This window comes from Camelus ferus, chromosome 24, assembly GCF_009834535.1.
Source record: "Camelus ferus isolate YT-003-E chromosome 24, BCGSAC_Cfer_1.0, whole genome shotgun sequence".
Classification (NCBI taxonomy): Eukaryota; Metazoa; Chordata; class Mammalia; order Artiodactyla; family Camelidae; genus Camelus; species Camelus ferus.
The window spans coordinates 11,857,390-12,145,747 of record NC_045719.1 but is presented as its reverse complement, the minus strand read 5'-3'; the positions used below and the strand labels follow the sequence as shown (position 1 = coordinate 12,145,747).

Sequence of the window (288,358 nt, the reverse complement as noted above, 5' to 3'; positions counted from 1 at the left end):
GAAAGCCTTTTCCGGAAGGACCCCTTCTGGTTTTTTAAGCCTGGCTCCTCTGTACTCTAGATGGAGCACTTAACCTTCCACTTTCACTTTTTGTTTCATCAGAACTGAATTACAGTCGTGGAGGATTCGGGAAAGACTTTCTCAAGAAAGCTTTATTGTTGGCCTTCAGAAATAATGAAGGGATTTCTACTCTTCTCCATACAAAATGGCTCCTTCTATCCAAAGAGCGATGTTTGTGTGTTTGAGTGATTACATTTCCGAAGCAAATTGGTCTCCTGGTTTCTGGTTCATAAATAAGGAATGAGTCTGTTGTTTAGTTCCTCATTATTTGAAGTGGTTCAAGGATATTTCTTAAAAAGGGTTAAAAAAATAAAGAAGCAATCAAGAGTGCAGTTGGCAAACTTTATCATCATTAACCTATGCAGTTGGCTGGTGCTCGTGCCTGTGGCAATGTCCCTGACAGTCCTAAATTCAGTGCCATGGCTGAATGTTCCAGGAGCAATGATTTTCAGGGATTTTGAAATGTTTTCATTCTTTCTTTCATTAACATTGGGTCTGTTACTGACTCATTGATACAAGAAATACCCTGTAAATTCCCAGTGATAAGATAATATGATTTCTTGTGTCCAGGGACATTGAATAAAAGAAAAATCAAGAGCACAGGTATCTTAACATTTTGCATTAGCAAGCAAACTAACATTATAAAAATGCACAGCTTTCTAAATTCAAATCTATAAAGACTCTGTATAACCAATGACCCATTTGACTAGATAAAAATAAAAGATCTGGATAAAAAAAAAGATTCCTTTGGCCACACTATAAAGTAATCTAGGATTTATAAGACTTAAAATAATTACTAACGCGTAGTCTAAGTTTTACAGCTTTGTACGTGTTTTGTGCAGAAAGAATGATTTATTTCTGAAATATAAAAGTGGGATGAAAACTTTCCCTAGTGAATTTACTTTGTGATCGAGGGGACAAGTCAGTTTCACATACAGTAAATTACAGCGGTAAGTACTGGGGTTTATTCAACTCGGCTGTATAAAATACACCAATACCCTTTTGGAAAACAGGACTGAGAGCCAGCCAAATAGCCATAATCAGCGCGTTCTGCTCCCTAAAGTAAAATAGCCATGAGATTAAAAAAGAAGTTTCTCTCTTCCAGCTTTGGATGAAGCCGGGTTTGCCCTAAGTGTTTTCTATAAGGCTCTGAATTCATTTATCTAAGGTAATTTGGAGCTAAGGTCAACTAAAAAACAATTCCTGTTGAATAAACTGAGCATTACTAGAAAAACTGAAAGTCTTCCCTGACCTTCAAGACATTGAAATTCATCCTCTGTGCCCTTTTATATCACCCCAAGCACGGTCATCTCCTGGTACATAACACTCAGGATTGTAATTGTCTGTCTGTCTCTCCCATCAGAAGATGGGAGATCATTAAAGGCAGATAATGCACCTTGTTTATCTTTATTTCACCAGCGCAGGCACTTGTCGAATATTTATTGGGTGGGTGGATGGATGGATGGATGAATAGATAAAAGACAGATGGTGAATGAAAGTAAAATCATCTACAGGTATTCTAGCTTTTGAAACCAAGTAATATATTCATCTTCATATAGGCATAGCTTGCACATATATTTAAACAGTGCTAAAGAACTCCCAAAGTGCTTACAAGAATACTAAACAAATAAGAAATTTCTGAAATTTCTATTGTCAAAAAAGATCACTTTTAGGAAAGGTGATATAAAATAATGCTTCTAAATTGTACGACTAATAACAAAAAAAATCCATAACTGTGGATGGTCTCCCCTCCACTAGTCGGGTATTAATTGCTTCTCATGCATTTATTTCTGACAACTCTTATGTACCTATTTGCTAATGGGTAAATCAAGGCAATAAAGAGGTTCTGTTATCTTCCTAAGATCACAGAATAAGTGAAGAGCTACAGCTTGGATTCAAACACTCTGAATACAGACTTTGTATGATTAGTCACTAGGCTACATCCTTCTCTTCAGGTAGTGAGACTAACAGGGAAATACTACCAAACGTTACCAGATTTGACCCATAACATATTTTCTAGGTGGGAGCCTAAATGGCTGGCAATGAGAAGAGAATTATTTCTGGAAAATAGAAAAGCACCAAGTTCAATTATTTCCATTAATTGAAAAATGACCGTGTTGAATTACCATGCTGTCACTTGATACTACTTTGTAGCAACACAGAAAATAGATTTGTCCAAGAGTCTTTATAGAATCTAATCACTGTGCAAAGGTAGAGAATGTTTTAGACCAGGGATGGCAAACAGGCTCCAACTGCTGTGCTGAAGTGCTGACTTCCTGGGCACGAACGCTGAGGCTAACCTGGAGAGCCCCACGGTCAGTCAGTACTGCCTGCCACGCGTGCACAGAAGCCCTGCCACGAGACACGTGCCGCCCACGTCCTGTCCTTTCCGTAGGAACACTGTTGGGGTACATTTCCAGCACAGGGGTTCTTCTGTCAGGCTGGACATGTGGAGCTTTTCCAAGATCCACTTCCCAGGGAAAGACAGTCCTTGACTTCCACAAACTTACAGTTCAGGGAGGAAAAGTCATACAAGTAGGTTGCAATGCACAACTGAAAACACAAACTATCTTCCCATGTCTTCCTGAATTAGATGACCACCCCCAAAATAAAGACTAGAAACCACCTCTAGTTGAGTTCATACATGCCAGTGCAGTTACTTTCCCTGTTTCAGGCAGCAATGCAACATGTAATTTGACAGAAATATTGGCAGCACAAATACATATATTCTACATAATAATTTAATTTTTAGAGGGTATTATTTTAAATATATAAATTATTAGCAAATGAAAAAATAAAAGCAAGAAAGGAAAAAAGCAAAAATGTGGTCCTCTATGGTACCTGTGACTAACCAATGATGTCCTCAAAATCTTTCTGGAATCTCATTTGTTAGCTGCAGTTAAAGAGACACAAACAATGCAGTTGAAGGAGTAAACTTTATTTTGTGTTTCCGTTTCAAATGGCAAATACTCAGTATTTTCCTAGTGAAACATCACAAATGAAAGTTCTCGCAATGACTGCAGAGACGTTAAAAGAATTTTAGTTACATGAAAGATACTTTGGAGAGTAAGGAAAGGGAAGAATACTGAAGAATCTGGAAAGTTCCTTTCCTTTTTTTTTTTACCCCCATGCCAGAATAATAGAGTTCTGAAATATTAACATGTGAAAGGTAAGCTCTGAGACCTTTTGCCACCTCCTAAAGGGAAGAAAGGTTGCATACATTTTTGTCTCGCTGCTCTGAATAATAAGAAGTCATGGGATTCCTTGTAGCAGTCCTGGAACAATTATGAAATAGCTGATTAAGTTCAAAGTTAGTATGGAAATCTGTTCTTTTAAGAGACTTTCATAATCTATCTCTGGAGAGAGATAATTCTATCAAATTTGAATTAATCCATGCATAATGGTAAGACTATTGCCCACTATTATGTGTCTATATATGAGATATGAATATTGCATGGATTCTGAGATTTCACATAAAAATAACTCAGGGCCAGATTCCAGAAGGGATTAATTGTAAACAGTACAAGTTACAGCAATCACCCCCGGAAAGGGATTAATCAGCTTCAAACACATAACTTGACCTAACAGTAACAGCCTCACCACAGATAATTCTTTGGAGAGTGGATTCTTTTTAAATGCAGGTCACACAATGATCCCTTCATGGATCCAATAAAACATTTTTTTAAATTACCCTATCCGCTATCATTATAAAGTATAATCAGGTTCCAGTATTATCGTCACGACAGAAGCCTATAGTAGAATTAATTGTTCTTCATTTCAAGTCAAAAATAGGCTTTTTATCGGGAAACCTAAATTAAAGCATTCAAAAAGTTCCCATTTTGAATAGTTAAGCACATTATTAGTAATTGGGATTTAAGCCCTCATTCTTTTTATCTTTTGTTCATTGCCTGGTTTCTTTTCTTCCAGTTTTGAATTCATACCTGCACACTCACATATATAAAAAAAAATACATTTATATATATAGCCAAACCCCATTATACACAACATAATGGGGTTTTCTGCATATTGGGATATGCTGTCCATAAGGTATATGGAAAAACGATAAGAAAATAAATTTGTACTTTACAGAAGAATAACTGAATTAGGGTTTTTAATTTTTTTTTAATTGTAGTAAATATGTGTATATATAAGAAACCTTACCAACTTAATTTTTAAGTGTTCGGTTCAACAGTGTTAAGTATATTCACATGGTTGTGCAGCCAACAGCCAGAACTCTTTTCATCTTGCAAAACTAAAACTACATCCATTAAAGAGCAACTCCCCATTTTCCCCTCACCCTAGCCCCGGGCAACAACAACAGTCCTGTTTTCTGTGTATGGATTTGACTTCTCTAGCTACCTCTTGTAAATGGGATATTACAATATTTGGTTTTTGTGACTGGCTTCTTTCACTTAGTATAACACCCTCAAGTTTCACCCATGCTGTAGCGTGTGTCAGAATTTCCTTCCAGTTTAAGGCCGAATAATAGTCCATCGCATGTGTATATTACATTTCGTTTATCGATTCAATCACTGACGGGCACTTGAGCTGCTTCCTCCTTTTGGTTATCGTGAATAATGCTGTTATGAACACGGATGTACAAATACTTCTCTGAGAACCTGCTTTCAGTTATTTTGGGTAGACACTCAGTAGTGGGATTGCTGGATCACATAGTAATTCTACTTTAAATTTTCTAGGGAATGGCCACACTGTTTTGCAGGACAGCTACACCGTTTTGCATTCCTACCAATATTGCACAAGGTTCCAATTTCTCTACCTCCTCACCAACACTTGTTAGTTTTAAAATATGAATTTAGGCTTTAAGTAGCAACCTCAAATCTAGTGTTTTAAATTAGGAAATGCCCAGTTAACAATTTTTTTTTCAAATAATCTATCTATTATACCTGCTGGGGATGAAATTGGAGCTTTTACTTTTCATAGGAAATATTGATTATTTAATAAACATTAACAGAATACCGAGAAAATCACTGAACAACTAAAGAGTCACTCAAGAATATGTTGAATATAAAAACAAAACAAAATATATAGAAATAATAAAGGAAACAGCAAGATATCAAAGAGAAGGAAATAGATAAATCCCAGGGGAATTTATAGAAGCAGAAAGAGGAACGATGGCTAAGAGCATGGACTATGGCACAGAGAGGTGTCAGCCCGCAGCTTGGCTGCACGACCTTGAACTGAGGCTTAACCTCAACCGGAGACCGCCCGGGCTCAGCACGTTCCCGCCAACACAGCAAATGCACTTCAGTGGTTTCAACCTGTCCTCTGTCTGAGAACATTTGGGTTGTTTATGATGTTTTTGACAAATAAAGCTTTTAAATTTTTAATTAGCCAGATCTCTAAATCTTTTTTATGTGTTTGCCTCTTGGCATCACCTTCCATCTCTCTCCTCGGAATCTTCTTTCTTTGGCTCCCTTCCTGGGTTATTTTCTTTCGTCTGGGATGAGAAGTCTTTATTTGTCCATTCACTTTTCTCAAGAGAGGCTTTTCATCACCTCCTCCTCTAGTAGAGATACAAGTTTGCATTTTGTCAAATTAAAAGACATACTTTTTTTGTGATAACCTATAAAGGGAGGGTTTAGGCAGAATCAGAAACTAGAAGACAAATAAGTCCTATTTTAAAAAAAAGATAGTCATCACATTCAAATTCTCTTATTCTCTCTCTCTCTCTCACACACACACGCACACACGCATATTTACCCATAGGTTTATTTTCCTGGGGTTTGTTTTTTTTTTTTCTCATCTATTTATGTTACATAGTATAGATTTAACTTTGTAAGACAGCTCAAACTGTTTTCAGAACAAGACAAAATGAAAATAAATAATAATATCAGAATATTCTGCCTGGAGACAAGTCAGAAGCAGCTCTAGCTGTTATTTGCAAGGGAATAACCTTGAGAAGATTCCTTCCCATGTAACTGTTCATCAAGAGATACAGAAGAGCTGACCGGAAAGGTACTTCACCCAAATCACGATGAGGACGGCAGTGGTGATGCTGCCTACACTGGTCCTTTCCGCGACCTTGTCCCACCTCACCCCCACCCTGCTATTATCTTTCAGTCTTCAGAAGATTGAGACAGCTCTGCATCAAGTCACTTGGGCTGAAGTCCTTCTTGAGGCGGACTTGTATTGTCTTTTTAACAGCCATCTGCTGTCCTTGTCTTATGCAAAGCTATCATTTACTCACAGTTACCTAATTCTGCATCTTAATGGTTGAGTTTTTGGTGGAAGAGTATTAATTCCTTGATCTGTTGCTATGATCCCTGGTACCATCCTTAGCTCCTCTTTCTGTGGTCCTTGTCATCATAGGAGATCACGTGGGGGAAAAGGGGACCACAGCCAGTGCGGACCCCTTTAGGACAGTCACACAAACGCATAAGCAAATTGGAAATACACGATGGAAGTGCAGATTGTTAGTTTCAGTTGTTGGAAGGGTCTTGTTATTATAGCCCCTGAGCTGGCGTACCAGGAAGGCATATGTGACAGCATTTGGCAGGAGGAAATATTCAGAGCTTTTGGCCTGCTCAGACCTGCTCCGGCTCCTCAGACCAGCCGTGACAACCAGTGTGTCTCCACGGAGCGGAGGGAGGAAGGAGAGCTTTGCCAAGAACACCCGTCTGTTCTGGCCAAATGCAACACCCCTGAGCTAAGCAAACTCTTCAGCTAAGCTGAATGTGACTCTGAGATCTAAGTAAACTGCACATGCCTGGTGCTTGGACAATTGCACGTGGTCCCATGAACCAGAGGACAGTCTGTGACGCTGGCCGGCTCCCATTTCTGTCCCCACAGCACAGGATTCTCTCAACGTCCCCCTCCTCGGGGTGGGAAGCAGACAGCTCTGGTTTCAAGTTCTAGCTCTGGCACTTATTGGCGGTGTGCCCTTAAGCAAGTCACTTAGCCTCTCTGAGCTGGTTTCCTCCCTCAGAGGCACCGATAGACTTGGAGCTGACAGCATGCGTGCAGAGCTTAGTAAAGGGTCTAGCACGTGAGCACTTAAAACCTGCAGGCTAATATATTCGTCACTAGCAACAGCATCTGTCCTAACAATCCACCCCTGCTGACTCAGGTAAGGAGATGCCTCTGGTGAAAGTTCTTCCCTCACTGTGCCCGGGACCCGGTCCTCACCCGTCTCCCCTGAGACCCTCCGTCATCAGCGAGCCCTAAGGAGCCCCATGTTCCTTTCACATCCCTCCCTTCATGACCCTCCCCTTCAGGCTTACAAACTTGTGCTAGACTTTTCATCACAAAACTAATATACAAACAAAGAAACAAAGAATGTCCTTGGCTCTTTTTCTGGTCGCTCTCACCTTTCTCCTTCCCTTCACAGCAAATAGGCTTCCCAGCCTCCATTCTCCTAACTTTTACTTCCCTCGAACAGAGTCCAGCTTCTACTGCCCCCGCGCCACCCCCACTGTCTTTTCCGTCTGGTTTTCCTCCTCTCGCTCAGATCCCTTTGTTTTCACAGTTCTTAGGGAACCCCTTTTCTACGCAGCCCTTAAATGTTGTGCTGCTGGCTTCTCCCACCCTCCCCGGGCAATCTCACCTACGCACATCATCCAGCCATACCCCTCCCCTGCCCTCTGGGACCTGGAAATGACCTCAGGTTTCGTCCAGATGGCTTTTCCCAACAGCAAAGCAGTGTTTCCCACTGTCCAACAAACACTCGCCTGAGGACACCTCTGGTACCTCCGTATCCGCTTGTCATCCCTCCCGCACGTGTCTCTCTTTAAGTCTCTTATGCTGCACGGTACACTGTCACTCACCACCAGCCCTGCTCTAATTGAAACTTCTACCCGTCCAGCCCTCAGGTCTCAGCTCCAGCATTATTTCCTCAGTGACATCTTCTCTGAACTCTAGCTTAGCTCAAAATCCTTACAGTCTCATTTATTTAAAAAAAAAAAAAGGAAAAAAAAAGTTTTTCTTCTTTTCAATAGCAGTTTACATTGACTAGGATGATGATTCAATTAATTAAAAACTTTTCCAAGCAAAATTATAAAATTGGGGGCAAAAATCATATCTTTTTTCATTAAATACTATAGTCCAACCCCTTAACATGGTATCTGGATTAAAGTCTCTGCTCACATATATAAAGGAGAAATGATTCAACCTAAAGTCAAAGAATCGTCCCAGATTCAGTATCATACTCAACTCCCAATGTCCTATTAGCAAGTCCTACTGATTTTATTCCCTAAATATTATTTAAACTCTGCCTTACCTTTCCTAGTTTTTTCTCAAATGCTTTTACTTAGCGTTCAAGTACTTTTCATCAGTGTGGCAACAGCCTCTTTCTAAGTGTTGTATTTAATCACACAGATTCTGCACCCAGACTGCCTGGGTTTATATCCTGTTTCTGCTGTTTTCAAGCTGCACCACCTACCAGTTACTTCCCTTCTCAGTGCCCTCATGTCCTCCTCTAAGAAACAGAGTCAGTAATAAGATCACCTCACATGGCTGCTGTGGAGATTAAATATTACATGTTAAGTGCTTCAAAGAGTGTCTTACTGACGGTAAACAACAAACTCCAGCTTTTATTTTTATTACCATTTCTTCTCTCGGTGTTGTCATGTCCAGAATAACCTCAACAAGCTACTAAAACTCTAATACGCAAATGTCAGAATATGCCAATACCAACATCCTTTAAAGGCTCCTCGCTGCCTAAGGATGGGTTCATGTGTAGAAAGCTACACAGAATCTAATATTTAGCTGCTTTGCTCAAAATGTTACTTCTGTCTCAAATTATTCTTTCATTTTGGTCCATCTGGTAAAATCCTACTATTTGAGTTTTAAAATTAGTTCAGGCATCTCCTCTTCCAAGAAGCCTGCCCCTATCCTAATAGAAAAATGTGGTATCTTTCCTCCCCACTCAAATAGCATCATGGTCCTTATTCCACAGATGCAATTGAACTGCAGTGATCTGCCCACTTGGACACGCCTTTTCCTAGCTGTGAGGTCCTTGAAGTCAGGAATTGTGTATCTTCAGAGATGTGTGTCCAGATTTTGAATACGCCTGTCACATAAACAGCACTCAGTAAACATTTGCTAATTGAATGAATAACAATTCACTGTCATCATCAAGCATGTTGTTTTGTTAGGGGAATTATCCATATTCTATACATGCCATCTCCTGCTTGTAATCAAAATAGTAGATGGCCACTTCAGGACAGTGACCAGAGTCCCCAGGCTTTCCCAGGTGACTGGAGACGTCCAGGCTGCAGGAGCTTGCTAAAGGTTAGATCATTTTCCCCTGTGTTGTGATTTTTTTATTATTATTTAAAAAAAAACAAGCAAACACACACACACACAAAATCAAGCACCATCTCTCTCCCTCTCACCCTGTACCTCTATTTTGAATTTTCATGTGCCCCATAACTCCTGCCTGGTTTCTTAGTAAGCTCTCCCTGCCCACCTGTCCATCTCTGAGAAACACTGCAGCCTTTCCGTTCTCCCACGGGGACCTGTCCACCTCCTTGATCGAGGAACCAGTTGTGGGGAACAAAGAATGTCACTTTAGATTATCTCCAGGTGAGCGCTCAGTGTTAGAGGCTGAGAAGAGAAGCAGCAACTTGAAAACGCTGGTCCCTCAGATCAAATATCTTCCTACGACCCGATCCCACTGCACCAGCACACGTGACCCTCACACGGCGTATTCAGTTCTCATAGAATTTCCTTCAAAGAAAATCATGGAGCGAGGTGTGATATTGTTTAAGTCTTCTGAGCAGTTGTGACCTTTTTACATTTGTAATAAATTTATAACAGTTTATTCCAAATTTAGAACACTTTTAAGTGTCTTAACTATGCCAGCATCCTCTGTAGGACCCTTGTCATCAAATCAGATAAATAGCACGAAAGCTGAGGTGAAAAAACTTTAATTCTCTGCCTTACAACTTCAGTCAGTTCTTTACAAGCATCGTTTTAAAGATTAGTCTGTACCAGGGAGTGTTGTCTCCAACTTTGACAGTTTTGTACATTGCGGTGGTGCTAAAAAACGTTTAATGAAAAATGCTATTCTTGCAGCAATAACAACATAAAGATACCCAGGGCCGAGGGGTCTGATAAGAGGAAAATAAATGAGTGGGAGGACAGGTAGCTGGTCACATGGGATACTTGTTCTGATTCAGAAAGATCATCACACGTTACTCCTTGGCCACTCGAAGGCGAGTAATCTTCATGCCTAGTAAGAGATATTAGGGAAAATGCGTAAGGAGATACTAAATTATACTATATTTATATTTTTATTTCTTTTATGGGGAGCTACTTCTTTCACTGATGTTTACCATTTAAATAGAGGCCTGCTTTAAAAAATAATAAAAAGCGATATTCTGATTTAACCAGTGGGGTAACACACAAGCTTTCCGTCTTACCAAGTTGACAATAGCCAATGTAACAAAAACGCCATCTTCCCTATCTGGATGAGAGCTTACCTGAGTGAAAACAAAATAGTAACAAGGAAACAAGAAGCCCCTTGAATGGGAACTTAGAACCCAAACCTATAAGGTGATAGCACTCAGCGCTATTTAGTCCTTGACTCTCTTCAGTTTTCCCTGCCCTTTCCCTTTTTTGCCTGCTTCTCAACAATGCTTTGCAGATTGAAGCCGTACATTAATGATTTCATTTGTCAGCCTCTATTGTGGCCAATCCTTTTGATCCAGGGATCTTCTCTTCTGACTTCTCAGTGCGTTATTTTCATCTTTTTATACTTTTATACTTTATTGATGCTGCTTTTAGACTTTCCATTAAGTGTTGCTTTTTAGCTTTATTTTAGTCACTTGATTTCTTTCTCCAGGAATTACTCTTTACATTGAGGATATTTATATAGTTTCCAAGGCTGTCACTTGCACGAAATCCACAGATAGGAACCCCTTTAAAGAGACCTGTTGAAATAATAAATATGTGGTCTGTGGAATGAGACTGACACGGATTTGAATTTTCTCTCCATCTTTTATTATCAGGAGGACAACAGACACTTAATCACCCTGAGTTTCAGTTTCCTTATCTTTAAAATATAAATAATACCTACTTTGTTGTGTAACTTTGAGGATTAAAATTCCAGACTGCCTCCTACCCAGCACACAAGTGGACGCTGCTATTAATCTTATCATTATGTTTACTATTTCATTACAGTTGTGATGACAAGATTCTGTGTGGATTCAAACGTGAGAGGTAAAACTTTAAGGCTTCTAGAGAAAAACAGGGAAGAGTATTTTTAGGTCTTGGAGGAGGAAAAGACTCAGAAGCACTAACTTAAAGGCAGAGACTGATCGTACGAGGCTTTATGAAGTTAAAAACTTCCATTCATAAAGAAAATTGAGAGACAGAAAAAGTAGGACTCACATCCAGAACATATTAGAAAATTTTAACGCCATTTCGGAAAAAGACCTATACAAGCTAATTGAAAAACTGGCAAAAGACTTCACAAAAGAGAATATCCAGATGGTCAGTAAGCATATGACTGGGGTCATGCTCATTAGTCACTAGAGAAATGCAAATTAAAGACACAGTCAGATGCCGCTACACAACGAGCAGAATGACTCAAGTTGAAAGACTGACCCCACTGGTAAGGATCAGGATAATGCAGTGCAAATGACTCCAATCATTTTGGGAAGCTGGCAGTGTCTGTCAAAACTGAACACATGTCTCCGATGACCCAGCCAGCAATCTCTCTCCTACGTGGGCCTTAAAAGACTTGCACAAGTATGTTAAAGGTTGTGTTATTTACGATAGCCCCAGCTAGAAAACCCCACGTGTTCATTGGTACTTCAGTTGGGTAAAATAAAGTGTGATGTATTTATACAATGGAATACTGTTCAGAAATCAAATTAATACATCACTGCGACACACCACAACACCAGCTTGGATATGGGGATCATGAATACAATAGTGAGCAAAAGAAGCCAGATGCAGAAGTGTGCAAGCCGTACAGGCAAAACCGAGCTGCAGTGTTGAAAGTCAAGATGGTGGTTGTCTCTGGGTAGAGAGGGACTGGTGACTTGAAAGGGCAGTGAAGGGGGCTTTGGGGAGACCGAGAATATTCTGTTGCTTGATTGGATTGTGGTTACACAGTTACGTTCACTTTGTGACAGTTCTAATGAGCACGCAGAAGGTGTGCACTTTTCTGTTTCAATAACTTGAAACTTGTGTGTGGTAAACTTGCTCTATTTCAAAAAACAAGTTTATCACACACACACACACACACACAAAGGTTCATTGCTTTATTTAAGAAAAACTGTGTTTCTTCAGGGGTTTTTTGTTTGTTTGTTTGTTTTTCAGTCAAGTGAGTTGATTCTTCAAGATTTCTTCCCAAAGATAAGCTGTGTTTTGAAAGGAATAAGAGCCCATGCGGTTTTGGAACTGAAAATGCAAATAATTTCAATCACTTCATTTAAAAAACAAACACTTCATTTGTTGGTTTTACCAAATCCCTCAGGTCTCTGATGAAAGGAATAGACATCTAGATGGCAAAGCCAGGGCCACAGGCAAGACATGAATTTTTCTCAGCTAACCGCCTTTATCAGCAGCGTCTCATTGCTTTAAAAACATCAGCAAAGACTCTCATACATTTTGTGGACATTGAACCAGCAGGATTGAGTCTTTTAATGATGTGTTTAACTGACTAGTATTTTAGTGTTATGAAGTCTGGTTAATTAAGGGATGTATAAGGAACCTTTAAGAGAAAAACATTTTAAAATCTCTACTGGGTGTACTGAGGTCTGTTGTTGAAAATCCTGCTCATTACTTTGTCCAGGGTCCTCATAAGACACTTCTGTGACAGCAATGTAAAGTTTAGTGCCAGGAAGTAATTTGTGATTTGCTCCCCCTAAAAAGCTACTGTGCTTTTTTCAGTGAAAATCAGGTGAATGGGTGAATCCCCATTCCTTTGATCTTCAGGATAATTAGAGCCACCGGGACTTGTTTCCTTTGCAGTTTAGTTTCTCTGCACTATTTCCTGCTTTCTGTCGTGATTTGTATTTGTCTGTTGTTGATTTTATTTTTATTTTATTGTTTATATTTTGTGTAAGATGCCTCGTAGATGGAAACAAGAGAACAAAGAACATTATTTTCAGACAAATAAATATAAAAACCATCTTGTTATTCACATTAGGTGAAAAAGAGGCAAAAAAAATGTTGTTTTTAATAGAAAATTCTCTGTAACGAATACCCATATACAAGACAATAATACAGTAAATATCAAATAAATGAGACAGACTGTAAAAGCTATCTGTTCAGAAAAAGGAAGTCCTCACAAGCACTCTGAATTTGGTGAAGAAGAGGAAAAATTTGACCTGGGATCTCAAGGATTTTTATAGAACAGATTAACAAGAAATATTTAACATGACACTGAATTTGTTGCTTTCTTTTGCAAGAGATACTTGCACTTTGAACTTTGTCACTAATTATTGGATGAAAGATACGACATTTTTCCATGTTAGCAAAAGGTATGTTAAAAAAATAAACATTTAGGAAACAGCTTAGCATACAGCTTAGTAAAATTCAAATAAATGTTAGCTACTACTAAAATTAAACTTATAACTGTTATTATTATCAGCAGTCCAGTGGGAGAAATACCCTTCATTAGGATAACCATCCGAATGCAACTAAGATCACTCTGCGTGGACAGGTGCCTGTTTCACCAACGGGTAAACACCTTCACCACCGGGTAAACACAGGCTGAAAATGCGTTTTGTCTCTGTCCTTCAAAACTGCTGTGTCTGATAGGTAGTTGGAATATCGGTCAAGGCAATGGAGCTAAAGGAGAAACAAACAAAAAAAAAAACCAATAAAACTGACTTGAATCAAATCTCTGCTACTTACAACCTGGTGATCTGGAGTAAGGAAATCATCTAAAATGAAACCATCGATTTCCCTCTATAGGATTTGTAGGATAATTACATACGATCATATGGATGACAGCCCTTTTGCATGTACTTAAGGTGCCAGTGAGAGGATGGGAATGGATCATAGTTAGGTGCCAAGCAGCATTTCACAAATGCCAAGACCAGAGAAATAAAACCACTGCACATGTGGGGAGGCTAATAAAACAGTCCCAGGTGAGGCCGAACCTTTTCTGCAGAGTTTAATGTTCTCAAACTTGAGAGCAATGCTCATTCTGCTTGAACTTTGATAATTTCTTACTTGACTCTCAGTCTTTTTTTTTGGACCCATTAAAGGCGTTTGTCAGCCACCCTCAGTTTTGCCTCTCAGATTATGGATTTTATGTGCTGACTGCTTAGGGAAAGCTAACCTGAGCCCTTTTTATTCATTCAACAAATATTTACTGAGTTCTTAGTGTACAACCTGCAGTGTTCTAAATTCTGGGTATTTAGCCAAGAACAAAACAAAACTCTTTTCATATATACACACCAAGGGGTGGAATTTAATAGTGAAAATATTTCACTCACACAACACCAAGGCTGATTGCAGTCATGAAGCAATTTAAGAGATGTGAATAAATAGCACAACAATATCTAAACAGTTAGATTTGAAACAGGTGGATTCCTTGTAGCTGGATGTGGAGGAATTATTAAAGCCTATTTCAGTAGATGTGATAATAAAATACCATCGTAATAAACCAGCAGATCGTGTATTCCAAAGGCGACGGCATCACTTCGGATTTCATCCCTCATGTGCTTCTTATGGTGATGCCGACTGTAGTGACACTGCCCCAACTGCAGCGCTCTGATCTGGAGGACAAAGGATTTATCGCCCCCTGCCCTCCATACCTCCTGGGGGCTAAGGTGGTCTCTCCCTGGATGCCAGGGGGGTTCGCGCTTCCTTTACCATCACAAAATGAGAGCATCCAACCCCAACACCGATAACATTACCTCTTCTCTAATTGCCCCCTTTTCATACCTAGAATTCTTTTCCTGATCGTTGCCCAGGAAGCAGCCAAGATGAGATGGGCTTTTTCTGGGAACAGACTCCTCCGCTCAGGTTCTTACCGAGTTTGGGGTCCAGAAGGTGGTGAGGGTGACAGAGTAAGAAGTCCTTCCAACAGCCAACAATACCCCAAGTCCACAGGTAGGAGGGGGCACGGAATGTCCATAGGATACCTCCACAATGGCTCGTTGCTTGGTGGTATTTGTGAAGAAACAAACATCATTGTCATATTGCGAAAGTCTAGAAAGCAAAAAGCATGACTCAGATTAGTTCCAGGGGCCCAAAGCATGATGGACCACAACTCCATAACCTAAAAAACCATTGGAACCGTTGTGGCATCACTGGGAGCCCCAAGGGGGTGAGGGAAATCACAAAACCAATGCATGCGATCTGCCAGGAGCAAGAAGGGGTCACAACTTCTGCAATGCATCCTCCATCATGAGTCAAACCAAATGTTTCCCGGCAGGAGCACAAACTCAGCATGCAGTGGTAGCTTCTGGGTCAGAGAACCACAGTGCCCGACAGTGATGTGGGGCCACATCCAGTGTGATGACAGATGATGCACTGTCCTGATTTTCTCACTCTCCTACTGAGAGCGCTCGGCCAACAAACCTCTTGACAAGAACTTCCAACTTAGGCTCTGCCTCCTAGGACAGAAACAATCATTTATTTAATGTCTGTTATCTGCAAGTATTTAACTTAGTTTTTTTCATTCTTAGCATCAGTTAATCCTCAGGGTAAAAACTAAAATATCATTAATCCCATTTTACAGATGAGGAAAGAGCTCCTAGAAGTGTGAGTTGTTCAAAGTTACACCCTAAAAGTGGCAGGGCCACCATTTGAATTCAGGTTTTCGACTTTTTTTTTTTTTGTCTGTTTCTTTTTGGGGGGAAGGGAGGGTAATTAGGTTTATTTATTTATTGTTTAATGGAGGTACTGGGGAGTGAACCCAAGACTTCATGCATGCAAAGCATGCACCCTACCACTGAGCTGTACCCTCCCCACCCCAGGTTCATGACTTTTAAGAGCACGTTCTTAACCAGTACACCTGTCTATCTTTGAGGTTAAAAGGCACTGAAGATATTTATAGTCTTCCTCTTAGACGGACGGCTCCTTTTCCTGCTGGAGGGGTTCCAAGGTGTGTCAAAGACCTTGGGCTAGCATCATATGTCAGTTCACACAAGGTTAGTGTTGGAGATACTCATTAAATGTTGCAAGCCCCATTCCTCAGTATTGGATGATCTGTCTTTAGGCAAGAGGGCGTTTCTGAATTCCTATAAGAGGATTCATATACTCTCTGCTTCTCTAGGGAGGAAAGGGAGCTTGACATTCAGCATGAGCTTCCATTTTGACGAGTAGGGGGAGGATAATATGGGAAATGGCTTTCAAAGGCCACTTGCCATGGAAAATAAAAGTAAACGAGCAGCAGTAAATTGTGTCAACATCTGACTCTATAATCTATTTTCCTTAATTATTTTAATAAGAACTTGAAAGCAAGATACATTGTACGTAAGTCCCCTACATTGTACATAAATCCCCTGGCAGTTGAGTGAAAGTCAAAGGAATTATAAGCTTTAAAAAATAAGTTCTATGTAAATTAGCTCTAGGCTACACAGGTATTTTGGTGTTGGTGAATGTATTCATTCCATCGAAAGAGAATTCTAATACACTTTTGCTCTAGTGGAATTTTGTGTTTTATCTGTGCATTTAAAACAAAGACCACTAAGCATTATCACTGTGCCCTGGGTGCCTTTTGTTTTAATTGAAATGCCACCAAGAGATACAACTTCTTTAGCGAGAAGGGTATTTTGCTCTTCTGTTGGTGGTGGTGTTCTGCCTTGTTTTGTTTACCATGTATTATTTGGTGAATATTTTTAGCATTATATGTAATAAGATTGGTGAGGTATTGCACAATGGAAGATAACAGTCAAGGTCAACACAGAGATTCCCCATTTCTAAGGCCAATTTATTCTGAGGAAGGTATTTTTCAGCAGTGGTGATTTTACAGATTTTTTCTAGATTGTCCAGATTCTCCTGCCAGATGACAGATACTTTTTCTGTGGACCCCCTCATGGACCTGTGAAACCAAACATGGGTGTAGCACATATAATCACAGTGGTAGAGAGAACTCCAATTTTTAAAAAGCCAGTCTGTACAAGGCCACAGGTTTCCCAGCTTTCTTCCTCTTCCTCCCTCCCCGCACCTTCCAGTCCCACCACGTGCACCTCAGAGTCACCCTACAGGATGCCACAGCTCCTGCTCTTAATGTCTGCCCTTCTCCACTGGCTACAAGACTTTCCAAACTCCCATCAATGAAAAGTTTTTTTTAAAAAAACCCATCAGCAGATAAGGAGACATGAAAATACCAAAGTGTGACCTCGTTGCTACTCAGAAATCCCAATAAATTTGAAAAGAAAGGTGAAGAATCAAGTCCGAGCTATAAACAATCCGGAACTTTCAGATTAATGCATTGTAAAGTATCGTTGTGTGCGGAAGGTGGAGGAAAATAAAACAGGAAACAAAATGTACAAAACGAATTTAACTTGGGGAAGGTGGTCCAGTCCATCTGCTCCACTTTATTTCTCCTTGTAATTTTTGACTTTTATTCGTTTACCAGCATCTCCTTTCTCCCAGTGCCTGGGCCGGAAACAACATTAATTAATTGGCCCCAGTAAGTATCTCCAGAAACAAAAAATTAACATTCTTGGTGTCTTGAGTCATGGCTCTATAGTTACCTGCTATGCTCCATGAACAAGTTGTTTAAGTAATCTGAACTCCAGGGTACTCTGTAATAAATTTTTGTAAAGACATAAATAAAATAATAGAGCTAATAAACCTAACACAGTTCCAGACCAACTATGGAGTTTCAGTAAGTTTTCTTTGTCTACACGAAGTGTATATTGGCTTTCAGTCGTTCACATTTCATTGTGAATTTGTTTAAACAGAGTGCTTTCTTCTCTAATGTCTTTTCTTATTGAAGAAATATGAGTTTTGGTAGAAGCACTTGAGGGAAAGCTTAATGTGGCTCAGAACAGCTGGAAGTTACTGGATCCCTTGAGGAGAGAGGAGAAGGACCCTCGGAGGTGGGCAGAACAGAGTTACAGGATATCAAAGGGAAATTTTATTTTTTTATGACTTTGTTTGAGGCTAGAAGTGAAGAGGAAATACAACCGTTCCAAGCCTTCCCAGCTAAAAGCCCTCCTGCATGAAGAATCTAATATTTGGGCAACTTACTAATATCATTCCTTAGTTATACTTAGATTTTACAGGTTTTTCTGAGCAATCTGATAAGAAGTCATCCTTTTGGTGGAAAGAAACATTCTTGTTTTACAAATACCTGTTTTCCTAATGAAGTTTAGATGCATAACCTGTTCACAGTTGGAAACTGACTGTAATTAAGACAGCACATGATCAAAATGCTAACTCCAGTGCTGACACCATTAAATGACGGCTTCTGCATTTCACATGTTTTTTTAAATTAATTGTATTGAGGTTAGTTTTGGTTTGGATTCTGTATGGCTCGTTTGTAAACCCTGGATACATTTGGTTACACCGAACAGCTTCTGTCCTGTTTTTGAAATGATTAACTCTACCTTCAGAATCTGAGTGAAAGAGTATCTCACTGTTGTGTCTCAAATGTGACCACCGAATATTATAGAAAATTGAAATAAATAATTCTACCACCTCCATCATTCTAAGGCCAAAACAATAAAAAAAAAAAAAAGTAAGAAGGCCCCATGTTCTCATAACTACTCTAATTCCGAGGATAACATTTACTCCTTACATCGCCCCCCAGGATGCTGACAGAGTTCAAGGTTTCTGCCCCAATGGCCATCTTCTCCATCACCGCCTCATGGGAGGCAGGCAGATCCTCATACAATAGGATATTATATAACATAATTAGTATTTGACAATTCCTTTTCAATTTATAAATGTCTTCTTCGGAATCCCTTCTCTTTATAAGGTTTTCCGCTTTCCTCCTGTGTTGCTGTCAAGAATCCAATTTTATGAAGAATCTTTGACAGCATTCATGAAACATTGCAAATTCACTCAGTAACAGTACTGACTTCACAGAGGAAGTGCCAGCAAAACAAGCAAAATGCTGTCATTTAGTGTCATGACACTTCTAAGACCCATGGAGTGCAGGGAGGAAGAGAATCACTGCACCCAGTCCAGCGGAACACGGACTCGTTGAGATGCTGCAGAGTAACGGTGTATCATTGGGTCACAGTCATGGTCAATTGAAACATTCTCTCCCTTTGGGAACAACTTCACTGACATAAATTGAGCACTCGGTTTTTTTTCAGCTATTAAATGAACTTGAAGAAACCTGGATTATTTAATCGTTTCCTTACAGCACTAAGGACTGCGGAAGGACTATGGAAAATAAGAACATTGCAAGATAGCACTGCCATTCTGATTTTTTTAAGGTTTAAAAAAATGACTCCATGGACTATACTAAATAGAGAGTGATCTTGATGGTGTGGATTTATCTTTCTGTCAACAAGATCTTATTTTAAACAGGGTGCCTAGTGGCTTGGCACACTGCCAATATTTGACAATGTCGCAAACCAAACAGCACTGATAGGTAGAAACTTCCTTCAAACTAGGAGAAATGCTATCAAAATAATAATAATAATAAAGCCCTTAAGTACAAAAGGGGAACATGAGCAGAAAAATAAAAAGGTCTTCAGGGAGAAAAAATCGTACTGAAAAACAGAAGTATAAATCTTTCCTAAGCTCAAAGTAAACAGAATGTCCCCAAATCAGTTCAGAACTTTAAAGCAACATCAATAGGAAACAGTCTGAAGTGAAGCAGAATATTAACACCCAGAGTCTATTTTGTTACTTCTTAGTTCTACTTTGGCTACCAACAAACAGCTCTATTTATTCATTTATTCATTCCTTCATTAATTCATTCAATTAATATAGACTTATGTGTTGAGCTTTGTACTAGGCATCGAGAATGCAGTCGTTAAAAAAAAAAAAGAATGCAGTCATAAACAAGAAAACAGCAGTGGAAGAAACAGATAAAGAGACGCAAGACTGGTTGTTAATAACACGCTGGGGATACACAGAGGATGCCGCGGCAGGTGGTAGAAGAGTGCGTACAAACCCTAGGTCTGGGGTGTCTGAAAGGTTTTCTCAAAGGAAAATTAGTGAAGCGTAGTCCAAGCAGTTAGAAGCACGTGTGTAAACCTCCAAGAGACAGAGAAAAAGAAAGCTAGGTGGACAAAGTGTATTATCGTTTCATGAGACAGTAGCAGAAGAGGGAAGAGAGGCAGAGGCGAAGTTACTTAGAATTTTTAAATTGTAAGTCTCAGAAACCAAATTCAAACAAATTTAAGCAAGGAAAAAAAGATGGAGGAATTTATTGGAATTATGCAAAGATATCTCATGCATAAGTTGAACCATCATACCATGGGGAGGGAACATATCTGGGTCTCCAAAAACGAGCAGCAGAGTTGAATACCAGCAAGACTGTCTTTAGCTCTTGTCTCTGCTCTCTCTATCGGTTTCATTCTTCTCACTGCTTTGTCTGAATAGCTTTTGAGTTTTATATGAGTTTATGTCTAAGATTCAACTTTTAGGGACTAAAATTGATTCTCCGTCTTAGTTTCAACACTTGGGAGAAATCTACTGATACGTCCATTCTGTTCTCTCTTAGTTTTTGCTTCTACGTGTCTGCCATGTGCCAGGCACTTGTCAATGTGCTGGGTTCATGTGATGAGTGGTTAGATAAAAAAATCCATCCTCTCATGGAGCTCATGGTCTAGTGAGGGAAAAGAGCAAACAAACACATGAACAATGCACTTTTAGGTAGTACTGAGTGTCAGTAAAGAAATAAAACAGAAAGGTGATGAAGCGATAGTGTGAGTGAGGGAGGGGGGAAATGGTGTGTATCACCAAGGAGCTGAGGCTTGAACTGAGCTGAACAAGGCAGCTCCTGATACCATCAAGAGGCAGTTTTGCACAGAGGAAGCAGTAAGGTCCAGAAGAGGAGACGTCCGGCATGTTCAGGGAGCAAAAAGAAGGCAGCAAAACTGGAGTCGTGAATGGAGAGGGAAATGGGGGGTGTTTGGTCACAGGCAAGATCAGGAGCTGAAAGGTGTACAAGCTTATGTATGGGGCTGGGTAAAATTAATTTGATTCTGAGCAAACTAAAGAAAACTCAGGGACAGCAGGATGGGGAGAAACAGTAAAAGCAGGAATGTCAACTATAAAGCTCTTGCAGTAATTCCGGGGAAGGATGCTGGTGGTTTAGATGATGGTAACATTAGTAGAAACGGAGAGAAGTGGGTGGACTTTGAAAATATTTTGGAAACAGGGCAAAAAAAAGCTTGATGATAGATTAGATGTGAAAGGGTAAAGAGAGGGAACCCCTAGGTTTGGAGCTTAAGTGAGACAGGTGGTGATACCGTGAAACCGAGGGCGGTCATCAGTTAGATCCCTTAAACTGTAACTTGCTTAACAAACAGTATCCTGTAACCTCCCTTGACTCACCAAGTTGCTCTAATTGTTATTGCAAATTGCATACCGTCCAAGCTCCACGTAACGTACACAGCCCATCACAAGGCTCCTTTATCCCTGTAGCCTTTATCCCTATTATCTGTGTGTGGGTCACCGTAGTCACGGTTGCCTAAGTTGTTTTTAAGGGTCGTGGAGTGAGTTCTGCCCAGTTCAAACTGGTTGAGACCACTGACCATTCAACTGGACAGGTGCAATTGCCCAATGGATGACCTTTTGACTTCAGAGGACCAAAAACTCCACCCTCAGATCACGCTAACCCACCATTTTCTCAACATGCGTCCTGTGAAGACGCACGAAACTCACCATTGCCTCACCTTTTCCCTGCCTCCAGTCACCTTCCCCTGCACCTCCAACCACCCTTTACTCTTCACCCATAAACATTTCTAAGCCCCTTGCCTTCGGGAAAGTGGATCTGAGATTCAGCTGCCTTGTGAGTAAACCCTTTCTCTGCTGCAATGACAGCATTAAAAATTCAGACAGATGCACCCCTGGAACCTAACAGCTGTGAATAGAGGCTCACATTTTTCTGAGCACGCTAAGTCAAAACTGGTAACAACTATATCAGTTGAGGTAAGGAGGGGCAACAGTCTCTAAAAGAAGGACAAGGAGCTGGCCAAGACGTATGCCAAAGACCAGTGCATGCACACGTGTGCATATATGTATGCATGAATATGCACACACATACATAGCTGTGTGTCACTCAATAGATACACCCTTACATTACGGCTGTCTCCCCATCTAAGGTGCATATGCACATGAGTTCAGTTTGGACGATGACAAGAGCACAGCTCATGTTAGAAGCAAAGGGAAAGGAGGCTCGACTCACTGTCCAGGGATGGAGCAGCCTGACCTGCTCCCTCTGGCAGTCTTGACAGTCTGCGATTCCCCCTTAACTCCAAAGTTGTCCGCAGTGATGGGGGGGGGCTTAGATGAAATAAATATCTATTGAACACCTACTATGTGCTAGATTCCTACATGATTACAGGTAACTGAATTGAAAAGTTCTGTCCTTCACAGTTTTTAAAACATCTCCTGTCATCCAAAAAAAGAAAAGAAAAAAAAAAAAACACGTAGCCAAAAAGATGGTTACCATTTCAAATCCTGAGGCCTTCTCAGGAATGCCCTACACAGTCAACTCCTTCTGCCTCAGCCGCCAAGGACATTTATAATTCTGACAAGACGTCTCTGTCTTTCAGAACATCCCTGCAGGAGGTTGTCAACCTTAAAAAATGCTGCCCTAAATAAAAGGGGGGAAAGTAGTTAATGTGCTTGTAGCTGTGAACTGAAGTTCAGGGAAGAACTCCGGGCTCCTCCCCGAACACCGCTGACAGACAACTGGTGTGATGCGTACTTCACGCTGGCCCCTTTTATTTTCAAGAACATTTCTCTTCCCTAGAAATCGCTTTCACGAATGCACTCTGGATTGATTGTTCTTTCTCCTGGCAATCCCTTTTGCATTGGTGTCATTCAATTAGATGACGTCTGTTCAGTATCTTTACTCGTGCTTAATACATAATAGACGTTCCATTGATGACAGCAAATTGGTAAACTTGTGGGTGGTTTGTGTCGCTTAGATTTTAAATGTTTAGATTTTATAAAAAGCTGATTCCCCGATTACATATTTTGCACTCTATGCTATGTCATAAGCATTAGAGATTTATAATTTCTGCCTCTTTGGAATCTATAGATTCAGTCATCATTGTGCTTTCTGAACCTTTCCAAAAACAGCCAGTCATGATAGCCGAAGTACATCTATTTTGTAGGTGTTGGTCCACCGTGCTAGGTCATTGCCACACCAGAGACAGTGCTCAAGTGATCTCTTTACCTGGAAGAAGCCAGGAAAGGATTAGTTCTTTCCTTAAATAATTTTGTAAGCAGTTCTTTCTTTTTTCCTTATCATAAAAATGTCATTTTGATTATGTTTTAGAATAGAATCTTGTCATTTCCAGTGAAAGAAGCTTTTATCCATATAAAAATGATAGATTGTCACCACGTGAAACATGGAAAACATAAAATACTAAGATCTGTGGGTACAATTTGCACCTCATCTCTTCTTTCTGAGGCTTTCGCACAAACCTTCCTGCCCTGGTACTCACGAATGAACACAGTGGAGCGCCACAGGACACATCACATCCTGTCTTTTGACAAATGGATGCCTGAGTAACTTGTACCTTTAGCTGTATTTACATTACAAAGCCATAATTCCTGTTTTGGCAGCCAGGTTTTGTAGCAGTCTGCTTCAGTTGTCATCTTAAGAGTCCATTTTGGACCTGACAGTCTGCGTCAGTATCTGAATTTGTCAAGTTTGGATTGGCAAAGGGACACCATCTCAAAACTCTGTTAATGCAAGTGACAGCTTCTAAGAATGGTTCTGATTTGTGGTCAGAAATGTATCAATTAAAACATCCTTTTTAAAAACAATAAGACAACAGTAAGACTATACACTTAATAGTAAGCCTACAGTTAGTAAACACTGTATTGCATATTTGGAAGTTGGTTGCTAAGAGTAGATCTTAAAAGTTCTCATCAAAAGAGAAAAATTTTGTAACTAGGTACAGTGATGGATGTTAACTAGACTTATTGTGATGGTCATTTCACGATAGGTACAAATATCAAGTCATTATGTTATACACCTGAAACCAGTATAATGTTATATGCCAATTATATGTTGAAAAAATAGTAAGACAATAATGAATAAAAGGAGGGTTTTTTTCCAGCAAGATTCAAACATGGAAAGGATTCACAGAGTTCGTGATATCCATAGTTCCAAAATAAAAACTTTTTGCAGGTATTAAATGGCTAGATGATTTAAGCATACTTTAAAGAAATTTTCTATTTGGATTTGTGCATATTTGTGATAATAAAACATTTAATTTGTGTGAATTTCTTGCTTCTAGGCTTGTGGCAATTCTACATCAAGAGTTTTCATTCACCACTTAAAAACAAGCCACCACGGAATCTATAGCATAGTTACAGAATCATTGTATCAAGGAAGGAGTAGAAATATATTTAACGTTTTAATATACACGTTACTAATTAGTGACCCATCCGTGAATTCGCCGGCCTTCAAACTACTGGGAAAGTGTCGTTTTTGCAGCATTTGAATTAGCTGCTGGTGCTGCTGGTAATTAGCTTTTCATACAAGGAGTGAAAACGAAGGGAGCTCTGGAATGATAACCACTCTCGTGGATAACAGTGACAACAACAGAAATCCTTTCGTGATTAGGCTACTAGGTGAGACGGGGCTTGAGGATTAGGACTTGGAAGCTCATTGAAGGTGGAGGTGGGAGGCAGGGGGTCTCCTCCTCCGGCGGACTGCGTTTGAATGAATGTTTATCAGATACAACAATGCTATGGCGATACTGTTTTTCTTGCTTTTGTTTCCTCTAGGTAGTTCTTATTCTTAGGGGCAGCACAGATAACAATCATTTCTTGTTTCCTTTGCCCTATCGTTGCTGATCGTCACCAGCCACACAAAGGGGAAAAATAACTCCAAGAATATTCCTTACATTTGGTCATTCAGAATTTCTGCACTAAAAACAGACTACTAACATGCCCCAACCAGGAAGGGGATCACAAATTCTCAGAGGTGAAGCGGTGTGGAACTGACATAACTGTAAGGGAAAATCATTACCAGCAGAAGCAGCGAATAACAAAGCTGCAGAACGAAACTTCTCCTGGAGGCTGACGTGTTCATGCTACAGGCCACCAAACAGTAATGATGTATGGAAGTAAAAAGTTAGCATCTTATTACTGATTCCTTGAAACAACGGTGTTACAACTATGGCCATGTAGTTCTGTAGCTTGGATGTAAAAAAAGAAGGAGAATGTACTTTATGTATTTCAGTAGGTAAGATTGGTAAGATAATTAAAAGTAAAAGAAGATGAAGGATAGTGTGGAAGAATAATATCATTGTAGAATTCTATTCACTTATATGATTTAGAATTACATTCTACTTTATAAAATATATATGTTCTATTGTGCATATTGCATGAGGAGCCCATTTTATATAATTGGGTTTCAAAACATGTCCTAAGTTTTGCTCTTGTGTAATAGAACTAATCTATCTGCTTTGCCCCTGTCTGGGGTATAACCGCCCCAACACATAGCCTCTAGACACTGGCTGATATGGTGTTGCCACTAGAAGTGCTGGCTTTGAAATAACACAGTTTGGATCCAATCCTGACTCTGCCATTTATTATCTATGACTCTGGACAATTTTCTTAAAACCACCTACTCAGGTCTCCTCATCTGTGAAATGAGAATACGATACGTAATAACCCTCCATAGCTCACAGCGTCGTTGGTGAGATTAAATACTTAATACATCAAAGGATTTGGAGCCATTAAACGCATATTAAATGCTCAATGATTGTCCTTACCTTACAGAAATAATTGGATGTTATTTTCACAGAATAAAGGATTAAAATTTTAATTATAATTGTATAATACCTAGAAAGACAGTTTCCATTATTAATACTTTTTGGTAATATTTGGTCAAAATTTTATGATAGTTTTACACTGTAACTCTCTAATTTAACATTGTAGAACACAGTCTTTGCCTTACTACTTCCATCTATGGTTTTTAAAATTCCAAGATTAAAAGGGTCCTGTGGAAATTCATCCTTTGTTTAATAGAAGTATTAGCAGAAAGAAAAGCCCCTGTGTCAGAACACAGTTAATAATTCTTTAAGAGCTCCATGGTTTATGCTGGTCACAAAGTAATTTTAGTGTCAGATGCAGAGATCAGATCCAACCCCTTAATTTTATAAATGAGGAAAGAGGATCAGAGAGATTACATAGCTTACCCAGAGTCACTCAGCGGGTTACTGAGAGGCGGTGTGTCATAGTTTATTAGAAACATTTTATCACTCATGGGCTGACCTCCAGCAAAGTATTCGACCTCCCTGAGCCCCCTTGTCTTCATCAGCATATTGAGTAAAAACTACAGTTACGATAGCTGGAAAGATGAGAATAATATATGACGTGAATAGTGTGCAGGCAAGCTTTAATGTGGCCTCATGCCCTCCCGAGACCACGGAAGGGGGAAGGGGAGCATCTCTTGCCAAACAGAGAAACGAGTGAAGATGATCATCATCACTGCGGAAAAGCAGCGCTGCGTTGAGTCAGCGGAGGGGAGCGGGAGTGGGTGTTGGGTGGGGGCCGAGTGTGGTGTGGTTCCAGCACTTTGTATCCCCGAGAGACTAGACCCCCCTCTCGTTCTTTCAACAGACACTTAATGAACACTTAGTGGTAGGCGCTGGAAACACAGCAGTGAGCAATGCTTAATCCCTCCCCGTGGAACTTGCATTTAGTGAGGGGGCAGACAGGCCTTCAGCAGATAAATGAGACAGTTAAATAATGTGTTAAAGTACGGCAAGTGCTCTGGGGAAAACAAGGCAGAGGGAGGCAATACGGAGTCACTGTGTCTGGGGAGGAGGCTGAGATGGATTTTAAGCCAGATGGTCAAGGAACAGAAGGTTCCTTGAGAAAACCACATTAGAAGTCTTTGTTTTACAAGGGAGTGAAAATATCTCTCCGAAAGATGTGCAAATTCCTGGCTTACAATGTATTTAGAATTTTGTCTACAAAGATGTTTATCGCAACTTTATTTATAATAGCAAGAAAATAGACATTGGAGAAAATGAGTTTGTTAAATAAAATACAGATGAGGAAAAAAATGACAAAACATTTTAAAATTGTGTTAGGGAAGAAAATTCTAAGACGTGGTCATGTGCCCCATAGTTGCAAAACCATATATGCCCTATATGCTCCTTGTTTCTTCAGTATATTTTCCTCAAACTGGAAAAGAGTGCAATGGTATTCCATAAAATATTGATAATATTGCTATCATGAGGATGTGATAGAGGTCTTTAATTTTTTAAACTTTTTCTTGTCCTTTGACATTTTGTACTAGAAACAAGCCTTGCTTCTGTTAAAAAAAAATAAAATTATTATACTGAAAAGATCTACAAACTTAAACTCTTACAAATGCGTTCCTGAGACGTAGAAATAGGATGCTTAGCAGATTTGAAGATGCCAGTCTGAAGAGTTGACAGGGTTTATGAAGAATCAAAATCAGAAATTATTTTGACAGACTAGAACAAGGACCAAAGACATCAAGATGAACTTTATTAAAACTAAATTTGAAGTCTCCATTTGGGCTTTAAGAAAAAAAATCAATTAAAGATTTACAGAGCTGGGGGATCCACTGGACAGCAGCTCATGCAGAGGAAGACCTGAGGGTGTTAATGACCACAGGCTCAACAGGAGCTCATAGTGTCACACAGCTGCTTAGAAGCTGATACATTTTTCCATTAATTAACATGCTTTTGGTGTCAGCACGGGAGACATAATCGTCCCCATGCAGTCCACACCAGGCCAGATAAAATTGGGCCCCCCAGACGAGGTGGAACATTCCCACTGCATCTTGCTTTTTTTCCTTTACAGCCCTCCTCACACTTGAAACCCATTAATTTAAGCAATGCTTGGTTAACATCTGTTGTCTCTGCTGTCCTGTAAGCCCCCTGAGGGCAGGTCTTACAACTTCCTTGTTTACTGCTTTGTCTCCAATGTCTAATGTAGGCACTTAGCAAAAAAACGTAGTTTGTTGTTTTGAGTATTGTCAGTTACAGTGTTCTGTTTAACAACACTTACTATAAAAGGAAACCCAAAATCAGAACAAATTCAGGGAAGGTGGAGCAATGGTATCAGATCTGGTTAAATGGACGTTACTGCCTCTGAAGGTTCCCGAGCTGCTGCCCTCTTGGTGGAAAGGTGGCTCGGCATGTGTGAGTAGCGGTAAGAGCGTATTAGCCCTAAGGCTTTCTCCCAGGCAGTGATGGAAGCATTGACACTACAATTAAAAAAGGGAATCGCCAGGTCTCACTAGGCATGTCAGTGATTTGGAATGCTGAGTCCGTGTAGAGCCAGAATTCATTTCATGTCCCACTAATGGTTCACTTCCCATCACAAATCTATGCTTCCCATTCTGAGAAGCTCAGGGGTTCATGTCCTATTGATGCAGGGGGTCCCCCTGGTCAAAACCTTGCCCCATGCCCACGGATTCCCTTGATGTCTAGAGCCTCTCTGCTTGCCCCAGATTAGTGAGTTTTATTATCCACACATCACAATATTTTTCCTAAAAAAAATGGGATATGCTAATTTATAGAGTAATCTAAGAAATTTTCTCTTCCAGTTGATGTGAAAAGCAATCAAACAAAGTGTCCCAATAAAACAGAAGTCGAATTTGATGGCGTATGGTTAGCCCATGTTATACTGAAAGAGAAAACAGTTCGGATTCACCAGGTCTGTTTGCTCCAGGTTGTTTTGTTCTGCCATTTAAAAAATTCACAGCCTACAAACTCATGTTTGATCCCAGTAATACCTAAGACATCTGGTCTATGTAAGAATTAACCACTCCTGTTCATCATTCTCTTCTTTGACTTGATTACACGTGTTGAGATATATGAAAATGTCTTGGAGACAAACTAAGGGTTAATCAAAGACTGAGGGAAATGTGATGCCTCTGTACCACGTGACTGGGTATATGTTACACAAGTAATCCGTGGGCCAATAAAGCAGGACATGCATGTAGCCAGGGAATACATAATCAGAGTCATAAAGAGAGAGCTTGTCATCTCGTAATGTTAGTCAAATGCTATTTGACCAACTTGCTTCCAGCAATGAATGGGGCAAATTGACGTCAGCTAATCTTAAATCTAAAGAATGGCATATTCTAGAACTAGAGGGCTTAAAAAATTTTTTTTTCATCTTTCTTAGGTTGAATTCTTTTATCTAGAAGAAATGTGTTTTAATGCTAATGCCACTGGAATAATACCCAAGGGCAATGTGAAAATGGCAAGCTGTAATTTATTGTGGTGATGGAGGAATGGAATAACCACAAGATCTCCAAAAATGCCTGTTATAAATGGTCAGGGAAGTGTTGACCAGACACCGCTCTGATTCATCATCTTCAGGCCACTGAAGTACCATACTTCACTCCCATACCCAAATTCAAATAAGAATGGAAAATTGATGTTCTTCCCCTGAAAAAAAAAAAAACAAACCTTAATTTGATCGATTTCCAGCTTAGTTTTAAGAAGAAAATGTCATACTCTTTTAAGTAAGAATGATTTGACTATGTGTTACCATATTATTAGGAAATAGATTTTCGGGCTCTTTAATGACCAAACTGTTCACAGTGACACAAAGCTAATTTTGAATTATTGTGCTTTCACCACTGAGAAGAATGCAAAATATCCTTTTTCCTTTTTTTAAATTTATTTTATTCCTGACATAAGTAGGAATTCCCTTGAAGCCATTTGGTGTTTATTTTCGAGCAAAGCTAATATTACCAGAGTCCTGGGCTCTAGCAAATTATTTAATTGATAATTAATATGGATTAATTGCAGCAGTCTTACAGATTAATTACTTCTGGGCTCTTTTAATAAGTTTTAATTTAACATATGTATTTTATATCCATTGCCTCTGCCCAAAATGTCCCCCGCTTTAGATAGAACTGAAAGAAACCTGAGAAAAATCACATAACACTGGCTCATCTCCACCCAGTTTAAGTTATATTAACACTAGACTTCTTGTTCCCTGGAGCAGGAGCTTAAATGTTGAGAGTTACAAAATAGGGACCATATTTCTCTCTCTTCTGAAGTATCCTCAGTGGATATTGCACAAGAAACTACCTGCATACAGTTGCATGTACATACTTTCATGATGCCAGAGAATAGTGTTTATTTTATACTTACAGAAAAAAACTGAGTTAACTCGCAGGTGAGCATGTAAACTTCTTCTCAAGCCCCATGATAAAGTAGCTGGTTTTGGCTCAGAGACTGAACTTGGTTTCCCTAGACCACCACTTCTGTAAAACATCCTGAGTTCCGGGAACGAGGCTCTGCTGGTTAGCATGAGGAAAACCTGATCCAAGCATCTTTTTCTCTTTAAACATGAAATTGGGAAATATCTTAAATGTTGAGATACTAACTAGAGTCAAGGGACTCTTTATCTTAATTTCTAACTCTTATATCACATACCTGAATCAATCACCAAGGTTTTTGAATGGATAACACACAAATACTCAGACACACATAATCATTGGATGTTTCTGTTTACACCATTTTGAAGTTCAATACTCAAAGCCTTTTCTAGGAAAAAAAAAAACCAAACTCAAAGTTCTCAGTGATATCTTTGATATTCTCATATAACTCATACTCCTTAGAGAGACATATTTATTTTATGCTTTTTTTTTTAGTAGAAATCAATAATTCTGTTTTCAGTGAGGATAACAGATACATGGCACATTTGTAAACTATTAGCACTGTTCTAAAAAGGAAATAAATAAACTCACAGCGGTTTCCAAGACAGTATATGATTAGATCTTAATATTTAACTTAGTTTTCTCACTAAAATCGATTCGCTCTTGTCTTTGTTATGACTGCTTCCAGGTGGTTGTCTGCTTTAAAGAAAGACACAATTGAATTAGTTCAGGAATCTTCTACGCCTAAATTTTATTTGCTTCCTTCATTTTTATTTTGAAGTGCCCTGAAGTGCATCATTTCATTTGGCCTCTGAAAACAACAGTGTGCCTTCCCCTTGCCGTGTGTCTCATTTCTCACAATATCAGCCAACAGAGAAAGGAACAAGGTGACTGGACCTCCTCAGTGAAGATGTCTCCTGCGCAGATGTGCTCCCCACACAGATTCCCAAACTGAAGCCTGGCTGCTGTTTTTATTGAAAAAAATGCATTTTTTTTTTTTTTTTACCTTCTCCATGGAGTCCTTCCCAGTGTTCGTATTGAGAAGTCTTCTTTTTGCCAGAAATAGTGTCCTGTGAAGCAAAAGGGGCAGGGTTTTTTTTTATCATTGGAGTAATTTAACATTATGCTTTTTACACTGCTTTTTGACAGCTCTATATTCAGACTTAAGGCGAACGTTTCAAAACTCAGTATTTCCTCAAATAGTTCAAATTCCTAAGGCTCATTCTATAATCCTTTACACTGGGTTCTTTTGAAAGCCTGAATCTCTGAAACCAGCTCAGCTTTGAATCCTTGAATGATCCACATTTGGATCAGCTTTCTGCTCCTGTGTCTAAAGCTGGATGTTCTTTGGTAATATAGATTTCTGAGCTTCAACATGCCCTGTGGCTGTTCCTTTCTAGAAGAAAAAAAACCTTACTACAATGAGCTAACATTACGGCAGCTATGTGACTGAGGGCACTATGGCTTCTTAAATTTTTTAATTTGATTCGTTTTCCAGGTTTTGCTCAAAAACCGTATTTTGAATTTACACATACACCATCTCTACAAGGACTGGCTTGGTTTGTAGTCTGAACAGGCAATAGCCTAAAACGTGTGGCCTCAGGGACCCCAAAATGACTGCCCTCCCATCACCAAAAGATCCTCCTCTCTCGCACCTCACTGCCCAAGCTCTTCCTGACTGCCTGTACTTTTTAGCAGAGGATGAATTATTTTTCAGTGCACTGTAAAAAGTAAGTTGGACATTCAAACACTCCTACAAAGAATTGCAGATACCATAAAAGTTCGATGCCTTCTTTTTTCCCCCTTTTTTAAATTGAAGTATAGTCAGTTTACAATATTATGTCAATTTCTGGTGTACAGCATAATGTTTCAGTCATACATATACATATATATATTCCTTTTCATATTCTCTTTCATTATAGGTTCCTACAAGATACTGAATATATTTGTTTTCTATGTCTGTGAGTCTGTTTCTGTTTTATAAATAAGTTCATTTGTGTCTTCTTTTTTTAGAGCCCACATGTAAGTGATATCATATGGTATTTTTCTTTCTCTTTCTGGCTTACGTCATTTAGTATGACATTCTCCAGGTCCATCCATGTTGCTGCAAATGGCATATTTTATTCATTTTTTATGGCTGAGTAGTATTCCATTGTATATATACCACAACTTCTTTATCCAGTCATCTCTCAATGGACATTTAGGTTGTTTCCATGTCTTGGCTATTGTAAATAGTGCTGCTGTGAACCTTGGGGGTGCATGTATCTTTCCAAATTAGAGTTTGCTCCAGATACATGCCCAAGAGTGGGGTTGCTGAATCATATGGTAAGTCTATTTTTAGGTTTTTGAGGAGTCTCCATATTGTTTTCCATGAGGGCTGCACCAAATTACATTCCCAGCAGCAGCGTAAGAGGGTTCCCTTTTCTCCACAGCCTCTCCAGCATTTATTGTCTGTGAGCTTTGTAATGATGGCCATTCTAAAAGGTGTAAGGTGATACCTCATTGTAGTTTTGATTTGCATTTCTCTGATAATGAGTGATTTTGAGCATTTTTTTCATGTGTCTATTGGCCATTTCTATGCTTGTTTAGGTCTTCTGCCCATTTGTGGATTTGGGTTGTTTTTGTTGTTGTTATGAAGTTGTATGGACTGTTTATATATTCTGAAAATTAAGCATTTGTCAGTCACATCATTTGCAAATATTTTCTCCCCACTCCATAGGCTGTCTTTTTGTTTTGTTTACGGTTTCCTTTGCTGTGCAAAAATGCTTTCTTGTGCATTGCTTTTGACAGGAGACAAGATGTGAGGGCATAGAATTCACATTACTTAGCTGAGAAACTGGCATTCGTTGAATGAGAAGGGAGGCTGAGGATGAAACTCACAGCCTGCTTCCTGTCTTTGGTTCTGGTCAATTGTTGTGACTTTAATTCTCCTAAAAAGAAAAATACTTGTCATAGAGCTTTCTAAACTACTTATAGGAAAATCCTATATTCCCCTTTTTGGTAGCTAAGTTTTGAGCACATATAGAAATATTTTAACATTGGAGTTCCTGTGTTCTATTAAAATTGAGTCCTTTTTGCCTTCTGTATCATAGTCTTATTAATATCACCTCTAGTAGTGGGACATAGATCCTTAAATAATTTAGATGTCAAAGGGAAACTATTGTGTTACATTGGTTTCTAATAGAACTGTGCCTTCAAAGAAATATAATTTATAAATCTAAACATATTAATTCCTGTCACTATTGTTAATGATTTATACAGTATAGTCTAATTAATATTTATTGATCAGCAGTGTCCAAGTTAAAATAAGTGTATCCATCTTATGGTCTGAGCATATGGCTTATTCATTTCGCGTCTAAAATTCAGAAATGATATTGACACTATGTGAACCTTTTTTAAATTAACATTTCATTTTTTAATTTTACATAATTATGAAAAATTAAAGTTAAATTTTTATTCATGGATTTAGTATTTTTAAGACAGTATTTATGTGCTTAAACATCTAATGTAGAACTCACTTCTGAAGATTATCGCAGATCAGGAGGCAGCAAACTGTGGCCTGTGGGCCAAATTCAGCTGCTGCCTGTTTTTATAAGTAATGTTTTGCTGGAACATAGTCACATCCATTCATTTGTGTATTGTCTATGGTTGTGTTCCTGCAGAAGAGTTGAGTAATTGTGACAGAGACCATATGGTCCTCAAATCTGAAAATATTTACTATCCAGCCCTTTACAGAAAAAGTTTGCCAACTCCTGCCGTAGTCTATCAAAACTTCAGCAGTTTGAAAATCCTTAGCACCTCAGTAAATTATTCTCCTGTTTTCAAGGAAACAAAAAAAGTTATACTGCCAGAAAAAGATAACTCAAATTTAAATGTTTGCCTAATCTAACATGATGCTATAAAAATAAAATAGCCCAGAGTGAACATCTAGGATTTGGTACAATATCACAATTTGTTAGACTTCAGCTTTCTGAAAGCTACTTTTTAATATTTCGGGCAGATTATTTGGTGACTATAAGTTTTATCTTTTTTAAAATTTGATGGAAACTACTAGAGAAGAGTGTAGTGGTTTCACACTTAGACAATCCTGCCTGATCCAAACACACAGCAATGACATATCAGATACAAAGAGAAAGTCAAGTGTACATAATCAGGACCAAAAAGAAGATAGCATTGTTAAGGACTAGAAACAAAATAGAAGCAAAAAATAAGACAGTAATAATAAAATGATTATCAAACTAATACAAAAGTTATTTAATAAAATAATGATTGAACTTTAGAAGTATCCCAGTAAGAGTAAGAAGACAAAGATTTCCCTTACATTCATTTTTATTAAACATTGTAAAAGATTCTGAGACAATGAAATAAAGTGATGAAAAAGAAATAAATACAAATATTGGAAAGACACGCTTTGTTTTTCAAAAGATAATTGTTTACAGAGAAAATCTATAAAAATTGGAAGAAAACGCTAATAGAGCATATGAATTGATAAAAATTGTCCATTTAATTCACCAAGTTTGTTAGAATTCACCAAAATTGTTAGAAACAATATCAGCATAAAAAATTCAGTGATATTTCCTACACTCCTTTAGAATTAGACTAGGTAATCATTATAGCAAAAACCAAACCAAAACAAAAAGAACTTAGAAATACATCTAAAAGCGATGGAAGAGTTTTTTTTTTTTTAAGAAAATTACAAAATATTATCAAATGACCTAAAAGAAGATCTGGAAAAATATTGCATACTTATGGACAAGAAGATTTGAATTTTAATATGTGATTTCCACTAAATTACTATCTAAGTTTAAGGCAATATCAATCAAACATTTTACACAGTCTTTTGTAAACTAGACAAGCTATCATAAAATTAAGGGAAGAGTATAGGATCACGAACATAAATTTTAAAATTGTAAGTGTCCAAAGAAAAGGAAAGCAAAATTGTGTGGTGTGGACGGTGGGAGAGGAGTTTGCCCTTAAAGATGAGTAAGGTTATAAAGCTAGAGTAAACTGGATTGTGCAGTATTGGCAGAGGGACAGATAAATAAAACAACAGAACAGCATAGGGTCCATGTATGCAAGGAAACTTGAAATATAACACAGATGGCATAAAAATCAGTAACGGAAAGAATGAACTATTCAATAAACATTGTTAGCACGATAAAAACAATAATGAAAAATACAATTAGATTTCCACCTCATATCATATGGAAAATGTATTTTTTCAAGTTTATGGAAGCCCTAAATATGGAAAGCAAACTTTAAAACTTCTAAATTTAAAAAAGTTAATAAAGGAGAATTTTTATCACTTCAAGGTAAGAAAGACTTTCTTGAAAACTAGACAAAAAAATTACAACCATAAAGGAAGAGATTGATAAATTTGACTAAATTGGAAGAAAACAAGACTATCCAAAAAGGCACCATAAATTAAGTGCAAACAAAACAGAATGAAACAAACAACTCATAGGCTTGAAGAGGATATTTGCCAAACACTTAACTACCAAAGGATTTGTATACAAAACACATTAACCAAGCAAAACAAAACTCTTACACACTGTGGAGTCACAATCAGTATTAAGGCTGCCGAGCACGAAGAGCTTTATTTGAAGTCTTAAGAATTACAACTCAGGAGACACAGATTCGGATTAAACCGAGAGTATTCAAGGGATGAGAAAAAGGGACTTATAAAGACAAGAGCCATAGGTTGTTCAAGAACCATGACTGACCTGACACAAGAAAGGAAATTTTGGCCTCAGGGGATAGGCTGTCGTGAGTTACTTTAGGGTGAGGGTGTGATAAGTATCTTGAGTTTCTGGAACATTAGGCAGTTGCTCTGAATGGCTACGTCAAAACAAGAAGTGGTCAAAGTTCAGATTTCGTTCAGCCTGAAGCCACTTCCTCAATGGCCCCTGGCTCCATTTTGGAGAGCTCTCTTAACGACACTGACTTCATTTTGATTTTTCTTTCATAACACCAATGGAAAAAATTCCAACAACCTAGTAGACAAGTGAGCATAGAATAGGAACAGAAAATTTACACAGGAAAATCTGAGTACCTTTATGAAAAGGAAGTTAACCTAATTAGTAATTAGATGTAGGTAAATCAAAACGAGATTGTGTCATACCAATCAGACTGGGACAAATTTTAAAGTCTGAGAACATGAAATCTTGGTGAGGATTCACACCCCAGAGATTCTTACACTGCTGGTGGGCACTTCAGTTGGGACCACTGCTTTGGAGAAAGCATTTTGGTAATCTCCAAGAAAAGATTTGTTTTCTTTGATTTGGCCATTCAACTTCCAGATACACAGTCCAGAGAAACTCAGGACCTGGTATACAAGGAGATTCACACGGTAATGTTCACTGAGTCATTGTAAGAGCAAAGGAATTGCGAACTATCTAAACATCCCGTCGGCTAGAGAATAAATAGTGGTCCACTCACACAATGAAGTAGTTATTAGAGAAATTAATAAAGCAGGTCTAAATCTTAATGTTGGGTGAAAAGGTCACATAACAATATGTAAAGTATACCATTAATACAAAGTTTGGAAAGTACAAAAAAATGTAAATATCATTTATGAACACTTATTTTCACGAGGGTAGTAGTAACGACGTAAAAGCATGCCTAGAAATGAAAAACAAACTCAGTGACATGTACTGTGAGGAGATACGGAACTGGGAAGGGGTACTCAGGTGGCTTCAAATGAATCTCAAATTTTTTTTATCATTTTTAATCTTAAGAAAATTATAACAAACATATATTGAGTATTTATTGTATGCCAGGCACTTCCCTAAGCTCTTTACATGTATTAATATATTTAAAACTCATTTAAAAAATTTTATGAGATATTATTATACTAATTTTATATTTGAGGAACTGAAGCACAGAGAGGTTGAGAAACGGACCCAAACATTATACAGAAAGGAACTTATTTAGGTAATAGCACAGGGATTGCATCCAGGGGGTATCAGTTTGGTATCAGGACCCAATCATCATACTATACAGCCCTGGTGGCTTGGAAATATGGGAAAATGCTGGTATTTGATAAAGCTAGAGTAAGTGAGGTTCTTAAATATTATATTACACTGTAATAAATGTATTATTTAGTAAATATTTTAGTTTGAAAAAAAGTATATGAATACTTTAAAAGAATTATGAGAATAAGGCTTCCTGATCATTCAGTCCAATTACAACCAATTTAATCTAAAAATAATTAACAGTGATGATAAATGATTTTGAATCTTCTCTTACTTTATAAGCATTCTTTTTTGGGTCTCCAAAATATTCCTAAGCAGATTTTCTTAAAATAGGACTCAATAGTTCCATTATGTGGAAACCACATTTGGCCCTTACTGCTTCATGAAGGGAAGCCATTCTGCTACTTACGGATTTATATTCTCTTAATCACTGCCGGGGCATTCGGAATTCTCTGGAGGGACATATGAAAGCAGCTGTGAGGGGACCTCTGTGCCTAGGGAATTAGAAGCACATTCAATAGTACAGAAAGGAAAGCAAGGAAATAGCCCATACACCTTGGTTTGTAATGCGTCTGCTTTCCCTGTACCACGAGCTATTTCGCAGTATTCCTGGGCTCTTAAAAACGAACTAGGATATAAATTCTGTCCTGTTTGCATGAGAGCCTTGTGGAGATAAACAGCCCTGACCTTGCTGATGGGAGTCTGAGTCTTAAAGCGTGGAAATGAGCTGACCCAGAGAGACAAGTTCGATAACCAGCTGGCCCCTAGAGGCAAAAGGGAAGAGCCTAGGGTGAAACTCAGACAACTGCTGGAACGCCCCCAAATGGTGAGCAAACCAAGTTTGTTTCCAGGTCTGCCATGGCTCCTCTCCCTGGCAGCCAAATGAGTCTTCTGTTCTTGAAGAACCATTTTCTAGACTAGCCATTAACAGATCCGCGTCTAATGAACATGGTTTTATTGTTGATCTAAAGCGTGAAGACCATAATCCTAAATTCCAGCCTCAGAAGCCAAAGAAGAAAGCAGCAGACAGTGACAAGAGAAGTGATCGTGCCAAGGTTGGGAGGGGGGAGACCCCAGTGCAGCCGTCTATTTGTGCCCCTCTCCCTGCGATTGTTTGCACCAATGTGATTTTGACCATGAATTCTGCCCTATGTGATTGGATAAACTCTTAATGGGGGAAATGAGTAATGACAGCAAATAAAGTGATGCTGCAGCTTTATCTGCAAATTCAAAGGAGACAAGGATCTGAAGGTTAAATGGCCTGGGATGTTTTTGCTTCCTACGCAGTAGAAGAAAAGCACTTCCAAACTTCTCAGTTCCTGAGCCGTATTTGTTTGTTCTGAGAGTAGAGTAAATGCGATATGCTTTTGATTTATGTCATTGAACTCATGCCAAATTGAACATCGTTATTGTGACAACTTACACGTAGCTGCTATTCTATGCTGTCATTATTGTTTTTTGACATTAAAAAATACTTACTTCTCCTTCCTATGTGAAATGTGAGGGAAGGCAATTCTAGAATATGTTACTATTTTATTGATATGTTAAATATGACCCATATGAAAATATGGGAACTGTTAATGTATATGCTGATTAAAGGTAAAACCAGAAGCCCCTCTTCTGACTAAATTTACCCCAGTGGCCTACGGAACCTATCTGACACCCAAAGTGGGTCATATTTTAATACCCTTTCCTCTGTACAACAAAGTGATTTTCAGTAACAATCATAAAATAATTGATTTCAAATACATTTCTCATATGAACCAAAAAGTTTAATTACTTAACTAAAATAATACACTTCCCAGTTTACATTTACTCTTTCCCTATTTTAAATTTGAAACATGAATGCTGTTGGGAAGGGGAAATTTCCTCCTCTGTCCGTCTTGAGTTCTTGCGGCTGGACTAATACTAAAATTGACACAAGGCAGACGAACAAGAGAAAAAGAAGCCAATTTTAATTCATGTGCCTCAAGGTCTCATAGAAATGGGACCTAAGAAGTGGCCAAAGCAGGCAGCTTTTATACTTTTTAAACAAAGGAACAAGGCATTTGTGTGGAATTGACAAGAAAAAGAAACCTGGGTTTGGGTGCTCAGTTAGTGACGAGCCTAAAAAGAGTCTGGGCTTGGGGTAGTAAATTAAAGAAGTAACAAGGCTGCTGATAGAAGCTTCTCAATGAACTCCCCATCTCTGGTTATAAGGGTGTCCTACCTCCAAATGCAGGGAGATTTATTTCCTATTTTCAGGGAGACAGAAAGGAGGGTCAGAGTGTCCCTTGTGCACTGGCCATTTCTTCAGTAATTTTAATGCAGAATAATCACTATGCCATGGGGGCACATTTGGGGGAGCCCCAACAATGATCACATAGAATGACAGAATTAAAATAACTCTAGTTTTCTTTCTTCTATACAATCTCTGTGCTATCGTGTTCATTTAATGCAGGAATATATAAAGTACCACGAGGTTGGAGGCAGGAGGCTGAACTGAATGGACCTAGCTGAATCCCCATGCATGGCAGCTGGGAGCAGCAGTTCACCCAGTCAACCTCCACGCAGAATGCAATGTTCACTAAAAGATAACTAGTGAAAGCACAGTCATTACTGAGCGGTCCAATAAAAGGCGTTTTCAGAGAGGAGGTTTTAGCACTAACATTATTTAGAATTGCTGCCATGTGGTTTAAAAAAAAAAAGTGAGGGGGCAATTTTTGGTCAGTTTTATGATTGTTTTTTAATTTCCTACAGCCAGTTTGCCTCCTGATCCCCAGCGGGTGGGTGAGCTGCTCCCGCTGCTCTAGCTTGGTAAGCCACTGGGCCACCCTGTGTACAAATTCCGGCACCTCGGCCGCCCTCCTGAAAGCCAGCACGCCGCGCAGCATGGAAGTTGGTCAGAAGTGGCCGCGTCATCACTCTGGCTTTCACACCTCATCTCTTTTTTCACTCCCATCTTCCTAAGAGAAATGCATGGAAATGGAATTGCCTGGCTTGTGGGAAAGTAACCTCCCAAGCTGATCCTTTTGGAGTAAAAGGAGGGGAACTTACTCATGGCACCGAGCCAGGTGAGGAGGGCAATCTGGCGTGGGGGTGGAAGTGTGATGTGCAAGAATTGCTATTGTAGAAGCTAAATGCCTAGAACTGAGGTCTGATAGAGGAACGAGCTTTCCTTCTCTCCGGTAATGGCCTGATAAAGTTGTTTGAAAGCCTGACAATTTAAAACAGAAATGGCGCTGTGTGGGAAAGGGGCTAACATTTATTGAGCAGCTACTGTGTGTATCACCACTTTTCTCACTTATCTCCTGTAATCCTCCTAGAAGTGATGTCTATTCCATATGAAAAATGTTTTGAAGATTAGAAAAAGGAGTTTGCACACAGAGTTAGGGTGAAGAGTAAGGGAAATTTAACTTTAGTTAAGGATTCATTATGTGCTAGGCACTGAGCAACTTGCTTTAAATACACTTGCAAAAAGTCTTGCAAAATGCATATTGTTATTGTCAGAGGACAGAGGATGAAACCCAGCTCAGAGTTTACGATACTCAGACTGAGCTCATTCCGCATTCATATACAATAAGCTTGGAAGATTCAAACCCAGGACTATCTATATGCCCCTCATAAAACCTGCCTAATTTACTACAATATGCTTTTTCCTGTGGAAGGAAGCCCTGGCTTAAGGCACTAAGAATAAATCGGGCCAGACCTAATGAAAGTCAAGCTCAGAGTCTGAAATAAATTTAATAAATCCTGTGTCCTGATTATAACAATTGGTGTCTACGGGAAAATTTGATGTATGCTGGCTGCAGGCAAATGCTTTGGCTAAAGTCGCCCAGTAAATGGAGTGGAACAAGACAGGCGTGTTTAGAAGAGAAAGAATGATGTTGACAAAGACGACAAGAACCCAGGCCATTATTACATCTGTGCTTTAGTTTGGTGCCCCTAGAAGCAAGAACAGACGGGAGGATTCTAGTTATTTGGGAGGATTCCAGTTACTGGGTTATTTGGGAGGTGATCCAGACCATACTTGTAGGGGAGGGGTGAGCCGGGTGGGGAAGGGGAGGCCACACTTGAAGAGGCCATTCTGATTTTCTCTCTGGCTGGCAGTTTGCGGCTGGCTGATGAGGTGTATAGAAATGATGGGTGAGTCTCATGGTTGTGTGTTGTACCTCCTTCCACATAAGTGGGTCCATTCACCCAAGGCAGTATTTTGGGTGATTCCATGATAACACTCCGGTAAGCTGTGAACACGCTGTCCGAGAGCAGTGTTGGAGGAGGCATTGTGCAGAGGAGCCTCCACCCAGAATCCGTTTCAGTCCAGATAAGCATGAATTGCGACCCTCCGGGGCGTCAAGGGCCGCCAGGCGCAGTGTGTGCTCTCTGCCAGGTCTGAAGGGGCTTATCCAATACTGTGCTGCTTTCTCGGTAGTCGGGAAACCAAGTTCCCCTAAAACCAAGTTCCTCTGCCGAGTTTATGGTTGACCTATCCATCCAAAACATTATTCCCTTTCTTGTCCAACATCTGTCCTCCTCAGGACTGAGTGTCAAAGAGAACAGGGGGTTGTAGCCGAGCAGGACCCTATGGGGCCTTCCTGGAACAGACCCCTCTCCCTTATCCTCTGCAGTAGCTCTCCTTGAAGTGCCTGGATAGTAGTCTCTGATGCACATGTCCTGAGTTGTTTTACAGATGCTAAAATCCCCACCGAAAGGAAGAAATTAACTACTTGATGACGATGGGCGTGACGCCCCCAGACCTACTGGTGCCTAAGGGTTGATAATGTTAACCCCTGTGACACCACCCTGTTACCTCACCATCAGTCAATCAGAGAATTGTGCACGAGCTGATCACGTACCCTGCAATGCCCCTCCCTCACCTGGCCTTTAAAAATCCTCTCCTGAAACCTCCCAGGGAGTTCGAGCTATGGAGCACTAGCTGCCCTGGACTCCTTGCTTGGTGCCCTGCAGCAAACGCTGCTCTTTCCTTCACCGCAGCCCGGTGTCAGTAGACTGGCTTCACTGCGCAAGGGCCAGGGGACCCACGTTTGGTTCGGTACCAGTAGGAGGTGCGAGGTATAACACTTGTCTTCGGCGTCCAGACAACAGGACCTTTAAAAACTTCACTGAATCTCCTAACCTAAGGGCTTGCCTTCTAACCTCTAGTGTGAATGTTCCTTACCAGGGCACCCAGAGTGCTTACCCCTTCCCGCTCCCCAGGATGAATTAACACCACGTCATCAGTACGGTGGGCCAGTGCAGTGCTGAGGGGAGTGTCCAGATGATCAAGTTCCCTTTGGGCCACACCACGAAAGAGAACTGGAGAGCTCACCAAACCATGGGACAAGACCTTTGATGCAGTGTCAGTTCTAAGTGAATGCACACTTCTGGTTCTCCTTCCTGGTGGGGATTGAAAGGTGATTTGCTCTCCAGAGTTAGCACATCTGGCATTACAGCCGAGATCAGGGCTAATATTTGGTTGAGTTTACACTAGCCTTTGGGTGCACCTGTTTTCATCAAAAGTAAGATGCACAAATTAAATGGGGCTATGAGGAGGGTCCTTTAAGTCTCTGAGGATGGCTCTAATCTCTGCCATTTCTCCCCGTGCTTGTCATGTCCTCTTTCGGCCTGAAGGGAGGTGGAAGAAGCTTCCACTTGGCCTTTCCTATCATGATCGCTCTTCTCTCACAGATCAGGGAATTCATCTGAGGTTTCTTCCTGCTGTTAAGTATGTCAAATTCAGTTATACACTCAGGAGCTAAGGAGATGATCCGGGGGGGGGGGTGTGTGGACACATCAGACCCGCTGTGAGGCAGATGGAGCCATGAATCCATTTACCATCTGCCTTCCTCCCTCCCCACCCTGCCCTGCCCTAACCAAAGGGGCCATGAAGGTGTTTGGGATTCACTGGTATCAGTTTCATGCAAATGCTGTACCCAGGAGTCCTAAAACAATTTGAGTATTTGCTTTCACCCTGGGTTTAGATACTCCGGAAATGGTGGCAGGTCTCCTTGAGAAAGAGTTGGGAGAAATTGTTCCTGGTGCCTCCTGTGATGCTTCAGAGATTTCCCTGAAGGAAAGTGGCCTCCCATTCAATTGGCCTGAGAACTGGCTAGGTCTGGAAGCCGGGCAAAGGGTCAACATTTCAACATTTTTCATTTCTGTAACTGAAATCACTCACTTTTTTCCCATTTTTTTACTTGAAGGATAGTCAGTTTACAATGTTGTTCAAACGTACAGCATAATGTTTCAGTCACACATATATATACATATATTCCTTTTCATATTCTTTTTCATTATAGGTTCCTACAAGGTATTGAATATAATTCCCTGTGCTATACAGTAGAACCTTGTTGTTTATCTGTTTTATATACAGTAGTTTGAATCTGCAAATCTCAAACTCCCAACTTATCCCTCCCCATCCCCTTGTCCCCCTGGTAACCATAAGTTTCTTTTCTATGTCTGTGAGTCTGTTTCTGTTTTGTAAGTAAGTTCATTTGTGTCTTTTTTTTTTAAGAGTCCACATATAAGTGATATCATGTGGTACTTTTCTTTCTCTTTCTGGCTTACTTCACATAGAATGACGGCCCCCACTCCTGGGCATATATCCGGAGGGAACACTGATTTGAAAATACACTTGCACCCCAATGTTCATAGCAGCCCTATTTACAATAGCCAAGACATGGAAACAACCTAAATGTCCCTCAATAGATGGACTGTCGATGGAAGAAGTCGTGGTAATTTATACAGTGGAATAGCACTAGCCATAGAAAAGAATAAAATAATGCCATTTGAAATCACTTATTCTTAATCCTTCTTGGTTACACTGGTCAAACAGCACTCTTTTTGGCTACTATGTATTTTGCCCCTCGAATACCGTGGTCTATTAGCCATTGCTGCAGATCCCTGCTGTTCAGACGCTGGCTTTCATTCCAGCCGTGGGGCCCTTTTCAGAATTCCATTCTCCTTACCTTTGCTGATGAAGTGCAATCACGTGGCTTCTGCTATCCTGAAATCCTTCCACCTCCGGTGACATGAGGGAGCCTATTTCCATGGTTTCCCATCATCAACACTGGCTTATGGAATGAGCTGTCAGATTTAGCAAAAAACAACAACAACAACAACAAACACACACAACGGATGCCCAGTGAAATTTGAATTTCAGATAAACAGTGAATAATTTCTTGGCAAAAGTGTGTCCCAATTATTTCCTCCTGTATTTTATCTGGCAGCCCTCCTTACAGAGGACTAGTTGAAATCTTTCCTGCTTTAGAGAAAGGAGTGTCCCCTGGTTCCTCCCAACATGTATAGGCTCACTGAAGGGGTCTCTGATCTTCTGTGGTATTTGTTGCAGCATGATCAGTTCTCTGTGCGTTTTGATCCCTCCCTCAAAACTTTGCCAAGGCAGTTCTGGCATCTCCACCTTATTTATTGTTCGCCCCTGTCTTTCCCGAGCTGTATAGATATTCTCACCGGGATGCTAAATCCTCCGTCCTGGGAGAGCATCCCCATGGCAATACCCCCCCCCCCCTTGTCCTGCCTTACGTTCTACCCCTCACCACATCCAGCATCTTCAAGATCCCTTCCCGGGCATGTTCTCCTGCTTCGTCTTGGTGCATTTTAGCAGATGCTGTGGTTCTTTCAGTAGATAACCCCTTTTCTCCCAAAGGAGGCCATGCTGTGTTGTGGCCCCAGTTATTAGTCCAGAAGCAGAGAGGGGAGGTGGGAGGAGATCTTGAGGAAGATTCGTATCCTCTTGGGAGTCATCTGCCCAAGGTGGGTCTTTGCATGGTCGTCAGACAAAGGGAGGCTGCTGTTTTCCAGCATGGGGACTGTGCCACTTATCCCAGCCCAGGGAGTTCAGGGGGATCTGGAGTTCAAGGTCCTCAAGTGTATCCTCTAAATGTCTCCATGCCAGGTCTCGAGGTTTCCATCATTCCTTTCCAGAGTTCTGATATTTATGGTGGAAGGCCATGCACTGAGCCTCCTGTACTATGCTTAGCATGGCCTGATTTTTGAGCAAAGCTACCCTCCAATTAGAGGAGCTGAGGATTCCTTTGAACACTGCCATGAAGACCCTCTGGGTTTCTCCATGCCTTGGGATGATAGTTGGGTGAACCGAAAGCTTCCCTCAGTACTTCGCTTAAACTTAGCAATGATCAACTAATGCCACAGTCTGTAATGATCACTGCACCTCTGGCACTCAGAATGCCGGAGCTGTTTCATAAGCCAGTCCCTCCCTTTGAACCTGTGACTCATTCCACAGCTGAAGCCCCAGTAATGATGATGCTATGACGCATCAGAAGTTGTCCCTTGACTTTCCAGCTTCTAGTAGCCATTGTCTTAGTTTGGATTCCTCCAGACGCAAACCTGGCAATGAGGATCAGAGTGTCTTTTAGAGTTTATATTTAGGAGATGATCTCAGGAAAGTGGGAAAGGAGTGAAGAAGTGAGAGAGAAAAAGGAGGGCAGACAATACAGGATGTATTATCGAACAAGTCACCACCTGGAGCAAAAGAGCTGGATTCCAGTGTGGAATCCGTCCTCACGGTTGCTGGGATACTGATTCAGTAACCCTCTGCAGTGCGTGGTCCAGGGCCACTCCAGACACGGGGGGGGAGCATTAGTCCTCTGGCCCTTCTGGCTGCCCCGTGATGCGGCCGAGCAGTGAGGCAGGCAGATGCTGGCAGCTGGAAGTTGGTGGCTCTCAGCTAAGAGGATAGCATGTTCCACACGAGGGACCAGAATTTTCAAGGATCTAACTTATCCAACAAATCCTGGTCCCCTTGGAGGCTGATGTATGTATATTCTTTACTTTTTTTATTTCAAAAGTTATTTATTCAATACTTCAATCTATTTACATGGTTTAAATGTAAATAGAAAAAATTTAAATGGGAGCACAGAAAAATGTCTCCTCCCATTTCTGTCTTCATAGACAGAAACAAGATACCCATTTTCTACCTTGCTCTTCACAGAGGACCAGTTATTGGTCTCACAGTTTCAAAAATATTCTTTCAGAGATTATGCAAATGTAAATATATTACCTCCCTCCTGTTTGTACAAAAATGATAAAAATAAATATTTATATATTATGTATGTAGATTTATAGATACATCATTCTCTATCAAGTCTTTTCTACCTAACAGTATGCTGATTATCTTTCCATATTCCGTACATCAGCGCATCAGCTCACAGTAATCCAACAGATAGTTAGAAAATAATGCATTTAAGGAGTTTGCTAAAGATGGGTGTTTGGATGGTTTTCCATCATTTGTTATAACAAAGATTCTTCTGGAAATAACCTTAAAGACACGTCTTTTCACATGTGTGAAAGTGAACCTACGTGTATATCTGTAAAATAAATTTCTAGTTGTCATGACACATGAAAATACATGTGTCAAAGACTGTGTATTTTCCACTTTGATAGCTATTGACAAATCATGCTTCTAAGAGTTTTAGGAACTAAAGCTCTCGAAAAATTTGAATGTTATTTTATAATTGTATTATCCCTCCTCTCTGTAGGCAAATCTTAGCTTCTTTAAATTGGTGGGACAGGTGAGTTAACGCTTCTAGAAGCTATCCTTAGTCTGCAAAATACTCAATGGCATTTTGAGATTGTCCGTGGCACTTTTATACCAAAGAACCGTCCAAGGCAAAATTAAAATGGTTTAGTCGCTACTGTGCATAAATAATTGATAAGACTCTTGTGGGAAAAAAAAACAATTCCATTTTTAAAGAGTGAATACGGAAAAATTCGACAGCTTTTTCTTAAAAACAAAAGAAGCCCGTTTTGGCATGGCTGTTCTGACAGATGATGTGATAGTTTGGTGTATAAAAATCCCTGGCATAAATCCGCACACTTTGCATCACACCAGCCATAAACACTGCAACTGGTAACAATTCTAAACAGATTCATCTCTTCATCAGTATCTGAGTTTGAGTTTAACAGCAACGACCACAAATCAGTTGCTATTTTTTGTTGCCAAAGAATTATTTTCCATTAGCTTAAGCATTCCAGAAGCTTTTCTTTATGACGCTGTTGAATCATTGTCAGAATCTATCAAAAAGCAGGTGGTGAAAGGAAACTTCTAACTGCGTTTTCTTTGATTTAGACAAGTCACCCTCGCTAACCACTTTTTCTGGAAAAAAAGAAAATTAATTTTTCACACTCTCCTCGGGCTGAAAAGATAGTCTGTAGCACACACACCAAAATCCTTCCCTTTCCACCTGCAAGATTGATTAATCTATAGCATAAAAAATGTAAATCTGTGGGGATCTTGTCACTTTTATGGTCTGTAGAAGATGAATTCAAGCAGGATTTCAATATTGCTTGAGCCTCTGGCCCCAAAATAATATAGCCGTGTCACAAGGGGAAAGTCTGTGGGAAGAGGCTGTGCTGTAATAGTTTACAGATTCATAAAAAGTATTGATCAAGCTTCGTCTCCTGTAGTTCTAAATAGAGTATTAAAGGGTTTTATCTTCTAGACCAGAGCTGCCCAGTAGCGCTAAGCATGGCGGTGAACAAACGCACGGAAATCAAACACAGCCAACAGACGCAAAAGCAGCTGGCTTTGGGTTTTACTCCACTGTCATCAAGTTAATGGTGCAGTCATGTAACGCTTCTCCTCTTAATTAAATAATTAGCCCTTTCTTGATGGACAGCTTCATGCTTGGCCACACTGGCTGTTTCTAGAAGCAGAGCTGGCAGGCGTGCCAAGGCAGGATAATTTGTACAGCTTCAACAAGATTCCAAAAAGCCATCCACCCACTTCCTTTCTGGTTAGACTCACCTGTCCATTTCCCTAAGTTTTTGCTGGCCGATTGGGAATTGAAGTCCTGACAATATCAACATGGCGATGGTGCTGACATTTCAACCTGGTTCCAGTTCTTGAATTCAAAGATTAGATAATTCTAGAATCTTACTTTCTGAAACAGGATCTCAACAAAGCACAGTAACATTTAATTTTTATTTATTTTTCTGAAATTGTAACTGTGGGGTTTTTTTTCCCCACAGGTAATGCAGTGAAACTTTTGCCATTGACCCAAAAGTGCACTCACTGCATTGCCAAAATTTTATTTCTCTTTGATGGATTGTCCTTTGGGTTTTAGATGTTTTTGCAAATATGTCCTCTGGGTAGGAAGAGATCCAGATGAGAGTGCTAAACTTCTTCCACCATTCTGTGACAAGAAAACTTCAGTTATATGAAGGAGATATTTCAGAACAGGTTATATTTGTACTATTGTTAATGGGCATAAATTCTGTAAATAAATGTAGAGTGTGAATTAGTGTAAAAATCTGGAAGAATCGGATCCTGTTGGTATGGAAGAAAATATAAAGACATCAGTCTACTGTCATACATAACCCCTAACATCTATTTACAAAGATGTGTTTCCTTACATGAAGATAGTCTTGCAGAAGAGAGATGATTCTGCATTTTCTTTCTTTAGGAGGGAACTGGCTAGTAAGGGAGGTCTTAGGTACTGGGAATTCTCTAGAAAAGGCACATCTTCTTCATTGTTTGTCAGTCAAAGACCTAAAACCTAATCGCTAAAAATGTTATTCGCATTTTTGCAACACTTACTATTCGATAGTGGTTAATGGGTGTTTAAATGTTTCTCTAATTAAATTGGGAAAACAACTAATCTTCATTATAAATGAATCTCTGAAAGAGGCTTTCAACAGCGTATACGAGCCGTTAGTGACAGCTTGTTTACCCCCAGAGATGAGACCTATGTCATCTTTTTAATAGTCATTTCACGGTAGATTCAGGTTATGGGTTTAATTTTACTGTTGATAAAACCAGGTTTCATCCTGGGTTCATATGAGAGAATAATCCAACGACATCGAGCTGAGAGATTATCTTTTATACTGAAGAAATAAATTGTCCATCAGATAATGCACATATTTTAATGGAAAAATCAATATCACTTCAAGAAATAAATCCCTCCTTCTTAAAGATGTACTCTGAACTTTAGGTGAATAATGAATTAACAACATCTGCAGCTTTCCTAATGAAGAAAATCACCATCAGGATGCTTACGCAGTGCAATAATGTGGTATAGGATTCAGCAGAAAAGAAATATGGTGCTTTCAATGAAGTTTTCAATCATTTCTTTCAAAGTGGCAGCACAAACGAATATTCTTGGAAAGATAGTCATGAGTTATAGATTGTACACACACCATGTAAGAAGACATGTAACCTGGATTAAGTTTCCTTTGCTATAAAATGAGGAAGTTAAGCCAGAGGTTTTCCAAGATTCCTCTGATTTTATGTCTAGTCTCATCCCAAGAACATTCACTATTATGCTTTGTGGTCCAGAGACCTGTCACTCGGAGATCTCAGAGGAGCAGGTGCCTCTGTCTTCCTCCTCACCTTGTGGCCATCGTAGGTAAATTTAACCAGGTCTAGTTCAGTCCACTAGTTCTGTAGGGGAATCCATTGTTCTGCTAGAAATCTGCCTTTAGGAGGTTCTGGATTTCCTTGTATTTCAGGAAGACATCTGTCCACAACACAGACATGTAGAAATCCAGGGTTCCAGGCATACATTCTCAAACCAGGCCTCTGACTTTCTGTGTCTCTCCCTTGACTAGCAGTGAACATTCCTGGAGGGGAAGGTAGGAAGTTATGCCCATAGCTCCTTGGATGCCCATGGCTTCTTTTGAAAGGTAATCATCACTAGCAGTGCACAGGAAAAAATACCCATCAAAGGACAGCCTGGACTCCTAGAACATGTCCAAAACTTAAAGAAAGGCAATTGCCTATTTCCAGGAAGTGGTATGAAGTGAGGACAGAAACTATGCGGAAAAGCTAATAGTTCCAACAGTTTCTTTCAATCTGCTGATCATTTTGATATTTTGATTTTTTTCTCCCTGCTGGGTTAAAATTTCTCTGGCTTAATCACTAAGAGCAGTTTAAGTCCATGTTTAGTTTCTAATTTTATTACTCAAGTCCTTCAGCTTGGGTTAGAGGTAACATCCTTTTCAACAGGTTTGGATTTTTCTGGAACTTACCTGTGGATGAAGAGTTCCTTTCGCTTCATCCATCACATAACTTCATGACTAAGTACATGCTAAGTTGCTTATGGGAAATAGACGTCATTCTGTGTGTTTGTCCTCTCAGCAGCTAAAGTGAAGGCAAAAAGGGAAATGTTGGGATATGGTATTCATGTGTCTTTTTTGATAATTACTATGATTTCATAGTCATTTTGATGGAAAGATGAACTTACTACTTCTTTTCTGGAGTATCTTCTTCTTTATAATTGACCAAGTCGACTCTGCTACAGACAATCTATACCTGAGCTGTGGCTTCTCCTTTTTGCATATCTGAATGAATCACTCTTTTACTGTTTAGATTGGAAAATGGAGGAAACACAAAGATTTCTAATTTTAATTTGTTCCTTTTGCATCAGAAAATTACTATTTGGTAGATACAGCAGATAAATACCAAAAAACCAAAAGCAATACATACATGTATGAAAATTAAGCCTTAAATATCTAAATACAATTACAGATTAGACTATAAAACTGGAACACTAATTTTAACAGAATTTTGCAATTATTTATTCTATTTAATAATTATAAAAATATATATGATAAATAAGTTTATTTAGAATGCAAAATACATCACAGTGACAATAGGATTTTGTTTTGTTTGTTTTTTTTTAGAATATAAAATATTTTCTTCCAAAAGTAGAAAAGAACTCTAATGTAGAAGAGTTGCATAGGGTAAATTGGAAGATAAATACTTTAAAATATTTCAGCTATATAGTCGAGGGGAAAAGATCTAGGCTGAAGAATGATCAATACAATTCAATGGGTTATCAAAATCCTGAGGCATTTGCTATGACACTTTATACACATGCCTGCCTTTGTCAGTCAGCAGACTTATGTCGATAAATTGATTGCCATGAAAAACAAAAAAAAGACAGAGAGAGAGAGATATGGCAAAGCTTGGTTAATGTTATTTATTCTACTTTCTGGCTTTCCTCGAATTTCACTTTCATTATTTCATAAAGAAAAATCCTTTATCTGTCTCCCACCCTCCCCTGTTTCATCCATTCACGGTACATGGCACTCCTATGACTTGTTTTAAAATCCTGCAATCCTGCTTTGAAGTTAAAGAGAGACAGAGAAACACAGAGAGACAAGAGAGAGTGATCAATTTTCTAAGATCCTATCTGGGGACTGTATAAAGGAGTTTTAAGTATTTGACATAGAGATGTATCACTTGGGGCAATATGTAAAATATTGAAGTAGGTGTTTTGTATTTTATTTATCCTCTTACCCTTAACAACTTTTTCTTTCTCTCCCCAAAACGGAGAGCTTAATTGCACTGAGGAAGCCTATGAGAAAAATAGGAGAAATAAGTTTTTCCTTAGAATGGCCATTTAATTTAATTTCCATTTAATATTAATAGCATAAAAGAATTTAGCTTCTTAAGGGAAAAAGCCATACACGCCTATATTTTTCAGATAGGTGTGGGATTTTTTATGCACCATTCAGAGAAACATATGCCACTTCTTTTAAGATGTAAAGGTGTTTTATGGTCTATGCCTGAGTTCTAGTAATAGCCAAAGAATTCAAGACAAGTAGACTTTCAAGGCAATAGGTAACTGATTAACTCTTTCAGGTAGTTCTCAGATGCCTACTCTGTGCTGTGTTAATTTCTGTAACAGCTCTCTCTAGGATGGACAGCGAAGTTCTAATTTTAACGTGCAAAGCTGAAGGTTTATCTGATTTCACTCTTTCCATTAGACCGTGCTGCTTTCCTAAATAAGGAAAACTTTCGCATATGCAGAAAGATGGGGCAAAATATAGCATGTGCCAGACCCAAATGGGGAAAAGGCCCCCTTCAGATGCCGTTTTGCTAGGAGGGCACTTAGACATCTGTCCTTTCTGAGGTGCTGTGTCTTTAGTGTAAATGATGGTTGGGCTCCCTGAGGTCAAATAGCATTACCTTGGGAGAGACTCTTGCCAGAAATTTTTTTTAAAAGAAATCACTGTTGGAAATTCAGCTCTCACTGTGGACTGAATAATTAACTCTTCAGCTAAACTAAACATAATATCAGAGCCAGAACTCGGAAGGCAATAATAAGATGCCCCTGGACCACGGGAATAGGTTGTGAATACATAGCTGAGAAGACTCCGGAAACAACATATCCAGTATCCTTAAGTGTATCTATCACTCCTGACTAGGATTCATTGGTAAAAGAGGTTGCTGGAGCTTAATCAATGATATTAATCCATCTAGGAAAAAAAGATCAGTCAATAGAAGAAGGCCACGTGCCTAGAATTCAGGAGGAAATTATAGTGATGACAGATGAGGTGGGGGGGGAAAGAGATAATCTAAACATTTGTAACCCAGTTTTTCATAATGGCCCAGGAGAGAGGGCATAGTGATCAACACGAGCCCGTGCACGAGGGTATTGGTCAGATGGATGTCTTTCGGCTAAATCAGCTCTCCCAGCATGGTACTTGCACTAGCCATGGGGACAGCTAGCATGTAAATGAACCGCTTTGCTTCTTTCAACAGTTACTAAACAGTCTCCTGATCATAACATGAATTACCTTGTATACCTTCCTCGCTTTTGGTCTTACTCTATCTGGGCAGCAGTATTTCTTGTTGAAAATAAATACAGTTACACTTGAGTTTTTACAAGCACACTCTCTTATCAACTCTAGATGCATTAAAGAAAATCAAATTTGGGGATGCAAGCTCAGGACAAGTACAGCTATGATGGTCATTTCAAACAATGTTGTTCTGAAAGGCGCAGTCTGACTTTACATGTTCAGTATATAAAGTATGATGGATGGATATATATTTTTCAGACCAACATTGTTTTTCCTCATGTATACCCTATGTGTCTTAATCTTATATATAATTTCTCAGTGGATCATCTATTCTCTTTGGGATTTGAAGACTAGTAACTTAATAAGGTAGATTTGCTTTATCAAAATAAATTTTTGGCCCTAGTCAAATTTAAGTGGTTTTTAAAAATCTTTACTGCTGCCATACCTCAAACATCTTTAAAATTTTTATTTCTCTAAATATTCTATTAAAATATCTTTAATGATCTTTCATGTTTCTAGTAACTCCTTTTGGATATTTGTGGAACTAGGCCAACTTTTTTCAAGTCACCGAGGTGATAGTCAGTGCAAAAACTCGGAAATTCAGTAAATAATATCCTTAAGTCCTGAAAAAAAAGATAATGTATTTTTTGTAGCAAGCACTACTATGACTGACTAAAAACATAAAAAAAACGTAAAATCCTACTCATAGTTCAATGCATACTAGACTATCTAAAAATAGATAAAGGAAAACATATTTATTTGTGAAGGATTGTAAAGATAGCATTTGCAAGAATTTTTCATTTGTGTTACGCTCTGTGAAGACCTTTTAAAATCATGACTGGAATCCCAGACCAACCACAAGGGGCTGTTGTAAATTATTCATTTTTTTATATTAAGCTATGTGATTTCATTCTTGCTGAAGACCAGCATGGTAAAGTAAAACTGCAAAGCATAGCATATAATAGAAGTCTGTGATCACTCAAGGTATATTAGTTTTAAAGGGCAGATGATTAAGTCACCCAGCAAATATTTACTTGGGGCCAACTAATTGACACGCCCCATTCAAATCTCTATAAAAACTACAAGGTCCGTCTCCCATGAGCGCTCTAACCGTGGCTATTTCAGCAATAGGAACAAGCGTGACTGAAATTCTGGAAAGGTTATGACAAGTTTACAGTTCAGCTTTTTGTTGATCCGCAGAGCTATGCATGTTCTGAAGTTCAGTCTGACGTGGTACCTGGGCTGCCGCTGGCAGGTTTCCTGTAGATTACATCCCTCCATTCTCTCCGCTTCCCCACTTCCGACTGCGAAGGCATTTGTTCAGGCCACTGGCATCTCTTGTCTAGATTAATTCAACAGTCCCCTCCCTTGCTTCTCTGCCTCCAGCCTTGAGCATTTTCCACACTCTGCCAGTGTGAGCTTTCTGAGGTCTTATTCCCTTGCTTGTAATCTCATTCTCCCCATTGCTTTTGGAATAATGTTCAGATTCCTCAGAAGCACATACAAGACCCCTGCAAACATTTGCAGCCTCATACTTCTCACTCCACTGCGGCACGGGCTCTAGACACTCTGAGCTGCTTTCTACTCTGCAAACACCCCAGGCTCTCTCTCTCTCTCACCCCAGGACCTCCTCACGTATGTTTTCCTGTGACAAAAATGTCCCCCTTCCCCCATTCCTCCTTTTTGTTCCCCATCCCAGTCTTCAAAGATGAACTGACTTGCCACTTCTAGTAGAACTTTCCTTGATACTCCCTGACCACTAGCCCAAAGTTAGACAACCCTCTAGTCTTCTTCTCTGCCATTTCTTACTAACACGGCTGTCTCCGTCTGCCCTCCTCCAACAGACGTTCAACTCCTTGGGACCCCAGGTGTCATATCCCCCACACCAAACGTGGTGCCAGGAGCGTGGGAGATGCCCAACAAAGATGCTTAATGTGAGAAATCAATGACTGAACCAATTCATCTGGTGGGACTCTGCCTTCTTATCTGCTCAGTAATGCAGCTGAACTGGAGATACGTTTATTCACAGTAATTCAGGTAGGATGGCATTCTAAAGGGGTACACGGAGGAAAGTTTAATAACTGGATGATTTGCAAAGAAGTGCAAGTCTTCTAAGAAAATCACCCAGGAAGAACATAGAACCACACGGCTAGTGGAAGGGATGGAACGGGACAGGAATTAGTACCTTTAGGCTTAGAAAGGGGAAGAAAGGAAGTGGTCCTAGGGGCCAGAGGATGGAGGGTTGGGTTGTGACCTTTGGAAGAATATTTAAGCGCCCTCTAGACAACCTGGAAAGGATGAAGCCAAGGATATAAGGCTCTTCTCTCTCTCTCCTCTTATTCTCTGACCTGTGCCAGCATCCCGTGGGCAGAGCCCAGTCGGAAACCAGGAGATAAGGGGACCTGAAAATGCAGTACATACAGGTCTGCCCTCCGACACAGGGCAGGATGGGGAGGTGACTTTTGGATGTGGAGGGGCAAACAGAAAGTACCCACCATGGTGAGCTAATATTTTGAGAGTTGGCAAATAATAACAGTGATTAAATCTTGCATCAAGACAGTGAACTGTTACATGGGCAACATTCTGATTTAGTAAATGGAGAGAAACATGTCCTGAAACCAGACGGGAAAAAGCCTTGTAATCAGTAAATTTCAAATCACTGATTACATAACTAAATAATTCAAATTGTTATAATAACCTGTCCTTCTAATGAAATGGTTAGAGTTACCCTGCCTCTTCTACTCCTTTTCCACTGAGCATGTTTCTGATCTTTTCATTCCTGATCTAAACACCACATGATAATATAACTCCATCACCACTGAAGTCACCTTCCTTGAAACCACTGTTCCGTCCGGGCATGACGGAAAAAAGTAGGTCTCAACTGCAAACTGTATTTAAACTAGGACAAGAAAGCCGGGATGTTGAATAGTGTCACTCAAAGCAGGTAGACTACGGGATTCTGCAAGTCCAGATTGCATGAAAGTTGTGAAGTTCAAGGCTGAGTGGGGCTCAGTGAGGTTCAAGCTACATGAATACAGTTCTTAATATCTTTCCTTCTAATTTTCAGATTTCTTACTGACCCCTCTGTTATGGGCTGAATAGTATTACCCACCCACCCCCAAAATTCCTGTGTTGAAGTCTGATCCCCAGGATTTGTAGATAAGGTCCTTAAAGAGGCAACTAACTTAGAATGAGGTCACTAGGGTGAGCCTTAAATCCAGTATGACTGGTGGCTCTTTGAAGAGAAGACTAAGACATGACAAGGTACCGAGGGGAGACAATGTGAAGACCCAGGGAGAAGTCGGCCAAGGAGCGCAGCCTTAGAAAAAAGTGAGCCTTGCTGACACCTGGATCTTGGGCTGCTAGCCTCCAGAATTGTGAGACCACGAATATCTGCTGTTTTAGTCACCTGGCTGGCGGTGCTTAGTTAAGGCAGCTCTAACTAGGCCCCCCCCATCATATCTCTTACCATTTTAAACTGACACATTTCCTACATAACCCTAGGATGCATTTTCTCCCATGAATTATGTCACCGCTAAGGTTTTGGACAGCCCACAGTTTTATAATATGATTAAAACAACAGCAAAATAGTGAAAAAAGATCCCAAATACCAGGAACCCAGCCAACATTCTTCGGGCAGCGAGCGAGGGCCTGCTGTTTCCTGTCATCAGAGCCCGTGGGCTCCAGTTGGTGGGTGTGCAGCCCCAGCTGGGCACTTTTCTTTAACAAACGCTAAAACTAAGCAAGTCTCAGAGTCGCTGTTGTTTTTTTAAGGCGTAAAAGTCCAAAAAGGTCCACAGTTTTAGTGGGAATGCCGGTGGTAAGAGTTGAAAGAGACCTTGAGAAATCTTCTCTCTTCGGCTCACTTTAGCCAAATCGAAGGTCCATTCATAAGTGCATGCAAAACCTCACCAGAATTAATTATAGGACTGATCCTAAATTTCATCGTACAGCTATAGTGTGATTTATGACTTTCATTAAAGATGTAAGCTAGACACAAAAATAATCGGCTTGCTGTATTGTGTGTGTGTATGTGTGTCACAGACATAAGGGGGTCCTCGTGTTATGATGCATAAACTATTTCCAGACGCCTAAAGGTAGGACCACATATGGAACATTCTTCAAGGAGAAATTATTCTATTTTAAAAGGTGTTTCGATCCATGAAACAGTAATACAGCTTCTATATTAATTCTGTTATTTACATTCACTACCAAGAAATATAAATCTGGCGGGCAGAGAGTATAGCTCACTGGTAGGGTGTGTGTTTAGAATGCACAAGGCCCTGGGTTCAATCCCCAGTGTCTCCTCTGTTTAAATAAATAAACCAAATTACCTCCTCCCCTCAAACCCCCCACCCAAAAAAGAAATATAAATCTGACTCTTTGTAAAACCATCCAGCATCTTCCCAGCACACGTAAAAGAAAGTGTGAATGCCTTGTTGTGTCTACAAGCCCTCCGTGAACTGAGCCCTCTGACTTCTTAGCTTCAGCTCAGAAGGACTCATCCTCGCCACCCACAGCCTGTTTGGCTTTCTGTCTGTTCCCCAGACACACCAAACTCTTTCTCATCGCACATTCTGATTCTTCTGCCCGGAACACTGTTCCCTAGGATTTGGGTTTCGTTTACTCCTTCTCATCTATAAGGACTCAGCTCAGACATCACCCTCTTTCCTGAGCTTCCACCTCAGTACCCTCTCCCCACTATTACCTATCAAATAACCCCAGTTATTTCCTTCATTTCAGTCCTACATATCATGTTTATTTATTTTGTATAGTTGTTCTGTATCCTTTCCCCACTAGAGCATAAATAGCACAAAGGCAGAGCTCTTACTTTTCTTGTTTGCATACCAATCCCAAGAGGCAACTGTGGACATGAGAGATGCTCAGTAAAATATCTGATAAATAAATGAACACAAGATGTGGTTCCCATGTACACATGTATGTAATATTACATGACCCTTATTGCTGTCAATCTTAGCCCATTTTCTTTAAAATATTTTTCAATTTAAAACATTTTGAAGACAGCTTAAATAATGCCAGATTACTTGGTCTTTTCTATAAATCTTATTTTAAGTTTAATTTGATTCTGTCAATAAATCATGCTTGCCTATCATACGCCAGGCACTGTGCTTGGCATTTGATACGACCATGAGTTTTCCTCCCAATTCTTTCTCCATTTTTCATAGTCCTCTGAGATTGCGGAGATCAGAACTATCAGAACAATGGATAAGAAATCTGCTAGAATTTGCAGGACCGTCAACACTGTAACCTGTAAATTGGAGACAGTTCTATCAAGCCCCCACACCTCTAGATCTATTGGTGTCACAGTTCTGTTTTCATTAACTTGTGTTCCCAGTGATTCTTTATATTTACACAGTGGATGAAAGTCATAAATGATGATGCCACATCCTATTCAGTCCTCTATTTTGTTTTCCTGCAGGCAAGAATAGACATGGCAGGGAAGAGATGGTTTGAGGAAAATCATTCTTCTCATGCAGGTACCATTTACATTTTAAAACAAATGTTTAAAAGAGGTCAGTTTAATCTGCTGAAGTGACAGGCTACCTAAGGTAGGTGATGTTATCTATAAATATTTACTAGTTCTTTCCATCAACAGACATGCTTTCTAAATATTCAAGAAAAGCAGGAAAGAATAGCAAACACTAGGCTCCCCCTTCCCTCCCTAACTTGACGCTTTTTCATTGTGTGTGAGATCATGTCCTCGCTGCTCTCTGCTCAGCCTACAAGCTTTAGCTCTTCTGTTCCCCACCTATAAGTTATTCTGATTCAACATAATACCATTTTGTTGCATTTAATCCAAAGGGTGGTTTACAAGTTTATTCACAGCTAGGGACTGCCTGGTGAACATCATTTTATGCATTAATTCCTGGTATTTACATTTCCAATAAAGTTGTCGAATATTTGTTTCTATGTCTTTATGAAAGTCTTTGTTCTCCTTCCTGCTTTTTCATCAGATTGAAACATATTTCACTTTTCTCTCCCATAAAAGACTCCAGTCAGCTTGGCAAACAGATGTGGGTGAGCTCCTAGGCTGGGAAAGAAGATGTCTGTATGCCTAACCCAGAGCTACAGACAGTGTTCAAAAGAAAGCATACTGGTGTCCTACTCCTTTGCTTTTAGTGGTGATTGAAGAAACAAAACAAGACAGGTATAGATAGTTTCTGGACATGTGCATAATATGATTTAGTGCTTCCCGAAATGCAGTCAAGGAAGTCTGAAAAATGCAGATTGAACATCTTGGTGCAGATTCATTAAGCTGTCCCTCCAATCAAAATGAAAATTAAGGCTTAAAGAGGTGCCAGCTATGATGCTGTGAGCGCTTCTCAAACGTGTCACTCAACACTGAAAAATTACACTGAATCAATAACTATCCTACAGACTTACTCTCTGCTTGGAGAATTTTTCAAAATAATATTAGTGTTTTGAAATTAACAATGAAGGTGCTCAGCCCAGTGGTTAGAACACAGGATGTGAACCAAGAGGAGAGAAGGTGAGGCAGGTAACAGATGTTCAGGTAACAGTGATATCATGTCACGCAGGTGGTTTTAACATTCGGACAGTTAACTCATAAATGCTTAAATCTATCATTCCCCATGAACCTAAATTTGACAACTTTTTGAGGGAGTTGCATGAAGTCACATTCTTTCTTGGAAAATTTATCCTTGGATGCTGCCATGTGTTAAGAAATATGTTGAAAGATGGATTCAAGCAAGAGATGATATCCAGAATTGTTTACTTTTACCTCAGCACCTGAGGTTCAAGCTACTTTCAAAATTGTTACGTCAGAAATAGTGTCCATTTTTCCTCCTAGAACAAGGTGGTCCTTCAAGTTTTAAATCCTGTTGTTGTTAGCTCAAGACAAAAACAAGAAAGTCAATATCTAGTAGAAATTAACTTCTTTCTTCTCTTTTCTAAGTACAATGAGAAAATTTTTTAAGTTCCTTTTTGAATACAAGGGAAAAAGAGACTTTTAAGTAGATCAGACATCTGAATAGTGTTATAAGTAACTGTGTGTTGACATAGGGTGAGATGTAAATAATATATGAGTTTGATATTAAGCTGAGTTGGTTCTTTGTTCAGCTATTTTGAGTATCAACTTTAGGAAATAGTATTTGTAATACATTTCTGATATTATGTGCTTAATTTGATGAGGCTACCAGATATAAGATTTCTTGAATTTTGCACTAATGTTTTCATCTTATACATTGGCTTTCAAAAATCATTGTTTACCTTCATTGTTACAGAAAAAATCCTCCTGTTAACAGGATACACTTTGAATGAACGGTCGACAAGAAGTGTTTAAAAAAGCCAAGACAGTCACCATGGTCTGTGTCCCCAGGGCTGAAATGATATTAGATTTGGTGAAGTGAACCGTGTATCACAGACACTCCCAGTGCCGGACAAGGAAATATTTCATCGCGTGGGAGGGATGGATTTAGAATTACTCTCTGCCCTCAAATGCCGTATTTTACCTGAGGATACGTCATTGACATAGTCTCTTGATTTCATCAAATCTCTTAAGAGCTTGCTTGATTGCTTTCTCCCTTTCAAATATAAACACACACACACACACACGCGCACACACACACACGCACGCGCACACACACGCACGCACACACACACTTGAATAGATATCATTCAAGGCTATTTCAGTTTTTCCTTTTTCTTTTACTCCCAGCAAACCCTTCTCTTTTTTTTTCCCTATAGGCTTAGCACTTCTAAATTTAATGATATATGACTTGAATTCATTAGTTATCATCTTAATAAAAGGGACTGTATCTTTTTAGTTTTTCTATCCAAGGCACCTACCCAGAGTACCCACACTGACCAGACTAGCCATGCTTGGTGAATTAATTAGCAAAATATTTTGTCAAGGAAGGCTCCATCACTAACCCATTCCTAGACACAGTTGAAACTTACAGCCTCACATCAATTCAGGCTGCTGCAAATGATTTTTTTATTTTGACTTAGAGTCTTGAAGTCATCACTTCATATCTTAACCGGTTATATCAAAAACTGAACCCACTTCAGGAAATGAAAATGTATGTGTCCAAATATTGATTTAGAGGAAAGTATTGCATCTTCCCAGTAAACTGGTCACATAGAATTTTGCCTATTCCAATCACCTACCCCAAACCATCAAAGCTGTAAAAAATGTAATTTCTTTCTACAGAGGCACAGTTATATTTCCACATGTTACATGTTTCCAATTTAGGTTTTTCTACATGTAAACACTATCGTAGAAAATTTTTATGAAATTTCATTGCTTAGGAGTTAAAAGTGACTATTTGGAAAGGTTTTGTTTCTTATTTTTTTTTTTAAAGGAAATTCATACTTGCTTAGTTATAAAAATTACAGACATAAGTTCCCTAGTGACTTTGATTTTCCTAAAATAACTGCCAGCCGTTCTTATTCAATCACCCAATCAATATATATTTATTGACCTGTTCCATTTACCAAGACTATTAGGTGCTGACCATTCTAATTTATTTGACCTTGAATCATCGCTTTACTTGGGCAGCAGAGACATCATAATAAAGGCATCACATCTTGTTTCATTTTTATTTGTTTATAATTATCTTTTAGTTTTTCTGTCTGACCAATGTTATCCTTTTATCTATTTTAAAATTTTTAATTTTTTAGGAGTCATAGTTCTTCCTCATTTACCATTAATCCTATGCTTTGTCCGGGCATGCATTTCCCCCTTTTTTCCCCCCCAATATTCTTCTGGATACTTAATTTGTGCTTTAGCTGTATATAATCTGGTTCTTGATATTTTTCTTAATTTTTTTAAGAAAATAATTTCTTCCCTAAAAAAACAGTGTTAAAGACAGAGTTCACAAAAGCCAAGTCTTTTTTATTTCCCTATCATTCAATAATTGTGGTCAACCTCAAATTGCAAACTTTGCTATATGGTGCTGAAAGTAAATAAGTTATTGTGCTTCCAGACTCCTCCTAGTCTGTAAAGTTTTAATGCTTTGTCCTGTTTATTTCTGATATTAGAACTATACGATGTTTTCTTCTGAAATTTCAGAGAGGAAGTTCTACTTTGTGCAATGACACACCCTGCAACCTGTAGACGAACGTTGGATAATCAGTACCACACTACTCTAGTGTGCTCTCACCTTTGCTGTGGATTTCTGCTATTGAAGAAAAAGCCTACTCCAGGCTTTTATTTTCTGATTAGAATTCCCTTTGGCTGTCGTTACGCAGCTCCATCGATGGGTGAAGTTTGAATAGCTTGATCAAAGTCAGTGATCAGGATCAGACCTCAGGGAAGTTGCGAAGGTGGAGGGTCCATTAGGGCCCATCCAGTTCCATGACCTCGTGCACTCCAGGTGATAGAACTGAGCCCAGGGACAGAAAGCCTTGCCCAGCTTCCGGGAACCACATCCAGGTCTCCAAGATTCTTTCCGTCTCATCTCACTAGCTTAAGGTTTTAAACACCTTTTAGACCTCTTTTTCCTTAAGAATTGTTTATTTTTATCTTCCCCCACCCCAACCAGAAAAAGCTGGATATGGTGTCTTCTGTCATCTAAAACCGGAGTTCCGCCATTCTCCCCTCTGGTTCAGTGGGGCTGCTTGTGTTCTCTCGCTTGGGAATCAACATAAACGATGTTCTTTGATTAGTTTCTTGTTTTACTCCTGCTCTGGAGGATAAGAGCAAGAAAACTCGAAGGGAAATTACTCTAGCTACTGGCCTAACCTCCATTGGCTCATGTCAAAATATTTTTTTCCAGGTAAATCTATCTCTCCTTTCTCTCCACAAAACAGTTGAAGCCATAAATTATGATGGTTTAGAGGTATCTGCAGCCCCCATATAGCCTTGTACATTGTGCTTAATACATTTCTGTTGAATTGTTATTCTGTCTATTCATCAAGCCACATCATCATTGGAAACTGCATGGTTAATGAAAAGCACAAACTCAAAATCAGCAAGAACTATTGCATTATGGTGCTGTGCTCATACCTTAAAGCAGCTTTTTTTTCCTACATTGAGACACCAGGAAAATAGCCTTCTCTACTCCTTTCCTCTACCTCGTTCTCCTTACATACAGCTCATTCTTTATATTATTAATTACACTACTTTCAAAGTGAAGTTTGCATTTCTTGTACTTAGTCCAGTGACATCTGCCCAGAGTGTGTTTCAGCTGGAAATGATTAAGGCCTCTTTCCACCAAGGCACTCTGGCCAACAAACATACCTTGAGATCTGATGTAAAAATTTCTTTTTTTAAAGTAGATCTTTTTAAAAGTTTCACTTTTTAAAATTTATTTTTAATGATTTTTAATTTTTATTTTGGGGGGGAGGTAATTAGGTTTATATATTTTAATGGAGGTACTAGGGATTGAACCCTGAACCTCATGCATGCTAAGCACACACTCTACCACTGAGCTATCCCCTCCCCCTCAGAAATTTCTTTTATGAGTATAATTGTTACCAACCTACACATGAAAGGATCAATGATCCATAAGCTTCATACTTGCCCAGGATCGATCAATAGTTAAACATTTTAAGAAATTTGAAGAACTAAACAAAAGTAATAAACTGGAGAGTTTAGAAACATGCTGGGAGCCAATGTTTAGAAATAATGCACAATGTAAAAATTAAACTAGTTTAACTACAAAATCTAAGAAGGTGCTATTTGGGCTTAACTATAGGGCTCTCATGCCAGGCCATAACCATATAACCAAATGCCATGAGCAGATGCATCTTATACCGATGTTTGGTATGGTTTTTAGGTGATTCTTTGATCCTTTATTCATCAATGTTGGAAAGTCACAAAGTTCAATTTCCTCAGTCATTAAAATATTTTTTAATGACTTCAGGTAGAGATTTAGGAATAGAACAGTTCACAGTTTGAAGGGTTTCATTTGCTATAATAGGTGAATGAAATAGATGCGGGAAAATCCCACAATGGATGGGCAATGCCTAGCGCCGTTTCCATCAGAATTGACCTGACCATGCCCAGTTTCCCCCATGAGCTCTAAAAACTTTCAGAATTTAGAAACAAGACAGTTATAATGATATTCTTGCTTGATTCCTCTATTTTACAAATCAGAAGGCATTGGCTACAAAAGTTGCATGTCTTGAAGCAGCAATGGAGTGGAGTCCAGGTCTCCTGAGCCCGGCTGGGAGTTCTTCACTGCTCTGGTGAAACAGTCACAGCTCCAAGAGTTCCTAGAACACGGAATGACACCCATGGGACCAAACCCAAAATGACTAAGTTAAAATGGTTAATTCATTCAAGAAGCACTCATCAATTTCCAGTTAAATACAGCTCAGGGACACTCCCTTGTTTCTTTAGAAGTCCAAATGCAGAAAAAGAGTTTCATTCTCGTGGTGAATAAGGACTTCAATGCAGGGCAGACAGACAGTATCTGAGTTAAGTGTTAATTAACAAACCAGCAGACATACAAATTAAAGCTCTTTTAACAAAATAAACCAGGTTGTGTTTAAAAGAAATCAGAGTCAGGCAAGCAAGTCTTATAATAGTATTTCTTCTCTGAAGCCAAGTTCACTACCACTAGATGTATTACTTCTAACCTACTAGTAAGAATAAGACCTACTGAAAATGTAGAATGTTGATAACGTCTCCGTTGGAAAAAAAATTCTAATGTAGCACTGAGGTAGGTTTAACCACTTCCTACGTTTTTAAAAATTTAGGTTTTCTTTGTTCATTCCTACAGACTACCTGAATGCGAAGTAAGCAATCAAGGGTTATGTTAATTTTATTTGCCCTAGTTTGGTCAAATTGTTGCTAGCATAATATTTGGAACTAATTTTTAAATCTCAATAAAGTTTCCTTTAATGATAAAAAAAATCTATCGTAATCTTGGTCTGCTGAATTCGGCTTGAACGATTTTGAAATGCCTGGCCTGAGGGACCTACAGGGTCTTGGATACTGTACAGGGTCACTTTGCTCGGTCTTAGGAAGCCCCTGCCTTACATAAACCTGTTACCGAACTTGCCTATGGCAGATATATCCTTACTGAATCCTTTACTGACCTATAGATCTACCTTTATAATTATATATGTGTATAATAGATAGACTGATCAATCTGTCTGTAATGCAAAAGAAATTCTAAGACTTTGCCGTCAATGCTTGCCACAGCCTACTAACCTATAGATTTGCCCTTCAGGTGTTTCTAGAACACTTGGGAAGGAATCTGAGACAGGGCAGAGGTGAAGAACAGAAGGAGGTGACTCAGGAAACGTCGGAGATCATCACTCTCTGGACCAGGAATGGGTGGCACGAGAGCCCTAGGACTGGGAGCGAGGGCGAGCGGCCAGCAAACAGAAGGTCAGAAAGTCAGAGGCAGAGAGCGCGACGGAGGGGAGATGGGAGGGGGCGCGCAGGGGGCGGAGCGGGGGGGCGGAGCCGGGGGCGCCGGGGCGCGGGGCGGGGGCGCAGCGGCAGCGGCGGCGGCGGCGGCGGGAGCGGGAGCCTGAGCGGCCCGGAGCCCAATCGGCGCCGCAGCCCCAGCCGGGCCGACGCGCGAGGGCGAGCGTCCGGCTCCGCGCCGCCCCCGCTCCCGCGCCCGGCGCTCCTGCCCACCCCGCGGCCTGCGGCGTGGCGGAGTCCCCGAGAGTTTGCACCGCAGCTCGGGGAACTTTCCCGCCGAAGCTCCCGCGCCCGCAAAAGCGGTACCTGCCGGCGCCTGCCGCCCTCCGCTCCCCGCGCCGCTCCGCTCCGAGGTAAACGCCCTGGGTCCGTGTGTCGGAGATTGGGGGGCAGGGTGTCCGGGGTTGGAGAGGCCGAGATTTTGGGGTGCTGCTTGCACCCTGGGTAGCCGAGGGGTCTGGGTGGGCGGGGACGTGCATCCTCACCTTTCCGGGTACTTCACCCCTGGTGACTGAGGGGGACATCGTTTTCATTCCACCCCTAATCTAACCCCCACCTCCCCTCCATATTTGAACCCACTCCTGTTCACTTTATTGACTGCGCTGAAGTGGGGAGGGGAGGGGGTCCGGGAGATGGAGGGGGTACGAGGCGGGCGGGGGAGGAGGAGGAGGCCTGAACTTGTGAGCTACCTGTGCTGGACTGCTGCGCCCCCGCGGTGGACTCGGAATCCGGGACTCTGGTGCCAGCCCTGTCGACTGAAATAAAATCACACAACGTGAAAGTTGTGGGTTAAGTTTTATTTGGGGCAAAATGAGTACTATAACCCGGTAGACAGCATCCCAGAAAGCTCTGAGAAACTGTCCCAAAGAGGCAGGGGGAAACAGTATTATATATGATTTATGGGGGGGGCGGGGGGCGTGCAGTTAGGGACATGTTTGGTGGAGGCTTCCTGCTCGTCATGAAGAGCAGATTTCTCCCTTAATGATTTTAGTGCTTTTCTAGATATGAAGAGATGCAAGAATTGGGGTCTTAAAATCTTCTCCTGAAAATATCTTAACTATCTGGAGGCCTGTTTAGCCAGTCTTCTGTGAGCACAGAGCTTCTCATTCCTGGTCTTCATCCTGAGCTCCTTTCTTCAGGTCGTGTTGGAGGTCAGAGGCTGCAGCGGCTCGTGATTTAATCCAAACAGATAGATGGCAAGTGCCAGTGCGATCCAGTCCTTGTAGAGGCAGATGGCAAGTGCCAGTTTTTAGTTAGCAGCCCCTAGTCGGGGCAAGCCGAGGTTGGAAAACGGACACCAGAAGGAACAGTCTTGAGTTTCTCATGCCAGTTTATCCGGTCCTCCAGCGTGTTTGTCAGGAAGATGAGCATCTTTGCTGTGGTGCCCCTTTTTGCGTGGGTCCCAAACTCCGAGACCTTGCAAAGGCTCTTGCTAAGGCTGCGGGCAGTGTGGGAGGGGAGTGAGGAGACTGGAAGCCCGGGCTCAGTGGCAGTCCCGGCAGTGGGGTTGGGGGTGCTCTGGGCAGGTGGCTGGAGCGGGGTTGGGGCAAGCAGGCACTGCGTGGTTACTTTGTCGCCGCTGCTGCTGCTTTCACACTGTTCCCTCTCCCTCTTATGCCCTGTTTGCACATCCTGCCTCACAGCATGTTTCTGTTAGAAGGCTGAAAGGTGTATGTTTGATGGCTGTCAGGAGTTATTTCCAACTAAGTTCACAGGAGTGAAGCTAGAGCGGCCGTTGGCCCTCCCCCTCTCCCTGCAGGTCCACCCCCAGCTCCCTCCCACCAGCAAACCTGTCCTTGAATAGATCCCAGGGTTTTCAAAGAGACAGGAAGTAAATAATACAGAGTGGGTGTCTGTGTAACTTCTTCTCCATTAAGTTATCACGACCAAATCAAAACACTGTGGATGTTTAATAAGACTCTCCTTTAGCAGTTTTTGTAGTAATTAAGAGTGTTATTAACCAGTCTTTCTTTTTCTTCGATTTAAACCCAGACATTGCCTTAAACTCTCTATATACAATTTTATCTGTATTTGTCACTATTCCATTTTTAAAGGACCTGGGCTCCTTTTAGACTGACACACTACACACACACACACACACACACACACACACACACACACACCCCAAAATGCAGTGTGACAATAGTTAATATTTACCTGTCTTACTAATTCGGTGGCCTGGCACCTGCTAGTTCCAGTATGTAATCATGACACCATATGCCTGTCTACCAAATTGAGAATAAGGAGAATGTTACTGTTTTTCATAAGCAAGGTACCCTGGTCAACCAGACTTTATTATTGCTCAGAGGGTTTTTAAGGGCTTCAGTTAATGTGAATCAGATATACGGGACAAAATGACAGTTCTACCCCATGCATTCAAAAGGGATATGATAGCTGGGCACTTGTAGTTGACTCATTATTGAGGAAAAATTAAAACCCTCTCGTCACACAGAGATCATTTTGATGAAATATAGTCAGAAAGAAATAGCACGCACTGAATGCCTTGAGAAAACGGGACGACTTCTCCTCTGGCCTCATTTGTTTTTTTATCTCCTGTATTACAGTAGCATCCTCCGGAAAATGAGCCTTGCAGATAGTTGTTGGTATGTACTGACTAAGACACCATATTTTTTAATACAGAGGCTTGGTGACAGTCCAAAACATAAATGTTTTAAATCATTACCAACCATCTGTTCTCTCCCACTCACTTAAAGCGCAATGTTTTATTTTCACAGGTATCAAAACATACATCCTCGTTTTGTGCATCTCCATGAATATCCCCAAAGCGGGTAGTGGTGTCTGATCTTGACCCAAGTTCAGCAACTGTTGTGTTTGGCTTTTTACACTGTAAGCGCCTCTCCTTTCATTTCCAATGAAAAGGAGAGATCAAAAAAGTTTTCAAGCCTTTGGCCAAGGCTGGTGTATACTCTGGTGAAATCTGATTGCTTTTTTCTCCCCACCTTTTTATCACCAGAGAGAAGCTGAGAATTAGTGCAGCTGCAGGCTCCTCCTGATGGCATTCTTTCCCGTTCTTCCTGGTCGCAAGGGTAGCATTTGCTGCTCTGAAGCAGTGCATTAAACAGCCCCCAAAACGAGTGTGGTCTCCAGAAGAATGCAACATCCTCCCGGGAAGAATTTACAAATGGGAGGCCAGCTTAATATTTGACCCCCCAAATTCAGTAGACCTTAGACCTACGCATTGCGTCGCACACAAATACTGGGTGTGCTGCTGTAGGGTGTTATAGAGGATGTGAATAAAACGTCCATCTCCATAGTACTCATGATACCTGTGTTTTGGAACCTGGATGAGTTTGTGTATAATTAGGAGATAGACCCACCCTCATCATTTTGTTCATGTCATCATTAAAGCAAGATTTGAGGTTTTGAGTCCCCCCCTCCCATTCCCACCCAGAAGTGCTTTCCCTTTTAGGGACGTTTGCTAGAGCTGGAACTTCAATGTCAGGATATTTTTATCACTCAAAGTTAAGTTGCATAATAAAAACAGTGTTCGGTTAGTGTGGCCAGAACGTTAGGAAGTTCTTTTAACTCAAATCGGGGTGTAATGTCCCAAAGCATTTTCATGTATTTAAGGAAAAAGCCATCGGCCGTCTTGGTCACACTGTGCGAATAATTGATTGTACTTGAAGAATATCGAGAACCAAAGGCAGATGGGGCTTCTGCCTTCTTACCTGCTCCACCGCTCTCTTCTCTCCTTGCCCTGAACTCAGAAGTCTCCCTGCTTACTGCCAGGATAGCATTGAAAGGAAGGAACCCAAACTATAGATCACTGTGAAAGTAAAGTTGCATTTAAAAATGTCTAATTTAAACCTTTGGAAAAAACATAAGGATGCGTTAGACATCTTATTTTTCGTGTGCTAAAAATGAATTATTGAGGGGAGACCATTTCATCGCGTGGAATAAGCTCTCTGAATTATTCATGTTAATGAGAGGAAGAGAGGCAAAGATAATCCAAAATCATGGTTATTTAAAAAGTCATTTGTGTTTGTCTTGGAGTGTATTACATGTTTGAGCTGAAAAAGATTCTCGTTGTTGTTGCGGGCACGTTGCCTTTCTAATTATTTTGTTTTGTTTAGGTTAGTTTTTAAATGCGCTTACATGTCACAAACAGCAAAACCGATTTATGGGGAGATGGGGCTTGTGGGCAGCCTGCCCAGAAACGAGCTGGGTGACAGAAATGAGCAAACCTGTGTGACAACTTTGCAGTAAATTATATATTACTCACGGAGAGATGGTCGAGACTTGATTGTATGCTTCCTTAATGAATTTGTGTTAAGGATTAGCTGTGTTCTTGGGGAAAAAAAATTCTTCAATCAAAATTGGAGAAATTCAGTCCCAGTTTGTCTGTCACGGAGGTGATTAATATGTTTTTAATAAATGATAGTGGGGTGCTCCTGAAAACCAAATACGAATATACTATTATTTAAATCTTACAAAACTGATTTTTTTAAGCGTTAGGTTCTCTTAAAGCACACCCGTGTGGATGTGCTAAGGTGATGTTCCCGAGCCTTATTTACATGTGTGTGTCCCAGAAGCAGAAACAGCCAGCCTCCATCAGAATAAGGGGTTTGGTCCGTTTGATCGTTGCACCTGTTCCCCAAATCAAACTTTTATCAAAAAGAAGCTGTCAAGTATCTATCATTACTGGGGACCTGGTTAGATAAAATAGTTGAAGTTCAGCAAGGCTGCCAATTTAACAGGTTTCTGTTGTGTTCTTCAGAAGCTCCAGGGCAGAATTGGTTGTGGATGAACTAGTTACTTGGACCTGAAGTCGATTCACACCAAAGTGCTTGCTCTTAAACACCTTTTCTGTGGTCGGTGTTCAGTTGTATATAGATTTTGTTGAATTGTTATTTCTGTGGACTGTTAGAATTTAGAAAACCCCTACAAAGAAGTTTAGAGCTGCCAAAAATGTGTGATTGGAAAAGCAGATAGATAAGATCATTTTTATTTCAAGAATTCAAAGAAAACATAAAACTGTGGCTTTTACAGCAGTGAGCGGAATGGTACTAGAAAAGTCGGTGTCCCCTTCAGATTGGTGACTGTGTTCCCATAATAAATGTTCTCACTCCATAATGTGTAGAGTTACTTCTTTCTTGAGGGAACATTTTTGTTTCTTATAAGGCACGGCATTTTTTAAAGCCTTGACTAGACCAAGTACTTTAAAAATATATATATTGTGGTGGGAAATCTTTAACTGAGACCCACAGGATATATTTTATATACATTTATTAAGGGAATCAGGTTCTTCTGATCAGTGCCCTCAGTCTTAGAATCAAAATTATGCATTTTGTTATGGAGCTGGAAAGGACCTGAAAGGTACTTTATTTCAGTGCTCTTATTTTATAGTTAAGGAAATGGGGGCCCACAGTGGTCCCCCTGAGTTGCTAAAGGTGACACTGGTGGTTAGTGGCAGAGCAGAAACTAGAAACCTGATCTCTGGACTTCTCGTCCATCTCCTTTAAGTTGGGTGGCTGGATGGGGGGAGTTAACTCACTGGCCATCATGATGTCAGCCGTACAGGACAGTCATGATGTGACGTGATAGAGAGATACGTGCAGAAGGCGTGTGATTGTCCTGTCTTCGATCATTCACTGTGGACCAAACTGTCATTCTCAACCCTCTTACACTCTGTCCCCTTTTTTAAGAACAAATATTTTGTGTCACCCCCTTAGTATCTTGAAATGTGATTTATCAACAATCTAATCACTGCATATATTGGTCCTGAAAAGGGGCAATAAAATAAAAGCCATTTGTAGTAAAACAGTGCATTTCACTGTACTGATGTTTGGGGGGGGTGTGACTTCACTGGAACATGGAACAAAGGAGTCAGAAGCTTGCTTGTGTGTGTAATGAATAAATTGGGATTTAAGACAGATTAAAAACATCAGAAGATGTTCTATCCAAGAAGTTTAGGAAAATGAAAGGAGAATGGCCTAAAAGTTGTATCAGGATAATTACAAGCAGGCATTTGTATACGGTGACAGAAGGAAGGGCGTGATGGTAATCGTGGAGAAAACATGCCGAGTCGAGTTACAGACTCTCGGGGCGGAGAAAATGTGAAAGTATGATATTTTGCAAACGAGAGAGTAAATACTATTAATATATTTCCACCCAAACCCCCAAACTGCTTTATGCATCATTTTCCTGTTGTTGCTAATGTGAACCCTACTTGCAGGGCCTCTGCGAGCTACACACTGTTATCATCAGTAATAACAAATGAAGTATTTCCGCAGTGGAAATTATTGATTCAGTGCCGACGCTGCCTTTTCTTCAGCTTATTTTCTATTATCTTGTAGTCTATGAATTCCAGATTTAGGAGGAAGACTATACAAACGATTGAATCATTCACCACAGCAACCTTGTTGCAAACCACTGGGCTTTTGGTGGAAATTCTTATGAAGTGCTTCATTAGGATTCTATACCGGATTCTGCAGGTGGATGTTCATTATGGGTTTAGTTCGGAGGAACACTGCATGTTGTTTGGGATATCTGGGGAAATTCTTCATTAAAAAGCCACGAAAGGCCAACAGAATTCCCTTCCCTTAGTAATTGTGACAAATCTAAGCCTTCCCAGTCCTTCCCCAAATAGGCTCCAGGGGCAGTCTGGCCCTGATGAGAGCCCCAGGGCTGGAGAAACAGGATTTTTATGATGGCGCAGGGTGTTTTTCATGCCCCTACCCAATCCTTGCTTCTTTTAAGCAGGACATCTCACTCGTCCACGGATCTGTCATCCGTGGACCAGGATTACAAATTTCACTTCCCATCAAACTCAGGCTCACATTGTGCTCTTTCTCTCTCTCTCATCCTTATAAAAATTGACTCCTTTTGGTCCTTCTCTCAGGACTCTATCTTTTATGGGTGGCCATGAGTGTTGACAAACTAATATGCAAGCTGGTTAATATTTTACTTCTCCCAGGCCTTCAGCTTGTGTAAGTGCCTATCTCCAGAAGGCCTGGAAGGCATTCGCACCTGGAGAGAGACACTATGTACATTCACACAAATGCACGTATGTGTAAGTCTGTGCATGTATATGTAAAGATGCACATGGTATATACATACACGTACATGCCTACACACATGATTTCAGGTACTGAAAAAACAGGAAAGGAAATACTATCTGAGATTATATTTTTAATGCCCTTGAGATATTCTTATGCACACAAAGAATTGCTTGGGTCCAGTGTTGGAAGTTGCACCATAAAACATAGTGAAGTATGTTCATAGCAGAGGCCCAAATCTGTTACCAATGCAAATAAACTGTTGTATTGGAATTTTTTTGTGTTACTTGGAATAAATGTGTCCGGTGCTGGCAGATAGGAGTTGGAGGGGTAGAGTTACAAAGACTGTGTTGTCTGTCTCGATGTATTTAGTCTGTGCACTGCTGCCACACTAAAAAAAACACACCCACATCTCTTCTTTCTGCATAATATTTAGTATTTACAGAGAGATTAGGGGGATTTGAAGATTACCCATATACACAACTTACGAGAGAGTGTAGGATCCAAGAAGCAAAGGGGGAACTGAGAGTGAAACTCAAATTTTCTTCCTTCTAATGGTCTTTCTACTAGACCATAAGACCTGCTCTTGAGAATTGAGTTATTATAAAATACCATTTCAGTATGAACTATATAGCAAGCATCTTGAGTTTATCAGATTTTCAAGGAAGATTTTTTTTCTTTAGATTACTTCCCACTGTGGGTCCACCTATGATGTCTTATGTCACATTGTATTTCCTCCTTTTTTCTTATTCTCTTTAAGGAAAGAAGCTTTTTAATGTAAAGTCTTCAACAATTAAGATGGAAGTCACACTGTGTCTGTGTGTGTTTGTGTGCGTGCAAGTAACCAATGGCTTTGACACAATCACAAGATTCTCTATGCAGAAAGGCACGTTCTACGCAGTCAGGAGAGGTAGCTTTTCCTACCAAGGGGGTGCAGTGATCGTACAGAACACAGTTTGATCTGTGATTGTCTTGCCCTATATTGTTCATTCTTACTGGAAGCTTCTTGGTCAATTGAATGGCCCAACATTGAACCTCAGGCTGACCCCTAACTTGATTTTGTCTACTTTTGTTACAGTTTCTGCTACGAGTGTCGTGGTGCAGTGGGAACGGAGAGGAGGTGAAATCGTGGGGGTTGGGCTGTGGAGGTGATAAGGGAAGTAAGGAGCTTCTTTGAGCAGCACAAAGATCTACACAGGCAGTGAAATTTTATTGGAATATCTGCTTTTCTTATGATGCTTTTTTCTCTTGCACGGAACAGAGGCGAAGATTGTGAAAGGAATGCCCTCCTTCCTCTTTGTACTGTTCACAGTGCCACACAAGAGAAAACCTTCTTTGTCTGAATAAATAGATATGACACTTTCCAATCACACTGCCTCCTTTTACCATTGGACTTCATTACTCCCCTAAACTGAAATCTGAAACATGAAAGCATGTGGTTGTGAAGAGGGAAAACACACCCAGCTGACGCAGTAAAAGGCATTTCAGAAGCCTCTATTGGACGTGCGGAAGTGGGAAACCCAGTAAGACAACTTTGTCAGTTCAAATGGAGAATGTAGTACTTCTACGTCGTTAGTTTCCGAATCAAGAAGCTCAAAGCTCACTTAGCTTTGTGGTCATTTCTGTTGTCTTTTTTTGTCACCCAAGGGGAGTGGAGCTGTGGCCCAAAGTTACAGGTTACGTTAAGCAAATCAGTCTGTGAAGATTTAGATAAAATGATGACGTTTCTTGTATCCTTTGAAAAGGAATTTTGAAATTAAATTGTGGGCACAATTTTTTTGAAACATATCTCTCAGTAAATTTGGTTTTCTCACAGCACACTTGAACAGTAGATTAGAATGAGGGTAATGTATTCCCCATCCCCTGCAAAAAAAAAAAAAATCAATGTTCTCAATGTATTAAAAAAATCCCTAGGTGTTAGTAACATTATTGGTCTACAAGTAGTAACTATCAACACGCCTGCCTTCTAATATTTGCACTCTATTTTCAATTAGGAATTTTTACCATTGGAGAATGAGGTTCTGTTATTGTGACAGGGCTGGGCTTCCACTGGATACACTGGTGTAATCTTATTGGTTATTTGTGGCTGGAGCCCAAGTTGTGCAGATTGTTAAATAATTTAAATATTAATTCTGTACTTACGTGATCACTTTTGTGACTTCAATATAGATAGATAGATAGATAGATAGATAGCTCTCACCTGCTAACCATAGGTATATCTCACTTGCTACAAAGTCTAGCAATATCATATTTTCAGGTTTTTCAGATCAGGGAATTATAACAGCATTTAGAATAGAAATGAATTTGCAAATGATTCAACTCTCAAGTAGCAGAGGCTGTTCATCTAGTACCTTAGAACTTTGGTTCACCTTGAGTTTTCCCAACATACACATGCTAAGTACAGTTTAATAAGATTCCTTGAAATTATGGCACGTGTTTTATTTGGAGCATGCTATAAAACATAATTATGGCTCAGAAAGTCTCTCTAAATTCTCCACTTGTAGAGCCAGCTCTGTACTTGGTATTCCTTCTTGTCTATCTTAAATGTCAGATGGAACATGTCAAAATCAAACTTGCGATCTTTGCCCATCTCACCTCAACCTCTAGGATTCCCCAGCTCTCAATCTGGATTTTTATCCTTGATGGTCCCCCTCCATCCACTCCATCCACCCAAGATCAAAGCCTTCGCCCAGTCATCGATTGTTACCTCCAAAGGATGTTACACACCTGCCTTAGGTCTCAACTTTCAACATCCATTGTGTAGAGAACTCCAGGGCCTTCATAGCTGGTCTCCTGGCATCCGCCATTGCCCCCCACCCTGAATCCATCCTCCAATAAGGTGCCAGAGGAGCCTTTTTTAAATGCAAATATGGTAACTGTCACCCCTTCAACTATTCATACCACTTAAATGGGTTACCATTGCTTTAAGGTAAACACCCAAACTGTGCACTTGATTTTTTGAAACCCAGCAAGGTCAGGCTCCTCCAGTCTCATCTCTTTTGGTACCCACCCCGACCCTTCTGTCTGCTTCAGCTGCCTGGCTTCCTGCTGGGTGCTCTGACTCTCCATGCGCTCTCCCATCCTCACACCTGTAAACACACGCACCCAAACCTTGCCTAGTTAAGTGTCAGTTAAACCTCAAACACCAACCCAAATGTCACCTCCTCTAAAGGTCCATGTCTTCCCCCAAGACTGAGCCAATTCCTCTTGCAATATACATCTACACACATATGTATTTATATGCCTGCTTGTATCCATACTCATGTGTCCATATGCATTGAAGTGGTTGCAAATTCAAATTTATTTGTGTAAATATTTAATTAATCATTAAGGAAGAGACCTGTCTAGTTTTCTCAGTCCTTATACTCCTGGAAAAGACTGCAGTGCCCACCGAGAGTGAGAGTGTAGTAAGTATTTGTTGGGTAAATGTTGACCGGGCATCCTCTCTCTAACCCCACGTGTGCACACGCATGCACATTACTACACACGGGTTCACACTCCCGTCCACCCTCACATTCTGACATTAGCAAATAAATAACTTGCAAGCTATGAGGCCCCACTTTTTACTTTCTTTGTGATCTCTCCAACTGTCATACTCATCTTTTTCCTCCCTATCAGTTTCTCCTTATCAGTGATTCATTCAGAGATGACTTGAGTAGTGCTGTGTTTGCTTAAAAAATGAAGCTGGTCTATTGACTTTTTTACCAAAGGGGAAAAAAAAAGGCCCGGACATTTCTTTACATTATTTCCTCTGACAGGTAAAATCCCTTGATAATTTCAGGAATTCTAAAAGGCTTTACTTTATGGGGATTTATGCTGTGCTGTCTGTGTATTTTGGCGATAGTCAGTGATCTAAGATTGTGCCATGTTGGAGAAAACAAAAAACTCTTTGGAGATTCCCTCTCCATAGGATTTCCATATGGAGATAAAAGAAATGAAGGAGAGCAAAAAATAAGCATAAATAGATGAAACTGAAAAAGTGACATAAAAATCTGTGTTATAAATTAGTCTGCATTTTAAAGAATTCACTGTGGCTAATATAGTTAAGGAAGAGACCTTCCACACTGACTGGCACTGACTGTGTTCTAGGCACTGTTCTAATTATTTGTGCATGAATTCAAATTGCTGCATTAAAATTGAGTTGAGTTAACCCGTTTTATTTAAAGCCTTCTTGCTTGAACTAGTTTAGGAGAGAACCTGCTAAGCTGGGGACACTTTGTGTCAGAACTCAAGGGATTGCTCAGAAGCTGGCGGGGGCACATCAGAAGGACAGAAGAGCCAGATTTAAGGGACACTTACTGGCCCAATTTGGGATCATTTGAACATAAGAAGTACTAATGTGTGTTATGGGGTAGAGCACATTGAGTGTGGAAGGAATCCACGAGCACATAGTGTGTATGTAGTGTGCAGATGGGGCTGAGTAGAAGGAAAAGCTCTGTTTCACTGAAGAGTACAGGTCAACGATTAAAAGAAAGGCTAGAATTATAAAGTCACCTTTTTGCTATTCCTGTCATGAGAACAATCAAAGGATGACCCACCACTGGGTGAATGGTTGCTGGAGACAGGACATTCACACCAGCTCGAAATGTCAACTCACAGATGCTCATTAATTACAAAGAGAGGGGAGGACCTTTACAGGAAGATTATCTGGCAGCCACCAGCTTAACCAGACTTGTTCCTCCTGCCGTTTAAGTGTACGATGTAATATTTTGATAACATTTAGAGCTGCTTTAATATGTACCTTCCACTCAAGCCGAACGAGTGAAGTGATGTTTCTTGACATATGATTAAGAAAAGAACTTCTAGATCTTCTTGTATCTTAAGATACAATAAACCAAAGGTAAGAATGTTAGCAGAGCTCTTTCCCCTTACAGTTCATATGAGAGTTCATAACTTGTTGTAAATTATAACTAAGCAGAAGAGGTTTGAGTTTCTGAAAAATCTGAAAGAACCAGTTTCCTGGTACTGCCAGTTTATATTGTCTTGAGGCTAAATTTCTCTGTGATAGGAAATTAAACTTCATCTTCAGCTTATTAAGACAATAATCAGTTGAAACTTGGAATTGTTTTTAATAGGGAAGAAAATAGTAAACTATTAGAGGAGAGAGTTGGTTCTTAAAAAGTCTTGATTATCGTCAAATAAAGATAATAATAGCTTTAGTTCATATGTCCGTAGTCCCTCACCTCCCACCCCCACCCTCAAGCTGCTTAACGTGTCAGTCGTAAGACAGGGGATACCCATACTGCTGTGAGGGGCACAGAATTTTAAGACCCAAGAGAACTCGGTGAAATTGAATTTTGTGATCTCATTAAACTGTTTATGAATTTTTATTTCACATTTTTTAAAAAAAGTTCTAAGACCATGAACAATGTGAGTTAAAAGTTGTTTGAATTTATAGCAATAGAAACAGTGAACTTCCATATAGAATTCGGCTTTGAAAGCGAAACAGCTATGCGAACAATTTGTGTAGGTAATTATTAGCTGGAAGCTGTACTCTAAGTTTATTGAATATACACATATGATAATAAGACTTTGTACAAATAGAACCTTTTGAGAATAAATCCGTGTTGAAAGATTGTGCCTTGGGGAATGATTGTAGATATTATAAACATATTGAATTCCCTACACACAGAATGCAGAATTCTCGACCAAGGATGTGACTATTTTTCATTCATGGTGCTTAATAGGTCATTTTACCTGAAGTATCAGAAAGGAGCAGAACAACAAACGATGGAAAATGGTGTTGTTCTGTTTGTGCACATGTTCCAAACACTGCTATCGCGGAAGAAATAGCAAAGTGGAACTCTGTAACCTGTCACGAGTAGTGAGCTAAACCACGCTGAAAATCACAGTTACCAGAAATAAACACCTAATCATTACCAGGGAAGTCTTCCTGCCTCTGCATATTGGAATCCCCAATTAATTGGGTGTTTGCTTTTGTGGCATCTACTCACCTGATTAGAAAAAGCACTTTAGCTGTAAAATAAAATGTAGCAGAGCTGCCTTCTCTTTATGAACCCTGTACGTTTATAACACATCATGGAACTGTACATCCCACCCCCATCAATTTTACTGCGTGTTAGCAAATAAAAATAAAATAAAGGATGCTTCCAATTCCCTTTCCTCATGGTTTTGGTTACATTTTTATTATTACGCCATATTTCAGATTTTCATATTTGAATGAAATCAGTGCTCAGAAGCAATCCTTTCATGGCTGTTCCCTTCTCTGAGTTAATTCTAATTTATTTTGTGGCTAGCTGGATTTCATTATCAAGTTTATTCTAGGGGGAGGCTCCTGTGCACTATACTTCCTGAATTTTTGCTTGCCAGATCCTTATCCCCCCACCCCCTTCCTCCTTGCCAGGTACCTATGTCTCTAGTCCATAAGCCATTTTCTGATTTGCTTTTCATTTTTCAAGGGGGCCAGCTACGGGGATGGCAGGAGCTGGTGTGGTGGACAGCCTACAGCTCCAGTGTGGGTCTGGTCTCGAAGGTCTCGAATACCCTCTCTCACCACAGCTGGTTCCGTTTGCCCTCAAGGTGAACCAGTCAGACCCCTAAATCTGTCTTGTGAGTTAGCAGTCATGGCTTTCCTTCCATTGTCTCCCATGGTACCCTTACCTCCTTTAGGTAAATACCAAGGAGCATGATTCCTGGATCGTATGTACGGGTACATTACTTTTGTAAGACTTGCCAAGCTGCCTTCTGAAGTGATAGTACCATTTTGCGTTCCTGCCAGCAGTGAGTGAGAATACTTGTTGCCCCGTGTCCTCGTCAGCATTTGGTGTTGTCGGTGTTCTCCACTTTAGCCATTCTGATAGGTGAGTGGTGGTACCTCGTTGTTGTTTTAATCTGCATTTGCCTGATGACATATGATGTGGAGCATCTTTTATCATAAATGAGTTTTGGAGTTTGTCAGATGCTTTTTCTGCATATACTGATAAACTCTTGTGATTTTTCTTCTTTTATGTGATGGGTTACAATAATTGATTTTTTTAAATATTAAATCAACCTTGCATACATGGCTGAATCCATCTTGTTATGGAGTATAATTTTTTTGATATATTGCTTGATTGGCTAATATTTTGTTGAGTATTTTTACATCTATGTTCATGAGAGATACTGATCTGTAGGGGTTTTTTTTACCACACCCTTGATTGAGACTTCGGCAGAATTTGGTAGCACTTAATAGAACTTTAAGTGAGAATGATTTTCCTTGAGAAATGTGAAGGCATCCTTGCTCCATGGCCTTATTCTAGTTTCCACTGTTACCGTTGATAAGTCTGATGAATTCTGATTCTTGATCCTCTGAATATGACCTGTTTGTTTCTCTGTGGCAAAACACGGAATCTTTTCTTTCTTCCTAGTGTTCTGAAATGTCTATACAATATCCCTTGGTGCGTTTATTTCATACCCATTGTGCTAAATACTCAGCGATCCCTTTATATTTGGAAATTCATGTCCTTCATTTTCCTGAAATTCTCTTAAATTATATCAGTATTGAACTCCTTCCTTTTCTCAGTCCTCTCTGCCTGGACCTCCTCTGTTACTTGGATTTTGAATCTCTTAGATAAATTCTATTTCCTGGCTTTTTTATTTCTTGTCCAATTTTCTATCCCTTTGTTCTTTTGCTCTACCTTCTTAGAAGTTGCCTTAATGTGTCTTCTAACCTATATGTTGAATTTTCACTCTGGTTATGTTTTTCATTTACAAGAGCTTGTGTGTGTGTGTGTGTGTGTGTGTGTGTGTGTCCGCGTGCGCGCTCTGATTTCCTTTCTTTTTATTAAATAAAGGATCCTGTTTGTTGGAACCAATCTTTTCTCTTAACTCTCTAAGGGTATGAATTACAGACCTTTTGAATTTTTTTGTTTAGTTTAGTTTAGTTTAATAATAATAGCATTAAAAGCATCACTAGTTATTCATAATCTTGTGGTACCCTTCAGGCTCAGAACCCTTTCTTTTATATGTTTTGTTGTATTTCCTGCCTTTTTTGTGTAATGTTAATCTTCAGAGTTATATATTATTCTGTCTTTCCTTTGTTAGCATCATTTTAGCCCTCCCAATAAAAACGACACTTATTTCAACAACTACCCTATGGCAGTTACTTTGATATTTTATTATGAGCACTGTTTTTTTTTTTTTTAATTGAGGGGGAGATAATTAGGTTTATTTATTTATTTTTAATGGAGGTGCTGGGAATTGAACCCAGGACCTCCTGTATGCTAAGCACGCGCTCTGCTGCTGAGGTATGCCCTCCGCCTGAGCACTGTTTCGTGGTATATTCTTTGGAAATGCCTTAAGAGCTTACAATATGATTTTTGTCAGTAGATATTTTTGCAGGCTTAATTTATTTTTCTTTTTGAAACCAAGATTTGTAGATTAGCACCTTTGCTGTTTTATTTCGTGTTGTTTCTCTGTTAAATGGTTGCAGGCGAAGCACAGATGGGCTAGAATGTGAAACGAGCAAAGAGAGGGAGCACATAAGAGCATTTAATAAATATTTGCATGAGGTTGCTTGAAGCCAGCCTTGAAGTGCCTGGCTCACAAACTTTACTGTCTGTAAGAAACAAATCATTTTTGAATATACACATATTTCTAGTGTTTTATAGAGTTTTATGTTAGCTCTAGAATTTTACTATCTTTTGGAAAGCAGTATTATCCTTACTCTAAGAAACATTATACAGTAGCAACATATTAGATGTCTAGATAATATATAATGAAAGGGAAAAATCAATCTTCCAAATAGGTATTGACTGTCTAGCTAATCATTAATATAAATAACTGCCTAGCATATCTGGCATAAGGAAACAGGATATCCTATAAATATAATAGTTTTACAAGGGTTTCATTGTTACTGTGATGAGCAGAGAGGGAATTTAGAAATAGTGTAATACGTAGGTGACAACCTAGAATAGATATTTTATCTAGCTAACAACAAGTAACAATAGTAATAATAAAACAATCTATGTTTTATTATCTCACTGTAAGATACTAATTTGAAAATATATCAAGACAATTTGTTGAATGTAGAGCAATGCCAAACTTTTTGACTAAATTCTTTGTCCCAGGAATTTGTTGTCCTAGAAGTAGTTTTAATTATTGGATGTTAATTAAGTACAGATATTGCTGTTATATTGTAAAAAGTAACATTCCAAAACCAATTTGATCCATTCTGTTTTATATTGTAGCTCACATTCTAATTTTAACTACTGCTTACTCTTAAGAAGTGAAAAGATCAAAATGACTTCCTGACATTCTGTTGTGTGTGGCCTCTTCCTTGCTGCAGGGATGTTTTTGTTTGTTTGTTTGTTATTTTTTTTTAACTAGTCACACAGCCCCCACCAATCATAAGAGGGGCCAGAATGCAATTCTACCCTGTGACCAGGGGCTGAACTACAATATTTAGCAAACTGCGTGTTCCAGTGGTTTTATAACCTGTGCCCTTTTCACCTAAGAAGGTATCATGGATCTTTTTGTATGATTTTAATCATTCATCTATAATGTCAGTCTTATATCTGCATAATAGTTAATTGAATGCTGAGTTTTGTTTGTTTTTTGAGGTCTTTTGGAAGCAAATACATTGCTAGGAAGCTTTTAAAATTCTCTTGCTCACTGTCCCTCCCTCTCTCTCTCTCTCTCATTCACTCTCTCCTACATTATCTCATTTTTGCATTATGTCACAGTCATAATACCCCACCAAACTCACTAGACTTTATAATTCCTTTATATATTAGATTATCTCCCTGAAAAGCAACTTCCTCTTTCAGTTGCTATGAAAAACTCACGTCCGACTCTCATTGAAACAAAGAACAAAAATTTAGATTAATGTGTATTACTTGTGTACATAGTACCCAGAGTACCTCATTCTTATTTAAGGTTCAAGGGTATATGAATAATATTTTTATGTATAAAAAGTATCTTTCCCTACTGTGCACTACAGGAAATACCCCTTTTTCTCTTCTGACACTTCAGACAATGGTTGGATTAGAACATTCTTATCTTGGAATTTGTCTTTCCAAAATCCTCCAGTCTGCTTTGATCTTCTCTCGATAATTTCATGTTGACATAATCATCTCTTCTGTTCTCTTCTTTTTCCACTTTTGGGGGTGACCATGTTTCATCGTTCACCTTCATGCCTACTATTTCTTGAATCGTTGCCCTGCATTTATTTATTAAGCAAATGTTTTGTTTATTGTCTGCCATGTAATAATATCCTGTCTTAGTTTCTTAATTGCATGTTCTTTATGGCATGTTTCCCACTTCACAATCCTTCCCTTTGACTTTTTTTTAAAGAAGGTCTCTCTGTTTTCCTGCCGTTTGGACTGAAGGAAGCCCCTAAGGCTCTAACCTGTAACCTGGTTTATTCTCCCATTTTATCTGTGAAGGCACTCAAGTTTAGACATTATTTTTATGGGTGCTGATTCTCACCCATTCAATCATGCTTAGATGATTCTGTCTACTTCTGAGCCTTGCATTTAAAGAAAAGCATTAACAAACACGAACGTGTCTCGAGGAGGATGATTAAGTTGATTGAATACTCCTAAATCGTATCCCGTTAGGAATGGCTGAAGGAATTGTGTGTGTTTATTGTTTATCTTGGAGTAAAAAAGAATTAAGGGTAGACAGGATAATTGTTTTCAATAATTGAAAAGTCTGTCATGTAAAGGAGAGAACAGATCTGTTATGAGTTGTTCTAGAAGGCTCTTCTGATACCAACTTGTGCAAGTTATGAAGAGTTGGGTTCAGATGCTCGCTGAGGAAGATCAGAGATTAAACCCTACTCCTTTCCGCTTCGCCTCCAGTGTCGGGCGCCGGCCGCAGTCTTCGTCCAGCCTAATGGGTGTTTATTGATTGGGTCGAATTGGCGTGAACTGAAAGAATAAACCTTTTTCACAGTCAAAACAGACTGACTGCCTTTTGAAGTAAAAATACTCGACCTTTCAACAGATACCTATTGATTGACTGCAACGTAGCCGTCCCCTGTGCTGGACAGCTGAGACACAAAGATATTAGCATTTTAATATTGTACATAAGTTCTGTGGGCCAGGCATTCTTCCAAATATCCTGTGTGTATTGACCTGCTTCACAGCATTTAGCAAACAAGGTAAATACTTTTACTATCCTCAGTTTAGATGTAAGGAAACTGAGGCACACAGGGGTTCCAGGGGTTCCAGCTGTGTGACAAAACTCAGCAGTCAGGCGGCAGGATCGTCACACTTAATTAACCACTGTGGTAAGCCACCTCCAGTGACGAAAGACAGGAGGGTGTGCATGAGTGGAAGGACGGAAGGATTTGGGCATTGGAATAAAATCGAGCCCAACCCCTGCCCTGGGGATTCCCTGCCAGCTGCTGTCCTCTTCCTGACCTTCAGTCTCATCTCCAGCTCCTGCCAAGGGATTGTCCCACAGTGCAAACCTGATCCTTCCACACTCCCTTCAGAACTGCCCTTCGGTCCCTGGTGTCCACAGGACAAATGAAATCACCATAGTTTGACCCCAGGGTCCTCTGTGGTCTGTTCCCTCTGACACCTGTCACTTCATCTCTCAACTGAATTCTGCTTCAGACCATGTGGTTACATGAGCCAGTCCTGCAGATTTCTTGACTGGGAAGACAGTAGAGTTATTTGTGAGAATTAAATTAAATAATCAAAATAAAAAGCTCAGAATAGTGTCTGGAATATATAACTGCTCAATAAATGTTAGCACTACTGTTTTCGTTTGTTTCTGGTTATCTTGCCAAAATCGCTACACCCAAAATATAGCTAATTCCTTAGCTCTCTCACTGTACTTACAGTTGCTTTGTAGTACATTGAAAAATAAAGGAAGTTTATTGGCTCCTGTAATTTACAAATTCAGCAGCAGAGTGAGTCCTGTCAGGGTCAGTCAGAGCTTTTCCTGTTTCTCTGCAGGTTTTCAGTTTTGCCTTCCTCTGTGCTGTCTTGAGCTTTAGGCTGGCTTCCATCAGGGTCGCCAGGAGCCTTCCAGCAACAACAGGAACTGTGTGCTTCCTTATTCACGTTCACGGTGGAAGGAAATACCACATCTCCTGACCATCCAACCATAGCACTGAGCTTCATTATATTTAAGTCACTCCCAAGACAGTCACTGTGGCCAGGCGAAGCCTGTTTCGGTGGTTGAATGGTGATCTGAAAAAAGATCTATGCACACTGTATCTCCCAGAACCTGTGACCTTACCTGGAAAAAGAATTACATCTTTGCTGATGTAATTATGTCCAGGATCTTGAGGTAAGCTCATCCTGGATAATCGGGGGGTGGTGGGGTGTCCACAAATCCAGGGGCAAATATCCTTATAAAATACACAGAGGAGAAGGCTGTGTGAAGTTAGAAGCCAAGACTGGGGCCACCAGAAATCAGAAGAGGCAAGAAAGGATTCTCCCCTAGAGCCTCCAGGCAGAATGTGGCCCTGACCTCACCTTGATTTCGGACTTCTGGCCTCTGGAACTGCGAGAGAAGAAATTTTTGTTGTTTTAAGCTACCACATTTGTAGTAGCTTGTTATGGCAGCTACAGGAAAATGATACTCGGGGCCTTTCCTGAACCAACTGTTTTGACCATAGGATTAATTACCGTGTTAGAATTACACTATTGGGGGCCAATCGCTGGAGCTGGAGGTAGAGGCAGTCCGTTCTAAACTGTGTGGCTTCCACACAGAGCAGCAGGAGGGGTGTTAAGGAGGCAACACAGCACCCACTTGAAGAGCCTTTCCTTCCACTTCTTACTTGAAACCCTCCCGTTTCTATTGGTTACGCCACAGTCAGTCCCAATCGTGGACTGGAAGCCGTCTTTTCTTTAGCACTTCTTAGGTTGTGCTATTAATTACTATGGTAACTAAAACTCCATATTTCACTGGACTTGCTGACCCCCTTACCCAGTCTGCAGTCCTCACTTATCTCACCTGACATAATCCCTCACCAGTAATGCCTTCAAGTTGTCTTAGACATGACCGCTCAAATCGCCGTTTCCTTGTACCGCCGTGCCCAAATCCCAGGACTCCAAAAAACTTTTCAAGGACTCCCTCTGTCTTCATAGGACCCTTTAATGAAGTAGAATTTGATGCTGTAAGTGCCTTACGTGTTCCTTAATGTGATCCTGGTGATTCCTGACTGGCGTGTAAACACATGCTGTAGGTTCTTGCGACTGTGCTTGAGCAGATGGATGCTCCAGCGCCATTTTTGTGTCATCCATATTTAACACTTTGACATCTTTAGAATGAGGAACAAGTAAACAAGTGAAAATGAGAAATGGGATGAACAGTCTATTCAACAACAATCTGTATGGGTGTTTTTATTTTTTTCCTTCTTTAATACAGACAAATGTTTGCAAGGGCCCTTGGTTTTAGTCTTATGCAGTCTTTAAAGAAACAAAACGAGAAACTCTACACTGAACACTAAAATGTCAAATGTGAGTTTAAAACTTTTTCTTCTAAAACAAAGACTCTAAGGGCAAAGCCTTGTCTTGTTAAAAACTTTAATTATAATTAAAATTTAATTACAATAGCTAAAAGTAGAAGGTACCTGTTAAAATAAATTACACAGGAAATCAAAGCAAAAAAATACATAAGGAAGTACCTACAAATTAGTGTCTAGTAAAGGAATGTGTTTCTGTGCTCCGTATGACAAAATATGCTGAACAATGGAGCTGTTACAGGAATAGACCATGAAACACTAGACCTGAGAAACCATGTGAAAATTATTTGAAAAGATCAGTACTACCCATTCATAGTAATTTCACAAACAATCTTCCTTTAGCATGTTACTCTGTAATAGAAATGTACTATATTAATTTTCTTGGCTGCTATAGCAAATCATAGCAAAGTTAGTGGATTAGATAGCAAAAATGTATTATTTTACCGTTCTGTGGGTAGAAAGTCTGACACAGGCTAATTAACACTGAACACAGAAATTGGTGAATACCAATAAGTTTATTTTAATAGCTAATAATAAATGTATTATTTGAATGGTTGAAATTAAATAGATCTCAAGCATGATCAGAGTGAGGAAATACAGTTCAACAAGTATTTAAAGCATGCTGAAGTTCCTGTGAAAGCTATAAACTTTGTGAGAAAAATTTATTATTAAGAGGGTAGTCTTTTTTTTAATTTAAAGTACTGCTTAGCTAACAAATGAAATCTGCAGATTCAAAGAAAGCATAAAGAAGAACAGAGAGGATTCGATAACTTTAGGAAACTAAAGAGGAAGAAAGAGAAAAGCCATTTTAAAAATAAGAAATTTATGATGATTTAAATTACAAAATATTTAGAACTGGATGACAATGCTACATGTAAAATCATGTGATATGGCACAAAAGTAATTTTGGAGGAAATTAATGGGCTTACATAAATGTGTTTTATAAAAAAGATCTAAAATGCATGAATTAATTTTCACAATTCAAAAACATTGGAAAAAAAACAACAGATACCCCTAAAGGAAAAAAAAAAACAGAATGAAGAAAGAAATGAAGATAAAAGAAGAATCAATAAGAGAGAATAAAAACAAACATACAAAAAGCAATAGAGAGGAATTACAGTATACTTTAAAATAAAACAGACAACTTCTAATAAGAATGTTCAAAGAAAATAAGAGAAAAGTCACAAACACATATACTGAGAATGAAAAGGGGGCTATATTTACAACTATGAAAGAGATCTTTAAAATCATAAGAAAATCCTGTTAACAACCCTGTGCTTATAAATTTGGATGTGAAAAGGAAATGATAATTGTGTAGGCAATATAATTTTCTACAGCTGACTCAAAAAAGCAAAATGAATAAACGCATAACCATTAACAAAATTAGATCAGTAATCAGATTCATTTTCCATTCCTCAAAGATAGGCGCAGATGTTTGTACAAGCATACACAGGAACTTGGACTATAACAAAATCGGCATTAACAATCAATAGTAAAATAATAAACCACTCAGTAAATAGAGTTGGACTGTTGTCCACGTGAAATAAATAGCCCACATGCACACAAAAGCATTCCAGGTGGATTCACATTCCCAATATGGAGAGTAGAACTTTAAAACCTCTGAAAGGAAATATGAAAGAATGACGGTGTTATTTGAAGGTGAGGAATATTACCTGAGAACATTTGTAAAGAACGCCGTCCCCCATCCCCTCTCTTCCCTGTGGTTTGGGAGGCTCACGGGAATGTGTTACATAAAAAAGCTCTCCTGTCCTCAAGCTTTGGGTTGGCTTTGCCAAGTGGGTCACTGGCAGGAAGTCTCAGGACAGGAGGAAGTTAAGGAAGCCGGTCCCCTGAACACCTGGCTCCAGCGTGTTGTGCTTGTTCAGCAGGCTGCATCTCCCGTCAGCCATGCCCCTGCGTCCAGCCCCCTCTCAGGCTCAGGAATAGCTCTCTGCTTCCTGTCTTCACTTCTGGGAGTGGTTGCCGTTACTTGCCCTTGGGGACTGCTCTACCCTTGTTGGTTTCTCGAAACCCCGAACACTTCTTTGTAAATTGCCCCCTTTATTACACTCTCCCCAATTTCCTGACTCTGAATACATCATGTGTTTTCTTTCAAGACTATAAATCAGTAAGGAAAAGAATGATAAAAATTGATTTTAAATTTCTGCATAGTAAAACAACCACACCACCAGCAAAAGGCGGGAGGTAGGGAGGAAAGAAGGGAGGAAGGGAGGGAGAGGGAAGAAAGAAAAAAGTCACGGACAGGAAGATTTTTGTAATGCTCCTAACTGATGAAGAATTACCATCTAAAATGCATGAAGAACTACAGAGCAATAAGAAAAATGAGAAAGGGGAATAAACAGGAAACTCATAGAAGAGGAACTAGAATAGCAAAAAAAGGAAAGCAAAACCCCAAGTTATAACAAATTTTCCATCGCTACACAACTTCTGCACCTCACCCATCTTCTCCAGCTTCCTGGGCAGCTGTGGGTTGAGAAAAGGCTGGGAAGTAGGCACTGAGGCACTCGGGGCAGAGTACTCTGTGGTGAGGCTTGCATGGGAATGACAGCAGTGGGGTAACGGCTGGAGGGGTTTCAGAGGAACAAGTCACTGGGTGAAGAGGTTCAGAAGAAGACCCAGCCTGGGCTGGGCACGGTGATGTAGCCGCGTTTCACAGCAGCCCGCAAGAGATGGAGGCAAGAGTGAGAGCTCTTGGTCGTCAGAAATAGAGGCAAAGAGATGAGGATGGAGCCAGATGACAGTAAACTTTGCGAGGGGCGGTAGTAAATTGAGGGAGTTTGTCCCTGTTGGTCTGTTTGCTCAGAGAGTGCGAAAGAGGAGTGTGGTGCAGCTGCTATGGAGGGAGGCAGAAGGCAAGGACTGCTGAGGTCCTGCTGAGCTTGTGGGGAGGGATGGGGGTCCCCCTGACTCTGGGGGTTTTCTCCCACCAAAACTGCATAATTAGAGCCAAACCTTTCTCAAACTCCATACCTCCCTCCTTTAAAATTGTAGGCTTCTGGCAAACTGGACAACTCAAAATTTCCTCTTAAATAAATTGCCTCCCTCCTGGAATCTATCACTATACTAAGTCCCCAAATGCTTCTTTTTGTTGCCAGGGTCATTTGAAAGAATGACTTTTAAGGTGTTGTGAAAGAGATAATGGAGTGAAATAATTATTTCTATATTTTTGTAATTATTAGGGATTAATCCATAGGATGTGCAGGGAAAAGTAAATGCAATAGTATTTATTAACAAAATCACGTAGACCCTTTCAGTATTTTAATAGTCCATATTTCTCCATTTGTAGCTTAGAACTAATGATTTACAAATACAACTGGAAAATTAATTACCTGCATTTTGTTATTGAGCCCCAAATTCAGTTCAGTGCATCCCATTGTTAAGTACCTGTTAGGTTCAAGGTAGACGGTATGTATGAGCGAGGAGAGGCAGGATTGTACAAAATACAGGAAGCCTTTGACCATGGAAATGTTGTATAATGCTTGTACATAAAATAGCATTATTCCAAGTAATTTCAGCCTCCAGTAGTCTGCACTTTTTCCGCAGGCATGGTGGTAGATGTTTGGGCTCCAAATAGGTGTGTTTTCCCATCACACCTGACCTTCAGGTTTGCTTAAAGCAAGACTGCTGCTCCTCGTGCCTCACCTTTGTTTAATGAGAGCCATTTCCTGATGCCAATGTTGGATTAATGGACTGAGATGGGAGAAAATCAAACGTACCTCTCCGTTTTACACCAGATTGCCTTTCTGCCTTGTGGCTTTCATCGCTCTGCTCTGCCCACATCTGCCATAATAACCATTATGGGTTTTCTACTGACTTCTTACCCAGGAGGATGTGTCAGCAGAGAGCTGCATCTCCCGAAGAAAGGAAGGGCAAATTCTTAATCTTCTTCCAGCGTCGTAGGTAATAATTTTCCCCTGCGAACCCCCAGGGAGGACTTCCATTGGCTCTCACAGCCACCGTTCCCACAGGCCTTTGGCTCTGTTCTGATTTATGGATTTTCTTCTCTCCTCTTTCTTCCCAGATAAGTTTTAATTATGTAGACAGATTGTAAGAGTCTCTTTTTTTCTTGTAAACAACTATTTCTTTGTTCCTAGTAGATTTGGTTTAACTGGTTTCCTCATATCTGAATCTTCCTGTGGGTCCAAGAATTATGTCTGTTCCTCGTTTAACTGAAGCATCGAGAAAAGAGAAAGCTGGCTTCTATTCCTAGTTTCCTTGAGGGATTTGATCTTGGAACACCTCAAGCTGCAAATCTCCCTCGGGAGCTGTTCGTGGTTGCTTATGTTTAGAAAGCCCATAATATTTCAGTTTCGAATCGATATAAAAGCAAAGTATAACCCACCAAGTGAGCAGTATGTTAATATCCTCAGTTCTTTGACTTAGTTAAAAACTTCCTCTCCTGCCGAAATCCCCTAAAGCACTTGTGAAAACGTTAACCATTGCCCCTTCCTCAAGGGACTCAGAGGTGGATTCGAGGAAGCCCCTCAGGTAATGCTGACAGTCACTGCTCTTACTCTGGCCCCTTCCATGGAATAATTAAAATATGAAGGAAAAAATGTATTTATAATATGTCTTTTTGTGGTTGTTCTGCATGTAAACACTTTGACGTGTTGGGTGGATCTCTTCTTTTTCTAATCAGGAGATGGTTCTACCACATCCACGTCTAATTCTGATCTCAGAGGTTACCCCTGAAGCCCAGCAGCTGTGTGAAAGTTGGTTTTGCCAAGAATAGCTAATATTATCCTTTAACCAGCCTCGCCATCTCCCACAGCACTTTCTAACTTTTACCTGGCGCCTCACCAGACACCTCTTTTCAAAGGCTAAATCAATATTCTTTCAGAAGTTTTTGAGGCAGTTTTGGAGAAAAAGGAGAGAGAATTTTTAGACACAGCAGTGTGTGTGTGATGTCCTCACGCTGAGAAACCATTTATTCAGCGCATCCCAAGAGGGGGTGTGGCCGAGGAACAGAGCCAAAGTCTTTGGCGGGCCTCAGACACAAAGCCATGACCTTGGCCTCATTAGCTGTCTGCTAACTAGGTGAGCTCACCATGCAAGCTACCGCGTATCTGCACAGCAGTTCACGGGGAGCAAGGCTTCTTAACTTGGGTTTCAGTAAGGGTACATACAGACTGACATTTTACACAAGGTTTTGTGTGTGTTTATATTTGTCTGAGAAGAAGGTTTGTATCTTAATTAAATTCTCAGAAGTGGATGGAGCTTAAAAAAAAAATATATATATATATATAAAGTTAAGATTCCACTAAATGAGGTCATTCTAAAACAATGTCATTCAGTATTTCTTTAAATAAAGTAATCTTTTATCACTGAAGTCAATTTCTGTAATCTAACGTAGATTTCTCTACTCCCAGGTTATTTTGGAAGAGACCTTTGAACCTTGACCTTTTCATCTTTATCCTCCTATGCCTTTGAGGGATTTCGAGGGTACTCTTTAAGTTGGAGAAACCTATTACTTTTACAAGAGAGGGAAATGAGAGATTGAACCCTATGTTTTTTAATTTTATATATTTCTAAAACATGAAGTGGTTTTTTCCCCCCTTTTTTCCATGAACATGCTTTTCAAAATTCCATCTTCAGCAGTCTATTCTGAGAGTCTTTTTTGCCCTCACAACCATTTTAAGGTAACCTGAACTCGACTTTACAATATAGGAGAGCTGAAGTCTGGGCTTGCTTCACCCAATTAAATGTTAGGCTGTTACTTATTAACTGCAGGATAGCACATTCCTTAGATAAGATAAAGGTAACAACAGAAAATTGCCTTTCCAGGGACATCAGCCACAGTCCCTTCTGTCTGCAGAGTGTTAAAGTTCATGTAAATCCTCAGTTTTGTTGACATACTGCGTATTTATACCATATTTGGGAAGAAATGTCATCAGCAAGGTACAGTATGGATTTTTTTTAAAATTCTAGGTTACTGCATGGAACGGTGCCTCAGAGAAAAAGCAAGGGCTGAAGGGCTGCGGAAAACCAAATCCTGCGGTCTTCAGAAATGAGGAGAGATGCAGCCTTCTGAAGTGGTCATGACCCCCAGACAAGTCTTCCTGTCAGTGCTCATGTTTGGGGTCGCAGGGCTGCTCCTCTTCGTGTACCTGCAAGTCTGGTTTGAAGAACAGCGCACAGGTAACACCACAACTTCTTTTTTTTTCCTTTTTCCAATTTTTAATCATAATGGTCATTTTCAGTTAAATAAGCTGTGATGTCTGTGGATACCTGGAAAATCACCATACTTCCAGCAAAGTAAAACACGAGACATAAACGAAAACCCCCAGCTCCCCAAACAAAGGATGGGTGTACATTTCTGGTGAGCGTTTGCTTGGTCCCTTGGGGCCACACTTGGAATTTTTGTCATCTTGGGGGAGGGGCCCTCTAGCCCTCTTGGGCAGTAAGGACTGTTTGTGGAGACTTCGTCTCCGCAGACTGTGGAGCGTTTATCCTGCCCTTGATGTGTTCGCTAAGCACTGGGCATAGGCCTGAAAGGAGGTGAATATACAGCAAACTCTCTCTTTCAATTCCTTTTTAATTTTTGTGTTGCTGCTCCAGTTGGTGTAGCAATTCCTTACTACCTTTAACATACAGAGTTGGCAAACCTTTTCAGTAAAAATTAAAAATCATTTCAGGCTTTGCAGGCTGTATCGTCTCTATCAGAACTGTTCAGCTCTGCCAGTGGATCAAAAAAGCAGCCAAAGATTATTTGTAAACAAATGGATCAGGACGTGTTCCAATAAAACGTTATTTACAACAACAGGTGGTTCGGCCGGTTTGGTCCAGGAGCAGTAGTTTGAAGCTGCCTACTATGCCTATCCTGTACTTTCATCATTCAGTTTGTAATTGCTGTACATTGGAGGCACTCAATTACTGTTAAAGTGGATTATACTTATAACGGTTAAAGGAAATGTTTTAGAACATCGTAGAAGTATATACACGTAGGTGTTGTCAAATCCGTTTGTTTTCCATTAGTAGAAATAGCCTAAGCTTGTGACTATTAAGAAAAACAAAGTAAAAACAGAACAATTTCTTACTTGTTTCCAATTGTGGCCCATTTTAAAATTATTCTAGATATAAAGCCCTGAAGGGTCTATTCTGAAAGGTAATTCCACACTAAGTCACAAATATGATCATTTTAAAATTTGTTTCCATCTTTAAGTCCCTTTCCTTGGTTTAGCCTTACAAACACTTTGGATTTATTTAATTTATATTGCAACTCCTGTGAAAAGACTGCGTATAATTATTTTCTAGAGAATATGTAATGTATTGTCAAAACTTATATGGAAACTATAATATTTTCTAAGTTTTCTATATTATCACTGCAGTGTTTTATCATAACAACTTATATTTAATGAAACCATCTGTGATAAAATATATAGGCTAACTCCTCCTGCAATATAATTCCTAGCATAGATCTTGTCACGTAGAAGCCTGCAGTAGGTGTTGATTGAATGAGTGAGTTAAAAATTCACTGCAGACTGTAGACCCCATGGCAGCAAAGGAGGAAGAATCAAAGACATCTCATATTGGGAGGTTTGCTAATATGATTGCCTCATAGTAAATTTCTCAAGAAAAGTATCACAAGGGGGCTGCAATATGTAAAAGAAATTATATTCATATATGTAGACAAATGAAGAAATGTTATGGTCCGTAGGAAGACACATGATATTTGAAGAAACAGTCAAGTCGTGTCATAACCTTCCATATATAATGCAGTTTACAAAATATGTCCGCAACCTCAATCGCTACCATTTATTGAAAGTTTAATAAGTGCCAAATGTTTACGTGTATTTTCTCTTATCCTAACGATGTCTTCCTGGGTGTGATAGTCTGGGTGTGTAGACGAGGACAGTGAGCTGCAGGTGGATCAGAACGTTATCCAAGGCCCACATGTAGGGTTAGGTGCAGAGGCAAGACCTTTAGGGTTCAAACCCAGGTGGTGTCTCTCTGAAGTCCAGACCTGTACATTGCTTCTGTGATGGAGAAACGGTGAATATTGCCCCTAGAGCACAGATGAAGCAACTGAGACTTCAAACGGAAACTTTAAGTGACTGGCCCAAAGATACAAAGCTTAGAGTTTTCAAAGTGTGACCCACGCTTAGGTTTTCCTATGCCTCGTGAGCCCTAAAAGAGCCTCCTAACCAAGAAGTGGATATGATAAACAGTATAATAAATGCCGTAGCGTCAGTACAGAGGTTTTTAAATCGCTGACGTGGTAAACCTCAGCTGGATTCACAAGTTTATGGATGTATAATCTCTTCTGCACGTTGGATTCTTAATCCAGTTCATACGTTTTCCAAGTTGGGTAATTATTTTCCCCACTTACGTTGGGCTGGTGAAACATTTACAATCTCTCCCCTTAATTTTTATTTGTGATTTGCTAGAAGTACTTTCTCTGATTCTCAATATGTCCTAAATGGAGTATATAGTATTTTCCACTATCTCCTCATGACCGTGAGAATAAACGTTAGAACCAGGATTCCTTTAGATGACTGCTTTACTGAAGGAAAGTTTCATTCTTCTTCATAAGGCTTCCATCTGGAACTTTGCCTTGTACTTGGCTTGTGCCCCAGTGGTAGTTCTGCAGTTTTCCAGGCAGACAGGAACCTGTGTATTTCAGGTGTGTTTCAGATAATGTCAGGAGCTTAGGGCATTTTTAAAGGCAGCCTCTTTTTAAACCAGAAAATATCCGAATGTGTGTTTTGATGTTAAGTTAAAAATTGGGGGGAAAAAATATGAGTTTTGGACACTTAAGAACTATCACTCACAGAACGTTGGAAGAAGTTTTGGTTCCAGAGATCCCTTGAAAATACAGAAGGTTTTAAAACTTGAATGGTTTGATCTCACGTACATTTCACTGGTATAGGAGAACTCTGGGGTTCTTTTCATGCCTTTTTTTTTCTTTTGAGGCTTTTAAAAACCTACTAAGGGAGGGACTGTTTTCTGTGCCTTCTTAGTTTTCCTGGGCTGCTTTTTATTAAAATAAAATGCTCCAGAATTACCAAAAAAAAAAAAAACTTAAATAGGCTGTGATATGCTAGTAAAACATTATGAATAGGCAAGATTTTTTTGGAGGTGAAGAGGAAAAATATGTGACAGAGGAATGAAAATCTATCCAATTATACAACAGAGAGTTCCAGATGAACATCCGTCCTTCAATACTATCATCAGTTAAATTATAAATTTCTTTGTGCTGATTTTCAGTATGTGGATGTGTATTACTGTGAATTTTATTTTATACAGCTCTTCTTTCTAGTTTGTTAAAAGTACAAGTTTTACATTCAAAGGAATCTTGAAAATCTCAAATTTCCTTTTCAACCATATGACCCTGGGCAAATCACTTAGCCTCTCTAAGCCTCAGTTTCCTCATCTGTAAAATGGGGATAATGATGGTTTCCATATAGCATTACAGGAGACAGTGCCTGCAAAGCACTTAGCACAGTGTCTCACAAGCAGTATTGCACCATGAATGTGAACTCCTTTATGATTATTCTGGAAATGATGCAGAGCATCCTCAGACTCGCTTATCCTGAGTTACCCCAGTTACAACTCAGCCACAGTTCAGGAACTCAAATTTGTGCCTTGACCGATTAAGAGAGGAAAAAAAAAATCTCCCTTCTGGCCCTGGTGAAAATTGCTGGGAAATCTAACTGGCACAGAGCTGTTGTTGGAAGTGTTGGAAGGAGCATGGCAGATTGAGGGGCAGAGAGGAGGGTCACTGTGCAGGAGGATCTCGTGTCTGGACAGGCTGCCCAAGGTCAGGAATTTGTTCATTCAACAGTATTTTTTGAAGACTTAGTGATCGTCAGTGCCAAACAGTGTGGTGAATGCAGAGATCTAATAGAGAACCAGATATAACCCCTGTTCTCAAGGAGACTATATGCTCATGGATTGTAAGGGAGGAAGTCTTGGGTTCAGGCCAAGGCCTTGGTACGAAAGGACAGTCCATTGTGACGGGAAGGAGACAGGCCCTCCATTCTGAGGCAAAGTAATGAGTTGGGACCAGGAGAAGGAGCCCGATCAGTTGCCTGTGACGGGATTGCTGACCGGATAAAAGTATCAGAGGGAGGGGCATGGCGGTGGGGGCCGGGTCAACAGATGCAGGGGACCAGATCAGAGCGGAACAGACACATGTCTGGGAAAGACGCAGGAACGAGGCGGGCCAATTCAGGATAACTCACAAGCATGGGTCACTTTTTTCCTGCAGCTACTGTTGAAATTTGCGACTTGTTGCTCTTTCTCAGGGTAGTCTCTGGCTGCTAAACAGACCAAGGACCAAAAGGTGTGGGACGCAGTTGTTTTGTACGTGCAATAAGACAGGGTTAAGACCCTAGCATAACAGATTCAGAATCTCAGCTTTCGAAAGAATTTTAAGATCATCTTGTACACCACCTGTTTTTAAAAAATATAAATCTGATGACATCCACTCCCCTGTTCAAAACTTTTCAGGGCTATCTCATTCCCTTTACCAGAAACTTGTCCCTGGGGCCCACAGAGCTGTGGGTGTAGCCAGTTCCCGCCTCAGGAGCCCCACGTCTGTTCCCTCAGGGTGTCATCCCGCTTCCCCTCGCTTCCTCTGCCACCCCAAGTCCTTGGCTAGCTCAGCGCTCTCGCAGGTTCAGAAGCCGAGTGCTCTTCTCCCAGCTCTCACCTGCTAGGGCTTAGCTCAGATGTCACCTACTTTGATCACCCCACAACCCACCTGTCAGCCTACCCCAACACCTTATTTATTTTCATTGGAGAAATGATCATAATTAGCAATTACTTTGTTTAATTATCTGTTGACTTAATTATTAATTGTGTGCATCCATTGACTGTTCTGCGCTCTCCACGAGGACAGAGACCTTGTCCATCTCACTTCCTGGGTGTGCTCGCTCCGCAGCTTGGGGCATTTATTGGGTAGGTGCTCAATAGGATTGTCGTGCGGGTGGTAAATAATGCTTCAGCAGATTTCCCAACATCCGGCCGAATGACTGCATAGATTGTGTTTGAATATTTCTGGGACACAGGATCCACTACTTCCCAGGGCATCCACTCAACTCTATAGCCACCTCCTTAGAAAGCGCCATATGTTAAGCCAGAACCCACCTCCTTAACTTCTGCATCTTCATCGTCCTCATTGCATCCCCGGCCAGCACTGCATGAGGCTTGTCCTTCCTCCACGGCCTGATTGTGGTGAATGAAACCCCGGATCTTTTAAACCGTTTTAAAAATGACGATCCTGGTGACTCTCTGAACTGTAACACTTACTATATATTTATTTTAAAATATGGTATCTTCTATTACTGTATGAAACCTGTGTTAGAAATACGTATATCTAATAAAATCCCCTATCAAGTAGTAAAAAATTATTTACACATATTTTTAAATATACAAAATAGTGAAAAATCGAACACCCCACTGAATACCTAATGTTATTTCTTTTTTGTTGTTGTTGAGATTTTCCAGAATCAAGTTTAGTCTCAACCATTCCAAACAAAAACTGTTCCCTGGATTTATTTACATTGTAAAAATCTAACAACTTCTGAGCATTATTATTCAGGACCAATTTTTTTTTCATTTTTAAATTTTTAAAAAAGAAATCAATATATTTAAAATAAAAAACCAAAAACAGTTCACCCATTTCTCCCACCCTCTCCCTCCACCTCTGGCCACCACCAGTCTGTTCTCTGTACATATGAGCTTGACTGTTTTGAGGGGTTTGGGTTTGTTTAGAGTCCTTGTGGAATAGAAATCATGCAGTATTTGTCTTTCTCTGGCTGATTACGCTTTGCGTAATCCCTTGCTTTTTTCAAACTAAGTGTATTCTGTGGCATATGAAGTTTTGCCTTTAGACTGGTTTGGCCTAATTCTTTTCTCCTGAGTCTCTCTGATGAGAAGGTGTATCCTTTTCCGCCAAAATCAGGCTGTTCATCCTGATCATGTTGTTGCTGTATTGAAATTCTGTTTTCTCCCAGGGTGCTTGTGTATACCTGACTTGGAGCAAAGCCATTTATAGCATGGAAAGACTTTATCCTTACTGCCAATCATATAGTCAGGAAAATAAAATTGCTTTTTTTAAATAAGTCACTTGTTTGAGTTATTTTCTCTGGTTTTGATGAAGGTGACAACCATTTTTTCAATCAAATGACCACTAACCCTCTCTGGCCACTTTTGAACGCATCTTTCTTTTACATGACTTTTCCCCTCTCAGAGAGGCCTCTCTGTTAGCTATTCTCTCTTCCTGGGACATGTTTTCCTTTGCTGTTTCCATTGCTGGATTTTCCTTGTCCCTCACTGGTTTTGATTTATTTTACTTCGTGGACCACAAGATGCTGCCTTGCTCATAGCTGTGCTCTAACACCTAGCATGGCACTTGGCACGTAGTAGCTGCTCAGTAAACCTTTACTGAATTCATCAACCCATCTCAAAAGCTAAGCTAAAGAAGGCTGCTAATGAACGCAGGATTTTGCAGAAGTTGCAGTGTTTGGTTTGCAGGGCATTTGCTCCAGGGGTATCCTGAAATATGTTCCTTGAGGTTAGGGATGTTACCTGCAGAGGGTTATTTTTCCCTTTTGCTGTGTTTTGTGAACAAAGGCTGGATCACCGTTAGGCAGACACGTTGTTAGGAAAAGTCGAAAATTGAGGGAGGAGTTGCCTCAGATGACTTTTTAAGATCCCTTATAATGTTAAATTCCCTGTGGCTCTCATTTTGGGTCTGAAAGGGACATAAAAATAAAGACAGGCTCAGAAGCTCTCCAGTTTGGAGGTGGTGTTCTGCAGTGGAAAGTGCTGGGCTCTAGTTTCTAGCCTGTTTTGTGTCCTTGAACAAGTTGACTAATCTCTCCAGATTCTGGTGTCTTTTCTTCTCCAATCTCCATCCCTTCTTCCTTGCTCTCCTCAGGTGACCACTGTCCTGAATTTGACCTTTATCACCGCATTCCTGTGCACATCTCTAAATTTTTAGCACTTACGTGTATTCCTTTTTCATATTTTTAGCCTTACCTAAAAGGTGTCTATCCATATATAGCCTTTTGCAACTTGCTTTTTCATTTAACATGAGGTCTTCGAGTTTTATTTATATTGATATTTGTAGCTTGAATTCATTCACCTGAGTCCCATGTAATATTTCGTCATGTGAATATGCTGCTAATTCATTTGTCCATTCTTCAACTGACATGCATTAAAGGTGCTTCTGATTTTTTTGCTCACAATCCTGTTAAGAACGCTCCTGTATAGCATCTTTGTTCACATATTTGAGAGTTCCTGTAAAGCTGTCAAACTGCATGTTTTCCAAAATAACATCAACTTCAAGATTCTATGATTTCATATGGTATCTTCCTGTCTGCTCAGGCAAATCAAAATGAGGACTCCTTGGACCACTGCAAATGTTCAGTGAAAATCCTGGTAAAATGGATACAAAAATGTTTATTTGGACTCACAGATTTCCAAATCAAAATTAAGACTTCTTAGGGCACTGAAAATGTTTAATGAAAGATACAACTATAAGCCACAGAACCTGCGCTCACAGCACCTCTTGCTTTATTGGCACGCCACAGGAGTAGTTAGCAGCTCATTGCGAATCGATTAAAATAACTACCGGTCATTAGTGTGGACTTCGAGTATGAGGGATAGAGACCCCACTCGTTACGTAATTCATGGTGATGGGCAGATGAGCTCCTGGCGGGGACTATGGGTTCAGTATGCAATACCGCCTAGTCCAAACTCTCTGATTTTCCTAATAAAAATAAACTTCAAATATGGAAGCATCATCTCGTCCCAGACTTCTCCTTTTGGAGAGAAGCAACGAAAAGGCTCAAATTCGCAATAGACAGGAAGTAACAAAATGGGGTTCCTGATAACTGCCTATTCTCCCTACAGTGCTCTTCGCCTTCCCTCCATGCTGGCTTCCCTTCCTCCTCCCTTCCCCTTGAGATACAGGAGGACTCAGGGCACTTTGCATTTTCAGTTTGTTTCCTAAAGTGGCTTGAACATAACCATTCCCAAACCCAGTCTAGAAGGCTAGCAGCCAGGTGCCTCACCAGGAGCAAGGATGTAGCTTCTGTTCTCCAGGGGAAAAATCTGCACGAAGAAGAGCTTCGCCTTGTAACTACCCCAGACTACAAAAGAAGGTTCAACAGTACAGAACCAGTGTCTCTGGGCACATCACTTTCAAGAGTAAATCAAGCAACTAAAAGATTTGATGGGAAATTTGATGGTATCTAGGTCATCCCATATTAAAGAGGAATAAAACCTGAAAAGAAAACATGGATTGTTTTTAAAGAAAAGGGGGCTCTTAGTTTTCATTAAGTGTACTCTCTGCTGTGTTTCCCGAGTCACAGATTGCCAAGAGTTCCATTGGGTTTCGCATATGGGATTGAAAGTCAATGTTTTGGTGCTAATCCAGCAGACAGCATTCATCCCTAGGCTCCCCTTCCTCCTCTGCAGCCTTTATCCCCATCTCTCGTGGCGTGACTCAGTCCAGGTTGCAAACATTTGCTTTCATGCCTGTCTCCCCAACTGGCAAGCCCGCGGAGGGTCAGGACCCTCACTCCTGGAACCCAGGAGACCCCAGCGAAGGGCTCGATGGGGAGAAATGGGAGAGAGATTCCGGAGACAGAGCAGCTGCCCATTTCTGCCGGACTCGCAGCCCCTCAGCCAGCCTCTAGCATGGCCACAGCCTTCACCGCGCATTTGCGTGCTCTGCAGCTCTGCGTGTTCCACAGGGCCTTTTCTGAAGGATTGAACAACTTTGTCTAACTTTGGTTAAACAGTCACATAGGTGTATTATGTATAACCCAGAAATCATGTAATTGATGAGTATCCTATTAAAATTATTAATAATGAGAAATTCCAAAAGTTGGAATAGGTATAGGCACTGGCCAGTCTCCCCTACTTTCCTAGGCTCAAGGTGTTGGGGAAAAAAACTGTCCTCTTCTAGGGGGTCGTTCAATCCATTTGGAATATTCTTGCAGGGATGTTTTGTTCGGGTCATGAATCCTCATAAACTAACTGTTATACAAAATAGTCCGTTTCATGGTGTCATCCCTCAAGATCAGCCTGGCTGGCTTTTTATATCTGGCAGCTGTAGACTGTGATGGGAAATGATGGGAGACACATTGGTAGCAGGAGACATTGCCAGGCTCTGAATGTGACCTGGCAGTCCCGGGTTCCCGAGAGCTTTTTCTCTCTCGTTTTCCAGAGAGGCAGTTTGCAGGTGTGTGACCTTCTCCCCCGCGCTCTGGGCATGTCCACTCCCCCATGTCTCCCTGCAGCCCACCTCCCCTCCTACTTCACAGGAAAGGAAGCTCTCAGAGCCTCCTCCTAACGACACACAGGCTGATCTGTGTCCACCCCGTCGCTGGCCCTTCTCCCAGCTTCTCCATCTTCCTTCTCCTCCTTCATCTTCCTCCCCCTCCTCCTCCCACTCATATTCTGTCTCTGAAGTGGTCTGCCTCCTTGGTGATCTTGCCCATCTTCTCTTTCTTCTCTCTTCCTGTCTTTTCGTTTCTGTCACTTCTTGTATCTGTATCTATACATGCTTCAACCCACCCCAAATACCCAATGCTTTCCACCACAGTTTTCCTCTCCCCCCAGTATACCCCTTCCCCTGCTCCTTTAACTTCATAAAAGAACTTTGTGTAATCACTCTCTCTGCTCTATTATGCTCGCTCACCCTGCCCTTACCTCCTGCGGTCCCTCCCCATCCACCGCGGGCCCCGTTCCCCCAGTATCCTGCCTGCCCTCAAGTCCAGCAAGTCCTTCCCAGTCCTCTGCGTGTTCCACTCTTGTTCCTCTTCTCTCTCTGCAGTTTTAGATGGCTCTTAAAATGCCACCTTCCCTCGATGTCCGTGAGGACAGACTCGTCCACTTTCCCTCCCTTCTCTGGCTGTAGTCTCAGTTCCTTGTTCAGACGACTTTGTTTCCTTTTTCCCATCCCTTAGGTGTTGGTGTTCTTCAGACTTCTGCCCTCAGGCCTCTTTTCCTCTAACCTGCATGCTCGCCGGGTGTCACCCCATCCCTCGAACCCTGGTCCCATGTGCCATCTGCTTCCAGCCTCTCTGTGTGAACACCCCACAGATCCCTTAAACTCAGGAAGCACAAAGCCCACCTCATCGTATTTCTCCAGTCCGTCCCGTTTCACGGCCGAGGCCGTTGCCCCGACCTAGAGGCCTCGTTGCTATTGGCGATGCCTTCATTTTCCTCTTCCCTCGTGAAGCTCTTCTTTGCCCCCGATGGCTCTTGGGATGAACTTAAACTCCAAAATTTGCCTGTGGAGGCCCTTCACGATACAACCTCTACTTAACTCTCCAGACTCATTTCTGGCCACCTGGGGTCACGTGGCACTTCCCCTCCAACTGTGCTAAATTTCACCTGCTTCCCTGGTCCCGGGGCCACTCAACCCTGAGGCCCCTGCAGTTCCTGTGTCTCCGACGTCTAAGCTGCCCCTCTTGTGTGCTCGCTGTGCCTCCCCACGAAACACTCGTGACGGGAGATTAGGAGGGTTGGCTGAGATCCTGCCCGTCACCCTCAGCCCATCAGGCCACGAGATCTGTGAGGGTGGCACCAGCAGGCCACTTCACCGTGGCGTCCCCTGTGCCTGGCCCGCGCTTCCCTTGGCCATGACAGGTGGGAGTTGGCCAGCTCAGTTTGAAAATTCTGAGTTAGAAATCTTGGAAAAGAAACAGGTATATGCCTTCTCTCTTAGGTGCGTGCGTGGCTGCCCCCCAACTTGCACAGCCATGAAAGTGATGTTTTCTCAGAGTCTGTGAGAAGCCACCGTCTGATTTCATGGAAAGAGGAGTGCTCCTATCGTGGTAACAGACTTCTGCAGAACTTCTTTATCATGCAGTATTGTAGTGACAATGTAGTTAACTTGCAGTGTCATATAATTTTCTGGCTTTTCTCTAGGATAAAGAAATGTGCTTTGTAAGTTTCTGTCCTTTTGCTCAGAACTCTCACTTCTCTTATTTTCTCAATTTTCCCCTTGTGAGACTTCTTTGTTTTCCAGAAGATTTTAAACTCACTTGAGCAGCCCCTATGTGTGGCCCTCAGTGCAGAAGCATTGTCCCCAGTGTTAGTGATTTTTAAAAGCCCATGAAGAACAGTGTTGACCACAGTGACATTGACAGCCACCGTCTCAGGAAGGTCCCCATTTGTCTGGACCCATCTCAGAGAAGGAACAAGGTTCACCCTGCACAGGCGCCATTTTCTTCTTTTCCGATGACATTTAACTGTTGCGTGGGTGGCAGCTGGCTACGGAGTTAGTAAAGATGCTTGATGGAGAGAGAATTTTCCACATTCGTTTTTTTAAAAATTGAGGCCAGAAATTGACATCAAAATGGTTTGGTTCCGTTCGGAGCAGAAACAGTAACAGGCAGAACGTCCAGCTTTCCATGGTGTGGCCGTGCACTGAGCAGAGTACTCATGGAAATACCCTAACATGCTCTTAATAAAAACATCACGATGATAAATGTAGAATTCCAGAATGCTTATCATGCACTGTACTGGTAAAATCACAATTAATAGTTGTTTGCAAATGAAAAGCAATAGACATAAATACTTATATATTTCATGGTCCTAGGAACAGCTTTCAAATTACTTTTATAACCAATTTATTATGAATTATTAGCTCATATAAACCAGGCTCACACAATTTTGCATTTCTTGTAATATGAAATGTGACTTTAAAATACAAATGATTTTTATCGTTAGTCCCCAAGGTTTCTACATGACTCATCATAAAATAATTAGCTAAGAAAGACATATTAGTAACACTAGGAAATTCTTTACTTTCAAACTTTCAAAACTCAGTTTTAAAACTCTCTTCAGATGCATAAAGCCAAAAAATACCCCATAGGGGGAGAAGACAAGGGTGACAGCCAGCTCTCATGCACTCAATAAACTGATGTAGGTTTTACTAAGCCTTCTTTTAAGTCTGCTCAGGAGACAGATAAATCCATAAAGCAGTCAGGCTGCTTATGGTCACGCTGCCAGAAATACACTGTAAACAATGGAATTGCCTCTGAATTTTGGGCTCAGAATTTTACGATTGACACTAAGGGTCAGTGCCTGCATTTTACGTCCATTCCCAGAAGCAATTCGATAACCAACAGAAATCAGAAGTCCATTCACTGAACCACTGGCAGAAAATAGGTAGAGACTCCCAGTTTGCTTTGGATCAGAGGTATGTCCGATAACCCACAGCTAGGGAAAAAGACATAACTGCAACCTGAAATCTCATATCCAGAGAGCGAGATGCTCTGTTTTTGAAAGAGCAGTAAAGAGTGATGAGCGATCTGGAATAGAGGGGGAAATGGTGATGCGCTTTAAATGGAAAACTGGTAGTCACGGAAGAATTTAATAGGTTTCCTCATTCTTCTGAAATATTCTTACATCAGCTAGATTGAGCTCGTAATGGCAGGTGTTCATTTGAAAAAACAAAACTGAACAAATTCAGATTCTACCAAGGCAATACCCAGTGAAATTTCAATAGCGTAAGTCTTGTCTAATTCACAGCAACAGGTAGGCAGCTTTTTTCCTCTGTATCTCCTACATTAAATTTCATGCTGTCTGTTTACAACTGGCAAGAGTCAGGGTATCCTTGATTTCTGCCAGGATGCCAAGTTAACTTGGCTGATGTTGGATTCCAGAAGGCAAAGAGTCTTCTTCCCTGAAGCAATTTCTGATGAAGAAGAAAATGAGATCTCAGGTATATTTTTAGCATCTGGAATTCTTAAATATTCATTGGTTCCGTTTTGACTTTGGGGACCCTTTGGGTTGTTACTTTTTTTTTTTCTTTTTTTTTTTTGCGTGTACAGTGAATAGCACTACTACGTGAATCATTATATCAACTTCAAACAATTGTGTTGCCATGCCTTCCAGAAAGCTCCCTTGTAAGGCTTCTAGAACTTCATAAGGGCATCCATCGATCTGTGTTTGTATTCTCCGAATATTCATGAGAGTCACTGAAGGCCAAAGACTGCAGCAGGCGAGGAGAGAGGACTCCTGAGCCAGAGAGGAGCATTGTGAAGACGTGACAGGGTACCAGTTCAGCTGCCTGGCCCCGTCTGGAACGCACAGACCCACGGTCGTCTGTGCTGCTGGTGGCGGTGGTTTGCAGAGAGTACCCATGTTGCCAGACTCTGGCTGTCGTGTTAGATCCTAACAGACCACATGCTTGGTGTCAGTGCATAAAAATGGCCTCTTCTATTGCCACGATACTTATGTCTGCTTTGCAGCAAGCTGCTCTGTGGCAATTTGGAGAACTAATAGGGTGTCCTGGGGGAACGAGTGAGTCTTCTCTTGTTTTTTGACATTTCTCCCCATTACCTCTCTGCCCTCCCCAGACTCCTTGCCCCTTCTTGTTCTGTTGCTCTGGAATTTCACTAAACCCAGGACATGATACTCTGTCTTCATGGCACGAAGGACTATCTTATTCTACAATTTAAATTTCTAATTTAAAAAACTCACGTAATTCCAAAAGACTCACTAAGGTGTTATTGAATACTGTGGCCTCTCACTAGGAGGACTATTCATTGGAGAAAAAGAAATAATCAGTCTTTTGGGGAATTACTGGACCCTGGCCCTGAACTCACACTAATTTCAGGAGACCCAGAACATCAGTGTCAGGCTAGAGACTTACAGGGGTGGTAATCATTGGAGTTGTTAGCTCAGGTCCGTCTCACAGTGCGTGGGTCACCCCCAAGCCCATCCTGTGGTTGCTTAATTAGAGTAGATCCTCGGCAAACTGGCAGAATCACTGTGTTGGAGATTCTGAGAAATCCGTCTATTGAAAGAACACTGCCTGATCTCTGTGTTTTTTCCTAGTAGGTGTATGTTTTAGAGAGGGAGATAGTCACTGATTAGCACCAAGGGAGCTCCAACTAGCAGTCGTGTGTCCTTGGCTGAGGCCCTCTGTCCACCTAAATGTGTCTCTTGACCTAAAACACAAGGAAGCTATGGTAGAGATTGTTCAGGTTTCCCTTCTGCCCTGAAATGCTGATATTTTCATTCACTTACAACTCGCTTCTTCCGGCTTGTTTTTTTTTTTTTTTTTTCCTTTGAGTAGTCACACTGGAGATGTATTGGGTTCGTATCTATTTCCTTTGTATTGTGGCCAAATAAAGACAGCTCGGCGCGCCTGCACATTTTCGTGATGGATTGTGCAGTAAACGATAATGTCTTTCTACAGTCTTTGTTTTCCATGTGCCTCGCATTTGCCTTTTCCCCGTTCCCTCTTGCAGCCCCACCTCCTCGGTTTGGAGTTCCGGCTCGCTTGACGTGAAGAATGTGCATTAGGAAGGCTAGTGGATAATTACATCAAGGAGGAGGGAATGATCTAAATTTCAAATTCAGAATAATTACTTAAGTCTTAACTATAACTAGCAGCACATAATTAGTTTTTTTTCTTTGACTTTTTTGTTTGTTGTTCGGCATATACAAGGATGATTTTTCATTAACTTTTAATGCTGTTTGTAAGTCCATTCCAGTTTGTATTCGATGTAGCTCTGAACAGAGATCTGCTCGCGCTGGAACACAGTCTTGCCAAGCTTTAGTGTAAGACATGGGCTCTTACTAAATTTGTAGGAAAAACAGCATTTTTACTAAGGTGGTTTCATTTAAGGGAAGGGACAAGCCCACTCATGTCTGGGACCGTATCTTGGGAATAGCAAAATTCCTAAACAGAGCAGGATGGTAAATACATTTTTAAACTTTTAAGTTTTTCTGAGTCACGTATTTGAAGGATGCTGAAATGTTTGCTCCTCAGTAATAGCAAAACCTGAGCGAGAGCAGTGACGGTGCTGCCCTCCCCTCCCATCAGTACTTCTGCTCTCACTCCTCCAGGTTGTAGCCTCAGCCTTTCTCCTCAAACACAACTTCATGGCACCCTGGCTTAAGCCATACTGACTACAGATAGGACAGAAAAACACCCAAAGGTATTGTGCAGAACTCTGGGGTTTTTTTTTAAGTATAGTCAATTCACAATGTTGTGTTAATTCCTGGTGTACAGCATAGTGATTCAGTTATATAAATACTATATATATATATATATATATATAGTATTATATATATATAAAAATACTATATATTCTTTGTCATTACAGGTCATTGCAAGGTACTGAATATTCCCTGTGTTATACCATAGGACCTTGTTGTTTATGTATTTTACATATAGTAGTTAGTATCTTCAAATCCTGAACTCCCAATTTATCCCTTCCCACAACCCTGGTAGCCATAAGTTTGGTTTCTATGTCTGTGAGTCTGTCTCTGTTTTGTAAGTCAGTTCATTTATGTCCTTTTTTTTTTTTTTAGATTCAACATATAAGTGACTATATATGGTATTTTTCTTTCTCTTTCTGGCTTACTTCCCTTACTTTGGTCATCTCTAGGTCCATTCATGTTGCTGCAAATGGCATTATTTCATTCTTTTTAATGGCTGAGTAATATTCATATATATGTGTATCTCACATTTTCTTTACCAGTCATCTGTTGATGGACATTTAAGTTGCTTCCATGTCTTGGCTATTGTAAATAGTGCTTCTATGAACATTGGGGTGCATGTGTCTTTTCAAATTAGGGACTCTGAGTTTCAAGGGACAGAAATCCATCTCCATGTAAGTTAAACCAACAGATAAATAGGTAGATACATTCCGCAGGAGACTCCCGTAGTCTCTGCCCAGGCCTGGGGAGTCCACGGTGGTTTCAGAAGTAGCTCGATCCAGTGTCCAGCAGTGTCGTTACTAGGACCCCCCCATCTCTGGCTTCCTCTGTTGGACTTGCTTTCCTCTGGACAGCTGCGTCCACAGCGGGTACCTGCATTTGATGGCAAAGATAGGGGAAATTCCAGACTTGCATCATCTTTATTGATAGCAATTACAAAGAAGAGACCTCTGTCTTCCCTGGTGCCATGTCAGTTACCGGAAACGGACTCTGCTCCATCCTGCTGGCATCCTCTGCTACAGTGACTGTTCCCATGGAGATAACTATTCCAACTGGCCAGCCTGGGTTGCAGACCTTCCCTCACTGTCTCACAGAAAGTACGGCCTGACAGTTGACAGCTTTGGGCCAGTCAAGGAGGTGGGGAACATAGAGGCAATACTGTTAAAGAAGGCAGGAAGGCAGGTTTTTAAACCAGCTGATATTCATGTTGCCCCATTCAGCTCTGTGGCAGCTGCCCAGCTCTTAAAGTAACCTCAGAAATCACCACCAGAGGCGACTCAGTGGAATTCCTATCTGTGGGGCGGTCCTGAGGTAGAAGTCCCTGGGACTGGCATTTCCTTCGATGACTGTGTTTCCTACCCAGATATGCTCCATGAAGTCAGGATTCTCTACCTTTTTTTTATACTCACCTCAACCCCATAAATAGAACCATTGTGATTCTCGGTTTGCCGTGGAGTCACAGAGAGGGTAAGTAACTTGCCCAGGGGCACAAGCTGGAAGTATAATAGGGTTTCTCAATCCTTTTTCAAATCATAAGCACCTGAGAAGCTTTTTTTTTTTATGTGGATTACCGGAGTCTCACCCTGGGACACCCCAATTCAGTAGTTCTGGAATTGGCTGGGAAGCCTTACAGATTTTAGCAGCCAAAGGGATTCTGCTGAGTAACCAGGCTCAGGAGCCACTGACCCTGAGAGCAAGAGGGACACAGAATGGCGGAGGGCTGGAGGAGTTTCGCTCTGAGATTAGCTGTAGAAAAGAGCAAACGGAAGCATAATGCATTTGCAATCATCTGTTGCAACCTGGTCATGAACCTCTGGCCCTGTTATATCAGGAGAAGAGCATCCTGGAGGAGGCTGAGTGGGAGCACGCTCTGATCTCTCCTCCAATCACGGCTTTCTTTACTCATTTCCCAAATGCGCTCTTAATAGAGGCATCTGTTTCCTCTTTGTCTGTTTCAGCCAGAGTGGAAGAATGTGCTTTATCTTTGGCTAACAAATGTCCTTACTAGTGTGAAATGTAAAACTTAAACCTCAGGATGATTCTAAAGGCTGTTTCTTCTGTTTGGAATAGTCCTGCCCGTCTGTGCACGTAACTACTACTTACACTTAAGATCTCAGGTTTAATATCACCACCTCCTTAAGGTCTTCCCTGATTGACCCATCTCTGTCAGGTTCCTTGGATATGCTCTCTATCAGTACCTTGTACCTTTCCTTCATCGCAGTTACCATAATTGGTAATTGTTAATTTACCTGTGTGACTGTTGGGTAGTCTAATACTGATCTCGCCCATTAAACTATAAATGAGTGACCGCATTGGATTTACTGCTGTATTCTCAGCATGCTGTACTGTGCCTGTTCATACATACTGAATATTTGGTAATTCTCTGTTGAATGAGTCTGAAGGGAGTCTCCTTTAAAAAAAACGGTTGGTGCCTGGAATAAGTCCTTAAGGAGACATCCCCCAGATGGAATTTCTCAAAAGAGAAGGAAGTGAAGAAGCCATAGAAAAGGCTTAGAGAGAAAGCGGCAAAAAACTGATAGGGGGATAATCACGTGCAGTCCAGGTATAGGCTTAAAGTAAACGGAGCCTTAAGCTGTGAAAATAGCTCGGGACCCACTGGAAAGGGCAAGTAACCGGGCCATTAGCTAGAGAAACAAGAGCAAAGTTCAGTGAAGAGGCTGTAATGTTCTTGGGAGTGTTTCGTTGTGTCTTTTTCCACAAAATGTTACAACTGAAAAAAGACTTTTAGTAACAGCCACCCCGCAGTCCCCACAGTGAGGTCCCCATATCCCAAATGCTCAGACCACTAGGAGCTCTTAAATGATGTTCAAAACTTCTGAAAGTCCAGTGGATGCTGTATCTTTCTCTATAATGTGGCTGAATGACTTAGCAGAAAACAAGTCCTTTGTATTTGCTCCCATCAGTTCCGTGAGGTTATGGGTGCACGTTATTAATTAAAATGGAAAGATAGGTATTGGTTGGGTGGGTCAATCATTTAGAAATACTGGGTCCAAGGGGCGAGAAAATGGTTTTAACCAAAGGCAGCTCTCATCAGCCCCATACCCAGAGTCTGTGATCTGTCCAAGAACTCGTGAAAATGTTTGCTGACAGGCATAGTTTTGGGTTCCAAAATTAAAAAAAAAATAAAAGGAAACTGCTCGATCAAAATAAATGCATCTTCACTTAAATGCATACAAATCATAACTCTGAATCAACTTCATTGATTGTCGAACAGAAATCACTAACATCTTCATTACACTTGAATACCATATAATGGTTGAGCCAGGAGATGTTGCTTTGGGTGGCACGGGTGGTGGGGGAAGGAGAGGCCAGAAGGAATAGTGGCCATTCTCACAAGACCAAGGGCTGCTGCTATGTGAATGAAAGCAGTCCAGTGGCAGAAATGGCCTGAGACAGCGGCCAGCAAGGAGTCCGGTGGGAACTGCAGGTGCGCACAGCCACAGAGGCCCTGGGGGGGCAGGCGGGCTGCTTGCTCCAGAGCCAACCGCACATCTCCAGGGTGCTGCTATTATTTTGTTTCCTGTTAATTAAATCTCTTTGTAAAGTAGTTGAGTTTCTTACTTGTAAAGAGTTTTTAAGTCTAACTTTGAAGTCAGACAGCCCAGGTTCAGATCCCCACTTTGCCTGCAGATTTCCAACTCCCCGATGTTGAGCCCTCCGAGCCTCTGTCTTCTCATCCATAAAATGGGTCATTCATACTTACTTTCAAAGCTGGTGTAAACATATTAAATACTATAGGAAGCACTTAGCCCAAGGCCTGATGTAGGGTAGATAAAATGTTTCCTATCCTAAATATCCAAGTGATTTAAAAATAGCGTACGCTTTTCATATGTTACTTGGTTATGTTGCTCATCCTTTGGTCATTTAATAAAAGAGTCTTCAGAATTGGATCTGAAATGTTTGGTGGAAAGTGAAGTCTGGTATCCAGATGAAAAAGGAAGAAAAATATCTCTATCGACAGATGACATAATCTTAAATATGGAAATCTACCAAAAAATTAATAAGTGAGTTTGGCAAGGTTGTAGGAGACAATCAATGCACAGAAGTAATTTGTATTGCTGTACATGCAGTGAACAATTGGAAGTGGAATTAAGAATCCCATTTATAGTAGCGTTAGAAAGAATAGAATGTATAATTAGGGATAAGTTTAACAGTAGAAATGCAGAGTTTATATCCTGACTACACACCGGTATTTAAAGAAGAATGACTTCGGGAACTCAGGCCTCTTCCACGAGAGATATTGGAGAGGTCATAGCAGTAGACTCCTAAATCCACTCTGCCCCAGGTGATTAGTAGACATCGATCTTGAACTTGAATCAGAATCACTGAAGCGTTTGTTAAAGTGCAGATTGCCGGATCCCAGCCTCTGCGTTTCCGAGTCTGCGTATCTCAGTTGGGGCTTGCGAACCGGCGTTCCTCACACATCCCCAGGTGATGCTGATGCTGCTGGCCTGTGACTGCACTTTGAGAACCACTGGTCTAAGGTCACCATTGCCCTAGTTAATGGAATGGGCGTATAATCCAAATTTAGCCCCCGAAACACAAAGGGATGTCTGCCGGAAGACCTGACATATCTAACTGGGGAATGAACGATGCCCCGCCCCTCACCCCATCCCCCATCCTTTTCCCCAGAGACATTCTGTTTCTAGGTATGCAACCTAGAAACAGCAGAGGCCACCCCATGACCATCTGTGACCATGAGGGAACATGCCTCATCAGGACTCTAAGGCTGAGGTGGTCCGTGCAGGAAACTGGAAGAAATTTGAGTCCATGATGACATGTGGCCCAGATGGTCCCTAGCCTGGGGTCTGAGCTTCCAGTGATGGGAGAAAATAAATATCTTTATTTTTTAGCCAGTTGGAGTTGGAAATTTCTTTTCATTATAGCCCAAAAGATCCCAATTAGTATAGAAATGTCAGAGAACCTGACACCTATAAAGTGAACAGAAAGATTTCAGGCAGGAAAATAATACCTATTACTTGCAAACAGGAGGATATGTTGGACACATGGTGCAAAGCAAGAGGAAACAGTAGAACCTAGAAGTCGGAGAAAGCAAGGAGGCAAAGGCCAGAAGCAAATTAGCAAAACAGAACTTGTATCAAGGTGGCAGAAACGAAACAGTCCAAACCAAAAACTAGGCTGTAAAATTCTGGCGAGGAACTCTACAATAAACATTTACACTGTTGCAATAGGATTTATTTTAATGTGTTTAAACCCCAAGGCAAAAGCTCTGTCTTTCTCCATCTGCCTCTCAGACCACCCTGGTAATAAATTACTCAACTCTGCATCCACCTAAATAAAGAAAATTAGACTTCCCCATTTCTCTCCTCAGCCAGGAGCTCCCGGTCCTGCTAATGAGTAAGGCAAGGAGACCCAAGTTCTCTCAAAAGTGCCCAGGGCTCAGAGGCTGGCTCTGGCCCTGAACCTTCCCTGATTATGAAGAGAAACATCAAATTGTCAAACTCACCTAGGTGAACCCAGGCAGCGCCTTGAGGTTAAAAACAAAAGTTGTCAAAATCAATTTTGAAATTCACTGGGAGCCGCTGGCAGACAAATGAAGTGGTGATGATGAACTGATTCAGATGGAAGGTGATGGAAATCAGGCAGCTGGCGTCAGCACCAATTAGAGTCTGGCTCTGGAGAAACCAGCCCCCACGCCATGGCTGCATGCTCCCTTGGAATAAACAAGCTGTCAGGGCTAGCTTGGGCCCAAACAGTTAGATGAAACACAGATCTCAGTTGGATTGGTCAGAGGCTTTGCCTGGCCTTCAACTGTGGCCACATGCCCGTTCTTATCTGGGCTCAAGACAGGAGATAAATCACTCAGTATTTTGCTGTCTAAATCCAAGGCAAAAATGAGCAATTTCTTAGCAAAACTGAAAATAACCCAGCTCCTTCACACCAGGAACAAATGTCACTTGCTAGAGTAAATACAGACATCAAATCCCAGGAACCGGTAGGCTGTGTCCCGTGGGTTTGTAGGAGAAAAAAAGGTTGTTGTGCCTTGATTAAGGACTGACTTAATGAGATCCAGCTCCCAGGTGTCCAGAGGCCATCCCTGTTGTGGGCGCAAATTCTTGATGCTGCAGTATTATTTGCTTTAACGTGTTCTGTTTATTTGCTGCGTAAATCTTTCTGGGTAGTGGGATTTGCTAGAAACACTACTGTCATTTTCAAGGCTTCTGACCTCCTCATCCTATAATTATCCCTTAATTACCCTGAGAATTATCATATATTTTGTTATCAATGAATGCAAGATATGACTGTCCTGTGTAGTGAGGACATAGAATAAAGATATTTTAATTTAAAAATTTCTGGGAAAAATAAAGTTCCTGTCCCCTTGGACTTGATAAAGACCAGAATTGGAAAAAAAATTTATATATCCCAATATGAAATGCATTAATAAGTATAGTAGCTTTTTAAAATAAAATTGGGGGGGAGTAGGAGATAATTAGATTTATTTATTTATTTATGTTTAGAGGAGGTACTGGGGATTGAACCCAGGACCTTGTGCATGCAAAGCATGCGTTCTACCACTTGAGCTATACCCTCCCTCAAGGATAGTAGCTTTATGGTACATTGTACTTATAATCAACAGTGATTTTTTTTTTGTTTGGAAGGATAAGAGGTGATAATAGAGTGTAATTTTTTTCTACACTTGCCATCACTCCTTCCTCTCCTTTCAACTTTTCCCAAATTATTCAGATATTTCTTGGTTTAAAAAAAAGAAAAGAAATATCATTATCCTGAAAAAGAATTTTTTGGAATGGAAAAAACTGATATTTCTATTTAGATGCATTTTTTTCTTTTCATTTTTCCTTTCCCTTATCTATATCCCAGTATCTGTAAATGTATAAATGTCTAATCCAAACTCTTGGTCTCTTAAAGGGATTGTCTGTATTTATCAGACAAAACTATCTGTCTAAGTGAAACATCATTTAATGTTATTCACATATAATTTACTTACCCAAACAAGAAAAAAGCTAATTTGCTTATGTCTATAAATATACCTGTTTGCATCATTTTATATTCAAAAGTTGTAAAGAACTTTGACTTAACTGATGATAAAAAACCAAAACCAGGCAGTTCTGAGTCTCAGCAGCCCTACTCATCCATGTGTTTGAAAAGTAGCTAAAGCCATAGCTATGAGGGAGAAATGCAAATGGACAGGTGGAACACAATTACAAGAGACTCATACAGGTCTAGTAAAGAATCATTGGTGGGTTTTCCAGGAAACAAGTAGAGGAAGTTAACAGAAGAGGTGATTGGTCAGTGTTTGGTGAGTGGCTGGTTGACATCAGGAAATTTCAGAGAGAACTGCTAAGCGTGATGGAAGACTTCAGTTTCCGAGGAACTGGGGAAATTGACGGGGGACCAAGAGACAAGCCCTGAATAATAAATGGGTTTGAGATTTGAAGGTACTACAACATAGGGCAGGAATGCAAGTTTTTGGAAATCTGTGCAGCATGCTGTGTTTTTTGCCCACAATCACCCTTCATCCAGACTGCTGTCCCCCAAACTGCAGCTTATTAGGAGGGAGAAACATGCCATTAGAATAGTGATCCGGAGATGTTTATCAATTCAGGGAAAGTTTACACTGAAATGACAGCAGCAAAACTATGTCTGTCTTTGTGAAATTCCCTCAAAGATACCAAGGGAGCCATTCTTCCTCCTCATCAGCACGATGGGGAGTCGGGGCTGAGGACCAGCCACAGTCCGGAGCATTAACAGACACGTGGTTAAGAAACACACTGTAAATCTGAAAATTTTCTGCCTTTCCATACCAGCTCCAGTTCATTACTGAAACCTGCGTGTCCACCATACACATGCGGTACCTGTTGTAGCTCCCTTCTTGTGTAATTTTAGAGCGCGTTTCACTGACAAAACTGACTCATAAACAAGGAGACCTGAGAAGATTCTCAGCATGAGTCTTCTGGGCTGTTTATAAATGAAACCAGGGGACAAGATGGTACCCACACAGCAGTGCTATACGGTGAACGGAAACAGCAACCATAGCCAAGGGACTCTGAGCAGATCTGTTCTTTCTTAGTCTAATTTTGGTACGATTGCAAACATTGTCTTCCTAAAATAAGTCTGCATCATACCACGAGCTGAAACTCCATTAACTGTCCGTTGCCTGGAGAATTGTACTCAAACTCTATAGACAAGTTTTAGTACAATTCAAGGTGTAGCCGCTACCTCCTTTTCGAGACCACTCTCCTGTTCTTGCAATCGTCATACACTGTATTCCCCCAGGGATCTTCTGCCTTTTCTTCTCAGAGACCTTTCTCACCCAGGGAAATCCTCTTTCATATTTTAATGACAGTTCGAAGCCATACCCGTCGCCAGTTACTTAGCTTTGTGTCACCCAATGTGTATGTTCCAAGAGGTCAAAGAAGGCCGCACTCTGCCTTCCTGTTTGAGCTGTCCAACAGAGGTAACCAGAGGGTGGAGACGGTGCAGGGAGCTCTGGCTCTAGGGCCAGCTCGATGAGGCTTGAATCTGCACTCTGTCACCTGTTACGTGACAGCTTCAAGAAAGTCACTTAGCACCTCCGGAGTACCAGACTCTGGTGCCCCTGGTCTGCACCCCACACTTGAGGGCCCTGTTTCTCTCTTGTAGAAACAATAACGGACCAAATAGTGAATTCTTTCTACCATGTTGTATTGTGTTCTGTCTTTACACGAACAAGATACATTATTTGCTTATTTGTTTTTTAGCAAGTTACCCATTTTTCTTCCGTATTACATTTCAGGCACGTGGACTGAAAAATATACAGAACTGGTAGAGATGTAGTCACTTGATTACTCCCCACTTTCCCCAAAGAAGTTTATTTCTTTGTTGCAATAAAAATCTCCAAACCAAGGCTCCCTTTCCACTATCCACAACATTATCTATGATGAATGGAGTTTTTGTCTTCAAGACTCATTTAATGAGGATTTATTGGGCACTGTGCTGAGTGCTGTGGAAGATGCAGATAAGGAAGGTATTTTTCCTTCTTACCAAAACATATATTCTATTTGGGCAGAAATTAAGTGAGCATACAGAAAAGAAAAAAACTATATGGTCAAATATATACAAATACATTGGAGTCTGTGTATTTATTTAGTGGCTAACTTAAAGCATTCTAAGAGCATTTCAAGTCTACCGATCAGAACTTTAGCCATTTAGAATTTTCCTTGATTCGCATCCATGTTATAATTAAAATTGCAGTAACTCCTCTTGCTTCTATCAATGCGATGGATTCTGAACATCGGTAAAGATAGAGTGGAAAACCACCCTGGCGCCACCAATAATGGTAACAAAAATTGTTCCAAAGTTTCCACACAGACGAGTCAGTAAACTCTAGCTTGGCAGGGTGAATGAACCCTGTGAAGCTATAAATTCAGAATTTTATGCACCGTCTATGAACGTGGTATAAAATGTAGATGGACTGCCTCTTCCAGAAGAGTGAGAATTCCCTGATCAATGTTTGCAGTTAGTCTCTGTACTAAGGCCATCAGAGTCCGTGTGACAAATCACTGCTCCAAATGGCGAAATGTGTGGCTTCTGGTTCACCTCCTCCCCGCTCCTCGGGCATGAAGCTCTCACCTCCTTTCCCACTGTGTGCAGAAAATATGGAGCAACCTCTGTACAAAGGTTTGTGTCAAGCACCTTACTGGCCTGATCGTGGATGAAAGAGTGACGCATGGCACTCGAAGCTCACATCCTCAACAGAATCACATTTGCAAGACTCCAAGGTCAGTGGGGAGGAAAGCATGGAGCCCCTTGCATTAACTGCAGACAGGATGTCTGTTCTGGGCTTATTCTGCTAAACACAGACAAAAACCTAACTGGCTTGAGCCAGGAGTTGGGACGGGAGTGCTGGCTGGGGGACTGTGTTTGTTCATTCTGACCTCCTGGGCATGGCATGCGGGCTCTTAGTTGCCGCACCGACCCACGCCTGTCCCAGGGTTCATGTACTGGTCAGGTAGCAAAGCATTCCAAGCATTCTGGAGACTTTTCCCTTTTGAAAATCATTTTCAAATGGAACCTTAGAGGCCTAGGAGAAGCCAAGCCCACTGAAGCGAACCAGTATTACATACACATACACGTTCATTAAAAACAAATTGGCCCCTTATTAAATTAAATAGGATGATTACTGCTACTGCTTCTGGGGTTGTCCCATATCAGAAAGAGCCTAAAACTTCTAATTATGTCATTTCAGTAAACTCTCAGGAATTTAATCCTTTCCCAGTAGAGCCTATTGTCTTGAAACTGCACAAATTAGTTAAGGGAGCTGAGTCCTTCTGCCAGAGTGCTTCATGAATGTCGAGAAATGTCAGATTCAATAATTTATCACCTGGACACGCATGCTTTGAGGTTGAGGACACGGTGACAGTGGTAATGACACGGTAAATGATGTTACCATGGCAGGACGGCCCCGGTGGCTTCTCAGGTTGCAGCTCTGTGGACTTCACATCTTTATCACGACCAGGGTCTAAGGGGCCTGGCATTGGCACATGTATTAAAATTGTTTGATCTCCTGGAATTTTATGATTTGCCCCTTGGATTCAGGCATCCACGACAATCTTTTAGGTGCCCTAGGAAATCCCTAAATATGGCAGATCTTTAAATATTTAGATGTTTTGTAATTAATTTTAGTCCTTCTCACACTGTGCACTTGAGAACAGTGTTTTCCAACTCTGACAGGATCATTAGAAGTTTTGCACTTGTGGGCATATGTATGACTGTGGAGGAGGTAGATCATTGTATGTAACTGATGCCTAGTAAATGAGATGTTTAGGTGTTGCTGGAAACAAAAAAAGTATTCCTGATATGGCCAAGTTTTACATGTTGTCGTGGGCCAGTAATCTATGATCTTAACGAATTTTACCTGAAAAAGGATAAGTGATGTATATTTGTAAGAATTTCAGACCATTTGGAGTCAGATGGAATGAAAGTATTTTCTCAACACTGCATCAGACGCTGAGAATGAATGATTGAATAAGGCCAGCTGGCAGCCGGAGTTTGTTTTATCCCTTCTTTGATATCCTTCCGGAAATAAGGATTTCCCTGTGTGTGTGTGTGTGTGTGCACGCACACGTTATTATTTCCATTTGTAAAGTAGTGGAAGTTTAGTATATTTGCTAGCTGGTTGGACAAGTTTGTAAAATGACTATGACAACTATGTCACCCAGTGAAGCTTCTTGCAACTAATAAAATGTATCAGCAAAAAAAGCACCTCTCACAAGAGCTGCAACACGTGCTAGTCAGAGAGGCAACTGCTGCACCAGTTTGGGGGCACTTCACTTTTATTTATCCGTGATCTATGGTCTATACTTCCTAGCTTTTAAAAATTGAAAAAAAAAAAAAAAGCATGGTGAGGAATGTTTTCTTTAAAGCATTATTTTTATTACTGCTTTTCAGTGACTCCGTTATAGCTGTCACATCTTATGTATTGCTGTGTTCTCAGTTTATAAATATACAAGATTTACATGTATGTTAGATGTTAGATAGTATTATATATAACATTTATGTAATTATATATTACATAAAAGATGTAATTATATAACATTTATATAATATATTAGATAAAAGATGTAATTATATAATTATATTTTATATGAAATAAATATATACTTATATGACTATTTTATATAAAATGTATAATTATATAACTGTGTTATATAATTATATATAACACAGTTATATAATTATATTGTAATAACTATAACATACACTTATATAATTATGTATAAATTATACAGTATTGTGTATTAATATTACTTACCTTATATTAAGACTTAATATATATTAAATCTTATGTATTGTTATGCTCTGTTCCAAACTCAATAATACATTAAAAAACAGAGTGTAAAAATTGTTGCTTATGCAAAGCTAGGAACAGAAAAGAGCGACTGTGTTTCTTACAAGTAGAATCTCAACATCAGGACGCAAACCGCCCAGTCCTACTACGCAGAGGCAGGCCAGGAGCACCACGTGAATGTCAAGGTTTGGGGGTGGGGGAGGGGTCAGGAGGGTAGGAAGCTATGGTGATCATCATCTCCCAGCGGAAGTCACTATTTGTCAGAAGAAGAAAGGATAACATTAGTCGAGTCCACTTTTATTCAATTCTGCCAAGGAACACACCCCAAAATCTCATACCCCTCCAAGGCTTTTTTTTAAATGTAATTTGTTACAAGTCACTCTCATTAACTTGAAGGCGTTTTTATAGTTTTGTCTTTGTTTGAAAATACACACCAGTCATTTATTGGAATAGCCACCACTTTTATTGGAATAACACACTCCATCATTTACTGAGTAGGTCGTCTACATGTAGATTCAGATATCTGGGATAAATAATAGAGAATAAAATGAGGTGAATTTGAGAAAAGATGCTTCAAGCTAAGCTGCCCAAAATAAATCACAGGTTTCAAAATAACATACCTTTTGGGAGAAAGTTGCTTCCGTGCTTTATAACGTAAGGATGTTAGTCTCAAACTTTCACTCATTTGAAGGGAATGGTAAACAGCGAGATGTCATATTCAAAAGTGCTACGATAAAATATGAATTACCTGTGTTCTGTTCTTAACTATGTCACCAGATAGGCTACCCTAGGTGAGACAAGTTGTTCTGTGTCAGTTGTAACTCAGTTCCAACTTATCAAGGGTGAATTATACCAGCTCCCCCTCGTGGAGTTGTGGACACGACTGAGATTAGAAAAAAGTAAGACAAGAGGAGATAATAAATGTGAACCCAGAGAAATAGAACGTATGATGGACTGCCCTGTATACAGGGGAAAAAAAATAGATGTAGTCATGAAAAGTAAGTAAAACACAGTTGAGAGCTGCATGAAATGTCAGAAGCCGCAAATAGTTTCCTGGGGAGGCCGACAGGGGGCGCGAGCGTGAAGGAGCTGCTGCGGGGACTGAACGTCAGTCCGGGAATGAGTGCCTGGCCCCTCCCGCGTCGGCCCTCCAGTGCCCCTCTGAGCCACCCCTGCCTGGGCACGTGCCTGCCCCAGGGCTGGCTCACCCTTTCCCAGCTACCCGCCTTCAGGCCCCGCTGTAGCCCCGTCAGAGAAGAGTCCCCGCGCTGCCCAGCATGGAAGTAACTACCGAGCCGACCTTCATCCTGAAAGCCGCGCTCTCTCACGCTGCTGAGCCGGAAAAGCGTCGTCTTCACATAGAGGAGACTGCAAGTGGTGTAGACGCCCAGCCGATCATCCCATACGCCGTATGTAAACGTGTGTCTGGTGGGAAGGAGGGCAAGTGGAGAGACTCCTTGCACTAACTAATTGTGAAGGTGTCTAGCATTGATACAGTCTTAGACTCAGGAAAATATAGGACCCCCCACCCCCACCCCAGGACGTCTGTTACTGTATTAATGCTGTCCATTGTTTGTATGTCTTTAAGCGATCGTGCCACTTTTGTTGGAATAACACACGGTCCATTTTGTCCTGGCAGTGGCTTTCTCAACACTGGGTTCGTATGAGAAATACAGATATTTCCATGGAAATACTGGTTTCTACAAAAGAAACGATAAATTAAATTTTTGAATTGAAAAAATACAAGAATGAATGTATTGAGGACCCGGTAAGAGAGACATTGTCTTAGGATAAATCTCACATTGCAGGTGATTCCTCCCTTCCTCTGGAGTGTGCCCCAGTGCCCAAGGACAGTAGACACATGCATAGGCATTTATCAAGTAGGTTTGAAGATTTAAAGTAGTATCAGAGAGCTTTAAAAGGTGGATTGGACTTGGGCCCTGAAGGATGAATGAAATACTGACATGTATCAATGATGGAAGAAGGCTGAGTAGAAAGGAGGCATAATTTCAGGAAAAAAAGAAAAAGAATAGGATCCAGTTAGAAAATAATTTCTCTGGTTACACAGGTGCCAGAGGAGCTGGAGGGGCCAACAATGCATCATGGGGCAGCAAGATTAGCAAGAGCAGAGGGCACTACCGCCACCAGGACTGGGGGGCGGAAATAATGTTACTGGAGCCCAGAAGCCAGGAGCAGTTGGCAGAAGTGGACCAGCAGGAGCTGGGACTCAGACGGAGGGGCTGACACTTGGGGACTGGCCCCATGGAGCTGTCGCAGGAGCCTGCAGGGCAGTGCGGATGGACAGTGATGTAGCGTCTTGCAGGGAGAGGGACTTTGTTCTTTTGTTACAAAGCAGAGACTGCATCACATTTAAATATTGATGGCGAGGATCTAATGGGAAACAAATGAGAAAGGAAATAATCTGGGGACCCTGGAGTGGAGGAGATCAAGAACAGCCTTGAAGAGGGAAGGGCTCCCTCCTCCATCATGACAAGGAGAACGCAGTAAGAATTGCAAGACTGCAGGTGTGTTGGCAGAACGTTGAATGGGAAACCCATGTGATGGTGACAGTTTTAATCTGCGAAGTAAGAAATAGGGGGATGTTCTTTATCTTTGGATAAAAGAGAAGGTATGGAATGCTTATAATGAAGGGTAGGTGAAAGAACTGACTAAGGAAACCCAAAATTTCCAGCCCCACCGACAGCCTATTTGGGTTGGATACCATGAATTTGTGGCTGTGTGCTTGTGAAGACACGTATCTTATTTGTGAAAGGTGCCCATTCGAGTATTTTATTGCATCTTCACTCATCAGTCAGATGAAAAGGCAGAGACTTGGACTGATCCCAGAACGTGATTTTACCAGACAGTTAAACGGAAAGGTTAAGAGCACAGGGAGGTTAAGGCCATGCTAAGAGAGGATTTAAAGCGACAGACTATTGGGAAATCGCCCTAATTTACATACAGCATTTATTTGTAGATCTAAAAGGGAGGAGCATATCTTTAGATTAAGTTTTTTTTTTTAACAATTTTTCACTTTTCATAAGAGAAAATAATGTCTCATGTGGTGTAACTGGCATAACTTCTGTTCAGTGGTCAAAAACCGTTTTTAGGATATAGTGATTGGATCTGTATTTCATAAAGAAATCATCCTTGCCTCTCTTTATTCCTCTTGTTTTCTCCAGGTTAATTTCCACAAAAATATTTGTGTTGTATATGGGAACTTTTCATCACTTTATTCTTGTTCCTTAAAGGGGCACGATTGAGGTTGGGAGAGAGAGGAGCAGGCAGTGAAAGTTAGAGACGGAATCATTTATGAGAGTCTTCTGTGCATGGAAGAGAGGGAAGATGGATCATTTAAAAAGAGTCCCCAAATTAATATAATATGCAGTAGTTGTAACTTGCTTTTTTCTCATAATTCATTAAAAAAAAAAAATCTGCTTTGAGTTTCAGAACCCAGACCATGCCCTAGTGTTGCTGCAATAAAATGATTGAGGGGCAGAGGGGCTTAATAAACTAAAAACTGGATGGCTATTCCCAGAATAATCAAATGGCCTGTCAATCTACATATGTTAGATTTAACGCTCAAAGCTCACGGTAACAACCCCTTTTTAAATTCTCATTTTACAAAGGAGTGCATAAGGCCTATGGAAAAGTGGAGATAGGGCATAGGACTAGAAACACTCAAAACAGTCCACTTCTCCGTGAAAACAGACAAATGAAAAAGAAATACGTTGGGTATTAACCCTGCATTGAAATGGACAGAATTGAGGTAGTAGTTGAGTTCCTTGATCCTGTTACAGGAAAGCTTTTTGTTTTTCTTTAGTTTTCTTTCTTTTTAAATTTCTAAAGAGGAGGGAAATGTCAGGCAGTGGCGTGTTGTTACTGCCACAAAATATTATTAAAGCCTAACCGCCAAACCAGAAAGCGTCGCCCTGTAAATTTAACGCCGTGTCAGTTTTGATCTAGCTATTTTGCTCTCCAAAGAAATGCTTAATCTCCTAAACAAAATTGAACTGAATGGATTTCCAAAAAAAGTCCGTAGTGGTAAGATGTCAGTACAGTTTGCCAACCAGATAACCAACTAGAAACATTCCCATAGGTGAGTTTATGAATTTGAAACTGGTTTAACTGTGGAAGTATTGATCAGGTGGTGCAGTGAGAAATCGTACCACTTTGCTTTCAAGAGGCAATTAGAAAGTTGGATCGTAACTACTTGAATTTAATGGTTTGAATGTAGAAAATTTGGTCTTAACAACACCACCAAAGGTCAGCGGCATCAAGACCAAATGGGATCATACACGTGAAAGAGAAACCACTCCAGAAGTGGGAGGCTTAGAAATAATCGCTAGCAGGACTTGAAGGTGTTTCCTGAACATAGTGAGTTCCTGGAAGCTCTTGATATTTACTGAGACCCGTTTAGTTAATCTTTTTAGAAACAACTAATTATTTTTTAATAACTAAATATACATAAGAAATTCAAATAGTGTGGAATATGTCATGAGACATCATTAATGAAAAAAAAAGCACCAGATTTACATGAAATTGTGTGTAAAAATACCGCCAACCAGTTAAGTCATTTCATTAAATAATGAGTGTGTAGGAGGTTTGTGAATAGTGTAGGCATTTTGGGGATAGTGGGATTTTTGGCAGGTTTACGGAATCGTATTGATTTTTATTTTACTGTGGCTTGAAAGTTGTGATTTTGGTTTCAGCATTTATTGAAAACGTAATAGTCAACGTTTCTTCTCATTTTTATGGTAACGCTAATAGTTTCGTATTATTGCTTCCATCTTGAACATGAGGAGATGGAGATGCAGAGGGGAAAGCAGTCGGCCCAGATCTCATTAACTTTTAAGTGGAAGAGCGAGGATCCACGTGCAGGCCCCCCCCTCTACTTTGCCTTGTTCATACCTAGGAAGTAATGCTCGAAAAATGCGAGTCAGTAAGAGCCACCTGACAGCATGCTCTTTGCCTTTAGATTTTGTTGCCCAAACTTAAAGTTCATCTACCCTTCTTGAGTCAGCCATTCTTTTGATAATCAAATAAACAGAATCTTTCCCCACACTCTGTAAAGTCCAGTGTCCTTTGGCCGCCCAGGGGGCTTGCCGTTCCTCCTGCTCCTTGGCTATTCTGTGCTCTGCTTATGCTCCCGCTCCACATTTTCCCTCCTAGAACCTAACGCTCTCCAGTCTTCCAGTCCAAAGCCTTTTGCCACCTTCACACATCTCTATGATGCCTAACCAGCTCTTCTGTTGATTTGGGAGGTCCGTAGCTTGGGGTTCAACACTTCATAGAATTGGAAACAACTTATATTGAAAGTCGTTTTTGTGGTTCCAAATGTTTGTTGGCCATTTCCTAAAATGGGAATTTATTATTGGTTATATCTTTCCTTTGGTCCCAACTGATCACCATATTCATATATAAGCCCCTCCCTTTTTAGACTACATTTCTCTTTACTTTTTTCAGTTACTTAACCTCTCAAAGAAGATGCATAAACAACTCCACTATTCGTTTTATTTCATCATACAGAAAAATCCCCCTTTCCTTCCCTCCGCCCTCTTGCAACTAAACTATCCAAGGAGCCTCACTGTCATCACCAAAATGGATTTTTAAGACACCAGAGAATTTTCCTAAGGAATCAGTTTCCCTGGAGATGGCATTCTGCCACTCTCCTTGAAGGCCAAGAGTGGCTACAATTTGTTTTGTCTTTAATAGCAAACCCTCTTTCCTGTTAACATTGGTCTTTTCAGTGCATATTTATTTTCACACAGTGATTATGAAAGATAACAGAATGACAAAAGTCAGGTCTAAAATTCTGATTTTCCAGAATTGGGGGGGGGGGGAGAAATACTACCCCCGAAGACCCTTGCAGTCCTTTGAAAGCAGACCGAAGTCAGACCAAATGTAGTTGCCTGTGAGATAGTCTTCACCCAGCAAACGTCCTTAATATGTATTTTAATTCCATTCCATGGAATTATCTAGCCTTAAAGACGAAATAGTAAGATGTTTATCAGAGAGTTTTCTGTCATTTAAACACAGAAAGAAAAGCTCCAGGTGCCCAGTCTTCTCTCTCTCCCTTGGGTTATTACATTACAACACTTACTTGTGTGCCCCCAGAACTAAACGTCTTGCCAGGGGCTACGTATAGCCTGTGTCCGGCTTAGGAGGTGGAATGCAGTGCTTGAAATGTTTGAGATGACAAATAGCCTAGCAGGTCTGGCCTCTTCTCCTCCTGCCCTGAGCTGCTGGCAGTCTATTTCAGATTGCATGTGCATCACAGGGTGAACGGGTACCCATGTGCCAGCCTCACCCCAAGCAGTGTCCTGTTGAATATGGGATTAAGTGAAAGCCTCTGGAGACCAGCCAGGGGACGAAAGTGTTGGTCATTACCAGAGGCAGGATCAGCTTAACAGAAGAAACCTCTGTATTCCATGCTTCTTTTCACTGCTTACGGTGTCATGTGCAATACTGTCGGATATTTCCAAAATGGCAAAAAATAAAAATATGCACCAACCATGTTTCTTTAGATGAATGGTTCACCCATCCATGGCGGCATCATTTGGACACCAAGAACAAAATTCTAAGTTTTGAACTTTCTTGAGTTAAAGCTAGCCTTGCCGTTTGGTTTCAAGCCCGAATAGTACTTTCTGCTACAAAAATATAACTGCTCTGAATCTCAGGAAGCAGGGTGCTGTGCCCATGTTAATAACCAGGGTGGCATCCGGGTGAGTAGATATCGTTGGAAGCCAGACAGAGCAACCTGGCTCCGTCAGGCTGACTCCAGAAAAATGATGGCAGAGCTCATGGCCTGCAGTTTTGTAACTCTAAGACTTAGATATTACAAGTGTGTGGTCTGGATTTTGTAACATTTCCTTCATCTCTTGAAATGACTCTTCTGTGTGTATCTATTAGCACTTTTCCAGGATTTCCTATCAGTGTCTCAGGAACTGATGTCAGCCTGCCTATTATTGCTCAGACTTGATTTTTCCCCCAAATATTTGACAGTGTCATGACAGAGTTAAAACAATTATCAAAGTGTTTTCCATTAGGTATTCAGTATTCTGGGAGAAATCTCTTAGGTGGCCCTGAGAGTATGCTTGGATCGGGCACACGTGGGAATGACGTCTCCCCTTCCAGAACTACCCTGCGAAGATGCAGGCCTCCCCTCCACCGCCCTCACCCAGATTTAAATACAGTTGGTTCAACCAGAAGATAAAAAACTGCAATTTACCAAAAAAAAAAAAAAAAAATGCAAATCACCTCCTAACTTTTTTTTTTTTAATCTGTAGCAAATAGTGAATTGGAGAATTTAAAATGAAACTGACAGATTGGGGCTATGTAAGCAGCCAGCTCAGATAATTTTATGGAAAATAAAACTTACATATTTTGCACAACAAAGGAAAAAGAATAGAATTGACCCATTTCCCAAAAACTTCAGAGAACATTTTATACAAATGACAGAGGATCATCCATATCCCGTAATACCACGCGAGAAGGAGAGGCTTCTTTGTCCCACTTCATTTACTTTACACCAGTATAAATCGTTGAACATTTTCAACTTTTTTCAAGAGCAAATAAATTCAACAGTGATTCAAGGGAGGGCATAGCTCAGTGACAGAATACGTGCCTAGCATGCATGAGTCCTGAGTTCAATCCTCAGTACCTCCATTAAATAAATTAAAAAATTAAAAAATAAATAAATAAAACAATCCTGATTACCTTCCTCCCCAAAAAAATATTTAAAAATTTTTTTGAAAATGACCCATTCATAAAGAAATTTGATTGGATTTCGTTCATTTGTATTTACCCCCTTCGAGTAAGCAATTCTAAGTGATCTTGAGATAGGAAGCTAGAGACCACACAAATAAAAAGGGTAATTTAAACAATCTGTGTCTTTCAATTTCGTACAGAAATTAAACCAATGTCACGGAAAAATCAGAGGGAGCACATGTGGTAAACAGTGAGAACTTTGAGGGTCCTGGATTCAAATCCATGTTCTGACACTTACTGGGTAATCTTAGGCAAGTTCACCTCTCTGAGCCTTTATTATCCTTATTTATAAAATGTGGGCAGACACCTTCCCTTCCCCTCCCTTGAACTGCTGTGCGAATTCAATGAGAGAGTCTATGTGCCCATCATTCCTGTGCATTCTCAAAGGAACTACCCTTGGTGTGTGTGTCATGACACACCTGCCCTATAATCGCTGGGCTGGGGCAGGAGAACCAGTGTAAGCCCCCTCTTCTTTCTACCTCCATTGCTCCCCTCCGTCACCACCCCTCCACCACTGAGAGGGGCCTCAGACACATGCACTGGGTCTAGTCTGCACACCCATCCCGGCCCCAGGCATCCTCTAAACACCCCACAGGCCTTATGCCAATGATGCGGTCTGGTCCCCCAGCCCTTCTAGAGATCTGATCCGGGGAGGAAGCCCGTTCAGACCCCGCAGGGCCTCAGAGATCCCTGGCCAGGGAAATCTGGTGTCCCAGCTACTCAGTGCACAGTCCAGGTAAGGCGCGGACTCTCTGGGCAGACAGTCTGGTCCTTCTCGCCCTGTGTGAGGTGATGTGTCTGGAAGAGCACCAGGCCAGGCCCTCTAAAGTGCAGCCCCTGGCTGGGGAGTGGTAGTAGAATTGTGGGGACAATTCCTGGGACCATCCTAAAGGCAATGCTCTTTCCTTTCCTTCAGGTTTTATTTCTAGTTTATTTAGCATAGCATAATCATTAGCAATCCTAAAAATCATTTAGCATTCCCAGTTTATTTAGCATAGAATACTCTTACTTTGTGGTTAACCTGTGGATAATAAAGGATGCTTTCAGCTGCAAGTAACCAAAACCTGTAACTTAAACACAAAAAGGTTAAATAACCCATGACAAGAAATCTCGGGATGGGGTGGTTCCGTGGCACCTTAGTTGTGAGCCTGAGGGATATCCTCCTGGGGTCTGACCCCTCCGGTCGTCCTTGCAGCGTTGGCTTTATCCTCCTGTTCCAGGCATCATACCCACATGTGACAACATCCACTGAAAGAAAAGGAAATGTGTTCTCCCATCTGTTGGGGTTGTTTTTGGCATGGGAAACTGCTCAGCGAAATTCTTCAACAGAATTCATCTCATGTCACTGGCCAGAAACGTCAAATGACCACCTAGAGCAAGGGGCATGGGACCAGGATGATTTGTTTATGTCAGTTGTGCGTCATGCATGTGAGAGGAGGGTTGAGTACCACCGTGGAATGAGAGGAGGAGTGAGTGGAGGGGAGGCACTCAGCTATGTCCACTACAGTAAATCAAGCTAGAAAGTTACTCCCCTCCCCTGGGATGGCCAGATTCTTGCTGTTGTGCAAATCTAAGCTTCCAGGTGCTGAAGCCAGTGGGAAGACCCTTGTCGGTGTTCTCACTCCCTTCCAGCTCACCTGCGCCCTCCCCGCCCACCCCGGGATGCTCCGCTACCTGTCTTTGTGGGCAGGCTGCATCAGAAGGAGCTGCCCTCTGCACTGTGTCTGTTCCCTGGCTTGCTTTTTCTGAAATCACATCTCCCACTGAATACTGATTAAAGATTTTGCCAGAAAATAGCTTACTGCCTTAGGTGTTCGGATGATATTTATTTCTCTTCCCTCCTGGAGTGTCTCCCACTCTGTCTCTATTATCAGGTAAAGGCCCACTTCCAGCCCCTTCTGGAGGCCACGTGCGTTGAGCCTGCAGCCTGCAGGCGCTGCTTTCTGCAGCCCTTCCCTTGACCGCCACTTGCGTGTTTACTCTGTACAGGGTGTTGCAGACAGAAGACGCCTAGCTTTCCACCTGTCACCTAGCTTTCCACCTAAAGGCTCGACAGTATTTGTTCTCTTATTGCTTTCTAAGGACCCACGTGTTGGCGAGCCTCTTCTCCTCCACATAAAATGTACTAGATAATTAACAAGTCTTCTAGGAGACTCGGGTAGTCAACCAGGTTGACGGAGGATGGTTTTACAAGATTACGGAGTACACTGCAAAGTCCAAAAGCAATAAATCCATATCCACTGATCTAAGCACACTTTCTTGATCGTCTTTTTGCAGTCCGTGAAATGTGAGCTTCCCCGACTAAGTCCCAAACCTTTGATGCAGGTCAATGCGAAGGAAAAGATGAGTAGGATGAGGATTTTTTTAAGATAAAAAAGGAAAAAGCTGGGGCTAGCAGGAATGAAACCTGTGCTGACATCTCAGAGAGGAAAATGAAGGTCACCTCTGACCTTACCAGTTTTCTTCACCCACTAATGAGGAGATGATTAAGAGCCTGGGAGAGAGCAGAGAAGTGTGCCCGTCTCCCTCAGATGAAAAGCTGGACAGGGCTGTGTGTCCATTAGCCAAATAAATTGCTATTTAAAGCGAGCAGACCCTGACTTCACAAGCATAGAGTCTGATTGGACTCATATCATTACCTTTCATAATGAAACGTTTCCCCTTGTTGCCTTCTACACAAAATGAACCCTAAATAGTATTAAAGCTCTTAATTCAATATAGATTCTTCTAACGTATCCTTTAAAAGTAAACCTATCCAGGGAAACTAAGATAATTTTTAATTATTTAGCAAGAAATAGCTGTTGGATCTTTCCAGTATTTCAGTTCAGAGGGTTTCTGTATAATTCCAGCCATAAACGATAAAGGCTTTGGTTTTGAAGCCTGGGGGAATGTTTGAATGTTGTTGTTTCAAATGGGTACCGCAGTTGATGGTTTACACGTTTGAAAATGCTGGATGACTGGCCAGTCTCCACTTCAGTTTGGCTTGGCAACCTGGACAGGGGATAATATTGTAATACTTGTATAAAACCGAAGTCCATATTAATCTCCATAGATTGTGCACAGATTAACCACACTCCTAATAATGAGAAGGTTTATTCTTTTTCCTGAACAGGAACAAGTTTAGGTGCCGTTTAGATGCCACAGTGCTGGATAACAGAACATATTTATAGGCATAGTTGAGCAAAGCTATCTTAGGGAAGACTGGAATCTAGGTAAGCCCTGCTTTAAGGGAAAAAAGAATCAGTATATATTGGTGTATGTGGATAGGTATATCAATAAATATTCTTACTAGGCAAACAGAAAGGGCATTGTTTTTATTATCCGTTGGTGCGTACCAAAGTATGCCAAAACTTAATGGTATCAAACAAACATTTATTTTGCTTGCAGTGTTGTAGGTTAGGAATTTGGAAAGGTTCAGCTGGGCAGTTTGTCTAATCTGTATGGCTGTTCGCTGAGGTGACTGGGGCTGGAGGACCCATATCCAGGATGGTGTCATCATCCACACACGCCTGGCACCTGGGTCGGGACGGCTGGGACTGCGCGTTGAGGGTCCTGTACAGGTCCAGGCAGCTCATGTTCCACGTGGCCTCTGTGTGTGGGCGGCTTGAGCTTCCTCGCAGCATGGCGGTCTCAGGCTAGTCTGACTTCTTACCTGGGGGCCGGCTTCTCTCAGAGCAAGTATTGTTAAAAGACTCAAGAAGTAGAAGCTGCCTGATTTTCAAGGCGCAAACCAAGAAACAGGCATTTCTAGCATATTCTATTAGTCAAGCAATTTACGAAGGCCCAGACGATTGAGCAGGCAGGAAATTTGACTCCACTTCTTAACATATGGTCATTGTTATTGCAGTACAGGAGTGAGTCAGTGTGTTACGAAAAGATTCTTGAGTTTTCAAAATAATTCATTCCTGCTTCTTTTACAGAATGAACTTCCAAGGACATTGAGAATATCATGTCATTTAAAAATTGTTCACATCACATCACAACTTACTCGAAATGTATTATGGTACAAAGGAAAGTAGAAATGCTTTGGTCAGTAGCTGAAGCATCTATTACTATGACTAGAGTTCCCACTTTGCAGAGATGTTTTATGACCTGGCAATCACTGGGGATGAGGTTGGTTTTTTGTTTTGGGGATTTTTTTTTTTTTCCCAGTCTGACTTCATCTAAAAGTCTTCCAAAAAACTTCTCTGCCAACAACTGACTGCTTCAGAATGAGGTTCTGAATATCAAAATTTGCACTAAGATTTAATTCACCCAGGCCAGTGTTGGGAATCTGGAAGGAACGGTTGCTTGTCACATTCATTATGTGCTTGTCAGGTGGATCTAAGTGGGAAGAAATTCTGTACTTTGAGAATTTCCGAGAGAACATAAAACTATTGTTTCTCACGCTGACTGTACTATTTCTCTGCTGAGCGGTCAGCCCAGGAAAAATCTTTGTGCACTCAGTCTTTCTCAGGCCTTCTACACGCTGTGATGGATGGCGGACCCCAGGGCTGGGGAGTGCAGATGGAGTGTCAGCTCTGCCAAGGCAGCAGGCCAACCTCGGAGGCCCAGATCTATCTGTATCAATATGTTTCTGAAGGGCCGCTTTCTGCAGCAAGGTACGCTGCCTGGAGCTCCCAGCACGCAGCGTGTTCATAATGGCTGTCTTTGCCTAAGTGTCCTCGCAACGCCTCAGCTCACCAAAGAGAAACAGACAAAAGAGCAAGTGGAGTTTCTCTAAACCCAGCCATACAGAGGCTCACCACAGGGTCTGCTGAGGCTGATGCCATTTCAACACCAGCCTAAATCCAGGCATCAATAATAAAATAACCTTCTCTGCCTGCCTTTTTATACAATTGACAGAAACAGAAACTATCCAGTTTCTATTCTGTAGACTAGCTGGTCTTCAAAGTGGCCCAGTTAAGCTTCTCTGTTCCTGCCCTATAGAACAGCACTTGAGATCCTCTCACATCCCTGTTTGTACAATTTCTTTTGGTATCATTAAAAGATAGTATTTACCTGTCTAACTAAAGAGACCTATGAATCTTGGAAAAGCCAAGTTACTTGTCCAAGGTCTTACCACTTGTTTCAGTGAGTCAGTTCTGGCAGTGAGATCCTCCGATTTCTGTTTAGATCGTATTAGACTGTGGGCAGTTCCACAGCTGCTGGTCAGTACAGACTGTGGGGAGGGATTCGAACCACAAACTCTGGATTCTGAAATCGTGTCACCTTAGCTCCTAATCGGGGAGGGTTTTGCCACGTCAGTGTGTGTTTCATCAAGCCAACTTGTATTTGGAAAGAGTTATGCCACGAAGCGGAGAGGAAAGGGCTTCACCCAAGTAGGGAGCTGTTTCTCTCTTAGAAATTCTAAGGGGAAGCAAGAGAGAGAAGTGATGGTAAAAAAAAAAAAAAAAATTGAGAAACTCGCAAAGGCTGAACTTTATAATATTTGTGTAAATGAAGCCACTGACCCTGAGAATATAAAGAAGTATCCTGTTACTATGGACCACCTGATGTGGAACGTCCGTAAAGAGAAGCACCTGGCAATGCGCCAGGTTGCTGTTTCCCAGGCGCTGAAGTGAGAATTTTATAAATGTGATAGCATCATACACCAAACATGTAAACGTTTTATTGAACCCTCACAATGACCCTGCAAAGTAAGAACTAGTATTACCCCCATTTCCAGATAAATACAATGCAGAGAGGGTAAGTGAAGTGCCCAGAATCCCGCACTGATTCCACGCGAGAGCGGAAACTGAGTTCTTCCCCACACTGCAGAGCTGCCCTTAATCCCCATCGCCAGTGCACTCAGGAAGGGTACCAATCCCTGGGTTCACAGTCAAGTCCTGCCAATCACTAACTGGAACCTTGTGCCCCTTTCAGAAACTTTTCTGAGCCTCTTTTCTCCACTGGAAAATGGAAGTGATTATCGTCTCCTCCATGGAGTTATTGTGAAGACTAAATTAAATGATGTTCAAGTGTCATTAGAGTCCCCAATTCATGGTAGGTACTAACTAAATACTAAACTACTAAAAAAAAGTTCAAAATCTGAAGGTCTTTGGGGCATTCTACTCGTGGAATATTATGATTAGGTGTTTAGCAGTTAAAATGGCAGCTCATTCATTCAAGCAAATAACTTGATAAATAATAAACAGCTAGTTTTTTTTTTTTTTTAAAAAGTCTGCTGAAATATTTTTGACAAACTCCTTTATTCAGGGAACCTTCCAAACCTAGAAACTGATTATAAATGGCTTGTGGATAAATATCCTAACCCGAATCCTCCCTGCCTTTTCCCCACAACTATTTTTCTGTCCTTTCATGATTTATTGGCCACTAAGTAGTTCAGTGATCTGGCAAAGTTATGTAACAAATTTGAACCAAGTTTCCTTACCTGAAGATAGGTAAAATGTTTCTAAAATTGTGTAATATTTTGAAGAGAAAATGAATTAACATAAAATATGCTGATAACAGTGGTGAGCACACAAGTATTGTTCAGTAAACGTGAGCTACTACGATTAGCATGTGTATAATGACAGCACTGTGCGAATATTACTTGGAAACGATAATGGAAGTAAAACTCAAATTGTTTCTGTTTTCAGTTGAAGTACAAGAGATAAGTAGGTACAGATAGATCAATTTGATAGGTGGATGATAGGTAAACAGATACTGTGTGTGTGTGTGTATGTACATATATATGTCTTGTGTGCACACAACACAGACACACAAGCCCTAGAGAGAAAAGAGAAGAGAACAGAAAGGACCATGCACTGAGGAGATGTTCTTTGCCTTGTTCCCAGACCACATAGCTCATAGGTACCACTGGTTAAGATGGAAAGTTAGTCCATCCAACTCCAAAGTCCATGTTTATTTCACTGTATCATGCTGTGTCCTGTGGGAAGAGGTTGACAAAGAAAATCTTGCATTTAGCTGGATTTTACATATTCATATGTTCTCTCATTACAATCAATAAGCAGGAATCTTTGGTATACTCATACCCAAAACAGCAGTCATGTTTTTAAGGTATCGATAAAGACATTTTTCCCCTCATTACCCAAATGCACATTTTGAAGATTACTTTTCTTATAAGTCTTGCATTAAAATAGCTAAACATGGCAATGGTGGTGACCTCGTTTTTAGGTTGGCTCTGCAAATCAGCTGGCACTGTCACCTAGTAACCTTGTCTGAAATTGAGGCATTTGAAGTGAGTAATTCTTAAAGCCCCTTCCTCTCTGAGTTCCCGTGAAGTAAACAGAATCAAAACCCTGCCTCCTTCCACTTTGCCTAGTTAACTCAGAAGTACGGACATACTACAGATTCTTATTTTGCAAATATTGCCAATGTTTTTCCATTAAAATCTAGGTGAAACAAAACGATGTTAAAAAACAAATTCATGGGAGTTCACATTATATCATCTGGTAGTTATGCTACTCCCCGCCTCCCCTGCTGCCTCTTTTTGAATAAGTAGCACGTGCACAGTAATTTTCCTTGTCATGATTCTATGCCTTCTTCGTAGTGCATTTTGCCAAAGAAACATCGGACACAAATGAACATTCTCAGGTATCCTAGCAACAGGATGTGATTAATAATACCTCTCGGAGCAGGGCAGATAAAATGCCTGCAAGTGAATGCACACTCAGAACTGGCTACTGAGAAACTGGTAGTGCATGAGGGAAGCTCGATAAGATTCCATGACAGACTTGATTACACAAGGATAGAGGCAGGTAGAAGAGAGGATCTTTTGGAGATTAGACTATGTCTGATTGTAAAAATATGGGAGGTATATATGTTTGTGCGTGTATATATATGTGTATATATATATCTCACATGTACATATATGTAGTGCATTGTATATATGCATGTACATGTGTATACTCACTATTTATATTTGTAGACTATGATTGTAAAAATATAGGTGTGTGTGTGTGTATATCTCACATGTACATGTATGCAGTGCATTATATATACATGCATATATATGCATATACATACACATATACACGTATGTGTGTACACCCACTATTTATATCTGTGTATACGCATAAATGCATATATATGTACACACAAAATTTTCTGTTCATTAGAAGTGACTTGAGATACTGAGTTGTGATACAAATGCCCCACTCATTATTAGTGAGACATCACTGGATTGCCATTTATGTGCTTGTGGTTTTAAAACATCAGAAACAATCACTTCAATGAAGAGACTATTTCTGTACTGAAATGTGCTATAAATGGATATATATTTAAGGATTCTCCGTGAAACAATATCAACTCCCAAATCTAAAATGGCTTTTTAAAAAATCAAGACTCGGTTTTTATAAATAAATCACCATGAGATGTAGAATTTTAATGTTCACTTTCTCAGAAGAAAAATGGGACCCTGCAAATTCCATTTTTATGAGATTACGGTCCGCTTTTATTCCTCACAGGTGGAGTGCTCTATCCAGGCTTAAAGGGAAGTGAACTGCAAACCATACTTTAATGTTTTGTTCTTCAAGTGGAATCTGTGATACAATAAAGCACAACTAGGGCATGTTCATCATTCTGAAAGCCTCTGTTGTTTTATCACCCACTTTTCTAATGTAATAGTTTTCTAGGTTGTCAGTTGTAATGTAAATACTTGGTAAAAGCTCTGTTGTTGGTTGTACTTGCACCCAGTGTTAACAGCACTAAAATTGATTTCACGTTCTTTAGCATTTGAAGGAGGGTTGGAATAGGGCATAACTCTTTCTGTGCAACCCGCTCCCAAGCATTTGTGTTCCAGGCGCTGTGAGGTGTGAGGAGAGAGAGAGAAGATACACCCCTCGCCCTAAAGGAGGCCACAGTCCAGTTGGGGAAATAAACATGCATCTAATTATAAGCCAAACACTGGAGTTAGCACTGTAGCAAAGGTGCAAATAAAGGGCCAAAGGAGCGTAGAAAGAAGGGTGATTAATTCTGTAGGGAGAGGGGAGGTGGGGGAGGTGGCACAAAGTCAAAGGCTTCACTGAAGCTTCGGCATGGGAGCTCAGCTCTGAAGGATGTGTAGAGTTTTGATGGATAGGAAGGACAGGACAGGACATTCCAGGAAGCAGAAACGTCACATACAGAGAGCTGGAGTGAGAGGTGCAATTCCTAGCATCACTGGTGAGTGTTCTGAGTGGTAGCAGAAGGCAGGTCATGGCCAGATCTTTCAGGGTCATAAATTTCATATTCAGGAACGTGTATTTTAATCTTTAATTGAGGTCAGACTGCAGGGATGGAATAACCATCCCTAAAACCAATGAAATCGGTTAGGAGCCTGTAAAAAATATGGAGCCAGGAAAAAATATGGAGTTTATGAACCAGGGCAGTAGCAGGGAGAAAGGAGGGGTTAGATCTGAGGCTGCGTGAAAGGGAGGGGCCGATGATTCTTAGGTCCCGAGTTTGGGTGCCTGAGCAGATAGGAGGATGGCGCTGAAGATAAGCAGTTTTGGAGGGGAATATAAGGGTGTAAGTTAAGGACTTGTGTCGTGAAGCAGAAAACACAAATAGAGATTTCCAGTAGGCCTAAGACCGAAGCAGATTTTGGAGCTGGAGATGTAGGTCTGAAGAGGCATCTCTTTCTGTGCAGGTGATGATCACCTAGAGATAAGATCACCTGTGCCGAGCAAGCTAAAGAGACTGAGAAAGAAACCTAGAGGGTTATCTCCAGTTAAGCAGTTCAGTCTCCGTGTCCCTTGATCAATATAAGATTGTCTTACTTACCTAGTGTTAATGTTTCTCATTTGAGGTTTAGTGTGTATGTAACTAAGAACAGAAATCTAAGTCGATTCCCATAACAGAAGTAATAGCATAATAAAGCAAGACACATTTCTGTAGCCCTCCACAGTTTACAGAGCCCTTTCATGTAACACGGGGGCAGAGAACGGTTTGAAATCTCAGTGAAAAAGACATTATCAGCAACGCCTTCCAGCCTCCCTTCTGAAACCTTGAACCCCAGTATTTTGTGTGAGTTTCCTCCATTTCTTGGTGGCTCTGCATGTGGATGTATTTAAGCCTCAGGACAATCCAGATAAGCAGGCTCTGATCCCCGCTTTCCAGATGAGAAAGTCAGGGAGACAGACTGATTTGCCACAGCTAACATGGCTGTAGGTATATTCTGTTGAGATAAATTAACCTAACCTTTCATAAAAAAAATCATTCCATAAGTAGTATTGCTGTATAAGTTTACCCAAAACTTGGCAGCTGAGAACAACGGTAAACATTTACCATCACATACAGTTTCTCTGGGGAAGTCTGGAGTGGCTAAGTGGATGATTCTGGGTCAGCGTCTCCCACGAAGTTGCAGTGAGGGTATCAGCCAGAGCCGCAGCCATGTGAAGGTTTGGCTGGGGCTGGGAGATGCGCTGCTCAGATGCCGGGCAAATTGATGCCGAGCAAATTGATGCCGACTGCTGGCAGGAAGGCTCAGTTCCTCCTTGGCTATTGACAGGAGTCCCCAGCTCCTCACTGGCTGTTAACTGGAGGCCTCAGTTCCTCATTGGCTGCTGACTGGAAGCCTCAGTTTCTCATTGGTTACTGCCAAGAGGCCTCAGTTCCTCATTGGCTGTTGACAGGAGGCCTTATTTCCTTGCCGCTTGGGTCTCTCCATAAGGCTACTCGAGTGTCCTGATTGGTATTATCTGGCTTCCTGGGAGGAAGTGATCTGAGAGCAAGATGGAAGCCACAGTGTGTTTTAAGGCCCAACCTCAGAAGCCACACTTCATCCTTTGTGCAAAATCCTATCGGCTACACAAGTCAGTCTAATTCAGCGTGGGAGTGTACCACACAAGAACAGGAACACCAGGAGGAGGGTCACGAGGACCGTCGGGTCACCTTGGAGGCTGACTACCACACCCTATTATTTACCTTCATTACATTTCTTGTCAACTTTCAGGATTTATGAGTCATTCTTACACAAGTTAAAGACTTTCCAAAGAGATGGGTTTTTTGTTTTTTAATCTTTTTTATATACTTTATTTTTAATTCAGGACATGAATAACATTTTTTAACATTCATGAAAATGTTTGAGAGCCCCTAGTATACAAAAATGGATCATCAAAAATAATTTTCAGTGGCTTGCCCAAGACAAGTCTCAGATGAGGAGGTGCCCCATCACACTTGGTAATGAATGAAGCCTTTAAACGGACGATTGATGCCGTTTATCTGTTTGAATCATTGAAATAAATTGCATCAAACAAGTCCTCTGGTAATCACCCGAGTGAATGGAATGTGCCATTAATCAAGATGCCAGTTAGCTGAATTCTACACTTTGGGCAGCTGCATGAGTGAAAGATTGTACATTTTCCACCTTATGGTTTAGGATTTTGAAAGACGTAAAGGGCTGGTAGAAAAACTTCGATAAAGTTTACATACAGCTTCTGTAAATGCTCAGTAAGCGGCTCCGTCTGTGAAAAATTGGTGGCTGACAGGGAAGTGATGGCTGGAAGGGTGGCCCTCGCTTACTCGTCTCAAAACCAAGTCTCTGTCACCTCAGCTGTGGTGTTGACACACACCACTGCTCTGGTGCAAAGTTTCTGATTTAGGCCCATAAACATGTTGAAGTGTCCCAGGAACCCTGACTTAACTCCTGCTCAAAGTATTGCCGCGTCTCACTCATTTTCGTGCTGGCACGTATTGTGAACAAGAAGACACTTCCTCAGCCCCGTCTTCCTCATCACCCACTACTCTTCCAGGCCTTGCAGCCTCTCTGGTGTTCCCTACCGCAGCTCCGCTAAAACTGTTCTCACAATCTCTATCTCACAACAGCCACGGAAACTCAGCAGTATGGGATGCCGTTGGTATCCCCCATACTTCCTAAAACTTGATTTGTGGTCCGTGAACAACTGTGTTCTGTTGATCTCCGTGGATCTCTGCTTCTTCTTCTGTCTTCTCATGGTCCTACATCACAAAACAAGAGTAGCATTTTTGTTTCCAGCCCAGCCCTCTGTTCTGCCTGCTTTTACGTTCCCATTTCCCCCTTCCACTCCAGCCATCTTCTCAAGATGGACATTCTCTGCATCTGTAATTTCAGTTCTGATCTCTCTCACAAGCTCCGTGTCCCTTTAGCACTTCCAGCTCCTTAAGTCTAAAACAGAACGCCTCATTCCTGTGCCCCCATCGCTTTTTACTGTTTCCCCGGATTGCAACACCACACCGCAAGTCACCTAGATAAACATTCGTCCTGACCGTTCCGCCTCCCTTGCTCTTCACATTTTGTACAAGGCCCTCCCTGGGCCCCGTAAGCTCTGCCTTCCTGCCCTCTCTTACATCCATCTTCCCTGCTCTCCGCCCCTGCTGACATACTCAGTCCATAACCTCTTGCCCCTCTGCCTAACCTCTAGGGTCGCTCTCATCCTGCTCAAAACTGCTGTCTTTCAGGTTCTCAAAGCAAGCCCTACGCAGACTCTTCTTGCTGAGATAGCCTTGTCTCACACGGCCCATACTATTTCTTTGCCGAGAATCAATCCTTCCCCTTTTTCAGATTCCCCAAATCATACGTATCTCCCAAGGGCCAAATCAAATACCATTTTCTCCATAACTTCATGGGCACCCCTTTATTTCTTAAAGTAGTTGTTTCATCCTCTCATATCTTTAAACATGTGTACCCTTTGGAAGCACATCTCATTTCAGGTTGTATTGTCTGTTCTTTATCTCCCCTAGGAGGTTGTAAGAGGCCGTGGTCTTATGTTATGCAGGTGTTTGCTCCCACCTAGAACGGTGTGTTTTTCGTTCCATGGGGATTAGCAGCTTGTCGGCTTATTGTTGAGTAAATGACTCTTATTAACTGGATTTTTAAAACCCAGCAGCATATGTGACGCATACTCATTTACTTTTTACTTCCATGAATTGATTTGAGAACACCTTTCACCCCTTTCGGCTATGCCCAGTCATCTCTAGAAGCAGGCTGGACATGGCTGGAGCAGAGACGATCTGGGATTTGCCGTAAACTGGGCTGGGCGTCCATCTTGGTTACATCATGTTTTCATGGCCACTCATTGTAACTGATCTGCCTTCTTGTTTCAGGGAGAGTGGGGAAGAGAAGAGAACAAAGAGCGACTTCAGGTAAGATTTTGACTAATTGGCCTCAGCTTTACTTCATGTTTTTACTTCCACCTTTAAAAAAATCTGTTTGCAATTTAGTATTCAAAAACTCACGTAAAAATAGAACAGTTCATAGTCCTAGAATGGGTTGATTTAAAATTAATTAAAATAAATGAATACATTGAGGGGTTTTTTTTCCTCTTTCACATCAATCATGTCCTTTTCATTCTTTCTATTCAAACAAAAATGCTACAGAATGTCCTTTGATTTTTCCATTATTACTGATTTCAAAATATGAAGGTCATAATCATTGACAGCCATTTCATTTTTCCCAAGTATCTGTGAGTCTCAGTTATTTTTCTTAAAGCCATTTATGTAGTTAATGTCTTTCAAGACAGTGTCCACTGCTTAACCAAGAAGAATCTTTACATTTTGGAGGAATTTTAAGAAGCATGTGACTTCTAAACCGAATATATATCCAGAAGGGAATGATGCTGGCACAGCGCCGTCTCACATAGTAGGGGCCAATGTTAGCTATCTAATACAAAAATAAGGTTTTACATTTTCATATTTTCATCACTTGGCTTTTGGCTTGAAGTCATGCGGTAAGATCAGTTTTCACTTACCAAGTAAATCTTTGCATAAGGGCAATCTTGCAGCTCCTAATACCCTAAAATTGCCAGTAGACCTAGAGGCTCTAATTTGGTATATATACCTATGCTCGTCACCTTTCCCAAGTGTGTCCACCAACCTGTTATTCTATGATATGTGAGAGCCACCAACACAAAGATACGTTGCTCCCAAACGTTACCTTCTTTTGACTTTTTGGTCTGGTTAGCAGTGTATTAGGTGTGTTTCCAGTGGAGTCAATGGAAGACAAAAATCTGTTTTAATCAAAAATATATAAACAATTATCTATCTGTCCTCCTCCTCAACCTTAGCATTCATCTCAGACAACTGGGCACTTTACTAGATGCATGCTTTCCCTCTTAAATATTAGTGTTTGTATTCTCCTTGAGACTCTTTTAAAACCTGATCATGAATGCCTTAGCAACTGACAACAAAAAAGTGAAGACGAGGTGTCTGGTGGCCTCACAGATGCGATTACCGCCCTTATTGCTCCTTGGGGGAAAATTATTTATGCTGTTCCTAAAATGCTATCCTCTAGGTATGGGCGTGAAGAAACTTTATAGTTGGGAAGAAAGCTAAATTGGCCAAAGTGCTAAACCAGATGCCTCTTTAAATTCCCCCCATGCTCATGGATTCTAATATGCTGTGTGACCAAGGTGACACAAGGACTAGAGACAGAGGCAGGAAAAGAGCTCAGATTTTCTTCATTATTTTTTCTCTCCAGTGTCCCACCATCCTAAGCTTTCTTTTCAAATCAAAATGCAAGTCACTTTGATACTGTGTTGAGTGTTTTGCTTTATAAAATATTTTTCAATAATTGGAAAATCTTTTTAGGGCAATAGGAAACAGTAATCACCAAATTTATGAGGAAACTCCCTTTATTAGTGAAGCTAATTTGCTCCAGCTGATTCACAGCTTGTCAGTGTGTCCCATTTATTTGAGAATGTGAAAGAAACTTTCTGTTGGAAAGTGAAGTCAAGGATAGCTAATGGACACAGCTCAAATATGGGGGGAAATTTTTTTGGCGCCTCGTTATTTCAAAGAACACAAATCCTGCCCTCGGGAAATCTATATTTGTAAAGATAGTCTGAGTTTTCAAAGTCGGGGCATAACCTTTGGCAATTAGTCGTAAATATCTCCGTGTTTTGTGATGCTAGTTTGAGTATCTGCACCTTTAGATCAAAGTATGCTCCCGAGATACCAAGACCATGGGCATCTCTGGCTCTGACTTCCTGTCTGGACTTCTTTATATCGTTTGTTGTTTATTCTGTTCAGATTCTATGTCTTGTCTGCTGATTTAGACCATACACCCCACATCCTCTTCCATCTCCCAGCTATGGGAGAAAGAATTTAGAAAAATAATATTGTAGACAAAAATATTCCTCATTAAAATAAGGACTTCCAGGACCCTCACTCATTGGTTGGTTACTTCTTTGTTTAAAGAATCTTGCACTAAGAATGAAAGTCACAGAGATAAGTTTTTCTCACAATAAAAAATAACTTCGTAACAAGGGCACCTCTCCAGGCCTGGGAAGAATGAGATTATGTGTGTAAAGCTGTACAGAGTTTGGCCATCACCTGCAAGGGATGTTGATAAGAGATTCATGAAGAGTTTGGTTGGATCGTTCCTCTGGTTCTTTCCAATTTTGTGTCTATGATTCTGCTTACCGTTATTACTTTATTGAAATGGCTCTACTCTATATGGATAAACACAAAAATTCTCAGTGGCTCTCATCTTATTATATAACTGAATGAGTCATATTCCAAAGCTGAGCTAAATTACTTTAGACTGAGTTGCTGCATCATAAAGCATATAGCTAATGGGGCTAAGACTGTGAAATAAAGTTGTTCTGTAGTCTGTTTAGCTTCTTTTAGGGAGAAAGTTGTTTGCGTCCTGACTGTAACTCTGGCTGTTGTTACAAATATGATGCTGTTTTTGATCAGCTGGGAATGAGTGACAAGAGATATGTATAACCTGGTGTCATTTTTTTTAAAAAAGCTATGGTAAGCTTAGCCATTTTTGAAAAATAACTCAAAGCATGTGCCGCTTGATGTTGAGTTTGGAAACCCATGTCAAATTCATACAACATGGCCAGCAACATCAAAGCTAAAGTTGGCTACTTGGGTTGGTAAATAATACTAAAAATGTATGGCTGCGTAGTGGTAAATAGTCAAATATCAGGAGGCAGATTACTGATATCATCAGTTATCTATTTGCCCTTGATTGTTTGAAGGACCCAATTTCCTCATCAGAAAAATAGAAAAGAAAAAAAAAAAAAAAGAAGCAGCCATACTACATAGATTATAACATAAAATCTGTACTGAGTTTGAAGTATTTTTATCTTATCAGGAGAAAGATCTCTTTGGGGGTCAAGGAAATCCTGTTTCTTTAAAAAGCAACCCAGCAAAAAATTCAAAGAAGAATTCTCACAGAGAAAGGGGCTTCATAAATTATTATTTAGGAAAAGATATATTAGAAGGCTTACAAACGTAGACTGTAGAGGCACCATCTGCTAAATGTGTATTGTTCCAATTTTTTCCTAAAAGGAGAACACTTTCAAATCCAGTCAAGTATTGAGTAAAGAGTAGTTCCAGTGGACAGAGAATAATAAAGAGTTACCGGTAGAGATGATAAGGAGTATTTCAAAACAAAGTTGCATTCTTTTCATTTATGACATTAGAACATCCTCAAAGTTAAAGATCCTGTTTTCATTTGCATCATTTGTGAAAAGTTACCAGTAAAGAAGAACAATGTTATTTTTTCCCTCAACTCAAAAGGTGAAATTTATTATTGGAAATTCAGCAAATGGTGGAGCATCTGCTTTGTAAGCTCAGTCCTTGCTACTTACTTTTTTTTTTTTAATGGAGGTACTGGGGACTGAACCCAGGACCTTGAGTGTGCTAAGCATGTGCTCTACCACTGAGCTAGACCCTCCCCCAGCTACTTATTTTTTTAATGAGCTTTTTGCTTCTTTGAAGTGTTCTAAACCAGCAATAGTACTTCCATTTTGAAACTTTTAAACACATATTGAATATGCAGCCATTCGGATTTTAAAAAGTTAGATACTGAATACATTCTTCCACCTGTGTGGGAATAGAATATTCACTTACTTGTATGGTATTCGTTTATTGAATGCGAATATTCAAGTGGATGCATATTTAGCATGATTTTTCTCGATGCAATTACTGTTTTGTAGTGCTTTTCGCTGTAATTCTTGTACACTATCCAAAAAAAATCCTCAAAATAAGCATGAAAAGACCTAGTTGGTCATTGTTTTAATTATTGGTGACCAACACTAAACATACGAAGCTAGCAGGCAGATTATGTTACAACAAACACATTGAAGTAAACTATCATTCTTGAAAAGCCCACCATTTCTTGGACATTAATATTTTGTAGTATTCTTCATGTTTTATCCTCACTTTGAGAATCATTATTCCAATTAGACTCAAGATTGAAAACGCCTACCATCTTAACGTCTTCGTAGCTTGCAAAAACTCTTGTCCCTTAATAATACTATATTGCATATTTGAAGGTTGCTAAAAGAGTAGATCTTAAAAGTTCTCATCACGGGGAAAAAAAAGAAACAAATTTGTAACTATGTACAGTGAAAAATGTTAACTAGACTTATTGCAATATATACAAATATTGAATCATTATGCTGTACACTAAAAACTAATATAACGTTGTGTGTCGATTATATCTCAATTAAAAAAAAAAAAAAAACTCTTGTCTGGATTCCATCTCATTTGACACCACAGAGGAGCAAAGAAGGAATCTGAGGAGGCCTTTTTAAGTAGATACGTTCAATTTGATCAACATTTTCATGGTCCAGGCTTTGTGCTTGACAAAGAGATGCAGTGATGAATAAGACACGGCATTAATGCTTTGATTCATCCACTTTCAGCTGGGAGAGAAAAGCAAGTACATACAGATGATTATAATACAGCATGAATTGTGCCTCTTAGGGAATCACGTACAAGGTGTCATGAGGATTTCAAAGAAGCGTTCATGGAAGAGGAGAGGCTTGAGCTGATCCTTGAAGAAAGAATTGGAATTTAATAGGTAGAGAAGGGGAGAGGGCTGGCTTTCCAGAGAGCCAAAAACAAGAAAAAGCACGGCCTACTGAGGGGAAGGTTAGCGGTTAATAAGACTGGAGTGTAGTCATAAATGGATAGGAGGCAAGAGATGTGGCCAGACAAGTAAGCATGAGCCAGAATCAGCAAGGACCATTACTCCATCCCATGGAGTGTGGACTTTATGCAGTAGCTGTGGGAAGCTGATGGAAGGCAAGGAATTACATAATCTATTTGCGTTTTATAAACGCCCTCCAGAGGAAGTGTGAATGGAAGGGCAATTGACTGGAGGTAGGGAAATCAGGTGGTACATCACTTGAAGTATCTAAGAATGCAAGGATGAAGGTCTGAGGGGTCTTCGGGCACACGGTGTCATTAGAGAGGGAGCTAAGGAAGTGGAATGCAGATTATTTACAAGATAGAACTGCCCGTTTGATTGGGTAGGGGAGGTAAAGGAGGATGACTCCTAGGTGTCCAGCCCAAGAAATGAGATGAACAGTGCACTCTGCGTAGGGAGCCCAGGAGGAGGGACAGGTCTGGTGGGGAAATGATAAGTTGTGTCTTATCTTTGTTGATTATAGTGTGACCTCTGGGAAACGGAGGCAGAAATGTCAAGAATGTTGAATAAACAGCAGGCATCACAAGTCAGGAACTCCAGAGACAGGTCTGAGATGCAGGCTTGCCTTTCAAGTCGTTGGCCCCTGGATAAGAGTGGAAGCCCTGGTTATAAATGAATTGGCCCAGAGGGAGGTGGGGGTTCGAGGAGGGAAGAGGCGAGGACGCATCCTTGGAAAATCCCTGACATTCACAAAGAACACGGTGAGAGAAACCAGAGGCCAGAGCCTGAGAAAGGTCCATCAGCGTTGTCCTCTGGGAATCAGCAGAGTTCTCTGTGTCTGAACCCAAGAGAGGGAGAAAGACAGAAGAAGAAGGAGGGATTGGCCAAGCATGTCAGATGCCACAGAGCAATCAAATCAAATAAGCACTGAAAAATGTCCCTTGGAGTTGGGGGAAAAAATCTGCTGGTCACCACAAAGAAATCCTTTTTTAGGAGTTCTGTCAGGGAAACCCAGATAGCGATGGGTTGAGTGAGGGAGTAGACAACAACTAAGAACAAATGCAGACTTGTTCTTTCAGAGAGTTTGCCCGTGGAGAGGAGGAGAAAGAGACAGAGACAGACACAGGACAGAATCGTTCAGTCATTAAGTCAGGGGGGAGTCGATGTTCACTGAGATCTGCTATTTCAGGCTCTGTGCTCAGTGCCTTCTGTTTTACTCCCAGAGTGGCCTTGTGAACTTTGTTCATGGTCAACATTTTACAAATTGGAAAACTGAGATGTGGAGAAGTGAAGTAACGTGCCTTCGACCCCGTGTGTGAGCTGGCAGCGCCGGGAGTGACGCGTAGGCGGTGGCTTGCTGGAGCGGCTGGTCGTCTCCGGGGAGGTGTTAGGAGAGAACCGTGTGTGCGTGTCGGTTCCCAGCTCTGTGGTCAGTGAGGTCGTGGAGGAGCTTCAACTGGCTGTGGTGGGAGCATTTACACCGCAGAAATTGGCAAACATTACAAAGCCATGTGGGTTGGTTGGTTACCAGAGAGCCAGTTCTTAAAGGCTGACCAGCACACCACCGGATCGGATCTCGGCCTGAGAGCAGAGCTTCTGCATTTCCCACTGCTTGGCCACGGTCCCTCTGTTAGCTAACAGATAACAAAGTTGAGGCTTGAACCAGACCTGCGATCCACATTCAACCCAAAACAAGCCCCAGGGCTTCAGTGAAAAAATAAGTACAATATTCATTTCTCATATTCTGTGCCCATGTGGCTCAGGTTGGTATAAACGATGTCTCACGTTTATCCATCCTCTGGTTCTAAGCTACCAGTTTTCTGCTTCCACCTCGCAGGCAATCCATCTCTGGCCCGTTTGTTTTTTTAAACAGCTTTTCTGAAGGACTGGCTCTCTGAACTATGTTCATGAAATCAATGTAAAAGAAAAAAATAACCAATTCTCTCTGGGTTTATGGTTTCAGAGCAATATTTATCATTGAATGAAATAAGGTATCTTAGATGCATGTTTCCATCCACAACCTGGAAGACATTTGCACCAGCTTTTCATTAAAAGGAGTCTTGAAGAGTTTATTTTTAAACAAACTTCATTTTCCGGCTAGTCGAATTTATGCTAGAGAACGAATGAACACAGCTGTGCCACGTTGTTTTGAAAATCCCTTAAATTTCATTGTGTGACACTGCATTTAAAGCAGCATGTGTGTGCAGGCTGAAGAAATCTGTAACGATAAACAGCTAATGTGGGAGAGATTGCCAACATCACCCAGATCATCAAAGTATAGGTAGAAATACAACTCTCTGAAATTCCCTCACGTGTTTAATTTGGATTGCTAGTATAGTGCACAGAGCAGGACTTATCTGCACACAGTTGAGACTTGAAACATGGTTTCTTTAGGCAGCAGGGAAGAAATACTCTTTCACTGCATCACAAAAGATTTCCCCTTAAAGCCATGTGGTGTGTAACTGAAAAAGAGAAAACTTTTAACCAGGTTGATTCTTGAGCAACATGTCTGTGTTTCTTTCATCCAGGAGAGAAAAATGAAGAAGAGTTTCATAATTTTGTTAGCCAAAAATTACTTCGGGCTTTTGGCTTAAATTGCATATTCTGTAAGAAAGCCACAAGGAACTCCCAATTAAAATGGAAAGGAATGCAAATAAAAAATGGACTTTCAGGAGCTCTGTGATGGAGCTCATTAAAGCGGTACGAGCCAGAGCGGAGCCTCAACCAAATTAGGCTCATGCTGGTTTGAATTTACTGTGGAATTCACATCAAAGGGCACCTAGGTGTGTGTATCAGTCAGTAGAACAGTAACTACACTCTCACCTGACCTGATGTGGGAATGGAGCATCCTAGGTAAACATGTACTTTGATTAGTTGAAAGTGGCACTTATATTAACAAACGATAAAAAAAGCCCACAGAAACAGAATATCATGATCCTTAGGCGTTCTTGTGAAAGGAGCCTTAAGTCGTACCAGATTTTCCCACAAAGAAAACAATGAACTTGTATTTCTAACCAAGGGACAGGTGCCCAACTTGCTTTTTTTTTTTTTTTTTTTTTAGTAGAAATGATCACAAACATTTTAATCAACTGTAAATGATATACTTGTACCCTGTGTAACTAGAAACCTGCTAAAGTGAATGGAGTCACTGGAGCTGAGCAATACAGTCATCAGTTGTATAAATTGTCCTATTATCTCACTGGAAAATTCCCAGACAAGAGGATTTGCAGCACAGGAGAGAAGCCGTGAGACTCTGAGGAAACAAGAAACAGCCGAAGACGGCTGACCCCAGAAGTGAGGTTATGACTTGAGTGGCCATCGGAGGGACTCTGAAAGGGGCAGAGCCTTAGCTGGAGAAGGAGACAGAGCCACCAGGGGAGGTACAAGGTGTGGGGAAGGGCGGGGCCGGGGGACTCTTCCAGAAACAGCTGAGTCGTCTAGTCAACTAATTCACATTGAGGGGCTAATGAATGGCCGTAAATTACTGCATTACTGACTCCACATAGCATATTTAAATTTTATTCAATGTGATCATCAGTGTCTTAGCTTCCGTTTGAACTATTTATAGAAGATGATCCTGACCGTGGCCCATGCCTTTGTTCGGTGTCTTTATCTTGTCTGAGTCCTCACCGAGTGGCTTTTGAATCTCTTTGCTTGCCTGCATTTGCTCACACATCTTCACTATGTAGTTATTAGCATGACTATAAATCTCTTATTTCTCACTGCACAGAAACAGTCTATATTTCTCAGTCAGATGTGTTCTTTTCCTCCTCAACAATATCCCTGAAATGCAATTCTACCCAGGCCTTCTCTGAGAACACAGCTCTCTGTTAAACACCACCTTCAGACCTGACCTTATTTAGTGCATTTTTCCATTGTTTTCTTTGACCATTTTTGTATCTAATCTGCTGGCTTCCCTGCCACTCGAAAATGTTTATGCCAAGACATATAGATCAGTAAATATGAACTATATTAAATTTAATGCTTTTCATTGACTCATAATACCTGGAAATGCCCTCAATCTTACTGGAGTAATATAGTTATTTTCCCTGTAAAGGTTTTAAAAATGTTTCTAATTACAGTAAAATACACATAACAAATTTTACCATCTTAACCATTTCAAATGTGCAGTCCAGCGGCACTGAGCATCTTCACATTGTTAAGCTAGCATCACCACCATGCGTCCGCGGAACGCTTTTCATGTTGCACAACGGAAACTCTGTGCTTATTAAACAACTCCCCTTTTCTCCCTCCCCCTAACCTCTGGCAGCCGCCCTTCTACTTTCTGTCTCTACAGATTTGATTATCTTAGGACCTCATGTAAGTAGAATTATATAATATTTGTCTTTTTGTGACTGGCTTCTTCCACTCAGCATAGTGTCTTCAAGATTTATCTATGCTGTAGCATGTGCCAGAATTTTCTTGCCTTTACGTAAAAGGCTGAGCAATATTCAGTTGTATGGATATACTGAATTTTGTTTATCCACTCATCCATCAGTAGGCATTTGGGTTGCTTCCACCTTTTGGCTATTAGAATGATGCTGCTATGAACATGGGTGTACAAATACCTCTTTGAGACTCTGCTTTTGATGCTTTTGAATATACAGCCAGAACTAAAATTATTGAATCATATGGTACCCTATAAGGTTTTAACCTAGGCAGAAAGAATGATTAGATTTGTAAGATTCTCTAGATTTCATAATTATTTATTTGCTTATTTGGTTTTGTTCCCTCTCTCTTGCTTGCTTCTAGATCCAATAGAAATACAATTCTAAACAGAGATGTAAACTTAAATTTTTGAGTAGCCACATTTTAAACAAGTAAAAAGAAATAGATGAGATTAATGCTATTTAACCCTGTATATTAAAAATTATCATTTCAACCTGTAATCTATATAAAAAATGATAAATGAGATGCTAGAAACTCTGCATTTGCCAGATACACAATGAAGATCCACAGTGCACGAGACACCACATTAAAGAAAACTGTAGTCCTGCCCAAACAACAAAGTTGTGTTTAATGGAAACATGTTTTACACTGCTTCGTTTTTTTAATTTAAATTTAAATTAATTAAAGTCTACAAGTCAGTTCCTCAGTTGTACTAGCCACAGAGCAAGTGTTCGGTCAGGGGCTCGCCCAGCGGACCGTGCAGAGCTGAACATTTCCGTCCCCATGGGAAGTTCTGTTGGACAGCACTGCTCTAGGCTACGTCCCCCCAACCCAGGGCAGGGAACTTGGATCTCCTTCTTACCAGCATAGCCTTATCACCTGGAGCATAGTAAGCACTGAATGCATAGATGTTGGATGAGCTACTAAATGTATTTAGCAAACTCTCCATTATTGAATGCTCTCCATTCTCCAGGCACTGTCATGGCACCAGGACCGGACTGAGTGAGCCTGTATCGGCAACATGCCCAGTCCTGGAATGCCTGTCCGGAGACTGAGGTCCTTGCACGTTCTTGGTTCTTGCTTTCTTGAGCTTGGTTTTGAATAAAATGGAACAATGTCTGGAAAACAAAGACAGAAGTTGCTTGTATGGTTCTGTTTTGTCCCTGGGGCCTTCCACCAGGCCTGAAAGAAGTAAATACTGGTTCAACCAAAGAAGTTACAAGTGGTTTTGTTAAATCATCCCACACAGAAAATGGTCCTGTGAGTTTCCTGAGGGAAGAATTCCTGGAGAATGGTGGGAAGGAATTGCAAAGGGAGGACGAGAAAACCAGGGAAGTGGGAACACTTGTGAGAAGGGTCTGAGCCCCCTAGTCAGAGCATTTGGGGTACAGAGGATCATCTTTTAACCACCCCTGGAGCCATGAGCACCTCCTTAGCCAGAAATTAATGCAAACTTTCTTAGTTCTGCATATTAATTCCTGTATCCTAATTCAATTTGGAAGTGAAGTCATTCATTTATTCATTCACTTGTTGAAGATTAAAAGAACATTTATTATTTGCTACTGTGAGTCGAGGGCACAGCACCGAAGTTCTATCTGAGATGGAGAAAAATCTCAAACATATTTTTAAAAATTCTTTGATTTGATGATTTGGAGTATTTGGGGGGTGGGATGGTAATTTTTGAACTTTGCCTTCAGATTTGCTATGGATGAATCTTGGTTGCCTCAGAATCAGTCTGTTTGCCTGAACGGATAATGAATATTACCTTTTAGGTCACTGCAATGTTAAAAACAAGGCACAAAAATCACTGTTTCTTTAATAATTTGGCCTTTCTGGTGCTTGTTGATTCTCAGTATTCTGCTGTTTATTTTCAAAAGTGTATGTAAATACAGGGAAAGAATGTTATTTTCATATGGAATTCCTACCTGCCTACATGCAACTGGAAATGGGAGTCTACCTTCAGAAGCAACTGGGGGAGATCGGACTGAAAGGAGATTGTAGGATTTCATTAACATTGCATCTCACGCCTTAAGCGCAAGTCTCTGTTGCATCTCTTTTAATTGCAGTCAAGCACATTTATCAGTAACTCATTTGCCATTAATATAGGGGCTTCTAAATCTTAGAAAATAATAGGATATGAATGACAATTTCTCTGTCATGGGATGTTCAATTTTTTTTCAAAACAAAACTTTGCATTGAAGTATAGTTGATTTGCAATGTTGTGTTAGTTTCAGGTATACAGCAAAGTGATTCAGTTTTATATGTATATATGCATATATATATATTCTTTTTCCATTATAGGTTATTACAGGATATTGAATATAGTTCCCTGTGCTGTACAGGAGGTCCCTGCTGTTTGTCTATTTTATATATAGTAGTGTGTATCTGTTGATCCCAAACTTCTAAATTATCCCTCCCGCCTTTTTTTTTTAATCGCAAAGTGAGCCTTCCTAGTGTCCACATGCCTTCCTAGTGTCCGCCCTAGCCAGGCCTTCTCAGCAGCAGGAAACAGTAGCGGTCTTTGTGTGCTGGGGGACAGCTGTGCATCGACTTCCTGGAAATTATAAAGGCATTTGTGAAAAGTCAAGCCGAACCATTCAAAGTAGGCTTAATTAACATGTTTGTAGAATCATCGCTGTAAACTAAAAAAAAAAAAAAAAAAACAAACTCTTATTCAAATATATAACTCATAATTCATATATAAGTATGAATTATTGCTGTATTTTTAATGTTAATTAAATGACCATATTAAAAATCACTGCACTGGTTTAGCTAAAATAATTTGGGGCCTAAAATACCCAACATGTAAAGAGTTTTGGCTACATCATTCAGGATGGTGTTTTTGATTGTTGAATATAGTAGAATGTTAACATCTTCTTTCTTTATTTAATTTGATGCAAATGTACAGAATTTTTTTAACAGTAAAATGTAAATGCATTCCTAGAATTGAATTTACCTTTCCGGCATTTATTGAAAAAAACAAGAAAAAAATCATTTGCCCCCTCCACATGAGGAAGAAAATCAAGAGAGAGAATCAGCTGAATACTTTTTAACTCCCTAACAGAAGTCTTTAAGTAACAACTTCCTAATACATCTGGATTAGATCCTGGTTTCACATTAAAGGACCAGTAATGTCCTATGCTTAGTATTCTAATGATGTCAGGAAACAGTTAAACTTGGCAGTTGTCAGAGTCATTGAGAGATTATAAAAAACCAAACAAGCAAAAACTAGATGGCTTTGAAAGATGGAGTTCACTGTCTCCTGTTTTTAAGTAATGCATGGGAAGATCTGCTGTGCAGCACTGACCTGTCGTGAACAACACTTTATTGTACACTTAAAAATGCGTTCAGAGGGTAGATCTCCTTCATGTTAGGTGTTCTTACCACAATAAAATAAATTTAAAATAAATTAAATGATACAAGCAGTCAGGTGTTGTCTAACAAGGGTCATCAACTAGCTGCAGGTATGATGAAACTGATAAGGTGACCAGAATGTCAGAAGTGATCATGAATGGTCCAGTCCTTTGCTCAGGCAGTTAGAGGTTTAGAATTTTCTGGTCCCACCCAGTAGAGGGGGAGTTCTGAGACCACTTGGCTCCATCTGATGGAGGGAGAAATATATGGTCTCAAGAAATGAAGGTTTTCCATTTTTCTGTATGTTTGGAAATTTTCATAGTAAAATGTTGAAGAAAGAAACGAAGGAAGGAAGGAAGGAAGGAAGGAAGGAAGGAAGGAAGGAAGGAAGGAAGGAAGGAAGGAAGGAAGGGAGACAGCAGTGCCTTTGTTTTTTCTTCTGTAGAAACCCTACAATGTAACTAACTCCAGGTCACATTGTATTTCCAGCAGTGATCGTTGTGTTGGGTGATTGGCAGTTCACGCAAGCAGAGGAGGGAAGAAGGGTTTCTGGTTTTACTGTCCATCCCTCTTCTTTCTTCCCTGAAACTGGAGAGAAAGAAGAGCTGGAACAAGTCCAATCATCCTCAGCTTGGGGACTTACCTTCAGAGGAAGATTCCTGCTGCTTCTGTGTCCCTTCAGATGAACCGATGCTCCTTACTCCCCTCTTCTCAGCAACTTGAATCATCCTGCATCTGTATTCAATCTGCTTTCAGGACTATATCATATACACTGTTGCACGGCCATGAGGCACATGTGCTTTTGGATCCTATGAGCGAATATAGGTAGATAATGCACAACATCTTTATTTTAAAACTTTTAACTAGTTTTTCTCATTTTAAGTAATCTACTTCAGTAGGCTCCTATTTTTCTATTTTCAGTCGGTCCAGTGTAAAGGTTAAGAGTACAAACAAGGTCTAATCTGGAGCTCAGGTGAGCGACACAGTTAAGACTTGGGAGTCAGCAGTGTAAACAGAGACTATATTTCAGATGAAAAGAAAAAGGTTTACGTGGATCATGCTGGTTAGCAAAACAATCCTGAAAATGCAGAGAAGGGAAGGAATGATGTAAACACCCTTCCAAATCAGGTGCATTATTTTATGGGCATAGCTCCTTTTTGGAGCCAGAGCTTACAATGAAGAAATACTGGACATGAGTTCAAGTCTCACATCTAAAAAGCAAAACCTGCGGCCACGGAACAGGACAAGAAAGAATTCAGAAACTGAGACTTTGGTTTTGAATTCTCTGGCAGTTACATACACCCTGCTGGTGGGAATGCAAAGTGGTGTAGTCACTATGGAAAAACAGTATGGAGGTTCCTCAAAAAATTAAAAATAGAACCACCATATAGTCCAACAATCCCACTTGTGGGTGCTTATCCAGAAGAATTGAAACCAGAATGTGTAAGAGATAATTTGCTCTCCCATGCCCTAGGCCGTGTTATTCACAATAGCCAAGATGTGGAAACACCTAAAGGTCCATTGACAGATGAATGGATAAAGAAAATGTAGTCTATGCATGCAATGGAATACTATTCAGCCTTCAAAAAGAAAGAAATTCTGTGACATGCAACAACATGGAGGAACCATGAGGACATTATGCTACGTAAAATAACCCAGACCCCAAAGACAAATATTACATGACTCCACTTATATGAGGCATCAAAAATAGTCAAGGTCATAGAATCAAAGAGTGAAATGGTGGTTACCGGGGGGTGGGGGAAGAGGGGAGGAAGGGGGTTACTGATCAACAGGCATAAAATTTCAGTCCAGCAAGATGCTCTCCAGTCCTACAGTACAGCATTGTACCTGCAGTCAACAATAATGTATGTGCACTTAAAAGTCTGTTGAGAGGGTAGATCATTGTATTTCCAGATGATACTTGGACTAGGAAATTGTCTTCCAGGCAGCTGAAGTCCAGAGAAGGCAAGCCAGAAGTTATGGATGCAGAGCCCTGTGACCGGCTTCAATGAGGATGCTGGCTATTAAAACAAACCTAGTTCCTTGACTCCAGACTTGGTGGATTCTCACTGCCCTACAGCTGCCTCTTTAGAATAATGGAAGGTCTATATCTGGGAGGAGCTCTGGAGATGCTCTGGTGCTAATTTTTTGTTTTACAAATGGATTAACTGAAGCCCTGAGAGTAAACTTGTTAAAAGTCACACACCTGCTTGCGGAGGAAGTCTGTGCTGATATCGGGAGAATCCCTGTTTTGCTCCAACACTATTCGTGGAAAGGAAATGAAACCAGTTTCGCATATGCCCTCTGCATGCCGTGCGGCTGAAACCTACTCCTGGAGGGAGTCCAGTGTAAAGGTTGAGAGCGCAAGCTCTAATCTCAAACTACCAGGGCTGGAATCTCTGGGAGTCGTGTGACCATCCCCTCCCTCAACTTCCTCCCCTTATACACAAATGGAGATATAATAGTATTATCTCATAGAGCTGTTATGAGGCGTGAGAAAAATAGCTGTCAAGTCCCTAACGTCTAGCTCATGGTATGTTCACAGTAAATTTTAGTGATCACTTTATTGCTTCTGATATCACTTGATGTTACTTGCCTCTGTCTTTTAGCATCTAGGATGGAAATGTTAATAGCACGCCCAGAGGTCTGTTTTTCTGGCATGTGGTGTGCATAAAAGAAATTTTTGTTGAGAGAGTGACGAAGGAAGGAAAGAAAAAAGAAAGGGAGGGAGGGAGGCTGTGACATTAAAAGTCCTCATTGTCTGGCCCACATTCTGAAACCTGGAAATGTTTAAGGTATTTTTATTATGAACATTACCCCTTTTTCAAACTGTGAAATATGCAGAAGCACTTTAAAAAAATTTTGTTGAAGTATAGTTGATTTACAAAGTTGTGTTAGTTTTAAGTGTACAGAAAAGTGATTCAGTTACATATATATATATATATATATATATATATATATATATATATATATATATTTATAGATTCTTTTCCATTATAGGTTATTATAATATGTTGAATATAGTTCCCTATGCTATACAGTAGGTCCTTATTGTTTGTCTATTTTATATATAGTAATGTGTATATGCCAATCCCAAACTCCCAATTTATCCCTCCCTCCCCTTCCCCTTTGGTAACCATAAGTTTGTTTTCTGTGTGTGTGAGTCTATTTCTGGTTTGTGAATAAGTTTATTTGTATCATTCTTTTTAGATTCCACATATAAATGATATCATATGATATTTGTCTTTCTCTGCCTGATTTACATCACTTAATATGATAATCTCTAGGTCCATCCATGTTACTGCAAGTTATTTCATTCTGCTTTATGGCTGAGTAATATTTCATTGAGTATATATACCACATGTTCTTTATCCATTCATCTGTTGATGGACACTTATGTTGCTTCCATGTTTTGGCTGTTGTAAATACTGCTGCTATGAACACTGAGGTGCATGAATCTTTTTGAATTAGAGTTTTCTCCAGGTATATGCCCAGAAGTGGTATTGCTGGATCATATGGTAACTATTTTTAGTTTGTTAAGGACCCTCCATACTGCTCTCCTTAGTGGCTGCACCAATTTATATTCCCATCATCAGTGTAGGAAGAGTCCTTTTTCTCCACACCCTCTCCAGCATTCATTTTTTGTAGACTTTTTAATGATGACCATTCTGACTGGTGTGAGGTGATACCTCATTGTAGTTTTGATTTGCACTTCTCTAATAGTTAGCAATAGTGAGCTTCTTTTCATGTGCCTGTTGGCCATATGGATGTCTTTGGAGAAATGTGTATTTAGGTCTTAAGCCCATGCAGCAGCACTTTTAACATAACACAGGAAAAATCAAGAAGGAAGGTGTGCCTCAGTGTGTTTTAAGCATGGCAGACACCGTACAAGGTTCATCGTTGTTTCTACTGTGAAATTTGCTTCCTGCACCTCTTGGAATTCTCATACCAGGTGTCTCTGTGTATGCCAGAGAGACAAAGAGGACAGAGGCGAAGTGCTTTCCCTTAATCAGCTTGCATGTGGGAGAGACAGTTGATGACTTCTATAACAGGAAGATTCTGTACACGGTGGTGTAAGGGTAAGGAACCCCGGACTCTGTGGCTGGACCACCTGGGTTTGGGTCCAGCACTTGGCAACTTTGTGGCCTAGACACATCAGTAACCTCTCTGAGCCATGCTCTCACCTGTAAAGTAGGAGAATTCATGGTGCTTACCCGATGAGCTCAAGGACCGAATGAGTTACTCTATGTGAAGGGGCTTTGCCTGGTGTGCTGCTTGCTCCTGGGCTTTGCCATCCTCCCAAATGAGTGGTAACTACTAACATTCAGAATCCGACCACTCTGAGCAGCGAGAGATGAGGTCATCAAGGTTAGATCTTGAAGAAGGAGTGGGTCCTTTTCAGACAGCAGAGAGAGAGTTGGGTGTTTCAGGCTTGGGAATAGAAATGAATGTGGCCTCTTCGGGGGACTTTCAGAATTTGTTTAGGAAAGTTCTGAGTTGCACGGGTAAACAGTGGTCATATTTAATGAGAGTTAAATGGGATCTTATAACGGAGAGAAGCAAATAGAGGTTTTGAGGAGGAGATGAGCACGGGCAGAGCAGTTTTTGATTAGATGCTTGATTTGGTATATCAACATTAGGTCAGAGTCTGAAATCAGGGCATCAGTTTGGGGACCACTGCAGTCGTCTAGACTTTGATGTGCTAAGGATTTTGGCAGGATTGATGGGGGGTTAACAAAAAAAGAAGAATGAGTATGAGACACAGAAAGAAAAGATCCAAAGGTGACTGTCTGGAAACAGGTGTGGAGAAGAGATGGGGGGGAATGTCAAAGTCACAAGCCTACCCGGCAGAAGTCTGTAATAGACGCACATGTGCAAGTTCAGGGGGACAGGTGGTTTGGGGGAAAGGATTGCGAGTTTCGTTCAAGTCTAGTCCACTTGATCCAACAATAGGACACCCACGTGGAAGCTAGAACTTGGAGAAGCAGAGTTGAAGCTCAGGAGAGGTCAGAGCTAGCGTGTGTATGTACTTGGGACTGAACCAAGTACAGGTGAGCTTGAGAGATGGGAGAGAGGGTGAAGTTCCTGCAGAGATGGTCTGGCAAGAGTGAGGCAGGATAACGCGCCAGCAAGTAACTGCTCTGAGCATCAGAGGTGGTGGCGTGTGTGACAGCACTTATGGTGGTGGGGTGATGAAATACAACATAAATAGGAAAAGCTTGGTAGCTGCCTCATTTCCCAGAATCTCAACGCCGAAATGGACATTAATACATTTTGTAGAAGAGGGAATTAGGGCGCAGCAGAGCTGGGTTCATTGGCTTCCCCTGAGCCAGCTGCAGAGTCAGACCTGCCCCTTTTCAGTGCGGTTCTCGCTTTCCAGGCTGCCGGTTGGGCTCATCCCGTCTCTCAGGGCCTGGCTGCACATGGTTCAGTTTGCCCTCTGTTCCACACAAAGCACGCGGTAAAGTGCCGGGTCCCCCTGCCAGGGCGCGTGCCCTCGGCCAAGGGCAGAGCGCAGAAGCTAGAGCGAGGCTCCGAGGGAAGGAGCGCTCAGATACTCGCTGATATTCGATCTCTACCCATGCACGCCCTACCTTTGCATGCATATTAATTAAATACTTATTCCACTGTTTAAAATATTGCTTCCAAAAAGCTATTGGAGTGACATACTGTTTTATGTGAAGGAGGCTCTAAATCTCAACCACATTTGTGGCTCAATGATTGCAATAATTATTTTTTAAACCACATCAGTTCAAATCGAAACAGCTGTTTTTTGAACATGTATAAAAGTGATGTCCCGTGTCTGAAGAGTTTGCACAACTTAGCACCATTTTATTGGCAGGATGGCCATTTAAAGGTCTTTAACCTTTTTATGAATTCCTTATGAAGTCATAGAAATCTTAATACCTTTCTAATTTTCTTCTTGAAGGAAACAGTTTGGAAAAGGCCAAGGACAGAAACATCGGAAACCTTTAACATAAACTGAAAGCATTGATACATAACGGAAAAACGTAATCCATTCCCGGCATTTTTAAAGCAGCTATCATAAAATCATCCCTTCTAGGAGGTGTTAAAAAACAAAATTCAGCCGAGTAAATTTGAAGATCTAATTGGCTTTTTTAAGTGATTCGCAGATCGGGCGGCATGACGTCTAGCAAGCAGAGAGGGGTTCTGAGGAGGTTGCCCAAGAGGAAGGCTTTTATAGGCAGAAAGCAGAAGGCATGAGGCCCGGGCAGATGACCTCACCTTCCTGTGGTGGATGAAAAGGGTCTTTGTGGCAGGTTACCTCACTGGTACTGACCAGAAAGTTCCTAACCCACCGGTTACGACTGCATTCTTGGGGGAGATGGGAACTGCCATTAGGTTCGGTATTAAGTTTCTCTTTGGTGACATGGGCTTAGCACAGGTGACCCCATTTTGGACCTGTTGTTTTGTTTTTAACAGAGGCTAGGGAGTTCTTCAAAACTGGTGCTTACATAGTCTTACTCCAAGGAGGACTTGATGGAAATAGAAGCTGTAAAACCCAAGGATTAGAAGGAAGTAGGGGGTGAGATTCAAATGACTTCACTCTGAATGCCGTTTGCCGTCACAGATTCCCACTAAGCTTGCTCCCACACCTGGCTTCCCACGGGACCGCTGGGGCAACGGGTCTCCGGGGTCGTTGATTGTTTGCTGAAGGGCAGGGACGCCCTTTCAGGGTTTCTTCCATTTCAGAGTTGCAAAAACCGGTTCTGAAAATAGTTGGCCGAACTTATCTGCTAAAAGCCCTTTTGTTTTGAACCAGAGAGGCCCAAGGTCAAGAAATATTTGGGTTAACGCGAGGTTAGCTTCAATCACAGGGTTCTTCTTCGGCAGAGTCCCAAGACTGTTTCATCGCTCTCAGGCCTCCTCCCGCTTCTGTTGCTGTGTCCTCTTGCGGACCGCCCTTGAGCTGTCTTGAACCCCCTTCCTGGGCAGCCGCAGCCCACCCAAGCCTCCACAGTTACCTCTGTCCCGAGGCTCCTGGGATGGGAGGGTGGGGGTGGGGACACTGACGTGCTAGACCGAAAGGCTGATTTCTGGAGCCAAATCCTAGCTCCAGCTCTAGTTTGTAATCCTGGACAAGGAACCTAAACTCACTCTCTTTTTTCCTTCTGCTTCTTTTTTTTTTTTTTTATTTTTTTTTTATTTTTTAATTTTAGCCTACACAGTTAAAGTATCAAATACAACAAAAGTTCTTTTAACTGGCCTTCTCTTAAATGATGTCCCTGATTCAGCAACTCTGCCCCTTCCCGAGATGTACCCTGCTGACGGACGCTTCCAGCCAGCTCACCTCCAGGCCCCCACCTGCCATGCCCTGAGCCCACCTGTAGCGTCTGCCCCCACCTGTGGGGATGCGTGTGGCCCGACTCAGTTGTGTGTGTTCCCACACCTGCACTGCCTGCTGTATTTGTGCCTAGAATTACTCAATTCAATTATAAATTGTATAAAACCGGTGACATAGGGATGCCTAAAAGAACTGCTACTTCTATGAAGATGGTTTGGAGAGACTCGAAGTTGAGTTACTGAAAATAAAATGCTACAGAATCAGGTGTGAAAATACATTGGTAAAATGGTAGGGAAAACCTCAAACAAATCTCAGAGGCTTCCTGCTGTGTGTCATGGAGTTCTCAGTGCACTTTAATGGAACTGAATCTAGGAAATATAGATGATGATGATGGTGGTGGGTGGGGCTTATGTTAACAAGTGAAGAACTGGAAACATGTAGTTACATTCCATTAGCAGAAATCCAGGTCAGATTCCCGTGGGATTGTTCTGGTCGTAGATTAGACAGAGGTCACGTCAAGTGCTCAGCACCAGGTCTGATATTTAATAAGGATTCAGTACCTGTTAGCTGTTACTGTGGTTATTATTGATTTAATAAGTGTATATCCAAGCGATTTTAGAGGAAAAGAGAAAAGAGGGTAAGATTAGACCAAACCAATATTACAAAATAAAATATGGGGATGAACTTGAATCCAGCCAAATATTTTACAGCAAAGAACCTAAACCTCACTATGACGTTCTTTTTTTGCATCAATATATCTCTATGTAAAATTAAGAGGGTATTGATCCTCATGTTTATGAAAGGTTTACTGGAGAAAAAAATTCATGAAATGTAACCCTATTTCAGTTTTAACAGCAAACTACCACGTGGTCTCAGGGAACTGTCCAGCCTTTTCCTGTCTTGTATTCTCGTCAAGTAAGGGTGATGGTAACCAACTTAATTAATTTATCAAGTGGCCAGAAGAATTACTTTCAGGAAAGTACATTCTGGTCACATCTGTGTTCCCTCACTTGAGTGCGAGCCCTGCTTGGCTCAGTGTGCTATTCGTGCTGCACGGATCTCCCAAACCCTCGGAAAAAAGGATTGGTGAGATGCTACATTTTAAAAAATTGATTTCCCATTAAAGCTCTGAGCCTATTCATTCAGTATGGTGATACGCCAAGTTTCAACAGGTGATACGTGCTTTACCACTGAAAACAAAAATGGCCCAGAGTAAAGGCATGTGATGAAGAGGAAAGATCTTGTTGCATTAGATTGTCTGTGCCACTCAATTAAGCCTTTAATACCATATCAATCTCCTAAGTGTAATATAAGGACACGTACACTGGATGTGAGATTTGAACTCTTACTAATTTTCAGGGCTCTGGACAAACCCAGTTAACTTCTGTTATGTGAAGCAAGCCTGCCTTCTGACATTTAAAGCCGTTTTCACAGCTGACCACGGGAGAATGTTCATGGTTACTTAATGTATGGTCATGTAGCGAGGAAGTCAGCCTATATTGATTATACGGACTGAGAGCCACATCCTAGGTGGTCATTACGTTAAAAAGTATGTAGGAATAGCCATGAGTCAGAAGACAGAGTCAGACCCTTTAAAGGGCTATGCATACTTTAACTGTTGTTGGGAGGTGAGAGGGGAGGCTTTTTTTAGGAGACAAGTCATAAATTCAAAAATAAATGGTATTTGCTTTCCTGTCTTTTTGTCAGATCCTTAAAATTAACATTAATTAATGTTAACCTTTGAAAAGAAATATTATAGTTTAACTCAATACATATTTATACACAGCACTAAACTAGGTTTTGGGAAATTATAAAGAGAAGACTAAGTCATGTCTGTGTGTGTGTGTGTGTGTGTGTGTGAGATGGAGGCACTGGGGATTGAACCCATGGCCTCGTGCATGCTAAGCGTGCGCTCTACCACTGAGCTGTCCCCTCCTCCCCATCCCTGTGTTCAGCAAGTTTACTATATGCTGTAGGACACTTGCATGCATCTAATGATATACTTTAGTCTGCAATGAGTGGAAAGCCAAACCAGACCATCAGAGTGTATCCAGTCCAGGAGTATAATCTCATTATTATGCCCCAATGTCAGGTTTCCTGAGACCCTGGAGAAATTAGCAAATGGTGGTTTCCTGGGGCTGGGAAGAGGGTGATGGGGAGTTGCTGTTCAGCGGGTATAGACTTTCAGCCCTGCAGGATGAAGGAGTCCTAGCCATCTGCTGCGCTACATCGTGCTTGCAGTAAACAATACCCTACTGTCCATTTTAAAATTTGTTAAGAAGATAGATCTTATGTGTTTTTTACTACAATAAATTTTTAAAAAAGAAAAGAAATTAGCAGGTGACCTTGCACAGTCTTTACACAGCTGAGCCCTGGCAGGGGATAGGGAAATAGCTTCCGTGTCCACATTTTTTAATGGAAATGACTTGGTAAACCTGAGAGCTGAGGGGCTATACCTGATGAGAGCAGCTTCTCATGCAATCATAAGCGACTTAGCAGAATTTCATCAGAGATAAAGAAGCAGCCGCATTTGACTTTTTGAATAGCCGTTTGTTTTTCCATGTCAGTTTAATTTCCTTCCACGGTTATGTGGCAGGTTATGTAAACAATGAGACGTCCTGGATAAAATCAGTTTTGTGTGGAGGAAGATTTGGGGATCTGGTCTAAACAGTATTGTTGTCACCAAGTCACAAAAGTGTGACCTTAATCATGCTATTGTTACATGGGTGAACAAGTAAATGCAGACTTGCAGTTGCATCAAAGTGAGTCAGTGCAGTGGATGACATATCAGGTTCCAACCCGTGGGGATCGATTGTACTGTAGGACCTGTAACTTATTGATGAGCTCTACTAATGACCTGATAAGTGCCTTCATTCAAAATGCAGAAATTACTAAATCAAGTGGAGCTGCTGATCCCTTATCCCAGGAAACTCATGACAATGCAGCTCAAAATGCTCTTGGATATACTCCTTCAGTCATTCTAAGGATGGAATAGGATTTAATTGACAAAAGTATAAACTGGAATATTTTAGCGCCAATGAAATTTGGTGAAAGATTAATTTAAAAGGCAAGGGCCAATAGGATCCTTTGTCTCAATTAGGTTTAGAAAAGCAGTATTATAAATGAGTCACCCTGAGAGCAGGTTACTTAAATGGAGAAGAATAGCAGGACAGAGAATTCATCCTACCATTGCTTAAGCCTCACCATTCTGAAGTACTTGTTCAAATTTTTCTCAGCAAACTTTGAAAGGGGTATTTTGAGGGGGAGGTTATAGCTCAGTGGTAGAGCACATACTTAATTAACATGCACGAGGTCCTGGGTTGAATCCCCAGTACCTCCATTAAATAAATAAACCTAATTACCCTCCCCCCAAAAAACTAATTAAAGCATATTTTGAAAAAGACAATGCAGAGAGCAAAACATTACATATACATAGATAAGATATATATTAATGTATAGTTTCACGTGTAATATATAATATGTATTACATAAAATATGTGGTATTATGTACAGTATATAATATGCATTCTATATGGTATATTTGTAATATGTTTTTGAAGGAAGAATTGTAACAGTGTAATCTAGAAAGCAGAAGTCTAAACAGCCATATACTTACCCTCTTGTGATTCCCTAGACTTGTTCTCAGAGTAAGTTGAGGCTCACCTCTCCCCAGAGATGACTAAAGCAGAAGAAATACACTGTTACATTTAGCAACTTCATCTGGCAGAGAAGGGTCCTTCTAGATTATTAAGATGAAAAATCTTTGGCTCAAGGAAAACCCCAAGATCCCTTGGTTCGAGCTCTTCCCTCCAAATCTGCGTTAGTTCTGGCTGATTTAAATACGCACGGGAGGGCTTCCCTCAAAGAGCTTTGGTTCTTTTATCCTAGATTTCATTTCATTTGCTCTTCTAAGTTTTACCAACCGAGGTCTCCAATGGTGGGTCACCAGCTGTGCCACATCAGGGAGGCACGTGGCACACCTGCCCCGAGCATCCTTTGTACCTAAAGAGGTCTAGCCCAAGTTCTCAGGTGTTTTACGCAGAAACTGTGATTGTATGTCAACACCTTGGCATGTTGTGGAGCAGGATGCAGAGAAGCCAGGGAGCTTTTCTTCCTTGCGGTGGATGTTTTCTAGCTCCATTTCTCAGACACAGAAGGTACAGGCACAAAGCTCACTCTTTTCTGTGGCAAAGTTTGAAGGTAATGCCAGGTTGCCTCGTAAGCCACACCAAGCCTGTCACCTCTTGAGCAGCCCAGAAACACAGGAATGACATACTCTGTTTCATAATCCTCTCCCTCCTCGTGATTTTCTTGGCTAGAAATAACATATCAGAGACTGATATTTGAAGCGTGTTTAATGTAGAAAGGTTCTTAAATGTCCTTGGATGTGATGGTAATATATGAATTCCCTCTTTTCTTTTCTAGGATGGGGACCTACACACTACTTGCGGCCTCTACCCAGAATCAGTGAGTAAACTCTCCATAATGTTTGGGTCTCAGGTAGTTAGACAGAAGGAGAACAGACGCTACCATGTCTGAAACCCCCATAGCATTGCTTTTGAACGCCTGTTCTTTCAATGACAGCCATCCCCGGAAGGCGCAGCCCCGGTGGCGTTGTTGGGGCGTATGACGTCTTGGAAGGCTGGGAGAGAATCAAGCAGACCGTGACCCTTGCCCTCCAGGAATTTACAAAGGAAACCAAAGACTCTGAAGATAGATCTCAGTTAGCTCTAGCTTAATGAATAATTAATGTTCATCTTATTTGAAAAAGTTCACATTTTTCCTGTTTTTTTATTTGAAAAAGTATTTACCACTTCCCGTTGGATTCTCTTCATTATTCTCCAGAAGTGTCTTCCTCTAAGAATGTAGTAAAACCTCATTCAGATATTGCAAATACACCATGTTTGACAATTTGACCCAGACTAAGATGAAATGTACCTTTGAATTATCTCCAAGGAATGGATTTGATAAGAGAAATAAAGGCAGTACCTGTAACTTATTTAAAAAGAATAATTGTCCTCATGGCTTTCTCATAGACAGTGGTCTTCAGGCAAAAAAGATTCAGCTATTAAATAAGGATCCATGCCATTAAGTAGGTGTCTCCTTAGACAGACTTTATTGGCAGATCATAGTATTGAAACTAATAAAACTGCGTGGCTTTCAATAAATCTGACTTCCATAATTCAGGCTAATATCCCCCCAGTCCCTCCCACTTCCCCAAACTCATTATTCCAATCTAATGAAATGTACTGTTGTGTTACATGTGAACTTAAATATTTGTTACTAGAAGAGAATCAATTCTGATTATCTTATATTTTTAATTTACAAATATAAACTGTCATTTTTTTGGATGCTTCTCTGTAACACTGATCACCTGGATGACAGTAGTGTATTTATTTTTACAAGAAAAATGATGTATCATTCCCTTTCCTTTTCCATGGTTTTATATCACAGGTAATTTTTTTTTAATTTAAAACTCAAAATTTTCACAAAGCAGGCAAGACAAATTCCCAGGATGACAGTGAAGATTTTTAAGGTGAGGAAAAAAATGACCCTAAAATCAGATCATGGCCTCATTGGGGCATGTTGGAAAATCAGAGCAGTAACTGAATCACCGTTCATTCATTCATTCAACAAACACTTAGTCAAGGTCCATGCTTGTGTAAACGTGTGTAAACTGTCTTATTGTCCTTGTTATGCTGAAAGCCCATAAGTTGAAATAGAGATGGAGACAAGTTTCTCATGTGATGAGTGATGTGTCATTCTTATAAGCAAAGTGCTTTGGGGACACAGAGAATATACCGTTAAATTCTGACTGGGAGAGTTGGGGAAATATTCATAGCTGGTGTAACATTTTTTAAGCTCATTCTTAAAAAAAAAAAATAGAATTTCTACAAGGAGAGGAAGGAGAACATTCCAAATCATTATGAGCCAAAGTATGGAGACAGGGACTCCATGGGCTGCTTAAGAAACGCAGAGCAGACATGGTACTTGCAGAGAGCTGAGGAGGTGTGGGGGACGGTGTATGATCTATAAAAAGGTGTGTTACTGAGGAAATACGCCTTTACTTGGTGGTTGGAAACAGCCATCGGAGCTCACAGAAACATCTGAGGGCCATCTGCAGAGAACTGAAATGGGAAGAAATGGGAAGAGATAAGACTATGTAAGGACAAGTGAGAGGACTTTTAGGAACACAGAATAGAATCAGCTTATCCATGCTGGAGGAGAAAAGGGCTAGTCAGTAAATAAACAATGAGTGACAATAAGGAGCAATAAATTTGAAGGTGGCTATAAAGAAATTTGAGGGAGTTTGTGTCTATGAGCTTCAGTTTTCTTCCCACTGTCCTGTTGGATAATGGGGTGTAGACTCGGAGGACACAGGCTTGAACCCCAGCTCAGGTGCCTGTGAGTGATGTCAACATGGGCAGATCCCATAACCTACGTGCATTTCGGTGTTATCTTAACCTCTGAGCTCTTGTCTATAATGTGAGGAGAACAGTACGTCGCTTATAGGGGTCACTGAGATTATAAAGATGAGTTACGTACCACGTACTCAGCTAAAGGTCCTCTAGAGATGAAAGGTGCTAGATGATTATTATCTGTGAATCAGAGCTTATCCCCAGGGAGAGAGAGTGAAAAATCGCAATGAGGAATGAAAACCAGAAGGGGACATGTAAGAATGTTTTTAAGCAGAATTGAGGGCCCCTTCTCAAAACATGACTCTGCGGTGCAGTCATACAGCTCCGGAGCAGCCGACATGGATGATCTGATGGACTGGAGTTGGGGAAGGTCAAAGCAGGCTCGATGCCACTGAGGGAACGTTGAAAATGTTGATCAGTGCAGATCCCAGAAACTTGGAGGCCTGATTCCCTAAGACTGTACTCCGGGGGGTGTATAGCTCAATGATAGAGCACATGCTTAGCGTGCACGAGGTCCTGGGTTCAATCCCCAGTACTGCCCTTAAAATAAATAAATAAATAAACTGAATTCTCTCTCCCAAAAAACAAACAGGAAAACTAAAACAAACAAACAAAGATCTATCCTCCAGCCTCAACACTGGGTTGGCAGAATATTGTGTTTCCTCTTCAGGCTCAGCTGCCTGTGACCTTCAGGCTCTTGTCATTTTCAAGTAAGAAGGTTGAGTTGCCAAAGTCCCCAGGGTTGTACACTCTCCTGTCAGCTGAGCTCCAGACACCAGCTGTGGGTAAGACACCAGCCAGTCCCTTGCCTGCTCCTCCCACCCTCTCTCTCCGCCCTGCGCTCGCAGTCCCCGCCCACCCCCAGCCTCTCCCTCCGCTTGATGTTTAGTTCTTCCCTAGCACGCAAGGCAGTGAGAAAGGTTTCTACCTCCTCTGGAATAGAAAACTGGAATTCGAACCAAGCAAAAAGGAGCCTGGCTGCAGGCACCAGTTTCAGACAGAACTCCAGGCAGTACAGAATTCACTGGATGCGACAGGCAGGACCACGCTTCCCCTCCTGCCCCTGGAAGCGGGTTCTCCCCCCAGCCGCTAAGATAATATCCAGTGTCCTCTTCAAATGCTTAGCGAGCCCTGGGGACCCCAGGCGAGAGCTGCCAAGATCTATCTTGATAGTTACTAAACTTCCCTCAGAGGGAGATTTGAATTGCTAGAGAGCGTCCTTCATTTGCCAAATGGCAGTCATAAAGAAAATATAGGCTATATCTGGCCCATCACTGACTCCTGTTTTAATTAATAGAAGACACATTTGTCTTTGGGGAACTGAGTTCATTCATTCAGTCAGTAATTATTCATTAAGGATCTCCTAAATTCAAGGTGCTAGCTGCTGTCTAAGATCTTTGAAGATAATGAATATAAGTGTCTTCCATGAATAAGATGTGAAACATCAGGGAAACCCTGTCAAATTCAGACAAATCTAGATCTCTGTGAAAAATACAACTGTAAAGACTCATTAGGGGGTGGGACACCCCAGAGCTCACTCTTCTTTCTCCTCAGACTTGGTTCCCAAAGCCCAGCCTCCTGTGGAGACCAACAGGGATCACGCAGGATTCACCTCTAAGCACCTTGCTCCCTGTTCATTGCTTTCGGTCAGCTGTGGTCACCTGCCCACATATAGACCATTCCAGGACACACAGCGTCCTCACTCCCCACGCGTGGTCCCTCCGTACGAGGCAGGAGCCGTGCTGAAGCACAACCTTCCCCAGGGTGGGAAGTCTTTGCCTTCCCCAGGGTAGGAAGCGCCACACAACGCTTCTCCTGAATCAGTTTCAGGCTGGGGACTCAGCCTTCAGGCCACAAATGCACATCAGCCCTTTTCTGAATGTGCTTTAGTCCCCTGGTGCCGTGCCAGCCAGACCAGAGTGACTTCTAACAACTGCCACTCATTCCTGCCTGGTTTGTGCGTGGTCTTCACTCCAGATCCCTTAGAGCGAGCAACTCACCTCTCGGTACAAGCACACACAACAAGCCACCAGTTATAAAATAAATAGGGAACAGAGAATACGGTCAATAATATTACAATAACTTTAGATGGTGCACAACCTATAAAAATACTGTGCTGCTGTACTGTGCTGCTGTGCTGTGCAACTGAAAGCAATACTGCGAGTCAGTTATACGTCAGCTAAAAATCAAATTAAATTTTTAAACACACACACAGACATCTTTATCTTTTTCATCTCTTTAGCTCTAACTACATCTTCCTTCTGTTTCCTCTTTCAATCAGCACGTCTCCCATCTCTGGGTTCTTCGTCTAGTCCCCCCTTTCCACCTCATCTCCACCTTTCATACACCTTGCAGATTTTAGTCACCCTTGGGAGACAGTATTTTGGTTTATTTCCCACTTAGTTGGAAGAACACAAGACTCACGTCCATCCAGTGGCAAACTCGGAATTAGGACTCTGTGGCCAGCAGCACTGTATTCCTGAATCTTTCTCATTGTTCTCTAAAAATTCTTTGCTGCGTAGTGAAATGGTGGTCAGTGTGGGACAACCCCGTGAATCCTTGCCGGCAAGAATACAGTCCAGACTGTAACATCACAGACGTGGGGACCTCAAGAAGATGTTCAAGGCGGAGTCTAAAACTTGACTCTCCTTACTTTGGATCCCATACTTCCTCCATTTATAGAAACTGAGGGGGAAAAGTGCTTTCTCTCTATTTGATGAGTGGAAGTAATTCCAAATCATTTCTCAGGGATATTGAACTGAAAAGCATTCCTTGGATTTTCATGAGGAAAATCTTCGGGCAGGGTCTGTGTCCCAGCCGAAGGGTACACACGTTCATGGCTGATAACTGTTCTACATGGTGAGAGCTTGCTCTCTCCCCCCGGGGTGGAGGGCTGCCTTTGTGAAGGAGCTGCAGCTGGAAAGAGTTGCCCCTGACCACCCCTGCTCAGCCCACACACCTTGCTCAGCTTCTAAAAAGCTTTTCTTCTGGAGGCGTGTTCTCCTACACGGTTCCAGAAGGGACTCTTGTTTCTGTGCACCCAGCATCCTTGCACTCACTGAGCCCCAAGGGAGGAGGGAGGGCGCACCCCAGCTTTGTGAGCACTGCAGAATGCAGAGATGTGGGTTTCCTGTAAGTGGGGATTCCAGCCCCCCTGCCGGGCGTGGCTCAGGGCACTTTCTAAGGCACACAATGCTGGTTCCTCTGTGCTCAGCTTCTCCGGGGAATGAGGAGGATGGAGAAGGTACTGTGGTGTTAGAATCAAGGTCAGGGTTATTACGGAGGTTAGAGTGCAAAGCGGGCAGTTACCCATATTGTAAGTGTCTCTACCAGGAGCCCCGCACTCACGCACGCCTAGGGACGTGCTTCCTCTTGTCAGCCAGAACATTCATTTCTGTACATCCAGGATTACCCAACCTGGCAGTAAGGGATAGAAAGAGACTTTTCTACAGCCTTCTTGAGCTTATGGGAGAATTAAGCCTTACAAATCTTGTAAGAATTGGTGAAGTGATGATACCTATTAAAAATGCAGCATAAACCTTCAGATTTGGGATCTGTCTCAACGGAAAAGCCCTTACTCTTCAAGATTTTTAAAAATTACCCTCTGCCAGTCTTACCTACTCTCGAACAGGCTCCAGTGTTCTAACAGCTTGCAGATTCCGTGCAGAATGATGCTGTCATTCCCACATCCGTCAAAATAGTGGCACCGTTCAGGTCTTTTTCTTTCGTGGGAGAAGTGGGTGTATGTACATTATTATTCTTGTATGGGGAATAATTAACCGAGAAAAAGCGGCATCCCACAGTTAATGTAGCTGTTCTTTAAAATATTCTCCCGGTGCCTGCATTACATGAACATATCCTTTTAATAAACTGGTCTGTTTTTCCCTTTCTCACTGAGGTGCAAAGTAATCTAGAGGGTCAAGGTTTCCGATCTTTTTCTCTTGCATTCAAATGATCTGTCATTTCCATTCTGGCTACACCCAGAAGTCAGTTTTTGGTCTTGTTAAAGTGCCCTATGGAATAATTCACTGGTGACGAGTTTCGAATTCTTCTCAAAGTGTAACTACTCCCCTTGCTGGTGGACTGTGGCAATGACATTCACCTTTGAAAACGATCCTGATTTAGAGCAGGAGTTTTTGTTTGTTTCGGGAGGTGTTTCTTTGGTTTTTTTTTATCTTTATGTTTCTGAACTTTACTATAAATTGAGTCTAATGAATTACAATTAATCTAATGAAACTGGTTACATTAATGTAGTCATCATATATTGTAAACCAGGTGTGTTAAATTCAATAGAACAAGAATTTTTTTTTAATGTTTCTCATACCTAAAAAGTAGAGAAATATTCTGAATGATGTTTAGTGTTAAAGTTTTTTTTTAAAATGACAATCTCTTAATTTTTAAAATTAAGGTACAATTTATATGCGGTAAAACACACAGATCTTAAGTGTTCAATGCAATGAGTTTTGACAATTATATGCACTCTGTATAATAGCCACCCAAAATAAGACACTGAATCTCATACCCTAAATGTTTCCCTTATGGCCCTTTCCTGTCAATTCCAGTTGAAGACCCCTCCCCTCACTTCCCTCCCACCCCTTCATCTCCTCTCTACTGCCCAAGCAACAACTTGCCTATTTCTATCCCCATAGGTTAGTTCTATGAATGGAATCACATAACATATACTTTGTAGATGCTCCATTCACTTACTGTATAGTATTTTTGTGATTGGTGCATGTATTGGTAGTTGATTCTTTTTTATTGTTGAGTAATATTCCACTGTATGACTAAACTACAAGTTATTTATCCTGGTATTGACATGTGAGTTATTTTTAGTTTAGGACTCTTATGGATAAGACTGCTCTGAAATTCCTGTACAAGTCTGTGAATAACTGTGTTCATTCCCATTGGATAAAGAACAAGAAATGGAATTCACAGTTTAACCTTTAAGGTTAATCAGAAACTGTCCATTAGTTCACCAACGATGTTAAAATTTCCGGCTACTGCTTATCCTCATCAACAGTGGGTATGAAATGGTATCGCTCGTGGCTTTAAGGGGCATCTCTCTGATGGCCATGATCTTGATCTCCTTTTTATGTGCTGTTGTCCATTTGTGTATCTTCTTTGGTGAGATGTCTGTTCAAGTTTTTTCTCTCTTTTACCAATCACTTGTCTCTTGCTGATGGTAGGAGTTCTTCATAGGTTCTGGAAAGCCCTTTGTCAGATCCATGCACAGTAAATATTTTCCCAGTTTGTGGTTGGCCTATTCATTTTATTTAAAGTGCCTTTTGATGAGCCAATTTTTTAATTTGATAAAGAGTAATAAATTATTTTTCTCTTTTATGATTATTGCTTTTTAGTGGCCTATCTATAAAGAAAACTCTTTGTTTACCCTGAGGTGGTAAAGCTATTTTACTATTACTCAAAAAGTGAGGGAGGAACTTTTAAAATTGGAAATAATAATAATGGCAGTTTGCAGGCAGATAAAGAGGCATGTTTATAATGAGTGAAACATGGGGCTATCGCTGCACTTTTATAAATTCGTGACTATTTGTTCATTTTCAAGTGTCTCCTTGATTTATCCTCCTTTTTCTGAGAAATAGAAAGTAAGTCTGGGTGTTTTGAGAATTGTCAGGATCGAAGTACTAGGAAAGAAAGCTCCACATGAGGTTTGAATGTCCTGTGCATGATAATGACTTTAGATAATGATCTTTATAGTGCAAGTGATTTTATAGCGTCTTTTACTGTCCTTGAGCAATGACTTCGGGTCCAGGGAGCCAGGCCATGCTATTTCTATTCTTTATCCCCATCTCTGCAGCAGGAGGATGATAGCAAATTATCAGACTTTCCTACAAATATCATTTATTGCATATTGTGATTTAAATATACCAAATTTGTAGTATCTTAAAGGCATGCAATGTATTATGCAATATATACAAACTTAAGTATACCAAATTTGTAATCTCTTAAGTTTTACTAAGGTGATGCTTGAACATTACCTAGAGCTAAGGAAAGCTCTGACAATGTTTATCCCTTTGGTGAATATGTTTACTGACCCATACTACGTGCTGGGCACTGGATGTGCCGTGGTGAACAGACAGATCAGGTTCCCACCTCTAGGGGCTTACGGGCTAAATGAGGAGAGCTAGGCACATAAGCAAAGGTTTAGACTTCGCTAGTGCTGTGCGGGATGCGGCAGGCACTGCAGACGACAGTAACAGGGAAGACCGCTTGTCGGGAGACCTGTCTGAGCAAGTGACCTTCTTTCAGAGACTTGGGTCGAGAGGGACGCAGTCCTGTCACAGGCAGGGGCAGAGCAGCCTTGCAGGAGAGGCAGCACACGTGACGGCCTCAGGCAGGTAAGGGCTGGTGTGACGCAGGCGAGGGTGGGGCAGTGAGCGGAGGAGAGGGGCAGCAGCAAGGCGTGGAAGGGCCTCGCTGGCCATCGCCAAGAGTTATGTGGATGAAGACTGTCCTTCCTTATGAGCAAAGCCCACTCTCCTCACAAGATGAGCGTGGGGTGTTTGTAGCTAGACTGAGGGACAGTCACTAATACTACTTCTGTTTCAGAGTCCCAGGAGAGCAGCTTATATTTACAAGTCATGGCTGATGGCATGTGGCTGGGGATGATGGGGTCGCTCGCTGGTGTTCACTGGACAGAACTCTCAGGAGGAGCGGTCCATAGACCTGTAGAGCAGAGAGGGGGGTACCAACCAAGGGGATTTGGAATTAGAGCCACATAAGGGCCATGCGGTGCCTGTACGTGGACAGAGTGAAGAAGTAAGGAGCAGGCCGGGAGCTGGAAGATTAAGCTGAAGTAAAGTCTTGAAATACTGTCCAGAAGTCAGCATGAGACCATGTGAAGGAGACCAAATGTCATGTGCACCAACCAGTTATAGGTCGTTCTCGAACAGGCAGTGTGGACCGGATGGGAGAGAAACCGGAAGCAGGCAATTCCACTAAAAGGACTTGCAAAGAATTCGTGTAAATTATGCCGAGTGGTAAAGGAAAGGAAGACATGAAACCAAGAATTGTTGTGCAGAGAGCTCTGTCGATTGGTCGGGTAGGCTGCGCGGTGTAGGATCCCCACGTGACTCTCTCTGCAGTTTGAAGTTATTTCCTGACATTAGGAGGTACAGACAAAATACATTAGTATGTATCCTTCCCTGTCAAGTTTTCAAGAGAGGCAGAGGTGTGACTGGGAGCTACCATCGCGGCTCTGGGCAGGCAGATGAATGATCTGGGTACGGGGTCAAGGTCAACGTCCTCTCCCTGCCTCTGTGCCCCGCCACTGGCCGGACAGCATTACCCCTCCCTTTTCTCAGATGAACATTCCCCTCCCCTCTCCCAAGGGCGCACAGTGCCTCACAGATGTACACACAGCTCCTTCTCTAGTTGGGAAAATAAAAAGTATTGTTGGGAGACCTGTCTGAGCAGGTGATATCCAGTCTGGGTCCCTCTCCGCGCACGGAGGAGACTGGAACCCTTTGAAAGAAGGCTGTCAGAGTGACTAAGTATCGGGCAGATACGGAGGGCCGGCTGTACCAAGCCGTTTTATGTGACAGACTTGAGCATCCTCAGATTTGGGCATCTATGTGGGCCCTGGAACTAGTCACGCTCTGGGTAGCGATGGTGAGCTTGCAGGAGAGCCAGAATGTAATGATTACGAAAATGTTTTAGCAGGAAAGTCAAGGAATTTTAGTTGTTGTTGTTGTTGTTGTTGAGCTTTAGGGTCGAGTTGGATATCTGCAAATGGCAATAAATAAAACCTGGTTTTGGGGAGATGTTTAACTTCATAGACGGGAGACAAAAGACCTGATGGAGAGAGAAACAAATAAGGAATGAAGGACAGAGGCCTCGGTGCCGTGCACAGTGGGGACTGATAAAGAAATAAACCAAAAAATGGAAAAGAGAGAGACTAAAAGAATGGGAAAAGTTGGGGAAGCACACAGGAAGAGTGTTACAGAAATAAAGGCAGTGGTCTAGGATGTGTTGTTAATAGTGTTGACTGAGAAATCTAAGAGATTTAAAACAGGAAAAGATGCCCCCTGGTCTTTATCAAGTGTGTGCAGAAAATATTTTTCAACCAATATACTGTTCAATTTAATTTTTTTAGGAAGCGAACTGTATTTCTTACATAAACCCTCTAGTTCTTGATCCGCTGCTTTTGAAATCTAGAAGTAAATCTATAGATAAGCTCAGTTGTTCTGTAATAGATTAGTCTGAGGGCTCTTTTACAACACTAAATATATTTTTGTTGAATCGGTTGCAAAAACATTAGTTTTAACAGATCGGTGATTCTTTAAAAGGTTTTCCACTCATTGGATTAGATACTTTTTCATACCTCCTAAGGCCAAATTTGGCTGGTTGATATCACTGTGGAATTGGAACATGGGGAACACGGAACTAATTTCCTCATTTGACTTTTAAATTAGTTTTGTGTGTGTGTTAACTAAAATTGAAATGTTTCGATTATGAATAATGCCAAGATGAACTGGTACACTCCATTGACTTTAGTGAAGTGCGTGTGTTCTTGCAGACTTGTGAGTGATGGCGTGGCAACACCGTTCTTGAATCTTAGTATTTAATATTTGCCAGCACGTACACGTTTTATTTATGATACTGCTTACCACAATCATAGGTTCTTGCTTTTATGAACACTGTTGAACTTAAAATTTTTGTTTCATCAACTTTCTCAAAGGATTGACATTACCAAGGGTGTGCTTTTCTACACAAAAGCAAGAGTTGACAACCGATTTATTAAATTTAAATTAGCTAACATTTAACACATGGCTATTATTTGAAGGCACTGTGCCAGGAGATTAATTTTCAAGAAATAAACAAGTCATCTAGATAATTGAAACTTTAAAATGAAATTTTTAGTCTTCAGTGATCATGACAAAATGTGTATAGTAAGTTAAATATCAACACTTGCTGCTAATATATGCAAAAGAGAGGAGCACCCAGGAAAACTCTGAATAATGATGTTAATTGCATAGTACCTTGAGTAAGGGTCTTTGCTAATTTTTTTTTAAACCAAGGAGTCTTTTCTTGAGTTAAATCTTTAGTGGCTGTTAGAAGAGTGAAATAAGCTCAGATACTTACAAATGTATTTAAATTTCATGTCATATATGCAGGGCTTCAAGCTCAAGCTATTGTTTTCTTGTTCGATTATTTTGCTAATTTTTTCATGCCAAGCAAGATATCAAATTATAAAAGTATATTTAAGAACTGTTCATTCAGTGTTACAAGGGTAACACAGCTTAATAATTCGTGAATGTACTAGTGTTGTGTGTTACAGAGCTTTGAAATGAACAGTGGATTCAGCATGTGTAGCGTGCTCTGAAAATCAGCTACTGCACAGACCTGGCAAGTGTTATACGCTGCACAAATTCATGGAATGAGAAATTATGAACACCATTTTGCTTGTTGTTTTTAGACACGTCGCAAGTGTCATGGAAGTCCTTACTGTTGCACCACACAGTCCTTTATTTCATAAACCACAGAATCTAAGTGGCCTTGCCCAAGCTGGTACACTAAGTGAAAGAATTCGATTAGAAGGCAGCACTCCACTCTCCTGGCTTGGCCAAGGTGTATTACAGAGGCAGCGTCTATACCGCAGGGGTGGCCTAACACTGGAAAGTTTCTGTGGGCACGTGATCTGATTTACTGCCCAGTTTCATGGTCGTCTGCAATTCTTTGACGGGTAGCCACGAGCTACAGTTTTCAGCCCCATGTCCAAAACTGTTGGGGGTAAAATTTATTTATCATTGTGCCCTTTTGTTTTATTTTGGATTCTCGAATTAGAAAATAAATGTGTGCTGGACTAGAGTTCTAAGTCTATTATTACATCCTATCTGTGTGATTTGGGGAAACTTGCTTTGCCTTTCTGAGCTCCCCGCTTTTATTTTCATTTGTTTGTTTGCTGTTTCCATTTTCAAGCCGAAGAGCTCGAGGGAGTAAAAAACTACATAAGTTATAAATGTGAATTTACTCATATATGTGTTGGTTTGAGAACTTGGGTTTCTACCCGGGAGCAGCCTTGCCAGCAGAATGCAGTCAATCTAAATTTAAAAGTCAGCGTGCAGAGAATTGTCAGGAAATGCCAGCTGCTCACTCTGACAGCCCTGTGGGAATTTGGATCCTTGATTTGCCTCTCCTGCAGAGGGTGAGTTGGGAGCAGAAGCTAGGAGTCCGGCTCATCACCTGGCAACCCAGAGAGACTTTCTTGGTCCCTCCTGGACTAGCCAATTTGTCTCCCCAAGAATTTAAATAAGAGAAGTAGAATCAATAGCGACTTCAGCCATTCAAGTCGAAGTGCACCCCAAGCTTACTTCTCTGTCTTTCCACTTAAAGGCTCTCCCTTGTCCAATTCCACCCCAGCACCATGCTCTCCCTCTTCCCTTCTCCTGAGTATCCCTGTCCTCATCTCCTGGTTGAATTTCCTAATTCTGGCCGCCTCTGCTCCGCTAACCCCTGGTGTGCTGCCCCAGGTGGGGAGTAACACAGAGCTGCCTTGTCTTGTTCTCTCTCTTGCTGAGGATGGCTCGCAAAGTGTTCAGTCAGGCTCTGGTATCCCATTTCTGCCTGGCTCCCATCCACTCCCTTCCCTCGCACCGGACTTCTCACCGCCCTGCAGTCTTGACCCCATGAACGTGTTAAGCATGCCCGTGCTACCCCAATAAAGCACACTCTGCCCGCGTGTTCCCTGAGTTAAGACACAAGTTCTGCCACTTTGGGGGTAGGTTTCCATGCAGCTTTCCTGATGACAGCCGTCTCCGCTGGCCTCTCGGTTATCTGCCCGCGTGCCACGTTAGTTATTAAATGCTGAGCAGTTTGGAATTTTATTGCCCCACGGTTATTCAGTTTCCCATCTTCCTGGATGAGTCAAAGGAATGTACCGTGAACTTCCGTTGTATGCTTCCCTGCCCCTCCCACATCAGATGCTTGAAAAGCGCCTGTTTCTAGATTAATTGGTGACCATGGATGAGTACACTTGGTGAAAGACAGACAGTGTTTAAGGTCTGTTTCATCTTTCCCACCATCAACCTCCCTCCTTTGGCTTTGTGACTGGTCCTGGCTCCTGTTTCCTTTCTTGGGCATTACAAGCCTTTGGACTCTGGAATCTGATAGAATTTGGTTCAAAATCCTGACCCATTGTAGGTCCTGGTTCAGGTTGTTTAACCTCTCCAAGCCTCAGTTTCTCTATAAAATAACTATGTATTAAGAGTTGTAGCCTGGTTTTTTTTTTTTGTTTTTTTTTGGGGGGGGGGGGGGTGGGAGTATTTTCTCTCATTTTGTGAATGTTTTGACCATTCTAAATTCATGTTGAGAACTGTTTAAAGATACATGCATAAAATATGTTTCTAAGAGTGTTACTTGGGCACCATATTGAGAACAGTGAATGGATGTACTGTAGATGAGAAACCCAAGGTTCAAAGGAATTACCTTTCCTGAGCCCACAGGTAGTAGGTATGGATTTGGGATACAAGCCTGAGGCTGTGGGACCCCAAACCTCATGCTCCTCCCAGTCCACGGATGTCTCTGTGCGGTAGAACCAAGAATCATTCCCGGAGATCGTAAGAGAGCGTCTGTCTTGAATGACGCTTGCAGTTACTTCAAGTCATGCAACATTTATACAAGGTCAATAACTTAACATTAGTCAAGTGCACAAGGAGAGAGGGACTTCTTTGTCTATATGTTGCTGAAAAAACAATAGTCTGAAAGAAGACAGCTGAAGTGAGAAAAAGACATTATAGACCACGGGAAGTGACATCACTTAAATCCCTGGGCTAAAAACCAAGGGCACTTGGTCCTTGCACCTGTCAAGTATCATTTTGTGATCACAGATAAATTTACTTCATATGAAAAGAAAAAAAGTAATATATGTTTAAACATGTTATAAATGAAATTGATTACTGAGTATGATGTAATTATATTTAAGTAAAGAACCTAGCAGCCATAGAAATAGCTACAACATCTAAGACGTAAAAGCCTGCACAGAAGTCTGAGGTTAGAGGGTGATATAAATGAAAACAATAAAAGTATTACCTTGTTACTTCTTCTGGTTTAATTTAGAACCTATGCTTTCAGGTTTCACCTTGAAGGCTTCTGGTACTAAGTGTGTATTCCTGACGCAACCCAAAGTAAGTTACCATGGATTTGATTCTACCAAAGGCAGAAGGAAAACATAAAAGAGATGAGAAGATATTTTTTCACAATTCAATAACATGAAAGAACTTCAGAAATTGCTTTCAGAAGATATACTTCTCAAAGTATTTGATGGTACCCTTTTCAACAGAGCCACAGAATAAAAGTTTATTTAATTTAATTTTCCATTCCATTACTTCTCAAAGTGCAGGACCAAGTGAAGGAGTGCCCTCGCAGATTGCATGCCACACGTCAGAAATCTATTCCCATACTCGCTGGCATGATTTCACCCATTGTTCTGTCATATTTTCATTCTGAACTGCAGGAAGGGAAAATTATACTAAACCTAGACCTTAGTTCCCGCCTTGGTCTGATAGTGACTTGGCGATCTCCATTCATCTAAAGATCAGTGCTCACTCTGTTACCAAGGGGATCTGAACAACAAATTCAAATTGTGCAGCATTCATTAAGCAATAATACATGCAGGACGCCATGCTGGAGTCTGTGGGCAAAGGAAGAGATGAGCTCATCTCAGAAGGGTGTAGATGAACTGACATCCTAGGAGTTAGTCCTGCACCCTCTTCACAGACGGCCACAGCCACCAGTTCAAGGAGTGGCCTCTGGAGCCACAAGCTAAACCACTCAAAGTCTCTTGTCCAGGACATGGTGCGTGGTCCAGGCCACAGGGGAGATAAAAGAGTCTCTAAGATCCTTTTCAACATTAATGTCTTGAGACTCTATGACTGGGTTGGAGTTACACATATACACAATTTGCAGCAAAATGTTAAGTAGAACCCAGCAGGGCTCCCTGTCCTTTCCTGATGCCTGGAACAAAAAACGACTTCAGCTACGGAAGTATGTTTCTGTACATGTGAGAGAGAGGAACATAGGAAGAGAGGGAGAGAGTGCTGGCCCGTGAGCCCCTTGGTTTGCATCATGCTAGGTTTACAGACTCGGAAGGCCTGCTCATGCACCACTGCACTGTTCACCAACCCTCAGACAGCTCCTCAGACAGCTTGGCTTTGCTGGTCTGGCTTGTTCCGGATCAGTGAGATCCAACCATTCTGTGCACCTTTTTAGGTGACGGGTTGAGTGGGGGTAACTTCTGAAATTGTGGCAATCCTGGCAAGGCTGAGAAGCAATCACATAAATCGTTTGAATCTGGAAAGGGGGACGACGAGGATGACAAATTTTAGTACCAAAGAAGAGATCGGCGACTGGGGATGGGAAGTCATTTTTAGAAACAGTTGGTACAGCTTCGCATGTGACACACTAGACGCTGTGACGATAAAGGAAGAGGGGGATCTCCGCCATCCTGAAATCAAGGGAATGAAAAATAGGTGATGAAACAGGCCAAACAGAATTACAATAAAAATGGATATGGCAGGGGATACTATTTTAAACTCAGCTCGTGGTCCATGCATTGCTAGAGGTTTTCAGGCTACTGGAAATGCTCGCTTGCCCCAAATTCACTAACATTGGTTGACTTTCATGAATATAACATACCCGCCCCATGCCTGGGGTGTAAGTTGTAGAGATCTCTGGAAATAGATTCATCAGTGAGCATTTGATCCTGGGCAAATAAATAAGTAAGAAAAATTAATAAAAACCTAGAGCAGCTAACCTCTTTCTCTTCGGGGCACTGGCTGAAATCTATTATTCTGATTACATCAGAGAGAAGGTTCCAGTCGCATGCTGATTCTTTTAACGTCATGCTAATCAGTTTTCCTTTTAACTAGGTCTGTAAATTGGTGATGGGAGTGAGACTAGGGCAGTACAGAGAGTATAAGTGAGGAAAACCAGAGATGTCTGCAGCTAAAAATTCTGAATACAAGAAATGGAAACAATTCCTCTTATGTGGCTACAGATATAAATGTTTATAGCATAATTGACCTAGGTTCTCACTCAAGATCAGTCACCAAGCCAGTGGTCCCTAACTGTTTCCACCCCAGCAGTGACTAAGAGTTCAACACACTTCCATCAGTCCTAGTGGCTCAGGGGCAGACCTCTTCTACCCCTGTCTCTTGCCCCTAGAGGAGGGTAGGGAGGGCGTCCATGGGAAAATCACCCCCTTCAGGAAGTTTTCATTCCTCCTCTGGCGAGCCGTCCCTTCCCCACTTTTTTCCTGAATGATGTAACCTTTCTCGGCCTTAGTTTCCTCGTCGATAAAAAGAGAACGATACGTTCAAGAATCTGTGCATACAGGGACATACACAGAGAGAGGTGTTAATATCTCCCAGTTTGCCTTTTTTCATTCAGACAATTTTTTGATCATGATACGTCAGAACTGGGTCTGCTGAACAGTTCTCCTTAAGCTCTTGAGCACTTAGGTGCGCAAGAGAATCTAAAAATAGCTCTGATTAGAAGTAAACACAGTCTGTTTAAAGGTCATTGTGACTCTGCTTCACAGCATTGAGCTTGCTTCCACCAAACGTCTCTAAAGTAAGAAGAAAAGACCCAGGGTTGGTCTATATCAATTATGGGGCTGTACATCTTAATAACTATCCTTTATTAAGCCCTAATACATTCAGTTGTGCTGCTGAGAGCTTAACGTGTAATGTCTTATTTAATCCCCCGTAACAGTCTTTTACGATTATTCCTTATATTGCAGATATAAAACTGATATTTAAAGAAATGACAGAGCATGCCCCACATGCCACAGAAAATTATTAAATTAGTGTTTAAGCCTAAATTTTGATGATTGCAACGTTTTTTCTCTTAGCTACCATATTAAGTCTGCAGGGCTATGGGAAGTGATCAGGAGAAAGGAAAACTAGAACAGAGCCGTAGAGGCATGTCATTCTTGTCGGCTGTGCCGCGGTTTTACCGTGTCACAAGATGAATGAAGAGAAACTATGTCAGGAATCTGAGTCTTAATAAAACTTAACAGGAGGAAGAGGGGATATGAATGACCACACCCCCAAATTGTTTGTTCTGTAGCAGTGTAACTGAGAGAAAGCCGCTCTTGTAATAGGCGACAATCACATTTTCCAATTATAGTTTGATTTATAAGTGAAAACAGTAACTCACTATTATAGTGTCCTACAGCTACTCAAGAAACTCCTCTCTGCCCAATTAAAATAAATTGATAATAAGTCGGATGCTTTGTGCTTGCGACAGCCACATTTGTCCTGGGAGAAGGAAACAACGTTGAGAACAGAATTACAGGGAAAGAGATTTTGAAATTGGACCTTGTCACTAGAGGGCACTTAGGGATCTGAAATCAGCGTTACCAAGAGTACTTTCTGAAATAGAAGCATTACTGACATACGCCTTTTCAGGGGAGGGAAAAATACCTGATTCTAGACGTAAGAATTCAGGATGTCTTCTGATGGGCTGTTTCTAGGTACCGGTTTGGTGAGAGAAGGAGCATTTCAGGTGGGCACAGTTTTGAAGTCAAAAGTCCTAGCTTCTCTCTCCCTCTGGCTTTCACCACTGGAAGTATTGCTGTGTTGTTACGGGGGGAAATGAAGGAGAAAACAATGAGGACACAGTCTTTGCCTTCCTCAGTCCCTTCCATAGCTTTCTTTTGGTCTCTTTGCCACGTCCTCATCCCTTCCATTAATCTCACCCTCGAGGTGTTTGTCCCCTCCCTCTGCTGTTCCTAGTTACTCCGATTTCACTTTTACTGGCCTCTCTCTTTCATTTCATTTTTCCTCCCATTCTGCCCGGCTTTGTTCCTCCGCTTTATTGTTCTTCGTTTTCATTAGCTGTTATATTGAGTTCTGGTTTTAGTTCTATTCCTGTTTGGTGGCTTAAATTTTATCTTTTTCCTCCTTTCCAAACACTCACATCCCTATTTTCTTAAGAAACCAATAAAATGTGTTTGCAGGATCTGTTTTACCTAAACTTGATGGTTATGAACAACGTGTTATCTGATGCCAGAAGAGGATCGTCTCTCACACTGATCAGGTCCGCGGGGAGAAATGTAACAGCAAAAAACAAGCACACATTCTTACAGTCTCGCTCTTACTGGACCCAAACAAGCAGAAAAACCTGTTTTCATGGTGTGTATACAGAACTAAAACCACAGATTTAAGTGGAAAAGTGAAAGATGTGGCCAAAAAAAGCTTGCTTTGGTCCACATGACATCAACCAACCAGTTTAATTGATTTTCTTTTCCAAACTCACCATTTCTTTTGGTTGTCATGTGGAGCAGTCGCTGCATAAAATCCTGAAGTCTGTATTTAGGGGCCAGCGGATATCTCGGCCACACTTAGAGCAAAGATGGGAGACCTTCAGTTGCCCTACTCCTTAATGTGAAGGGGAAAACATCTTCCTGTATTATGCACCCCGTCTGCGGAAATTACCCTGCAGTTATAATTAAGAAAATAATTGCAAGTACAGTTTAGCAGGTCCGTGTCCATCATTTCATCCTGTAAGTTGAAAAACTTCGCCCGCTGACCTAGTTTGTGAGCTTTGGGCTAATGTCCCGTGAGTGGTGGATCTAGGACTTCTTGAATAATGAAATGATGGGCTGGGACTGGGAATCAGGAATTTGGCTCCCTGCTCCCCTGGCTCACTATGTGGTCATAGGCAAGCCTCCACATCATCAGTTTTTCTGGGAGGAAGATGATTAGTGTAATTGTTATGCAGATTACTCTAGAGCTTTGTTTTCAATCAGCCGCTCTTGGCACCCAACCCTGCCCTCAACCTTTAAATAAACTTCCCATTCAGACAAGGAGAAGGGTATAGCTCAGTGGTAGAGCACTTGCTTAGCATGCATGAAGTCCTGGGTTCACTCCCCAGTGCCTCCATTAAGTAAATAAAAACAAAGAAGCCTTTCATTCAGACCGACAGCAGATGTTACTTCAGATGCCAGTTTTCACGAAATTATAATTTCAGAACGATTTTTAGGGTGCATTCATGTTTTCACTTTTTTCAAGCCAAGTCAAATCATAAGACATCCATCCAGTTAGTCAACCCTCATAGCTGAGTTACAATAAATAGATTAATTTTAATTTCAGTTTTTGACTTAGGAAAAGATCTTTGCTTTTTTACATTTTTGCCGTTTGTCTTCTCCTCCTACACAGCCCTACTCCGTGGGCTTAACTTAACATTTTCTATATTTATGTACACAGTCATGAATATCGTGCAGTTCCTTAACATTTCTCCTTAGGAGGACAGAACATTTGCTTTTCTTGGTCACTGCAATATATTGCAATTCTGTATCGCATCCACTTCCTGGCTTCGGAAAATACCAAGATGTTCCATGAGTGGAAAGAGCTCAGTGTTTGCAGCGGGGACCTGTGAACAGACTGTCCTGACGCAGGACCCTGCAACGTGCTATAATACACGCGACAACACAGGGGCTGACACTGTATTCAACAGAGCAGTGATTTCATCAGGGGAAGGGTGCCCCGCAAGGAAGATTTTCTGGAAGTTTACGAGGACAGTTTTTTGTTGTCACAGAAATTAAAAGTCGCTGGCATTTAGTTGATAGGAGCCAATACTGCTAGACACCCACTCAGTGCACAAGTCAGTTCTGCCCAACAAGGAATTGACCCCAGTTACGTGTGGCTTTCTGAAATCCTGGTGGACACCCTTGCAGTTAAAAGACATGTTGATAATTAGGTGGTCCTAGACCCCTACTCTCTTTGAGATAACAAACGGAAAGGAGTTGTTGGTGTCTTAAGAAACACTAAACTTTCCGGGCAATTGATTACCGTGTACACCAAGGGAAAACTTTTTTATTTGTTCACCAATTGATCAAGAATTACTCCATTGAAAAGATATGTCGCCAACTGCTTGTTTGGACCTCAAGAGCACTAACATATTGTCATATAAATGGGATTTATATGAAATTCAACAGAAAGGGGTTAATAATATAAAGAGCTTTTATAAATCAATGAGAGTTAAAAATGAGCTCCTTAATCCATTTGAGCAGAGGATGTGGAAACAGGCAATAAAAAAAAAAGTTCACTAATAAAAAAATCCTGTGCGTGGGATGGGTAATACTAAATGTTGATACCCAATTTTACATAAAACACAGCAAAAATGTTCAATAATATGTACATATAAATGTATAATATATAGCAATATTATAGTATACAATGGAGTGCATATGCAAAATATAATTTCATAGTGATTTATGGTATTGGTATTATTTGGCAATCACACATTATTAAGTTTGACATGTGCACATTTTGCACATGATTCTACTATGTTTAACTGCCTACTTCCTTCCATTGGACCACAAGTGAGTTTTCAAATTTATTCACAGTAACCAACACAGTGCCTGGCAGAGACCAGGTATTCAACAAATGTTTGTTAAATTAATAGATTCTTATGAAATACAGTTATTACTGTTTACTCTCATCCCTTCGAACTAGAGAGAAAAAAATATTTTACCAAATCAGATGCACATCTAAATCATAAATCTCTACTTTTAGTATATTTTCTCTGTTTAGAAACTTCTAATGGAAGGGGACGAACTGGCAACTTGACATTTGGATTGATACCTTGTTCCATAAAATGATTAATTTTAATTTTCCCAATATTTACATCAAAATTATACTCTCTAAAACTTTAAAAAATATAGTAGAAAAACTCATTACTTAAGGAAATCTCTTGTCTAAAGTAGTGGCTTTTCAGATGCACTGTCTGGACTCCTGAGTTCCCCAGCGCCTCCTCAGCACTGAGGAGACCCTCCCTCTCTGGATGCCACCCTCTGTTTCAACTAGAGCGATTCTGCTTTTGTTCATATTATATGTCAGGCTTCCACATAGGATTTGAATAGAATAAAAAGTTCAATGACATTAAATAAATAAACAAATGTGAAAAACACTGGTGTCAAAGGTAACTCACTAGTCATGTACACACACACCACCACCTCCTGTGTTACCTGTTTTGTATCCTACTCATTCTTCACAGAGCCCGGTTTTAAATCTACTTCCTCTGTAAAGTCTTACCAGTTTCCCCCAGTGGGTTAATTGCTTCCATCTCTGTGCCTTCTTATATTTTCTGTTCACATGTCTGTGTTTCCTTTTCAGGCAGTGATTTCCAAAGTGAGTTGCTTATACCTCAGGGGATAAGCAAGATAATATATTAGGGAAGAAAATAATAGAACTTCCATTTATATGTTTTTTTTAAGCTTTTTAATTCTGTATTTGGGGTTGGAGTGAATTTTATGAGATCAAAATATTCTACCACAGTGGTAGACGACAGATAAGTAATAGAAGATGATTGATAGATAGATAGATAGATAAAACAAATAAATGATGGAGAGAGTTTAGTGCTGATTAATGAAAAAGATTTTAAGATCGATTCTCTAGGCTGTGGGCTCCTATAGTAGGATTTCTTCATCTCTGTGTTTTTGGGTTGAGTATCACTTGAAAAATAAATTAAATTTGAAAGAATAGGTAAATTATTTTGGATTTTCTACATTTGAGTTCTCTAAAAGTAAAACACATCCGGATTAAAATTTTGAAAAGTCCTTCCATCATTGAATGCTTCAGCCACCAAACTCATCATGTTTGTCTCAAGAGACTCCTCCACGACTACAGTTTTTTCTTGGTGAGTTTGCCAAAGCCCCAAGGTGCCCAGCAGAGCCACAGTTCCATGTGCAGAAACTAAGAGCGGAGCAGATGTGGTTAGGGAACTGGAGGTCTGGGGTGAATCCAGGGAGCACCGTTAGGCAGACACACAACTTTGGAAATGAGAGTGGGAGGGGAAGGAGGGAAGGCTGGTGTCAGCAGCGCGGTCCCACCAGTGACACCAGGTGCAACTCTGAATTTGCTCCCAAAAAATCCAAAAGACAGCCTGGATCTCTGCATTGCAAGCATATTATTACTGAGTTAAATGAGTGCGCCATCAATCGTGTTTTCTGTTTCATTTCATTCTGCTATTCTCTTGTAAATAGGGTTCTTCTTTACCCCTATTTTAACTGATGTATTTTGTAACCTGCCACTAAATAATTAGCTCTGCATCGTTACACACTGTTCTCACTCAGCATCTGGGACTCCAATTAATTACATGTATTTTGAATTTTTATTTTTATTTTATCAGTAGGCTTCCTTAAATATTTAGATAATAGTAACTCTACTACTACTAACTCTGTGATATTTCATAAATTATAACACTTATAAAAACCCCAGAAGGCAGGTAATTGTTATCCTTTTGGTTAAAATGTAGGAAGTTAAAGAGAAACATACAACTCTCTCAAGATACAGAAAATGATAAACTATAATGAAATCATTTTATTTTCTCCTAACTTCTCATGTTTTCTTTATATAAGCCCTTAAACGTCTTTGTTCTGTTTAAATTTAAGATTAAAATATTGAGTTTGAGCTTATAAACATTTAATTACTTTGGGAAATGCATTTTATGAGACCCAGGAAAGTCAGTTTCAATGATACGGAATAAAAATCTCTTATCATGCTTGGAACACAGTTTTTGAGAGCCCACTGCATTGATAAAGGTATTTCCTTTGTAAAATGAATTATTCCATTATGGGCTAAATCCTGCCAGCATCGATTCTGAAAATCCAAAGTGGAGGAATTTGGATACAATAGTTTAACATGAAGTGAACAAGCAAGTAGTATTTTTATTTTTTAAAGAAACAAATAAAATGGTTTCAGTAAATGGTTGTACTCAAATTTATTACCTACTCAGTGTCTCTGAACCATAAATCTGACAGCTGTATCTGACATGTAAGCAAATACTGTTCTGTATAAATGTGGTCTAAGCGTTTTCAAAGCTTTTTGCACAATCTCATTATTGTGATCACTTATTGCTTTTCTTCCCCCAAGAGAAGGGTTGTCCGTCCTAATTTAGTGGTGAAGAACTGATTTTTATTATGTTCTCCCAAGTGAAAAGTAGCTCCAGTTCTTTCAAATGGAATGATTGCCAGGTTGACTTGTGGAGGGGCTGGGGGCTGGGGAGGGGCTAGGACCAGCAGCTACCCAGAGAAAAACCCCATCCCCATGGGGAAGGAGCACAGCCTGAAAAGTCCCTCCCGAACGTTCGCACGTGATAATCACGAATTTCCTGCACTTACAGGACATTCTTTCCCATTTGATATCAGTGAAAAAGAAGACAAAGGCCTAATCGTCTCTCTAGATTCCTTTATACAGGCATATCTCATTTGCTCACACTTTGCTTTGCTCTGCTTCCCAGATGTTGCGTTCTTTTATAAACGGGAGGTTTTTGGTGACCCCGCATTGAGCACGTCTGTTGGCATCATTTTTCCAACAGCATTTCTCACTTTGTGTCTTCGGGTCGCATTTGGGGGATTCTCACGGTATTTCACACTTTTTCACAATGATTGTGTTTGTTTTGGTTATCTCTGATCAGTCATCTTTGGTGTTACTATAGTAACTGTGTTGGGGCGCAGCGAATTGAACCCGTATATGACAGTGAACTTAATGGATTAACGTTGTGTGTGTTCTGACTGCTCCACTGACCAGCCATTCCCCTGTCTCTCTCCCTCTCCTGGGCCTCCCTATTCTCTGAAACACAGCAATATTGAAATTAGGCCAGTTAATACCATACAGTGGCCCCTGAGTGTTCAAATGAAAGGAAGAGTCGCACTTTAAATCAAATCTCACTTTAAATCAAAAGCTAGACATGATTAAGTTCAGTGAGGAAGGCCTGTGGAAAGCTGAGACAGGCTGAAAGCTGGGCCTCAAACAGTTAGCCAAGCTGTGAATGCAAAGGAGAAGTTCTCGAAGGATCAGAAGTGCTGCTCCAGCGAACACACGAATGATAAGAAATCAGAACAGCCTTACTGCAGATAGGGAGAAGATTTGAGCAGTCTACACAGAAGATCAAGCCAGCCACAGCATTCCCTTCAGCCGAAGCCTAATCCAGAGCAAGGCTTCCCTCTCTTCAACTCAGTGAAGGCTGAGTGAGGTGAGGAAGCTGCAGGGGAGGAGTCTGAAGCCAGCGGAAGTAGGTTCTTGAGGTTTCAGAAGAAAATAGTGCTCCCTGTAACATGGAAGCACAAGGTGCAGCAGCCTGTGCTGATGTCGAAGCTGCGGCAAGGTCTCCAGCTGACAGCATGGTTGACGGAACATTCTAAGCCCACTGTTGAGACCCACTGCTCAGAGAAAAAGATTCCTTTCAAAATGTGACTGCTCACCCAAGAGCTCTGGTGGAGGTGGACGAGGTTCGTGGTGTCTTCATGCCTGCAAACACACGTCCATTCTGCAGCCTGTGGATCAAGGGGTCATTTTGACTCTCAAGTCTTATTATTTAAGAAATACATTTCTTAAGGCTGTACCTGCCATAGAAAGTGATTCCCCTGATGGATCTGGGAAACAGTAAATGGAAAACGTCCTGGAAAGGATTCGCCATTCTAGATGCTGTTAAGGACATTCGTGATTCACGGAAGAGGACAAAATAGCATTAATAGGGCTTTGGGAGAAGTTGACTTCAACCCTCATGGGTGGCTTTGAGGAGTTCAAGACGTGAGTGGAGGAAGGAACTGCAGCCGTGGTGGAAGAAACCAGAGAACCAGAATTAGAAGTGGAGCCGGAAGACGGGACTGAATCGCTGCCGTCTCGTGGTCACGCTTTCACAGATGAGAGCTGCTTCTCATGGGTGAGCAGAGGAAGTGGTTGCTTGCGGTGGACTCTGACTCCTGGTGAAGATGCTGTGGGAATGACAACAAAGGGTGTAGAATATGATATAAACTCAGCTGACAAAGCAGCGGCAGGGTTTGAGAGGATCGACTCTAATTTTGAAAGAAGTTCTGATGTAGGGAAAGTGGTATCCAACAGCACTGTGTGCTGCAGAGAACTCGTTCACCAAAGGAAGAGCCAATTAATGCATCAAACTTCATTGTTGTCTTATTTTAATAAATTGCCACCGCTACCACCACCCTGATCAGTCAGCAGCCATCAACATCCAGCCAGGACCCTCCACCAGCGAAGAGATTACTGAAGGCCCAGAATGATGGTGAGCATTTTTCAAACAACAAAATGTTTTCTACTTAAGGTATGTACATTGTTTTTCCTAGACAAAATGATATTACACACTTAGTAGACTACAGTACAGGTTAACATAACTTTTATCTACACTGGGAAACCAGAGAAATTCGTGTGACTCGTCCTATTGTGATACTCGCCTTATGAAGATGGTCTGGAATTCCACAATCCATCTGGAATTAATTTTTTGTTGGTGGTGTGAAGCAGGGGTCAGGATTGGCGTAGCCAGTGGCTGCAGCCTAATTAATTGAAAAGACCATCCTCTCTGGACTAGCACTTTTGGAGCACTGATTATGCTGTAGGCACGGTGCAGGTTGAGACTCCATCTCATCTTCACAGAATATTTCCTCACTTTGTAAATGAGGAAATGTACAATTAGATGCCGTTAAATAAATTTCCCAAGGTTCATGGCTAGGAAGGTATGAGTCTGGGTTTTGAGTTCAGGTCTTAACTTCCAAGGCTTGCTTAAGTCATTGTCATCAAAAGGGGGAATTACATTTTGTTAGTGAAAACCACGGCGGTAACTGGGTTGGGAACCACTGGGAAAGTGAAATTGAAAAAGGGTTGACCCCAGAAAAGAACAGGACCTTGAATGACGCCTTGCACATAGCAAGACTCAGTAACAATTCACAGCATTGCAAAAAGCATCCACTTGGAATAACTACAGAACTTTGTAGTTCTGTGTGTATGTGTTTGTATAGATACACGTATGTATGTGTGTGCATGTATGCATGCATGCGTGTGCACGTGTATGCATACATGTATGTAGGTAGGTATGTCTGTCTCTGCATATGCTTGGTCGCCCCTCCAGGTGGTGCTTTTTGGTGTTCCTTGGCCTGGATCCCCATCACGATTCCTGGCCTGGCTGATACCTCCTGGGGGTCAGCTCCTCTGTCTCCTTGCACATCCGTGCACACAGGGGTCTCGAGTCAGCCCCTCAGGCACTCTTCTTTCACACTCCTCTGTAATCGTCTGTCCACTTGCCTGTATCTGCCACTAGACCAGGAGGAGCTTAAGGTCAGAGACTTGCAATTCCCAGAGTGTGGCATAGATTAGAAATTCAATACCATTTTTTGAGTAAATGAATACTATTTCATTTTACTCTTGAAGGACTATCCTGTGGAAAGGAATTATATAATTTTTGAGTAAATCAATACATATTTGAAGGGCTGTCTTGTGGACAAGGAATCCTAAATCAAGGTACTATGAACAGAGCCTTCTGGGAGGAAAGGGGCACTGAGGCACCTGCCACAAGAGGTGTTCCAGAAGAGACTGGAAAATCGCAAGGATTCTGCAGTCCCTTCCCCCTGCTCCCTTCCAAACTGTGAGCTCCTTGAGGCCAGTGACAGCACCCCATTCATTATCCATCCCCAAGCCTGAGCAGGGGCTGGTACTGTGCCTGGCATAGAATGAATTCACTGTAAGTGAATGAATGAATGAACGAACGAGTTACTTAGTGGCTTAGGTGGACTTTTCTTGTTGCTACTGTTTTGTTTGCTTGAATGTTTTTTTGCTGGAGGGAAACCATAATCATTCACCTGGCTAAAGTATGCAGAATTTTAGGAACACCAGTAAAGCAGAAGAGGGGCAAAGAAGTGAAAGATGTTTACCTTTGATAAATGTATCCAACATTTTGTAAACTGTTTTAAGAAACAGTTTTAACTACAGCATCCAAATGTGTTTTGTGTGCTTTGGCTTCTTCCTCTCTTTTTCTTAATTACGTCTGGGTGAGGAGACCAGGAAATGGGGCTCCATAATCTTTGTGATGTTTAGAGGCTCTGAATCTAGCCCCCAGGCAGAGGCCAGACCATGCAAAGCCCTGTGGGTCTTGTTTACTCTGTGTAGGAGTTGGTACTTTATCTTGAAGGCAGCTGTAAGCCGTTGAATGATGATAAGGAGGGAGAATAACATAATAGATTTGTTTTTCTAAAGGTCACTCTGACTGCTGTGAGCAGGATTGATTGGGGAGTGGGAAGGGGAGGATGGAGACTGGAGGACGAGGACCAGTTCAAAGCAGTGTGGAAACTGATCAAGAGAGAGTTGATGAGAAGTTGAATTAGGGCTGTGATAGGCTGGAGGAGGGAAGGGACTGGCTTCAACAGATATTTAGTAACTTGGCTCAGCCCACTGAATTATCTGACAAAGATAGGGGGCTTGTCAGAAATTATTAGAGTTAGCTTTAAATGTAATAGTAATAATTAAATTCTCAGGCCTCCGCTTCTGCTGGACCTGCGAGGGTCTGTGATGGAAGGCTTTGTTCACTACAAAGCACTACGCGCATCCGCTGTGGGGTAATTACCTACAGAAATCATACCTCCCAAGTCCACGCGCCAGAGGCAAGCGCCAGAATCTGAACATGAGTTCATGTTTATGGGTGATCGGCAGCAGGATTGCACATGTATTCCTGAACAGTGAACTGACTGTTCGTCCTCAAGTGCTCATTACAATGGAAATGAGTAACACTTGAATGATTGATGTCGCTCTGCTCCAAACATGCCAGTTAGCAAATACTTGGCTACAGCTCAGTACGTCAGGAATTCATATGCTGATTGATGCCAGACGTGAGCAGCTATATTTTGTGAATGGAGTGAGGATGGGTACCTCGCAGGGAAGAATGTACGCCGTTTCCGCGTGCAGTCCCAAGTTTAGAAATCGGCATTTAGGCGTGAAGGACTTGGCTCGGTCGTGCATATGTATGTTTTTAGTCCAGGAAAAAGGACCATTTAGCTTTCTCTCACCAATACTTTAAAGATTTTTTTCCAAACCAAAGACTTTTATTGAACATAGAAAATTCAATCTGCAACCAATTCTAATTTCCCAATCCACTTCTTAATTTGGGAAACTGGGATAAAGATGCACTAGTTAATGCAACTCTGCTGTGAGATTATGTGTAAAATTGAAGGGAAAGGGGCTTTCTGGCCTTGATCTATTTCCACATCCCAGAATTCTCCTTACATATTTAAGGTCATTTTTACATAGATGACAATTGATCAGCATTTTGAAAAAAGACCAAAAAAGTGAAAAGCACTCCCTGTATCCTTTAAGGATCCCTTCATTTGACGTATCCTTTCTGCCCTGGGACTTAAGACATAGAATATTCAGGCTTCGTTTTTGGCCAGTGAGTTGCTACAAGATAATTCTATAGGTTCTCATACCAGTTTGCTCGTTTTCTGCCCTTGGTAAAATATTCATCATTAACCATTATAAATTATAAGATCTTTTTTTTTTCTTCCCAAAAAAAGTGTGGACTTTCTTTTTTTAACAGATCTGGAACTGATAGAGCTGCTTGCCTTAGGTCACACTCCCACTCCTTCAGTCTGCAGGCTGGTAAACCCTAAGACTGTCAGAGGAAGGAAGCCTGATGTAGAAAACAGAGTAAAGGCAGGTGGAAGGAGAAGGAAAAATTCATTATGGTGAAATGTCCTGACTCCAGTGTGTGAATTGTTGAATAACTGGACAGTACGGTATGTACTGAACGTTAATTCTGTCAAGATTTCCAGAGTAAGAAATTCCACTAACTATATCTCTCTGGTTCAGTATATAGTAACCATCACCATTATTATCTTTATTTGTGGATCAGTTTTGTTATATAGTTGGATTAAATACTAGCTACTTGCAGTCAATAAGAATGTATCGAGAATGAGTTATTATTCTAGGCACTGAGGATTATAAAAATAAGTAAGACTTGCCTCTTGCCCTAAAAGAGCTTATAGTCTTGTCTGGCAAGAAAGAGGAATAAATACATAATGGTAATAAAGCATCGTAAATCTATGGTGGAGGGTTATAAGTACAGGAGAGGCATACCTAAGCTTGACAAAGTGGTAGAGGAGCAGAGAAGGCTTCCTGGAGGAAGAAACATCTGTGTTGTCTTAATGGAGTCTTAATGAAGGCTAGGATGTAGGCTGGAGCCAGTGAAGCTGGATGCAACCTCTTTAAAAGTAATTGGGCAATACATTTCAAGAGTCAAAAAATGTTTAGACCTAGAATTTCCCTTCTTTGAATCTTTAAAAAAAATTCTGAAGTAGGAAAAAAAGTGTATTTAAGAATGTCAATTTCATAGTTATTTGTAGTAACAATATTAAAACCAGCAATAGAGGGATTTTAAAGGAAATCATAGTTTATCCACTCAAAGGACTGAAGAGCAGACACGCATGGTTTTTGCTCAGAATTTATTACAACATTTGGTAGTTCATTCTACAAATACTGATTGAGCAGCCTATGCCAGGCACTGATCTAGGCTCTGTGAACACAAAGTCAGAGAGACGTGGTTCCCACTTGAAGGAGCTCGTGGCAAAATGGGGAATAAAGATGACCCAGTTCACTTACAGGAAGGAGATGGTCTCTAGAGGTGGCCTAAGCATGCTACTGGGATGTAACTGAGACCCACATAAATTAGACCAGCAGGACATGGTAAGCTGCCAGAAGGAGATGGTGTAGGACTTGGGTTTTGAATGACAAGAGGGGAGAAAGGAAATGGAAACATAGAAAATGGCTTATTTTATGATGTTATGTGGGAAATAAAAGCAGACGGTAACATTGGATGTGCAGTTTGACCACAACTCTATAAAGTTAACCAACCAAAGAAAAAAAATATATATATATGTATATATATATGAATGGGGAAAAAGAGAGAGGGAGACAGTGAAGAATGTGAGGTGTTAGGCTTGGTTGTCTGAGGACAGTGGTACTGCGGGCAGCATTTTTCTCATGTCTCCCTTTTGGTCTTTTTCAAGTATTCCCTTATGAACATACTGCTTTTATAATGAAAGGAAAAGACGCAAGAGGTTGTCATCAGGAGGATGAAAGGCACAAACTGTTCACATTTGATAGAAGTTTCACCGTCAGACTCTCACAACAAAACAAGAGGGCCACGTGTCCAGAACACAATAGCTCAGGATAACATCCTCAAGGATAAAGGATCCATCCTTCTGTTGCCTGACATACTGGTCCTTTCCTAAAAAATGAAAAATGAAAAAACAAAAAAGTACATACGCGCATGGATACAGGGAGTGTTTACATAAGCCACTTAGAAAATTCTTACTGTCTGCTGAGGTCATGACCCTCTCTTGGACTCAGCTCTTTGCAGAGAACCCACCTGGCTTAGCACTGGGCCAGGCACCAACCGAATCTGCCATTTACTAAATGCGTTAGTGCCTTCTATTTGCATAACACGTTAAAATTTATGAGGCATTTTCATGAAGTTTTTTCTTTTTATTTTCTCCGCAGCCCTGTGAGGTAGGCAGGCCCGCTATTATTTTTCTCACTTCACAGTTGAAGAAAGTAAGGCTTAGATAAAGTTTCTTGCCTCCGGTTAGAAGGCTGGAAAGTGTTGGAAGCAACACTGAGACCCAGATTTCTTTCGGAACATAGTGTTGGTTCCTCCTGCATCACAAATTCCAAATGGTAGCAGCCTTCTCTTCAACTAACAAAAGCAGACCAACATCAGTGAGGACAAACAAGGTGATTTATTTTTAATTTATGTGGGTGCTGGTGTCTAGGAAAGTTCTAGCACACGATAGATGTTCCTTACATTTTTGTTGGGGCGAAGAACAGAAGGATTATTACTCTGATTTAATTCTTAAAAGACATAATCTGTAATAAATCCTTAATAAACAGTAAAAATCCTTAATAAATCATCTAAATAGATATTGTTATTGTTCTTAAGGAATCTACTCTGAAGTCTAAGAAATCAAAAAGAAAAAAATTATATTAACACACACACACACACACACACAAAATCAGGAAAAGGGGGAAGAAAGAGGGATTGATTAGAAAGGGTGAAAAGGAAATTTGGAAACAAAGAGATTCCTAATTAAATAAAGCAGAATAATTTATCATTAGTTTCTGTTGTAACTCTGAGAAAAATAAATCGATATTCCACATTAAGCATTATTTATCATTGGGGAAAAAAAGCATGGGAGAAAAGAATGTCTTTGAGAATCATCAAAGTATGTCTTATTTCTAACACACATGGATACCTCCTCTTTTTCTGCCTGCATCTGAAAAGGGGGCTCATTTAGCATTCAGTGGTGAGCAGGGGAGTATTTCTGAGCTCCTGCTGAGCGAGTGAAGATTTTTTTTTCAACTTATTAAGGTAGCACATGTAATCATGCCCTAGTGACTTCAGCTATATATGCCCTTTGAAAAATCTCTAATGACATGTTGGACACCCTGCATATAAATGCCACCATTTGGAATGAGGTGAGACTTCTGCTCGTTGGAATGTTCTCTGCTTGGTTTCAGTGTAATATTATCCCTGATCTAATGAAAGCGAATGGTTCTCAGTAACTCCCTCCTAAATAACACCGCATATCCTTTTCCTGCTATACATAAGGTGTTGGTAAATAGCTTAGCAATACACATAGGAATAATTCTACTGATGGATAAGGAAAGAAAATTAAATTGCAGTCCTTGTGGCCCTAGACCTTTTAGATGGTTTTCCAAACTCATCACTGCAAATTTTCTCCTATATTACTTCTGACCAGCACTGCAGACCTGGCTTTCTGCATATATGGAGGCGTCTTTAAATCTGTATTACTTCTTCTTCTTCTCCTCTTCCTCCTCCTCCTCCTCCCCCCCCCCCTTTTTTTTAACGAATGACTTTGGAAATGATTTCCAATAACTGCAGCTGACTTTAAGCTCAAGGCTTGGTAGTGAAAGGTCACTCTACACTTAGACCAAATGCAGATAGATTTGTACTCCCTGCAGCGGGCTATTGCTTTAGGACCTGCTATAGTATCTGACCCAATCTTCTCTCTAACCCGAGCATTTAGACAACTTCCATCTGAGTTTCGGTTAAACTTATTTTTTTTTAACTTCAGTACAAATTAAATGGCTTTATATATTAGCAAGTAGCATTTTCTTTAGAGACGCCCATTTTCAGGGCGTGCATGTTGGACTTCTCCAAGATGGTTCTGTGACGTCGCATGGGATGCTCGCGGTCCCTGCCAGCCCCGCACATATTGATTGAAAGGACCTGGAGAACACGCTCCGAGGCACAGGGCTCCCCAGATTTCTCATCTCCCTCAGATTCTTCTCTTCAAATAAGACCATCCCTTCTAAGGAGGGAAGGATGCATGGAATAAAGCCTTGAACCCAGTCAAGCTACGCAATAATACTTAATAGGGCTGAGTGGCAACCAATGCAAGGAGATGGATTTTTTTCCCCTCTTCTAAGCTCGGAATCAACGCCCACTTCTCCTGCCTACACTCCGTCTCCTCACCAGCCCTGGTGGCTTCTCATCCGAGCGCTACGTGGATTCTGTGCCTGTGACTGCCACGCCACGCAGCCTCTGCCAATGAGTCACAAAGGTGCTTCTCTTCCTGTCCGGCAAGAGGCCGTCTGTGGTAGAGGATTTAAAGCACATGGGAGAGACTCAGTCTCCTCTCCGGGTCTGGACAGGGTCTAGCACTCCTGACTGCGGGAGTCCAGGGAGGGAACCCTCCCCGCCCCTCCCCGCCCTCCTGGGTCCTCACCTCAGCCCCGCCCAGCTGGAAAGCAAAGTCGCTTCTGATTGGCTGGCGTGCAGTGACCTAGAAAAGACTCTGGACTAGGTGTCTGGAAACCTGGCTTCCCTGCCATCTACCAGTTTCGTGACTTGGAGTTAAATCACTTGTTCTCTGTGCCTGACCTTTTGTCTGAACAGGATATGAGTTGATAAAATTAATTTCTGTAAATTCAATGAAACAACATCCAGCCTTGACCAACACCCCCTTTTTCTGAATGAGTTTCTTTGCACCAGACTCCTCGGGGAGCGAGATGACTGCAGCTCTGATTCTGATTGCAAAGAAAATGCCCAGAGGTCCTGCCTGCCCTCAGAACGCCTCGGAAGGCAATGACTTCGTCTGTATGTATAGCATTTTTTAAATTCTGAGTTGCTCCCGGTTATCCCACTTGCAGTTATTTAATCCTCCTGATCAGCATAGTTTGGGGGGACATTATTGGAGCCCCTTTAGGACGCTTGATGCTAGCAGGCCCCCTTCAGGGGATTGCTCCCAGGCACTGGGTGCTCCCTGAGGTGGTGTGGGTGCCTGCTGCTGATGGCCAGCGTAGACCCGTGTGGGAACACAAACGGCCAACTCCTTTGCCTCGAGGTGAGATAAATTCTGAGATGTGCTTTATCCTCTACGGTGCAGCTCCCTCAAAAATCAGCCTGCGTCTGGCCCTCCTGGAATCAGCCTTGTTTAGCTCCCTTCCCTGACTCGCCTCTCCTGGAAGCCCACCCTTTCTCCATCATTACACCTGAAGTCTTTGCTCAGGAGACCCTGAGCTAATAAAGCCCTAGGTTTAAACAGAAAAGCAAGGCTGAAGGGACACAGAAGGTCCCGTGTTGGCACCTCTGCCCCGTTACAGTCTGCGGCCTGGAGCAAGTTGCCCGAAGCTCAGAGCCTCTTGTGCCTCGTTTGTAAAGATGAAAATAGTCATCTGCACTCTGCCTGCTGCTGGGTTGTTGGGAGGATCAGACGAGACGGAGGATTGCAGAAGTGTCTGAAAGCTGCTGGGCGCCGTACGAGCATAAGGAAATTAATTCTTAAGCTAAAACAAAAATTCGGCCTAATACTAAAATCATTAACAGGTTTGCAGAGGAAACCAAGTCAACAGCAGTTTGAAGAATCAGAAAACACACTTCACACCTAGGTCTCCTCTTCTTTCCCCACCTTCATCAGGCCTCTCTCATCTGAACGTTCGCTCTCCTGCTCAGTGGCCCTCAGCGCTCCACGTAGTCCCTAGAGAACGTGGAGCGCGTGGCCTCTGCCTCTGTGTCGGTTCCTAACCATCCCCCACTGGTTAAAGACATCTGCCGAGTCTGCTAATGCCTACCAGGGTCCACTCCCTGTTCCTGAACCCCGACTTTCATTTTATGAGTCCCTTATTTTCTTTCATTTCAAAACACATCGATTTTGAAACTTCAAAAATAAGATAGACCTCTCAGGGAGATCCAGGTCACAGATCATAGTTCAGACCCTATACTTCAGATTCTGTAATGTCTTGAGTTGATGGAATACAACAAAAGAGAGTGAATAAAACGTGTGGCCCAGATGGTGGCTTGATTAGAAACATCTCGATGTATCCCAGAGATCATGGCATGCATGCAAAGTTTTTTTTTCCCCACAAAGTGCCCTACGAGATTCATGATAAGATTTTATTTTTTAATAAGGATCTAATTAGAGAGCTCAGCATGAGAGAGTTAGAAGACACGAGTAGTCAGTGTAGTTTGGTACAAAAAGTATTTATCGAGCACTTAGGCACCAGGGATAAAAGAAAGAATAGGACATAGCCCCTGGTGGAGGAAACAGACACAAAAACAGATCATTAAAATGGAATATGTTAAGTGGCCAGCATGCTCAGGGCCATCGTATCCAGTCTGGGGTTCAAAAAACAATTCTAAAGCGTTACCTCCTCAAGTTTTTATGAGTTACTTGAAAAAAAAAACCTCTTTTAAGTTCCCCGGGACCACTTATCTGTTGACCTGCGTCCTTGCCTCATTGACTCAGCTTGGCCTTTGAGACTCTTCATTCTTTCATTTGTCCATGAACACATTTGTGAACATGGGTGCCCCACTCTGCCGGGGACTGTTGCAGACACTGGGGATTCCTCTTAGAGCCAGGCAGACCCACTGTCCCGGCTGTGCGGTCACGGAGCTTGCATTGCAGGGGTCAGCAACAAGGAATTAAACAAGCGCTGGAAACTGCAGGTTGTAACGGGAGCTGTGAGGGAAACAGAGGCATGAGGGGACCAAGAAAAATGAGCAGAGGCCTCCTTAAAGCTCCCAGCCCAGGGAAGGCCTCCCTAACACGAGACGTTTGAGCTGAGATGTGAAAAAAGGAGACAGAGTTCTGAGTGAAGGGAACATCCAGCGAGGCTGGGAAGAACCTGGGTAACAAGTGGCCACAAGGAGGCCCATGTGGCTGGAGTTCGTGGACAAGGAGCAGGTGTCAAAGGACGAAGCGGGAGGAGGGCCAAGGCCATTGCGAGGGCCACGGGAAGAGACCAGATTTCGTTCTCAGTACCGTGCCACCTTTGAAACTGAAACTGCATTTTAAAGCGCATAGCCCTGACAGGAAATCTGCAATCAGAGCCCCTGGCGAGAGAAGGTGCCATCAGCCCGTGTGAGCACCACCCTCCGCTCTCACCTGGCTGGCCGCGGCCGCCCTCACACCCTTCACCAGGTCGTCCTTAACCCAGACCCTCCTTAAGGTGACGTGAAGTCCTGTCATACTCTGCTCCAAACCCGGCCAGGGCTCCCTGGGTCATTCAGAGCAAAAGCCGGGCAGCTGCAGTGGTGCCACCTGCTGCAGCCGGCCTGGCCCCGTCTGCTCCGGCCACGCTAGCTTCCTTTCTGTTCCTCAGACACCTGGAGATGCTCTGACTTTGGGGCTCCCGCTGGTCCCTCTGCCTAGAACCCCCCTCCCACACGCCCGCAACTAACTCCTTCACCTCCTTCAGCTCCTTGTTCAGTGCCATTGCGGAAGGAACACCCCAGCTGACACTGAAGCCCTGCAGCCGTGGCCAGCGCAGCCCTGACACTCCAGCCCCCAGTCCTGGCTCTGCTCTCCTTTCTCTTTCTCCCTAACGCTGAGCACTGTCTAACGCGATCTGTGGTTTACTTACCTGTAACTCGTTGTCGGCTTGCCCCTCTCGAGTCCCCAAGAAGCCCCAGAGTCGTGAGAAACACCCACTGACATGCAGCTCTGGCTCCTTCCAGGCCTTGTGCAGGCGTCACTGCCTTCCTGACTGCTTGAGTTTAGGTGAGGCTCTGTGCCATTTTGGCTGCTAAAAGGGGAACAGAAAGGATGTGTGCCACGTCTGGCTTTCCCGGTAGCCCACCTTGCCGTATCCCCTCCTCCCTTGGACCTGGCATCCCACACCTGTTGGAGTGGAGGCTGCTCTGTCAGGCTCAGTCCTTGTTGAGCGAGTGGACCAACCCCCCCCCCCCCCGGAGCCATCAAAGCACATATATTGTGATCAAGAGAAAGCCTTTCTTTTCAAACCACTGTGACCAGGTGACCTTTGTGACTGCAGCGTCACCTGGCCTAATCGGACTGAGCTTCACTTGTTCCAGGATGCTGTACAGGGACTAGAATGAAGCCTGGTGCTCCGCGTATGCTCAGGCCGTGTGCTATTTGTTGAGTGAACTTCTCTGTCTTCCCTCAGGTTTTTATATGGCATGTTTTAAATTTAAATATGCAAAAGTTATCAGTAATATCTGGAAACAGGCTTTATTCCAGAAAGTGTCCTCTGACCAACCCAAGCAACCATCAACATTAAGTACCTACTGCATGAGCTGTGTCTTCCTTGGGTCTCCAGAGGAATGAGCCACTGTGTCTGCCTCAGTGTGGTTTGCAGTCTGAGCTGCAGGAACAGAACACATATGCAGAGTCATGTGCGCCACGTTGTGGTAATAGCGGATACAGCCTAGAGTTATCCTGATTAAAATTACCCTGAGAATTCAGAGGTGGGGCAACCAGTGAGGCTGAGGCTGGTTAGAGAAGGGGAGAGGCTACCTGAGCTGGGCCTGGAGGACTTGGACAAGTAGAAGGAGAACGAGGGAGAGACTGTTCCTGCCTGGAGGAACGCTGTCAGTCACACACAGGCAGGGACCAGTTTGGAAAGATTAGAAGGTAGCATACACCACTGTGGTTAGAGGCCAGACCGTGCAGTTTCACATCTTCAGCTGAAATCCTGTCTGTCGATGGGCTGGCTCTGTGACTCTGGCCAGTCAGTTAACTTCTCTGTGCCTCGACTTTCTCATTTGTAAAGCGACGATGGTAACAGCCCTTACCTCAGCGGGTCGTTGTGAGGATTAAATGAGTCCATATGTACAGTGTTTAGAATAGTCCCTGGCAGAGAGTGAGTGTTATTGCTTTGGAAAGAAGGCTTGAGAATTGTGCAGGCTTCAGATTTTGCAGGATCTTGAGTCCGAGGCGAAGACATCTGTTGTTTCATTATGTAGGCAGAAATCCTTTCCACCAGCAGCTCAAAGGTTTTTGTCAGGAAAGCTCTGGACGGTCAATCTAGACGGTTAATCAGGGTGAGTAGGGGCTGAAAGGGAGAGGCAGAGAGACTGGTTTTGGAGGCAGATGTGATCATGTCACTGTGGGAACCTGGAAACACAGGTCCCAGAATCGGCCATGGCAAGGCAAAGACAGACTGTGAAGACGTTCCGGAGCAGAGGCTCTGGTCCTCCCAGCAGGCAGGCTCGGGGAGAAAAGCAAAGCAAAAAGGACCCGAAGGTTTCAGAATCTGGTGACTTGGAGACAGGATGGTTTAACACTGGCCAAAATGATGAAGACCAAAGGGGAACAGATTTTTAAGGGAAAGATGACAAATTCTATTTTAGACATTGAAGTATCAAGGTCAAGCTATTTAGAAGGAGATGGGATATGATAAACTAAAGCTTACCTAACTTGGAGCTATGCTCAGATGTCACTCCGCAAACCTTCCTCAAATAGCCTATCTAAAATATCTCCCTCCCTGCAACCACTGTCTCATCACCTAAATTGCTTTCCTCATTCCACTTCATGGAAACGTATTACATTGCGTATTTGTCAATATTCTTATTGTTTATTTCCTCCCAGTCTCTATAATGTAAGCTCAGTAAGAACAGGGACCTCTTCATTCTTTCCCACTGCTTTACTCTCAAAGCCTAGGAAAGTGTCTGGGCCTGTCGTCTTTCAAAAACTATTTTGAGGAATAAAAGCATTTTTATCTGTGATCACAGTTGCCAAATACATACTAACAACCAGAGGTCACCTTCAGCCTGTGTAGAGGATTCCATTCTCATATTATTTAGGAATTAACAGGGGAAAAATGGAGAAAGAAAGAAGAAAGGCTAGATAGTAAAGCATTAAAACATAAAACTGTGTGAATTCAAACAAGGATAGACAAAGGAGTCAGCAGCAGACTTGAAAAGAGACCCAGACTCATGTGGATATTTTGTGTAAATAAAGGTGGCATCTCAAATCAGTGCAGGAGAGATGCAGTCTTCAAAATCAGTAGTTTGGGCAAAACTGGCTAGTCATCTAGCAGGAAAAATATATTTAGGTCTTTCCTAAATTTCAAGCATATCGAAATTTTAAATCTAAGATAAGGAATCATCAAAAAATAATAAACCTTAAGAATATTGGAAAAAATAGCTGATTTTTTTTAAATAGCCATGCATTTGTAAAAGCCTAGTTGAATAAAGGCTTGAAATGCCCACAGCATAATATAGCATTCAATAAATTGACACAAATAGTAAAAACGTCCACACAAAAAATATTCTCCATGATCCAAGTTGAAAGTCAGCGAAAAGTCCTTCAGAATTCAACACACAAAAGTCTGATTTCTTTAATGTGCAATGAACTATTATAAATAAAAAGTAGATGTGTGGAAAATCGACAGTTCACAGAAAAGTAATCATAAATGATTACAATCATTTAAGTTAAAAAGTCAACCTCACCACTAATTTTTTAAATGCCAATTAAAACCAAGAGAGCGATGACAGTGATTTCAGAACTTGGAAACGCTGAAGACTAGATGTGGAGAAGACACGCTCTCATAACGTTGTTTCGGAGTCTAAATGTGCATAATCTTTTTTGTGGTCACCTGGCAGTAACAACCAAAATGTTTAATTCACATACCCTTTAACCAAGCAATTCTAGTTCTAAGAATTTAACCTACAGAATATACTTGTGTCAGTAGGTGAAGATAGAAGAAAGTTCATTGACAAATTGCTTGTAACGAAGACATTTCTAAACACATACAATAGCGATCTGCTAAAAAGTGACAGTAGAATACAGTGTAGTTATCAAAAGTGATGGGGTGTGTCTGTGTGAATCGACAGATGTTTACAATACACTATTAAATAAAAGAAAAAAAACAGAAGTAGCAGCTAAACAGCACCTGTAGCATAGCCCTATTTGTTGAAAGCAAAAAGACAAATGTGAAAATTCTTGTATGTGCAACAAACTTACAGGAATAGTACAGAAGAAGCAGTGTCAGGGAGAGGAGGGGAGAAAACATTTTAAGCTTTCACTTTGCACTTCCTCAATATTGGAAAATTTTTCCACAATGAATGAGGCTACTTTTGGAATTTCATAAGACGAAGAATAAAACCCTCAATATTTAGGTCACACTATCCTTATGACCTGTCCCCAAGAAGGTGTATCTGTAGTGTTTGCTTGATCATGCCTGAGATTAAAATGACGTGAATCCTTAGGCTAGCCCGAGACATCTGCCCACTGGAACACTGGACGGTTAGGTAGATTTCTAGGGTCTTTTAAACTTCTGCAGCAGCTTCTGTGAATCTTTTTTTAGAGAGGAAAAATTAAAGTCTCATTTTTATATTGCTGGTGATCACCAAACATTAGCCAGGGAAACCCTAAAATACTAAAAATAATTCATAGGCCTCAGAATGGCCAACTGGGCTTCACTCGTTCAGTTGATACTGACACAGGATCCTTTCCGACATGGCCAAGGGAACTAGGAAACTGCTGGGCCCGCTGAGAAGATGCTGCTGTAACAGGAAGATTTGTGATTAATTCATTGGAAGGCCAGATAGTTATAAGCAACTGGATGTGTGGATGTGTGAATGTATTTGCATGAGAGAGAGCGACATTCTAAAAGAATCAGCATTTTATCAAGGATTTGGTGTTTAAATCAAGAAATACCGTGTGCAATGTTTATATTCCTCCCTTGTTGTTTCAAAAGAATTTAAAGCAGGGAAATGAATTGTTTTAAATCCCCAAAGTACTAGATTACTATTCTTGCAACTTAAAACGAAGGTGTATTTGTGCTTCAGAGTGCACAATAAGAAGAGCATAATTTTCAAGGTTTGACTCACTTTTGCGTGCCTGATCTTTTCCAAGGACTTAGAGATTTCTTTAGAAAAAAAATGAAAGTATCCTATCAATCATAGCTTGTCTTTGATTTTTTTTTTACAATAGCTGTCATAGAAACAGTTTTTATAAAGCATTTCACCTTTTCAACTCACCAACAAAATTCTTATGAAAAATTGTTAACAACAGTGAAGTTTTTTAACCTAACACTTCCCACCCTAAAATGATCCGTTGGGATTATCCACTAGGAATGCGAGAGACGTTAGCAAGAAACAAAATAATTAATTGAGAAGAATAAAGGCAGCATTATGAATAAAGCTAGTATTTATTTTTGCTAAGCCATGTAACGTTAGGCATACAGACCAAGATAAGACCATACATATCTGTTCTCTTTTAATTGCCAGTGTCATCTGTTTGGGTGATAGAGTCAGGATTCCATTTTTCCTCAATGACCACTTCTTCAATATCATTTATTTTTCTGACTGAGAGATGTCTCCTTCGTGGGTCCCTCGTGAGGCCTGCCGCTTGGTCACAAGACCCTCCGATCCCCATGAATGTATTCACCATCTGCTGGTACTGATAGAAGAGTTTGTTACCATTTCTTTTGTCACAGGACTAAAGAGAAGAGGGAACCCGTTTTAAGCTCTCCCAGGCACGTGGTCTGCTTTATCCATTAGCCTTCACAACCACATCATGAAATCAGTTCTCTTATTATCCACATCTCTCTGGTTTGCAGCCTGTGGCCTGGAGATGTTAAATAACTTATCCAAGGTTGCACAGCTGATGAATGGAAGTGCTTGAACTTGAACTCAGGCCTGTGGATGCCAAAGCCCACGCTACAAGCCAAGGTCAAATTAAAGGGCAAGCCAGGTGGCCCACTGCCCCGGGATGCCAGTCTATAAAAAGCACGGAACATCACTGGAGTAAACAGAGATCGTGTCATCAGCTCACTCATGGTTCCGCACACATATCTTCACATAATTATAAATTGATGGCCCTCTCGCCAAAGCAGACTGCCCTTGCAAGTGGCAATAACACTCCCTGGGCACCAGGATGTCTTACTCCAGGGAAGTATTTTTGTGAAACACGTGGCAAGTGGCACAACGCAGCCTCAGACTGTGATGCACCGATCAGGTGACACTTACCTGAAAGTTACAGTCCAGCCGCAGCGAAAATTCTAAACCCACATGATACCTGAGCTGTTAACTGGGAGGAAGTCCTTGTAATAAGTTTTACATTGTTTTAATAGGCTTCCCAAGAAGGTGTTGGCTTTGGACAACTGCAGGTAATGAAAGGAAGCAACAGATCACTATTCTGAATATAAAATAGGAGATGTGTTTCTCCTTCCCTAGACTGAGCGCCCACTATCTTGGCCTGGCTTTTCACTCTGACCACTAGGAAAAGGGACTCCCCGTCCCACGCCTCTTCCTGCACATTTGTTGGTTGTATCATCTCTTTCCCATGGTGGTGGTTGCTTTGTGCTGCCTCCTTGTGCTGTACTGGGAAATACAGGATCAACCCTGCACAATTCCCTTGGCCTGGTTTTGAAAGGGCAGTGCTCAAAGCTTCCCCTTCTCCAAGGCAGGGCTTCCATCCTTTTTCCATCACTGCACACCTGGTAACAGTGGTTCTGGGGTAGAATGCACATGCACTTGTGTGGTGAGCAGACAGGGCTGCTGGAGGGGGAGTGCAAAGGACCCAGAGACCTGGGGGCTGAGGGGTCAGCATCCTGACGGCGCTGTTTCCTCTTCACCCTGCACTGAGAAGCCCTGCCAGAAGGATCACTAGGGTTTCCATCACTGTCCTCTGGGCCTGGCTTTGATTTTCTTGCTTACTGCAAATGCATCAAGAAAAATAAAACAACAGCTATAAGTAACATGCACTAAATCGGAAAAAGAAATTTGAAGTCTAAAATGATCGTATTTGTTTCTGGAAGTTAAAAAAAAGAAAAGTGCCTTCTCCCCTCTCCCTTCCTGCACTTGCTTGAGGGTAATAGTCCTTTACTGAGATGCCAACCTCCCGGCCCGCTGTCTGGGACAGGCGCGCACAGACCGCAGCAGAGGTGGGCTGTCCTTATGGAAGCAGCTGTCCAGTAACCAGATGGGTGCTTGAGAACCAGTGTACACTGTATGTAACAAGAGCTTGTTGAGAGGATTAACTGAAACATATAAGAAAGGAGCTGCCTCTGAGTATATCCATAGATAATTGCACTAATTTCTTAGTGGAGGAATTAAATGTGAGCAATAGTATAAAGTACACGATATGGATTTAGATTTGGTCTCCAGGTTTTATAAAGCTTTACAACTTTGGTAAATGTCAAGCCTGTGTTAGCTGCATCAAGATCTCAGTCCAGGAGGATGGAGGGGATAGCTCATCTGTAGAGTGTGTGCCTGGCATGCACGAGGTCCTGGGTTCAATCCCCAGTGTCCCTGTTAAGGGGGAACAGAAATCTCAGTTCTACTCCTCTTTTCTTATGTTAATGTAGTTGATGATTTTTCTCTCTAAATTTACCTAAAATTCCTTTCCCCTTCCCTCCCTAATGTTGTAGTAAATAAAGAGGTAATGCTTGTAATAATAGTGGCACCATTTATTGAGCATTTACTATGTGCCAGACACTGTGCTAATTATGAGACATATATTAATGTCATTCAGTCCTCAGGAAAACCTCATGAGATAGGTATTATTCTGATAATTCCAGTTGGAAAAAGAAAGCAAGGTTCAGAGATGCCAGGTAAATTGTTCGAGGTCACACAGTCAGTAAATAGAGGGGTTGGCATGGACCCCAGGTCCCTGATCATCACACTCTGGGGCTACAGGATGTTCTTTAAGTTGTAACAGGGGTCTCCATAGGAGGAGACACACAGAGAGTTGTTTCACTTACTTTTTAAGCGCTCTTTAAAAATACAGGCCTGAATCAGTGCCGCTGAGCACCCTAGGGCTCTGTGAAATTTTTCCATTTGAACAGCTGGGGGAGCTTGTAGGCAGCTAATCTTTTCCTTCTCTGTGTTCTTAAAAATAGACCCAATGGCTCAGTAATAAGCACACACAGTAGCTTTTACAACCAGTCCCTGTAATGACTTCCCAGCCTGTGTTACCAGCCTGCAGAGTCTAGGAGCTTGGAGGTGCTGCCGGGCTTAAATGCAAGTGTGCGGACAAGATGCAGACGTAGCTCCGTGGTCTCTGGGGCCCCCAGAAGTGGCAGAGGGCTGGGTCTTTTTGAAGGAGCGTTTTGGCAAAGTGAGACTTTGCCAGATACTTTAAAAAGGAGGCAGCAGAAGGCAGGAGCAGGCGCACTGTGTGTAGCGGGGAGACCGGCTTGGGTTCCAATCCGGCTCCATCACGGAAGGGGCTTGGGTTCACGGTGTTCACTCTTTATCCTCAGCCAAGTGCCTGGTACTCAGCGTGCCCTCGGTCTTTGCTGAATGAATGAGTGAGCAAGTCAGCTTTTTGAAGTCTTGATTTACTCATCTAAGTGATGGGTGTTTCTCTAAAAGCATCAGCCCTGGAATTTAAAACAAACAAACAAACAGCCTTATCATTAGAAGACCAATCACGTTTCTCCGGCTCCATCCCATCTGTCATGGTTTCTAGAAGTCTTCAGAGTTTGTCCTACATACACACACACTACCACCCGCCACCTGCCAGTTTTCTCCTTGTTACATCGGACACCTGTACAGGTTTTTGCTGCAGAGGCCTTGACCTCAGTGCCCAGGTGAGATGCCAGCCACCCCCAGGGATGCTGCCAGCCTTCAGCCCTGTCACCGCCCAGCTGGGCTGCACCTGCCCCAGGCCAAAGCCACTGTGTATCAGTAAACGTCCCAAAGGAAATTGAGGTCTCACTCAGGTTGAGATAAGTTAGAAAGCAGTTACTTAGAAAGGAACTGCCTCCAAAATGCGGGGGAGAGGAGGGAGCAGGCAACAGGAGATAAAGTGCTAACCCCAGGATGGTGACAGGAGATTGTTGCCACCCAGGCTGGAGAGGCAGGCGGAGCCAGGAAGGGGCGAGTTCTGTAGGTACATCTCCGCTTCAATGCTTCCTCTTTCAAGAAGTTTTTCCTGACATCCCCAGGCCAGTGGTCCTCCATTCCCACTGTTCTTACTGTCTTTTGCCGTATTCCTGTGACCAGGACACCAGAATTGTCCTGTGTTTGTCTCCCAGCTAGACTGTGGCAATGGACAGGTCATATCCTCTCATTTTTGATTTTACCATATCCAGTCCAAGATCAACGCCAAGTAGACTTTCAGGCAAGGTACCTTGATCGTTGAACAGATGAATGGATGAAGGGATGCATGCTTGTCCCAATGTGCAGAAAAGAAAAGGCAGATTAAAGCCTCGGCCGCGCCTTCTTACCCAACAGAAATACCGTTCTCTTTAGAGCAACCAAGTACGTTTCTAATAAAAAGCTTAAAAAAAACCCCAAATGTGTCTAAAATAAAACCGAATATCACCCCTTTCCTACCAAGCCTCCACCTATAACAAAGTGTTCAAGTGTACGTCCTCTGACTTCCTTATCTGTATATAAATACGCGTACCTTTTATTCGTTGACGTCTAGTTGATTTACAGTGTGTGTTAGTTTCTGGTGTGCAGCACGGTGATTCAGTTGTACATATAAGTATATACTCTTTTTCATTATAGGTTATTACAAGTTACTGAATGTAGTTCCCTGTGCTATACAGTCGGAACTTGTTGTTAAAGCACGTTAGTTATATGCACTGTTCTGAGGACACAGTGCAGACATTGTTCTACATCACCATATACAGATTTGACCTTACTGTTTTTAATAGCTACACAGCGGTGTGTCTTTCCAAGCACTGCACTAAAGGCAGGAACCAGGAAAGGAAGGGTGGCGGGCTCTGAAGTCAGGAGGTTGAGCTCACCCATTCCCAGCTCTGTGATCTGAGCCACATTAACTTCGGTCAGTCCCCGTCTTCATCATCTGCACAACTGGAGATACCAGGAGGCTTCTCGCAGTAAGAGTGTGGACCTTGCACGTGACGCCCCTGGCATAGTACTGGTACCATGTAAGGGCTCCCTAAATACGAACCATTGCAGCCATCACCTTCTCCTTTTATCACCTTCCCACTGCAAGCAAGTAAAGCAAAGGATAAATTAGGGAAAATATGCACAGAACGTATGCTAGGCAAAAATTAATATTAATAAGAGAAATGCTCTATTAGAAAAGGGAGTCAGAGAAATGAGAAGAAGAAATATCAGTGCCCTTTAAGCACATAAAAGTGTTCATCCTCTGAAAGAAAAAAATGAAACAAAGTCAAAACAATGGGATTGCTTAAACAGCATGTTTCCTAAAACATTGTTACCATTTTTTAAATTCAGAGTTGACAGAAGGGCCGAGAAATAGGCTTATAGGAAGATTCTTAGTATTAGTGTTAAGACATTTTGTAAAACTATAATCGATCAATTCCACGGCTAGGAATCTGCGCTAGGGAAGAGCCACGGATGAGCCTAAAGATATGTTCATGTGAACACCTCTCACAGTGCTGCATAAGACAGGGTTCCCTCCCCCCCCCAAAAAAAAACAATAAAATAACTTCGGTATCTCAAGAGAGGGATTAAAGGAACTTTGGTATATTAAAAAAATAATAATAATAGTCGTTCAGAATGATGCAGATTGAAAATGTTTAACATCAAGCCAAGATTATTCATAATACATTATTTAAGTGAACAAAACATTTTTTAAGGTATGTCTTAGATGGTACCATTTTTGAAAGAATAAAAATGAAATATCTGGAAAGCTGCACCATGAATGTTAACAGGTTTTATCTACAGGTGGTAGGATCCTAAGTCATTATTGTTTACTTCTTGTATCTATATTGTCTAAATTTTTCGCAAAAAAACAAACATTGATTTAGTAATAATAAGACAATAAAGTTTTTAACACAGTTGTGTTATAAGCTGTTTATGGTTCATTTTCAATTTATTTGAAATTCAAACATTTTATTGAAGTACAGTTGGTTTACAATGTTGTATTAGTGTCTGGGTGCAGCATAGTGATTCAGTTATACATAGATATATTCTTTTTCATGTTCTTTTCCATTATAGGTTAGGACAAGGTATTGAATGTAGTTCCTTCTGCTGTATGATAGGACCTTGTTGTTTATCTATTTTATATATAGTAGCTTGTATCTGCAAATCCCAAACTTCTAATTTATACCCCCTCTTCCTTCTTTGTTAACCAGAAGTTTGTTTTCTAGTCCATGAAATCTGTTTCTGTTTTGTAAATAAGTGCATTTGTGTCATTTTTTTTTAGATTCCACATACAAGTGGTATCATATGATATTTGACTTTTTTCTGACTTAACGTCACTTGGTGTGATAATCTCTAGGTCTATCTATGTTGCTGCAAATGGCATTATTTCATTCTTTTATACAGCTGAGTAGTACTCCATTGTGTGTGTGTGTGTGTGTGTGTGTGTGTGTGTGTGTACACATACCACAACTTCTTTATCCAGTCATCTGTCGGTGGACATTTAGGTTGCTTCCATGTCTTGGCTCTTGTAAATAGAGCTGCTGTGCACATTGGGGTGCATGTAATTTTTTGAATTAGAGTTTACTTTGGATATATGGCCAGAAGTGGGATTGCTAGATCAAGTGGTAAGTCTATTTTTAGTTTTTGAAGGATGTTCCATACTGTTTTCCATAATGGCTGCACCAAATTACATTCTCACCAACAGTGTGGGAGGGTTCCCTTTTTTCCACAGCCTATCCAGCATTTATAAGTTGTGGACTTTTTAACGATGGCCATTCTGACTAACGTGAAGTGATACCTCATTGTAGTTTTGATTTGCATTTCTCTGATAATTAGTGATATTGAGCATGTTTTCCTGTGCCTGTTGGCCATTTGTGTGTCTTCACTGAAGAAGAAATTCAAACGTTTTTATTAACAAGTAACTCACCATAGAAAATTCGAATGTACAGAGAAACAAACTGAAAAGTGGATCCATAAATCCATCACCCAGGGACTCATAATGTTTTTCATAAAAATATATCCATTTTAACAAACATACGTTCATGATGTTTTGTAACTCACTTTTTTCATTAGATATATCCGTAGCTCACTAAATAGATCCATTTCATCATTTTGCCTGGCTACGTAAGAGTCCAGCTGAAAGATTTTTTTCCAGAACTTCTTTAGCCAGCTCTTGCTGAGGTTCTCTTAAGTCATCCTCAAGCTTGTCCCTGCCCAGCCTGGAGCACACACGCTGACGCAGTTTTGTACACCGCCCTGAGGATTTCCTTAGACTGAATCCTAGAAGGGGAATTCATGCCTCAGCTTTGACTCTTTCCTAATCCTCTTACTTGGATAAAAATAAATTAAGCAAAACCATTCATTGGAGTACGGCAAACTTTTATAAATGGCAGTGAACCAGAATTGGACGCCTCACAGACAGAAGCACTTTCAAACTTCTGGTGGAAACTGGAATAAAGGCTCTGCTCATCTAACTCTAGAGCCTGTGGTTCTGGGAAACTTCACAGCAACCATGAACTTAATCGCTGCTCAGCTTCAGCCACAAGCTCCCATGGCCACAACTTGATCTTGACCTACTCTACTTCAAGTAATTGCTCTCCTTCAAAAATCAGAAACTCAGATCTCTGACTGCGTCTTGCTGTTGTTCCTCACAGGGTGCTTCTTGCCCACCTAACTGTTCTTTGACCTCGTAGATTTCTCTGCACCTTTTATTCAGCCATTCTCTGCATTTGTTTCTGTCCTGAGCCCATCTTCCTTCCTAATCTGTCCGGAGCCTTCATGTCCATCATCAGAGCTCCTCTTCTTCAGGACCGTGGCGCCCTTGCACCCTCTATTTTCACATCACCTGCTAGAAAGATGGAGCACATCCCACAGCGGTGCTGACAAGTGCCGCTGTGAAATCATGTCCTCCAACATGAGGAAGGTCTTTACATCACCCACTACCTTAATGTCCTGGTTCCCATTCACGGTGATTCTAATCCCTCACTGCCATCTTTACATCCTCACTCTTCGCATTTTTTGCAGGCTGCCTTGCTTCAGATGTTGGCAGGAAATGGAAGCCACAGGCAGTGCAATCTCTCCATTTCTCACTTTCCTACAAACTCACTCTGTGCTCTCCATATTCCTTGCCTTCAGCATCAGAGGGTGCGCGTCCCTCCTCCAGTTCAGAGCCACGCCTGCGCCTTGGACATATTGCCCGCTCACCCGCTGCGCAGAGTTCCCAGTGCTGCCTCCAGTCTCCTCCTCCTCCTCCAGCTCCTTGGCCTCAGCCAGAGCTGTCTCTGAGTCCTTTGGTTCCATTAATATTTCTGCACTAACTCAATCCTTTGCCTTTCATTTCATTCCCATTTCTCATATGCGAGGCCCGTCCTTCCTGCTTCCCTTTTCTCACCTCCAAGATCACCGCCATTTGGCCTCAGCCCCTGCCATTCTTTAGAAACTATTCTTACTCACCACTGGTCAAAAAATAAACTTGTTAACCAGGTCTTATCTCTGCCATACTTAGCACTGAATTCAATTGCCTTCTTTTTTCCCCTGACTATGAGTTATGGAAGTTTTCAAACTTACGGAAAAGTTGAAAGTAGAGTGTAGAAACTAAGATCTGGGTGTTCAGTGTGCTCATTGCTGCTAAAATGTTTGTTTTTTTCTCAGTGGTGCTTTCATATGTTTTCCATTGAAATTTAGAACTCCTCTGCCTTTCTCATTTCTTTTTTCTTACACTGAACACTGGACTTCCTAATAATATTAATATATTTATTTTCTTTATGCCTACTATCTACTTTAAATTGTTTCAAAATGATAATGCTGATGATAAATCTGCTGGGTGTTAGGCTTATAATTTCTTTGTGATGCTCTTTGGTCTTGGGATATAAGCCACAAAGATCCATGATGAAATGGACCTTTCTCAGAGCCAAGGCTGGTGCAGAAAGAAACATAGCCTATCCAGTTACTGGAGCCCGGAACCAGCATCATGCTGTTGATACATATAGTCTCTAACAGAAGAAAAAGAAAATCCTCTATAAGTAATGAATTTAATCGAAGTCAAGGAGGAAGGGTTTTCTGCTTGTATAAGATTGAAATTGGTGATTGAAACTACCAAAGTATTATGGACCTTAACCTGGTTAACAGAGAAGGATGGAATGGGCAAGACAGTCAGAGGAGATAAATGAGCACCTTAAATTCTTACATATGACAGTTGGGTGTGTTTAAACGTAAGGAGAATTATAGTGATGCAGTGCTCAATAAAGCACCCGAGCAGAATCAGTATTATTTGCCTTTACTGGAAAACTCTAAAGGCTTTTGCTCTCTGTTTTTTAAGGAATAAAAGAAGAATGAGAAATTTAAAATTTTTTTAAAATCATGTAACAGTTCATATATATATAATAGTTTAGGGACTCATGAGTTTCAGTTACTTACTCAAATTATTGCTTTTATGGGAACAACCAAATTTAATCAGAGAAATACATTTTCCAAATGAAAGGGGAAAAAAAAACAAAAGAAAATTATTCTATCACCATTGTGAAACAGAATAAGCAACATATTTTCCTGCTAAGTAATAAAGTGGTGAGCATTTATTTAAAACACAAAAATCTTTCTTCATGAAAAGCAAGAAGCTACGAATCAATTATGATTTGAATGAATGTTAAATGATTTCCCCCTAATTAATTTTAATGATGTCAAATAAATAAGTATGTGAATAAAGAAGAAATTAATATGATACAACCATAGAGATTGGGTTCAGCTTTGTAATTTCTACCTTTTCCTCAGTGTTAAAAGAGTCTGACCACAGAATTGGTTTTATAACAACTCTCTATGCTGCCCTACCATGCTCCCCACTCCCCTCCCTCCTGTCCCCCCCCCCTCCCCTGGCAGGGAGCGGTGGTCAGAAATCCCGAAATGTAAAACAGGCAAACAAATGACAACGTTCTCCCAAATGCTAAAAAACTACACCAAAAAGTAAGGGACGTGAAATAAAAGCATAAAAGTCACAAGCCTATCCTTTCCTGTGGGTATTGCACAGGAAAATGTCTGGTAGGTTGATTTGTGGGGAAAACGGTGTCACACGGTGTCACACTGCCTGTTTACATCTGGTCCCTGCTGCCTGAACCACAGGACACCCACATGCCGCAACGTGACCCCCCTGGTCCTACAGAGGGACGCTGAAGAAGGCACAGCCTTCACTTTTTCCCTGCCTGGAACCGTAATCTGCAACATCCAAACAACCTCTCTGGAGGTCTGCTCACATCATGTCCACAGGGCTGGGAGGCTGCCTCGCAATTACAGCACATTAGCAATCCTTTCAGTGCGTTCTAGCCCTCAGTGGGTAAGTGCTGATGTAAGAGGTCCCTGAGAAAACATCCACATATCCTGTCTGTCGCCTCTGGTACTCTAAAACTTCCCTAAAAAACCCAGCTGTCCCAATTCAGTGTTAAAAAAAAAAAAATCTTGGCTTGAATTTGAAAGAAAAAGGGAGCTCCATTTCAAAAATCTGTATTTGATCTTTAAAAACTAAGCTAGCCTTTCTTGCCACTTCCAAAGTGGGGGTGGGGAGGGATCTTAACTTTTCCTAAGACTGTGGCTCCTACTGTGAATGACACTGTGAGGTCTAGTGGCTGCCATTGATTGATTGTGGCACTTACAGTTGCCCTGATTGTACACTAAGGCTTTAAGCCATCACCAGGAATTATTAGAAGTTGTGAGTCCCTGGGATTTGCAAACTTAAGGAATTAATGAAACACAGTCATTTTTAGACAGTGTAATGGTTGTAAAGGAAAGAAAAATGAATTTAATGATAAAATACTAGGTGTGTTAAAGGAAAAAAGGAATTCCAACACTTGTTAAAATGGTCCAGAAGGCTTTATTCAGGACTGGTGCAATAGGGGTGTGTGATACCGGAGAGACGTGGGCTAAAAGACAAGGACAAGCGGAGACTGACGGCCAGGGAGCAGAGTGAGGGGTCAGTGGATGGACAGTTACTAAGAGGAGACATTAAAGGTAGGAGGAGTCTTGCTAAACTGACCTAACAGGATTCTTGCTAAAGGCAGGCCAAGGACTTACACGTCAAAGGTGGGGGGTGAGGAAGTTGATCACAGAGCAAGAGTCAGGGACTCCTACTCCCAGGAGGATTCTTGCTGAGACTGGGCTAGGCTGCAGAAGACTGGACCAGGGTCAAGGTCAAGGTCAAGGTCAGAGGAACCTGGGTAAAGTTTGATCAAGAAGAGAGTCTTTGACAGGTGCCATGTTGTAATTCACCCTGAGAAGCATCAAGAGGTAAACAGGAAATTGTGCACATTCTCCTTCTCATAGCGTGTTTTGCAGGAGAACCAGAATTAGTTCTCCAGGGGGACCCCGCCCCCACAGTTCTTGAGGGAAGTCCCTCTGCCTTTGTGTCAGCTGGTCCCTCTCTGCCCCTCAACTGCTCTGGACCAAAAGCTGCAGGGTTCTTTCTCCTGTGTGTCCTTGTGACCGTCTGGGGCCAAGAGCAGGACTTGGGATGAATGCCTGTGCATTAATGCCTTAAGGTAAAAATTGGCATTTTCATTTTTATTGATTGGCTAAGCTAAAGTTCTTGGCCATTTGTTAATCATTTAAATTTGACTCAACTTTTGTGGGGCACTGAAAATACACATGATCCCTAGTTTTCCTCCATACTGCTCGGCCACTCCAGAACAGGACACTTTGCCATCTTGAAATTTGCTGTTATTTTTCTTAACCACATTCAAAAACAGCTTCCATCTGGGTTTTAAACAATCCGACTTTATTGTCCTTAGCTGGAGCATCCTGTGATACCAGTCATTCCTGATGCCAGGTATTGTGCCAAGCCCTTTATGTTAACTCGTTGAATTACCAAAAAAAAAAGAAAAAAGATTCTGTAATATATTTGTTATCCTTAGTTACAGATGAGGAAACTCAAAGAGGTTGTTATTTGCCCAAGGCCACTCAGACAGAAAGTAGAGAAACTGAATTTCCAGCAGACAGTCTGACTGCTTGACCCTTACCCTTGCCCATTACTAAAATCTGTGGTTGATGTCTTTCGAAAAGTCCCAAACTTTGGAAAGCTTCAGTTTATAAATAAGGAAATCAACCTAAGTTTCTTCTCCTAGAACTTGTAATTTGCCTTTGCAACATTATGATTTATAATAAGAAATATATATATTCAGTCTTGGTCCCCAGTTTCTGGCACAGAGCTGCTAAAGCTTTTAGAATTTCCTAAGTGATGAGAGTCATAAAGGTGTCCTTTGTTGTCTTAATGAGGTGACTTTTGGACCCTCACTTCATGTTGTCTGGTTGCCAGGAGAACCAGCCATGTGATTAGAGGGTTTGGAACTTTCAGTCCCACCCCTGAACTCCAAGGGGAGGGGAGAGGGCCTGGTGATTGAGTTCAATGGCCAATGATTTAATCAGTCGTGCCTATGTCATAGAGCTTCCATAAACCCCCAGAAGGATGGGGTTGGTGAAGGAGTGGAGGTTTAGGGATAATGGTCCCCCAGTGAGGGCATGGATGCTCTGTCCGCCTTCCCCATACCTTGTCCAGTGCATCTCTTCATCGGGCTGTTCCTGAGTTACATGCTTCTGTAATAAACTGATGATGTAGTAAGCAAAACCTTTCTTTGAGTTCTGTAAGTGCTACTCTAGTAAATTAAACAAACCCAAAGGAGGAGTCGTGAGGACCTCTGGTCAATAGCTGGAACCCAGGTGACAAGCTGGACTCACAGCTGGCATCCGTGAAGTGTGGTGTGTGTGTGTCCATGTGCATGATGGGGCTGGGGCGGGGGTGCAGGCTTCTAGGACTGAGCCTTTAACCTGTGGGATTTGACTCTGTCTCTGGGTAAATAGTGTCAGAATTGAGTTAAATTTGTGGGCTACCCAGTCAGTATCCGTGGAGAATTCAGTTAATTGTTTGGGATGTTAAAGGAAAAACATGCCATTGCAATTGGTGTCAGAATCAAAGACTTTGACTCAAATGCAGGACCAGTGAGAACTTAAACTCTGAAACCAAACCTCTAACTTGCTAGTTCCTGAGAGTGAATCCTTGTGATAGCTTGTGTGGCATCTCCTATTCACTGCAGACAATGTGAAATTTGCATCCCATTGCCTAAGAAGGCAGCAAATTATCCAAATGTAACTACAATACAACTGTTCCCCAAAGTTCTAATTTGGTCATTATTTCTCTGTATATACTTTCAAAAGCATCTTGCATCCTGTAGCTTCCCCAGCCATCTCTCTGCAGAAGACTGCCTTATCTTGACCTCTCTGCTGATCTCATTTTCTGCCTCCTCCGGGATGTTTTACTGGTTTTTTCAACTTAATTAATGTTGAGACTGAGCTAATCATTCCACTTCCACCATTACTCACCAAATTTGCTTCTTTAAACTGGCCCTATTTCCTTGTTTCCACCTTTGCATTAAGAGCATCTTCTCCCAAGTAACCAAGCTCAAGACATTAGTCAATTTCTGTTTCTTTCTTTCCACTGTCCAGCTGCCCCAGCCCCACATCTGAATTAAGTCCATTCTACCTACACAGTGTATCTCACATTCACCTACATTATTCCACCTCCTTCCCAGTGTCCCCTCATCCTCAAACCATAGTATTGTTAGATTGTTCTTCTTAAAACAGTTTTGATCACTCTCTGGCTCAGAACTCTTTTAGAGCTCTGTTATCAAATAAATGTCAAAGTCGCTCCTGAAGTATTTAGAACACTCCATGGTATTGGTCCATCATACACATGTTTCCTTGCCTCTGATTACTTGCTAACAGACAGACTTCACTGAAGTCAAGAAGAACTGTTTACTACTCTCTGTACACGCCCCATGAATTTCCTGGTTCTGGGCTTTCCTCCAATCTATTTCTACTCATCTAACTACCCAGGTCAAATGCTACCTCCTTTATGAAGTCTCCTCCGGTTCCCCCACCAAACACAACTTTTTTCCTTTTCACCTTTGCCAATTCTCTGGAAATTTTCAATCTCTCTCATTTTTTTTTAGGGCCCAAGAATTTAAGTAACTCGAAACAAATTTAGAGGCCATCTGTACGTGCAATGTTGTCATTAGGCACTAAAGATAAAGCAAAGACTACAGGAGTGAAGCTATTTGCTAAATGCCATGGAACTTGACAGTGGCAAAGCCAAGACTAGAAAAACCTGAAAGTGAACCCATCGCCAGTTCTGCTATATCAAGATTTCAATACCTTTTGGTCTGATGACCTGTACAATTTACTAATAAATCCCTTACAGCTCCATGATTTCATGTAGTTATTTCTGGAGATGTTCATCTGATCTCCTCTCCCTTACTTCTGTACCTCCAGAGCACTGAGCATATTGTCTAGAATAGATGCTTATTAAAATATTGCTGTAGGATCAAATGACCGAGTTTTGCTTGGGGATAATCTGAAAATGCTTTGGCCTGAAGACTATGGCTATTGAGAACCCAGTCATTCTTTTCTTTACTTAATGTTTTTTGAGTAGTTCGAGTTACTTATGTAAGCTCACACAATTTGAAAATGTAATTGAACACCCCAAATAAGTTTACAGACAAGGAAAAGAAGCCAGCATTAATGCATCTACCCCTTGGGCTGAGTAAAATTCCCTTTGACTCAAGACTGCTAACTCCAACGGAGATTGGTTAAACAATGGTATCGCGCCATCACTGCAACCATCGCAGACACTCTGTAAAATGAGCTAAGAAATAAGTCATCAGCAATTTAATCTTTCAGCTCATTACCATAAGATGTATTCAGGTACTTTTCTGCCTCTCTTTTACACAGATGTGTAGATGTACACGCATGTGCACGTGCACATGATACAACCCACTGGTACAGCCACACTCTACCTGCACCACAGTTGCCTTTGAGACATGGTTATCTGCAGCTCCAGAGGGAAATTCTCTGCCGGTGGGAAAGAATCAAGTCATCCGTTACTGTGACAATGATCATTGTTATGACGATTGTCATTATTATTTAAAGTCCCGATTTGGTGCCTGACTTTTTCTACAGCAGAGTTCTAAACAGCAAACACCAATTTTAAAAATATCAAGTGATAAAGGTGGCAGTTACAAATGACAAGTAAAGATTCCTCTTTCTAGATCGCTGTCAGTGGAGGATCGAGAGCAATTGCTAGCTCTCTTTGGGACAAAGTGGTGAGATAACGTGTCTCCACTGCACCTGTTAGGACATGGTCTCATTAGCCACCTGTCACAGAAATGGACTGACTTCAGCCAACAATTTACATCGAACTCATTTTCTGGACAAAGAAACTGAGGCTTGACAGAGAATGAAGCATCAGCCCAGAGAGGGGACCATGAGCTCCCATCATTCACTTCGCCCCTAGGTTCCAAAGCCCCTCATCCTTTTCCCCAGTGTTTCGGGGCATTGTTCCTTCAGTTTGCACTAAGTTGGTTGGAGGTAGGCGCCACAGATTTGATTGATACACCAATTTGCATCTCAAGGCATCGCTCGATAAATACAGTGCAATGAAAGGCTACTCTCTCACAAGCCAGTTTCCCCCTCTGGGCTGACTTTAGAAGCTCATTGATGTCACTTCCTTCCTCAGTCAGCAAGTGAATTTTCTTTAATTCTCAAGACCAGCTGTCCATGCTGTCAACAGAAAGTTATTAAAATTCCTTTAAAGTGAATAAAAATAGCCTAAAAGCAAATGTACTTGGAAACAGGAAAGAATCAGTATGCAAAGTCCACAAACCTCTGAGCAAAATAATGTTGATCCAACCAGAGATTTCAAACATTGTATATTCAAGATGCTAGGAAAAATAATTAAAAGATGCTAAACCACATACTTCTTAATCTTTTATTAGCAAAGGCTTATGCAGTGACAGTTGATCCCCTAAATTCCATTCCTCTTTCTCAAATATGATTTGAATAAATTTGGGAATGACTTAGGTTTTCCTTAAGTGGGATTCCCTCCTTTTTTCTTGTCTTGGCCGGGGAACATTTACATCTCTGCCAGGCTAAGACTGTCCGTGAGCAGGAGAAAAAAATTATCATTAGCCGCAATCATAACCACTAGAGCCACAAAATAATTATATAATTATATATTTTAATTTAGTAGAGTTTTAATAGTTCAAGGGAGGAGATAATTTTTCTCATATGTAAATAGCTGTATCTCACAGAAAAGGTCCCTCCAGCTCCTGAGTCCCTGTGACCCTCAGCTGACTCTCTGACCTCAGTGACTGGAAGCCTGCCCTGTTACCTTCTGAGTCAGCCCCCCTTACCCCCAGTCCCCCAGCATGGCTCTTATCTTGTTGCCTGAGTTGTTCCTGACCTGGTCCCCAAGTCCCTTCCAAACGTGGATGTGTTCCCTGCCACCTACATCACTAACAGTCACCCACCTCTTCCTTATCTGGGCAGACACCACAAATCCCAGACGCACTGTGACCTTTCTCCAGAGACACTTGTATCCAGCCTGCTTTATCATCCCAAGACGCAGCCCAGGTTTGTGCCTTGGGTTCCTACCCGTAGCTGGGGCTCTGAAGTCGTCTGCCCTGGTGCTGTCCAGCCTGCCATCACCCAGGGCCCCTCATTCCACGTACTCCGCGGTGCAGTTAACGAGCAGCCTGTATCTTCACTGTAGCTGTGCTAAGAAATCTTGTTTTCGTAAACAGTAGTTTAGTGGAGAAAAAGAAAACTGGTAATTTAGGTAAATTCAAACTAAAAGGACAATTAAAATATTGTTAACCTTCAGGAAAAGTATAAAACCTGATGTTATAAGTTTTCTAGAATTAACTCTCCATCCTTCACTTCAATTCCCACAATTTTGAACACTTACTATGTTCCTAATACAGAACTGGGCTACTACAGATGTTGTATAAGATAGGGGGAAAAGGACTTTTGACATAATAATCACTATGATTAGGGTACTTAAAAGTTCTTGGAAAATCAATAGGGAACTAATACAAAAATGTCTGCTCTCACAAAACAGAGTCATTGGCACCCTCGAGGGTGCCAGCACTGGGCCCTGGGGCTACAACAATGAATAAGAGGGCCTGGTCCCCGACCACAGGGAGCTTCCACTATAAACAGGAAATAAGCAAAAAAGCAAGCAAACATACAAATGACAAAGCAATTGCAAGTCGTGGTCAGTGCTAGGAAAGAAACACATGATGGGCTGAGATCAAGAATCAAAGGGGCGGTGGGGGGTATAGCTCAAGTGGTAGAGCGCATGCTTTGCACACACAAGGTCCTGGGTTCAATCCCCAGTACCTCCTCTAAAGATAAAATAAATAAGTAAACCTAATTACCTCCCCCCCAAAAAATAAAAATAATAATAATTTAAAAAAGAATCACAAGAGGCGCCAGAGAAGAGCCCCTAAGGTCTTAATATTAAACTGAAACCTGAAAAATTCGAAAAAGCCAGCCCTGCAAAATTAGAGAGATAACAGTAAGGTCAAAAGGACCAGAAATTCACATCAACGCAGCTGATGCAAGGCAAGTAGGATGTAGTAAGGAGTTTAGGGAGTGCAAGCAGAGAGGCAGGATGGCCAGACGGCAAGATCACAATCCAGGGGAGAGCTATGGATGGGCCGCAGCAAGTCAGCGGCTATAAACCAACAGCATAAGTTGTAGGTAGATTCTGAAGACACTGAGACACTGTTCCTACTGCCCCTGGGCTGCTCGGAAACCCCTCCTCGGCTCCCGTCTTTGGCCCTCTTGAACTACTCCTGGTCCTTGAGCCCTTTCATCAGCCATAGTTACCTCTTTTGCCCTGTCCTCTTTTGCGGGATAAAGATAAAGTTCCCCAAATTGCCAGAGCTGCTCTGTTGCAGATCACCATGTTGGTCCTCTTTCCCCAGTTCTCAGATTCCTTCCTAAAATTCCCTTAGATGGAGAGGAGGGAGGATGTGATACTCCAGAATCTGGCAGCTGTGGAATATCAGATTACTCTCCGTAATACACAGAGATACAACAGGTGTGCTTGTGCTCCAAGAAGGAGGAGGAGATTCGTAACCCGACTTCCCCTTCCTTTCCTCGTCTGAAGAGTTCACCAGTGGTACCTTCAGAACAGTTTGAGCATCACTACAGAAAGGATAATGCAAAATGTCGGCGATGGTAAAGAGGTAGACGATGCCAGGGAAGGGCAGGGAGCCCAGCCAGCAAGCTCTTGGGTGCAGCGAGGGACCAGCTGATTCCCCAGAGCTTGTCCATATGTGACCCGTGGTAGCCGATCACATATTTGTTAAGTGACTAAATAAGCCCCATATGACTCTTTCCCATCTTTAATCCTTTATCCCAGTTTATCCACCCACACAGCCCCCTCTGTGTTCTCCAGTTGCTCCACCTGCTCTGTTCAGTCTATTCACCAGTTTCATTTTCTTCATAGTCCACCTCTGCTGAAGAAACCATAATTGTTCCCAAGTTGTCTACTGCTTCAAACGTAAGGCAATCGACTTGTTTCCAGGTCACCCAAACCTACCTGGGCACCAATAATTCTCCCAAATCCTCCCGTCTAGCCACAGCTGTCATTGTCACGATGCTTTCCAAATTCCACCCCTTTCTGAAGATCTGATTCAAGTTCCACTTGCTCATTATTCCGACTCCTGCATCCCAATGCTTGGTCCTTGTATTCATCATCTAAGCGTATGTTCAGACATGCCTTTATCCAGGAGATATTCTTAAAGACCATTAAGTAAAGAGCCAATTAAAAAATCAATTAAAATTGTGGTCCTTGGTGGTTAGTGGCATATTTCTGCATAAGCTAAAACGGAGGAGGGTAAGAGTGGTCATTGGCAACATCCTTCCCAGAAACCTGTTTGTCCCCCAAGATCAGCCACATGGGTGGCTCTTCCTCTGTGTCCTCACCCTGCGTCATTCATAAAACTCGATTAAAACACCTGCAGTGCAGTGCTGCCATTTATCTCCACTTATCTCTTCTCCTACTTGACCTTGACCTGGAGGGTGGTCGCCCTGCCGTGTACGTCCCTGCACACCCAAGTTTAGGAGATATCTGACATATTGAAGGTACCATATATTTTAGCATAAAAATAAGACATTAGACTCATGCTTTCAGCGCCTTAAGCGAGGGCAGTGGCTAATCAGCTAATGAGTCTTTTTCAGGGACTAAAAATGGTCCAGAGGAGCCGGAATCTGAGAAATTATCTCATGTGCTGGGGCCTCCTGTTCAGAGGAGACTTGAAACTGCAGGTTCTTGCAAACCTGTGTGTGGCTTCAGAGGGCCCCTCGCCTCCTGCCATTTTCCTGTTTTGCTGGGTGTTGTCATTTTTCTGAGGAGCAGATTCGTAGCTGCTCGTAGATTCTCAAAGGGGCTTGTAACCTAAAAGAAGTTAAAAACCACTGTTCTAAACTGTTTAGGCAGCAAAAGTATGTCCCCTGAAGTTATAATTCAGTTTGAGGTGGTTAATCAAACCACTTACAATGGGAGGGATGCGTGAGTCTCGGCATGGAGGTTAGAGAATCTGAGGCAGTTACTCTGGAATGACAAGTCTTTGAGAAGTAAGTCCCCTCAGACTTGGTGGGGGGGGGGGAGTTGGGGGCATTTCTGTAACTTCTGTCCCTGAAGCTCCTGATGGACAACAGTGTCCCCAAACTATTCTAAGTGGAGCCAGCAATGCCCATGGCCTCCCTCTGCAGCTTTGTCCGCCCCATGGTCCCCCTCCAACCACGGCGTCAGTCTGACCTCTGCTCGCATCATCATGTTGCCTTCTCTCTGCCTTTGGCTCTCCTGTCTCCCTCTTATAAGGACTCTTATGATTATATTGAGCACATTCAGATAACGCAGGATAATATTTCCATCGCAAGATCCTTAACTTAATCGCATTTGCATATGCCTTTGCCAGGTAGGGTACCATGTTCACAGGTTCCAGAGATTAGGATGTAGGCATGTGAGGGTGGGCCATTATTCAATCCACCATAATTGCCATGTCAGCTTTCATAACCTATAGATATCTTCATTTTAATTACGAGAACGAGCCCACAGGACTTGCTTAATAAAGTCCCCTTCAATTCTGTTCCTTCTCCCACCGTGTCTTCAGTGACGTCATTACCCACGTGTTCCCGTGGCTGAAAACCTAGGGTGCCCTGCTCCCTGCTCCTGTACTTCCCACGTCCAGTCCGTCTCCAGACACTACTTCAGAAACGCCACCTGCTCCAGACGTCCCTTCATCCCTGGCCTCAAGCCCTCATCACTCAAGCCCAGACACTAAGCATGCTCATTGCTCTCTCTGCCTCCGTCTTCCCTTCACCCTCAACTCATCCTCCACACCACCGCCCAAGCCCTCTTTCTCGAGAACAGCTTTTCCTACCTCGTCCCCCTTCTAAAAACTCTCTGCTGACCTCCCACAGCCTGCAAAGCCCCTCTCAGTCTCACCTCTGGTCCACAACCTCCAAAGGCTGGTCTCTTACCTTCTTCCCACACCCCTTGCATCCCGCCTGCTGTGGGACATGCGGTCGTACGGCGCAAGCCACTCAGAACGCCTCACGACTCACCAAACACACCCTCATCCTGCCCCCGAGACTAATCTTCCTGTCTCAACCCCCTAGAATGCCTTCTCTCACCCTTTGCCTGCAAAATTCATGCTTATTTTATTTACTCCTCACAAATCCAGAGAAGGGAAAATATGGTTAAGTCTTCCTATAAATGGCCAAACAAGACGAGAACATTAACTGGACCCAAGTCAGACATGTAGTCAATGACAGTATGAGGCACCAGGTTGTTGTCTCCTCCATTTTCTAGAGTCCAGTGACCCGCTACACGGTTAGGTGACAATTATTTGATTGTTTGGGCTCTTATTTTTCACTTGAATCCCTTCAGCTTTCCCTTGGTTCCTAAGGAAGCAAAACTAAGATTTTGTAGCAATGCTGCTGCCCCCAGCATCGCCTCCAGCCCGTTGCGCAGTGGGAGGGGTCTTCTACAAATGCAAATCTGACCAAGCCATTCCAGTGTCCGCATCACACTCTGGGCTAAACCCCCTTAATAACTGACTTCCGATCATAAATCTCTGACAAACAGTCTACCTGAGCCTCTCACCCGTCTGTCCAGCCTCGTCTCAGCCCTCACCCCCCTCCCCGTACTTCCCCCTGGCTGGCTTCCTTCCCAGGCTTTGGACCCACCCTGTTCCCTCCTGCCACACAGCTTTGCATAGACTCTTCCTCCTTCGAGAACATTCTTCCCCCTCTTCTTAGCCATACTAGTGGTCTAATTCAAAAGGTGTTTTTTTTTTTTCTACAAACCATTAAACACTCCTCTTTTAACACTCTGCATATTATCTGACAAAAGAAATCTTAATATTAAAACATATCAAGAATGTCTGGTTGGGCCGTACCATTTTAAAAAATGAAGAAAATTGGTCCTTATTATCTGGAAACGCCAAGATTGCCCGGCCCCTGGCGTTTCGTGACAGTGGCTTGATTGAATAGCCCGCTCTTTTTTTTTTTTTAACATTGAATAGCCCACTCTTAACAGAACCATTTCATTTTCTGTGCTCCTTGTTCATCTGCTGTGTCCTGTGTAACACCTCGCCTGGTGCTGAACACTTAGTAAAATTTCCATATATGATTATTATTGGTTGTTTAATTGACTGGTAAATATCACTTACTCATTATGTGCTTTTTTTAAATAGTTTGATAGTTTCTTAAACAGCTAAGTATGCAACACTACACCCCCCAGCAATTGCACTCCTGGGCATTTATCTCAGAGAAATGAAGACTTATGTCCACATAAAAAGCTGTATACAAATGTTGATAGGAGCTTTCTTCACAGTAGCTAGAAACTAGCCTTCAATAGGTGAAATGCTAAACAAGGGTTGGTACATCCTTGCCGTGGAATACTACTCACCAATTTTTTTTTTAAAAAAAAAAAGGTAGGAATGCTCACAGCAGCCTGGATGACTTTCCAGAGAATTATGCTGAGTGAGGAAATCCTGTCCCAAAAGGTTATAAAATGTATGATTCCATTTACACAACATTCTTGAAATGAGAAAATGATAGCAATGGAGAAGAGATTAGCGGTTGCCAGGAGTTAAGAAGAGGGTGGGGCGGCGTGTGGGATGGCTGTGACTATCAAAGGGCGATGTGAGGGACCCTTGTGGTGGTGGAAGTGTTCTGTGTCTCAGCTGGGTCAATGTCAGTGTCCTGGTCGTGATACCACTGTAGTACAGATCTTGTAGATGTCACCGGTGGGGAAGACGGGGTAAAGGGTACCTGGGACCTGTCTGTATTATTTCTTACAAATGCACATGACTACACAATTATCTTAATGAAAAATTTAAAAGGACAGGTTTAATAAAGTGTACATATCACACCAAGATGTTCACAAGCACATAACGATGGGCCCACAAAATGTCTTCTTTCCTCTCTTTCTGGTGGTTTGTTGGTGATCCTGTTAGCACTATGGATTTTTTTCCCTTGTCTTTAAGACATACATGATATTGATCACTTTCAAGCTATTTTTGCCATGACTGAGGTTTATTATTTTAGAGTCTTCATTATTTGTACCCCTCTGTTGCTTTTCATATGTTACCCTGATTTGTTTCTGTCCTGACCAAGATACCATTTATAGAACTGTTGGTTTGTGTTTTAGTCTCTGGTGGTACCAAAGCATAAGAATGTCCTTCTCATCTTCATAGGCAAGAGAAAAGTAGCCCTTCTGCCATCCGCCACTTTAAATCTTGTCTCGTCCTCAAGCTTCCAGGAGCTCAGTGTCAGTATTGTGCTGGAACAGGTTGTCATTGTTTGGAAATCTTTGACTGGCTGTGGTTCAGATTTTTCTTCTGACCTTCTCATTGCTTTACCATTTCTCTGCCAGAGTTTAATACATTCTTCTGATATCTCCCTTCCCAGATTTCCACTCATTTTTCTATTATCTGTGCCTAATGTAGTTTATTTTGGTTTTGACTTTTTTCATTCCAATTATTGGAGTGATGGTAAATGTCTCTATTGTGATACACATCTTTGCTCGGAGAGTCCATGACAGCTGATGGAGTTTTGAGTGAGAACAGAGCAAGACCAGTACTGTATTTTTATTCATTTTCATACTTTAATGTTAAATTTCTTTTTGCTTTCTCTTTCAGTGACTAGAGAAAAAATCCAGGAATATATCACCAACCAGGTATTTCCTCACTTCTCATAAACTGTAATATAGAATTTTACTTTAAATGTTAATAATCAAGCATTTGTAAATATTTTAAAAAGAGCATTGCTAGGTATTGGATATGAGCGACGTATGGTTATTGTTTCTGAGAACAAATAAATGGGTCGTATGTGGATGATCATGCACTTTCCTTGTCCCTCCCACCTCACTCCTTCCCTCCACACGCACCTCCCCAAGGCGGGGAGGCAGTTCTAACACATAAGTGTCTCTGGGCAAATGGTGACCTCTGCATGGATACTCTCATGGCAGCAAATAGATACTTTTATGTACGTCTCCCTTAACTAAGGTAATGCTCCTCCGTGATTTTCTGAAGTTCTAATTCACCCAGTCACTCCATCCCAAACAGTTAAGAACTAAACTCCCAGTGATGGAAACACGCAAGTTGATTTTCCATTCCAGCCTTTGATTTCTGTGTATACTGAACCAGTGTCTTCCTGCCTGCTTCCCTTTTTACTGATTTTTCTTCTTTTATATTTACCAGTAGATGGAGGCATTCCGCACAACTGTTTGAGGGGTTTGACGGACGCAGCCAAACATACAAACCAAGTGCAGCCTGTCTTGCCCCGCCCCACCCTCCTCCCACAGGCCAGTCTGGCCGCTGCTTCTCTGAAGGCTGCCCCTTCCACTAGACTTGGAATGTAGATGTGGGCCTCGGGCAGAGACACAAAAATCTCCGTGTCTTTTTCTGTTGTTCTCCTATGGCGTCAATTATAACTCACGCTCGCCAAGGAGAAGCATGGTACATCTGCATTTATACCAGTCAAGGCTACGTGTTTCAGAGCCTTCTGATGCCCTTCAAAATAAATTCCAATTCCAGTCTCCATTGTCATTCCAACCAAATTAAGCTCTAGCTTTACCTAATCTGTGCCAGATGCCCTGTAATTCATCAAACTGTAAAAATTATTCATTCATTTGGCTAAAATACTAGACTGCAGATGCAGTAGGGAAAATGTAATGCTTACCGGGTACCATTTCGCTTTTGAATATAATTGTAAACATTGACTCTTCCTAGCAGCCATGTTAATACTTCAGAATGGTGTCACTGTGCAATGCTAAAGTCAGTGAGCCATTTCAAAGAGTTTATTTGCCTTTTGTGCTTTGTATCTTTGACATTGTATTTTCAGCTCTCTGTACATACTCAGGTGGTCTGGTAAGGCTGAGCAACAGATAACCAGTAAAGTTAATCCTACCATTTTTATTTATTTAAAGTCACATAGGGAGTCCTTTTTGCTTATAAAGAGGCCTTTTTTCTTTATTAACTTAACAAGGTAAAGCAGTTAGTTGGTCAAAAAATATATTAAGACCATTTCTTTGGGGCTAATTTTCATTCCTGTACTTTTCTTCTTTTTACCCTTGGCCAAACTAGTAAGAGTATGTAGACACCAAAGTAGAACACCAAATATTTACTCATAATCTTAAACATTGATTTGGTGCCAGATAAAATCATAATGGTTTCCAGTCCCAGTCAGAGAGTGAAATTCTTTGGACTTGACTTTAAGAGGTAAGGGTCTTAAGTATATTCATTACACAGTCATTCTCAAAACAGATAATTGTGCTGTTGTTCAGTCAGTGTCTGCCAGCTGGTGTTTCTAATTCTGCAGTGGAATGTCTATCCTTTCTTCTTCCAAGTAGGGAGGTGCCCCTGACTCTCAAGAAGGCACCAGGAATACAATTCTAAGAGGCATCTTACACCTCTGATTTATCCAAAGTCTGGCAAAGAGCCAAGAAGTGAAGCCACTTCCTTATTAATTTTTTTTAATTGAGATATAATTGACATATAACATACATTAGTTTCAGGTGGACAACATAATGATTCCATATTTATATACGCTGTGAAATGATCTCTGTAGTAAGCCTAATTACCATCTGTCACCATCCAAAGTTAACAAAACGTTTTTTTTCCGGTGATGGCTTTAAGATTTACTCTCTTAGCAACTCCCACGTGCACAGCAGTATTGACTGCGGTCACCGTGCTGTACATTGCGTCCATGACTGACTGGCTTTACAACTGCAAGTCCGTACCTCTTGCCTCCACACTCCCCTCCTTTAAAACACTCTGCCACCCAAAGGATTTGGCTTTTGAAAAACGTTTCTATGTATTCACCTTAGATGATCAATGCAGGGTTCTTTATCAGAAAGGAATGTACAATGGAGCGCTGCTGAGCGTCCATCTTGCTCCTAAATCCTTCCCACTAGGCACTATAGATTGTGTAATTAAATTGAAATCGAAAAGCAAGTCTTCTTTATTTTTCCTTTTTTTTTTTTTTTTTTTTTTTTATGCCATTGGGCAAGCTACGAGCTGCAGACCAGCGTGAGGAATCAGGGCTGGAGTGGAGGGAAGTTTCTAGCCTACCAGCCGATATGCTGCGTTTTTAGCCCGGGGCTCTTTTACCACACCTGAGCTCTGAGAACAAACAACTATTTGAGTTCTCTGGAGGGAACCTTGGATTCTTTGCCTGTGTAATTCACTGGGGAAATCAGGATGCTTTTTTAAAGTAACTTGTTCACGCAGCTTGTTTACGAGAAGAGGACAGAAATGAGCAGTGAATCACTTGGCAGCTTATGTCCCAGAATGAGATGAATGCGTGACCCATTTTTTTTTCAGCTGTCTCTTTGGCAGTTCAACACTGCAACAATTTCCTCTCTGAAAAATGTTCCTCGTAGAGATGAAAATCTCCTCCAGGTTTTTCTGAATCATTTTGACTATGGTAGATGAAAGATAATACCTTAAGATCCTTCCCAACATACCTTCAAAACCAAAGTAGACTATGGTCAGTATGAGAATGGGAAAACTGAATATAAACGCTCTTCCCTTAAATCGTGGAAACTGCCTTCTTCTGTAGGGCCTAGGCAATTGAAATCCGTAGTAAATTGATACCTTCTGTTTATGCCTTTTTGGATAATAGATCATTGAAACCCAGAATGAATTCATACTTTGTGTTTATACAACTTGGTGACAAAGAGGGACACTGAATACGGGACTCCGTTTCTCGTGGGTTGGATGTGCGTGTTGTGGGGAACATTTTCCCAGTTCAGGCGCTGCCTGTGAGGCGGGTTTGCCTTCGCTGATCGCCCAGCCCAGAGAGCCAATGCCATCGGCTGCTCTCACAGCTGTGTATTCGTTTCCTGGGAGTGCTCTGTAAAAACAATCACAAACTGGGTGCTTTGAAAAACACAAACGTATTGTCTCTCGCTTCTGAAGGCTAGAAGTTCAAAATCAAAGGTATCGCCACAGGGCCGGGCTCTCCCTGGAACCTGCAGGGGAGGAGGCTTCACTGCTTCCCTCCTGGCTTCTGACGGCTGCAGGCAACCCCGGGGGTCCTCGGCTTTTAGCTCCATCTCTTCCGTCACTGCCTCGGTCGGCACATGGCTGTGCTCCCTCTGTGTCTTTTCTCTTCTTATGAGAACATCAGCCATGACGTCATCTTGATTACATCTGCAGAGGCTGTGTTCCCAAACAAGGTCACATTCACAGGTACCAGGAGTTAGGACTGTGACATACTAGTTTGGGGGCAGTTCACCTCCTAACAAGCTGGAAACCTGAGAGTCAGCCTCTGCTCCTTCTGCCGCGAACACCTGCACTTCTGATGGGATCTCCGGTAGCCCCAGATCTCCGGCCACCCAGCTTCTCCCCCGACACCCAGCCCTTGGGCCCTGCTTCCCCGGGCCCTCATCTCACCTGCTCGGCCCTCCTGCTCTGCCGCCATTCCATTCATCATTCTGTTCCACTGCACTTGCCAAAATCCCAGTGACCTGGCATCTCTCCTCTGCCGAAAAACAATAATTAAACAGAAATGCCTCCCTGATTTTACCTTGCCTCTGCACTGTAGTCACCAGTGGAACGCTGTTAGCACAGGAATTGAGACCCCACCCACACCTCCCCCGCCAAGAAATTCTGGGTCAGTGGTTGGATTCAGACATGGCATAACTGTGTAAACCAGGCCAAGAGAGTTCATATGCTTTGGAAGAACCCAAACATCACAAGCACAGAAATAGCAACACTTTTTTTGTTTTGTTTTGTTTTTGCTATTCATCTTCATGTGTAAAGTCTGATAACCAGTTGAGCACACACAAAATGTTGGAGAGGAACAGAGCAGCTGGATTGGGCCCCCTGGTCGAGTGGGGTGGGATTGGGCTGGGTGATCAAAGATCAGCCTGTGCCCTTTGAAACCAGAGAGAAAAAGAAACTGCTTTAGTTTCAAGGTAGCCCCCCAAACCCCAAAGTGGAAGGATGTGCAGGAGATGGCGTTCCTCTGGGTAACGGTACTCCTGCCCTCCCCCCTGCTTGGGACATGGGTGCCGTGGGCAGGTGATGTTCTGCGTGGTACTTAGAACTGCCTGGCAATCCTGAGTCAGAAAAATGAGACATGAAGTAAGAGAACCTTACAGGTTTCCTGAAACCTGATGAGCTTTACTGGGTCATCCCCGTCCTCAGTGGAGGCAGGTCAGCCATTGCCTGGGGTCCCTGGCTGAGGCCAGTATCCATCCTACTCTCCTCCTGGTGGCCCCCAGTGGCAGGGTGGCCGTCAAGGAGAAGGGGCTTCTTTAGCCTCTAGGCCCAGAGCAGTCCTTTGGGACAGGCTGCAGACCCTGGGTGAAAACAACGACCAGGTCTTGAGTATCACTTACTTTAAATTCTTAAATATTTAGACCTACAGTACGTGGGCCTCCATTCATATCCTTCTGTAGGCTCCGTATATGCTGACGATGATCCTGATCAGACATTTACAACTTAAAAACTCAGTACGTTAGCAGATACAAGCTAGTATATACAGAATAGGCAAACAACAAGGTCCTACTGTATCGCACGGGGAACTATATTTAATAGCTTGTAATAACCTATAAATGAAAAAGAATATATGTGTATATGTATAACTGAATCACTGTGCTGTACACCAGAAACTAACACAACATTGTAAATCAGCGATAAGAAATCTCAAAATGTGATTCCAATAAGAAGAAAAAAAAATCTCAAAATGTGATTCCAATAAGAAGAAAAGATTGAACGCACTCACCTGTTGTCCACAGAATCCTAACCTTTGGCTACAAAACCCAAGGCCCTGTGACCTCCTCTGGTGAGCGTGCACCCTGCCTCCCTAGACTTATTTCCCATTGCACCGCTTTCTGTAAGACTGTTGTGTCCTATTTAAAACTGTCATGCCGACATACTCACCTGTTTCTCTGCATGTACAAAATTTACTCATATTCCCGAGCCCAACGCACTGTCACCTCTTCCAAGACACTTTCGTCATCACAGAGCTGAGAGTATTCCTTGCATGCAACATCCAGCCAGTTGCTGGTAGAATGCAAATCCGTTAACTCACTGAACTATTATCTCAAAAGGCAGAGGGATGGATTGTGGGGATGCGGGCAGTCTCCTTCCGGTACCCTGGACCGTTCAAACCTGGTGTGCCGTTGATTCTTATCAAGCAGGAACCAGATGTTGTCCTTTGCCCTTCCAAGTAAGGAACTGAAACCAAAAACAGACAAGCTAAGGCTGCATGTGGTCTCTATGAAGAATGGTCACGCAGTCGGGGAATGAAAGAATCGGAGGGCAAGGAGACCCACATCTTCATTTCACCTTTATGTCCACATTTCGTAACTGCCTACAGAACATCGAACTGTTTGCTTGGGTCAAGACTTAGGCATCTCATTTTTTTTTTCTCGAATGTAAGCGTTGGCGATGCCATTCACTGCTGCCTTTTCAGCATAGCGTGAACTTTACAACTTCTAAATTTAAAGTGGGATTGCATTACCTTGCACTATTCTTATCAAAGTGGCCAGGCACTCAAGGAGACAACTTTGACCTAAAGAGAGTTTCTCTTGACAGGTTCAGCACTCAAGGAGCTAGTAAAGATTCCCATCTCCTCATTCTCTTTTTGCTTTTTAAAGACAAAGTATTGTATAAATTGTGCAGAAGGGGACAAAAGAGCAAGGTAGAGTTTGAATATGCTTAAAAATATTTGGTTTCCTTATGAAGCTAAAACATTGTTTATTGTGTATGTGGGACTATTATGCCTTTTTTGGAAGGATAGTGATTTACAATGTTGTGTTAATTTCTGGTATACAGCATAGTGATTGATTTATGCACATATATACTCTTCTTCCAATTATTTTTCGTTATTGACCATTACAAGCTATTGAATATAGTTCCCTGTGCTCTGCAGTAGGACCTTTTTTGTCCCTCCGTTCTCTTTGAAGATTACCTTCTAAAACTGGAAGTTGTGCTTTTAAAAAAACTGTCCAACTTAGGAGTCTTTTTGAAAAGTACTTGGAAGCAAGACTGAAAGTGGCGGCACCAACGGTGGTCCACAAAGAAGAACTTATAAAAGATGATCTTTATTAAAGGCTAGAAGACTTCATATCTAGGAGATACTCAGGTGTTAATGTCAAAGGGCAGGCCCTCGCCTCTTTAATCAGAAGCCAGAAAAGTTAAAATACTGTATAAGGATGTCTATGGAAAAAGACAAGAGCCTTTGGAAATACATTGTCAAGAGGGAGGAGAAAATAGTCCTTGAGTGTTTTAAAAGCATGAACACCAAGCAGGAAATAATGGCTGGAATAAGGAAAATTGTTTATTAGCAAATCTGCAAGAACTACTAGCAATCACATATGCAGATAATTCTGACTCAGAATGCTTCTGAATAACTGTGACCAAGAGTTGTGTTTTCGTCGTATTTCTTGGTCACAACAAGCCTAGGAGGGCACCTATTTTAATCTCCTTTCTATACAGGCGGAAACTCACATTTGAAAGATTTAGTAATTTTTCAGGTCCTGCCGTGTGGAGCATGAAATTAATAATAATAATGGTTAGCATTATTATTAAGTGTTTTTTAAATTTTTTATTGAAGTATATTTACAGTGTTGTGTTAATTTCTGGTGTGCAGCATTGTCATTCAGTTACATATGTATTCCTCTTTATATTCTTTTCCATTATAGGCTATTACAAGATATTGACTATAGTTCCCAGTGCTGTACAGTAGGACCTTGTTGTGTATCCAGTTTCATGAAGACTCTCCCTATAGTTCCAGTTGCACTTCTGTCAAAGTTGAGCAGGCATTCTGTGAGAACTGTTCCACATGTAGATGTATTTTTGGTGACTTCGTGGGAGAGGGTGAGCTCTGTGTCCTATTCTGCCATCTTGAAGAATCTCCATTAAGCATTTAATGAACTTGATGTGTGCAGGCATTATGCTAAATCTTGCATAAAATTATCTCCTTTCAACCTCACAGCAGTAACCTTGGGAGGTAGGTACAGATCAAGGGAGTCAAGGAGAGGGTAGCTAAGTAGCTTGCCCAAGAATGGAAGCAAGCAGTCCAACTCTACCGTAAGATCAGCCACTCTTCTCTGTGGCTTTAAATACCTTTATTTAAAGGCACACAGATGATGAGTGACAGAGCTGGAACCTGAATCTAGGTGGATCTCATTCTGAAATCCTTTCTCCTTGCTGTTGTGCTGTACTACACAAGTTCTGAACATTCTTCCATTAATTAAATGCTCCCACTTAGGACCACCCTAACCAGTACTCTAATTTTGACACCAGCACCAAAGCAGTTGGTTAGGAGACTGACTCTAGAATACAGGTATTTATGATGTGGTAGATCTTTTTATTTATTTTTTTCAAAACGTAGTAACTATCAAAATGAGCAGGTACTCACTCTGGGGTTCCTGATGAGCATTAAATTACTTTTTTAATTAAGTAAGTGAAAAATCAAATGAATCTGGTCTCAGAGAAAAACTATTTGTCACCTGAAAAGAAACTTTAAAAAAAAAAACAGTATACATTGGGGTAATCTGTTGCCTACTGGCAGTTTTTCTTAAGAGAGCCCAGACCGAACTACCACGGGCACAAAACAAGTGTTGAAGTAGAAACCTGTACTGTCACCAGCTAAAACATCTTCTCTTCTTCTCTTTTCCAGAAAAGTACCTTACTTCTAAAAACCCTTTTGTAAGTTCTTCACTATTAATAATATGTCACTATATATTTACTCATTTGAGAGAATATGGGATTCTGAAACTACTAAAAATGTAACATCTATTTAAAAAAATTAAAAACAGTGAATTTACCATCTAGTGTAACTGAATGACACCACCTAAGACGCTGTCACCCAACAGGCCAGGAAAATTTATTCCACAAGTGTTTTCTAGTCAGTCTGTTTCTCATCTTTTTCATCCCCTCGACTGAGTTTTCTAATGCATCCCTCCCTACTTGTTAGCGTCTGTACCTGAAGGTGAGCCTCACTGGGTAACTGCAGGCTTTCAGCTCAGCAGGTTTTATGAGCAAAATGGTCAGCACCATCCTCGGGGATTTTTTTCCCTCAACACATAGAAACTAACCCCAGCGGCCAAGTTCTACGAGCCAGGAGCGTGGTTAGTGGGGACCCTTCAACATTCAGTAACTCAGACGTCACCTCCCCATAGAAAGTCTTCCATTTCTTGGGTTAAAGCTATGATCAGAACGGGCCAAAGAGCCCATTTGTCTTCATGTTTGAATATACATTTCTAATGGAGTATCTTTTAATCTACCTTTAAGCTGTTTGCCCATCTTATTCTTTCTTCTCGTGATAAGGAACTGAATGAAGGACTCAAGAGCAAGCTTGGTGTTTTCTGGGGGTGTGGGAAAGAAGCCCTTGAGCAGTCATCATTCTGAATAAAAGTTGCTTGTGGACATAAAAAATGTGTTTTAAGAAGTAATGATCAAGGATCAGAAATACATTTATAGTGTATGCAGATCGCTGCTTAAGGTTGAGCTCTGTTCCCCATAACGATGCTAAAATGCCTATTTCCTTTCTATGTGCAAACTGAAACAATTTTTTAAACAAAAACTTCATCATTTTGAATTTCACTGTTTCCAACATTTGGCCGCAATAAATATTTCTAAAAGCCCAAAATGAAAAAAAAAAATAAATAACAACTAGTAGTCATTCATACAAGGCCGATGCTGCGGACTCCATGCTAAATACACGGTTTTGGCCCCTCGGGGCAGATCCCTCAGGTATCCCTGACACTGTGTGTAGACCTTCGTGTGCATCTGCATTTGGCTGAGGAAGTGGTCCTCACCCGAATCTCAAGAGTGAAAGAAGGTGTCCTAGAGAGTTTTTCTACCTCCCCAGAGAGAGCATGATCCAACCTATATCTCTTTGATAGTGCGTAAATTAAAACCAATTTTACTGAAACTTTATTTTGTAAAGTAGCGCTTATCAGAGAACAAATTTCTGGGAAGGAAAAGATACACAGACAAGTAGTGAATATTCAAAAGTACCAGTAAGGATTCCAGTGAGAGCTACCTTGCTTTGTTATCTTTAATGTGGAATTATCCACAGAAGTCTTATGTTATATTCTGTGGTTGATCCTCAAACAAGGATGGAATAAACAAGATTCTTCACTGTTTCATCACTGGTGTATGCCTTGCTCAAAATGTATTAAAAGGAAATATTTCCATCACACTATTTATTACTGGATAATTCAATTAGGGCAGTGTTCTGTGGATGGGGAATAATGTAATTTACTATGTTGAGTAATTAGCCAATCAGATTTCTCTCATTTTCTAAGGCAATGGATTGACTTAAATGTGACCATAAACAAAATAGATTTTATTAGGCATAATCTGCTTTGTAAAGAAATGAAATTAATTCTTCGCCTGACCTAAAGCTTCGAAAACGTAAGACCAAAATTGAACACATGCTTCCAATTTTGGTTCTGTTACTGAGATGACACTTAGTATAAAAGTTACCATTTAACTTCCCCTCAAGTATTTCATCCTTGAGACTAAATGACTCTTAGAAATATGTTCATCAACAGATGGGAGCCACTTATGGCCTCATAAACTCCGAAGCAAGTGAAATTTTCCCAGCAAAATAGAAAGATTACAAGGAAGCTTCATCTGCTTATCCCCAAGATGATGAATGCCTTGCATATTGGTTCAATGACGCCATGAATACTGACAGATAATCACCTCTCATACAAGAGAAATCCTGAAGAAACGAATGCGAGTGATGCATGGTTTTCATCAATCAGTCAGCAGTTTCCACACCATACCCTGTGTTTAGAGCTGTAGTAAGTATGACGGAGGATATGGGGGAAAAGGTCAATACAGAGCCTCTTCTAAAGGGATTTTCTATCTTGAAAAAGAGGACGAATCCACCTTAAAGGCTGCGCAGAACCCCAGAGAGGGTGTGATTACTCGCTTGCTTATTAACCACACAGTGTAGATAGTGTGGAGTTTGGAAAAGTCAACAGTCCATGAAACGTAGCCAGGGAAGGGTCAAGGAGGACTTGGAAACCAAAGTTACTGAGATTTGATTTGGCAGGAAGTATATGGGATAGCACTGAAAATTTTGGAGTAGAGAAATCCCTTCAGGACCATTAGCATGGACTCTTAAAACCCTGCCCTGTATTTTCCTTTTTGTTCCATCTCCACCGAGCCCAGCCACCAGCTTCTCGCCCTATTCTATTCTCCACTGGGCCAGCGCAGTGAGCTTTTTAAAGCATCCATCACATCCTGCTATCCCCTTGTCAAAAACTTCCAGTGGTTCATCTTACACCTTGGGTGAAATCCTAAATCCTTCCCATGACCTAAACCCTAAATTCTCCATGACCTGATGTTCCCACAGGAGACGATCCTGCCCTCCTCTTTGGTTTCATCCTGTGTCCCTGGGCTCCTCTCTCTTGTAAACAGCCACACTGGGCTGCCCACTGTCCCTCCTCCTGGCCAGGCTCCTTCCCATTCAAGGGCCCTCTGCCCTCACTGCCCCTGCCTGAAACGCTCCGCCCCTAGATCTTGGGTTTCTTCTCGTCTCTCAGATCTCAGCTCAAGTAGCTTCTCCACAAATAGCTCTTCCCTAGACAGCTGGTTCTCCTGGTCTCCCCGCCTTCCACCTGCCCCCCATGTTCCATCACATCACGCTGTTTTGGTGTTGGCGTCACACGTGTCACCATCAAAACTTTTGTTTGTTTATCTGTTCGTGATCTGCCTTCACCCACAAGAACCTAAGTACCAGGAGGACTGACCCTCATCAGAGTGGTTTGCCCCTCTGGCCCAACACCACTCAACACTGCACATATTAGACGCTCAAATCCTCCTCGAATGAATGCATTGCTTAATTTATTCCGCTAGCAGCCATGACAATAGTGTGGGCATAAAAAAATGTGTCTAAGTGATACATTGATAGTGGGAATGAATAGAAAAAAATGAATAGCACTTGGTGTCTAAATACGGGCTGTGAATGAACAAAGTCTGACAAGTTTTAACGCAAGGGCTCAGGGGGCTGCGGGGAGGTAATATACTCTCGCAGAAATATGAAAGTTGTGGTGACAAGCCACATTTAATGAATAGATATGACAGGGATTGTGTATTTATTCCACTTATTTTTCACCAGTCCATAAATTCGGCATCATTATCTCTCTTTTACACATGAGAGCTTGAGGCAACTCTCCCGGGTGGATTAGTTAGGTCCCCTGTCCCAGGGTGATTTGTGTGATTTGTGTAGTGAGGCTGTGTAACCTAACTCACGCTGTTGTGTAAGTGAGGTTGATCTGGTAGAAAGTACAGATTTAAAGTGAATTGACAGTTGCAAGTAAAGCATGAATAAGGGTAAAAACTTACTAAGTCTGGTCTCCCTCCCATGCCACAAGCTGTTGGGCTGAAGTAGGTGTGAAATTTGTGTCTCACAACCTACCTTGGCCCTCAGGAGATCTTCTGCACACTGGTCTGGGCACTTGTAGACCTCCACGATTGTAACCATGCAGGGCTGGGGGCTGCAAATACCTTGAAGAAGACACGGTACAGAAAAGTGACCGGATGGAGGTAGGAGATGCGATGAGTAGAGCAGAAGGATGCCAGTAACCTGGGAGACAGCCACCTGGAGGGCGATAGAACCCCTGAGAAATTAACCAAAATGCAATACATGAAACTTGTTGGTTTCCATCTTTTGGGCCAACCATCTGATAAGTTACTAACCTAAAATATAGAAACTGGATTCTGCTGAAAACGAGTTCTATACTGGGACCCAGAGGACACACAGTCCTGCTGATGAGTCCAGGCAGGTGGAAGGTGCTGTGACCCAACTCTCAGGCATCCTCTTACTCGTGGCAGGAAATAGGCATTTTTTACCCTCAATGTATGAATCTCCATGGAGATGGCATCATAGAGCTAGTGTCTCGGTGATAAAAAGCCGTGGGGACCCGGTTCCCTGGTCACTGGGAGTTTATCAGAGACTGAAAGAGAACTTCGACTCTCCTCCTGTCACCCCTCATCCAGGCACACGGCTCAGAAGTGCCCACATCTTAGGTGTCGTCCTGGATTTGCAGTCCCTGAAATGCCAAGATGTAAGTTTTCTTGAAAAGGTTATCAAGGATGAAGTAAAGACACCACCGCTCCATAACCACCAAGTCTGGCTATATGTTTCCAGTAGGAATGGAGAGGCAGGAGCGGAAATAAAGATGCCATGACGATAAGGAGCTTTGTTCTGACATCAAAGCTGAGCGGATGACTACGTCTCTGTGGGATTTATTCAGCATAACAAGAGACCTGGAGTCTAGGAGCACTAGTTTACATCGTGGTTTTCTAGAAGCAAGAACCCAGTATGCCCTCAGCCACGCTAATCATTTGGGATCATCCAGCAGAGCATCAGTTCTTGGTACCCAACCTATGTAATTCAAATTGGAGAAGTAAGCAATCATAGGTTTGGCGTGTCCCCTGTCCGCTCTAGCTCCAGTTGGCTCAGACAAACCTGGCCACCTTAAGGTGGCTCAGTACAAAGGAGAGTATTCACTTGGATCTAGCAGCAAGGAAAACACTCTTCTAATCCCAGATGTGATGGCGCTGAGAGCCCTGTGGGGTAAACGTGTGTTATGCAGTGAGAAACACAAGGGTTGGAGCCAGGCAAGCCTGGATTTTAATCCCAGCTCTCGGAGTCGCCAACTGTAAGACACTGGGTTAAGTTTAATGGAAACTTGATCATAACCATGTGACAGAGCTGGGATGAGGATGAACTTAATTGAGCAGCACACGCAAATCGTCCATCAAGACCCATCCCAAACCCACTGTCATCACTCACCCTCTCCATACGTCTTGGTCCAACAGCCGTGCTTTACCTGAAGGAGGCTGGAGCCCTGGCAGGGGCCAAGAAGAGCCTGCCCGCTCCGGTGGTGTAAACACTCCAGAGGGGGCATGCCCTGGTCCTGGCGTCTCAGTCGATGGGCCGTGAGTCACACGTGAGGCGAGGGTCTTCCCAGCGGTCTGAGAGCCAGTCCAGCAGTGCCAGTCTTTTCTTTGGCTGTCGTAGGTGGATGGCACACAGATCCATCCACCTGCATCTTGTTACAGGATTGGCTCCAGTCTAGTCACTAGTGGCTACAGTTATGGGGGCCCTAAGAAGAGCCCCGGTATGGAGCCGACACTTCCTCCTCCTGCTGAGGGTGGTTTTCCCTCGTGTGGGGAGTAGGGGACGCCAATACACTGTGATGCTATTTCTGAGCAAAGTACTTCAAGATGTGTTTGTTCCTTCCGAAAAACAGATTGCGGAATCATAATGAGGAAGGGGGAGACGGGGTGATGATGCAGTGTCTGGAGGATCTTTAGAGAATTAGGCTTGCTTGCTCGCTTGCTCGGTGATAGCTGTTTCTCTGTAAACTGATTAGGCAGACTCCTCGCCATCAGTGTCTCAATATGAGAGAGTTGTGGTTGGATGTCAACACCAGCCCTGCCGATGTCACTGCCACTCTCCCAGCTGGCTCAAGTAGCTTTGGACTAGTCGGCAATGAGTGGGGAAGACACAGGTCCCCAGGAAAATGCTGCTTCCGGGGCCGGGAAGGGTTGGGCTGCCCCGCTCCCACCCCTTCTCCATTGGCACAGCTGCACTTACCGAGGCTGGGCTGCAGGGGACAGGTGCCCCACTGTGACCCCCCGCGTCCGGCAGGCGCTCCTGCTGCACCGGCTGCGGGCAGTGAGGTTGCACAGCCCCTGACGGCTCCCGGCCTCAGGCTAAGGGGTGAGGCCCAGGGCCACCCCTGCCTAGCCTGGAGAAGACAGGGAGACCAGAAGGAGTTGGCCGTGGCCATTGATGCTTCTTGGTAGCCACTTCAATGACATCTTGAACCAAATAGTCATCTTCGGGAGAAACAAACTATTTTAGGAACCTCCCCCCCAAAAGCTTCAATATGTATAATTAATGAAATAATATTTGCAAAATAAAAGTGATAAAATGTATCTTAATGCACGAAGAGATAAGACCTGACAAATATCCATTGGATCATGCATTTGCTTTTGTTAGTGGTCTTCTGTCTGACCCCCTCTCTGTCCCGCTTTGATGCAAGTTTATGTCTTACATTCTTCCTTCGCATTCTTTCTCAGACTGAAATCCTGAAAAGGAACCCCTCTCGGCATGGCCTCAGGTTTCCCGAGGCACAATCTGATGCCACAGGCCACCATCTCTTCCTAGCGCAGTGCCGGCCCAGGTGACACAGGGCGACATGCAGGAGTGAGTCCCCTGCTCAGACGGAGAGGGTGGAGCCTGGCTTGGGGGAGAGGCAGCCTTGGGGAAAGCTGACTTGTCAATGTTGCAGGCGATGTCGGCCAGAGGGGCGTGTGTGTCCCTCAGAGGTGCTGACACAGACGAACCTGATCTGGGGCTGGCAGACGCTTAACCAAACAAGACAAATGGAATGTGTCCCTGCCCGTGTCACTGCTGCTCTCCCAGGAGGCATTGCTGTTCCCAGGGCTCACGTAGCTCAGGACTAGTGGGCAATGGATGGGGAAGAAACAGGCCCTTGAGTTTCCTAGCCCCCTGGTTCACCCCAGTCAGTCCCCAATTCTGCGGTCACCTCATGGACTCATTCCTCTTGCCTGGAAAATGTCTTGCTTGGGAATCCATGCCCATAACAATACCCCCCTCCCCAAAAAAGGGAACACTTTACATTTAGGCATTCCAGCCCTGGGAAGCTGGTTCCTTCTCCCCTACCCCACTAGGCAAACAAGAGAGAGGATGGACTGTCTACAGCATGGTGTTGGAGTCAGGGCACCCTCCTCCGTTTCCCCTCCAGATATACACACTGCTGTCACTCATCTTCAGAGCAAGGGGAGGAGAGGCTGGCTGACAAATACTCATTTTTAGAAAACTAAACAGAAACCTGGAAATACTAAAGAGCTCTAATTCACAGCCTATATGTCCATCAACAGAGGAGTGGGTAAAGAGGCTGTGGTACGGATGTACAATGGAATACTACTCAGCCATCAAAAAGAATGAAATTTTGCCACCTGCAGCAACACTGATGGACTTGGAGGGCATTATGCTAAGTGAAATAAGTCAGACAGAGAAAGACAAGTACTGTGTAATATCACTTATATGTAAAAACCTAAAAAATGCAACAACAAACTAGTGAATGTAACCAAAAAGAAATAGACTCACAGACAGAACAAATTTGTGGTTGCCAGTAGGGAGAGGAAAGGGGGGAGGGGCAAGATAAGGGTAAGGGAGTGAAAGATACAAACTATTAGGTATAAGACAAGCTACAAGGATTCCTTGTACAATGTGGGGAGTATAGCCAATATTTGATAACAGCTACACATGGAACATAAGCCTTAAAAATTGTGAATCTCTATATTGTATATAACTTCAATGATAGTGTATGTCAACTATACTTCAGTTTTTAAGAGCTATGTTTCAAATCTATTAGCGATCTAAAATTCCAATGAAATATCAAAACCCTAATAGTCATAATCCACCTTCTCTATTCTTTCATGCTATATGTAACTGACGCCGTTTTGCACTCTCATCCACACTGGACGTGTGCAGGAAATCAGCTTGTCCCAGGCCCCTGCTTTGTCACTTGGCAAACAAGATGGAGAAGAATATTCATGAGTGGGGACAAGTTACAGAGACAGGAAACAAGTGACTCTGCACAGGACACACTTTCTCCAGGGAACCCTCGCTGGCCCCCAAGGCAGGGTTAAACGCCCCTCTCTTAGGCAGTCCTAGCATGACTTTCTTCCTGCATCTTAGCACCTGCCGTGAGTATGGTAATGCTTGGTTTTTTCTGCATCTCCTTCCCCTACCCTGACCCTGAGGCTGCCCCTGAAGAGCAGGGACAGAGGCTGGTTTGTAGCCACACTCCCGACATGCAGCCCAGCGCCCAGGACACACTAAGCGATCAGGAAACATTTGTCGGGTGCGTTACTGAAGATGGAAGAGTGGGGCGTGAGGATGGCGGTGATGGGCGGGGCTGTACAGTGTTAGGACTGTATCCCCACACTCTTCCCGCCTGTCCCCAGTGTCCTGCTGGGAATGTGGTCGTGGTCCTCACCCCCCTCCTAACTAAGCGATCAGCCTCTGAAGCCCTTGACCTAAGATTTGAGAGGAGGTGCCATGGCACCGAGGCATCAGGCAGGGACACACTGATTTGTATCCCCAGAAAGACGGGCTTTCAAGCATCCCACCAGCTCCCATCATTACTCTTATTAACGACTAGAAATAACTAGGTCTTCATGGTAATATGAAGAAGTGAAAATGCACTCACATCTAGATTCAAGATAAATCACAAAAGGTACATTATTAAAAGTAATATTATATAAGTAAACTAGAAAAAATGTCAAAACTAAGGAAGAAGGGGGGAAAATCACCATTTATTTACCAATATTATCATCACATTTGTCTGTTAATTGCTCACCAAGGTCCCTGCACAGCAGAGACAGTCTGCAGTGTTGATGACACTCTCAGAAGTGGCATCGTCTGCGCAAATCGGTAGTCAGCATGAAAATCACATAGGCGACTTTTACCATAAGTGCTGTGTTTCAATTTCGTGAAAGCAAGGAATACGTTTTAGCTGAAAGCAAATAAATTGTTCCTGAAGGATGGCCACATCATATCACTTACTATGCACCAGAAACTTTTAAGAGCATTTTGCTTTTATTTACTCATTTGATCCTCAGCATCTTTGAGATGATTGCTGCTAGTGTCCCCACTTTGCAGAAAAAGTGACTGAGTCCAGGCAAGGCAAAGAAGCTGCCCCACAGTCAGGACTCCACCCCAGGCAGGCTGCGCCCTTACCTACCCCAATGCCCTGCCTTCGGAGGCTGCCTGTCCTGTTCAGGAGAAATTGAGAATCCAAACTTGTTCCTATGGTTCAAGAGGGTGTCCAGACCGAGCCCCAAAGCTGCCGGTGATGAACTGTTACGTTCCCACACGTTTGGATTCTCAGTCTCACCAAAGAGCTTCTGGGGGCATCACACCTCTTCCTACCACATCTCTGACGTGGAGGTGCCTGACTTCTCTTGGACAAGGAAGAAGGCAGAGTCCAGCCCCCTTAAGGAGCTCAGACTCGAAGAGGAAACTTTGATGTGTTCCCTGAGCCAGTCACTGACAGTGTCATTTTCAGGCTCCTCGTCCACATCATTCTCCAAGTGGTGGCGACCTCCAGACCCTGCAGCCCTTCTCTGCTCTGCAAGGTGCAACATGGACAGGAAAAGTCTTTGAGCCCAGAAAAGAAAGAAAAAAGCAAAACTGAGCTCATGAATTGGCCCTTTTTCTCCAGCTGTGTGTCTTAAACACGTTGATGTTTTTGAGGCTCCATTTCTTCCTCTGGAAAGCAGAGGGAAAGACTGTCGTGGCAGGAGGCGGCAGTGGGCGCGATGGGTCTGGCTCGTGGCGGGCACTCAGCCAACGGCAAGACTGTGTGACGGTCTCTACCTCTGTGTCTAGGAAATGCCTCTTTAAAGGTATTTATGGAAAACTACAGCTTTCTGCCAAAGTTTACAGTTTAGCTGTGGCTGTATGCAGTAACAAAGGTGGTGTAGACTAAGTGTGGAAGCAAGGAGTGGAATCCCTCGCTGGAGACCTGGGTGGTTTTCCTGGAGAGAGCAGGATTTTATATCAACTTAGGAGATTTGGAAAGTCCCGAGAAAGGGGGGAGGGCGTGGGTGGGAGATGCTGAGAGGCTGACAGATGCAAACAGAGGACCCAGAACACAAAGTGACACGCGGCCCAGTGGTGACAGGCTGCCAATGCCAGCTGAGTCGGGACTTCAGTTTATATGTAGTTGAGCCAGTTCCAGATTTTAAGGGGATGAAAAGTAAAATGTTTTAGGAAGACTAATTTGGCAGGAAGTTTCAGGAAGGCTAATTAGGAGGTTACTAAAGAATATCCAATTAAGAGACAATAAATAAAAAAGAAAAGATTTTTTGAAAGACTTGATGAGATGTGAAGTCACCAGTTTACTTTCTGATTGTTAAAGCGTATCTCAGATTTTGTGAGCGGTAACAGAACCATCCCAGAAATAGATAAGAGTGCAGGAGGAGCCACTTTGGGAAGGAGCAGGATGTGTGGTTTTCTATACATTTGCTTGAGGGACAATCTGAATGAAGTGCCTGAAGGAAAATGGAAATGTAAGCGTTTACTCTTGTTGTTATTGTAAACTGTTTTTATCATGATGATGGTGATGGCGAGTCATTGGTATAACCTCAAATTTAAAACACCAGCAGCGCAAACCCCTCAGTTATGGAAAGCCTTTGCTGCGATTAAAAGGAGGTGGAGGGGAGGGCTGGGAGGCGGGGGATGTCGCCACATCCTGGTAACTGCTCTGTAAGGTGCGTGATGGCGAAATGAGGTGTTGCTGGGAGAAGGCCTCACAGCCAACCAACAAGAAGCCTCAGGGGGTGTCATTACTTAGAATTAAGCCTGTGTCCATACCTTGATTTGGTCAAAGTAGAGGAAACAGATTAGCACTCAGTAAACTAGTAGGAGATTGAAGTCTGATCTATGAGCAATGCACTCTTCCCCGGGCAGTGATCTCCTAGCCAAGCCAGTGATTGGGGAGCAGGGACCTGCAGCAAAGGGAAGTGGACGAAGGTGAAGGGTACTTCTTCTGGTCCGGGTGAGGGCTGAGGTGACACCTGACGTTCGTCTCTGCTTACTGAAATATTCACGTCCACCCTATTTGGTGTCTCCCTCTCCTGGGCAATAAGAGAAATAAGAACTCTTTTTTTTTTTTTTTTTTTTTTTTTCACTTTCTTTTGCCATGCTCCAGTTCGGTGGACCCCAAATGCCATTACTGCGTAGGGAGCTTGTCTCAATTAGTTAGGAGCCCCATCCCCAGAGATCCTTTTTCGGGGTGTCCACAGTGAGGCCTAGGAGTCCAGGTTGCTGGCAAGCCTCCAGGGGTTCCCAGGTGGCATGGAGTGACTGAACCAATCTGCTCTGGCAGGCAGGCAAGGATCCCTGCCCTCCAGCCTTCTTTAGCACGAGCAGCTCTACGTGTGCCTGTTTTATTTGTCTTCCCTCCTGCCAAAGATTTGTTTGAATACAGATTTTCAGCACCTTACCGGGAATCGGTCAGTGATTCATCTTAAGTTAACCTTCACCTTCTGATTAGCACTGTTTTTCTTCAACAAGGTCATAAAACAATTGGTCAGAAGCCCATCATTGAGTTATAATCACATCACCTCCTTCAACAGTCATTTCTTGGTCATATTCTACGTGTCAGGGACCGTGCGAGGTACCGGAGATTCTACAAAGAACAAGAAAGATCAGACCTCTGCAGGCAGATTCTAGTGCAAGAGAGGTAGAAGGGGGGTGGAAACCAACAACGTAGAAGTAAATACATTCATCTCATATTGTGCTAAGTGCTGTGAGAAAAATAAGGATAGCTCAGTGGGAGAACATCTCAGAGGGGAAAGTGATTTAGACAAGGTGGACAGGGACCGCCTCCCCACAGAGGTGACTTTCTGAGAGCCACTAGGCATGCTGGCTGTTACTCAAAAGCCTGAATAACATAGTGATGAAAAGTGGTCAGAGAAGTGCAAAACTGGGAGTAACAATGAACTGGAAGGTGAGACGAGGAGGGTCGTGGGGATGATGGAGGTGAGGCAGGCTCCAGCGATGGCAAGGTCTGTGCAACACAGAGAACACTTCTATGAGAGGCGAGGTGGTCAAGGAGCAGTCACAACACATAAGGACAAGAGTGGACACCGAGAGTCTGAGCCAGGAGCTAAAGTCTTCAGTGCATCAAGCAGAAAGATCGGGGGAAAGGCAGATGGCAGCAGGAGGGGAGGGAAAGGGATGCTGAGCAGGACGCCTGTGCGCATGTGCGGCAGGGAGGCAGGCGGTTTTGCTGGGGGCGAGTCCTGGAAGCCGTGATGATGAGGCCCCAGGAAATAGCTCCCTGTCTTCTGGCCTGAGGGTCACGTGGTTGGAAAAAGTGAAGCTTCATCTGTTCGAAAAAGTGCAAGGGAAGCAGAGTCTCCAGGGCCAATCAGGTTTCATCAGAGAAAGTCATGGGAAACAAACATTCCAGAAGTCCATTCCAGAAGATTAAAGGGGAATTTGATGACCGCAAGCGGAAGGTCCAGAGGGCACACAGTGGAAGGCTGTTTTTGTTTTTGTTTTTATTAGCGAGGCAGGGAGATAATCAATAGGGTCATATGTAGAAACACAAATTACAGCCTGGGTAATAATGGACAACCGGGGAAACGAGATTCACTAGGTCACTGGGATGAAGTGCTGTTGCGGCAACTACTAGGACTAGACAATGATAATCGCAAGCGTTTTGTTCTAGCTGTAGTTGTTGAAGAAACAGCAGCAGAAATACGGCGGCAGTTTGACTTCAGGACTATGCTAAGCACTTCCCGCGCATTCTAGCAGTAACCCCGTGATCTGTCAAACCTCAAGTCAAATTTCATATGACACGTGAACACCTTCTGGGCGACAAGTTGTTGATCAGAGTAAAGAGGGATTCGAGGCTTCAGAGTCCTCCTGGCAGTCTCTGAGAAGACAGCAGACCAATGGTTTTAGAGTTGAAACCCTGAAGAGTTGGCTCAGTGGAGTGAAGGATGTAGGCAGCTGTTTGGTGGGGCTGTGCCAGTTGGGCCATAGTGATCAGGGATTACACAGTGTTCTTCCACTAGGAAGAAGCACTTCTCCTTAAAACTCACCTGGTGGGAGGACCGTGATGCCTGGAGGTGCCTCCCACACACAGTGCTCTTTTGCTCAATTTGCCAGAAAATTCCTAATCATCCTTGAAGACTTAATTCAGTTCATACATGCATTCCTTCATGTAACAAATATTTGAGAGCAATTGCTATAGACAGTAGAATTGTGGAAAGGATGTAGTCAGATGGAGAGCCGATGATAAATCAGGTGATTCATCCCACTGACAAGAGAACTAAATTCTCATCCTGCATTGGGCAGTTTTATTTAGCAGGACATCAAGGAGACCTTTCTGGACTCCTTAGTCATTCTTCACTTGGGAATGAGGGATGGTCTTGTACGTGAATGAAATTATATGATAGTATGACTATAGTTATGAAACGACTGTGATAAATGAGCTTAGAAAAATAAAACGCTTTCTAAGGGAAACAGATAAATATATTACGCTTTGCAAGTGCTTGGAAACTTGAAGTGGTCATCAGAATTTTAAATTGGCCTTGCTTCAATTTTAAGTTGTAATTTACAACGTGGAACTGTTCTGGACATTACAGAATGCCTCCCCAAAACAACAAAAATTTCAGTCCAAATACAGCTACTTTTTGTATCTACATTCAAATGCACTAAGTAACACACTTCTTAATAGCTGAAGAATCACTGACCTACAGAATGATGGAGTTACATTCTATTGCATTATAGGCAAAGCTAAGATAGAAGATCCCTTTTCCTTTCCACCTTGTGAATTTTTCTTTTTTTGGCATTTTGTAAGATTATGTAATTGATTGCTATGGATGCAAAGACAATACAAAAACAATAGCAAACTCACTGTGATCAGAGATTCAAAGGAGTAACTAGTAGTTTTATCCCAATAATGTTCAGATAATTTAGTATGAGAAAAATCCATTAATGTAATGCATCATGTTAACATTAAATGAATAGCATAATAGTAACCCAAATATACATAATGTAAAATGTGAAGCTTTGATTCAAAACAATGCATGGATTCCATTTTTCATCGTTACATTTCTGTGAAGATGCTTACTGCAAAATGTATATTCCACATGCTTTGCTAATTTGTTCTGGCAGCTTACGTGAAATGTACTCTCCTCAATAACATTCTTTTTCTGTTTCTAAGTATAGTCGATCTACAGATAGCATTTTAAAACAAGTATGTTAATTTCCTTATCAATATACCCACATTTGTGAATGTGCCTTCAACATCTCTCCTTCTGTATTTTAACAGAACCCCAAGTCCCACATGCCCAGGGATCGCAAGGAGAAAACAGAAAATCTCCTACTCCACTCTGAGAAGCCCACTCGGGTCTTAACGGAGACCAGCCACCCACAAGGTGAGGCACGAGCCTTGAGTAGGACCACAGGGTCACCAACAGTTAAGTTGACTGAAAGACATCAAGGGACTAATACCCTTTTCAGGAAGTTCAGCGAAATGAAGTGGCCAATGGATGTTCGCCCTTTAAACAAAAGCTTAGTCAGTGATGGCAAATGGAAGAGAGCTGATGCAACTCAAGAAAAACGCCGGTCTTTCCTTCAGGAATTTTGCAAGAAATATGGCGGGGTGAGTCGCCCTCAGTCACATCTTTTTCACATGGTATCCAGGATCTATGTGGAAGACAAACACAAAATCTTATATTGTGAAGTGCCGAAAGCTGGCTGTTCCAACTGGAAGAGAGTTCTGATGGTACTCAGTGGCTTGGCTCCCTCTGCGGACAACATCTCTCATGATGCTGTTCACTATGGGAAGCATTTGAAAAAGCTCGACAGCTTTGACTTAAAAGGGATTCATATTCGTTTAAACACCTACACCAAAGCTGTGTTTGTTCGTGATCCCATGGAAAGGTTAGTGTCAGCATTTAGGGACAAATTTGAACACCCCAATAGTTACTACCATCCTGTGTTTGGGAAGGCAATTATAAAGAAATATCGGCCGAATGCCTGTGAGGAAGCATTAAATAATGGCTCTGGAGTCAAATTCAAAGAGTTCATTCACTATTTGCTGGATTCGCACCGTCCAGTAGGCATGGACATCCACTGGGAAAAGGTCAGCAAACTCTGCTATCCGTGTTTGATCAGCTATGATTTTGTCGGAAAATTTGAAACTTTGGAAGAAGATGCCAATTACTTTTTACAGCTGATTGGAGCTCCAAAAGAGCTGAAATTTCCCAACTTTAAGGATCGACACGCTTCTGATAGAAGAACCAATGCTCAGGTGGTGAGACAGTATTTAAAGGATCTGACTCAAACTGAGAGACAATTAATCTATGACTTTTATTCCTTGGACTACTTGATGTTTAATTATACAACTCCGTTTTTGTAGGTTGCGTTCATTTTCTAACATCCTGTACTTGCGTCGTGATGAGGGCCTGAAATCAGCTAGCTGTAATTTTCCTATAGTTCTCTGTATGAGAGAAATTCAACCAAGTGCTGTTGTCTTGATTTAATGACGATGTCTACCAAATAGTATGAAACCAACTGGCACAAAGTTATAGGAAAATTACCTAACAGAGACCTGCAGACAACTCCAGTTGCTCTAAAATGTTTGGAAAAGAGCCACTTTTGCGGTATGGATTGTGTTATAGAAGCAGTAACCTAGCCAGCTGCTACGTGAGCTACAGCAGCCTCGTGCAGCGCTAGGAAGGGGGGTCTGAAATAGCATGAGCGTGTGTCTCCATTCTGGGCTGTGTTGTCTGAAGTGCATGGAGATACTGTTAGCAGTTTGCGGCATATGAATCAAATATCGGATGGCTTTCTTAGACCCTTGGAAATCTTTCTATCAGCTGTAATGATAAACAAATTTCAAAATGGTATTTTGGACCTGAGCATTTTACTTTAGATTGGAAGGCATCATATGATTTACAATATGAGAATATAGCAGAAAAACCAGATGAGGCTGTGGCTTTTAATACTCAACAGCCAATTAAAAAAAAAGCACCACATGCTAAGATCAAAGCAACAAAGGCAACCTTCCTGTTCCAGAAAAACTTCAGGGAATTAATTGTGTCTTCTTCTGAGCTCTCTTTGCAGAGAGAAAATGAACATAACTTCACTTCTGAAGCAGGCGGTGGAGAAGTTTAAGCCCCATTGGATAGAAATGTGCTCCTAATTCTGGTTTAATGGGGGGGGGGGGGGCGGGAACTTGTTTCAGGATGGAATGATCATCAAAAACGAAAGTTGCTAGTCTGCATATAGACCTCAAACGATAACAAAGTTTTGTAAGAGCATTCATTATTTGAATCAAAGCATCACGTGCATGGCTTTACGTGGGAAATATACTCAAAGAATAGCTTTTGTTTTCAGTCTAATTATTCGGCTTGGGAATGCTTTTTTAAAAACGAATATACCACTTCAAAGATAGGTTATGTTCTAGAGAATAAACATAACAAGACCCCCTAGAAAAGTTTTTTAATAGGCTTATGCATATACAAATTAAGGTCTTTTCTTTTCAAGTTTAACGATTCTCTATTTAACAGAGTCAAGTATGATTGCATTCAGATATTAAATCAGAGTCTCTGGAAAATACGATCATGTGTCACCCCTATGAAAAGTTGCAATGCATTTGGGGAATTTTTTTTCCAAGGGATCCTAAATTCGAAGATGCATTTCGATGGGAAATGCACTTGAACTGGTCAGCGGTTACTCTGAGTTAAGCAAACCCCACATTCAAGCCCTGTTAAATGCGTTTCTGGAATATGTTCTTCTCAAGCTACCATTTTTTCTTGTCAGTAAGTATTCAGTGATGGCTCTCAAAGAAAAGTATTAATATTTGAATATTAATAGACCAAGATAGTTACAGTCGCCCTTACTTCATTTTGATTTTCCATTTCATGGCTGAGTTTTCCTGAATTGCTTCATTCTTCACACACTTTACCCCGTCCCGTCTGTCTCCCAAGGAGTGAGTGACTAACTACAACAGGCCGCCGGATCGTAAGTATTAAACCTTCCACAACCAAACTTTTACTACTGTTCCACCCCATTTACTCTTCCCTCTAAACTACGCACTTAAGCTGCGCTCTCTGTTTCTAAGGAGTTTTACTCTGGTGTAATCTAAATCGTGTCATTTAAATTTTGCCGTACCGTGTAGAGCGGATTCCTAGTAACTCAGAGACATTGAACTTCTCTTTTTATGGAGAAAGAGAGAGAAAGAATAAAAACGTGCCAAGAAGCCTGACAGTTTATTCTTCAACTACACAAAAGCGGTTTGAGATGGAATCTGCTACAAAGGATAGAGGCGGTTTTCTCAAAGTTACTCCTGAAACCATGAAAGGAACAAACGACCTTTCTTTTCATAACTTTGGAAAGAAACAAAAAGTGGAAACAAGGGTCCTGTCTGTCTTATTAGCATCTCTAATGCACTTGAGAGAATAGACTATGTCTACATGCACAATCATATATGTAACCAATCGTGCATACATATGTCTGATCAATGATATGTCCATATCTGTGATTGTCTGGCATCAGTGGTAGAGAAAAGGGGTGAGAGGAAGAAAATGGTACAAAATTCTCCCTGTCAAAGCTGTTCTATCCCTTATGCTGTAACAGCTCCTCTCCTGACCCTCTCTTCAGAGCCTGTGTAACCATCGGGGGCCCCTCAGTCATCCTTTCCCTAAGCAGACTCTCTGATGCCAACCGGCATCCTGTGCGGTTGTGTTCCGGGGGCCAGGTACATTTTCATGGAGGAAGAACACACTTTTATGTACCTGTTCTTCCTTTTAAATGACGTCTTTTCATCTTAGGGCCAAAGATACCACATTCATCCTGGATTCTTTGGAATTTTAAGTACATTTCCCATTTATCTCGCCTGAATTACTCTGCTTTGCAGACTGGCTCACTTTGACCTTTGGCATTTCTGCCTGTGTATAAACGCCAAGCGTGAGCATCACTGTCCCACTGGACAGTCACAGTTTCTTGGATTTCATTCCCTAAAGGCAAGTGACCACATCGAGACCCATCTTCCAGATGTGCAGTGTCCCCAGCTGACAGTAGCATGCTTTCGGTGTAATTATAAGTCCTCTAATTAAACCCTAAGGATCTGACTTTCTTTCACAGACAGCAGTGACACCCTGGGAAGGCCCCTCCACTCTGTTATTCTCCTGTCTGGAATTACTATTTGGGTAACAAGTTGGCAATGAAACCCCAAACCACAGTTATTTAACCTGGGGAACTACCTATGGAGACGTGTTCTTGTGATTGTGCCCAGAAACTGCCACAAACTTCAACATAAACGTATGCACAGGACACCCAACTGTCTGATTTTTGACATGGTGTGTTTGGAAATACCCAGTAAGCCAGTGGAAATGTGGGCCACTTGCTAATTCTCCAACTTCATGGTGTATAAAATATTCTCTAGCAATTCAGCAACCACCTGGACACCACATATAACTACAAAGAGGAAAAAAAGACTGTTACACTGTTTTCATGAATAATTACTCTTCAAATGGTGTTATCTCCTTAACACTGCACATTAGTGCTTAGCTGAGGGGATACATAAGCAGACGCAGAGACTTTTGAATCATAGTGTTCCCTTTGAAGAGGTCACTTGCTGAATTAGTAGAAGTTGGAATTAGTAGGCTGGGGCTGTAATAAACATCTCCCTACCCTGAATTCTCACTTGGCCCCTTGGAGCAACTTTAAAACTCTAAGCCTTCTTGGAAGATGGCGAAGCAGAAACTTTGCCCGTGGCTAACATTCCCCAAAGTGCCCTGGTATTTGAAGAACGGTTGGCCGAGGCATTTGATAGTAGCTCAGCCACCTGAGGACCTTCGACCAAGACCAACATAGTTTAGTCCTACCTTTGGGGTCACTCCGTCTCAATTTCAATCATATTCTTTACAATAATATTCACGATTATAGCTAACAGTTATTCAATGCTGAAGTGCTTTTCAGGCATTAATTTATTTCATCTCCATAGTCACACTAAGTTAGAGGGTGTTATACGCACCGCCATCACCACCCCATATTCAATAAAGGAAGTTAAAGCAGAGGGTGGCTGCGTAACTTGCCTAGAGAGACTCAGCTGGTAATTAGGCAGGGAAATGAACCCGAGCAGCAAGTACCACGACCACACTCTCTTCTTAGAATGCTATAAACGTAACAACTTACTTCTGCTTTCTCTTACCTATATTTAGAACAGCCAAAGGCAAGAAATGTATGTTGGCATCTTGAAACTTTTTTGACATTTCAGATCAGCTTAACCCTTTATTCTTGCTGAGTTCAACTGACAGTTTCAAAGATTTTATAAAAAATTAGACTTCCTCTCCTCCTTTTCTTTCTTTTTTTTTTTTTTTTCTTAATCCCTAGTTGATCATAAGACACAGAGTTTTTAAAAAGAGAGGGAAAAGTCTTTGGAACAAATTTAGCTTAATGAAAACAAAATATCATTTGGACGAGAGAGTCGGGGTGGCTGCAGGAGAGGGCAAGGTCAAGGGGAATGTAGTCCAAGAGGGAGGGAGTCCCACCAGTTCTCCGCACGTGGGCACTTGGTGTTGAAGATGGTCGCAGCTCAGCAAGTCAGCCAAAGTGAGAACTCCACGACTACACTTAGAAACTAAGCAATGGCTCTCATCTCTTTTTCCCAAGTTCCCATCCCCAGTACTAGTTCAGTAGTTAGATAACCCTCAACTAACTCAGGAAGGCTGTAGTAAAGAATAGAGGAGCAGTTAGACTTAAACCAACTGAAATAGACCACGGAAAAAATCAAATTAAATACGTGCTCAGCCAGAAGAAGACAGACTTCCTCAGCCTGCGAGGTCCTCTATCTGAGGAAGGCCAGCTCTGAGTTCAACATCATTCGTCCATTCTGCATCATTTAATGCTCTGAATTGCCTGGTTGCTCCCATCTTAATCCTTCATGAGAATCTTCTTCTTCCAGGCAAATGTATTCAAATCTATTTAAGCAATTATTTTTTTCTCATCTCTAAGCTTCTGCTCAACTCTTATCTCCTATTTGAAATACTCTCTCCTCTCTATCTGGACGTTCATTTCATGGTAACTCACCAAGCAATCTTTTTCGAGTATTCAGTTTTGAAATCTCATCTCTTCAGGTGCTCTCTTAACAATGGAAGAAGACAGAATGACCTCCTAATGTGACACGCATCACCTTCTTCTCTTGCTAATAAACACAGGTGTTCCTTCCCTACCTTTTGGTCCTTTGCTTCATTAATCATTTGTTCATTTGCTCTGTCACTCTTTATATGCATACAAAATCTCTATTGTCACTGGAATATGTCTTAGGTGGAAAGAAACTGTGTCTGTTTCATTCGCTTTGCACAGTTTCTAGCAAAGCACTGCATGGAAAGAAAGAGTTCCTTTAATAAAAGTTTTCCTGATGTCATGTAAAGGCTCCTCTACTGCATCTCTTAGTGGATCGTGTGTATATTTCTGCCTTGTGACTTTCGGATGTCTGTAGGATCTGTGGATCTAAAGAGAAGGCTCCAGAGCAGGGCAACTGGGGGAAGGGATCCAAGCCACATGCCTTTTCTATCCTAACAGTCACACCTTAGTATAGCTGTGAACACAGCAGTCTTGGACATTCCTAGGATGATGTATTTGTTCATGAAGTTTTGGGAGGAAATGGTGAAAAAAAAATGCATGATTCTGGTCAATATGAGAGCCATTTACTGAGCACCTACTGGATAACAGACACTGGAAAAACACTTCATGTACATTCACTTAACAGCATGAACAGTATGTCTAATCCATTCCCCAGAATAGGCGAGTGAAGCATTACTCCATCCATCAGTTTATAAGTGAGAAAACTGAGGGTCAGAGAGGTTTAATGGCACCCCCCAGAGCCAGGTGCCTGCCAGGGTCTCTCTGGCTCCAAAGCTGAGACCATGTACTGGCTGCCTACAGGCCACGTCTGGCCACAGATGTCTGGTCTGACCTACAAAGCATTTTATTCCGTATTTGAATTCATCAGCAACATTTAAAAATTGGGACTCTTTATCAATGATAGGGAATTTCTGTTACTCTGCATCCTACCTGCCTAACTGAAAACAGGCAGAGTCAAGGTCGGCCCCTTTAGATGAGGTCAGAGATCTCTCCTGTTCATGCTCTCCACCCAGCTGTCATCACACATCCGCTTACCTGGCTGACCCCTGAGTGTCCCACTTTGCCACCCCTGCTCTGAAATGTGTGTTCTTTCATCCACCAAACTTCCAAAGGAAAAGCGACTTCTGAACATTTTCTTTGTCTAGATGTGTGTTGTGCAGTCCGTGAGGTTGTCACATTCTGGGTTTTCTTACCCTCGCTCGAAATGCTGCTTGTTCTCTGGTCTTATGCCCAGTGGGATGGCCAACCAATATTTCATTGTTTGAAGAAATCTCTTTTGACCAACAACTAACATGTTGGGAGAAATCCAGCCCCTTTCTTTGGCATCCTTCTGTCTTAGCCACTGGGTCCCCCGGCAACACATTCCTTTCATCCCCTTCAGCAGAGATGAGTCATTCTCCCATGCCCTTGGAGCCTCGGTGTCTAGAGATGAAAACTGCTTCCCATAAATCCATCCAGGCTGTTATTCCATAACCTTTCTTGAAAAACTCACTCCTGTTTTGAAGGTGGACCCACTCATCCTCAACTCTGAAAACTGCCTGTTTCCCAGATGTCTCTGAGCATCTCCCTATCCAGCTCATAACACTCCTCTCCACTTCCTTCCTGCAATTATCCTGGGTGACTTTAGCCTTCCCAAGGACACCCCACTATCTTTGCTTCTCAGTGCTTCAACCCCTCTTTCTCCCACTTCAACACTTGGAGAGCTGGAGAAAACCGAAACACAGCCATGGGAAGCACTAACCATGACTCTTGTCCCCAGAGAGCAGAAAAGCTTTTCATCATCATCCTGGGATGAGTCTTATATACAACAAAGTTTGAGCGCCACTTACGTGTGTATGATTTTTTTTTAAATCCTAGTCGATTATAGGTAATAATCAAACTTGCTCCTTTCATTCCGTTGCTCTCTTAAAAGTGAAAAACTCTCAACTCAGAGATGGATCAGCAGGTGGTGGTACCAAAATCTTGCATGGGATTTTGACCAGTGCTAAAGCAGAAACTTGGCATCTGAGTCTGCCAACTGCACAAACTAGAGCTGAAACAAAGTGAGCTGTGGGGACGGCCCTGGGCACTGCCCAAACCTTTTGAAAGCTTTTGGGATGAAATGGGGAAATGGAAACTTTCCCTGGTTGAAACACAAAAGACAAATGTGTACTGAAGGCACTTTTGGCAACTTCACGTCACACTGAACAAAGTGAAGACAGTGTGAATTTCTCCCATAAAAAAATAGCCATTTTCAAATTGACATAAGATGACTGAAAATGGAAAATATTTGCTATGTGGTTTATTAGTGTGAAAGCAAGTGCCCCAGGAAATATTTTGCAATTTAACTGAAATGGTAAGAATGTACATTTCATGGACTTCATTAAACAATTTGTCTCTCCTTTCCTTTCTAATAGGTTGAACCATATGACATTGCCAACACCTGACCATTTCTGGCATACAAACACAGCCCGTTCCTGTTTCCACTCTTAGTTCTACTGCTGTCTACCCAGTTCTAGCCACACCACATTCACTGGACTATTAGAAATAGCCTCTGGAAAAAGCCCTACCCCCGCCCCCCACCATCCTTTCCCTTTGCTCTTCTCTTTTTTCTCCCCTTTTTTCCTTTTTAAACTTTTGATTGTGGTAAAATACACATAACCTAAGTTACCGTCTTAACTTTTCAAGGGGCATTAAGTATGTCCACGTGGTTAGGCAACCATCATCACTGTCCATCTCCAGAACTCTTTTTATTGTGCAGAACTAAAACTTCATACCCATTCTTCTTTAAATAACTTCCCCTTTCCCTTCCTCCAGTCCCCGGTAACCACATTCTACTCTCGGTCTCCATAAATGTGGCTACTCTCAGTACCTCATGTAAGTGGAATCATACAGTATTTGTCCTTTTGTGACTGGTTTATCTCATTTATCACGATATCCTCAGGGCTCACCCATGTTGTAGACATATCAGAGTTTCCTTCCTTCTGAAACTGAGTAATATTCCACTCTACATATAACTTCTCCCTTTAATCCACTCTGCGCGCTTTGAAAATAAATTTCCTACATCATCAGTTCTGCTCCCAGGTTCTCACTGCCTGGCTTTAAGGCTCTCAACAATGTAACTTTTATCCAATATCACCCAGTAACGGCATCAAGCCCATTATGATCCATCCAGATTGAACCATTACATTCTTTGAAAATAGCCTTGCTCTTCTGCCTACTTTGTTCCTACTATTCGCGCTGCCTGAAGTGACCCTTTCTTCTCTCTCCTTAACGGCCCCCTCACATGCCCCCTCCAATGTGATGCTGCCTCCCCCCCCAACATCACCCCTTCCTCTCCCCACCCCCACGACTATCCCTCACTCAGCCCACTGCACCCACTCTGCCTGGGGAATCTCTTCCCTTTTCCTTGCCATAACTCCGCCCATAGACTAATGGCTCGCAATCTCTTTCTCCAGCCCACACGTCTGCAGCAGACCTTTGCTCAGATTTCCAGCTTCCTGCTGGACCTCTTCACCGAAGTGGCCCATTGGCACTTCCAGCTCCTCATGACTAAAGTTGAACTCATCATCTAACCCCCAAACCTGCTTTTTCTATATTTGATGTCATCTCCATCCATCTGCTCTGTCTCCCACGACAGGAGCCGAGGAGTCAAGCCAGACTTCTCCCCGTGCGGACTCCCCTCAGCCAAGGAAAGGCCACTGCCTTCACCACCCACATTCTTCTCAAGCTTCTCCTCCCCTCCCGTCCATGCAGTTACTCTCCTGGTTCAAACCCTCAGCCTGTCTTGCGTGCAATGCTGCAGTCCTTTCTGACCATTCTCCCACTCTGGTTCTGCTCGGCGCCACCCTCCACACTGCCAGTCTTCACTCTGCGGTGAGAGCCCCAGCCTGGTGTTACTGGGAAGCACACTGCTCTGCTGGGGAAGAGCCCAGGCTTGTCATCACCAAGAGCTGGGTTGGAATTCCACATCTTCAACCTTCAACCTTTGGGACAGCTCCAATTTGTTTAACTTCTCCAAGTGCTAGTTTTCTCATATCGAAAATGAGGAGAGCAGTACCTCCCTTGTCAGGAAGGGACAATTATGTAAAGGAATTATTAGGAAAATTATGTAAAGTGTTTAATAAATGCTCAATAAATTTGAGGGGGGGTAATTAGGTTTGTTTGTTTAGTTGATGGAGGTACTGGGGATTGAACCCAGGACCTCGTGCATGCTAGGCATGCACTCTACCACTGAGCTATACCCCCAACCCAAGTACTTAAATAAATTATAACTACTGTTGTTATCCCATGAGACCCTGTGCATGTCTCTCTCTTTGCTCTGAGAGAATTCTAATCATTTCTGTATGCAACTGGCCCCCCAGTTCGCTGAATTCCTTCTCTTGTTCATCTCTGTAATGGCAGAGAAGGTACTCATTAAATATTTTTTGAAGAAATGAACACAGGACCGAGTCTCACACACCCACCCCAACGTTCACTTAGCCCTGTGTCCTTCCCTTACAACACATTATAACTTGTAAAATAACAGTATGAAAATGGGTCTTAACTTTTCTGTTAGATTCTAAGCTACCTGAGGGCAGAAACTGCATGTCTTGCTCAATAAATAGACATCTATTTGAGTCTTGGATTTTCAAGCGTTGATTATTTTTAATAAGATAATCATTTAAAACGGTGGGTTTCCTAACCACCACGTAGAAACAAGCAAGAAAAACCGGTCACGCCATCCATCCTCAGCTCCCTTCTTTCCGTTAGCCCCGCGCCCTGACCAGGCTGGACCAGGGATCGCCTCAGAGAAGCACGCTGCTCCCCGTCGCAGGGCCTTGCGGAGGGCGAGTCTCTGAGCCTGGGACACCCGGGGCCAGTCTTCAGAACGTCATCGGTCTTCAGAAGAGCCTTTCCTGACCAGCCCCCTCCCCACCCAGGCCAGGTCGGATCATTTGTAGCCACTTTTCCAAAGTTACACGTTCGCACGGGAAAAGGAGACAGTTCCGTGTGTCGGGGACAGTCTCTGTCACATTTCTTGCTTTTTCTTCAGTGCCAAGTCTGTAGTTGACACTCTCTCAGCAAAGTCATATCGTAGAACTGATTGGACCTAGCTCTGGGTTTCAGGCTCCCTCCTTCACAGGACACTGGCAGGTGCTGGACGAACAAGGATGACACACCAGAGCGACTTGACGACTGAAGTCTTAAAGCTTCAGGTAACAGAAGGCAGGACCGTATCTCAGGTTTGTTCCATAGAAAAGACTGGGAAGATTAAAAGGTGACCTCTTCGGCGACCAAGAGTGCTGACGGCTCTAATTTACCCTGGGGGTAACATGGCGGAGGAACTCTTCCAAAAACTGAAACAGGCAGGAGATGGGTCTGAGAACAACTTTGTCAGCTCCCGCCAATGGCCAGTGGGCCATCCAGTTCCGAAGCCCCATGTTGCTGAATGTCTGACAAGCCGCGTCCAATTCTGGTGCAGAGTTCGTACAGCTAGTATCATTCACATTTCTGTAGCCTTTCAGATGATGGTGTCTTGGGTCCTCCACATTAACTTTCGCTTGGACCCAATAGCTTACAGACCTGGAAAAGTCTGGGTATTTTCCCAAAGGCACAGGTACCCTAACAAAGGATGCAAAGTCCCTTTTTGAAAAGAATGTGGGGCTGTTTACCACCTCTTCTTCTCATAGTTTTAGAAAACCCTTTTTCAAGGGGATGAGGTCTTTTTTTTTCAAGCAAGGAGCTCAGTGCGTAAACATCTGACCTCTGGCTTGTGGATTTTGATCTAGTGAAAGCATTCTTCCCCTTCAAGAGGAAAGACAGAAAAGATCAAACACAGATCAGTTTCACACAGAAGAGAGAGAATATTCACCGTCTTGCCCCAGGGCTGTGTTAATTCTGTGCCTTTTGTTGGAGTCGGCTGCACAGAGTCCTTGATTATCTTCGACCTTCTGCGAGTCATCACCTTAGCTCTCTGTGCTGATAACACCAGGTTAATTTGCCCTGTAGAACAGGAAATGGCCAAGATCCCCCGATGTCCCAGGAAGATACAAGTGGGCAACAGCGTGGGGGATAAACCCCACGGAAATGTCCGAGTCTCTCACATCCACAAGGGTTTGGGGCGGTAAACAGTCGGGGAGGTGCGGGGCACTCCTTCTGTGGGAAATGACACGTTATTGCACTTTGCGCCGCCTGCCACTAAGAGGCTTAGTTCAAGGGCTGCCTCTTTGGATTTTAGAGGCAGCAAATACTGTGCTCGGGGGTCCTGGTCTAACTCATGGGGTGAGACACTCAGAAGACTGCCTGTTCAGTTGAGGTTCAGACCAAGAGAGGACTCTGAAGGAAGTTCAGGCTAGCTGCCCCGCCGCCTGGCCACATGACCCAGCATGTCTGATGGTACCGGATGTGCCTGTGATGGGTAAAGACGCATCACATCAAGAGACCAGACGGACCAGGGACATTGTGTAGTCACTGGGAAGGAGCAGATCAGAGCAGTGCCCTGCCCCAGAGGTCGGGCTGACTGCCAGAAGGGCACGCGACTGGCTCCGTACGCTCAGTTAACCTGGAAAGGGGACGGGAAAGGAGCAGAAATCCAGAAGACTGAGCATTCAACAGGAGTCTAGCTCATCCAAAAGAAACTATTTAAATTCACCTCGACAGGGGCTTAAACTCTGAAAAGACTGAATATTGAAGCAGAAAACAAATATTTCTAAGACTGAGATAATACTCATTATTGAGCAAAGTTTTCCTACTAGCCATCAGGACAGGGCCTCCAATAGGACCAGAGAAGCCCCTAGGGAAAGCAGTCATTGTTTGAATAAATTTATAAAACTAAAAAAAAAAGTATGTTCATCGTTACCAGGGGTTATTTCCACGTAATGGAATTATGGATGGTTTCTATTATCTTTTCAGGCTTATCTGAATGTTGTTAATTTTTTATAATAAAGAATCATTATTTTAATAATCAGAAAATATGTGGTGATATCATATTACCTGAAACATAATGTTCACATTTCTGAGCCTGGTGGAAAAACGCCCCTCCCTCTGCCCAGTTCCACCTCCTCATCTTTCTTTCCCACCCCCTGAACCTCATCACCAACTGATTCCCAAGGCCCCCCAGGCCAAGTTTGCTGAGAGTTTTGACAATTTCTAGCAAAATATGCACCACGGTCTTAAATGGAGAAACAGACCCCTGTAGCAAAGGACAGGCCAAAGCTCATACAACATTTGTATTCTCCCCAAAACATCTATACATAAAAAGACATCAGCATTTTCAAAAGCTCACTTGATTAGCTAATATTTGAAACAATAAAATCACAGCATAATAATAAAAAAAAACTAGCAACTTCTTAATACATCATGTAATACAGTAGCCACTTAGCCACATGGTGGCCATTGGGTACTTACAATGGGGCTAGTAAAACTGAGACATTGAATTTTCTATTTTATTTCGTTTTAATTAGTTTAAAATTAAAACCTGTTGCTCAGTTCAGTTATTGGAAATTTTTAAAGTCTGTTTGTGAATCTCCTCTTTTGAATTAAATATTACGATACCTGAAGACCAGCCAAGTACAGTCATCGCTCAGCATCTCCTGGGGATTGGTTCCAGGACGCACTGTGGATACCAAAATCCATGGACACTCAAGCCCCATAGCTGCCCTCGGTACCCGAGGTTCCACATCCAGGGATTCAGCCAACCCCGTGAACGTTTCATTGAAAAAGACTCATGTAAAAGTGGACTTGCATAGTTCAAATCTGTTGTTTTCAGGGGTCAGTTGTATTTGTAATGAAAATTTAGCTCCCAAACAGAGAGAGACTGTAAGTATACAGTACTTATAAAATTTAAACATTTAGTAAGAAAAAAAATGTAAAGTGTTTCATTCCTAATTGTTTACATTGATTTCCTGTTGAAGTCATAATATTTTACATATATTGGATTAAATAAAGTGCAGTATTATTAAGCTTACCTATTGTTTTTACTGTTTGCTTGTAGCTACTAGAAATGTTTAATTCTATGTGGCTGACATTATAGATTTGTTAATGGAGGTAGTGGGGACTGAACCCAGGACCCTGTGCGTGCCGAGCCTCTTCTCTACCACTGAGCTGACGCTGTATTTCCACCGGACCTCTACCCCCGTCCTGACATTGTGTCTCTACTGGACAATGCCAACTGCAAGCTTGTTGCGGCAGAATTAAACATAGAATAATTTTGTTTACTTTTGACTGTTGCTATAGGTCTATGTAAAATCCTTCCAAATCCCAACTGGATATTATTCTTTTGCTTGAAAATTGTCTCTTATAAATGCTGTAATCTCCAAGCTTCCTGGCCAGGTGTCTGTAGTGATGAGCTGATTAAACACTTGGGAGGAGTGCGTACTTATGAGGGGTATGATTAAGTTACTGCAATGTCATTGCGATGACATTTCTTTAAACCTAGAAAGGTCTGCCTTTCTTTCAAAGCCAGGCCAGTGGAAAGCGGCTCCAGGCATTGGGTACTTTTGTGCTGAAACTAACAGTACTTTTATTTTCTATTTGCCGTAACGACTTGATCCTCTTTGTCTTGGCTTTGTGGCAAAGGGTTGAACAATTAAAATTTCCCAGAGGTCCCTTTTTTAACTCTTAACAAAGCCCTAGCAAGTGCTTCTGTGTCTTATTCACAGCAATGGTTTTTGCTTTTCAATGAAAAAGTAAAACGGGGAATAGTTTCCAGAGCTTTCAGAACTTTTTCCATTGAAATGCAAACACTCCTCTGGCGCCTCTGAAAATTCTGAGAAATTGTTGGGTTTTGGCGATGTTTCCAGAAAACCTGGCATTCTTCTCCTGTTCATGTCTGGTTGAAGGCCTTCTCTTTTCAAGGACATTCAAGTAAAGTCAGCAGTTGACCATCTCTTGCAGGGCAAACTCTCAACTTGAACGCTAAACAAAAGGGCAACTTTTTCATTCCCAGTTTGGGATTGTGACCAGTAAACCTTGCAACCCTACCTCGTCACGATTTCTCTCCAAATGCAGCTTGGCTTCCTAACATGCACCCTTCTCCTTAACCCTGTCGGTGAACTACCCTGGAGGCAGCGTTTGCAGTGACTAGGTACACACCCAAACAGAGGTCATGTGTATGTTGTAAAGAGAATGATGGATACTGCCTTGCATTTCTTGGATTCTCTAGTGCAGCCATCCTAACTGGCCTAAAAATTGCCTGTCCACAATTTTTATCATGCCACACAGCCCAGGTATCATTGTCAAATGAAGCCACCCATCTTTTCTGTCTTCATTTCCTCGGTACAAGTATTCTGAGTGGGTAAACCAAGAAAGCAATTGCCAAGCGTTCAATTAACACATGATCGGGTTCTGATCTGATGTAGAATCAGCTCGGCTACGTCCTCCTTATTTACTGTCCGTCATAGACAACCTTGAGCCTGTTAGGCCATTGGGTAACGGTAATCCAAAAGATGATGTGTTAGTCACTCTGCTACGTGAACAGGAATCATGTCTGGCTCTTCTTTTGCGATTCATAGATTAAGCTCTGTGGATACTTGTTTAATGATTATGGCTGAAGAGAGAGTTGCTCTAACAGCTCCTAGCATGTTGGAGGAACAAACAGGGAAATTCACGCTCAGGTAGAAAACAAGATCTCATCTGACGGAGCCAAAAGTGGCTGCCGCATGTGGAAGAAGAGCCAGAAAAAAACTAAAAGATAAGCTCCCTTCCACCAGATGCCACGCAACCTTCTGATTTAGTAATTCATCTTCAATTTCTATACTCTCCAACTATCAGATACTTATGTATTGCACCAAAACTCCAATGAAAATTTTTTATAAAAAATTCTGTTATCAAATAGAGTTAAAAAACACAACTCTCTCCGTTTATCAACAAACCTCTCTGGGACTCTCTTTCATCTTCTGAAAAGTTAGAAAATTGGACTAGATACCCACATTGCAGTAATTCTATAAATCTGAGCCATGGACCTTTAGTTACTGCAGTCCGAAGTAAAGCTTTGCAAGCCTGCGGCCCAAAATAAAATCAAAAGATCAGTACTAGTTTTTAACAACCAAACTGACATATATCAGCAATAATGATCTTCTTAAAAATGCAAACTTTTTTTTAAAATGGAAGACAAGATCAAAATAAGGGTCACTTTTAGCTGTTAGTCAATCAGTACAGTTGACACTCCCGGACTCCTCCTTCCAACCATCCCATCCCCGCCGACTCTCCATTCCAGTCCACAGAAATATTTTTCAGAAACATCTTTTGGACACTTTTATAGGCTCTGGGCTATGGCTTTATTGGGGTTCAAACTTGAGACTGTAACTAAAGTTCTAGTATTAACAGCAATGTTCCTGAATACAGATTTTTAAATGGTAGTACATTGAAGAATCCAAATTACTTTAAAATGATCACTTGCAAGACAAAACTTGTCTGGAAACTAGCCACACAGCACAATGGAGTTCCCTTTTATTTCACTCACACGCACATATACCCACACACACGAAATCTTTCCATGTTAAGCTAAGCTTTCCAGACATGAGGACTAGAGAGATGAGCAGAGGCTACCAGTGTTCAATGTCATGTTCTCAAAAATGTATCAGTTTTAGTACTTATCACTAGGAGGAAAAAAAACATATTTTTCTTACAAGTGAGAGACTGTCCATGGAAGTATATAACACATTAGTCAGAAAATGATTTTAAGCTGGGAAATAAGATTTCGAGTAGGTGACCTATATATGTAAAGAATGAAAACTCTTTAAAAGCCATTTGCTGAATTCTTACAATCTTCCAGGCAATCAAATTGACAAAAGAATCAGTGCAATCACATCGGTACCAATATTGGGGAAAGAATCTCCTTGGTTAAATCATACATTCACTCAATTTTTATCACTCTGCCAACACATTTTCTATTGAGAAAGCCATCTTGGAGTTCCACCGTGTGGCACAGAATGGTCTAGAAGGTCATGGGATCCCAGGTAGAAGAGGCAGAGAGAGCCATGGGCGCGAAATGCTTTAAATCAGCTCTTCTGTTGCAAAGCAAACGGAGTGATGTATCGGTTTGCAAAGACATAAAATGAAAAATTGCTTTCAAAGGCCTCAGAATGATCCCTGCTTTGAGGCATTGGAAAAAATTGATTTCAGTAATTGAAAGCGAGTTTTGCTGTGCATGAACAATCAGCTTCACAGAAGATGCTGCCTGCATGGCCCGCTGACTTGCATGATATCTGAATTAAGATTGCTCCATATCCCCAGACAAGCAAACCGGCCAGGTGGGCTGAAATCTGTGTCTCTTTTTCCACATGCCTCTAAACATAAGTCTAAAAGTTACTGTGACAAATGCCAATTAAGATCTTCCGGACATGATAGTAAGGTGCTTCCCTGACACGGCCACCTTACCAAAAATCCTAACCAAATGAAAGATGAAATGGGTCTGGACTGGATTTTTCTCACCTGATAAAGGAAACACTTTCACAGACAGCCACAGTTCTCAACCACAGCACAGAGAGCCAAATTATTTTGTTTGAAAATCTATCTTCTCAATTTTAAATAATGAGATTAAATCCTCATTTTTCCCCCTATCAGTAAAAGCCTAAACAAAACAAAAAAGTACTAAGTGTAATTTCACATCCCTAAAGTTAGGAAGGGATTCGGGGTAATCAGCTTGTTTATAATCCTGCTTCCAAAAAAAGGGGCCACATCTAAAATATTCTAAAACAGCCAAAATGACACATTGCATTTTTTAATGACCTTCAGAGACAATCACTATGCTGTGTCTCAGGCATTCACTTTTCAGTTGTCAGACCTTTAAATTCCTCGTACTGCAATTCCACCCACCTCCAGTGTAAGTCAAAACGACTAAAGACAAATTGCTGGAACCTTCATCCAGCCCTGGAATCACTCTGCCCTTCCATCTTCCCGAGCTTGCTAACCTTCTTGTGGTCATATGACTCCTGCCCAGTTCAGAAATGACACATTTTAAGACAGAAACTGTCCTATAGGAAGAGCCTAAAAAAAATAAGTTAGTGACCATGATGACGACAATTAGCGTGGCCACCCCGTTCAGTGCTGTCCTCACCAAACAGGGGATTTTTTAAGCAATCACTGTGCCAAGCTTGACCCAACCCGCTCCATTCATTTCACCTGTTCCTGTGCCGACTGCAAATCACTGCTAAAGAAAAGTACAGAATGTTGCTGGTTTCCCTACAAGTTTCTAACTTCAGAAGCACTCCTAGCTGGCCAAGACCTTGTGACTTCTCTCCTGTGCCTTCCCCGGCATACTTCCTGAACAGATCTATCCAAATCTTTGCCGTCTTAAGTCTTCTGCACCTGAAGTCTCTGCTCCCATCCGATAACCCTCCGGAGTTGGTTTTCATACTGTTCTACCAGCGCCTTGAGGAACAGCTGAGTTTGTTCAATAGATGTGTACCTGACTGAAGCCAAAAACAATATGGAGTGTAGTTTCTACACAAACTATTTCCCTTTTTTCCCTAAAGAATTGGGGAAAATCTTTGCCAAATGCAAATAAGGGAAGACTTTCTGTGTTCATCTCACTCAGGCCCCTTTTTGCCATCGTGTTTCCACTCATTTTGCTGTTCTGTGTCCAATGGTACCCGGTTCCAGCTGGGTCTGTATCAGAACAGTCACAGTGGTGACACCTGTGAAGCTAGGCTGGGTGCTAACCACACACAGCGCTGCTCCGCCAGGTCCACAGTCCACCAGTTTCCCACTTGATTTAAATAGACTCTTCATCACAACGCGTGGCCTAGCCCTAGTTAATTCTGTTCCTACCAGGAACTGATTTAAAAAAAAAAAAAAAAAAAGGGTTCACACGGTGGAACCTGCAGCACACGTTCCCTTTGGAGCTGTGGCTCCTGTTTCTTGGGAAGCACTTCTGTCTCCTTGGCTCAGGTCTCTGACTCTGGGGTAACCAAGCCTATTGCATGACGGGGCGCCCCCTTCCCCTCCCAGACGCGGCACCGGCGCACGTGCGGACACCCCCGCCCAAGCTCCTACACGCACAGCTGCGCCCGCGGCCGCTGGCCGCCACTGGGACCTGGGTCTGCGCACAACAGCAGGGGGACCCCGAGAGCAGAGGGGGGCAAGAGAGGAGGCAGGCCCAGACCCGGGGTCCCGGCTGTGGGTTGTGTGGTGTGCAGGGGCTCTGACGTGCCGGAGGAGGAGGAGGAGGACAGGGACCAGAGCTAGGGCAGAGCCTTCTAGAGCAGTGGACCAGCACAGGACCAGTGTGGCCGGGGTCTGAGGACAGTGCCGCTGCCACTCACATGGCTCTCCGGTCTGTGCAGTAGGCACTGACGGACAGCAGAGCCTGAGCCTCGCGCCTGAAAAACGCCATCCTTCATCCTGAAGTAATTAATTCTCTAACGATTTCTATGCTGCTCTATCAAACATTCCTTAATCTGTGTAGCCTGAAGGCTGGCCATTTTTTACCACCATCAACTAAGATGCACACACGTCTTCATTTGCCTCCCTTTTTCCTTCCATCTTGAGAGAAGGCACTTCCTCCAGAATCTGCTCTCCCTTGCCTCCTTTCTCGAAAAGAGTGCCATTGCTCACCGTGGAGGCAGCAGATGCACACTGACAGTGTGCAGGATGACTGGAGGTGGGACGTGGAATGGACTTCTCTGTAAGTCACATAGTGAACTGAATGTGCATCGTAAAAATCTAACCAGCCTATCAAACTGGCGGAGAAGTGCACACAAATTGATGCTAAGTAAAAATCTGAGCTGACTTTAAATACGGTTGACCTTGAACACCTCAGGGGTTAGGGGCACCCACCCTCCAAGCAGTCAGAACTCTGCCTGTAACTTCGAGTTGACCCTCCAAATCTGAGGTTCGGCATCCATGGATTCAACCAACCTCGGATCATGTAGTCCTGCGCTATTTCCTGTTGAAAAAAATCTGGGTATGTGAACCTGTACAGTTCAAGGGTCAACTGTGTACATATATGTACATTTATGATTATAAAGTAGTAGTAAAGAGTTGACTTAGATATGGAAAAAGTGGCGAAGGTGGAACAGAAATGATAGAGGTTTGAGAAACTGGTAACAGCAAACTTGGAGAACGATGTCGTGGGAAAGGGAGGTGGGTGTTTCTAAGGGGGTATATTGAGGTACTTAAGACCTGTGGTCATGGAGCCCTGAATTTGAGAGTCTGCACTTCTACTTGTGAGCTGTATGACCTTGGGCACTTTCCTTTTTTTTTTTTTTTTTTTTTTAATTGTAAAATGGAACAGTAATCATGGCACCATCACCAGGATGCCACACAGATTAAATGAGCCGTGTGGTGGAAAGCACTTAGCTCCAGGCTTGGCACATATGTGATGGACGAGTGAGTGGTCAGTGTGGTCGGGGCTGCAGAGGGTCAAGGAAGGTAAGGACTGGAGATTTCCTCTAGGGTCACACAGCAGAGGAGGCGCTGGGAGTCTGAAAAGAGCCATTTACAGGAATCATTAGGGGTAGAAACTAGATTCGAGGGATTGAAAGGACAAAATGTGAAAAGAGCAGAGACGATAAATGGAGATGGCTCTTTAAGGATGTTTGGCTATACGGGGGAAATAGATTTCATGGTCTCTGGTAGGTAACTGAGGTTGAGCAGTTTTGTTTTGTTTTTTGCTTTGGTGGGGGTGGTTCCCAATTGAAAGAGACAATGTTAAGTAGGGAGTTAAAATATAGAAAAAAGGAGTAATCAGTTAGAGCTGTGGGTCTCAAAGTGTGGTCTCTCCCTCTGGGGCTTCCTGTGACGTTTCAGGGAGTCTGGGTGATCACAGCTGTTTTCAAGATCATAACGCGATGTTACTTGCCCTTTTCACTGTATGACTTTTGCATTGTCAGCACAAAAGCCGTGGTGGGTAGAGCTGCTGGCACGTTGGTGGGAATCATGGGGTCGGACTGTCCTAGCCGTGGTGGAACTCTTCACCATCACACCAGGAAAATCAGTGTCAGTTCCACTTAGGAAGGTCCTTGAGGAAGCACAAAAATTACTCATTGTATTAACTCTCAGGCCCTGAGTGCAGGTCTCTGCGGTGTTCTACGTGACGAAATGAGCAGCATGCGTAAGCACTTCTGCCACAGATGGAGTGTGATGGTCATCTTCAGGACTGATGGAGGAGGGGGCTGAACCAGCCCCTTTGTTCATGGAATACCATTTTTACTTTAAGGAATGGCTGATGCTACGGCTATTCAAATGGAGTGATTGGCAAACATTTTCTTGGAAATGAGTAAATGAGCTTGTCACTTCTAGAAAAACTGACAAATTTGTTGCCAGAAATAATATTTGAGCTTTCAAGCAAAAATTCTAATTTTGGAAAATTTGCCTTTTACCATGAGGTTGACAGCTCTCAAAACCTTGATACTTTTCTGATGTGACTGGTGGTGATATTAATAAATATGATACTTTTGATATTATAAAGTAAAATGTGCCAACCCTTGGAAGAGCCACATCAGTCAATGAATGTTTTCCAAATGACTATGCATAATGTTAAAAATCATGCCTTATGAGTAGAAGACTAGTTCAAAGTAAAAACAGATGAATAGAGTTTAAAGTAACAAGATACAGAAATTTATTAATTTGCCTTCAGAATCCACATTGATGCTAACCTTTAAAAAAAATGACCACTTACTGAGTTTTGGTGTACTATCAAAGAAAAACACCCACAGTGATCTGAAAAAGCTACTAAAATAGATTTCTCTTTTCCAGCTACATGTGTGTGTGGCAGGATTCTCTTCCCAAACAATCATTTCCCAGCAGATTGCACCGAGAAGCAGAAAGAGGAATCGGCTGTCTTCTATTAAACCAGACATTAAAGAGAACTGCAAAAATGTAAAACAATGCTACTCTTCTCGCCAATTTTTTTGTTTTGGAGAATGTGAATATTTCTCTTTGAAAATTCAATTTAGTTACCATATACTGGGTTTATTATTGTTATTTTTAAATGAAATAAAACACTTTTAAAATTCTCTATTTCAGTTCACATAAACAAAAAGTTCATTCAGTAAGTTTCAGTTGTAAAGGGCTCCTGAGATCAAAAAGTTTGATCAGAAAGGTAAGATTAGAGAATGGTACTGGAGGAGGCAGAAATGGGTGGGACCCAGACCAGGAGTGGTAGAATTCACCCAAGACACACAGAGGGAGACTCTTCCCACAGGAAACAGATGAGGGGGAGAGGATTAGGCAGATGCCAAGACATTTTTAGGTTTGGTTGTGGAAATGCAAAGGATTTCTCACCTGCGGGCTTGTTTTCACTGTGATGTAGGGGCTGAGCTCATCCGTGGAAGGGGTAGAGCAAGAGCAAGAAGGTGAGGAGGCTGAGGGACCCCTGGGGCAGGCAGCTTGGAGGGACCGGAGAACACCTGGCCAGAGCCATGAGGAGGGAAGACTGAGCAGCATGGGAAGCTGGGGTGGGGTGCACACTCCTGAACCAGGGAAAACCCTGTGCTCGTTACCCTGCAAGCCATTCTGCAAGAGCATCCCATACTATGAAGCAGCAGGTGTTACAGTATTTAGTTAATTTCTCATCAGTTTCATATTTCAGCCATCCAGAAATAGGACAATATCTCAGTCCTTGTCAGTCCACTGTTACCGTGTTAACAATTTTCATGTTTTACCATAGGTGACATAGACTGGCTGTTTAACTTTTTTCTAGGTACCTCACAATGTCCTAAAATATTTGATTAGTTGCTTAGTCCACTCTTGATATTCTGATTTTATAAATGCACAGATTTAAAATTTTGCTTCCAATGTTGATTTTGAAATGTCAGCCTAGAAGACTGGACAATCGACAATCTTTCCATCTAATTTTAGCTTCATAGAGCCAACAGCAATTTTGCTGGGGGGAAAATGGTTAAATGGATTTGTTTCACTTTCTTTTTTTAAAGATATGCTATGGCCTACTGACTCAGTGCGTTGGCATAGTAAGGATCTGATGCAAGCAAAAAAATTGAAGCTGAAGTGAGCAAATTCCAGTGGTTAAAGTGAACTCTTCAGGACCCAGATTTCTAGGACTGGTTCATGTCCTCAACTATGTGATTTTGACAGGTGACAAACCTTTAAGACTTCAGTCTCCCAACTATGTTCTCCCTTCACCAAAATTAAACGTTCAGAGGATTACACAGCACTCTAAAGTGTTTGAGGGGCTGTATCCCCATGTTGGGCTGTAGTTGGGTCTAGTGATCTCAGCTGAAATCAAGGTGTTGAGAATTTCACATGTTCTGATACTGACGATCTCTGTCTCTAACATTCCAGGAGCCATAAGCCACTTGGTACAACACTTTTTCTACTCAAAATGTTGTGCACAATGAGAAGGGTAGTATGAGGTTTGCATACTTATTCTGTGAGCTCTGCTACGCGACGTGCTGTTGAAGGGTGTCATGCTGACATTACCAAGACGTCACAGAAGTCTTCCATTTACTCAGCAACTCTCATTTTTCAAATGGAATTATTAACAATAATCATAAGGAAGAATTGTATTGCTCTTGAAAGTTTATAAAGTGATTTTCATATGCCCCTTTGGGTGATGATAAAATCTTGTACACAGAAAACTATTACAACAAATTATGAACTATATACTAAGTACGTCGATAAAACAGTTTCAGACTTTGTAATAATGCTCTATTGTACCAAACGCTCTCCATTATCAGTGGGAATCATAGTTCATTATGTCAGTATGTTCCTGGTTCACTAAATTGTTCTTTTAAAAGTCCCTCTCATTTGCAATGAAAATGTTACTTAAAAAAAATAATCTAACCAGTTAGCAAGAATAGGATTCTGTGTTTATTAAAATACTTTAACAAATGATCCCCAAATTAGCCCATTTCCTTATAAACTATGAGTCTATTTTCAAAAGAAGAGCAAAGCATAAACTTCCTTTTAAGTCTTTTAGATAAATGGGAGAATACAAGAAAAGGTGCACTTGTACCCTGATAGAATTCATATACTTAAAAAGCAACCAATAGCCCCATAGTAGACAAAAATATACTAGTATTATTTTATATATATTATATATAATTATATATATTATGTATTTGTATGTATATATATGTATATGTCAGAGCTGTAAATGTCATTTATTGTCATCATCCCCAAAGGGTTCCTCAGCCAGTGAGGAGATGACATCCAAGGGTCAGTTTCTTACTTTTTAATAAAACGTGCTGAGACATTTTGGATTAATCCATAAGGCAAAGTTTGTTTAGTATTGTTTCTGACTTCAGCTTGGAAATGTGGCCTTGGAATTATCTGTGTCTACATGAAGTTTATAAAATGGGGTCATTAATGTTGGTACTTCCCAGTTCCCTAGCTCTTTATTTCACAGCCCTGCACATACATTACCAATTTACTGTTTCTTAATTCTTACCTGAACTAGAAAAGACTTATTATTTCATTTTGAAATGGGGAAATGAGATTAAGAATACATGGCTTTTTCAAGATTTGGAATGGATAGGTTTCCTGGCTAACAAATCGTATGCCCTTTCATCACAAGCGTCAACATCATCATTATTTACTTTTATCAATTCTGTTGGAAAAGCACGTCTGCTAATATCATTCTATTTGAGCCTCGTTCGCTTAGCTATTTATTCCACAATGTTTTTTAGTCTTTAGAAAGTGTCTTGGGTCCATTCTAGGTGCTGGGGATACAACAATGAATTATTAGGTGTCATGAATGATTAAGATTACTGGAGCGTTTCTCTGCTCTCATTTTGATTACAGACTACAGTGATGGAGTTAGACAAGCATGCTTGGGACAACTGTGTGATACAACTCGGGGAACCAAAGTATTATGCAAGCCCACATGAGGTGGTCCAAAACCAGAATGGGGTCAGGAGGGCATCTGGACTTAGCACCACTTTGCAAAAAGGGAGGACAGAGATAATGTTCTGTTCTGTTTCACAGATGAAGACATAGGGTTCAGAAACATCAAACGGCTTACAGCCGTAAGAAGTAAGTGATGGAGGTGAGACTGCCAGCTCTTAGCCCTTCTCCTCCCACTGCACAATGGTGTCATCCCCAAAATTATTACTGTCCCCCCATCCTCATCCATCATCCCCATTACTGTCAGAAATTGAACAGGACATATATAGCCTGCAACTTCAATTCACATCCAGAAAGAGAGTAAACTAGCATCAAAACACCGGTGAACGAGCCAAACACATCCCCGAGTAGTACCTGCAGAGTGTTGCGTTGGATCCATGGGTATCTCAAGTGACAAGAGCCCAGCTAGTTTGCAAAGGGCGGTTTCTCGGAGGAGACAGATGTTGAGGAGTGCTCAAAGAACCAGAGACTCACGCGGCACGGAGAGAAGGGAAAGAAATTGAAGACGAAAGGATCACCTTAGCTGGCTCCTTAGAAGAGCCGACGAGGTGTGGCCATGGTGTGGTCCCCTGCAACAGGCATCCAGGCCATGGGGTAGCTAAAGATAAGCACGTTCAGGTAAGGTGAACCCACTGAAGAGACTTGACACCTCTAAGAGGCCCTGTGAATTTCTTCATGGGCACGATTCTTCTGATTGCACAAGAAGAGGAAGTCCAGAGGTTAAGGAGAAGGGTGTGTGATCACCTAAGAAAGAAGCAAGGGAGAGTTTTGCCTGAGTTATTAGAAGGGTCATCTGAGAAAATTCCTAAAGTAACTTGACTGTTGAACGTTTAATCACTTTTTTTTTAAATAATCACAGATTATGACTATTTTTTCTTCTCTTTTCTTGGAAAATATTCTGTTTCTAACATTATTCAAAAAGCATTTTTTTTTAAACCTTCCTAGTTTTTTGGACTCCTCCTCCTGTCAGGTCCCCTTACCCACAGAATTTAAAGCATCTTGCCCTTTCCCTGAAGCTGGGATTATCTTTCTTTGTTAAAAACATGAAGATTCTGAGGCTTTCTGTATAAGAGGTAATAATTGCCAAGATGCTGATGTGGCTCTTAATACATTCAAATTTAATTTAAATTTTGGAAGAATTACTAATACAGACTACACTTCACTTATTGGCCATTTTAAATATTTTGGTCCAACCCATTTGATCCCAGAGTTCTTTGCTTCCCAGAAAACTGATTTTCGACTGTGGATGTCTGAGCAACCTTTAAAACGGCCAGCCAAACTCTGAACTGTCATAGTAGCTGGGGAGAGATAAGGGGTGAGAAGAGTATCCAGTCATCCAACCACATGTCTGCCTTTTTGCACAAGCTTCAGATGAAATACAGTCACTCAATACAGTCCTTCTATTTCTCTTCCCGTCCCTCCCTTTCCCTCTGTCCGTTTGCCGAGGGAAGGGAACCCTAAACCTTTGGAACCCCGCCAGCAGCACCGAGAGAGTCTCTGGACTATTTTCCCAGGGAATTCCTGCCTTAAATGTCAGCAGAGTATGGCTCACCAGCCAAAGCAGAGTCCACCTGGACCTCAACCAAGGAAACCGTGCCTGCCATGACCAAACGGGGAAACCTGGGTCCGTGGGGCGCGGGGGCAGGGGCGCAACACAGTGAAAGGTCTCACAGTCCATTGGGAAGACCCAGGCTTTCTCAGAGTCACCTCCCTGAGGAAGGGAAGCTACGTCAAACTTTTTGGGGGTCCCTGCTGGGTTTTGATTGTTATTTTCTTTTACTCTTTTGGGGGTGAGCTGTGTTTCCGGACACCACTCTGAATTACTGTAACAGGAAGGGAACACCTCTTTCAAAAGAGAACAAAGCTCTGTGAGAGCCCTTTGTCTAGTGGCTGCCAATGCTGCTGTTGTTTGGTTTGGTTTTGTTTTCAACAAACATACTGATATATAAGTGCTCTGGGGGGAGTCACATCGCTGAGACTCAGGAAAAGCAAGGTAAGCTGTGTGAGTTGTGACTGAGTCTGCCCCTGCCAGCCTGGGGACACTTCCCTCCTGGGACTGAGGCATGCTGCCATTTTTGGTGCGTTTGTGTTAGTCTTCAATCTCTGAACGTATGAAGGAATACTCAAAGTTCTGAGGGCCAGGGAGGGAAAAGGAGTCCACAGACCCGAAAGCTGTACATCAGCTCCAGAGGAAAACAGTATGACATAGTCAGTTACGAATTCAGGAGCCAAGTGCATCCACTGGCTACTTTTTGCTGAGGAACTTTTGTGATTTTCACTTACCCTTCTTTCATTTTTCTTGTAAGTTACTGACCTACAACTTCACAAAGCTCTTCAACTAAAGCCTCACAAGCTTGCCTGGCATATAAGACTGATTTTAAATCAATATGCCATGCTACTATCCTTTCCCTAAAGATGAGAGCACGGTACAGTAAGTCAAGATTTCCTCAATACATTGTTATTCCATCTTTAAATGCATCTAGACTCTTTTAAGGCTACCAAAGGTGGGGGAAAAACTTTAGATTCCTAATCTCAATTGACTCTAGGCCCAGACCAGTTCAAAACAATTCAGCTTCTTCTGTTCTCCAGGGCTCCCCACCTCAGAATGCTTCCACCATGATCACATGTGCAGTACAGCTGATTTCTTTATTACTGTATCCTGCGTAGTTTGCCCCAATCCTATTGGAAGTGTCTGTGTGACTAGTTTAAAGAAAAGCCAGAAAAGTAGCTGGTTATTTCACAGGAGCATGTTGTAGGAAGATCAATAACATCAACTCAAATATAGAAAGGATAAGAAGTAATACCTAATAAGAAAAACCAGCTCCGGTAGGCGAAGGGTTAATCCCTGGTCAATTTCAAGCCGCTCTGCTGAGAGTACTAATAAAGCAGTAGGAGCTGGTGCCAATTAGGGTGGCCCTTCCCTTGATGGGAACAGCCATCCCTTAGGAACTGTCAACACATTCTCCCAGGGCCGCGATCAGCCAGCCAGAAGAAAGGGAAAGGGGCTGAGAAACGGTGGTGACCAAGTTCTGCTGGCACTTCGTAAAATGGTGACGGGAACTGCCAAGGGCAGTGGAGTGAATGCTAATGAGCTGAGCGCCGTTTCCAGGGAGTGGACCTGAAAAATGTCCCCCCAGTGACCAGCAGCCCTCAGGAGGGCCGCTCGGGGTGAGTTCCTATGGATCCGACCACAGGCTTGATTTGCACGGAAGAACCTAGCCCTGCAGCCGGCCTTGCTCCTCGGGTTCAGAGGCCTCACAAACACTTCTGACTCAATGTCAAGGTCAAGTTTTCAAATTTAAGAAAGAACAGAAAACATTTTGCATCTTTAAAAAAATCTCATTCTCAAGTCTAAATGATAAATAGTTTTAAGCATCAACATGAAATATTTTAAGTGTTCTTTGTGGATTCACACAAATTCCCCGTTTCCCCCCTCATCAGAGCTTATTCTGACGTCAGGGGGCTTATTTTTAAAAGGCCAAAACCCCTGATGGATAACCATCCGTGTGCGGCCACATTCTGAAGGTTGTGGACTTAATCTTTGTTATCTGAGAATGCTTGAAACAGAAATAAAGAGCTCGTCTGAAATTCGCACTCAAAATATTAATTCCTCTTCCCCAGAAGAGCTTTTCAGCCATTCCCAATTCTCAAGAACCCAAATGAGACAAGAAAACAAAAAACTGTAAATATGATGTGAAAATGGAACCGTTTTCTTCTTCCCTCTCCTGCATGTCTTTATTGCCACATTTCATTCTGAAAAAAAAAAAACTCTGATGTGAAAAGAGATGGTAGGCGGAGAGGCAGAGATGGGAGGGTCCCATAGATAAAAGCGAGTTATGATGACAGTTCCAGTTGTTGGGGAGAGTGGTCGACTCACAGATATTCATTATATTATTAAAAAGTAATTATATAACTATTACAAAATTAAAGAAGGTCACATATGTACCGCTGGTGAGAGCATCACACACCAAGGATTATTATTATTCCAATTCCATGTATTTGAGGTCCATTTAAAGAAAAAAATTAATAAGATGGAGATGCAGACAGTAATTCTCAGGCCTTCCAGAGTTCACCCAACTCCTTAGCCAGGGATGCCTTTATGGGCACACAAACCTGTGCACCTCGAAGGGCCCCCGCACTTTGTTTAATGTCCCGCTGTTGCAATCTTGAAATTCGTAATAGTCTCTGAGCAAGCAGTCCTGTGTTCATTTTGCACTAGACCCCACAAATGATGTAGACAGTCTTGTCCCTAGGTTTCTAGATAGTAAATTTACCTACAGTTCCCCCAAATTGTGTGCCCACCCTACCTTGATATATTTAAAATTTGCTACTTCTTACCCAACAGTTGTTATTACAGGGGAGCACTCTGAAGCTGTCTTATTTCCTGTTATCCAAATCAGTGCTGCCCGGGCTACACAGGGACCTGCAGTTATCTGCTGTGCTTAAAAGTCTGCTTCTGAGATCAAAAACTTTAAATAGAGCCCACTGGATAGTCTGCCCCTCAAAGACAAGGGCACTGCAGTCTGAATCTCCAATCATCTCAACGACTGGATCATGCAGATCCGTGCTTTAATATTTGTTCAGTTTCAACTACACCCATAACCAAAAGAAGACAATGTCTCCACCATTCTCTGTGGTGGGAAGAACTCACACAAAAATTTGGGGAAATCCTCATTTTCCAGGATTACCAGCTGAAAAAACATAATGTGGGCAAGTGTTCTGTGTTCCTGAAATACCCTAGAGCGATCAGGTAGAGAAAGGCATTTCAAGTGCAAATATAACTCGATTGCCACATGGTGCAGAATCTTTCCACCCCTAGACTCCAAAAACCCAATCAGACAAGCGGCCGTAATCTGACTCCCAGCTCACTGGGAGCCGCGGGGCTGGCAATGAGGGCGGCACTCTGGCCAGGAGAGGCATGAGTGACAGACCCTGCAGCAAGGCGGTGGGGGTAAGTCCTTCTCTGCCGTAAGGGAACAATGCTCAGGGCCAGAAGATGAAACTCTGACTCTTTTAGTACAGATGTGTGTGCCTTGTCAGGCAGAATCTAGGAGGAAACCACAGGGCAGGTGCATGGTTCTTTCAGGGCTGAGTACTGGGCGTACTCATCAGAGAGGCAGAGGGAGGGCAGAAGAAAAGGGATGCTTTGTGGCAAAACCCTCCGTGCGCTGGAGACCCGCGAAAGCACCAGAAAATCCCCCTGCGGAGGTCAGTCTAAGCTGTCGTATTTTTTTTGTCAGAAAAATTACTTACCCAGGGGCTCAGGAGTGAATCCGGTTGGGGGTTCAGCTGGAAAGTAATGTGTCCGGCCCAGTACAACCCGGTCACATCAACAAACCCCCTTTGTTCTGGGGCGAAAGAAGCAAAACAAATGGTGTTGATCCATTTCCAGGAGCGTGAACCCTGAGGGAACGCTGATGAGAGGCAGAAAGAGGGGCCGTGGGAGACGCTGGGGCCAGAGGGACACATATGCCGCCGGAGGACCTTGGGGTTCGCGGCTGCCTGAGGCTCACTCTGCCCTGCAAAGAGATCAGATTTCATGGGTTTTCAAAGAAGGCTAAATGCACACCTAAGGACTATATTTATCTGTTTGGGAATTTGGGGGCTCTGTTTTTTGGTTTTTGTTTTGTTTTTAATTTTTCTGGCTGGTGAAAGTTTGAACCTGAAAAGAGCAACTGCGTTTCTTAGACAGGGTCTCGCAGAGGGAGACAAGCACAGAGAATGAGCAGGGCGGGGAGGGGGCTGTCCCCAGGGCCCACCCACCTGGCTTCCTTAGCTTCCTGCTCTGTCCTCTTCCTTCTTCCCACTAAGGCTGGCCACGGAAGACCAGCACCTGACATAACACCTTGCCCTTTGCCGTCCCGGCTAAGCCGCGGGCTGCTGGTGAATTCAGAAGCCACCCTCGAACTTCTTTTCCAATTTGTGAGTTCGAGGTTCTCCCCCATTGGGGAGACTTTTCACCTCTCTCCCAGGGCACCCTCCCTGCCCTGTTCCGAGGGCTGTTTTTGTCTCTTTCCTTATTCTTCCTCTAGGGAGTGTGATGGCATTGTCTTCCCCGCTGGGGTTTTTCCTGATTACGTGATTCACTTAGAGGAGTTCACTTGGGCACTGGACGCTTGGGACAGGGCTGGCTGCTCCCTTCTACAGACACCTGGGCTTGGGCGGAAGGTGGGTTTCTCTCTCCAACTCTGAAGCAAAGCCCTGTATTAAACCAGGGGCTGAGCTGAGATCCTAAAGGCCAAGGCAGACGTCCCCTGGCCCTTGTTGGCACAGCGTTTCCCCACCGCCCAGCCAGACCTGGGCTCCTGGGGACACTGAGCGATGGGAGAAGGGAGGGCCCACTCTCAGCACTGTTCAAGGGAAAGCTGCCGTCGTGCCCATCTGTTAAAATACTTGGCTTTCTTGACTAACCCTTTTCACAGTCCTTTGGGATGAGAGTCTCTGATAAATGCTGTCCACACTCCTTTGCTCCCATGTCTGTCACAGGCTTAGGAAAAGGGCAAATGTCTCAACTAATGGGGGAACGGGGGTCGTTGCCCCCCGCCCCCACCAAAGAGAATCTTAGCCATTTCTTGACAGAATGAGCTGCTGGCATTAATATCTTCAAACTCCATCCCTTCTCAGCAATAAAGATCCAGGACATTAAGAGGAAAGTAGACGGGAGGGAGAAAGGGTCACCGTCCCAAAGGCTGCGTGGCTGCTCCCCACCCCACCCTCACCCCCTCCCCCAACCCACACACACACACACACACACACACACCCGCCCCAGGAAGAGGCACAAGAAGAAGAGAAGGCCATGAAGAAGACAGTAGAGAGAAACAGCTGTCCAGAGCCTTCTGTTTTGAGGACCACGGTCTCCCTGGCCACACCCCCTTGCATGCGGCCTCCCGCAGCTCTGCCCAAGTCGCTGTCACCCACAGTTGGCAGGCAGCGTGCCTGGGCGCTGCTGACACACACTGGCCGCCAGGATCCCTTTGGGAAGTTTTATCAGGGGTGGAGTCTCAGGCCCAGGAAGGGATGGTCCCTGAACTCTGCAAATGCACCGCGGGGCCTGGATGCACTTTCCCGGGCGAGCTGCCGGGCACCTGGGACACTGGCGGGCTGGCGGGGCCGCTGCATCTGTGCCCCTGGCGCTGCCCGGAGCCTAGCACGGTCCGGGGTGGCCGCTCCCGCCCTCGGGGAGGCGCCCCGGACTCACCCCGGGGCCTGCGTCCCCGCGCCGCCCCCGGACCCGGGCGTGCCGGGCTCCCAGACTCCACCCGCTGGCGGGGGAGAGGGCGGCGGCGTCCCTGTCCGGGTCCCCGGGGCCCAGCTCCTGCCCTGCCAGCCGCCCAGTTCCCTTCCAGCCAAACGAATTTACCTTCTCGAAAGACAGACTTGCAGATTTCCTGGCTTCCTAGCAGGCCTCCCCTTCAGCCAGAGTCTACAAATCCATTTTCAGAATGCCGTCTGAACAGTAAAGTACAAAACTGGAAAAGACCCCCCCCCCTTTTTTATGGCTGTAAATTCCAAATACAAATGACCTGTTAAAAGTACATTGAAACTTCAAAACTCGATCTGAGGGAATTAACTACAAGGATAAACCTATTTTAGTCTTAATTCTTAAAGGAACTCGACTTAAGCATTTTCCTTTCTAGGGACAATTCAGATGATTTTCCAGTGAAACTGGATGGTCTTTGGATATTAAACCAAAGGAGGTTAGAATAACTATCTCTTGACTATTAATTAAGGAGATAATTAACTAAGGAGATTTTCCAGAAACACTCTTTCCTGGTATGCAAAAAACCTTTGAGGGGGGTGGGCTCCCCACAGTAGGGCAAGTCTGCAGGCCGGGCCATCTTCACCAAAATTCACAAACCCTGGTTTAGTAGCTTCTGAGGCCAATTTGTTTTCCTTTTCAGTAAGTGTGGACCTCTGTGTAGAAGAGAGAGTATCATGGTGGCCTTCAAAGGGGTCTGGACTCAAGCTTTCTGGAAGGCAGTCACGGCGGAATTTCTGGCTATGCTCATTTTTGTCCTCCTCGGCCTGGGATCCACCATCAACTGGGGTGGAGCAGAAAAGCCCTTACCCGTCGACATGGTTCTTATCTCCCTTTGCTTTGGACTCAGCATCGCCACTATGGTCCAGTGCTTTGGCCACATCAGTGGGGGCCACATCAACCCAGCTGTGACGGTGGCCATGGTGTGCACCAGGAAGATTAGCATCGCCAAGTCCGTCTTCTACATCGCAGCCCAGTGCCTGGGCGCCATCATTGGAGCTGGGATCCTCTACCTGGTCACGCCTCCCAGCGTGGTGGGGGGCTTGGGGGTCACCACGGTACCATCTTTAGCTCTCGTTTTCAAACTAGAACTCCAGGCTCTTTATAGACTGCTATATGACACCCTAGAGGCCTAAGAGACCTTCCTAAAAGTTGCTAATTTATTCCCAGGGACCGTCTGATTCTTGATGGGGTGAAAACTGATACTGGCCACACTGCATCTATCATATGAAATCATGATTTGCTGTTGAATGACTTGAATATCACTGAGTCTGGGTAGCACAAAAATTGTGCTGTTTTTTTCCTCTCTCTCTCCATCCCAATGACTACACCGACTACATATTTAGCTTAAGGCGTTTTTTATTACAATTATTTGTTGGTTCACCAGCAGAAAGAACCATTTTTGTTTCTTGTCATGGGCATGAGGTTTAAAATGATCTACATTCGGGGTAAACCCTCAAAAAAATAAATTGGCACTTGATCCTAGTATTGTTCTTAGCTGATTAGGAATGTCATTGGTTAGCTCGGCACCAGCGTTGATTAAAAAAACTACACACAGTTTAAATTTTAATTGAAATATATATTAATTAATTTAAATCTAATTAATGGATTTAATCATTGCCTTATAAAATTACAAAACTCTCAAGAAACTCTTTTATAAGTTAAGTGCAGCAGTGGCACTTTTTCCTTCCTTTGTAGAAAAGGATATTCAGCACAAAGTCCCACTTGGTCATTGTGAGAATAATTAATTATCTTGTGATGGCCCAAGATGAGTAGAAACTTATTTCTTTTTTTGAGGGGGGGAAGTATCTCAACTAAGGGTGGGACAGAACACTCAAATTAATCATCAGTTTTTACAGAGATAAAATATATCTTTCACAATGATATGTTATCGTAGAAAATGTTCTCTCGCTTTAATTCAGTTGGAATATTTTTCTCTTTCCAGGTTCATGGAAATCTTAGCGCTGGTCACGGTCTCCTGGTGGAGTTGATAATCACATTTCAGTTGGTGTTTACAATTTTTGCCAGCTGTGATTCCAAACGGACCGATGTCACAGGGTCGATAGCTTTAGCAATTGGAATTTCTGTTGCAATTGGACATTTATTTGCAGTAAGTCTCCCAGTCCATTTAAATAATTGATCCATGTCGTTTATCCTCCCCGTTGAGCTGGCCTGAAGATGTTGTGTTTCCCAGCTGTAGTTCTTTAGTATCCAGCCACGTCTGTCCATTTTAGGTGATCATTTTGCTAACTCTGTGATGAGAATGTTGATATGGCTGGGCTATCATCTGGACAGTTCCCATAACTGACTTGGCAAATGGCAGCAAAGTGCAATGAAGGATACCTGTTAGGAGCCCTGTGTCAGCAACGTCTGAAGTTCTGTTCTTTTTCCCTGTAGATCAATTACACTGGGGCCAGCATGAACCCTGCCCGATCCTTTGGACCTGCAGTCATCATGGGAAATTGGGAAAACCACTGGGTAACCTTTCTGTTCGTTGTTCCTGTTTTCCTCTCATTGAGCTCTTTTTTCCTCAGTATTTTGCTCACTAGTTTCTCTTCCTCCCAACTTTGACCACCCACCCCCTTTACATCTTATTATGTCTTTCATAAAGACTAGCACATATCTGCTGCAAAATGTCTCATCTTATATCTGTTCTGGGCCTTCAATGATCGTCCTTTTTTTTTTAAGCATTGCTTTGGGCGCTGTATCTGCCAGACTTCGGCAGAATATATTATACATGGAGGTTGCCTATCTGGAACAAGTTAAAATCAAGGTGGGGGGGTGAATATGGTGTTTAAATAATTGAAAGTAAATCCTTCCCAGCAATAACAAAAAATGTACTTGCAAGAAAAAAAGAAAAAGAAAAAGAAAGAGAAATGCTTAAAAGCACTGCCCTTAGCAAAAATATTTACCTTTTCTGTTTACAGAAGCATGAATCCAATTAATAGTATACGAGTTGGAAGCATTTGAACTGCAGATGGTGAGGAATAAATGGTGCAAATGCTTATGCTATTATGACCATAACCACGGCTAGAAAGATAAATGACTTTCAGAAAAAGACACACTTCTCAGCCTCATGCCTAACCTACTTATTAATGTGGTGGCAACACTTCCAGAGAGCTGGGGTATCCGTTTTTAAATACCACAATCAATCTTGTTTCAATTGTTTCTTACCAGAAAGAAATTTAAATCTTTTAAATGAATAATGTGGCAGTGTTGAAGGTCTATATACACACTAACTTACAATAACCAATAAACATGAGACGTATGTCAGCTTCAAATGGGGCTAACTTTTATTTTCATTTACACGTTATGAATGCTATTTTACACCTTTCATTTTTAATTCATGAATGTAAGTATATGTCACTTCTGTTTTTTTAATTTATTTTTTATTGAAGTATACTTGATTTACAATTTGTGTTAGTTTCAAATGTACAGCAAAGTGATTCAGTTACTTTTTTCAACTTTATCCTCTTGTTCAAAGTATTCTTTTTTATTTTATTTTATTTTATTTTATTTTGTATAGAGGAGGAAATAACTAGGATTATTTATTTATTTACTTTAGCAGAGATACTGCGGATTGACCCCAGGACCCATGCATGCTAAGCATGTGCCCTCCCACTGAGCTATACCTTCCCCCTGATTACACATATATATTCTTTTTCAGATTCTTTTCCATTATGGGTGTCACTTTTGTTTTAATCTCATGTATGCAGTGGTTATTGGCACAGTGACACTCACACAACCACGATTACCTTGCACCACTGCTATGTGCATTTACTCCTAAGAAAAGTGTCCCAAGTTCTTACCAGTAGTCTAGCCCATCATATAACAGCATGCGAGTCAATGATCAAAAGCAAGATTTGGGATCCAGCCATGCAAACACTTAGTCAGCCATACTATCTGTGAGATTGGTCATTTTGCCACTGACATTTCCATTTATGTCTCCAGAGATTTGCCACGTTAACGGGAGTGGAAATTTTTAATGGAAAGACAGTATGTAGATCTTCTGACGAAAGTACAACTTTTAGTTCAGTTTATACATTCAAACAGCATTTGTAATTTAATTTAAATTTAAACAGTTTTCTAAATTAAATTTGGAAAATGACAACTTTTAATCCATGAGGACTTTAAAATGTAGATGAAAACATGTTTTTATCAATTATTTGTTAGTTATAGGAAATGGGTTAAAATTTAAATAGTAAGAAAATTCTTAGCTTGTTGGTTGAATCAAAGGTTCCCCTTGTTGCTACTTTATCGGGAAATGAACAGTCCATTTTGCAGCAGTGGTTGTGTGAAATTAGCAACTAACTTAAAGTCTGTCTGTAGATAGTTCCACAGACTAGAAATAACAACAAAACGTTAATGGTGAATTTTGTGTGTAGTGTAGTAACATTTTTTAGCTTCCCTCTTTATACTTTTCTGGACTTTATTTTTAATCAATAAATCTTCTTTACTTTTATAAATTTTAAAAGTTACTTTACAGGGCAGTATGACTTTGGGAATAGCAACTTGAAATTGAGATGTGTTTTTGAGAGCATGCAGTGAGATGTCTTGGCCACAGGTGTTTTGGGGGAAGTGTCGGAATTGTTCAGCAGTCCTCTTTCTCCCGTGTGGGATTTGTAGTTGGTTGAATAGAATATACCTAATGAGATCTTACCAAAGGAACAGAGGGCAAAGACATTTAGAGGAGGGCTCTCGTTTCTCCTTTGAAAGGGCACAGAGAAGGTAAACTCTCGCACGTTTCTTTCATGTTCAAGATAAGGCACTTGGTTCTCGCAGCCACTCTGTCAACAGGTTCCCTGTTAAGTATATGTGTTCAGCTTCAGCTTAAAGTTTGACTTTTCTTTAGATTTTGCGATGAGGATGCTAAGTGAGCTTAATTTCCAGAGAGTATTTTAAGCCAGAAGCATTCATCTTTTTTTTTTTTTTTTGAAATAAGAGAAGTGTAATGTAGCAGAAAACTGTAACAGTTCAAAAGAGAGATTTGAAATCCCACCTCAATCGCTTGCTAAGCATGAAATCTTAAGCAAGTTTTCTTTCAATTTAAAAAAAAATTTATTGAAATATAGTCAGTTACAATGTGTCAATTTCTGGTGAACAGCACCATGTCTCAGTCATGCATATATATACATATATTCATTTTCACATTCTTTTTCATTAAAGGTTATTACAAGATTTTGCATATAGTTTCCTGTGTCTTAAGAAAGTTTCTTACCCTCTCAGAGTGTCAGTTGTCTTACCCATCAGATGGAATAATAATAGTATCTACATCGAAGGTCGTTGTTAGAATTAAATGAGTTCAGACAAGAAAAGCCCTGAGTGGAGCCAGCTCAGAGAGCATGATCCAGAAACAGGGTTTCTGTTCCTGAAGTTTATCTGTTGAATGAATGGCTAGGATCCCACAGCCAACATGTGCTCTGAAGCAAATGTTGAAATGTATCCAAACTCAAAACTGAGTTTATTCTAGACGTTTAAGTGATACGATAAAAAATTTCTTGTTATTGACTTAAAGCCCTTAGAATGGCTCATCCTCAGCGAGCCATCACCCGTAAACTCAGAACAGATTTTTCCACCAACTCATCAGTGTAAGAACCATGAGGATGAAGTAGCTCTGCAAAATTAATGGACAAACTATGGGGTTTTTCTCTTAAAGCAAATCACCAAATTTTAGAGAGAAAAGCATGTAACAGAAGGAAGATGACCTATAGCTAGCCTCATCACAGACATCTTTAAATTGTCTAGGAAACATAGAATGGAACAGGTTACTAATGAAATTAGAACTCTTAAGTACTTTACCAGTATTATTTGAATTTAGTCCTGACAACCCATGAGGTATGTATTACCATAATCCCTATTTTGCAGATGAGAAAATCAAGGTTTAGGAGGTTAAGTTACGGACGTAAGCAGTCACAAGGTTACTGAGTGGTGGAGCTGGGATTCCACTTGTCATGCTGTCCTGAATAATTAAAGCCCAAAATGATACAATCTGTACTAGGATTGTGATTCTACAGAAAACCAATGTAAGATGGCAATATTAAGAAAATACGTACTCTCCAGAATTTTTTTTTCTATTTTAGTTGGAGACATCTTAGTGTCTTCTTAACTTAAAATACAGCCAAAGAGGGCCTATCTTTGCTTTAAGGATTATTAGAAAATGGAAAGAACATAATTACTGAAAGCAGGAAAAGAGAAGAAGAAACAGTCATTTTTTATTTTCTGTTCAAATGTTATGTAGTAATAACACATGGATCTCGGATACAGATTTAATTTTCTTATTTTCTTTCCAATTCTCCTTTTTCTCATGCATGACACATTTGCTCTCAATTTAAACCAGCTAAGTTCTATATCTGTGTATTGTTCAAAGAAATAGTTTTACTCCACTTACACTCTAAAACTCTTCCATGCTTTCCCCAGATATATTGGGTTGGACCAATAATAGGAGCTGTCCTCGCGGGTGGCCTTTATGAGTATGTCTTCTGTCCAGATGTTGAACTCAAACGTTGTTTTAAAGAAGCCTTCGGCAAAGCTGCCCAGCAAACAAAAGGGAGCTACATGGAGGTGGAGGACAACAGGAGTCAGGTAGAGACCGACGACCTGGTTCTGAAACCCGGAGTGGTGCACGTGATCGACACTGACCGGGGTGAGGAGAAGAAGGGGAAAGAGCCCATCTGGAGAGGTGTTGTCTTCAGTATGACTAGAGGACAGCGCTGAAAGCAGACAAGAACCCTTAGAACTGTCCTCAGATTTCCTTCCACCCATTAAGGAAACAGATCTGCTGTAAACTAGACGTGTACAGGTTTGTCATTTCATGTCATATTACTTAATCTAGACAGTGCATATTTTGTTATTTACCAAGGAGGAATGGAAGAAACCTATCGTGAATTTCAAATCTAAAAAAAAATCTTTTGAAAAATATCCCCAAAGCAAATGTCTGTCTAGCTTATGTATCTGCCATTCATTCACAATCAATTTAAAATGTGTACCACGATTTTGTTAAGCCTTGCCTGACAAAGCTTACAGACATACCTATCAACTTACTCCTTCGCCACCATGAAACTGGTATTGTCAATCCTCACCTGAGCAGTTATTCTGTTAAATCAAGTTTATCAGTGGCAAAATGTAGCATGTCACAGAGTTATGCACATTCAAGAGAGAAAATAGAACAAACCCTTTTGCAGACAATCCCTATTTATAAACTACCTCTGCAAAAGAATATTAGTAAGAGTCAATGCTAATGAATTGTTTTCATTTATATCTTAAATGCCCAAATTTCAACCTCAACTCCAATTTATAATATTCCTTCCTCCTCCTCAATGTCCAAGGTAATATGGAACTAAAGCCCAGAAAATTTGAAGAATGTTCAGAAACCCTATATATGTTCCACCCTAAAAAAATCCAAGTTATAAGGCATCTATTGAGGTTCAGGACAAAAGACTTGTAAGATCATATGGGGGGTGGGTGGAAATTTACCATCATACAAAAATCACTAAGAGAAAGGAAATCCACATAATGGTTTCAAATAGTTGATCTGTTTTCAGTGCACATCCTCAGATACACTACACGAGGTTAACAATCTAAGCTTTTAGCTACTTAACCATTTTGCTAATTTTTTTTAATTTATTGGCAAAACTGGGGGGTTTGTTTGTTTGTAACTTTGGTTATCTATATTTAAACATTAGCCGAGACCTACTTTTGATAACAAGAACGTGACTAGTTGAGTGCTGACTTTTTGTTAATCATTAAGCTCTGCTCATTCTAGAAGGCATGAATTGGTCCCACCAGTCCCGATCACTGCTCCTGTCCCACTTCTCATGACGTTTCTTGATAATCTGCATTGTGCGCGTAATGATATTTTAATGAATTAAAATGCACGAGAGACAAAGACTGACGTGGCTGCAAAGTAAAACGGTGGGGACTTCAAAACTCTGTATTCAAAGCTGACTAGGTGACCAGTCTTTC

The 288,358-nt window shown here is 41.8% G+C and overlaps 3 protein-coding genes, 1 long non-coding RNA gene and 1 other non-coding gene across 14 annotated transcripts; 2 read left to right on the top strand and 3 right to left on the bottom strand.

The window, feature by feature from the left end:
• Window positions 1–65,009: 65,009 nt before the first annotated feature.
• CHST9 (carbohydrate sulfotransferase 9) lies at window positions 65,010–251,482 on the top strand. Of its 8 annotated transcripts, none has more exons than XM_032467471.1 (7): window positions 65,010–65,101; window positions 91,538–91,747; window positions 132,000–132,119; window positions 139,143–139,181; window positions 163,400–163,441; window positions 226,308–226,345; window positions 248,546–251,482. In XM_032467471.1, exons 2-7 carry the CDS (start codon window positions 91,627–91,629, stop codon window positions 249,635–249,637), a joined length of 1,452 nt encoding a protein of 483 aa, XP_032323362.1. In that variant the 5' UTR covers window positions 65,010–65,101; window positions 91,538–91,626; the 3' UTR covers window positions 249,638–251,482. The 8 variants fall into 8 exon arrangements, with proteins under 8 accessions (XP_032323362.1, XP_032323361.1, XP_032323364.1 ...); XM_032467470.1 differs by lacking the exon at window positions 65,010–65,101 and adding an exon at window positions 65,226–65,496; XM_032467472.1 differs by lacking the exon at window positions 65,010–65,101 and adding an exon at window positions 91,399–91,439.
• Window positions 228,641–240,817, bottom strand: LOC116659661. The gene is made up of 5 exons (XM_032467479.1): window positions 240,716–240,817; window positions 239,446–240,406; window positions 238,066–238,248; window positions 230,067–230,154; window positions 228,641–229,832 (listed from the first exon to the last, which is right to left on the bottom strand). Exons 2-5 carry the CDS (start codon window positions 239,558–239,560, stop codon window positions 229,493–229,495), a joined length of 726 nt encoding a protein of 241 aa, XP_032323370.1. The 5' UTR covers window positions 239,561–240,406; window positions 240,716–240,817; the 3' UTR covers window positions 228,641–229,492.
• Window positions 251,483–258,525: 7,043 nt separating the features above from the next.
• On the bottom strand, window positions 258,526–258,597 carry TRNAA-AGC. The gene has a single exon. It is a non-coding gene; the product is annotated as a tRNA-Ala (tRNA).
• Window positions 258,598–259,296: 699 nt separating this feature from the next.
• Window positions 259,297–279,030, bottom strand: LOC116659662. The gene is made up of 3 exons (XR_004315034.1): window positions 278,392–279,030; window positions 273,493–273,882; window positions 259,297–260,487 (listed from the first exon to the last, which is right to left on the bottom strand). It is a non-coding gene; the product is annotated as an uncharacterized LOC116659662 (long non-coding RNA).
• AQP4 (aquaporin 4) lies at window positions 277,956–287,601 on the top strand. 3 transcript variants are annotated; one of them, XM_006187167.3, is made up of 5 exons: window positions 277,956–278,089; window positions 281,040–281,454; window positions 282,342–282,506; window positions 282,794–282,874; window positions 286,814–287,601. In XM_006187167.3, exons 2-5 carry the CDS (start codon window positions 281,074–281,076, stop codon window positions 287,108–287,110), a joined length of 924 nt encoding a protein of 307 aa, XP_006187229.2. In that variant the 5' UTR covers window positions 277,956–278,089; window positions 281,040–281,073; the 3' UTR covers window positions 287,111–287,601. The 3 variants fall into 3 exon arrangements, with proteins under 3 accessions (XP_006187229.2, XP_014416775.2, XP_032323369.1); XM_014561289.2 differs by lacking the exon at window positions 277,956–278,089 and adding an exon at window positions 278,101–278,346 and having other exon boundaries at window positions 286,814–287,291; XM_032467478.1 differs by lacking the exon at window positions 277,956–278,089 and adding an exon at window positions 279,202–279,306 and having other exon boundaries at window positions 286,814–287,291.
• The last annotated feature ends 757 nt before the right edge of the window (window positions 287,602–288,358 follow it).

What these genes read in the sequence shown, in the direction of transcription:
- AQP4 (XM_006187167.3), top strand. Translation starts at nt 281,074, where the DNA reads ATGGTGGCCTTCAAAGGGGTCTGGACTCAAGCTTTCTGGAAGGCAGTC. An exon ending in GGGGCTTGGGGGTCACCACG is followed by an intron (nt 281,455 to 282,341) that starts GTACCATCTTTA and finishes TTCTCTTTCCAG; the next exon opens with GTTCATGGAAATCTTAGCGC. An exon ending in CAATTGGACATTTATTTGCA is followed by an intron (nt 282,507 to 282,793) that starts GTAAGTCTCCCA and finishes TTTTCCCTGTAG; the next exon opens with ATCAATTACACTGGGGCCAG.
- CHST9 (XM_032467471.1), top strand. Translation starts at nt 91,627, where the DNA reads ATGCAGCCTTCTGAAGTGGTCATGACCCCCAGACAAGTCTTCCTGTCA. An exon ending in AGAACAAAGAGCGACTTCAG is followed by an intron (nt 139,182 to 163,399) that starts GTAAGATTTTGA and finishes TTTCTTTTCTAG; the next exon opens with GATGGGGACCTACACACTAC. An exon ending in AGGAATATATCACCAACCAG is followed by an intron (nt 226,346 to 248,545) that starts GTATTTCCTCAC and finishes GTATTTTAACAG; the next exon opens with AACCCCAAGTCCCACATGCC.
- LOC116659661 (XM_032467479.1), bottom strand. Translation starts at nt 239,560, where the DNA reads ATGCCCCCTCTGGAGTGTTTACACCACCGGAGCGGGCAGGCTCTTCTT. An exon ending in AAGATCTCCTGAGGGCCAAG is followed by an intron (nt 230,155 to 238,065) that starts GTAGGTTGTGAG and finishes GTTTTTCGGCAG; the next exon opens with AGGAGAGATGCCAGGTCACT. An exon ending in AGAGCAGGAGGGCCGAGCAG is followed by an intron (nt 229,833 to 230,066) that starts GTGAGATGAGGG and finishes TTGGGAACACAG; the next exon opens with CCTCTGCAGATGTAATCAAG.